This window comes from Callospermophilus lateralis, chromosome 3 (assembly GCF_048772815.1).
Source record: "Callospermophilus lateralis isolate mCalLat2 chromosome 3, mCalLat2.hap1, whole genome shotgun sequence".
In the NCBI taxonomy this organism is placed as follows: domain Eukaryota; kingdom Metazoa; phylum Chordata; class Mammalia; order Rodentia; family Sciuridae; genus Callospermophilus; species Callospermophilus lateralis.
The window spans coordinates 177,293,903-177,566,167 of record NC_135307.1 but is presented as its reverse complement, the minus strand read 5'-3'; the positions used below and the strand labels follow the sequence as shown (position 1 = coordinate 177,566,167).

Sequence of the window (272,265 nt, the reverse complement as noted above, 5' to 3'; positions counted from 1 at the left end):
CATTTTCTCACTGGCAGGATAAGGCCTGGAATTCTCAAGTCTGCGCTCTATGCACTGGAATCGGATCATGAGCTGAAACTTGGCTCAGAGGTTCAACTCTTACAAATATTTATTGAATTTGACAGAACTAGATGAAAGATCTGTGAGGTTCTTTTCAGTTTTGTTTTCAAAGGATTCAGGCTTCCCTGCCTCTCTCCAGCTCAGGGCCTACCCATGGCTTGCCATGGCTGGCAGGAGGTAGCCCTGTTTCCTTGTCTGATGTTCTGGGCTGTCCCTGAATTGGTCCAGCATTGACACAGGCAGAGCACTTCAGAGACTGCCAAACAGGCAGGATCTTCTCTAAGCCTTATGCAGAATGTGGGGCAGGCAGGGTGGGGGCATCAGGCCTATTTTATTGATAAGGACCACCTGGCTCTTCAAGTGGAAATGACTTGCCCAAGGTCACAGAGCTGGTAAGAAGTCAGCACTGAAACCTGATTCCCTTGAGTGTAAAGCCTTCATCTTGTCCAGCTTGTGCTTTTCAGCCTTGCTATGTCTCAGATAGTCTAAGCTCCGGTCACAGGGGACCACAGATTATTCCCCAGAACGCCACCTAACCAACCTATAACATTTAAGAATGTAGGAGCCAGAGTTGGGTCGCATCTGGATGGCTTTAAGTCCTGGTTCTACCACTTGGAGCTGTGTGACCTGGGGCAAGTTACTTTAACTCTCTGGATTCTATTGCTTCATCTGTAAAATGGAGATGATAATAGTATCTGCCTCACAGAACTGCTGAGGGGATTAAATGAGTCAATCACTAGAACATGTAAACAGTGCCAGGTAAATAGTAAAACTTAATAGATTTTAGCGGGTGTTAGTACTGTGATTCTCACAGCTCTGCTACATGACATTCTTTTCTCTGTGGCTGTTAGGAATATGTTTTCATAAACATCACTCCTTGACCCTGCCACCTCAACCTGATTTATCTTCCCTTTCCTGGGTTCCTAAAAAGGTCTATCATTATTTCCATTTTTGCTGAGAGTCACTCCCTACCTCCATGCCTCTGTCCAGGCGGTGCCCTCTGGGTGGAAGGCCCTTCCCATCTTGCCTTCAGGCCAACATTTATATCTTTAAGAAGTGCCATCTGCAGGAGGCCTTCCTGAGAATCACAGATTAGACCAGGAGTCTCCTCTTGGCTTCCACAGTCCTTGGCTAGTCTCTCCAATTTACCAGAATTGTCACTGAACGTTCAGAACACAGATTATTCTAACCCCAACCATTAGCAAATGCATATTCTTTTCAAACATGTATGTAACTTGGCCATGTTTTGAACTACAAAGCAAGTCTCAACAAATATCAAAGAAATAATGCAATAGCCTCAATGCAATAGCATAGTAAAAAATCACTTGTATGTTTGACAATTTAAAAACACATACTTCTAAATAACTCATGGGTTGGAAAGAAACCAAATGGGAAATCAGGAAATATTTAGAACTGTATGATAATGAAAATATATCAAAATTTGTGGGGTGCAGCTAAAGCAGTACCTAGAGAGATATTTATAGCCCTGTTTATTTAGAAAAGAAAAAGGACTGCTATAAGGTCCTTGCTTAGCAATAGGATGGCCATTTTAAGTGACAACTGCCATTTTAAGGAAAAAATTTTGCTTTCCCGCCCAAGGGAGTTTCTGAGAAAGGCTCACCTCACCACTCCCTCATACCAACTCAACCCTTAACCACTGGCATTAGGACCCACCTGGCTCTGATTCCCGAGCCTCCCCCATGAAAGTCCCAGAACTCAAGCCTGTTTTGCCTCTCTGTCCTATAGAGAGATGGCCTCTGTAAACTCAAATAAACTCTCGTGTGTATCTCTGCCTGGTCTCTGTCTTTTATTTCTCGCTTACCCATCTCTCGTTCTTCGCGTTCCTTTCAACTGCAAAGAATATGATAAGCCTGTAACTCAAAGAGTTATAGAAATGGAACACCAGAGTAAATGCAAAGTAGCAGCAGGAAGGAGTCATGCCAGTTCCCACTTGTGTCTCCCTCAATGCCCTGGGGGACGTCTCTGGGTCCCTAGCACAGGTCAGCCCAGGGCTTATAGCTGGAGGGTCTTTAGTAAATGTCAATCGAATTTATGCTGTGGATACAACAGTCTTGGTTCTTCCTATTCCTTTTTTTTTTTTTTTGGTCAATGCTTTTCAAGTTGGGTCCTCAGATACCTGAGTCAGATCACCTGGGCCCACTCACATATAAATGGGGTGAGATCCCAGAACCTGCATTTTCTAACAAGCTCTTGGGTGAGTCTATGCTGACCTTGAACTCATGGAGAGCAGGGTTCAAGGCTACCTCAGGGAAACTTGTGAGGTCAGGTGTGTCTTTCAAGGGAACTCAGACTTTTCCTTGGGGACCTTCCTCCCCACTGATGTTTTGAAAATAAGCTTTAAACCACTTTAGAGAAGTCATGTCCCAGATCCAGGCCTCAATTTACTTTCCTGTAACATGGGAATAAAGATGGTTATTCCTCTGTACCTCCAGCAATGATTCCTGGGGGCACAGGAATAACCTGGTAACTTCCTGTTACCAGGTGGGTTGTCATTCCTTAAGAAGGCACAGTTTGCCGGGTGTGGTGGCACATGCCTGTAATCCCAGGATGTTGAGGCAGGACAATTACGAGTTCAAAGCCAGCCTCAGCAAAAGCGAGGTGCTAAGCAACTCAGTGAGACCCTGTCTCTAAATAAAGGTCAAAATAGGACAGGGGATGTGGCTCAGGGGCTGAGTGCCCCAAGTTCAATCCCCTGTGCCCCCCCACCATAAAAGGCTGAGGTTGTGGCTTAGTGGTAGAGCACTTGACTACCATGTGAGAGGCACTGGGTTCAAGATCCTCGGCACCATATGTAAGTAAACAAATAAAATAAAAGTCCAACAACAAGTAATAAAGATATTTAAAGAAAAAAGAAGGCACAGCTTATGAAAGCCACCCTTTCTCTCAGAACCATCTAAATACAACCGCCTGAGAGAGTAGGCTGGGCTGGTCAGAATTCCTGGTTTACAGATGGAGAAACTGAGGCTGAAGCTGTTTTCAGTGCAAGAAGTCCTCAGTGTGCCCTGGAATCATCCCAGAAGCTCAGAACTCCTCCCTATACTCTCAGGGTCTTGGCGTCTGTGTGTGCAAGTCCTGGGGGTTGGGTGAGGGTGGGGAGCCCTGGGCCTGAACCTTCTGGGCATTCTCTTAGACTCAGGAACACCAAATCTAAAGGATGCCTCGGCTGTTTGAGTGGCCCTACCCACTGCACTTCCAAGATGCTGCTCTGAGGTTACCCTGCAAGGAGGAAGTCAACTTGGGAAGGGACCCTGGGGCCTCAGCCTCTTTTCTGCAGGGAGCTGCCTCCTCCCTCAGGGGGCAGGAGTCCCCACAGGAGGATGCCCTTTAAATAGGGCTTCCTAGATTGCTGCATTTATAGTGGCAACCCCTGAGCTGGCAGCAAGTGCTGGGCTTGGAGGCTTCCACCCTGTGGAGCAAGCCAGCCTCAGGGACCCTGGCACCTCTCTAAGCCTCATGCCCCTCTCCAGAAGATGGGACCGATAATCACTGCACCCATCTCACAGAATTGATGATGAGGGTCACAAGGAATCAAGTGTGTGGAATGGTCCAGCACTGAGCAGATTCATACTCACCAAGTTTCTGCTCTGCACCAAGGTCAAGGACAATGCTGTGACCATGCTGGCTATGTTACCCACCCGAGGGCCGGGCTCTGGGCTCTGTGCTTTAGTCCACTCAGTTGTTCAATGAACAACAATTAACTGGATGGAGTGTCCTCAAAACACTAGGCATGGAACCTGACCCAGCTACAGCACTCCTCGGTGTTTATTCTAAAAAATTAAAGTCATCGTGCTATAGCAATACATGCACACCCGTGTTTATAGCAGCCCAATTTCCAAGAGCTAAACTATGGAGCCAGCCTAAGTGTCCATCAATGGATGAATGGATGGAGAAATGCGGTGTATTTATACAATGGAGTTTTATTCAGCCCTAAAGCAAAATGAAACTATGTCACTTGCAGGAAAATGGATGGAGCTTGAGACCATTATGTTAAGTGAAATAAACCAAACTCAGAAGGTCAAGGGACACAAGTCTTCTCTCATTTGTGGAAGCTGGAGAGAAAAAAGGAAAAAAACAGGAGGTAGAAGGGGTCTCATGAAAATTGAAGGGAGCTGGATAGAATAGAGGAAAGGGACCAGGCGGGAGGGAGGGGAGAGAAAGAGGAAATACGGGGGAAGGAGAGTGGCCAAACTCTGTTGTTATATTGTGTGCGTGTACAAACAGGAAACGACAAATCCCACCATTATGTGCGACTACAATGCACCAATAAAAAATACGGGAAAAAACCCCAAACAGTGATCTGCTGGGCACCTACTATGTGCCAGGCAATCAAAGCTCTGGGGTGCAACAGCAAAGACCAAATTCCCACCTCACACAGCCTGCACTCTAGCTGCAGGAGGGACAGCAAATGAACGCATAACGTGATGTCAGGCAGCAACACCTTCTTGGGAGCAAATCAGAACAGGTGAAGAAAGTCAGGTGTGATGGGGGGTGAGGAAAGGCTTTCTGGAAAAGCAAGACTTGGGCAAAAGTGGAGGGTGGGCCTAGGGAGTACCTGGGGACAGAGTTCTCCAGGTAGAAGTGCGGCAGGCAAAAACTTGCAGCTGGTGTGTGCGCAAGCGCATGGGTGCTAGGTGGGGACCTATGGGGAGGGGCTGGAGTGGTTGGAGCAGAGGCAGTGGGAAGGAGGTAAGGAGTGGGGACTGTCTTGTAAGGGTCTGGGGGCCAAGAGTAAAGCTTTGGATGCCCTAAGTGAAGCACTATTATCCTGAGGCTCACAGCCCAGGGGAGGAGTCAAGTTCCAGCACAGTCACACGCCAGCACCCACTTTCCACATGGCCTTGAGGAGCACTGCTGGAACCTGGAGCTGATCCTGAATGAGAGGTGTGGCTGGGGAGAGCCCCCCAAGTGTTCAGAAGCCAGAGCCTGTGGATGTGGGAGGCAAGGCGGGTCGAATCTGGGTCATGGAGAGCCGGGAGGGGTGGCAGAGGCAGCCACCTGGGTCTGGGGTGGGCGGGGGCGGCCTCTCCATGGCAACACGGTTTGGAAGCACCACTGCAATTACTCACACAGGCCCGTGCGCACACGTGCGTGCACCCCGCACCATGTGCACACGCAACACAGCCCACACACCTTGGAGCAGCTCAGAAGCCACTTAATGGTTGACGTCACACTGGAGGGGATGGGGACACGGTGCCCATCTCAGGAGCAGGTGGGAGCAGGCCTCCAGGAGCACCAGCAGGGCCAGAGCTCCTCTGGATCCCGGAGTAGCCTCGCAACCCCACAAGGCTGAGGCACAGAGCAGCACCCCCATCACCCTTCCAGCATCTCTCCAGACTCTGTGCTGTATTGTGGGGATCATGCGAAATGTCACAATAAACACATAATCACACAGATGGGTGAAAATGGCAGCAGTGATCAGAACCCTGGAGAAGGGCAGGCAGGTCAAGGAGAGCGTTTAATGGGCAAAGTCAGACAAAGCCTCCTGCAGAAAGTGAGGTTGGATCTGAAGTCTGAAGGATGAATCAGAGTTGACAGGATGAGGGGTGCGTGTGTGTATGTGCGTGTGTGTGTGCGTGCGTGTGTGTGTGTGTGTGTGTGTGTGTTTTCCAGGCACAGGGAGAGCATGTGCAAGGGATCTGAAACTGGAAAAAGATTCACACGATCTGAGAAATAGAAAGAAGGCCAGTGTGGCATGGAGGGAGGTGGGGCCCTCCGAGGTCAGCCTTCCCTGTGGGCACAGTAGGGCCCAGGCTAGAGGCTGTGGCTGGAGTGGGGATGAGTACCTGGCTACCATCACCTGTCAGCAGGATCCTGGCAGCCCATCCCTTAGATCTACAGTCTGACCAAGACTCTAGCTGCCTCCAAGGCTGTCTGAGAGACGGGCTGCGGTTGGGATGCCCTTGCTCACTGGGTGGCTTTGGCAGGTCATCTTCCTCTCTAGGCTCATCTGAATAGTGGAGACCCTGCTTTGTGTCTAATTTCAAGACAATGTGCATATGATGCTCCAGAGAGCAGCACGCAGTGGCCGTGAGGTGGGCGGAGCCTCCTGCTTCCCCCTCTCCTGGGACAGCGTCCACCTCAGTTTCTCCCTTTGCTCAGCCAATCTTTCATGGGGTTGTGGCCCCATTTCTGGTCTGGAGCTGGGGAAAGCTCTAGCCTGGGTCAGGCTCCACGGCAGCTGGACCACCCCGGGCTTGTCATGTCTGAGCTGGCCGCCTTCCCAGGGCTCCCCAGGGGCTCTGTTTGGAGACTTCAGGGGAAACAAGGACAGAAAGCCAGGCCAGCCCTGCCCTCCCCAGCTATCCACGAGGATCACCAGAGCACCTCCCAAATGCAGGGCACACGGTATTTCAGCAGCCCCTTTCTCTGCTCCCACTCTGGGGACGGAGACCGCTTCATGATTTAACAGATGGGGAAGGCGAGGCCCAGGGAAGGAGAGACCTGTCCACAGCCACAGAGAGAAGAAGGAGGGGTCAGGTTCTAACCAGGCACCTCCAGCCTCCTTAGGGCCTTGTCCAGGTCTGTGTTTCTCACTCATCCCCCTCCAGATTGTCCTCACTTCTGCCCTGTGACGCCCAGTTCTGCAGTCCTACCCCGACTCCAACCTCCCCTGACCTCTTGATCAGAACCAAACCCTTATGGAGACCACACATTCTGACCCAGCCATCCCCCTACTCACTGCTGTCAGCCCATCTGGCCTCCTCTTCCTTTCTGGGACTCGCTGAGCTCTTCTTTCCTGTCTCAGGGCCTTTGCACTTGCGATGGCCTCTACCAGGAACCCTGTGCTCCACACCTTCCCGTGGCTGCTCCTTTGCTTCCGTCACGGTTCAGCCCAAATGTCCCCTCCTCGCAGAGGCCTCCCTGACCTGCTCCCCAACTAGGCAGACGCCACTCCCCTGCTCCCATGTCCCCCAGCTTTATTTCTTCAGAGCAGTCATTCATTTCTTTTGCTTATTGTCCATCTCCTCCACTAGACTGAGAGCCTCGTGAAAGCTGGGCTGAGTCTGCTGCCATCTCCGGGGTCTGAAGGGCCTGAGCATAGGAGGTGCTTCCTAAGAACCTGCCGAGCGCGCGCTGCAGACGAGTAAGGAATGGCCTGCAATCCCGGATCACGGCCTCCTGGCTGCCTCCCCAGGTCTCCTCAGGCAGACTTGCTCCTCGCGTGTGTCATCGCAGTGGCGGCTCCTGGCACCCAAGCTGGACACCAAGGTGCCCTCCCTCCCCCGCAGCCCACTGGCCAGGCTGGTGGCTCCATCTCTGAGCCCCAATCTGCCCATTTCCTTCTCTCCCTGCTGCCTCTGCCTTCGACCGGCTACCATCACGTGTCAGGAAACACAGACCTGGACAAGGCCCTAGACCTACAGCCTGACCAAGCCCCTCAACCCCCACCCCTCTGGCGACCACGGCTGCAGCCCTATAACAAGGGCTCAGGAGGTTTCTCCAGTGCCACCGCACACCTAGGCTTCTGCCATCACAGGGGCCTGTAGGCATCCAGTCCCCAGACCTCAGTACAGGCCACTCCCACTGCCCGGAGGGCCATCCCCTGGATGGTCAGCCCCAGCTTGTCAGCACCTTCCAGAGGCACAGTCCTGCCTGAGTGTGGGTCACTCCCCACTTCTCTGGACAGATGTCTCTTCCAGCCCAGGCCACGCTACCCTCAGCCTGCACCCTCCAATCCAAACATTTCTCGAGTTCTGATCACACATCAAACCCCTTTCTAAGAGCCCAGTGGCCATTGCCTCACAGCCTCTGCAGGGCAGTCCATTTTACAGACAAGGACACAGAGGTCAAACAACTCGTCCAAGGTCATATGCAAATAATACATGGGAGGGGGTCAGGATTCAACCCAGGTCCACTGGACTAGAACCATGGACCGTGGGCTCCTTGGTAAGGACCAAAAGCAGACATCCCCTCTTGGGTCACCAGGGCCTAACGTTCAGGGCTGAGCTCAACAACCCACGTTGTAAGGGAAAGCATTTTGAGAACAGGGCAGAAATTATAGGCAGAAAGATTGGGCACGATCTAAGACAGACCCCAAGGAACAAGGAGCAGCCAGGGCAGGGTGGGCCTGAATGCAGACAGAAGCAGAGGTGGGCTGGCAGCACGGGTCAGGGGACTGTGCCCCCAGGGAGGGGGACCTGAAGGGACTCTTGAGGTCTCTGACCTACTCATGAAGCAAAGTTGGTACAGAGCACTGTGTAGGGGTGTGACCCCAAGCTACTCCCTGACTGCCACCCATGCCTGAGGCTCAGTGCGTGAGGTCAGGGAGAGTCTTAGGATGTACTCCTAAGAGCTTTTGCCATTGCTCCAAAATGACAGTCTTGAGCGGTCTCCCCTCAGGGAAATGTGTATTTTAGTTGAGATTTCTGGATAAGCCAAATGGTCCATCTTTGGGCACCGTGACAGATGGCGGGAAGTTCTGGCAGCCCAGTCCACTTGCTCAAATGACACTGGCAGCACTGGGGATGTGGTTGGCAGGAAGCAGCTCCCAGCCGGACTTCAGTTGAGCCTTCTACCTCAGCGAAGCCCACTCCCCAGCTCGAGGCACTACAGACTGGTGGTGGGGGGGCGGGGGGGAAGGCTGTTCCATTTGCAAGACAAAGAGACACCAGTGACTCACCCACAGGCACCCAGCCCACCTCCAGCCCAGCCCTTCCACTCAGCTGGGGTTGTGGCTGCAGGGGACAGCTTTCTGAGCCTGATAGGGCACAAAAGAGGGGGCAGTGCTGAAATGCTGTGACTTCAATTGGCGACAGGTGGACTGTGATGAGGGCTCTCTGTAGTGAATATGGTTTGAAGTTCTTGGGGCTTCAGAGGATGAATAGAGCTGCTCTGAACCTCTTCCCCAGAGCTGGCTTTATTATGAAGGACACAGATTTTATAAATATCTCAGCCCTCACCATGGGGCACATGGCACTGGGAATTAGCTAGGAGGCAGATTAGGAGGAGGGGGGTGTTAGCTGTGCTGGCAGTGCCTTTGGAGACACAGAGGAGTTCACGGTCAGGGCAGGTGGGACTGAATGGTTCTGTCTCACACTCATGGCTGGTACTGGTCCCTAGGCCACTGTGACCAAGGCCAGGGTTTGGGGGCAGGTCTTTGGAGTAGAACCTTCAGGGCACAATCTGAGTCCGGAACTGCTGGCTGATATGCTGAGGGTTCATTCAGCTGAGTTTCCAGCAGTTAAGGAGGAAGGGCTGACCCCCACTATTCATATCTCCAACTGCCATCCTTCTGGGTCAAGGTCAGAATTTAGTCTGGGGCCAGGGTCAGAGTTTAGCTTGGAATCAAAGCCAAGGCTTGGTATGGGACCAGGGTTGGGGCTCAGTATGTATCCAGGATTCCTTAAGTGGCTTCTTTTTTCTTTTAAAAATATTTTATTTTTAGTTGTAGTTGGACACAATACTTTTATTTTATTTATTTTTATGTGGTGGTGAGGATCGAACCCAGGGTCTCGCATGTGCTAGGCGAGTGCTCTACCGCTAAGCTACATCCCCAGCCTCCCCTTTTTTCTTTTTAATATATATTTATTTTAGTTGTAAATGGACCTTTTATTTTATTCATATGTGGTGCTGAGACTCAAACCCGGGGCCTCACACATGCTAGGCAAGTGCGTTACCACTGAGCCACAATCCTAGCCCCTTCCTCAGCTCCTATACCTGCCTTCCTTAGGGACAGGCCAGCTCTCCACTTGCCATGACCCAGACATGGCAGACCCAGGACTCTGTTCTCTCTGGGGACAGAACTATGAGCAGGAGTTCGATGAGACTGGAGAAGAGGGCAGTGGAGACATGCCCTACCACCCCCTGGGGGCTGCTATTCTGGGGCTCTGTAAGTCACAGTGTGGGAGTTAAATATAAGGGGACACCAGGTGGCAGGCAGTAGGTGGTTAATGACCCTGCAGGAGGTGAATCAGAACCTGAGCAGGAGCCATGGTGGGGGGCAGGCAGGGGGACAATCAGCTCAGCTCAGGGAGGCAGGAGGCTTGGGCTTGAGGCCTGCTAGGCCCCTGCCCCTCTTTGTGGCTTCAGGCCCATCTCTGCCTTCTCTGGGCCTGTGGCATGCAGCTGAACTCAAACTCTACATTCTCTTTACTTGTAGCAGGTCATGGACAGGTGCTCCTTCCCCGGGCAGGGCTACTGGGGACCTGGGAACACTCTGCTATCGTCTTCTGGGGTCAAAGCCTTTCTTGGTTCTCAAGGGCCAGGGTGAATACAACCTCCTTCATGAAGGCCTCCCCCAAGCAGAAATTCCCCCTGGGCCCCTTGATCCAGTTGGTGCCCTTCTGAGCCCTCATTTCAGCCCAGAGCCCATTGCAATGCAACAGGGCAGGGGTGGACCCAGCTGTTTCCCCACTGGACTGGGAGGCCAAGAGCTCAGGCTCTGTCACTGCCCCTTGGTATTGTGGCCCCCAGGGCTCCACAGTCAAGGTCTCTCTGACCTTAGATCCTTTGGGGTCTTGAGTGGAGCAGACCCACCACTATTATACTACAATATGAGTGGCCCTGAGGACCCCGCCAGCCACACATACCTGAGTGATTAATTGCTTTCAAGGGCAATTGAAATCCTGCTGGAAATCTTGCTACTACTCGTGTTTCCCTTTTTTGTGTACCAGGAAGCTCAGAGAAAAATTTATAGCACACCTTTAGCAAAGTGTTATCTGGAATTATCTCATTTCTGTCTTTGTTTTCTCTTCCCTTGATCTCTTATTTATTTACCCATAGCTTAAACTCATTGCTGAAACTGATAATTCCTAGAGTTCATATAGCGAGTGCTTAACCTGTGACAGGCCTTGGCTGAGTTCATGACCTGGTATTCACTGTCTTCTATAATCCACTACACCCATTGGACAAAGGAGGCAAAGAGAGGTTAACTGACTTTCCCAGAGTCACATAGCAAATAAGTAGGAGAACAGGCATTCTAACCCAGCATGTCTGACCCAAGCTCAAACACGCCATGCTGCCTGCTCCAGAAGCCAAGTCCTTGACGAACATCAGAGGAAACTCAATAACTCAATAACCGAAGGAGGTTAGGAGTCTGAAGAGAAGAGGTGAGACGGAGGAGAAGCAGCTTCTCTTGGAGGCCCATGAATGGTGGGCCAAGGGGGGCCTTACGTTCTGTGGACTCCAGAATCCAGGGAGAAAGTGGGTCACAGGGAGGCCAACCTCAGCTCAGTGCAAGACAGCGCTTTCTAACAACCAGACCCCTTCTCCCCCAAAGAGACGCCTGACAGCACCATGGTAAGGAATTCATTCCTGGCAGAGAGGTGGAGTGGAAGGAGAACAGGAAAAAGAGAACCAGGAAGGGAAGGGGGCTCACCCTACCAGGCATCAAGCCACACTGCAGACATTTGTGGTGACTCTCAACAGCAGAGGGGACTGCCCTCTTCGGGTGCCTTTGGAAAAAATGGGGGCAACATGGGTAGTAACAAGGACTAGGAGCAGTGTTCTGCCGCTATCAAGTGCCAAGGATCACATCAGGGATGTCCAAGAATCTACAATGAGCAGGCCAATCTTGCCCACGGAAGAGCAGTTTTACCCTAAATGCCAATGTGTCCCTGTTGAAAAAACAACGAGATTTAGTAATTAGTGTAGAATTGGAACAGACAAAGAGATCAGTGAGACAGAACAGGATTCCCAGAAATAAATCCATGAACACACAGGCCCTACCACACATCAGAGATGGGAGTTTGCATGAGTGAGAAGAGAACAGAGTATTCAATTAATGCTTCTGGGACAAGAGGCTAGTCCTGTGAGCATCAGATCAGACCATGCTTCACGCCACATGCAAACATAAGAGACATAACCCGGACTAAAGATCTAAATACGAAATACAAAAGGAAAATAAAAGTTATCTGAAGGAAGTGCATCTTCCAGCCCAGGAAGTTGCAGAGAAGTAAAAGCCAATGAAGGGGAAGTGAGGTATTTTACTACACCCCAAATGCAAAGTTCTGACTGAAGGAGACACGAAGTTCAAAGACCTGGGAGAAACTATGTGCAACAAACATAACCAGGATTAACATCACCACATACGTAAACCTATTTTACAAATTAATAAGAAAAACATAAGGGATCCATAAAAATTGGGCAAAGTATATGAACAGGCATTTTGCAGATGAGGAAATTCAGATGATCATTAAACAGTAACAAGGCTCTTGGCTTCTCTAATAGTCAGCAATACTAATGAAAATGAGAGATTTTTCTCCCAGCAGATTGACAAAATTAAAGAGTGGTAAATCAATTGGTGGTGAGGTGCTGAGGATGTGGGAAGTCGGATACGTCACTAACAGGCATGCAAAGTGGTGACAACTGCACTGGAGGGCAATTTGGCAGTGTTCATTAACACAGAAAACCCTGCATCCAGACAAACACTAGCGCACACCCACAAGGATGTTCAAGGCGACACTGGTTATAGTGGAACCAGAAGTACGTGAACTTGCACCAGCAGGAGGACGGGGGTCGGGGGGATGAGGTGTAAACATGCAATGGAGGCCAGGCATAGTGGTGCACACCTGTGATCCCAGTGATGTGGGAGGCTGAGGCAGGAGGATCACAAGCTTGAGGCCAGCCTGGGCAATCTAGAAGAGACTGTGTCTCAAAAAGTGATGTACCTCAGTGGTAGAATGCTTGCCTAGCGTGTGTGAGGCCTTGAGTTCAATACCCAGCACTATGCACGCGCACGCGCGCACGCACACACACGCACATACACACACACACAATATGAAATGGAATGAATGAACTACAACTACACCTGACTTTGGATATATCTCAATAACAAATAATAAAACCACAATGCAAAGATAATTATGACATAATTTATGTAAGAAAACCCCCAGGGCACCCCCCCCGCCCCAGGCTTGGCTTTGTGAGGTTCCCTGTCTATGCACCACCCTCAGCATTTCCTTCCTTCCGTCCATCTGTGCCTCCCTTCTTTCTCCCTCCCTCTCCACCTTCCTTCCTTCCTTCACCAACATGCTTGCTCTGTGTGGATGATGCAGGACGTGAGGTCCATGTCCAAGTTCTCTCCTTGCGGTGGGAAGACCTCCACTATGAGTCCAGCCCCACCCCGGACCCACCCAAGCCCCCACTCAACCCTGTGATGAGGTGCCTGTCTGATAAGTAAGACTGGCTGCAGTTGAGGAGGTTGGCTGGGGGGCTAGGTCCCCTCCTCCCTCACCCTCCTGTTCTTCCTCGTCATTCCTGCCATCTTTTGTCCCTTCCTTCGTCACTTTGTTCTGGTGCCAGGCCTTGCAGCCAGGGTAGTTGTGGGGAGGTGCAGCCAATCTCCGGGTCTAGGAGCCAAGGCCTCCAGGGCTGGCCAGGGAGTCAGATCTCAGGCCATAGATCATAAGAGCAGGTGGCCTTATGATCCTCCCCAAAGCCAAGTGGATGCCAAGGGCAGTGGCCATGCACATTCAGGGCCTCAGATGGCCACAACAGAGCCCTGGAGACAGGAAGGCCAAGGACAGCCTAATTAGGCATGACAGCAGCCCCATGAGGCATATTAAGCTTGGAGCCATTAGGGTGGCTGGTGGAGGAACAGTCAGAGCTGGCCCGGCCACTAACCCCCACAGGGACACTTGGCTCCGAGGCTGAACTTGGCCTGCCTGAAGGTATGTCTGTCAGCTGGGGCTGCCAGGTGCCACTCCAGTCATGGCCACAAGTCCTGCTGGGAAGTGGTAGCAGTGGCTCAAGCTTCTGATACCTGCTGTGCCACCTTGGGTGATGATTTCCTTCCCTTCCTTTGGACTTATTTCCACAGACAAAAACTAACCTGTCAGTCTCGTATCACCCACTGTCCCTTTGGGTCCTTAAAATCACCCACAGGGTGGTGATCATTATGCTTTTCTTCTCTGCTAGAGGTGGGGAAACAGAGGCCCAGAGAGGGTAAGTCTCTTGTCTGAGGGCACGCAGTTCCCAGGTAGCAAATCTAGGACTTGAATCTTGGGTATCTTTGACACCTAGTTCTGTTTGTGACCCAATATTGATTTTTCATCTCTTAGAGCCTGGGCCAGCATGAGGGGAGAGTGGCGGTGCCACAAGCCCTGGGAGAGGAAGTCCAATTAGCCCACCACCTGCCGCCCATTCAGGAGCCCCCGGAGGTCACACCACTCCTCTGGACTGGGTTAGAGGACACCCAAGATCTTCTTTTCCACACAAACCCTGAGCCTGACCCCCTTTTAGATCTGGCCCAAATCTCAGGCCTTCCAGGAAACCCCACGAGATTCCAAGAATACATGTGTTAGCAGCCCCTCCACCCTGTGCGGGCCCCCCCCCCCCCCCCCCCGCCACACAGAAGTTTCCAGAGTCCCGTCCCTTAGTGTGTGTTCTGCTACCAACAACTTTCCCATTAGGACTGAGGAAACTGAGACTAGAGACAGTCCTTGGTCCCTGGAGTTTTCTAATCTTCAGTTTTCATACCTCTAAAATGGGGATTAAATATTAGGGAAAATAGCACATTACATAACAAGTTCTTAAAATAGTGCCTGGATGATCCCAGGGCCCCAGTCCTACCCCACAGTTGCTCAACTACAGGGTCAAAGCTTCTGACTTTGCAGCTGGGTCCTGCTCATTCAGACTGCCGCAGACAGCACCATGGACAGCACCCGGATCGCGGACAGGGCAAACCCCTCCCTTCAGCACCGTAGACAACACCCACCATCACCCCCAAGGGCAGGGCAAAGGGGCACAGCGCACCTCAGACAGCTCAGTGTCAAGGTCAAGGTGTAAAATCACCCCCCCACCCCGTGCTGAGGCAGCGCTGGAAGACTTTTTCTGGCTAGTTACCTGCCCCGATTTGCAGGGCCTCACGGGGCTCTTTTCTGTCTTCCCCACAAGCCCGTAGCTCAGGAAGGCCTCCAGGGGCACGTGACTGGAGCACCCACCTCCCTAGGCCACGAGAGTCCCCAAGCCGTCCTTTTTAACTTTTACCTCCCAGCCTGACCTCAAGGCACTGGATAGAGAGGGGGAGCACCTGACCCTCAGCCTGGGCCACCCCAGCACTCCTTCCTCAGGCTTCCTCCCTTTTACGGGCTTCTTGCCCACCTGCGAAGGTTAGATTTATTCTTGCCCTGACCACCTCCCTGGCAGCACAGGCTGTCCACATCGTCTCAAGCAAACCTCTTGAGCTGCCTCGATCCCGTCAAGGACCCTCAAGACTTCACTTTTGCAGAGACCAGTAAGGCCAGCACTTGGTCCCTGAGGCAGCAGAAGAGGGAGACGGGGCACAGGATCCTCTGACAAGTGTGCAGGAGATGCCTCCTCGGAGCTGTGACCAAAGAGAAGGTATGACCAGCACTGACCCTGGCACATAACAGGGCCTCAGCAAAGGCCATTCCCCTTCCTCACCAATGCTGAGCCCCCAGCGTGCTAGGTCAAGGTCTTGAGGGGTGCGCAAGGACTGGAAGACACATTTTGTTGGTTAGGAAACCAAGGCTTAGATGGGCCAAGAAATTCGCCAAAGGTCCCACAACCAAGGAAGTATCAAATCCCAGGCTGCTTCCCCTCCAGACCATCCCCATAACCACAGCCATCCCTCTTCTCACCTTGGGGGACCAGCTCAACCAAATCACTGTTTGCCTCTAACCAATGCTGCTCGTTCCATGCCCAGATGGCCAGTTTTGACAAGCTGCCAGACTTAGCTACTGGAGTAGGCAAAGATGGAGGTAGAATCCAGATTCTTTGCCCTCCTGGGTCCCCATGAAATTCCAAGGGGGCTCAGAGGCAGCCCCTCCCACCCCTGCAGCAGTTCCCTCCTCTCCCTACACGCACCCCCTTCCTCACCAGCACCCCTGACATCCCCACCAGGCCTCCTCTGCCATACAGGTGAGCAAACTGAGGCCCGGAGTGGGGGAGGGGCTTCCCCAGGACACATTAACAGAGTGACCTCAGGTCTCCAGACCTTCTCTGGTGCCTGTACCCTCCAGAGCACGGGCAGGAACCTCAATGTTCTTATTCACTTCTGGGTCCCCAGCACCCACCTCGGGGCTTGCCCTGTGGCAGATCTGGAACTGGCCTGGGTCTAATGCTAAAGGCTGTCCTCACTCTGTCCCCCGAAGCCATGGATGATGTGTCAATCACCTTCTCTATCCAACCCAAAGAGCCAAAGAGCCTTATGTAAAGTAGGTCCTAATTTTTTTTTTTTTTTTTGGTATTGGGGATTGAACTCAGGGGCACTTGGCCACTGAACCACATCCCCAGCCTTCTTTTGTATTTTATTGAGAGACAGGGTCCCGCTGAGTTGCTTAGTGCCTCGCTCTTACTGAGGCTGACTTTGAATTCGCAATTCTCCCGCCTCAGCCTCCTGAGCCGCTGGGATTACAGGTGTGCGCCACTGCACCTGGCTGGTATTTATTAAATTATTCATTTATCCAGAACCATTTGCTCAGGGTCTAATGTGTGCCAGGCACTACTGTAGGTGGTGAAGCCCGAGCAGTAAGGAAAAAACAAACACCAATAAATGCACATCCCAGTCTCTGCGATGACACTGATTGAAGTAGAGGGATCTGCCTGTTTCCTTGCCCATCTTCTCTTCTCACTGAGAGCGCCAGAAGGGCAGAGGCCATCACTGTCACATCCCTGGCACTGTGTACAGCTCCCAAAGCAGAAGTCATGTCTACTGAATGAATGCAGGAAGGGCCGCAGTAGCGGCAGATGCCACTCACTAGAGGCTGCCCGCCCAGCTCCAGGCTGAGGCTTCCTGCACGTTAATTATCCCATGGACTCTCTCCAGCAGCTCCCGGGGACAGGAGTGCTTTGAAGTGGCTCCTGCAAGTTATCCTTTTGGTGACTCTTCCCTTTAGCCTAACGGAAGTGCCCAGCTGGCAATGCTAACATCATCAGCTTCCCTTGCAGCTAGGGTGGCCATGTGACCACATCTGTCAAAAGACACAGGCAAAAGTCCACTGGGTGGGGTTTCCAGGAACTCTGTGGTTTTCCTGATAAGAAAGGCAAACTCGGGGCTGGGGCTGGGGCTCAGTGGTAGAGCACTTGCCCAGCAGGTGTGAGACACTAGGTCTGATCCTCAGCACCATGTAAAAATACAAAAAAAATAAAGGTATTGGGGGAAAAAAGTCAGATTCAGAAAGCATGTAGCCTTTCCAACCTTTTCCTGCCTAGAATTCAAGTGTAGCCTATGGAGATGGAGCAGCCACTTTGTCATCCTGAGAATGAGACACGTGCTAAGAATGACCAGGGAGAGAACTGCCACGCTGGTCCTGGCCTGCCTGCCTGGATTCTTGCTACACAAGAACAACCTCCTGGGTGTTTATGCAAATATTTGTTTTCTTCTGTGACATGCAGTCAAGTGCAATTCCGACTGATTCAGTATTATTCTAACAGGTGAGACTCAGTGAGGTCGAGTGATTTTCCCAAAGTTACACAGCAAGTAGACGGATTTGGAATTGGCTACCAGGTCTAATGCTGAAACCTGGTCTTACTCTGCTACCTGTGCACTTCGTTGTTGCCTCTGGTCCTGAGTTTTGTGGAAGGCCCTCCCCTGCCTGTCTCTCCTCTGCTCCTTCCTGATCACTCTGGGGTCTCCTCTAAGTTCCGCTGGAGTTTCCTCTCTTACCTGGTCACACCCCTCACTACACACAGGTCCAGGTCCTCCTTTCAAAACTGCCCATCTCAAGTCCCGGGATTCTGCTCAGACCCCAGTAAGGTGCCCTCCCTCCTCTACCTGGCCCTCTGCCTGGCCCTCATCTGGCCCACCACCTGCCTGCCGCGGGGCCCACAGCAGACCCTCAGCTCACCTTGCAGACAGCTGTCCTGGTCCCCTGCACCTACCACCAGAGTGATCCTCCTGGCAGGACCTGGCATTCAAGGCCTCTAGGGTCTGGCTTCTGTCCCCACCCCCTCTGTCCCTTGACCCCAACCAGCACTCACAGGGCCAGTCCCAGCTCATCCTTCAGGCCACAGTGAGGCCATCTCTGACCACCCAGCCTCATGTAGGCACCCGCCATGGCTACCCATGTCACCCTTCCCTCAGCCCCTGGGGCTACTGGGGCACAACCCAGAATCTTGTTAGTTTGCTGTGGTGTGTGTCAAGCACCTTGAGGGCAGGCAGCGTGCCCATCTTTGCTGCCAGTTTCCCCAGTGCCCGGCTTCAAGCTCAGCATCTGGGCTCCCTCGGGAGGTGCTGAATGAAGCTCCGACTTGCTTCCCACGACTTCCCGCTGCCCACTTTCTACTCCAGCCAAACTACTCGCGCTTCCCAAAGCCTCCTACTGTGGCTGGCACCCAGCCCCCACCTCGCCGCTCAGCCTCCATTGGACCCTGCCTGGCCCGCCCCGTCCCTTCCATCCATCGGGATGTGCCAGTGGGCATTCCAGACTCTAAGGGGAAATGAGACCTGGGCCAGAGCGTGTGCGCCGTGTGTGTGTGTGTGTGTGTGTGTGTGTGTGTGTGTGTGGCCATCTACACTCTGCTCTGGATGTGGCCGCCTCCACCTATCCTTGTTCCTGCATTCTACCACTGGTTGACCTTACCTAAGTCTGAAATGCCCCAGGATTCCCTGAGTAGCCACAGCTGTAGGCAAGGAGAAGGAAAACCATCATCTCTACTAGGCCACCATAATGTGCCAGTTTGGGCGACAATGATGATGAGAATAATTATAGCGACTAGTATTTGTGGAGCGCTTAGCGTGTGCCAAGCACCACCCTCAGGTTTTTCATCAGGCAGATCCTATTATTCGCCCCATTTTACAGATGAAGAAAAAGAGGCTCAGAGAGGTGGAGCCACTTAGGGAAGGTCACAGAGTCAGGGAGTGGTCTGGGGCTCCTGTCTCTCTAGTCCCAAACCTGCTGTCTGCCAGGTGGGCTGGCCACACCCAGGTACCTTGGCTGGGGGAGGAGACTCCTCTGGCACCTCCTGAGCTAAAGGCTGGGAGCCGCAGCTTCCTGGCCTGCTGACGGCGGCTCTCCTGGGGGAAGACTGGGCCGGTCAGACTTACCCCCGTCTGCAAGGCTGGGGGACAGCAGCCCCCGGAAGACCAGGCCCGGGAGCCGCAGGGTGGACGGAAGTCGGTGAGCCTGGGCTCTGCTTCCCCTCCGAGGCTGAAGATCTCCCAACAGCCGGGGCCAAATTTATCTGCCAATCCCCCGAAGAGCTGGTCCCAGCGTCTGTCTGGAAATGTCAGCCCGTGTGGTTGGAGGAACCGCGGGGAGAGTTTTCCTCTAAATAGCAGGAAGCATATGGGAGGCGGATGGCGCCCGACGCCCCAACCTGCCAACTCTTGCTCAAGTGGGAGCTAAAAGGGGCCCAGAGGGTCTGGAATTCCTGCCACCTCCCAGGGAGAGGAGAGCTGGAGACAGAGGCTATGGCAACGAGGAGGGCAGAGAGGGGTCCTGAAGGACAGCCAGGCAGGGGCACCCCCACGGGCAGAGGAACCCGAGGCTCTCGGATGGAAGTGACAGGCCCAGGACTTAGCACATCGACCACAGTCACTGAGCACTGGCTCTGTGCCAAGTCCGGCTTAAGTACTGGATTTAGATGATTCCACTCAAACTTTGTGATCAACTCTGAGGTAGGGGCTTCTGTTGTCCCTTTAGAGGGGATGAGGAAACCGAGGTTCAGAGTAGTAAGAACCTGAAATGAGACTTTATGGGCTGGATAGGACCTTCCAGATCCTCAGTTAAGTCACAGATATTCTATAGACTCTCTGCCAAGTTGTGGTGGAGCTGCAGTTGGATACTCCAAGTCATGGGGAGCTCGCCACGCCCTTGTCACCCACCTGCCGGCAGCTCTTGTATCTACCCCAACCTGGAATATACCCCCTCGAGCTTTCCTGGAGCAGACCCTGTCTCCCCAGCAGAGAGACGGGAGCAAGGCCCCTTGCCATCCCAGGACCTTCCCCTGGCCTTCTGGTGGCCGGTCAGCACCCTCCTCCACCTCTGTGCTGACCGTGGTGATCAGAGCAGCCGCAAGTCACCAAGCATTTGCTGAGTGCAACACCGTGCAGAGCCCGACCAAGCCCTGGGAGGGGTGACCTCCTCCACTTCCCAGAGGAGCAAGCTGGGCTGGCAGGGAAGAGGTCCCCTCGTCATTCCACAGACATCCGGTGACCTTAGAGGTCACTCTAAGCGGCTGCTCTAGGTCTTATGAACTGTCCCCCTCGGGACACTGAGCCAGCTTTTGTCAGGTTTCACCTAGCCACAGGTCCACAGGCTCCTAAGGCCACACCACCCTCCTCCCAGGGTAAAATCGGACCCTCTCCCCTCTGGAACACCCAGTCCCCAGGGTCATGGAATCTCCCTGATGAGCATCCCCTGTGCCGTCCCATGGTCCTGCCCTGCCCACTGTCACACCCAACAACGGTGCAAGCCAGGGTCTTTCTGAGGCCCGGACCTGCTCTACCCAGACTCCGTTCTCCCCTAAGGACCAAATTCGAACTTCCCACCCCAAAAGTTGAGGCCTTCAGAACTCCAGCCTCGGGGGACCTCAGCGCTGTCTCCACATCCCTCACACCCTGTAGCCTGGAGAGATGAGGTGGTCGCAGAGCCCAGCTCTACCTGGCCCGACACTCCGGCACCTTCCTCTGAGGACTCCCCACTTGTCCTTCAAGACTGTGCCGAGGGGCAGGGCCGCCTGCTTTGGCTGGGAGGTCCCTGGGCATAAGGCCCCTTCCTCTGAGCTCTTGGGTGTCACCTGTCGTGGCTGACAGACTCCTCCCTCCTTAGTTGGGCTGGGGAGTCCCCGGGACAGGAGCTGTTCTAGTGGATTTTTGCAGGCTGCTGTCTGGCCCAGCGCCCGGCACGTGGCAGGCGCTAATAAACATGGAGTATGAGAATCGATGACTAAATGGGGACCATGGAGCTCTGTCAAGGATTAGACATGACCCACAAAACAAGGCTGGACAAGTCATAGCTGTGCTCAGAGAGGAAAAATACTGCCATTAAAATAGTCGCAAGACATCCGATTAGTGAAGATTTAGAAGGGTATCAGGGATGGGCTGAGTTGACTGGAGTTTCTACAGAAAACACTGTCAGGCCTGATACATGAAGTGACCAGGTCTCACCTGACATGGGGAGGAGTATAGAAGGGCTGCTGAGGGGGCAAGAGTGGGAGACACTGGGCTCCCATCCTAGCCCTGTCTCTAACCTGCTCTGTGTTGTTGTGTAGGTAGCTCGGCCTCTCTGAGCCTCAGTGTCCTTGTTTGTAAAATGCAATAAGACACTGAGGAGTTGGCTGAGGCAGCTGATGTGTGTCCAAAGACCCAAACACTTCCTCCACTGTTAAGCATGACTCCCTGCCCCTCATCTGAACTCCCAGTAGGATTTGCAGACTCCAGGGCTCCCTAGTCTTTGGACCCTTGAGCTGGGAATGTGACCCTGCCCCCTCTCCTGGCTCGTTGTTCATTAGATGCCCTCAGACCTGGACAGCGCCAAGAGCCTGGACTTGATCCTGTGCCTAACCAGCAGGGAGGTTGCTGGGAGTGGGTGCTCGTCCCTAGGTCCATATCTTGGGGCAGGAATTCTGACTCAGGTGGGAGGAATGTAGGCCAAAGGATATTTAAGCCCACTGAGGGGCCACTCAACTCCTTCTCCCACAACACCTCCCAAAGGCTCCCTACTGCCTTCAGGGTCAAGTGCACACTCTGACCCTGGCAACGAAGGCCCTGTGGCCCTGGCCTGCCCCTTATCATCCGACGGTTGTGTCCCCACCTCAGACCTCCAGTCTTTGGAAGGTGGCTTCTCCTGCCCAGGTTTTCTTGGCACTCTGCATGGCTGCTCAGCCAGGTGTCACCTCCTCCAGGAAGCCTCCCCTTCCCCAGGCGGGTCTTTGTGTCCCGCCACCCCTGTATCACCTCCACCTTTGAGCTCCTGCATTCTGATAAGTCACTGTGTGTGCCTCTTTCTCCCTCAAAGCTGCAGACCTCACGGCCAGGCCAGTTCCCTCTGGGGACACAGAAAGGCCAACGTCTCCTGAGCTACCTGGGGCTGCAGAGGTTCTGACGCTCTGGCTCTGGGGCCGAAGGCTGCCTCGGTGAGCCTCTGGCTAGAAGGTCTGGGCTCAGGACTTCCTCTAGCAGTGGCACTGTTTTTTCTGATTATTATAAAAGTTGTGCATCTTGGGAAATTCAGATAATTATGGAGGAAGGATGTGCTGGGTCTGGCCACCATTTGGCCTGCTTTAGTTCCCAGCCTGCATTTACTATGGGGAGGGCACCCTTCCTCACTTTCCTGAGGATCTGGTGGTGCTGACTCTACCTCCAGTGAGGGGACGGTGGTGCCTAGGCCTGGGCCACCAGTCAGAGCACTGAACTCCCTCAAATCACCAATTGGTCGAGGGGCACATCCCTCAGATTTCACCAATTAATGCTAAGACTCACTTCTGGGGCTTGCATCTGAGTTATCTGGGAAGAAGTCTTGCTTGCTTTTCTGGACAGGTGTCTCATCACCTGTGCAAAGCTATCGACTTGAGCCTAAATAGTATTTCCTGTTGAATTTCATACAGGAGAGCTCTACCAGACACAGGCACCACCCTGAGGAAGCAGGGTGAGGGAATGGGAGAGAAATCAGGTCCTGGTGACACTGTCTGAGCCCCTGGATCCAGTTGAGCCTGACACTAGATAAAGCTCTGGACTTTACAGTTATTAGCCAGTAAGTTCCATTTTTGTTTAAGTCAGTTTAGGATGGGTTTCTGTCACTTGCACTTGGAAATATTTTGAATGATATGAGCAAAAATAGAGTTCATCCTTTTCTCCCTTTCCAGAGGAAACCACTATAACAGTTGAATAATGACTGTCCTCGCAGGCATTTCTCTGGGGAGGAACATATATATATATATAAAAATATATATGTTTACATGTATATTTTTTCACTATGATGGAAAAAAAGTAAATATCTACATAGATACCCCGGGCCTCCTCCCAAGTCCTACGACTCAGAAAAGACTCCAAAGCCAGTTATCATATAATACACACCATTTTTCAACCTCCTATTTTGCCCCCTTAGCAATGCACCATGGACCTGTTTCCATGTCAACAATATGGACGCACAGCACCGTCTCCACAGCCGTGGAGAATGCATTGTCTGGTTGGAGGTAATTTATTTCACCGTCTCTCACAGATAGGTAATTGGATAGCTGCTAATTGATCACCATCAAGAGAGGGGCAATGAACTTGTAAAATGCATATGTTTGCATTTGCTGGTTTATTCATGTTAAAGACTCCATGATTCCAAGAGTTTGACATTAGCGTAAGTTTCTCTGCCCAAGATTTAAAACTCTCTGAGTATCTGGAAGGCAGTCTTTCCAGGTAGGTTTAGTGATGGTTAAAAAAAAGAAAAGGCAACTCCAGGGCCAGGGCACCCCCATAAGAGCAGCCCTGGCTGAGGGCCCGCTGGCAGAGCAGGTGAGTGGGCTGGGTGGTCGCCAGGGATTGGGGTGGGGCGGTGGCTGGCCTGGGGTCCAGCTGGCCATGTGTGCAGAGCCACACTGCCCACCTCCCTGGGCCTTGTCTCCCAACCAGATAGGACTCTCAGTGACTGAGGGGAGAGGTGAGTCTTGGGAGCCCTGGTGGGACATCAGGAGCACATAGTAGGTGCTGCCTCTGGCAGCCACTGTGGGAATATCAGCAGCTACCAGCAATGCTACGCTGGCACTGTGCTCACCCTATACATGTCCTGACTCATATAAGCCCCACAACCACCCTCAGATGTTATTTTTATCTTTGTTTTGCATAAGAGAAAATGTAACCTCAGAGAGAGTAAGTTACTTGTCCAAGGTCACACATCGAAAACATGGTGGAAATGAGGTATGACCCAGATTGCCTGATTCCACAACTGCACACCTTATCCTATTTTATTGGGGTCAATCGTAGGAGAGGAGAACTGCCCCAGGTAGAACTGTGGGGACCCTAAATGTTCCTGTCCCTCCCCACAAGTTCTAACACTCAGGAAAGACTCCAAATCCCCCAAAGTATAAAGATGACAACAAAGATCACCCTCGTCTGCACCCCCAGGAGGAACACTGAGAGCGATTTTCAGAAACACACACAGTTCTTACAAAAATGATATCATGCTCCCCATGCTGTTTTATAACCTCTTTTTTTTTTCCTAAACTCCACAACACACTATGAAGTTCTTTCTGCAACAATAAATTTAGATCCACGGCCCCATTTCTAGCAGCTGCAGCAGGCGCCACAGTCTGGCTTCAGTGAAATGGATTTAACTAGTCCCTTGGCGATGAGCAAATGGGTTGTTCCCGATTGTCCTACTACAACGATGCCACAATGAGCGCTCTCTAGCACGCAGATCCGCACCGTCCCGCAGGTCTCCGATGCCACTCCTTGGGGAGGCCTTCTTGGACAGTCCCCTATCATGTAGAGCAGGGCCCCTACCTGCCAATCTTTGGGACTGGACTTGCTAATTTCCTTCCTGAGCGGATGGAGTCTCTTCTCATTCCGTTTATTTATTCAGGTGATTGTATAACACCTGCCCCTCCCGTGCTGTGTCCTCTAAGGGGTTTAGACGAGCAGGGACAGGTCTCAAGAGATGTCCTTGGGATGCACGAATGCCTCTGGCTGGTGCCCCATCAGCAGAGCAGGCCGCCCTCTTCAGGGCTTGCAGAAGCCGTGGGTCATGCCACCCTCCATGCCATGTCCCCAGTGGCAGTTCAGGGACAGGCAGATCTGCCTTAGAACTTGATTGCAGTCACATGCTGCTTGGAGCTTCTGTGCCCAGGAGGCTGCTCTGCCAGGGCCCCCCAGGGAACAATGCTCTCTGCACACACAGGACACCGGGCACAGGGGCCAGCACAGTGCTCCACTACTCACGGGCCGTGTGGCCTGGGGTCAGTCGTTTCTCCTCTGCAGACCTCAGTCCCCTTACTGGCAAAATGGGGCAAATAAGGCTAATCTCATGGTGACGTTCTAGGGTTTAAAGAAGATAAGGGGTGACACAGAGTAGGTGCTCAGGATGTGACAGGCCCACATCCAGTCAGTTAAGAGGTTGGGTCTGCCTCTGCCTCATGGGGGTGACCTCCCTTTCAAACTTCGGTGAGACCTGAGTGTGCCCTGGCCCCTTCCCTGGGCTAGGGGTGTCCCATTCCTATTCTTTAACACTTGTTAGATGGCTGCATGTTCTGCTCTGACCTTGTCAGGTCTCAGACCCCTCAGCTCCTATGACCTTGAACACCTGTCTGGCCTCTCAAGCCTTGAAAATCTAAGAGGCACAGACACTGGAGGAGCAAACGGAGGAACCTCGCCCTTCGGGGGCAAACTCTTGGTCCCCTTCCTGCACAGGGGCTTGTGTCTGCATGTCTGGTTGCCCCTCCTACCTCCCGACTCTGTGACCACATGCCAAGTAGCCTCACCGCTGAAGGCCTTACTGTCCTCCTCTGTAAAATGGGTAGAATGAGAGACTCCACGATGAGTCAATGAGAGAAAAGTAAAATACTTGGTAAGGAGCCTGGCGTTTGATAAGGACTCGACGAATGGTAGCTGTTTTTAGTCGTTCCACTATGACAATAATACAGAGAGGAAAGTGCCCGAAACCAAAATGTTGAGTGCAATGATTTCAAACAAAGCAAAGCCTGTGGGCCCAGTGCCCGGGGCCAGAGCAGCACTGTCGCCCCTCCCAGGGCCCTGGCCCCTCGAGCTCCCCACTCCTCTTTCTCCACAGAGCGGACTGTCATCCAGACTTTGATGAGCTGTTACTATGGTTAATAGTCGATGGGAAAAATAAGCCAATATGTGGCCACCCTGCTCGGATCCAGCCAGCTCCTAGGTCTGGCCACCCTGGGGACCCCATAGCCCTGGCTGCTTCTGCCCTGGGCACAGAGACTCCATCCGATTTCCCGGCTTTGGCTGTTCTTTAAATAACCAGCTTGTTAGCAAAATAGCAGCAGTAACACCTCCCTCGCGCCGCCCCGGCCTCCATCTTTCCATGCGATGCTGACGGCTGCTCCCCGGCTCGTGCCAAGGAATCCCGTTCCCCGTCACTGGGCTACACACGCCAGGGACTGCCAGCTCAGCTGCGTCCCCATGCCTGGCCCAGGGGCGGAGGTAGGCAGAGTGGCAATCCTTTTCAGGAAAGGCTGAGCCTCGCTCCAAGGTCCGAGCCTCAGTCTCCCCCTGCCTCCCTCGGCCCCTGGAGTTTAGCTGAGCGGGTGGTTGAGAAGGACGAGGCCAGGGCTGCTCACCAGGTGCTCACCGGTGGCAGGTAGGCCTGGGGAGCTGGCCCACGCCTTCCTTGGGCACAACCAGGCGTGTCTGCCCTGACTGAACTTCATGGGCACTCACAGCTCTCAGACTGAGATGTCCTTATCACTTGTGTGACAACAGCTCCTCCGCCAAATGCAACAGCTGTCTGTGGCTGCGACGACAGATGGGGGTGGGGTGGGGGTGTGGGGGTGTTGGGGGAGCCGGGCTGGGGGCTGCTAATTAATAGGGCCCTTTTCACAGTTATTAATAATAAGGCTGGCACCACCCGCTCCTTGTTCTCTAAGAAGCACTTCTCCATTATATTATCGGCAGCCAACTTCACAGGTTTTTTTATTATCCTTGACATTTGCATATTATACATATTTACAAGTCTTTCCCCTTCTCCTAACCATCCCATCAGGGAGGCCGGGCAGCTGTTGGCAGATGAGAGGATGGGGACAGAGGGCTGTCTGCCCTGCGGAAGGCCGAGCTCACTGCAGGCCCCTGGGGGCAGCAGGAACCCCAGCTGGCCCGGAGGCCACAGGCCCCTGAGTCCTTCTGGCACGTGGGTGGATGGAGGCGAGGGGCTTCCCTCCTCTCCGCCCTCTTCTTTCCTTCCATAACTTTTACTGTGCACCCCACTGAGTGCCAGGCCGTGCCAGCTGTGGGCTGCCCGCTCCTGTCCCCAGCCCCAGCCTCACTGAGCCTCATGCGGCAGCACCTTGGCAGGGGGCGTGAGGATGTGATGGGATAGAGAAGCGTCAGGTGCTGTGCGTGACACTGAGGGGCCCGAGGAGGTGGCTCCTGTGTGTGGAGCCCTGCAGCCCGTGGGGTGGTAGATATGGGGGTGGCGGCAGAGACAGGCAACCCAGGCCTCATCCTGGGTGGGGCTAGGCAAAGTGGAGCTGAGAAGCAGGAGCTCCCAGCAGGGGGCTGTCATCTCAGGGCCACCAGCACAGTCCCTGCTCCCCTTCCCTTCCTGAAGCTATCTCAGTACCTGCTCCAGTCTTTTGGGTGTGGCAAGAGCTGCCTTTTGAGGTGGTCAGAGTTGGGCTGCTGTGCATTCTGAGGCAAGTGTCTTCTCCTCTCTGAGGCTGTTTCTTGTAAAATGTTGCGATCTCCACGCCTACCTCCTGGGTTGTTGGGAGTGCAGGATACGACAAGCCAGTTAAACTACAAATTGTGCCCAGACGTAGGAAAGCTCTTGTGGAAGTCCCCTTGCCAGCATGTGGGCGCCAGCAGGTGGGAAGGCTGGGCATTTCCCAGCTGTGGCGAGCGGGTGAGTGGGTTAGGCCCAGGCCTGCGGGCACACTTACTTACCAAGCAGGGAGCTGTGAGGGCAAGGAAAGAGGAGACCAGCCGGTACACAGCAGGTGTCACCTCAGGAGCAGGCGCTGGACCAAGGGTTGGCACACACATTCCTCCGGGCACACATCAGAGGTGCTGGTGGGAAGCAGCATGGGACAGGGGCCCCGCTAGGTCCTGGTCACCCCTGGGGCTACCAGGCACCCAGCAGAGGGAGGCACCCGTGCCTGCAGGAATGGGGGAGGAACACTAGTTAGAAGGCGCCCAAGATGAGCCCTCCACTTTGAGACCCTTGGATGGGCTCTGGGGACACCAGGGAGGGGGACAACATGGAGCAGTTGTAATGGAAACCCAAGTGTTTGTACAACACTCCATTTTCCAAGCACCCTGGCATCCCAGCTTCTGTGGCCCCCACGTTGTTTTTTTAGAGGGACATTTGCATGTCATGCATATTTACGACGCCTTTCCCACCACCCACAGAATCCCCACAGCAGCCGGGAAGCTGGGGTTCCAAAGCCCCAGCTCCCTCCCCATTGTGCATCTCCCTCCTGTTCCCTGGGTGAAGGGCATCAAGAAAGGGGCTGGAGTGGCCCTGTTCTGAGTTCAAATCTTATCTCGGCTCCTCACTTGCTGGGTGACATGGGGCAGGCAGCTTCCCATTTCCCAGCCTCAGTTTCCCCACCTATCAAGTGTCCCCCTGGGGGTTACCATGAGGGTTCTGGAGACAGCGCAGGCAGAACGACTGACATGAGGCCCAGGCCCAGCAAAGACCCTTCAAAGAGGCTCCTCCTGCTCCCTGCACCAGGAGCAGGAGGCCCCACCGCACGGCTCCATCACACCTCCCACGTGGCACTTCTCAGAGGGAAGCCAGGTGTCCCTCTCCACCCACCTCTGCTGAGCAGGTGCCACCGTTCTGCCTGGATCTTTAAATCACAGGAACGAGATGCCCTGGGAGGAGAGAAGGGCCCCTCCATCCATAATCCCTCCTAGAAGCCTCTTGGCTGCCTGGGCGGCCTCAGAAGACACCCCTGGCCGCTGCCTCCCACCTGGACCAGCAGATCAGGCAGAAGCCCAGCAGTTAGACTTCCCAACCCGCAGGCCTGCAGGGGAGGTGCAGGCCAGTGTACTGTGGAGCCAGCAGAGAGGAGCAGGAGGGCTGCCTTCCTCACCTGGCCGTGCTGGGGACTGGGGAGCCCTTTGTTCCCTCCCAGGTCTGCCTGGGAACCAGTGCTCCCACACCTCAGCACCGACTCTGGGCCCAGCCTGCACCAGGCACCAGCTCGTTCCCTCCACAGAGACCCTATTTTGCAAAGGAATGAACTGAGGCCCATGGAGCTGGTGTGACCGTACAGCAGGGAGGAGGAGGGCAGGGCCTGGGACTGGGCACCTGACCCATGTCCACATCTGCCTCCCTGTGAGATCGGCCCCGGCCCACAACCAGGCAGAACACCTAAGCCTTCAAGTAACGGGAAAAGAAAATACCAGGTCCCCAAACAGTCTGAATCAGAGGACCTGGATTCTCAAAGATGCATAAAAGATTTCAAGATGCACCAGAGGGCGTGAAAATCGCCAGTGCGTGAGCTCTCAGCGCACTGCCTGCCTCAAGTTGTCATCTTGAGCCAAACTGACCCAGGGCCCCAGCTGGAGGAAGAGATGACGGCAGGGTGGGGAGCCTCCTGGGCGGCACAGGGGGCAGCCTGGGAGTCCCTGTCACAGAGCAAGGCTCCCTGATGTCCCCTTTATGGGCTCAGGTAAGCACACAGGCAGTTGCTGGCTGGATGCCGCGCGGATTCTGCAACGTCCGACAGAGATGACTTCGAGAACATGATGCCGAGTGAAAGCAGCCAGACCCAAGACGACAGGACGAGCGTGATTCCATGCAGATGAGATACGAAGCACAGAGCTCTGCGGGGACAGAGAGTGGGGTGGTGGCTGCCTGGGCTGCCCGGTGGGAAGCCTGGGTGGGAATATCGGCTAAGGGGTGCAGGGGCTTCTTTGTGGGGTAATAAAAATGTCCTAGAATGGGTTGTGGTGACGGACACACAACGCTGCAAATATATTCCAAGAGCCAGTGGGCTGGACACAAATGGTGAGGTGCATGAGATGGGAATTATCTTGGCACAGCTGCTAAAACAGCCCGACACTGGAAATGGAAAAGGCTCTGCAGCTTCCCAGTGGGCAGCCCCCGCCAGGAGCCCGCGCTTCCCTTGGAATCCCGCTGTGGCCCAGGAAACCAGAGGCTCTCCCACCAAGCCCTGCTCCACAGACCCTCTGTCCCAGAGCTCACTGCTCTTCCCACCACCTCCTCCAGAGCCCCCGCGCCTGGCCAGGTCAGGCCCTCCGGCGGGCTCCTAGGGCTCCCTCGTTCCTCCTTCGCACTCCCGCTGCTGCTGGTGAGAGACCTGCACTTCCAGCACCATTAATGGATGCCGCCTCCTCCATCACAGGAGGCGCTGCCCGAGGGCAGGGCCCATCTTCAGCTTGCCCATGGTTGCCAGCACTCAGCACAGTGCCTGGCACACAGCAGGCACTTGGGAAATGATTGTGGGCTGAATGGATGAGTCAGAAATCCAAATCAGAGGGGCTCACTTGGCCTCCAGCGCTGGCTCCACCACCTGCTGGCCATGTGACCCTGGGCAAGTCATGTCACTGCTTCAAGTCTCAGGCCTACCTGAGAGGGAGCCAGCAACAAAAACGAATGAGGAACGTGGAAAGCCCTTGTGAAGAGGCTTCTCCCACTGCTGCCTCAGGCCACGGAAGCCTGCCCTTCTAGCCACTCCTGCTTGAGTCCTGGAGTCATCCTTGATGCCTCTCCTCCCTGCATTCCCCCATCCAGGCCATCAGCAGTTCCACAAGATCCACCTTTATAATATGTCAGGAAGCTGATGCAGCCCCTGCACTGCTGCCACGGCTGTGCACCGAGCAACTAGCATCTCTTCCCGGCGTCTTTGGTGTCTGCTCAGGTCTGCTGCTTCTACCCTTGCTCCCAACACAGAAACCAGAGTTTTCAGGTTAGACTCAACTCTGTCCCTCCTCATCTTTACACCCTCTAGGGTCTCTCTTCAGCTTTAGTAGAAGCTGCCAGTCCACCGGAAGCCACAGGTGAGCCACACCATCTCCATAGCCACCTTTACTCTCTGCTTGCTCCCTTTGCCCCAGCTGCACTGGTCCTCATGCTCTTCATCAAATATCCTAGGCGTTCTCCTGCTCAGGGCCTTTGCACTTGCTCTTCCTCTCCCTGGGCCTGGGCCTGGGCCCAGTTTCCGTGAGCCTCCCCCCTCACTTCCTTCAGGAACTTTGCTGCTGCCGACCTCATCCATGAGAGGAAGCTTAGCACCTTGGTGAGGACTTTCAACTTAAGAGCAGGGACCAGGGGTAAAAATGCGGGCTTTGCCAGTTATGTAGCTGAATAACCCTGGGGGCAAGTGTCTTGACTTTTCTGTGACTCAGTTGCTCACTTCTGAAATGGGGGTGGTCCAGCCCTGTCCTTGATGGTTGTCGTGAGGCTCAGGTGACTCTGGTGAGCGCGGCCCACTTGTCTGCTGCTATTGCTCCCTGGCCACCCCACCGAGCCCTCCAGCCCGGCCCTCCTGCTTTCTCTTCTCGGCTAGTGTCCTCACAGACAGGCCAGGTCATCCAGTAACTCAGCCTGGCTGCGGCTCTCCCACTGCCGTGCTGGCCCCACAGGGCAGGGACTGTCTGTCCAGCTCATCCCCGCACACGGCACCGGAGGTCCTTTGGTAAACATTCCAGTGCTGAGCAGACATTTATTTACCGACTGTCACAAGCCTGCTGGGTTCCCCTCCCTCCTGTCACAGAGCAGACTTTTCTCCCTTGGGCCCAGCTCACCCTCAGAGCTCCACATTCCTCCGGGCAGCTTTCTAGCCACCCAGAAGTGGACAGCTCACACTCTGCAGGTTCAAAGCCTGGGATGGGACCTTCCCCAGAGACCTGACTTCATCCCGTGGCGGGGTGCTGGTCACCCTCCTCAACACCTCAGCAGGCTCCCTCCCACAAACCCCGAGTGTGAAACTCCAGCCCTGTCTGCGGTGAGGACCTCCGCACCTCTCCCATCCCCTTCCCCGCAGAGCCGTGGCCTTCCAGCCACACACCAGCTCCCTCCCTGGGCCCACGGTCTGTGCAGCAGCCAGAGGATGTTTCAAAACACAAGTGGAACCAACCAAAGCTCCACTCGGCAAGCTCGGGAAGTCGGGATCCTGGTTGGCTCAAAACCACCCGACGGGGCCTCTCGGGAGAACCTGACTCAGGGCTCCTGGGATGACGCAGCCCCCCCCCGCCCAGTCCCAGATAAAACAGCACTTGTTGTCCAAAAATCTAATTTACAAAATGGATTGACACAGAACCTTTTAGCTCAATAAATATTTGTGGAGTTGAATTGAAATGGAAAAATCGTTTCTAAAAATAGCACTTACAGTCCCTTCCGCTCCTGCCCCACAAGCTCTGGCCTCCTGGCACTTCCACCTCGGGCACCCGACTCCTCTCCCTCCTCCCAGCCCTCTGGCCCAGTGTCCCCCCAGGCAGCAACCCCCGGGGCGGCCCATGACTCCAGTCACCACCCACGTGACCTCCAAGTCCCTGTGCCGCCTGGCCGTGCCCCACTCAAGGCTGGTCCCCAGCTACCTCCTGGGCCTTTTCTCCGAAGCCTTCAGCCCCACGTCCAACACGGTCCCTGTCACCATCTCCTCTCTGATGACACAGGATCCACCCAAGTCCCCAAGGTAGAAGTGTGGGCATCACCCAGGACCTGCCTTCCCCTCCCCAATCTGCTGGTTCTGCCTTCAAATGTCTCTCAAAGGACCCCCCCCACCGCCGCCCCCAGTCTCCACCCCAGTGTTCAGTCCAGGCCCCTCCCCCTCAGGTCACTGTCCCTATCCATCCTCCACTCCCCCAACTGCCCACTGTCCATCTAGCTGCCCCGGACTCTCCTTCAGCCCTCACCCCCTCGGCCCCTCCAGCCACTCGTCAGCCATACACCAAGCACCGTACACCAGTAACCAAGGACTCCGATGCCTGGAGCCACATGCTGGACACCATGACGTGGAAATGACTTAGCCCTGTCCTTGGCCAGAGCTGAGCTGTGATGGGTGAACAGGAACCAGAGTTGGAGGGGAGTGGGGTGCATCTGAGCAGAGGGACAGATGAGGGCACAGACACGGCCAGGACACTCCTGGGTATCTACGGAGCGGACCAGACAGACGGGAGGGACAGAGGTGGGTGGAAGGGCCACTGGGGCCAGCTCTGCCCAGGCCTGCAGAACCAGGAAAGGAGTGTGGACCGTCCCAGGCGTGGATCCGAAACCAGATCCCAGCTCCACCACTTGGTGGCTGGGTGACCACAGTGTTCCCTTCTGTAAAATGGAGATAAAGGGGCTGAGGTGGTGGCTCAGTGGCAGAGCACTTCCAAGTGTGTGAGGCACCACATAAAAATAAATAAGACAAAGGTAAAAAATGATAAAAATACAATCCCCGAGGCTGCTGTGAGGATTCAGGTGAGTGACTGCAGACTCACACCTCAGCACGGGGCCTGGGACAGCACTCGACACACCCCAGACCCCACCGCAAACCTAAAGCCTTGGGAAGTGAAGAGCCCTGTGTATGCTACGTAATCTACCATGTGTACGTATCTATGATGGAGCTTGATTTCTAAATTAGGCTTAGATTAGTAATAACAGCTACTAATAAAATAGAATCATAACAAATATACTGTAATAAAAGCTACGTAAATGTAGTCGATTTCTCTCTCAAACTCTCTAATCGCGGGCTGGGGATGTGGCTCAAGCAGTAGGGTGCTTGCCTGGCATGCGTGGGGCCCTGGGTTTGATCCTCAGCACCACATAAAAATAAAATAAAGATGTTGTGTCCACTGAAAATTATAAAATAAATCTTTAAAAAAAAAAAAACTCTCTAATCGCGCTGGTGACCTCAGCCGCCTCAGTGTGCAACTTTCTCCTCTCTCCTCATTAAGTGGGGAGCTCCCCCCTTCTCACTTAAGGAAGCACCCTGCAGCTTTCCTTTGCCATATCTCCACTGCCAGCATCACTATTCAGGTGCCTTGGAGCCATGATTAAGTAAAATAAGGACCATGTCAACACCAGCACTGTGACACCTCAACTGTGATCTAACACCTGAGATGGCTATGATGTGACCAGTGGGCAGGTGGCCTATGCAGTATGGACACGGGGACGAAGGGGTGATTCATTCTGCTGGGACACAGCAGGACGGCTCAAGGCCTCATCACGCTATGTGATTTCTAGAATTTTCCATTTAACTTTTTCAGCCTACCGTTCATAGCAGGTAACTTAAACTAGAAAGCCAAATGGGGGCAGGTGCTCCTGTCTATAGAAAACACTCAGTGAATGTGACCGCTCGGCAGCACACATATTATTAATATCCTCCTCAGCTAGCAGACAACTGTTTTTCCCAGAGGAGGCAGGTACTGGCCTCGATTGCAAATCCCCTACCTTGGCATCTGCTGCTCTGAAGGAGCTTTACTACCCCTGCCCAGGATCCAGCCACTGCCAGCCCTCAGGCTCTGGGCAGCCCCAGCCCCAGCCCCAGCCCTGCCCTCACCTACCAACTGCTCGGAGCCCGGCTCTCCCACCACACGTCCCCAGTGCCCCGGGAGCTCCCAGTATGCTGTGCCCTACTTTTGAGAAGCTTCGGTAGTTGCTCTGAGCTTCGCGGCCTGGGAGGCTTCCCCTCTGAGATCTTGGGATACGAATGCTCTAGAACACTGGCCTGTTAATAGTCAGAGAGGCTCTTCCACCCAGCACCAAGTGAGAGGCCCACAGCTTTCTCCTCTAACCCTCCCAGCTCTGCCAGGCCGCCTTGCCACCTGAGCCTTCGGTGGAGAAGGAAGTGACTTTCCTGGGTAGCACAGGAAGACGGCTGAGTAGGAATTTAGGCTCAGGTGGATCAGGCTCCAGAGCCCCGGCATCTCCCCTGGACTTCAGAGGTGGCTGCCCCAGAATGATCTAGTTCTCCTGATGATTCGGTCGTGCGTTGTTTTTTTGTTTTGTTTTTGTTTGTTTTTTTTTTTTTTTTGAGAGAGAGAGAAAGAGAGAATTTTAATATTTACTTTTTTTTCCAGTTTTCGGTGGACACAACATCTTTATTTTTTTATTTTTTAAAATTTTTATTTTATTTTAAATGATGATGATTATTGTCCTTATTATTATTTTTTTTAAAGAGAGTGAGAGAGAGAATTTTTTTAATATTTATTTTTCAGTTTTCGGCGGACACAACATCTTTGTTTGTATGTGGTGCTGAGGATCAAACCTGGGCCGCACGCATGCCAGGCGAGCGCACTACCGCTTGAGCCACATCCCCAGCCCCTCGGTCATGCGTTTTCAGAGCATTGAGGAACTGTCCGGGAGAGCTTTGTGCAGGACAGAAATGCTCTGACCTGTCGCACCCAACGGGGAATGATGAACCACGCGCAGCAGTCACCAAGCACTGGAGATGGGACTGGTGCGACTGAGGAACTGAATCTTAATTTAATGTAAAGTTCAACGGCTGCCTGTGGATGGTGACCACCCTGCTGGATTCCTCAAGCCAGGCAGCCTTTTAGCATTCTCAGCCCAACCCCGTGGGCAGGATGCTTGTAACCCACAGGACATTTTGTCATTTGTGAGAAAGATTTTCACCCGAGCCACCTGTTCCTGCTTTCATAAACTGAGGCTGCGCCCACTTTCTGGTGAACTGCCTCGGGACAGCTCAAGGTCATTCCAGACTTAATTGGCCAGCTCCTGCTCTGAGCCCCATGTTGGGGACAAGAGCCCACACGCCTGTCCCAGCTCCCAGAGCTCAGCACAGGGCAGGAGATGCGCGCTGCTAGACTCTGAAGCAGGGCAGCTGGGCACAGGGACAAGGCATCCGCTCCGGGTGGAGCCAGGCGAGGCCGCGGAGAGGAGGGGCAGTGACTTGGCCGCACTTCACGGTTTGCACTTCACACCTGCCCACTCCTCCTTGCCGCCACCGCCCTGGGCTTGTGTTCCTGGGCATGGGATTTGCAGAGCGCGCCTTTCTTGAGCCAGCGGAGTGGGGCCGTGGCCTGTGACCCCAGAGCCGCGAGGCTGAGCTAGTTTGGCCCCCCCAGTGTTCCTCTGAATCTTCCCTTCCTGGGAAGGGTCACTCAGGAGCCGCCAGCTATGCCCAAATTTCCTTTTAGTAAAAGACCTGGGAATGGATGTTCCTTAAATCCACCAGAGGGCCAGTCCTGTAAGTCCCTAAACATTCCAGCTGTTCTGACAGAATCCGGGGCCCTTCACCGGCCATCAGAACTCTTCTGGGCTTGCTGGCTTCCAGAGGCCATGGAAGGCATCTCCCATAATCCCTTGGTTTCTCTTCCACATGCCCAGGGCAGCCGCAGGGCCCTGTCTCGGTGCCCTACTTTTCCTCCTTCTGAACCGTTTTTAGGGCACACGGTTGGTGCATCTTGTCCATCTTGGAAGACATTTCTCTGTACTTCCTGATGGCACTCTTGCCTGGGGTCTCCAGGCTTCAGGAGCCCAGCGTTTGCAGCCCCTCCAGCCCCCACTGCGAAGGCCCAGCCAGGCCAGCCACAGCCACCTCCTCCCTCATCCAAGCCTCACCCAGTTCCTCATGGTTCTTTGGAACAGAAGCAGGGAACGCTGTGCACCACAACGCTTCTTGAACCCCTCTGTGTGCATGGTCCCCCACTGGGCCAAGCTGAGTGATGAGCAAGTTGGTGTCCCTGGAATACCTGATCTGATGGTGGCAGGTGTGTGAACAGAGCTGGGGGGCTGCCTGGGAAGGTGGCCAGGGCCACGGGAGCCCTGACCAGCCTGGGGGCCTACAGATACACCAAAAGGGAGGGAATTTGGGCTGAGCCTAAGAGGACACCCAGGAGGCCCCCAGCTGGCAAAGCAGGAAGGAGATGGGAGGCAGAGGGCAAAGCCAGGAAGAGGGCAAAGTCCACCATGTTTAGGGAACTCCAAGGATTCAGCAGAAGAAGACAAGGGGTCAGGGCTTGGAGCAAGGTGGAGACTCCACACATCAAAGAAGCCCTGCAGTGCCAGACCAGGGTGTGGCCTTCTCCTTGGAAGCACAGGGGACCACCTCCTCTGACCACCGGGGAGACCAGGACTTGGTCAGTCTTGTGTGGGGAAAGGTTACCCAACAGCTCTGTGGGATGGCCTGCAGGCATAGGGTGATCCAGGGGAGAGCTGGCAGTGCCCACTAGGTGGACCCATTAAGACTCATCAGAATGAACACAGGGAACTTTATAGTATATAAACTACACTTCAGAACCCCCCCCCCCCAGGGAGGGGATGCTGGGCACAGCCCCAGGACATCCGGAGCAGGAGGCACTGCTGGAATGTGGGCTGTGGGCGGGGAGAACCCCACAGGAAGGCCAGGGACACTGAAGCGCTGGAGTAGACCCGAGTTCCCTGGGGGAGTGGCCTGGGGGGAGAGGCTGGGGAGAGGCTGGCCTGGACAGACTCTGTCCTTTCCACCACTCCCATGACTCCTGTGCTGTCCCCCACCACTGTCAAGGGCCGGGGGAAGAAAGCAGGCTCTGGGGGCAGCTGACCTGGAGGCCAGACCTCCTCCTGCCGCTCACTTGCTGGGTGACCTCGGTGAGCTGCTTAGCCTCTCTGAGTTGGCCAGGGGCCTCCCTACTGCCACCCCAGGCAGCCTCTGGGTCAGCAGAGGCCTCAGGAAGGCCCAGGCCGTGAGGGCCTGCACCCCTGGCCACACCTGCCCAGGGGACACTGAGCCACGCGGGCCAGCGCCTCTCCCACCGCCAGCTCCCTGCCACCTCCACAGGAAGCGCCTGGTGACGGCGGACTGGGTGCCGAGGACGCTGCTGAGCAGAGGGAGGGCGTCATCCTGCTCTCTCCGCTAGCCCCCATGCCGAGATCCTCCGCAGGGAAACGGCAGGTGGGCACCGCCAGGCCCTTGTCAGGCGGGACGGGCCCATGTTCTGGAGCCTGGCCCGGCCACGCGCAGGGAGCCAGGCGCTGAAGTCAGGCCGGGCACTGGCTGGTGGGGGCTGCTCCCAGGCCAGAGGATGCGGACGGTCACCGAGGCCCCACGGCCCCCCTCACCAGGGGCTGCTCTCCCCACGGTCCAGCCCCCCAAGCTCATCTGAGACCTCACTTGTGTCCCACCCCACACGGGGACTGTCTCAGGCATGGGGACTGCTGCCCAGAGGGAGGGGCGCGCCAGGCCCGGCCAAGCGGAACCAGGTTCAGACCTCCTGCAGGGTCTTTCCTGAGTTTGACTTCCCGACAGTAGCTGTGACTTATGGACGCGATGACCCCGTGCCTCATCACTCCGAACCAGGGTTCAAGTTTAAGGAAGTCGTCCCCAGTTTGTTGGATCAATTAAAAACCACACCAGAACTGTGCAGGGCAAACCGTGACACTGAACACCTACTGTGCGCCAGGATTAATACTGGGCACTTCACACCCACCACAGTGACCGGGGCACGTACTGCAGCCACCCTGCCTCCTGCCTGCCCCTCTGTCATGTTGGGCACGTTTCTGTCTCACAGCCTCTGCACTTGCTGGCCCCTGGCTTGGCCGTCCCTTCCCACTGGCAGCCTGTGCCCCTCGCTTTATCCAGGCCCCTGCTCAGATATGCCCTCTTCTAAAATAGTGAATCTACCCAGATAAACTATTGCTTACTGTTTCCCATCTTCATACTTCTGACTACTTGACATTCTTTGTTTAGTGTCCTTTCCCCTCTAGAAAGTGAGCTCCATGAGAGCAAAGACTTCACCTGTTTTGCTCACAGTCGGTCCAGCATTCAAAACAGTGATCATAATTCTTATTAAATGCTCAATAAATATCTACTGGGTGAATGAATGAAGAGTAACAATCTCCAGTCAGATGAAGAAACAGAGTACATCAGGCATTGCTAATTATCCCCCAATATCTCTTTTCTCCTTTTTCTTCAGTAACTGAATTCCAGAATTTTAGCTAGACACTTGGTTGTCCAGAACATTCTACTTCCCTGCCTCCTCTGCAGCTAGTTGTGGCCATATGACTATGTTCTTAGTACAAGAACATAAACAGAAATCATATGTGAAATTTCTAGGAAAGTCAACTTCAGAAGTCACATGTACAACTTCTGTTGGCTGGGATGAGGATATGATGGCTGGAGCTGGAGTACTCATCATGAATCATGAGGTCAAGCTCCACTAGATGGAAGACACAGTAACAAGATGGAAGGAGCAGAGTTTCCTGATGATTACAGAGCCACCAATTCAGTCCTGAACTACCTCTTCATACTTTTATGTCGGAGAGAAATGAATTTCCATCCTATTTAAGCCACTGCAAATTTGGCATTTCCTGTCACTCAGAACTCAACTTTCACAGGTTTTCTATGAAAGTGTTAAGATTCAAACCCTGACCATCAACACAAATGGTGTCTATCTCATTCTCCACGGCACCCCACAGCCAGCACAGGGCCTGGCTCACAGTAGGTGCTCAATAAATATCAGCTGAATGAATGACAAACAGGCAACTACGGGTCCTTCTGTCTGGCCTGATGCCTGTGCTCCTTGCTCTGGCCCCATCTGGCCCCTGACTCTTCTCCCATGGCCCCTTCCACACACTCGAGAATTCCTCCCTCCTCCCTCTGACACTAACAGCTTTGCTTCTCTTCTGATGGCACCACCTGAACCTTCCGAGGTCCACTGACACCAGAGACCAGGCCCTGGTAGGAGCTTGGGAAGAGTTGCTGATGGGCCATCCAGTCCTCCCGAGCCTGTGCCGGGGATCTGAGGGTCCCACACACGTGCCTCCCGGCCTGACAGCTTCTGGGGGCACTTGGGCTGCTCTCTCCCACCTCCCGCTGCCTGTGCGAGCTTCTCCCCTGCAGCTGTTCCCACAGCCCTCGCTGGAAGGCGCCCTCTCCCAGGCCCACCAGAGTCCACAGCTCAGCACTGTGAGCTCACATGGATTCACTTCATGGGAAACAGACATCAAGGTCAGAGTATGAATGAGCTTCAGGAACAGAGAGGTGGGTGGAGAGAGCTGAGGCGGGGAGAGCAGGGCTGGGGCCAGGGTCCTAAACCCTGAAGCCACGGAAGGCAAACCAAGAGAGGCAGTAAGGGGCTTGTACAGACGCGGCATGTGACCCTTGAGAGTGCAGAGAAGCCACTTCCTCCCGTGAGCACGTCATCCGCCAGCTCATCCCACTCCACATTCCAGGCACAACCTGTCTTTTCTGTCTGCACCACTTTGTGGGTTCTGCACCCCCATCTGCAATGCCATCTGCCAATCTCGGCTGGGCAACATCCTGCCCATTCTTCAAGGCCTGGTCGAAACCCCGCCGCCTCCAGGAGGCCCTCTCTGATGTCTCTTCTGTGGGCCCCCTGTGCACAGGGTTCCAGCACCTTCCTTGCCCAGTAAGGCTGGAGCTTCTCAGAGGGGCAAGGCTGGCTCACGCAGGGCAGGTCTTCACTAACCCTCAGTATGGGCGGCCAGGCCAGCCTCTGGCCACTGGCAAACACAGGATGCCCACAGCCCTGTGGACTCTGCCCATGGAGGGTGGACCTTGGTGGACTTGGTGGTCAAGACTCTCCAAGGGAGTCCACTGCATGCTGCATTTCAAGGCCCTCCAACAGGGCAAGGGGAGTAAATGTCCACTGAAGTGAAAATTGAAATAGCATCGGAAGAGGCTGCCCTGGTGCCCAGAAGAAGAGCCCCTGTGGCGGGCTGTGGATGGAGTCTGCTTATCCACTCCACCGCCCTGATGGAGCACCCACTAACGAGCACTAGTAGCAAGAACAGTTGACGCCAGTTGTACACATGCCATGGGCAAGGCTCAGGGCTCCAACTGTCCAAGTCAGTCATCAACCCTCGACCTGACAGACATATTGTGTTCTATTCTCCTGCTTCACAGATGAGGAAACTGAGGCTCAGAGAGAAGGGACCTAACAAGGTCTCATAGTTGGAAAGTGATAGAGCTGGGATTTGAACTCAAGCCAGCTAGATCCACGCTCCATCCACGGCAGGATGTTCCAGACCTGTGAACAAACAGACCTGACCCGGTTTGTCCTAATGGGGAAGGAGACCCCAAATACAAAGACAAGACATACTGTCACATTAGGGCACATGCGAGGAAGAAAACGAAGCCACTCCTCCAGAAGTCAGCGTGCAGTGGCTCCTCTGGCAGGTGTCGGAGGTAGGCTCTTTGCCTCAGGGTTCTCATATATACATCGGAGCGTTAGGGCCAACGGACACCTGGGGTCCCTCCAGTTGGGACATCCCAGGAACCGCCTTGCCTTTTCTTAGGCCTGGTTTTCCCTGTTAGCAGCTGGGCTTGGCGGAGGGCAGGGCCTCTAGTGACTCCAGATCCCCCCAAGTTCAACCGCTGGACTTCCAAGGCCAGGGCGTCCTGGGCTTCCAGGAGCTGGGGCTTTGGGAGAGCATCCTCCAGCTGTTTGTATGGCGATTCCAAGGCCTGGGAGGGGAGTGGTGACACTAGGACCTGGAAGTGGCACCTCAGCTCTCCTCTCCCAGGAGGAAGGCCCTCTGTGCCCAGTGGACTACACCAGGGGAAGGTCACCGGTGGCTCTGTGGGCTCAGCCAGAGCCCTGTTGCCTCCACATGGCGGTGAGAATGAGGTGGAGGGTCCCACCCCATGGAAAGGACTTGACATCAGGGCCCCAGGCCCAGCTGAGGTCCAGTGCCCCTCCCCTCAGGCTCCTGAGGTTGGCTGCTGTCCGCGGTGCTGAAACCCCAATCAGGCTCCCAGGATCAGACCCCGCTGGGAAATACTTTGAAGAGCAGCCTCTGAACTTCACCTGGAGGGGGCGTCAGGAGTAAGAAAGGAAAACCAGTACTTAGGGACAGGGAGGGAGCCAGGGCCACAGGCTCCACTCTTCCCAGCAGCGTGGTCTTGAACCAACTCTTCTTTCCAACTCTGTTTCCTCAACATGGGGGTGATAACACAGTGAGGGTGGGTGCCGATGTGGGGTGTGGCAGGGGGAGGGGCCCAGTGGATGTCACCTACTGCTGTGAGATTTCACACTTGTTCTTTGGGAGGCTGCCTTTGGGTGCAGGCTGTGGAGCTTGGCCTTCCAAGACTTTTACCTGCCTCTGCTCCCAGAGTCCCGTAAAGCAAGCACTAAAATCAGCGTAAGAACACGGATGAATGTTCTGAGGTTCAAGGACATTAAGTTAGTTGCCCAAGACCACACGGCTAGTGAAGTGGGGGACAGAAGTTCAAGCCAGCTACACTGAAATCACTAAATCTACCCTCACCCATATCCCACTGTCCAGACAGAGGAACAAGGACCAGACAGGAACTGATGCCATGAGTCACCCAGACAACCTAGAGCTCCACCTCCCAGAATAGGCCTCTGCCTGCTGCTCCAAGCCAGGCTCCCGGGGCAAGGCGACCAGGACCCTCCACCCACGTGCCCAGAACTGCAGTGATCCCTCTGCAGTGATCCTCTGTCTTGCCGGAAGATCTCCTGTCCATGCAGAGACATGAAGTGGCCCAGAGACAATGTTTACCAGCTGTGGCCACAGGCTGGCGGCGACACAGCACCTACCAGTGCCCTTGCCAGCAGGCATCTGTGCACCAGGGACAGGGTGGCACTGGGGCAGCACTGGTGGGGCCCCTCCAGCTCTGGCCTGGTTTCTCAGCAAGGAGAAGGGCCACACACACACCAGGCTGCTCCTGTCCCCAATTCCCTGCGGGGTGGAGTGTGCACTGGCACGCACAACAGATACAGTTCAAATCCACCCATGGGGCAGAGTCCTGGACGCCTTGGAAATCCAAATCCTTCCCTCCAGGAGGTACAGCCTGGAGCTCCAGTGGGAATGAGGCTGGCGAGGCATTAAAAAGTGGTGAAACCAGAAACTACTCTCAGATCTGTTCCTCCCAAGCTGGGTGACCTTGGATAAATCATATCATTTATCTTGTGTGGTGTCACCTATGGGAAACGGGGCTCCTGGTGTGGGGTAAGGAGGAATCATGGTTTTGAGACATTAGAATTGATTACTGTTGGAAGAGAAGCAGCTTAAATGAGAATCCTAAGGATAAATCCCAGCCCCCAGGGTTGGGATCTCCTTGGCCAACCCAGGCCCAAGTCACAGCTGTCAATAGCCACAATGTCTATAGCAGCCATCTTCCCCGGCTCAGTTTCTTCTATCTGGGCTCCGCCCTGCATTGACCCATTTTTTTTTTTTTTTGAGGGCTTCTTAGCTCAGACAGTTGCTCTCTGTGGGGCCCAATCCCATAAATCACAGCTGATTCCACTGAGCGGGCAGCTGCTGCCGCCCATGCATTTTGTGACCATTAATCAACATTGGTGGTACTGGGGAGGATGTCACAGGGCCTTAGAGGGAGCTGGGCCTGGCCTTAAGACTGGAAAGCCTTCTGGGTTGAGGCCTCCAGCCCCCAACAACACCCCTTGTCCACGGTCCCTATTCAGACCACCTCACCTTCTACCCTGTCGACCCAGCTCCCACCCTCGCCAGGCGACACATTTTCCATCACTCACTGTGGAGCTGCTGGTCTTCGTCCCCTCACTGGGGAGACCTGGCCCAAAAAGAGGGCACAGGGTTGAGCCACCACCTCACTCTGTCCCAACCCAGGAAGACCCCTCCTGCCTGCTGGGCCCAGGTTCACAGCCTGCTCTCTGGACCTCGGGGTCCGCTCCAGCTGCCCAGGGCTCCTGGGAAATTAACCCTCTCACCTGATTCCCTGATCCAACAGCCTGCTGCTGTTCCCACTCTTCAGTTTGCTTAAAGAAAGGAGAAAATCGAATGCTATGTCCTCTGGGAGCCGAGCCTGTACTGCTGGCCTGCAGGAAGGCGGGAGGCTTGCGGTGCCCACTGGGTGCCAAAGACCACGCAACTGCAGGGTTGGGCAAACTCTGGAGGGTGGAAGCTGGGAGGACAGGCTTGACTTTTCCTCCCAAGTCTGGACAACACTGGGAGAAGCCTGTCCTCCCACCTGTTCACCATCTGATATTTAGCAAATCTATTGTATGCACTAGGTACAGGGACTGAGGGGTGACAGTGTAGTGGTGACTTAGTGCAGGCTTTGGGGCAGATGGTCCAAGACCAAAGTCCACCTCTTTCCTGGTAGGGAAACTAATGCCCACAGAGGGGAAGTGACACGCCCAGGACCACTTGGCAGAGGGGATCCTCAACATCAGGACACACCCGTCCCATAGCCCTTCATCAAGTAATAGAGCCTCTCTGTACTTGATTTCCTCATCTCTAAAATGGGAATGAAGGAAGCTTGGTGTGGTGGCATATGCCCCAGTGACTTGGGAGACTGAGGCAAGAGGATCACAAGTTCAAGGCCAGCCTGGGCAACTTAGGGAGAGCCTGTCTCAAAATAAAAAATAGAAAGGGCTGGAGACGTGGTAGAGTGGTAGAATGCTTGCCCTGGGTTCAATCCCTAACACCAAGAAGTAAAATATAAAATTAATTAATTATAAAATGGGAATGATGGAAAGCGTGCCTCTCTGCCAGGGCGACAATGGGATCAAAGACCCGTGAAGTGTTGGGTGCAGTGGTGCACACCTGTAATCCCTGCAACTCAGGAGGCTGAGAAGGAAGGATCGAGAGTTCAAAGCCAGCCTCAGCAACTTAGTGAGACTTTAAGCAACTCAGTGAGACCCGGTCTCTAAGTAAAGTACAAAAAAAGGGCTGGGGATGTGGCTCAGTGTTTAAGTGCCGCTGAGCTCAATTCTTGATACCAAAAAAAAAAAAAAAAAAAGGGCCTATGATGGTGTGGCACCTGGCACATATTATATATTACATGTTCAACAAGTGTCAGGTGTCACTGCTGTTATATGCCAGGCTCTTTCTAGGGCCCAGGGTTAGAGTAATCAGCAAAACAGATGTGGACTCTGAGCTCAAAGTTGGCAAAACAATTATGTCATGATAAGTGTCCCAAAGACCTGGGATAGAGAAAACCACAGGCCAAGATAGAAGCCACAGAAGGCCCCTCCGAAAAGGACATTGGCGCTGAGAATTGTAATGACAAGAACTGCCACTTGATCTGGGCAGAGTCAACGCCCAGGCAAAGGCCCTGAGGTATGGAGCAGCATGGTAAGTATTTAAGGTCTGAAAAGAGCCGCGCAGCCAGGGAGGAGTGAGCAGGGAGCATGTTCCCTCTCCGGACCTCAGGTTCCCTTTAAAGCAGCCAGAAATAGCCCGGCCCTCCTCAGAGCTAGCTAGCAGTAGAGTTCGTTCCACTGGGTGGGGGGAGCGCTCTGGGAGACCTGGCCCAAACTGCTGGCATGTGACCTTGGCCACATCCCCTTCCCCTTCATCCCTTGGGGCTGACTCAAAGCTGCTGAGTGGTGCCTGACTCACTACTTAAGTGACAGCTAATTACGCCGCCCCCTCGCCCGCCCCACTGCAGTACCTGCATCAGAGCTCTTTGGATCCTGACCCCCCTCGCCCGCCCCACTGCAGTACCTGCATCAGAGCTCTTTGGATCCTGACCCCCCTCACGACACAAACTTCCCACCAGCTCCCTGAGGGGCCAGGTCTTGCTAGAGGGCCCCCTTGGGGTCCACTGGGAGACTGGAGGGAGGCCCTACTGGGAACCAGCTGCTCCCCTCTTCTCACCACGCCCCCTGACTCACAGCCAGCGCCTCTGATGTTATACACCCATTTCTTTGGCCACAGGGGTCAAGGTGTGACAAGGTCATCAAAGTCCTCTGATCTAGGCCAGGGCATCTGTCCAGGTAAACTGGGCATGGACTGTGGTTGCAGGGGGCCCCTGGTGGCTTCCTTCCTGAGCTTCCCATTCCCCACCACAGCAGGCAACTGGGCGGGTGAGTCACAGCCCTGCACACACAGGCCCAGCGCCTCTGCTCCTCGGAGCAGCCACGCGCAGGTGAATCACAAGATAGGGCCTGAGCCACACCGGACCAGCCCTCAATGTGTGTGCTAATGTGGGTGTACCGGGGACACCCCCCTCTGCCCATCCTCACTTTCAGAATACGGAGAATTTCCAGGGAAAGGGAGTGTGCAGAGACTGAGGGCAGCTGGGAGGGAGAAGCTGAGGCTGGAGACTGGGGGACTCCCCCAACCACACTCCTACTCAGGGCTCTGTTCCCAGGACAGGGTGCTGGGAACTTAGGCCTCTCTCTGGTGGGGGGCAGGAAGGCAAGGCTGATTAGCATAGTCATGAGGAGCTGCCCATATGAATATGCTAATTATACCTCTGGCTGCTCCAGGTTCCTATCCTGCCCAGCTCGGCTGCTGCCTCCAGCTTCCTCTATGGCTCCCTCTGCCTCAATTGCCCAGCCCAGAATTCACTTTTCCTGAGGCCTCAGCTGCTTCAGGCCCTATGGGGCCTTCCCTCATCTGCCATTCCTACCTTGGCACCTTTGACAGAGCTGTGGACCCCAGGCAAAGGCCTGCCTCTTCGCAGGTTCACCGCCCTGCAGTTCATCTTGGACACCACCGTGTGGCTTTGCCCTGGTGCTCAGCATGTCACACTGGTCCTGTCCTGCCTCTCAGTGGGGTCAAAATGCACACCACCTCACATCAGCTCCTGCCTCAACCCCTGGTGGCTCCCCACTACTCTCAAGTTGCAGTGCCTCTGGTGGCTGCTGGGTCCCCCCACTCTAGCGCATTCCCTGGCTCTTGCTCCCTGGCTCCCCCGCAAGCTCTTGCCTTCTCGGCTGACTTGCTCACTCCTGCCTCAGTACCTCTGCCATGCTGTTTCCCTGCCTGCAGTGGCCTTCCCTCCTCTTAGAGTGAATTAGCTGTCACTCATTCTTCAGAGATTAGCTCAAAGACACCTCCCCAGGGATGACTTCCTGCCCCTGACTAGGTTGGGACTCTACTTTATTGCCTGCTTGCATTTAATTATTTCTGTGGCCATCTGATGAACTGGGAGCGCCCTGAGGGCAGAGCCCAGGCTACCCAGGGCCTCACATGGGGATGGTGCCCAATAAATGCTTGCTAAGCGCGACTGGAGGTTTTTACTATAGTTCTAGCAGCCTCCAGATGGGCCTCCCTGCCACCCCTTGGTACTCATGGCAGCTCTCCGGCCAGCACCTGCTTTCAGCAGGCAATGCTCCCGCACACGTCCAGCATGTCACACACAGCTTCGGGGGCTTCCGCTCCATCTGGACCCTCCCAGCTTCCCGGGCAGCAGGGGCCATGAGGCTCAGAGGCCTAAGCTCCTCACCCACCCTGTGGTCAGTAGGTCAAGGTGGAACTCAGCTCTGAAAGACCCCACAGCACCTCCACCTCCTTTCCTAGGGCCTCCGCTTTGCCATCCTTGGGCAGGCCGAGCCCCATTTCCTCTTGGCATAGGGGTGAAGATAAAGAGAGATTGGAGAGGCTTGGGGGTGCCTAAAAGGCTGGAATCTACCAAGTGGGATCTGGCATCTCCTAGCTCAGGTGGCAGCCAACAACCAACCAGGGACTTCTGCCCCTGGAAAGGGTGGAAAGGGTGACGTGGTCCCTGGCAGGGACACGAGGTGGGAGGGGCAAGCCTGGGCTAGCCCTCTTGGGCAGGAAGGGAGGCAGCCATCACAGCTCCTTTCAGTGCTGCAACATTAACCCCTAGCACCCCGGGGTCAGGAAACCCCAGGAGGAGGGGTGAGTGTCTGAACCCCGCCCTCGGGCACCTGCCACACGGTGTTGTCTGCTGCCTTCTCCTCTGCCCTGCTTCTGACCATGACGCCTCTTTCAGCGCCATGTGGTCTTGGCTTCGCTCTTTACCTGGACCTCCTGCCCCGCTTCTTCAGCTGCTTGGAGAAGGCCTGCTCACCCCCAGGCTCGAGCCCACCCCCAGCGCCACCCTCTCCCATCGCTGGCGCAGGGAGCTGCGTGCAGTGACATCATTTGAATGAGCTTTTGGGTGAGTGGGCATCATCCCCAAACACTGTCAGCTCTAGCTCTGCCCTCGGGGCTGGATCCGGCTGACTTCCAGTGGGCATGTGAATCAAGCAGGGTTTCCATTTTGGCTTTGTCCCTTGGGCAAGGAACTTAGACTCTCTGAGCCATAGTTCTAATTTGCAAAAATGGATTTGGTGTCCTTACCCAGCATGGGGGAAAGCTGGGACCCCCATGGGGAAGAACAAGGCCCCTCAGTTCCGTGCCCCTGAGAATGCTGGACCCCATTCTGCCCCTCAGTCCCGCCCACACAATCTGGGCCAGGAGGTGCCTGGCCACACACACCAGTACACCAGCCATCATCCCATCAGAGATGAGACCCGAGCAAGACACACACACACGGTTGCTGGCCTTGAAGGCCATGGGAGAGGTGGAAATTAAACAACCCATTGATGTAGGATGTGATCATCGCCATGAGACAAAATAAAGCCTGATAAAGTGCAAGACAGGGGACTCTGGGAAGGGAACATCTGATCTCAGGCCACAGGGAAGTGAGGGAGTAAGCCTCTGGGGTGGAGTGCCCCAGGCAGAGGAAACTGCAAAGTGGAAATGGGATGTTGATGGAACTGCCAATATTAGTTAAGGAATAGCACAGGATGGGTGTCAACAGTTGTCAACTGGGTGACCTTGGAGACTAGAAACTTCGGCTCTGTAGCCTTTGTCTCTATAAGTCAACTGAGCCTGGGAAGATGGTATAGATAGTTATAAGGATGGAAATGGAGCAGTTGCTGGAGGAAGTGCAGGGTAACACACACTGGGTGTTCTGTTAACACGGACTAGACTGGTAATGTCTTTAAAGGGACTGTCCCCTGTAGGGTGGCCCTGGTCACAAGGTGGGAACAACTCTTTGAAAGAAGAACCTTGCAAAAGGGCTGCTGTCCTGTTAACAACATTTCTTTTTGACTTCATCTATCAGCCCCAAGTTTTTCACCCTGGGAAGTAAACCAGTAAAGGCTGGGGGTTGGGGCCCTGTGAAGGAGAGCTTGGGCAGTTCTGGGAACCCGCACCCCAGGGAGGAGTCAGGAAGTCTTCCCAGAGGAGGCAGCTCTGCACCTGGGTCTGGGAGGATGTCCAGGTGGCCAGGAGGTGAAGGAAGGCTTCAGAGATGGGAATAGCACGTGCCAAATGGTAAAGAGGGGGTCCAGGGTCCTGAGTGTTCCGGGATGAGAGAAGAGGGCAAGGGGAAGGAGAAGCAGTGAGCACAGGAGCGCAGGAGTAGCCACTCGCTGCGTGTGGGGCCCAGGTGCCCAGCCTGGCCTGACCCTCCCACTTTCCACAGTCATAACGATCCAAATCTCCATTCCTCAGGCGATGGCATTGTGAATGCTGGGCTCCCTGTTCCTTGTTACCTACGAGGCGGGGCTCAGTATTCCCATTCTGCAGATGAGCAAACGGCTTGCAGCCATAAAGCCACTTGCCCTGGGTTCTACAGTCAGCAAGGGGCAGCGACAAGACGAACCCTCAACCATCAGACCCACAGCTTCAGAAGAGGGCACCAGGGAGTCACAGAAGGGTTTTGGGCAGGAAACTAATGTCATGCAATCTGTTCTGGAAGAATCTTCTGTGGCACACAGCAGGAGGGCTGAACCGACAGAGGCTACTGTCATTGTCTCTATGGCGGGGCCCCCAGCTCAGAAGCCTCTGTGAGGGGAGAGGAGAACGCTTGGCAAGGCTTCCTGCCACCCACCCCAGGGGCTCGGGCGCCAGCTCCAACCTGCAGCTTTAATTAAAAGGCCTTTTAAAACCATTAGAAGCAATAATAATAAAACCCCAAATAGGAACACCGAAGCAGCGCAACTGGGACTGTCTGCTGAGAATGAAAATGGGCACCTGGCGTTCTGCCACCCCGGGGGCAACGGCTCGGGAGGGAGGGAGGCATGACTTTCCCCTCCAGGGCACCTGTCAGCCCCAACACTGGCCTGGAGAGGCAGGACTGAGGGGAGGAGACCCCCTGTATCTGGAGGCAGCTGCCCCTGGGCCATTTGGGGGATCCTCAGGAGAAGGCTGTGGCTGCAGTGTCTCCCACCCCATCTTAGTGACCAGCCTCCCTGACCTTCAGGGCTCAGATGGCCTCCCCTTCACCTCCACCCAGTCTGGCAAGAAGCCAAATTTGTCCCTGGCCTCCATAGTGCCAGCCCTGGGTCTGGTTCTGGTCACCTTTATCTCCCCTGGAAACAGTACCAGTCTCCTAGTGGGCCTCCATGTCCTCCTGAGCCCCTGAAAACTGCACCCCCATCACACCCACAGGGGTTCTCCCAAACTGCAAACCAACTGGGTCTCCATGCTGCCCCCACAGATCCTGCCAATGGCTCCCCACCTCCTCTGGCATATCCTTCCTCCCCCTGGCACCCCCTCCCATCCCTCTCTCCTCTGTTCCTTGAGTAAGCCCAGCCCTTCCCACTTCAGGGCCTTTGCACAGAAAAATGGAAAAAAAAAAAAAAAAGCCACTCCATATCCTGCACCTCCCTGACTGGCTCCTTCACCCAGTAGAGCTCAGCCTCAGTAACACCCTCCCAAAGCCTCTGATGACCATCTGTCCCCAAAAGCCCCAGTTGTTCTTTCCCACTGTATATATAATTTTTTTAGTTGTTGATGGATCTTTATTTTATTTATTTATATGTGGTGCTGAGGATCGAACCCAGTGCCTCATGCAATCTAGGCAAGAGCTCTACCACTGAGCCACAACCTGAGCCCACACATAATATTTTCATCACTGTCTTGTCTGCATCTCCTGTCCCCTCATAGGACAACCTGGAAGGGCAAGTTTGGGTCTGGCTTGTTCACAGCTGTGCCTTCAGTGCCTGGTACGGTGCCTGGCACACAATAAGTGCTCAATCAATGCTTGCTGAACAATGCAATAAATAGAGCTTCTCTGCTGTATATGAGGCCCTGCCTTACCTTCCTGCAGCCCAAGGAGATACTATTCCCCAAATGTCTGGCCACCCTTGTGAGCAGCAGCTGACCCTGGGGGGAGGTCAGTGGGGACAGTGTCTTCCCAGCTTCCCTGGGTTTCCTGCTGACGCCCCTAAAGACAGGTCCCATGAGTTTCCAAGTATAACTCCATACTGTAGGGACTGGACAAGATGCTCTTCAGTTCTGCTCTACATTTTTGCCATTTGGCAAACACCTGTTAGCACCTTCTTGGTGCCAGCCCTGAGCTAGGTACACAGATCTGCACCCACAGATACGCACAGAGAAAGTCTCTCTTCAGGGAGACCCAGACAGGAAGGGAGTGGGGTATGCAGGACAGAGGTGTGGAGTGGTTGGGGGGCAGAGGATAAAGCCGCGCATGCACCAAAATCCTCCCTCCACCGCTCAAGTGCTGGGTGGCAGCGGGCAAGGGACCCCACCTCTTTGAGCCTCAGTTTCCTCATGAAATGTGGGATGACCCTGTCTCACGCCACAGTGGCTGTCCTCTGTGTGAGAAACAGCACGGTACCTGGTGCACTGTGAGCGCAGCCGCATGGGTTGCTGGGAGGTAGGAAGGACGAGAACAGGTGTGGCTTTCTCAGAGGAGGCAGCCTGGAACCAACCTTGAAGACATGCAAGAGTCCACGGGAAGCAAGGTGTGGCCGGGAACAAGTGGGGCGTGTGGCAGGGGCCGGCACCAGCCTACAGAATGGCTTTTGTTTTTAGGGTTTTTAGAAGTGTCTTCAGCTAGGGTGTAGCTCAGTGGCAGGGCACTTCCCTAGTATGGGTAAGGCCCTGGGTTTTATCTCTAGTCTCACACACACACACACACACACACACACACACACACACACACACACACCTTGATTAACTTCTTGCACTTTAAGCCAGGTGCCTATGGCCTCAGAACCCCACCCTCACCCCGCATGACCCCAAAGTGGGACCAGATGGCCTCAGAATCCACTGCGAGGCCAGACACTCTGAAGCCCCCACACCTTCCCCAACCAGCCAGGCAGGACAAATGTTCAGTTGTTAGAGATGGAAGTAGCATCTCTCTTTTACTAACTAGTGTAAAAAAGAGAGAGAGAGAGAAAGAAAGAAGAAAAAATAAGTCTTTTTCCAGCCAGACTACATTTCCTGCCTCTGAGAGGGTGAGAATTTGCTCTTGGAAGGAAAGAAAGCGTCTCCTGTCTGGAGCTTCCTCTTTGAAGCCCCATGAATATACATGGTGGCAGGCAGGCAGCTCTGAGATGCTAACAAGCTGCCTCACCTTGGGAAATTGGGGTCACCAGCCTTGAGGGGGCCTTTACTGGGAATGGCTGGGGGTGAGGGGGTGCTGGTGAGACTGGAGACCCATGCTGGCCCTGGGCAACTCCTTTCCCTCTGGGCCTCTATTCTCTACCCTGAAAAATGGAGACATTCCCTCCTGCGGCTGCCAGGGACTGAATGTGATGTAAAGTGAAGCACGAAACATAGCACGGGGTATGCAGCAGGCACTCAATACATGCTGCTGTTTATTTTGCAGACCCTCTGGGCTGGGTGTGACCATTGGAACAATTGAAGCAGTGGGGAGAGCTGGGCTTGGCAATCCCTCTGAACCTAGGTTCAAATCCTGCTCTGCCTGTCATTAGCTCATGACAAGAAATAGCACTCTCTTTGCACCTCAGTTTTCTCATCAGCAAAATGGGAAGAACTTTTTCACCTTGGCTGGGAGCTGGGAGGTGAACTGGGCCCTTCCTGTGGCTATGCCCTGGTGCGGGTGAAGGGGGGTGGTGGGGTGGGTACGGGAAAGACTGCAGGCCTTAGAAACATGCTCATTTCCTTTTCTTTTTTCTTTCTTTTCTTTGTACTTGGGAGTCACAACTCTGGACATTTAAATTTTTAAAAACAAATTTTTAAATTTTGAGAAAGGGTCTTGTTAAGTTACTTAGAGCCTTGCTAAGTTGCTGAGGCTGGCTTTGAACTTGCGATCCTCCTGCCTCAGCCCCCGCCCCCGAGCTGCTGGGATTACAGTCGTATGCCATGGCACCTGGTTGACATGCCCATTTCTTGGAGGGAGAGACGAGGCTCAAAGGCTGAGGATTCACTAGAAGGATCTGATTCCATTGCTAGCTGGCCTCAGTCCTCAAACCTCTCTACCCAGTCTCTGTCTTGCACCTGATGATGGGCCGGGCCTCCTCCCCAAGGCCCTTCTCCAGAAGGAAAGTCTCTAGAAACACAATCCGATTGTTTCCCTTCCCGGCTCCAAGCTCACTTTTTTTTTTTTTTTTAATAAATTACATTTTTTTTTAGTTGTAGATGGACACAATACCTTTACTTATTTATTGTTATGTGGTGCTGAGGATCGAAACCAGTGCCTCACAGTACTCCACCACTGCCAAGAGCTCTACCACTGGGCCACACCGCCAGACTGTCTTGACTGCGGGGAAAGCTGTTCTTTCCTCCATCTACACTCCCCTGATTTCCACAACTCCTTCCTGCCCACCCCAACCCGTTCTTTCTTGGCTGTAACTGAACACACCAGGCAACCAGGAGCTGTCCCATCTCAGAGCCTTTGCATTTGCTGGGCTCTCTGCTGGGAACCCTTACGCCACCCCAGATCCTCAAAAGGCTAGCTCCTTTATGAGGCTTCAAGCCTCAGCTCAAATACCACTCCCCCCAAAAGTGGCCCCTGATCTCCCCAGCAGTCCCCTCCCACCTGGTTACTTTCTATCCATTAGAAATTGTTTTACTTTTGCTATTTCCCCACTTACTGCCTTAGAGTTTGTGAGGGTAGGGACCACATCTGTCTCTGTGGCATACAGTGGGTGCTTAATAAATATCCACTTCAGGCCCATGAGTGAATAAGTGAACAGAAGTCGAGACTTCCATTTCTACATTTGTCTATAACGACTGGCAAATTCTGCTGCCAGGGAGACCCCCTTCCCTGGCCCCTCTGCCCAGGGACAGAGCAAGTGCCTGGCTGAGGATGGGCAGGCAGGGGGCCAGCAGCCTGTGTGACCCTGCCTGGCTCCCAGTGCTGCTCAGACTGGAGGTCTAATTGCTACAACTCTGGAGCAAAGTGAGTTAATGAGGCGGATTAATGTTCCACTCTGGTCCCTCTCCCTGCTTGGCCTTCAAGGAGCTGAGGGAAGGCGGGCGGGGAGTGCAGGGGATGGGCTTCTGGGAGGCTGGGGCGCCTGACCCCTAGGAGCCTGCCCACATGGCCTTCCCCACCCTCCTGCTGGTCCCCTGATACCATGTGTCGGCCACAAAGCGCAGGGGACACACACTCATTAGGAGCCTTTGATGTGTGGGCACTGGAAACAGGGACCCACTTGTCCTTTACAAAGTAGAAGCGATCATGCCCTGGAGTGCACGAGGCCCAGGGGGACGCAGTGTCTTGCACACAGGCCCAGCTGGGTTGAGCTGTCTCTCGTGCATGCCTCACCACGTGAGGACCTCTCTTCCTTACCACTGGGATTAGAATCAAGGTAATGATGGGTGATAATGATAGGACAGCAACAGTGACGAGTTGACATTACTGTCCACTGGGCACTACAATAACAATGAAAAAGCCCCTGAAGCCTCAGCGACCCATGAGGTAAGTCCTATTATATGCCCTTTTTACTGATGGGAAAACGAAGGCACAGAGAAGTAAAGGCTCTTGGCTGGGGTCACACAGTGAGTACACAGCTCCGACTCTAGAAGCCACATTCCCCATCACCTATCTCCAGCTTTACTCTCCATTCTAATCTTAAGTCAGGCTCTGGCTGGTCTGAGGCTGGTCGCCTAGCACTTCTCCACTCCTGACATCCCTACCACTATGATTGGAGCGCTTATAAAAACACCTCATCTGATCACAAGTTCGAGGCTAGCCTCAGCAACTTAGGGAGACCCTGTCTCAAAAAATAAAAAGGGCTAGGGATGTAGCTCAGTGGTAAAGCACCCCTGGGTTCAATCCCTAGTAACAAACAAACAAACAAAAAATACCTCCTCCAGCCTGGCCCATCAGTTCCTTCAAAGGTAAGTTCTTGGAAAAATAAGATACACTGCTTAAGTTGTCAGCATTTTTTTCTTATTACAAAAATAATATACATTCATAGTAGAAACCTTGAAAAGGGAGGCATCTGGAAAATAAACATCTTCTTCTTCCCAAGATGACCACTTCTGATATTCCAGTACATGTCATTCCAGCCGTTTTATTTTATATCCATAGTTATCATCAAGACATCCCCCAGGCACAGAAGTTGCTTTTGCACTTTGCTAAGTGTCTGGTCCTGTGCTAAGTATCTTGTACACATCATGTCATTTAATCCTCACTACAACTGATAATGTGTGTGTGTGTGTGTGTGTGTGTGTGTGTGTGTGTGTGTGTTACAGATAGAAAATAGGTTCAGAGAGATAAAGTAACTAGCTCGGGGTCATTTAACTAGTGAGTAGTAAGTTCAAATTCATAACTGTTTGGTTCCAATAATCTTAGTTGTATCCTTCTAACTTCCTGGAGCTGGAATTGCCAGGCCAAATTGTAAGCTTTAGGATGAGACTGAACTAACCAGCTCAAGCGATGTCAATTTACACCTGCAAATGAGATCTAGGAAGGCCTGTTTCCCCCACATTCTTGTCTATGCTGGATTTTTTTTAAAAAAACTTACCAATTTTGTATGCTAATAAGATGGATCATTGCTATTTCCTGAGGCATTTCTTTAATTTGAATTTAATTTCTTTAATTTTTAGCTTCTGTGTGAATCCTTGGCCTGCCTGCAGGGCCTGATGTCTTCCTGCCAGCTGGAGGCCCTGGTGCCCTCCATCTCACCACAGCAAGTACCTAGGAGAAGCTGAGTGATCAAGTTAAGGCACCACCCAGCCACCTTACACGGTGGTCACCTGCCACCTTACACGGTGGTCACCCTGCCACTGTGAAGTTTAATCTTAGAAACAAGTCTTACCTGGACACAGAAGGCCCTGGGATGTAGGTATCTCTTATCCTACCTGAAGGATGAAGAAACTGAATCAAGAGTGGTCTCCATCAAGTTTTTGACCCTGACACTTGCTCTGTCCCTGAGCTGCATTCTGCTATGTGTAAAATTATAAATTATAAACCTTCAAAATTAAAAAACTTCAAATTCATGCCAGAAATATAAAGAAAGTTTCACCAAGGTCAATCATAATCCAATTGTTCAAATCCAGTGGTAAAGGAAAAACATCTTAAAAATAGCCAGTAGAAAGAGAGCAAAAAAGGAAGGAAGGAAGGAGAAGAGAGAGTGAGGGGAGGGAGGGAGGGAGGGAAGGAGGGAGGAAAGAAATGCTACACACTGAGGAATAATAGTAAGAATTACAGTATAGTTCTTGTCAAAAACAACGCAAATGAGAAGACAGTGGAACAATATCTTTAAAGTAATGAAAGAAGAAAAAAAAGTCAATTTAGAATTCTATGATTAGTAAAAAAAAAAAAAAAACTTTAAAAAACAAAGGTAAAATAACAACTTTTCAGGGCTGGGGCTGGGGCTCAGTGGCAGAGCGCTTGCCTCACAAATGTGAGGCCCTGGGTTCGATTCTCAGCACCACATAAAAATAAATAAACAAAATAAAGATATGAAAAAAAAAAAAAAAAAAAAAACCTTTTCAGCCAGGCACTGTGGTGCACGCCTGTAATCCTAGAGGCTTGGGAGGCTGAGACAGGAGGATTGTGAGTTCAAAGCCAGTTCAGCAAGGGCGAGGCGCTAAGCAACTCAGTGAGACCCTGTCTCTAAATAGAATACAAAACAGGGCTGAGGATGTGGCTCAGTGGTCAAGTGCCCCTGAGTTCAATCCCCAGTATCCCCACAAAATGACAACTTTTCAGATATAGAAAAACTGAAAGAATTCATTATCAACAAACCCACACTATAAGAAATGTTAATATCCTTCAGGTTGTAGGAATATGATATCAGAGCGAAATATGGATCAACAAAAAAAAAAAAAAAAAAGAGAGAGAGAGAGAGTAACTACATGAGTAAATACACAGGATTATTTTTCTCATTATTTAAATCTCTTAACTGACCATTTAGATATTAATAATAATAACACTTTATGCTTATTATATAAAATTAAAATCAATAATAAAAATAGCAGAAAATCAGGAGAGAAATGAAAGTATACTATTTTAACAGTCTCATACCATGTATGAAGTGACATAATGTCATTTGAAAGTATACTATGATAAATTAAAGACTGTATACTAAAACTGTAAACAACCACTAAAATAAGAAATAGAATTATAACTAATCATCAACATAAAGATAAAATAGAGTGGTAAAAACCATTTAACTAATTTTAAAGAAGATATAAAAACAGGAAGGGTAGAACAAACAATAATTAGGACAAACAGAAAACAACAGCATGATAGATTTAAACCTACTATATCAACAAAAACACATTTAATGTAAGTAGTCTAAATGTCCCAACTAAAGGGAAGAGGTTTTTAGATTGGGATTTTTAAAAAGACCCAACTAATGCTGTCTATAAGAAGTGCACTTCAGGGGCCGGGTTTGTGGCTCAGTGGTAGAGTGCTTGCCTAACATGAGTGAAGCACTGGGTTTGATCCTCAGCACCACATAAAAATAAACAAATAAAATAAAGGTATTGTTGTGTCCACCTACAACTAAAAAAAATTTTTTTTAAAAAGAAGTGCACTTCAAATATAAAAACACAAACAAGTTAAAAGTAAAAGGATGGAAAAATACAGCACATGTTAACACTAATCCAAAGAAAACTGAAGAGCTATATAAACATCAGAAAAGTATATTTCAGGGTTTAAAATCATTTCATAATGATAAATAGGTCATTTCATCCAGAGGAATAATAATCATAAGTATTTTAATAACAAAGCTTCGAAATATATGAAGCAAAAAAGTGGTAAGAATACACGAAGTAGATCTCCAAATATAGTCATAGATTTCTATACCTCTCTCTCAATAACTGATAGAACTAGTAAATAGAAGTCAAGGATACAGATTTAAACAACAATGTCAACCAACTTGACCTAACTGACACTTATAAAAACACTCCATTCATTAACAACATTTATTCTTTTCATGGAACATTTATAAAAACAGATCGTATTATGGCCATTAAACAAGTCCCAATACATTTTAAAATACTCAACTCATACAAAACCTATGATCACAATGAAATTAAACTTAAAACTATTAACCCTCAAAAATCCTCAAATATTTGGAAACTAAATAACACACTCCTAAAAAAACCTATGAGTCAAATAGGAAACCAAGAAGGAAATTAGAAATTGCTTTGAACTGAATAAAAATGAAAACAAAACATGTCAAAATTTGTAGGATGCTCCTAAGGAATACTTAAGGGAAACTTTGTAGTACTAAATACCTATATTAGTGAAGACAAAAGGTTTCAAATCAGTGACTTCAGCTTTCACCTTAAAAATATTAGAAGAAAGAAGAACAAATTAAATCTCAACTAAGGAAGAGAAAGGAAATAAAAATATCAGAATAGAAACCAACAATAGAGAGAATTGAAAATTAACAGAAAAAAATAGTGATAACAAAATGTGGTTCTTTGAAAAGATCGATAAAATAATAACCATATTTGTAAAATCATAACCATATTAATGAAACAAAATAAAAGTGAAAGAGAGAGAGAGAGAGAGAGAGAGAGAGAGAAATTAGACACAAATTACCAATGGCAGGAATGAAATGGGACATCACTACAGATTCTACAGATATTAAAAGTATAATAAAATTTAAACTTACTGCAAAGCTACAGAAGTCAAATCAGGGTGGAAATGTCATATATGTCTAAGGACAGGGGCTGGGGTTGTGGCTGGGGTTGTGGGGTTGTGGTACAGCACTCGTCTAGCACATGCGAGGCCCTGGGTTTGATCCTCAGTACCACATAAAAATAAATAAAGATATTGTGTCCATCTAAAAAAATAAATATTTAAATAAATAAATAAATAGATGTTGTAAAGACAGATCAATAGAACAAAATTCAGAGTCTAAGACAAAAAACCAACTTTACATTTATGGTCAATTTTCAAAGAAGGTATCAAGGCCATTTGATGTGGGAAAAACAGTCTTTTCAACAAATGGTGTTGACACAACTTAACTATTCACATGCAAAAGAATGAAATCAGACCCCTACTTCACACCAAGTGCAAAAATTAACTCAAAATGGATCAAAGACCTAAACGTAAGTGCTAAAACTATAAAGCTCTTAGAAGAAAATATAGGCATGAATCCTTATGATCCTGAATTCAGCAACTTCTTAAATATGACACCAAAAGAAAATATAACAAAGGAAAAACAGACAAATTGGATTTCATAAAAATTTAAAACTTTTTGGCTAGGGATGTAGCTCAATGGAACAGGGCTTATCTAGCATGCATGAGGCCCTAGGTTTGATCCTCAGTAACACAAACACACACACAATAATTAAAACTTTTGAGCTATAAAAGACATTAACAAGAAGGTAAAGAGACAACAAACAGAATAAATATTAGTGAGTCATATATCTGATAAGAGAGTTGTATCCTAAGTATATAAAGAAATATTACAACTTCGTATGGTTGGGCTGGGGCTCTAGCTCAGTGGTAGAGTGCTTGCCTCGCACATGTGAGGCACAGGGTTCAATCTTCAGCACCACATAAAAATAAATAAATAGAGGGGCTGGAGTCATGGCTCAGTGGCTGAGTGCTTGCCTAGCACGTGTGAGGCACTTTTTTCTGTTAATTTTCAATTTTCTCTATTATTGGTTTCTATTCTGATATTTGTTATTTCCTTTCTCTTCCTCAGCACCACATATAAATAAATAAAAAATAAAGACACATCAACCTCATATGGTTTGGATGTTTGTGTCTTTGCTAAACTCCAGTGTTAAAACCCAACTCTCAGGTGTTAGTATTCAGAGCTGAGGCTTTTGGAAGGTGGTTCCTCCACGAGGGCTAGACGAGGCTTGAGGAAGCCTATTTCTCTGTTCTACCATGTGAAGGCTTAGCAAGAAGGCACCATTTTTGAAGCAGAGACTGACCCTCATCAGATATTGAATCTTCTGGCATCTTTTTTTTTTAATTTTTTTTTTTAGTTGTAGATGGACATGGCATCTTTATTTATTTATTTATTAACAACTTAGATCGAACCCAGAGCCCCTCGCACGCAAGGCAAGCGCTCCACCACTGAGCTACAACCCCAGCCCCATCTTCTGGCATCTTTTTTTTTTTTTTTAGAGAATTTTTTTAATATTTATTTTTTAGTTTTCGGTGGACACAACATCTTTGTTTGTATGTGGTGCTGAGGATCGAACCCGGGCCGCATGCATGCCAGGCAAGTGCGCTACTACTTGAGCCACATCCCCAGCCCCATCTTCCGGCATCTTGATCTTGGATTTCCTGGTCTCCAGAACAATGAGCAATAAATTTCTATTGTTTATAAGTTACATAGTCTAAGGTATTTTATTGTATCAACTCCAATGGACTAACACACAATAATTAAAAACAAACAAACAAACAAGTGGCCCAATTTAAAAATGGGCAAAGTATTCGAATGGACATTTTTTCAAAAGAAGATATACAATCGTCACTAAACACGTGAAATGATGCTCAACATCATTAGCCATCTGGGTAGTGCAGTTTGAAACCAAATGAGTGGTAAGGTACCATGGGGAATGCGTATAATCCCACTGACTCAGGAGTCAGAGGCAGGAGGATCATAAATTCAAGGCCAACCTCAGCAACTCAGCAAGATCCTGTCTCAAAATAAAAAACAAATAAATAAAAAGGGCTGGGGATGTGGCTCAGTTGTAGAGCACCCCTGGGTTCAAAAAACCAACCAAATGAACACTTTATACCTACTAGGATAGCTATTATAAAAGACAGACAATAACTAATGTTGGTGAGAACTGGGAAAATTGGAAACTTCATACACTGTTGTGGAAGTGTAAAATGGTGAGATTTCTTTGGAAACAGCCTGGCAGTCACTCAGAAAGTTACACGTATACCATAGAAGTCCATTCCAAGGTATATACTAAAGTCCACTACTAGATACATACTAAAAACGTAATAATGAAAAATAACATGTCTACATAAAACCTTGTACATGATGTTCACAGCAGCAAATTCATAGAAGCCAAAAAGTGAATAAGATTGAAATATCTATAAAGTGATGGACAGACAGATAAATGTGTTAGAAATATACAATGAGATGTCATCCAGCAATAAAAAGGAATGAAGCTGTTATATGCTTCAGCTTGAATGGACCTTGAAAACACTGTTATGTGAAAAAAGCCAGCCACAAAAGGCCATATATTGTATGATTCCATTTTAATGAAATATCCAGATTAAACAAATTTATAGAGACAGAAAGCAGACAAGTGGTTTCCAGGTGCAGGGAGTGGGAGAGAGGGTAAAGAGCAAAGGGAACTGGCTGCTAATAGAGTTCCTTCTTGGGGTGATGAAAATGTTCTAAAACTGATGTGACAGTTGTACCACTCCGTGTACAATGGCACACTAAAAACCATTGGTCTGTATGCTCTTAATAGGTAGACTGTAAGGAATGTAAATCATCTCTCAATAAAGCATTTTTAAAAGGTGATAACAAAGGAGTATTATGAACAACTTCATACCAATAAATTTAACAGCTTAGAAGAACTGAGTTAATTTTTGGAAAGATAACAAACTACCAAAGTTCTTATAAACAGGTCTCAATAGCCTAAGTAGTCCCATATTCATCAAAGAAATTAAATTTGGAGATAAAAGCCCTTCCCACAGAGCTGTATAGGAAAAATAAGTTCTGAGGTTCCATTGCACAGCAGGGTGACTATAGATAACAATCATGCACTGAATATTTCAAAAGAGCTAGAAGGAAGGATGCTAAATATCTTCATCATAAAAAGTAATAAACATTTGAGGAGACAGACATATTTGCCCTGATTTGCTCATTACACAGTGCATATATGTATTGAAACATCACGCTGTACTCCAATAATATGTATAACTTTGGGTCAATTAAAATTTTAGTTAAAAAAGAGATAATCATTAATACCAAGAAAATTACACGCAAGTGAAAATTTTAAAAAAAGTTTCTACCCACAAAGAAAACTCATAGCTTAGATGGCTTCATTGGTGAGTCCACCAAATGTTGGGGAGAATTAATATTGATTCTACACAAATTCTTGTAAAAGACCGAAGAGAAGAAATATCACCTCATTTTATGGGGCCCTAATACCAAAACCAGACAAAACAATACAATAAATGAAAACCCAAATCAATATCTCTCATGAATGTAGACACAAAAATTTTTAACAAAATTTTAGCAAATCCAATTCAACAGTTTCTTAAAGGAACAGCATGTCATGGTCAAATGGGATTCACCCTAGGAATGCAGGGTTAGTTTCACATTTGAAAATCAATTAATGTAACTTATTATACTATCAGACTAAAAGGGAAAAAAAAAAAACAGCTGACCACCTCAACAGACACAGAACACGCATTTAACAAAATCTAGCAAGATTCATGATTTTAAAAATTCTCAGAAAACTCAGAAGAGAACTTCATCAATCTGATAAAGAGCAGCTACAAAAACCCCACCACTGATGTCACACTCAATGGCGAAAGATCATGCTTCTCCTCAGGATGAGTGACAAGGCTAGGAGGTCCATGATGACCATTCCCATTCAACATTGCTTCAGAGGTTCTAACCAGGGCAATTAGACAAGAAAATGAAACCAAAGACATACAAATTGGAAAGAAGGAAGTAAAACTATCTGTGTTTGCAGATGACATGTTTCTTCTTACGGAAAATCCAGCGGAATTTATACAAACAAAAAGCTACCACAATTAAAACTAAGTTGGGCTCAGGTGGTGGCTCAGTGGTAGAGCGCTTGCCTAGCACATGTGAGGTACTGCGTTCAATCCTCAGCACCATATAAAAGAATAAATAAAAAAAGTTAAAAAAAAAAAACTTCCTTAAAAACGTAGCAGGATATAAGATCAATATACAAAAATCAAATTTATTTCTATTTTACTAGTTATGAATAATCAGAAATTTAAGACTTTCAAATGCCATGCATAATAGCATCAAAATATAAAATACTTAGGAGTAAATACAACAAACGGTATGAAAGACCTAGATATGGAAAACTAAAATATTACTGAGATAGTTTATCTATATATGCAAATCAATCCCAATCAAAATCTCTACAGGCATTTTTTGAAATTGATAATTTTTTTTGGAGTTGTAGATGGACAGAAAGCCTTTATTTTTACTGTTTATTTTTATGTGGTGCTGAGGATCGAACCCAGTGCCTCATGCATGCTAGGCAAGCGCTCTACCACTGAGATACAGCCCCAGCTCTGAAATTGATAAATTAGTTCTCAAATGTATGTGAAAATACAAAAGACCTAAAAGAGTCAAAACAACTTTGAAAACTAAGAACAAAATTTGGAGAGCCAGGAGTGGTGGTACACGCCTGTAAAGGTTGGCTGCTGGGGAGGTTGAGGCAGGAGAATCTCAAGTTCAAAGACAGCCTCAGCAACTTAGCGAGGCCCTAAGCAAGTCAGCAAGAGTCTGTCTCAGACTGGGGATGTGGCTCAAGTGGTAGCGCACTCACCTGGCATGTGTGGGGCCCTGGGTTCCATCCTCAGCACCACATAAAAATAAAATAAAGATGTGTGTCCACCGACATAAAAATAAAATAAAGATGTGTGTCCACCGAAAACTAAAAATTAAATATTAAGAAAAAAAAAGAGCCTATCTCAAAGTAAAAAATAAAAAAGGGCTGGGGATGTGGTTCAGTGGTTAAGCACCCCTGGGTTCAATCCCTGGTACCAAATAAATAAATAAAAGAAGAAAGTTGGAGGGTCCAATTTCAAATAGTTCGTTACTGATGCAAAAACAAATAGATTAATTGAACAAAAGAGAGAGACTAGAAATAGACCCACATATATATGGATAATTGATTTTTTTTTCCCAGTGCTGGGGATGAAACCCTGGGCTTTATGCACACTAGACAGGTGCTCTACCTCGGAGCTCACTATACCATCAGCCCCTGGATAACTGATTTTTGACAAAGGAGCAAAAACAATGCAGTAGAACCAGCAGAGCTTTTTCAACAAAGGTGCTGTGATGAATAGACATTTTTAAGCAGTACTTGAATGTAATCCATACCTCACACTACATACATTGTTAACTTAAAATAGACCACAGATCTAAATATGAAAACGTAAATATGAAACGTAAAAGTATAAAACCTGAAGGAAAAAACCACAGGGGAAACCTTTATAATACTGGGTTAGGCAAAGACTTCTTAGATATGAAAACTCTGCATACAATTCATGAGAGAACAAATTGATAAATTGGCCTTTATCAAAATTAAAAACATCTATCTTTTAAGGTACTTTTAAAGATATGAACATATAGGCCAAAGACTCGCAATCGCAAATATTTTCAATTCATATATCCTTATAGGATATATATACGGACTAGGAAAAGAGCCCTCAAAATGCCCTGAGAAAGCAAGCCACCCAATTTTTAAAAAGGAAAGCTATTCAAACAGCTACATTACTGAGTAAGATATATAGATGGTGAACAGCTCAAGAAAAGACATTCAATATCATTTGTCATTAAGGAACTGAAAGCTAACACCACAATGAGTTATCACCCCTATTAGAATGCCTAATATTAGGAAGGGTGACTATGACAAATGTTGGTGAGGACATGGAGGAACTAGAACTTTCATACACTGATAGCAGGACATTAAAATGGTACAGCTACTCGGAAAAGCTTGGCGGTTTCTTAAATAATTAAAGATGCACCTGCCATATTGTCCAGCCATTCCTCTCCTAGGTGTTTACCCACAAGAAATGAAATATGTTCAAAAACATGTGCATAAATGCTCAGAGAAGATTTATTTGTAATAACCCCAAGTTGGAAACAAACCTAACTGTCCATCAACAAATTCATGAATAACTGTGACACAGCCACACAATGGAATATCACTCTGCTTTAAAAAAGTATGAACTATTGATATGATAGAGCAGGTGGATCTCCAAATAATCATGATGAGTGAAGGAGCCACAAAAAGAACATATTGTGTGATTCCATTTATATAGAATTCTAGGGAATACAAACAAATCCTTGTTAGAGGTGAGGAGGGACAGGGTCAGGTAGGAGGGTAGCCAAGGGTCGGGAGGAGGAAGAAGAGATTACAAAATCCATGAGGAAACTTTTGGGAGTGATGAATCTGTCCATTATCTTGATTAAGGTGATGATTTCATGGGTGTGCACATTTGTCAAAACTTACCAGTTTGAACACTTGAAATGGTGCAATTTATTGTATGCCAATTATATCTCAATAAAAACTGTTTTTAAGAAAGGGAAATAAATCAAAGTTATACTGGGGGAAGAAAGATTAAACTAGTGTACCTCCACTGACTCTTTTAACTTAGAGATTCTAAAATTGTCTTGAAATTTTGAGACTCATCTGTTCAAAGATCCATAATAATTTATTTCCAGAATGTAAACACACCTCATTCTGTCACTTGAAGATAACTATACTGAGATGCTGAGATGCGTTTGTACCAGTAAGATGATGTGATTCTAAATCATTTCTGCTACAATGTCACGCCCATATCTGAGACCCACGGTTCTATTACTTTATCAAAATCCAGTTTTTCCCCAACACAACAGCTCCCATTCCATCATCAAAATTAAATTGCCCCTCCCTTGAGGGAGCCAAAATAAACCCTGTATTTAGGAAGAGGGATGTGTTTCCACCATAAGAAAGAGCAGGGAGGGAACGAACAGGAGGGAGACTCAAAAGTATTCTTGGAGTATCATTTCTATCATGAAAAAGAAAAAAAAGAGAATGACCCACAGGAAATATCCCCTCATACCAGAGCAGACACTACTAATGATTTTTGTTTTTGTCTTTTTCCATTTTAATGGCTTTATACTTTATTTTATTTATTCTTAAATTAATAAATTTTAGAGTAATTTTTATGTTTACAAAAAAACTGAGCAGAGGCTGGGCACGGAGGTGCATGCCTGTAATCCAGGCGGCTCAGGAGGCTGAAGCAGGAGGATCAAAGCCAGCCTCAGCAAAAGTGAAGTGCTAAGCAACTCAGTGAGACCTCGTCTCTAAATAAAATACAAAATAGGGCTGGGGATGTGGCTCGGTGGTCAAGTGCCCCTGAGTTCAGTGCCCAGTACCAAAAAAAAAAAAGCAAAAAACCTGAGCAGAAAGTACAGGGTTCCCACATTACCTCCTCGTCTTCCCCCTACAGTTGCCAGTACTGACAACGTGCATTCGTGTGGTGTCCTCATTAAAACAGATGAATCTGCATCAATGCATTGTTATTAACTGAACTCCATAGTTTATGTTAGCATTTATTCTTTGTGTGTATATTCTGTAGGTTTTGAAATAATTATATGTATAACTATTTGGACATATTTTACAAATGCATAATGTCATAAATGCATAATGTCACATCTGCACTGTTACAATATCACAGAATGGTTTCACTGCCCTACAAATCTTTGATGCTCCACTTACTCATCCTCCTTCCCCTTTCCTTACCCCTGGAAACCACAATCTTTACTGTCTTAACATTTTACCTTTTCCAGGTAGTTAGAATCATAGTCTGTAATTGTTTCAGACTGGCTTCTTTCACTTAGGAATTGTGTTAAAGGCTCCTCCTGTTTTTTTGCAGATTTGATGGCCCATCTTTTTTTTAATCACCCCCAAAAAATCCATTATATGGATACCCCATAATTTGTTTATCCATTTACCCATTAAAGTGTATCTTGGTTATCGCCAATGTTTATTTTTAAGTTATTTTGTTTTACTGATTTATTTATTTTCTATTTTTTTTAGTCATGTAAAAGTTGGGAACAACTTAAATGTCCATCATTCAGGACCTAGTTTGAGGTGGTCTGACTGCATGGTAGTCTCTGCCACAGTCAGAAATGCCCCAGAGTGGGGTTGGGGTTATAGCTCAGTGGCTGAGCGCTCGCCTAGCACATGTGAGACACTGGGTTTGATCCTCAGCACTATATAAAAATAAATAAATAAAATAAAGGTGTTGAATCTATTACAACTAAAAATAAAAATAAATTAAAATAAAGAAATGTCCTGGAGTGTGGTTGTTGGGGAAGATGTGGAGAGACTCCCACACTCTGCTGCTGGGAAAGTAAACTGGAAGAGTTTTGACTGTATCTACTAAAGCTGAAAATGTTCATCCTCTGTGATCCAGAACTCCTGGTTATATACCCACCAGAAATCACTTTGTAAGTTTCCTAAAAGACATGTTAGAAAGTTCAAAGGAACACTAGCCATATAATAATAATAAAAAAACTGGAAAAATCTAAATGCCTATCAATGATAGAATGGATAAAGTATAAAGCAGATATAATATTCCATTCAATGGAATAGTAGGCAGCAATGCAAAGGAGTGAATTACCAATCTACACAACAGTAATGGACCTCACTGACCAAAATGAATAAAAGCAATCAGAAACAAAAAGGAACATTCTGTTTATGTGAAGGTCCAGGACAGATAAAAACTAAGCTATGGCTTTAGAAGTCAAAACCCTATTGTCTATGAGGTTGGGGGTGGGGAGTAACTGAAGGAGGCAAGATGGAGCTTTCTGGGGGAGCTCAAATGTCGTACATCCTCACCTGAGGGGTGGTTATATCAGGCTGGACTCTACGACTTAAAACGAATGCCCTCTGCAATACACATCACAATTCACAAATCTCAGATATAATACTCCAGAGTCACCGACTCAGAAAGATAGTCAGCATCAGAAGCAAAATAGCTGAGACAAACAGGGCTAAAGGACCCTATTTATGCAAAATCATCTACACATCTGTACTCTGTCTGCAGATGACTTCAAAATTACATGAGATACCACCTGTGAGCACTTGTTGTGTGACGGGTGTTGTCCTGACCACTTCATCACATCACTTCATCTTCACTGTTAGAGTCTGTAAACAAGTCAGGATGGCGCCTGGCATATTGCCAGAGAAATATTAGAGTCTGTGAACAAGTCTGGATGGCGCCTGGCAAAATGCCAGAGGGAGTGGTTTGTGAAGTAACGCCAGTGAGCCATTAAGTGTGGAGATTCCTTATTGGTTGACTGCTGTATCTATTTTATGTTAATTAAGATATGCTGTGTGAAATGTATATATACCACTCCTGTCCTACAATAAACGGCTCCCATTCCTGCTGTATCAACGTACACAAGTTGTTCGTCACCCCCCAGTTACTTTGCTGCAGCCAGCCGGCCTGCGGCACTTCACAACTGTCTCAAGAGGTAGAGACCATCACTGACCCTATTTTACAGATGAGACGACTGAGGCACAGAGAGTAACGTGACTAAGGTCAGGCAGCTAATCAATGCAACACTTGGATTTGAACCCAGCCTTTCCGGCACCAGAGCCCACGGCCTTATGTAAATTCTAATGCACTGATAAGTCCATAAGGTCTGGTCCTTGCCACCACCTGATGCTTCGCCTCCTCCTTACCCCAACACCCCAGACTTGCCATCTTCCTTCCTCTTCCCTGAAAACACTGCCTCTCTCAAGGCAGAGTTTGCACACTGAAGTTCCATTTGTCAGGATGCTTCTTCCTACTCCTCTTTGTGGGGTTCCGTCTCATCTCGAAGCATCAGTACTCCAAGTGCCAGATCCTCCCGGGAGCCTTTGTGACCCAAGCCTGGGCCCATGGTTTGCCACCTTCCTCCATAGGCCTTCTCACTGTCTCACTGCTTTTGAGTTCCCTGAGGAGCACCATCTCTTAGAACCATGTCCCTTCTGCCTACTACAGGGCCTGGCACAAGGAGAGGGCACTCAAGACATATTTGTTGAGTGAACGAATGCATCTGCCAGGGCAGGTTGACTTGAAGATACAGCTAGAAGGCTGAATATGCAGTCACAAGAAGAGGTGGATGCCAGAGGATTTTCGTACTTTGCTGGATACTGTCCTGGTGGGCGGGCATCATCTTCCAAACCCCCAGTGGCTCTCTTGTCAAGGGGACCCAGGCCTGCTGCCTTTCTGGCCCTCCCTGCACATCGTCTCCTGGCTTGGCCTAAAGCCCCAGTGGGCAGTGTATTAATAAACGGGAGGGAGAAGGTCACCCAGCTCGCAAGCAGTGAGCCGTCCTTGACTCGGGCAGGCACAGATGAAATGTGCTGAGGAGGGGGAGCTGCTTCACCAAGCACTGAGCACGTGGGAGCTATTTCTGATTCCCACCCAGCCGGGCACAGCGCATCTGCTCTGGGAGCCTGGGCAGCTCGGTGAGCAGCGGGTGGAACCAGTGACTGGCCACCCAAGTCACAAGCGACTCAGCCTCAGCCTTGCTCAAAACTCTTCAGTGCCAGGGATGGGTGGACAAGGACCTCAGCCTGACACGTGAGGCTCTGCAAGACCCAGTCCCTGCCTGCCTTCCTGTTCTCCACCCTCCCATACACAGCCAGGGCCTCCCTTAACTCTGGGCCTTTGCACATGCTGTTCCCCCGTCAGGGATGCCTGCTCTGCCTCCAGGTGTTGGCTCTTCCACTAAACCCACACCTAAGCCTTTCACTCATCCTGCTTGAAGAAACCTTCCCTGCTCATCTCCATGGTCTGGGTGCCCCTGTCCTACAGGTTTCCTGCTATCCCAACTGCTATCTTTTTTTAAAAAAATATTTATTTTTTAGTTGTAGTTGGACACAATATCTTTATTTATTTATTTTTATGTGGTGCTGAGGATTGGACCCATGAGCTAAGCGAGTGCTCTACCACTGAGCCATAACCCTAGCCCCAACAGGTATCTTAATGTCTTAGATCTGTCTATTGTCCCTCTCTTGACTGTGATGTGGCCATGTCCCATGTCCTCAGCATCCAGCAAGAGCCTGGCCCACAGCAGGCACAAATCCTCATTTGCCAACTGACTATACAACTGGGGAGTGAGGAGGGGGTGGGGGTAAGAGGGGAATAAATTATTGAATTTGGCTATAACTTGGTGGTAAAGGGTCAGAGAGATGTGGCCTTAGGGGAGAGGGAGAACAATCCACAGTCAGCAGAGGGTCACTCCCCACCCCTGCCATTGGTGTCCCCTCTAATAGCCAGAAGGTTCTGGAAGTCCCAGGCAGCCTGGCAAAGGGCTCAGGGAGGCTGAGACTCCAGGCTCCAGGTGTAGCTGCTCACCGCCCTGCCTCCCCCAGCCCTGATGAGTACAGTTGACACAGAATCTGTTCAGAACAGAGCATTTCATCTAAATATATCTGCTCCTCAAAGCAGGATGTGCAGGGAGGGGTAGGGGGCACAAAGCAGGCCTGTAGCACTGGGAAACCAGAGCCCCAGCCGATGGCCTCACAGCCACCTTCTCGTGCAGAGGAGTCCACATAGTGCCAAGCGTCAGCAATGGGTCTGGGTCCCTCCAACAGGGTTCCCACTGCTGACCTCCCATCCCAATGCTGCTTCCTGGAATGTGGGCCATGCACAAACCAGGCCAGCAGAGAGGGAGGGGACACAGGAAAGCAGCTCAACAGAGTCCCACAGAGGCTGGGAGCAGCAAAGTCCAAGGTCCCTGGTCCCAGGTCTCCAAAGGACCCTGATAGTAAGAATTCTCTTCAGCTTCTTCAAGTTCTCCCAGTGGTCCAATGCTGCAGGATAGCAGGAAGAACACTGGTTTGGTGGCCACCCAGGAGGCCCAGCCTGTGGCTTTCCGGGGTCTTTGGGGCTGAGGAAGACACCACCTTTTCACTCAGATTTCTCCTTTCAACTAAAGACAAAATCAGGAGAAAAAAATCTTACCCATTAAAATAGCTGACATCAATACTCACTGGTGTGAACACCTTACTTTAAAATAGCCTCAGGATGGGGCTGGGCCCTGAGCACAGGCTGTCTGCACTCAAACCTCTGCTCCCCACCACCACCTCCAGCTGCGACTGGGTGATCTCAGGAGTCACTCTTCCTCTCTCCTCACTCCCCTCCTGATGCCAGTGGTCTCTCCTGCCCAGAGAATGAGCATATTGGAAAGACAGCTGATGTTGCACTCTGACCCTGGCATCACCTGGCATCAGCCTCTGTCACTCTGCCTGATGTGGCCATGAGGGGTCTAAACTGGAGTCCCTTAAAGTCCTCCTGGAGGCACACTGTGTTCAAGAGAGAGAATAAGTGTTCATTACTGCTTTAAGCCACCAACTTTAAGGGTCATTTGTTCCACAGTTATAGGCAGCTAATGGAGAGGGAGCCTGGAGATGGGGCAGAAGAGAACCAGAACCGGCAGTGGCTTCCTGCGGATATGGGCTCTAGGCCAGGCCAGGGTTACCCTCTTCCTCCAGGACCCCTGATTTGTCCAGAGGAGCCCACCTCACCCTCCCTGGAGGCTGCTGCTTATGACTGCAGACAGACACATGGACAGATCTGACCCACAGAGCTCACTATGCACCTGCACCAAGTAGTCTGCCAGTCTTCGGCAAATTCTTCCAGCCGCCCTTTGGGGGTGAAGATTATCTGCTGTGCCTCCAGTCCTCTCTGGCACACAGCAGGGGTCTGCATCAGCTGCAGAAGCAGAGAGACCCCAGTGTTGCTGAGGCTTGAAGAACAAGAAATGTATTCCTCTCCTGGAAACAGATCTTCAAGCTGTTGAGTTTTTTGCCCAGGTTGGAAAGACAGCCCAGGTACCCTATAGTGCCAGGTCCAGGTGAGGAAGTGGCCCCCAGAGTAGGCACCTGCTCCCAGGGCTGGGGAGGAGGGGGGGGGGGCCATGATGGGATGCGGTGGCATGGGCTCCAGGAGGCATGTGCCTTGTGACCCCTCTTGGAGGCTCAAGAGCACACCGAGCAGGCAGCCTCAGCTGGTCAGCTATCCTTCCACCTCAAGCCTTGCTCTATGCCCTCGCTGGACATCCAGACTCAGAAGTGTTTGGGTACCACTCCTGACTATGCACCTACTGTATGCCAAGCCATACTGGGTACTGCTGGCATCAGACTGGCCCTGTGTGGGAGAATCCTCTGCCTCTGGAGAGACCCTCACAGTCCAGTCTGTGGGGTGAGGGGACCCATGTGGAAGGGGAGAGAAGGGTTCCTGGAATGGAGAGGCCTGAACCCAGCCTTAACCGACAAATAGGAGTCAACCAGCAGACTCTGGAGAACAATGAAGGCAGAGACTGGGAGGGCAGGAATCATGGATTATCTCGCAATCCCACGCCACGGGGCTGCAGGTTGGCATGTTGCAGAGCAGCAGAAGGGGCACCGAGGTGCAGGGGCAGGTGATGGAGAACCCCAGCTGCCTCCCAGAGGGCTCTGGGCCAGATAGGTGAAGCAGCCAGTGTGGTTTCTGGATCAATCACTTTGCCTGTGTGTGGAGGACACAGAAGCAGGAGACTGGGTAGGAGGCTGGAAGGCATCTTGGCCAGAGGCCATGATGGCTGGAGCCAAAAGATGCTTGAGAAGGGGATGTGGAGAGGGGGAGGAGCCCAACTCCCACTTTGTTGTAAATCCCCGGACCCACCCCAAGGCTCCAGATAGGAGGCTGCCTCCCTGTTGGCCTTGGGGGAGGGCCTTGTCATTTATCAAACACAACCTTGAAGACGGTTCCTGAAAACCTTGGGAGGGTATCCTGTCTACACTTGCCCCTCCCAGGCTGCCCACTGCCTTAGCCCCTGCCCTGGCCGGCGTCAGCACAGGGAGGCAGCAGACTGGGTTAGCAGGGGTCAGTTAGCTCTGGCCTTGGCAGGTGGGCAGGCAGCCAGTACTCCATGCCAGTGCCGGGAAGGCTGGCCGTGGCAGGCCAGGAGAGCACTGTGGCTGTCTCTGCTCTGGAGCTTTCTGTGGCTCCCTAGTGTATTTCAGCGAGATGTGCCCATGCGGGGGAGGCTGAGAGCTGGGAGGGGAGGTCAACTCCACTGCAATTTATTTCAGGACTTTGGGGAAGTTGCCTAAATGTCCTGCTTGGACTCAGTGATGGTCAAGGACCATCCTGATCATCCTGGAGCCCTTCAGGATCAGCCAAGCTCCAGTCCCACCTGGGTAGGACGCTTCACCTCTCTGAGCCCGATTCCTTACACATCAGCAGCCACCCTTAGCCTAGCAGGCCCGTGTCGCCCAGCCCTGATTCTTCCTCACACTGAGCTCCTCCTTGCCTTCTCCAAGCTTGGGACCCTCAGCTCCCCACGCTGCCCCCACCCAATTAACTCCTTGCCACCCTCAGGTCTTTGTCCCAAGTCACCTCCTGAGAGCAGTCCTCCCTGACCCCCAAAACTAGTTAAAGTCTCCTCTTAGTCTCTGTGGCAGCAGCGCCTGTCACTGCCGTGAGTTCACACTCCTCTGCAGACCTCCCCAGAGGTCGGGTTTCCACAGGGCAGGGACCAGAAGCTCATTCACTGATGTGTGCCCAGTGTCTGGCTCTGGGCTCAAATCAGGCACTTGACATGTGTTTGCTACATGAATTCTTGGAAGAAAGGGAGGTAGGGAAGGTAGGCCCTGAGGGATGAGGCGTCTACACTGTCCATGTCTCAGTGTTGAGAGAATCTGACAACATACCCAAAGCCTGGCCTGAGTGGGAACGATATCCACAGCGCACACACACACACACACACACACACACACACCCCATTCACATACCTGCCACACCCCCCACACTACACACACACACACAAACACACACACACACACACACATACACACCCCATTCACATACCTGCCACAGCCCCCCACACTACACACACACACACACAAACACACACACAAAAAGAAACACACAGGCAGAAAGGAGCCGGGGCAGTCCTACCTCTCCATCCACACCTGCACTCTCCTAGAGCACCTGGTGAATCCCTGTATGAGGGTCAGACCTGGTCACAGGCTGAGGCGGGCCTGGCCTGTGGCTAGCCAAGACCCCAGCTTTCCCAGAGCCACCCTGCCTCTGCCCCGCCCCTCCTGTCCCTGGAAGGTCTCACATGCACCCAATCCTCCAGGAATCCCTCACACCAGAGGTGACAGGTCTCGGGAGGAGGTGTGAGATGCCAACACCTCCCTGCCTGTGGCTACACCTTGGTTGGGTTTCGAGGACAGGTATGGAGGTTGGGCAAGGAGGCTCAAAAATGCCAGCAGTGTCTTTGTGGGGTCCAGAGATGGTGGGGAGCCCACCCCACTGCCCCACTCCCAATACAGATGGGAAACTGAGACCCAGAGAGGATGCAGGGAGACTCAGTTACCCGGCTGGGCTTCTTGCCTGAATGCCCAAGTCGCACACACCTGGGTTCAAGTCCCAGCTCTGCCACCCCGAGGCGAGCAGCCTCCATTTCCTCAGATGTAAAACGGGGATGGCCGTAGCCCAGCTCTCCCTCAACTGTGGGCTGCCCACAGAAAACACAGGAGACAGAGGGACCCGAAGCCCTCCTCCATGCAGTCTTTGGGCCACAGGCCTGTTCCCCTGACAGAAGGCTGAGTTCAGGCAGGTGGCCCTCCAGGGGCAGCACTGTGGAGCTGCCTGGGCAGCCACAGACTCCCGGGCCCAGGCCCCGGTGCACACTGTTCAGCCAAGGCAGGCAGCCATGAGGACCCCGCATGCTGAGCCCCCGGCCCACGCTCCGACCCAGAGTGGATCTGGGAGGGTAGAGGCAGTGCCAGGGCTTGGCGGTAGCCGGGGAAGGAGGCAGGCAGGCAGCTGGGGGTGGTGGGAAGAGCCTTTCCCGTCTTCAGCAAACCCGGATCCCCGTTTCCAAGCTGCGCTCCAGAGTCCTCAGTGGCTGCGTCACCACCACCGCGCCCAGTCAGCCCGCAGTGGGTGGAAGGAAGGGCTCCCTCCCTCTGAGGGGCGGGGGGGCGCAGAGGGCAGTGAGAAGCCAGGCAGCAGCCGGGGTGAGGCCAGGGAGGACTCCCTGACACCTCCCAGAAGGAAGCCCAGAGCAGTTCACACCTAAGTCCCAGAGGACTGAGCTGGGAGAGCCTCAGAGACCACCCCCACTCTACTCCCTCCAAAGAGATGGAGACCACAAGGCCCAGAAAGGTGCAGACACTCAGGAACACATAGCAGCAGGGATAACCACAGCCCGCTATTCTTATTACAATTCCCCAAGTACCCAGTACTGACCTCCTCACAGCTACAAAGAAAAAAACCTCTGAGATTCACCTCTGTCACCATAGGCTCAATTGTCACTGCAGAAACAAAAATACCTGAACCCAGAAGCTGAGTGTTCAACCCCCCAGCCCCAGTACCTGGGGTCCACAGAGTCCCACTGCCTCCCAAACAATCTGGACATGGTTCTGATCTCCTGTCAGTGCAGTGCTAAGGTACATAGCAGGTACTCAATTAGTGCCTTAATAAGCTTTGTGCTCCATGTATACACCAGGATGCCTGCCCCATTTCTACATCATCAAAGGCAAACCCACTCCCATCACGTGCTTCTTCAAAATGACCCCCTTGTGCACCGAATATCCCTCTAACCATCGTGACACCAACTTATGGAGATGTGTCACCAGCAAAGGCCTTCTTATACCAGAGAGGAACGCAAATGCAGCGTTTGCTTGTTTGCTCTGTCACCTTCGCCAGGGCATCAGCACCCCATGACTGCACCTAGAGCCTACTGCGTGAGGGGAGACATATGCCCTTTCACTGGTACCAGGAGCCAAGTAATGTGTTTTCCTTCTTGAACAGGCTGTCAGTGTGGTCACTTCTTATCAGCCATGCCACCTCCCCATGCCCTGAGATGCCTGATAGCTTACTAGAACTGTGTGCTGCTGTGGAGCAGAGAACTAGGGGAGAGGCTGCAGTTCTCCCCTTATTAACACCCAGTTTTCAGTGACCATGAACCTCACAGTTAAAACACAGCTTCTGGCAGGAAAGGGAGGTATGACTGCTAACAGTGGCCACCCAATTCCAGTGGTGCTTTGGAGTTACTTGCTCAGCCCAGGCTGAGTGCCACCTCTGATGTATATGACCAGGTTCTCCAAAGCCGAGAACTGGATCTGCTATATTTATCTCCAAGGGCTTGTTGCTCACCCTGCACCCCGCTCACCTATCATTTGCTGGTAAACAAATGGGAATTTCAAAATCCCCAGAACACACAACTAAGAACAGACTCTAAACTCTCACTGACTTGGACTCTGGTACCACTGCTTCCCCAGCAATGTGGCCTCGGACAACTTACTACAGCTCTCTATGCCCCAGTTTCCTCATCTATAAAATGGGACTAAGAATAACAGGGGATGGATAGAGGGGTTAGATGTAAGACGCTTAGAATTGGAGCTCATTAAATAGCCCAGCACCATCCGTGGGCCTGGGAGATAATCAATGTTTTTGTTGAATGGATGGATTAAAAAGTGTTAACTAATAATAAAATCATCATCACCATCATCATCATCCTCACCAGTGTCAGCAGGGATCCCCAAGCCTGGTTTTGCAACCAGCCCTGGTGAGGGGTGTAGCAAAATTCTCCAAACAAAATGTGCTTCCATTCATTTTGGGTTTTTTGAAAAGGCCACGTCAGACAGCTCTGCGGGGAGGAGGCGGCGTTGCGAAACCCAGCACAGAAGGATCTGGGCCCCACTCCTTGGCTCAGGAAGTGATGTGCCACCAGAAAGACAGAGACCCTGACATGATAGTCACCCCCCATGGTCCACGGATCAGGCCTCCAGATCTGTAGATCCACCCCTCAGTTTCTAAGTGATGTTAGACAGCCATCCATCTCTCTGAGACTCAGTTTCCTGATCTGTCAATGGAGATAATATCCCTTTTCATTTCTACCCCCATAGAATGGCTAGAAAGTACAAGGATTAAATGGGTCATGCAAACTGTAGAGTGCTAAAGGCTTTGGTCTTGGCCTGGGGTAGCTGCCAGGAGTCTGTGGAGGGGCAAGAGATGTAGGAAAGAATAGGCAAACCTCTTCCATAGGTCACAACAAAAGAAAGTTAGTCACACAGTCTCAAAGGCCGCCAAGGGAGTCTGATGAAGTAGAGGTAGGCTTGTCTTTGGCTCCACACCCAGGAGGTCCCTCCTCAGTGATAGCTTTTCACAAAAGATGCCCCGTGAGAGTTTGTATAACAGGCTGCTCCCTACCAACTGAGTCAGTCCTTCATTCCCTTAATGGGCAGGTCATCCATCCGTTAGAATAAAATAAGGAGCCTCATCAGGCCCCTATGAACCCCAGCCCTGGCGACTTGTACATGCTACCCGCCAAAGCTTCTAAAGCAAACCAAGCCCCTTCTCTGATCCATCCCCCAGGTGCACAAAGAAGGCCTCCCTTTCTGGACTGTCAGGGTGACAGACTCCAGACAGTGGTAGGCAGAAGGTCCCTCTGAGATTACCAGGTCCAAGATGGGAGCTGAGAAAGGACACACCTCATCCAAAGATACACAGCAAGTCAGCAACAGGGTCCTGGCACCAAGTGAGAACCCAACCCAAACTGCACACTGCCTACTTTCTTACTAATCCCCGTGGACCCCTCAGGAGGGCCTCCTCCTCTTATTAGGACTCAGACCCCCCACCATCCCCAAGCCTACTCAGCTGTTTTCCTGCCTTTATCCACGTGGTTCTCTCAGCCAGCAGGGGTCTTCTCCAGTCCCCCTCCACTGCCACAACCTGGAGTCCTCCAGCTGACATAGCAGGCTCCTACCAGTTTGATTCTGTGTCCCCAAACCTGGCACAGGGTTGAGCACTGAGTGGGCCAGGAAACACGGTTGGTCCAAAGGAACAGAAGATGAGAAACTGGAGAAGAAAACAAGCACATGGCCTAGTGAATGAAAAGAGGAATGGACAGACAGGTGGTGACATGAGCAAAGGAACCAACAGGAGCTACAGCCTCACCCAAGGGGCACAGGCACACTAGGAAGATGGAGGCTACCCAAGCTGGGCACCTGGCCCTCTTCTACAACTCAAGACACTGGGATTTTATAGGCCACAGGCTGGAACTCCCGCAGGTCCCAGCCTAATGCTTCTGCACGTACAAAGGCTGCTGGAGACAGAAACCCACGGGAGCATCATATGGGCAACTGGGCCTGGTCAAGTCTCCCACCATGTCCACCCAACCCTAACATGGACCCACATCATGCTCATCCATTCATTCAAACAAAAGAAATAGACTAAGTGTCTACAGCAAGCCAAGACTTGTCCTCCACACCAGGGGAATGACATGAAGGTGAAACCCTGCCCCTCCCACATCAACCATACCAAAATTCATCCAAGACAGAACTGCATCTGGGGCAGTGAAGGCAGAGGCTTGGGGCTGTGGAGATGCGATAGGGGCACAATCTGGCATGGGCATCAAGGAAGAATTTCTTCTGGAAGTGATGCTGAAGTTGAGACCCGGTGGATGAGTAGCAGTTACACAGGCAAATGGGAGGGAGTGTTCAGGGAGGCTAACTAGCATAGTTAAAGGCCCTGAGGCTGGAGGGAGCATGGTCTGTTCCAGTTACTGAAAGCAGGCCAGAGAGACCAGAGCCAAAGGTCACCGTGGTGGGGGTCATGAGGTAGCTCAAGAAGCAGCTACTAGGGGGAGGAGGCTGGACTTTATCATGGGAGTTTGGGCACTTATTGTGCTTTCTTTGTTTTTTTTTTTTTCCTCTCTCTCTCTTTTTTTTTTTTTTTTTTTAGTTGTAGTTGGACACAATACCTTTATTTTATTTATTTATTTTTATGTGGTGCTGAGGATCGAACCCAGCAGCTTGCTCGTGGTAGGCGAGCGCTCTACTACTGAGCCACAACCTCAGCCCCTTATTGTGCTTTCTTAAAAAAAGAAAATCTGAATTTGAGATTTTATTAATTCACATTTTAGAATGTTTAAAATGGAAGAATTTAAATATACAGGAGTCAGAGAATGCTAATTTTTAATGTTTTTTTAAAATAAATGAATGAACCCCCATCAATCGCAGATGATGGGAGGGTAAAGACCACCTGCTCTCAAACACATAAAGTGCCCCTGGACACCATGGCTCAGTATGTAGAAACACTGGCATTTATGAAGCTATCAGCCATAAACTGCATAGGAACCTAACGAGATATCAGTGGGTGCCCTGGTACGCTAGATACGTCACTGAGTCCTCTGCTCCAAAGCACACATTCTATCCTCAGTTCCCAAGCACAGCACAGTCTCCCTTCAAAAACACCAACTCAGCTGTCAGACCAGGCAGTCTCAGGCCTGGGACACAACTCTCAAACCTACCTCTCCATCACAAGGCTGGCATCAGCCAGATGCATCTCCAGGTCCCACAAAACTCAGCCATCAGGCCCTGTGTACCCCATACAGTCTGGGCCCTGCCCACCATTCCCAGCACAGAACCCAGCCTCCCCAGGCCTCTGAGGGATGAAGGAGGGAGGGCCCCATGGATGCCACATACCAGACACGTTCACAGAAGTTGAGCTGCAATTTCCTAGCTCCAGGAGGACCCAGGAGTCCTGGTCACCCCTGCCACAGCATAGGCACACGCACATACACCTGCCCCACGTGCACAGCAAACACAGCCAGGAACTGCTGGGAACACACTCGGAATCTGGGGCCTGGAAGTGGCTCCCAACGCTCTAGTCACCCATCAGCCAGGGTACCAGCCCTGTGGCCCCACCCAGTCCTGCTGCCCACTGGAGTCTGGCTCAGGCCCCTCAGGCCACCTGAGACTGGGGAGCCCACAGTTCCCTCTAGCAGAGAAGGGAACGGAGAGGTGGCCATCAGAGGAATAGAATCCTACTGGGCTCCTCCACAGGCATTCGGAGCTGGTTCTGTACAACCTCTTGCCCCACCTCCAACCCCGCACAAAACACAGTCCCTCCTACAAGTGAAGGCACAGAGGCATGAGGTCCAGGACCCTCTCCATGTCCCCAGAGGAAGTACAGTGAAGTAGAGGCAGGGCGGTCCAGTCTCCCTTGAGGCTGGGACTGCAGCCCCCTCTCTCTCTTGTCATTTCTACTTTCAGGCAGGTGGGGGTGCTGGGACCCCCACCAGCACTGCCCTCCAAGCTCGGGGCTCACCATCCTTGGGCAACCCACACACAACTGGCCTTCACCAACCCACAACCCCTCCTCCATTTCATTTTTTCCCACAACATCAACAGTCTGACAGCTCCTCTCTGCAACAGAGGCAGCATGAAGGAGCGGAGACGGAAGAAGGATGGGGGATAGAGGGATGGAGGGATGAAGAGGGATCGGAGGCAGCAGGTTCAACCCAAAGAGGCCAAGGGGCCATCACATGTCCAGGTACCATATATCCCCTCCCAGCAGAGCTGGCACATCTGGACCCAGTTGGCCTCCGCAGCCACCTGGTCCATCCACCGCCACCAGTTCTGAATGCGAACCCCTTTTGCCGCGGGGCGCCGCACGTGGGGGCCTCCTGTAGCCATGTGAGCGCCCCCCCACCAGCCCAGGTGCCCCGGTCAGCCAGGCCCCTCCCGGGCACGCAAGCAGGGAGGGGGCGCTATGCAGCACGGGGAGGGGGTAGCCCCCGCCCCCTCCCCAGATGCCAGGTCCGGGGAAAGCGTTCGGAAGGGGGGCGCCGCGGGGCAGTTACGGGGCGACTGAGGCGGGATCCGCGGCAGCGGGTGGGATGGAGGAAAGCCCCGCGGGCTGGCCGAGCCTCCGCTCTCCCCGGCTCCCAGGTTGGCCGGGCAGGGGAGGGGTCCCCCTGCCCCCAGGCCGCCCTGCGGATGGCGGGGCGGGCCGAGCAGGGGTCTTTTCAGCCCTGACAGCGCTGGACACCCCGGAGTCCGCGGGAAAAGGAGCGGATGGGGGTCCGGCCCTGGACGGGGGGCTCTAGGCCCAGCGCCGCCCCCGGCTGGAGGGTCGGGGGGACCTGAATGGGGCGATCCCACCCAGTGAAGGGGGCTCCCCGGCCGCACGCCGCCCCCCGGACTGGGGCTCCGAGGACGCGCCCGGCAGGGGGAGGGGGCTTCTCTGCGCCAGCACCGCCCCCGGCCCGGGAGGACTCGGGAGGAGACGGGATGGGGGCTCTGCCGAGGGACGGGGCGCGCCGGCTCGAGAAAGGGGGTCGGGGCCACGGCGCGCCACCCCCGCGCCCTCACCTGCGCCGGGCGCCTCGGCCGCCTCCGGCCCGCTCCGCCGCTGCGCTGCGCCGCCGCCGCCGCCGCCCGGTCCGCTCGCAGGTTCGCCCGCCTAGGCCCCGGCCCCGGCCCCGGCCCGCGGGCGCCCCATGCCTCTCCTCCGGCCGGCGCGGCGCCCCAGATGCGGCTGCGGGAGGAGGAGCCCGCGGCCCCGGCTCCCCGAGAGCGGCGGGGAGGGGGCGGGGGGCGGGGAGATGCGCGCGGGGGAGGGGGCCGCGCGGCTGCGCCCAAAACCAGGCGCGGATCCGGCCGCGGGCCCGGGGCTGCTGGGGGAGAGCGGGGGCCGCGCGGTTCCCGGCGCCCCACCCCCACCCACGCCCCCGCAACCCGGGGACAGCGGGAGGGTCTCCGCAGCGGTAGACGCCCTGTCGCTAGTCAGAAGAGTGCTTGGAAATCTGTGGCTGGTGGTCCAGAGAGGGTAGGCTATTGAATCAAAGTCACACAGCGCTGGCCGCGTTGGCGCGGGAACTTGGAACCCCAGGCTATGGGAGAGGGCCGGCAGGAACCTATGTTGACTATCGCTGCATCTTGGAGGAAGGAAACTGAGTCCCACAGAGGACGAGACCATCCTGGGTCACATCGCGGGGAGTCAGAAGACCCCTCCCGCTTTGGGCTCCTGTCTCTGTGAATGGGTGCCCTCTCCTGGTGACCCGTTTCCTGCAGAACCCTCTCCCACGCGCCCTCTTGTCTCAAGCAGTACTAGGGTTAAAAACAGTCTCTGGAGTCAGGTAGCGGGATGGCGGTAGGCTGAGTACCTGTCCTACCTCTCCTGAGGCTCTGTGACCACAGACTGCCTTTCTCTGAGCCCCATTTTCTCCACCTGTAAAATGGGACAACAGGAGTATCTATTGCCAACTTGAGTAAAGAAACCAAAGAGATAAAGATTGTAAGTAAGCTCTTTGATGATGCCAAGCATTCAGTAGATGTCAAATGCATGTGCCTGTCTCCCCTGGCTCCCACACAGAGCCAAGGCTGGAGAACACCAGTTGAAGGCAGAAGAGTCAGGACAATGTTAATGGGTGACATTTAAGGTTCCTCACAGCCCTTTTCCCAGTCTCATCCACCACCTGCCCACCTGTTCACAACCCCATCCAGACAGACTGTTCCAGTGTCCAGCCTCTGCCTTTCCCTGACCTGGTGGCCTTCCATCCTCTATCTAACAAACTCCTACTGGTCCACCCAGACCCTGGGATCAGTTTCTCATACTGTCAACTGGTCCATCCATGTCTGTCTTCTCAGGAACATGTCCCCTCCCCCAGTGTGTGTGCTGTTTTGCTCTGGCAACTGTGAAAAGAGTGTGCTCAGAGGAGATGGCAGGACCTACGCTGCTCAAGAGGACTTCCTGACAGAAGTGTGGCTTCTGCAAAGCCTCCTAGAAGAAGGAAGTTTGAGGCCCTCAGAAGAAAGGAGAGTATGTGACAGGAGAAAAGGTGGCTGTGGGTTGGGCAGGATGCGAGGAATGAGGAGTGTGGGCTACATGGAGCAGTGGGAGAACTTTCTCCGCTGAGCTGGGGGCCATGGAGAGCCAGGACAGCCAAGGGCTGGACAGTGACCTGGAACAGTATGGTCAGGTCGAAGATGAGCAGGCATTGCCCCCCAGATAAAGAGCCCTAGGAGAGTCCGCACAAATATCCATAGCAGCGCCATTTGTAGTAGTGAGAAGCCAGATGCAGCCTGACCGCCCGTCAGCTGCGAATAGTGATGACCAGACACTGGAAAACTTTCCACTCCACTGTCTCCAGAGCAGGTGAGCACAAGCCGCACAAACCCGTGAGGATTAAATCCCAAAACCACACTGTTGATTCAGCTTGTGGAAATTCAGGGTTTACACTTATGTTTTGAGTACCCTTTGTCTCAATTTTAAACTTCAGTTTTTAAAAATAAAAAATAGATATGAAAAAAGTAAGTTGAAGACAGAAAGCACAGTTTGATGCCAGATGTATAAAGTCTGCAAACATGCAACACAATACGATTTCTTATACAGGGACCCATGCATGTGCAATACGGGTGTAAGAGCACTCACAGGCGTGATAAATAGCAAATCCAGGACAGTATGCCCCTGAGGGAAGAAGGGAGGGAGGGAACGTAATAGGGGTTTCAAATGTGCTTGAAATGGCTTATTTCTTAAGCTGGGTGGTGGATACATGGGTGTTTGTTATGCAGTTCTCTCATCTTTTTTGTGAAATATTTATATTGTGATGATACTGTTTTTCTTTAAGTCAGTGCCTGGAAAGGCAATGGGGAGCCATTGCTGGTTCTTGAACAATGGGGCCTCAGGGTCAGTGGATTGGAAGAGGCAGGATTAGAAAAGGATGGTTGTGGGAGGCTGGTGTGACAGTCCAGGGGAGAGGTGCAGAGGACTACGTGGGAGTAAGAACAGGGTCATGGGAGGTGGATAAGGATGGGAGAGATTTAGAGAAATAAGCATTGGTCTTATTTAGGCAAGGGTCACAAACCTAAATGCTCTGGACAGGACAGGAGCATGAAGTAGTGGGGACTGTGACACTCTGCACCAGCCAATTATTGCCATGTAAGAAAGCAGGCCCAGCTGGGCATGGCAATGCATGCCTTTAATCCCAGCAGCTTGGGAGGCTGAGGCAGGAGCAAGGCAAGTTGGAGGCCAGGCTCAGCAACTTAGCGAGACCTTGTTTCAAAAAATAAAAAGAAGCTGGGGGGGCTGGGGATGTGGCTCAAGCGGTAGCGCGCTCGCCTAGCGTGCGTGTGGCCCGGGTTCGATCCTCAGCACCACCTACAAACAAAGATGTTGTGTCCGCCGAAAACTAAAAAATAAATATTAAGATTCTCTCTCTCTCTCTCTCTCCCTCTCTCACTCTCTCTTAAAAAAAAAAAAAAAAAAAAAAGCTGGGGATGTGACTCAGTTGTAAAGTGCCCCTGGGTTCAATACTTAGTACCAAAAAAAGGAAAAAGAAAGAAAGAAAAAAGGCCCAGGGAGGCCACATCTCAATTTTTCAAGAAAAACCAGTAATTTCTACTTTTAAAATGCAAATGGAAAATTATGGCACATAGTTGAAAAACACTTCCTAGGGCCATCCTGAACAGGTTTGCAGTCTCTTCAGTGAGGCTGAGCTTTCCTGCCTGTGAGGCCGGGGAGGCTCACAGCCCGAGCAGCAGTCAGGGAGGGCTTCCTGGAGGAACTGACGTGGGGTGGTGCAGGGGGAAGGTGCTTCAAGCTGAGAGAACAGCACTTGCAGAAAAGCAGGATTGAGCCAAGTAGCCCTAAAGAAAGAAGGAACAGGGAACAGGCAGAGGTGGTTCACAGGGAGGAAACCTGCCAGTCACAGCGTGAGCAGCACCTGACCTCATCAGCCATCAGGGAAATGTCACCCAACGCCACAGTGAGACGCCAGCACCCCAAGCCACGTTGAAAATGACGAAATCCAAGTCAGCGTTTTAGGCAGCTTTTTCATTGCTGTAACCAAAAAACCTAATGGGGACAACACAGAGGAGGGAAGCTTATTTGGGGCTCACGTTTCAGAGGCTCAGTCCATAGATGGCTGCTGTTGCACTGGGCCCGAGCCGAGGCAGCACACGGTGGCAGCGGGCGTGGTGGAGCAAAGCTGCCACAGCGCAGGGCGGGCAGCCAGGAAGCAGAGAGCACAGGACAAAATACAACCCCCAGGGGCACACCTCCAGTGACCGGCTTCTTCCAGCCACACTCTGCCTGCCTACAGTTACTTGATCCCTGTGAGTGGCGCAGTCCACTGATTAGGTCAAGGCCCTCGCAACCTGACCATTTCATCGTTTCACCTTGGAACATTCTTCTTCTTCTTTTACTTTCTTCTGGGTTTTTTTCTTTATTGGCAATGCTGGGACTCAAACCCACGACCTTGTGCATGCTAGGCAAGCACTCTACCACTGAGCTGTGTCCACAGTCCCCTCACCTCCGGACATTCTTACATTGTCTCACACATGAGCTCTTGAGGGACACCTCATACCTAAACCATAACAGTCAGACAGTACCCAAAGCCGGTGAAGTGCAGCCCCATGGCAGCCTTAACATACTGCTGATAGAGGGTGCACTGGCACACCCGCTAGACCCCACAATTCCTGCTTTTCAAACTTTAATATGCAGGTGATCCCACAGGGGCCTTGTGAAGATGCAGATTGCTATTAGATGGGTCCAGAGCAGGACCTGAGATTCTGCATTTCTAACAAGTTCCCAGGGATTGCAGGGCTGATGATCCTTGGACGACATTTTACAAAGCATTAGGAAAAATGCACAGGAATAGCCCTAGCAGCACTATTTGTAATAGCAGAAGACCTGAAAACAACCCCATGATCAACTGACAGGAAAATAAATAAGTAAATAGTGGTATAGTCACACACAGCTTTCAAACGACTAAATCACAACTCTTCACAACATAGACATGCTGATCAACATAGCATTGAGTTTTACAAAAGGACTATATGTGGTAAGCACCTTTTAACATGAAATGAATAAACAAATTAAAACAAACAACATATTATTTAGGTGTTTGTACATGTACTAAAACTAGAAATAAGGAAACCAGAGAAGGATAAACTTAAAATTCAGAATCTTAGTGACCTCTAAGAGAGTGCAAGGGATGGGGACAGCACCGAGGAGATATCAGGTATCAGTTCTGTCCTAGCTTGTGGGGTGGGCAGCACCTCCGGGCGCTTGTATTTTTCACAATCTTGCATCACATACGTTGGGCCATGTGTGGACCAAGGCTGAGAGCATATCGTGAACCAAAGGCTCTGATTAGCTCAATTATGTTTATCTAAGATCTGTACTTAACAGAGAGGCAGGGACTCAAAAAGAGATGGAAAGGGCTGGGGCTGGGGCTCAGTGGCAGAGCACTTGCCTAGTACGTGGGAGGCACTGGGTTCAAACCTCAGCACCACGTTAGAAAAAGAGAAAAGGAGGGAGGGAGGGAGGGAGGAAGGAAGGAAGGAAGGAAGGAAGGAAGGAAGGAAGATATTGTGTCCATCTACAGCTAAAAATATTAAAAGAGGGAGAAAGAGAGAGAGACACAGAGATAGGGAGAGAGTGGACTATGGGCATGGACTGTGTGGGAAAAGGTGGTTAAACACTAGCATGGCCTGGTGATCAGGGGCAATCAGGCCTCTGAGGGAAGTCGGTGTAGAAGTTGTGGCACTAGGGGACATTTGCCAACCCAACCCAGAGGCAGGAAGGGAGCCAGTGTGGTGGGAAGAGTCTGTGGTGCCAGGGGCCTCCAGGGGTCTCCCCCAGTCCTGCCACAACCTGCCAGCTCAGATCATGCTGGTGCCAGAGCTGAAGGTTTCAGGAAAGATCCCAAAAGAGGACAGAATAACTGATCCAAACCAGAAAATTGTCCTAGTGGAGAAAGTCCCCTTGGCAGCAGGTGACATCCTGCCCTTGAAGACGACTAACTCTGGTAATGACCATTCTAGGTAATGATGAGACCTGGTTTGTACCAAAACAGATACACCCAGGTCAGTCAAGACAAATCTAGGGAGTGGCCAGCCCCAGCACTGTCCTCCCGATCAGTCATATATCTGGACAGGCTGTCCTGGGCTCAAGGTCCCTGGTAAGGAGCATCCTGCTTCATTCCATCCATCCTTCACACCAGTCCCAGAGAGAGCTTTCTGGCACAGATTGGACTGTCTTCCCCTGCGTGGAGCCCTGCATTGCCTCCCCAGTACCTGGGGATTTACTCTGAGCTACTTGGTCTGGTATTCAAAGCTCTTCGCCATTTGGCTTTTTCACTCTCTCCTAACCCAGTTCTGGTCTAATCCCCTGATTCAGGTACAGGCTCTATAGTTTCTCCCAAAGACAATGAGCTGTTTCACACTCAGCCTTTACTAGAATGCCTCTTCCTCCATTGCTCAGTTGCCTTTCAAAGTCCAACTCCATGTCATCTACTGTGAGGAAATCTCTGACTTCTGTGTTCCACTCCCATTCCCAAAGTACTTTACCATGACAAAGACTCACCACGTGTCAAGCACCATATAGCACTTGGCTTCTGGTGCCTGCCTTGGATTCCAGCTGCAGCTGGTAGACAGCTTTCCAAACACTGGCCCACTGCAGGTGCCCCCCACATTGTTCTGCTTGTCTGCCTGACAGCGTTTCCTGAGGTTGCTGGAGGTGGCCCAGCCCAAGCTCAAGGCAGCTTGAAAATGCAGGCAAGTGAACACCCCCAGAAGAACCTTCCATCACTTCCTGGGAATGGAAGTCATGGGCAAATGCTCAGCCTCCCAGCCTTCAGGGAGATAGTTTTGGGGGTGTTCACCACTGTTCCTCGGAAGATGCCCAGCTGGATGGTGTCCAGCTGCCCACACTGGTCACCTGCTCACTAGTGAGCACGCACTTCCTGACTTTCTTCCTCCCATCTCATTCTTTGCACCCTTTCTCTGCTGCTTCCTAGGATCACTTCCCAAATAAACTCTCTGTGCATCTCGAAGTTGCTTTGGGGGGACCCAAATTTAGACACACCTGTTTGCTTTCATTGTTCCCACAAGACTGGAAGTAGCTCCTTGAAGTTCAGGGTCACCTCAAGTTCTTCTCCAGTTGTGGTGTTTGACAGTCTGGGTTGCTCCATGACAGTGCCCCTTGTCTCTGTGGCACCTTACACCCACAGGCTCAGCCAAAACCCTCTCAAGTGGTTGTTAGTGAGGCCTGTCCTAGGCCGAGGGCAAGGCAGGGCTTGCCCCTCCCTTCCTTCTTCTTCCCTGTGTTTTTCAAATGTTCCAAGTGTTCATATCTATTCCTCTGCTTTGTTTTGCTTTGTTTTCACAGTGTGGAAGGAGTGTGGGCTCTAGAGTGAACGGGCCTGGAATCAGATTTTGGCTCTGCCACAACTGGCTATGATTGGGTGCACATTACCCAACCTCACTGAGCCTCAGTTTCCACATATGGGAAATGGACATAAACACAAATCCCTGCTTGACAGAGTGGCCATGACTTACAAGATGAAGCACTTTGTAAACCCTGAAGTGCGTTGCAAGGCTGAGTTATCCTTATCCCTGGGGCTGGCACTAGGCCTGGCATGGAGGAGGTGCCTGAAAAATGTTTGGAGAACAAACTGATTGAAGCTAGGAATGGAAATCCCACAGTGTTCCTTATCTCATTCATTCACTCACTCACTCGTTCATTCAGGGCTCACTTGGGGCCAAGCCCGTGCTGAGTACTGGCAAAGCAGAGTTGTGTGAGGAACGTCTCTGGCCTAAGGGAGACTGTGATCTTCAGAGTGGACCCACGAGAACCCAGCTCTCGTGGAGGGGCCCTGGATGAACATCCAGAATAGAAAGAAGTGAAGCCTGGGAGGCGCAAGATGAGCCTGATGAGCAAGGGGAGGCCGGAGAGGATAGCCCATCACAAGGGCGTGAGCAGGGACCCGGAGGCCAGAATGGGGCACACACAGACCACAACTGCAAGCTCGTGGAGGTGAAGGGTAAGTGCAAAGGTGAAGCCAGGAAGGTGAGCAGGGATGCATTATGGTGACCTCAAAGTCCTCACAAGGAGTAGGGACTTCAACTGCAGGTGATGGGCGCTATCGAAAATGAAGATGAGTTTGGAAAACTCTGTCTTTCTTTGTGAACTTGGGAAACTCATTTTGCCTCCCAGAGCCTCATTTTCTTCGTCTGTACCACGAGGTGGGGCGGGGTGGGGGAATCCCACAACAAAGTGGGTGTGTGGCAGAGAAGCAGGGTGCTCACTGGACATGAGTGGGAGTTGGTGAGTGAGTTTCTGCCTGGCTCAGGAGACCCTAGGCCTTTGCTGGAAATGTTCTGCACCTGGACCCCATCAGCCCCCAATCTTGCCTATTCCCTCCCTCACCCCTCTCACCCACAGAACAACAGGCTAGAGGCCTGGGGCTTTCTTGGGGCCACCTGGTGAGACAAACACACACCCAAGGCCAACACTGTGTCTGCTTTGTGATGCCAAAAACGTTTTTTCTCTGCCCCTCAGTATGGATTCGCCTCCAGGGCCTGCCCTCGTATTCTCTGTGACAGGAGGCTCTGGGTCCCCTTTTCTCCTTGAAAGGCCAGAGCAGCCTGCCTCTGCCTCCCAGATGCCCGAACCACCATCTGCTTCCACCGAGCCCTCGGCTCTTTTCTTAAAATAATTCCTCCTGTTTCCTTGGAGACATCTCTCACATGGAAGAAAGGAAAGGAGGGAGGGAGGAAAAGAAGCAGGAGGACAGGTTGGATCCTGTTTCCTGAATACCTACTATGTGTCAGGCCTGACCCCTACCATCCTTCTCAGCTAGGGATTGCTCCCCACTTTTCAGATACAGAGCTGAGATGGGCAGACCTCACCTCCCTTATCCCATTTCACAGCAAATGAGAGAAGACCTAGGATTTGAACCCAGATCTGTTGGATTCAAAAGCCGAAGCTTATGTCACATGGTACTGTGACTGTGAGGGAAAGTGTCTGGGACTGTGAGGGAGAGCCCTGCCCTTATTCTAGGCCCAAATATCCTGACAAGGGCAATGTTTATCCTCCTGGACCTGGCTTCCTTCCTTGGTTGAATTTAGAACACATTTATGGGTATCTGTTAGGCTTTGAACCAGCATGCAGTGAGAGGAGGGCTCTGATTCGAATAAGACAAGGTCTTCTCCCTTGAAATATTCACACTTTGAGGATGGGGAGAATTAAAATGTGACCACTGGCCCATACATTTTCTGTGTACATCAGCAAAGGCTTCAGAGGGACCATTTCAGCTGCTCCTCCTAATACCCCAGCCACTAGGATTTAAGAGCCTCATTTTTCAGAGAAGAAACTGAGTCCCAATAAAATAAATTCATTTCTTGAAGGATTCATAGGGAAGAAGTGGTGCCACCAAGATGAAGTCCCAGGTTTTGCCAGAAAATGATTTTCTGTAATGGCCCCAAGACCCATACAAAGCACTGCTGTGGGGTGCAGGGACTTGTGGTGGGACCTCAAGGACCCCAGGTAAAGAGGAAGAAATGAAAGGACCTGGACACATGGATCTCAGCCCTGTTTTGGCCTCAGTTCTTTCAAGCAGCCCCAAAACTGACATCACCAGGGAATATGACACCACCCACCCAAGCACCTGCTTTTGCTAGTGAATCCCCCTCACAGAATCTTATAGTAGACATCTGGTCAACCCTAACCCCTCGCATCCTCTTTTGACCTCACCCAAGACACCTATCTAGTTGCCCCCACAAGTTCAGATCTTGAGTTTAGAGGCAGCTATCACATCTGATGGCTAAGCCTAGACAGGAGAGGCTTTCTGCAAAGATTTCAGGCAGAAGTGGGAGCACATGAACACGGGTAGGTGCTGGGTGTGCCGAGTTCCACTTGCCTTTTGTGTCCAGTGCTAGAGGGCCATGGCTCACACTCTGTAGTGCAGGTCTTACCACAGGGTCCGTGACAACCCTGCAGCAGGCACAGAACAAAGGAAGGGAATTCTAGGTGAGGGCCTGGCCCAAACAGAAGGAAGAGGCAGCAGGTGTTTAGGGAGAAGCAAACACCCGAGTGTAACCCAGGAGAGTGGCAGAGATGGAACCCGCACAGGGGTTTTCAATAGGAAAGACTCTGCGTGCCCGCTAAGCAGTGCATCCTTCATCTCGGGGAGCAAAGGGGAGACATCCTAGAGTTCAGAGAACATGGTTTCATGCAGATCTCTCTGGTGGCCAGTGTGGAGGAGGACTGTCAAAAGGGGGTGGGAGGGGAGCAGAAGCCCTGGAGGGAAGGGAACAGTGGGAGAGATGCCATGCAGGTAGAATCAGCCCTGGTGCTGATGGATCCCCTTGGGGGGTGAGGGAAGAGGAGACAAAAATGAGGCTCTGGGTTTTGGCAGGGTGACTTTTGTGAGATGACTGAAAGATACAGTACTGCTTTTGTGGGCTCCATGTCTTACAGTTTACAAAGAGCTGCCAGTTCACAATTTCCCTGGAACTTTCTAAAGACCATGTGAAGGTTGAATAAAAGAAGTGTCATTTTTCTCAGAGGGAAAACTTGAAGGTCAGAGAGTGGTGATAACTGACCCACTCGTCCTCCAAGAAGGGGAGGAGCAAGTATTCTGCCCTGAGCCCAAGGTTTTCTCCTGCACCCAAGGAGCCTCCAGCCATGCAGAGGCTTGCAAGATGTCCAGGAAAACTGCCAAGCATGGGGGAGGCTGGGCCTGGAGCAACAGAATGACCAGCGGCATGGAGTGGACACGGTCATTCAATGAGAGGGCCTTGAGAGACATAAGGCCATCACTGGGTGGCACCTCAAGAAACAGTAAGCTTCACGAGTTGAGCCAAAGAGGCTAAAAGTACATGATCTGGGAAGTAGAAGGCAAGCCAGAGAGTGACATGGGACAGAAGCCAGGGAGGACTGAGCTTCCAGAAGGAGAAAGTGGCCAGTGGCATTATGAAATGCAGACTGTTTTTGTTCTGTCAGCATCTGGGCCCTTGGCGGGGGCGGTCCAAGGAAACAATGAATATACTTAATTATTATAAAATTATGGACAGAGGCCAGGGATAATTGTTCTGGTCCTGGCTTTGCCACCTCTCCAGGTGGTCTTGGACAGATCCTTTTCCCTTTCTACACCCACGTTTTTCCCTCAATCCAATAAAAAGTCTCCCATTTTGGAAACATCATTTTATTCATTCAATTAATTTGAGAAATATTCATTGAGAACCTACTATATGCCAGATATTGTTATAAGAATTTCAGAGACTTCACTAAACCATAAAGAACTTACCTGCGTGGAACATGCATCAAGCTGAGGGAACTGATCAGTAAGCAAAAAACATAAGAAGTAAGCGAATGACACAGTTTATTAGATTGTTACAAAGTTCTATTTTTTTTATAGATCAGGGTAAGAGAAATAGGGAGTGCTAGAGACATTGCTGATTATTAATTATAATAGAGTAGTCAGATTGAACTCGAGAAAGTAATATTTGAGGAAAAGAGTAATGGGGATGTCCTTGCTGATGTCTGGGGTAAAAGTGATCCAGATGGAGGAAACAGTCAATGCAAAGCCTGTAAGGTGAGAAATAAATCTCCCTTCCTATAAAATGCTCGATTAAAAAAAAAAAAAACAAAACTATGTGGAAATGGACAAATCTTAAAGAGAGAAGAGATACCTTCTTATGCCAGAAACAAAGCAAGAACACGAGACCAAAGAGATAAGCCTACACTAACGCTGCAGGATATCACTCTTAGGTAACAAGAAGCCCACGACCATGTAGGGCGGAGAGCCAAATGAGCCGGAGATCACCCCACATAAATTATGGACTCAGGAAAGGCTACACCACTGACAAGAGAGTGGATTTTGCTGTTTTTGTTGTTTCCGTTGTTTTTGTACTTCCAACTCTGAAATGAACTCAAGGTTGCTTCACCACTGAGCTACATCCCCAGTTCTTTTTATTTTGAGACAGAGTCACTTAAGAATTTTGTTAAGTTACTGAGGCCGGCCTGAACCTGTGATCCTCAGTCTTCCCATTTGCTAGAATTTCAGGCATGGGCAAAGTGCATGTGCCAGCTAAGGTAGATTTTGTTTGTTTGTTTTAAATCCTGCCCCATGGAGGTAGACATGTCTGTCTCAGCCTTGTTTATGTGGTATTAAAGAAAAACTTTTTCTGAGAAGTTGTAGATCTTGAGTGGCCCTCACATGGATTCAAGGCCTGAATTTTAAGTATTAGTATTACTCAAAAAATTTAAGCTGAGAATTTCAAGTTAAAATAAACCTGAAAATTAAGAAAGCCAAAAGTTTGTTCTGTGGCAGGGTGAGGGGGTGGGAGAAATAGAGACAGAGAGACAGAGGAGAGCGTGGGGACAAAGTCTAAACCTCCATAGGCATGGTGGCACACGCCTATAATCTCAGAAGTTTGGAAGGCTGAGACAGGAGAATCTCGAGTTCAAAACCAGCCTCAGCAAAAGTGAGGTGCTAAGCAACTCAGTGAGACCCTGTCTCTAAATGAAAATACAAAATAGGCTGGAGATATAGCTCAGTGGTTCAGTGTCCCCAGTCTCCCCTCAAAAAAAGTTTAAACCTTAAGAATGAGGAATAATCATCACTACAGGTGCTATGGATATTTAAAAGGTAGTGAGAAAATATTATAAACAGCTTTATTCCAAAAATTGAATAAGTTACTGGAAAAGATTACATTCCTTGAAAAAATTACTTAAAAGAAGAAATGAAAATTCAGAATAGCCTTATAAATCTGTCAAATTTATTTCCTGACTCAGCTTATAAATTCAGCCTAAGCTTGTAATTAAGCTGAGGAAGATATTACAAGGAAGAAAAAGTATAAGCCAACATTTCCATGAATGAAGATGCAAAAATACTAAAGAAAATATTAATTTAACAAATCTAATTATAAATAAAAGTGTGATGTATCATGACAAAATGTAATTTATCCCATGAATGCAAAGCTAATTTGCCATTCAAAAATCGATATAGTGCAACAGAAAGTTTTAAAAATGATAATTTCAGAAGACGTGGAAAATTTTTTGGTAACATTCAACACCCATTCATGAAAACAAATTCTCAGCACACAAGGAATTAAAGGAGACCTCCTTAATCTTATAAAGGGCATCACAAAACCCTTTCACTAACTTACTATCTATCAGTGAAAAATGGAATGCTTTTCCCTTCAAATTGTCCACCATCGCCACCATTATTCAACATGGTATTAGAGCCTCTAGCCAGTGCAATAAGGGAATTAAAAAATGTTCAAATTGGAACAGAAGAAGTATAAACATCTGTATATCATGTAATATACAGATAACATATTGCATATGTGGAAAATCCAAAAGGATCTATACAACATTGGAGATAAAAAGTGAATTTGATAAGTTCTCTGTATTAAAAACCAATATTCAAAACAATGATATTTTTATAGATGAACAACAAAACATTAAAAGTAAAATTTAAATAAATTATACCATTACAATAGCACGAAAACCCATCAAATATCCATGAATATCTCTAATGAAAGATATGTGAGACTTCTACACTAAAAATTATAAAACTTTGCTGAGAGAAATGTATTGAAGAAAAAAATAAGATGCTCATGGATTGAAGCACTAACCATTGAAAAATATCAATCAAAATTGAAATCCTATTGGGATTTTGATAAGCTCATTCTAAAATGTATATGAAAATTCAAAGGACTTTCAACTGGAGAGACTGTATTGAAGAAGAAGAATAAAGCCACACAACTAACATTATTATATTGCAGGATATGTTAAAAAATATGGATGGAAGAAAATATTTGGAACAAAGGGCCAGCATATAGGATACATAAAGAACTCTCAAAACAATTAAAAACAAACAGGGGTGCTGAGGTTGTGGCTCAGTGGTAGAGGGCTCACCTAGCATGGGTTCGATTCTCAGCACTGCATATAAATAAATAAAATAAAGATTTATTAACAAGTAAAAAAAAAAAAAAATATATATATATATATATATATATATATAAAACGAGGGACACACAAGGAAAAGTACAAGTTAAATTGGGAAAATCTAAATAAGATCAGTAGATTGTGTCACTATTCACCTCCTAGATGTGAAACTATAGTTCTGCAAAGTGTTACCATCAGGGGAAACTGACTAAAGGGAACTCTACTATTCTTTTCAACTGCATAAACAGCTACAGTTACCCCAAGATAAAAAATTTAATTAAAAACAAACTATAGTAATCGAGACAGTGTGGCATTAGTGCAAAGAGAGGCAAACAGATCAAGGATATAGAATGAATCCTAAATCAGACCCTCACATTCACCTGGCTAGTGAGCTTTCCTTGCAATTCTGGGGGGGAAGGGATGGTCTTTTCAAAAAGCTAAATATCCATAGAGAAAACAAATCTTGACTTTTACACAAAAATTAATTCAAAGTAGACATAGATCTAGCTACAAAAACTAAAACATTAAGATTTCTAAGAGAAAACATGGATGCTTAAAGATCATTGCTTAAAGATTTCTTCAAAGATAAAAGAAACATCAGTGACAAAAGAAAAGAATGATAAATAGACTTCATTTAAATTGAACTCTTTGTTTAGGAGACATAAAGATAAGCTTCAGACTGGGAAAAAAGTATGTTTTCAATACACACACCCAACTCATGGCTCCTAGCCAGAAAAGAACTCCTAAGATTCTATCCAAAAAAAGACCAATAATCCAATTTGTTTTTTGTTGTTTATTTTGTTTTGTTTTGGTACCAGAGATTAAACACGGGAAGGCTTTGCCATTGAGCTACATCCCCAGCCCTTTTTATTTTTAAGAGATAAGGTCTTGTTAAGGTCCTCGCCAAGTTGCTAAGGCTGGCCTTGAACTTGAAATCCTCCTGCTCAGCCTCCTGAGTTATTGGGATTACAGGCACCATGCCTGACAACCTGATTTTTTAAAATATACATTAGAACAGTTTAATGCTTACATTTTGATGGCTCAGTCACCCCCACCCCACCCTGCCTCAATAGGTGAACTGGACACACAGCACAGGACACAAGCTATAGGTCCATCACACTTCTACCATCCTCAGTGGGAGGAGGTGGGGCCAACTCAGGCCTCTAGATAGGCCCCAGGAGAAAAAGGCCCACAAAACTAGGTCTGAGAGATCTCATGGTGGCAAGTTTCAAATTTATGTCAGGACTGGGTGAGACCTTGACTGAATATTTCTTTAGAACACAGGATTTCCTGAGTGGGGGATCAGCCTTGGACATGAGTGCTACTGACCAAGAAGCTACTCCAAGGCCTAATCAGCCACCATGGGCACAGATGAGCAAGGTGACAAGATGAGGAAAGGCCTGGCACTCAATTGTATGGTGTTAGATCCTCTGGTGGTCACTACAAACCGTCCCCCCACTCTGATCAGTGATGACTAATGAGATTCTCCATGTAATCAGGGACCCAAGTATGAGGAAGCCCTCAGTAGGCAGCTCACAGGTGGGTGCAGAAATAACATTTTGTTGTATGGTTTAGATATGCAGTGTCCCCAAAGCTCATGAGTGAGAAAATACAAGAAGGTTTAGAGGTGAAATGATTGTGTTGTGAGAGTCTTAACCTAATTAGTGCATTAATCCCCTGATAGAAATTAACTGGGTGGTAACTGTAGGCAGGTAGGGTTTGGCTGGAGGAGATGAATTGTTGGGGGCATGCCCTTGGGGTGTATATTTTGTCCCTGATTGGTACTCTCTTTTTCTCACTCTCCCCACCACTCCTTACTGTTGATCATGTCCTGAGCTGCTTTCCTCAATCACACTGTTCTGCCATGATGTTCTGCCTCATCTTGAGTCCAGAGCAATAAAGCCAGTCGTCCGTGGACTGAGACCTCTGAAACCGTGAGCCCCAAATAAACTTTTTCATCTCTAAAATTGTTCTTGTCAGGTCTTTTGGTCACAGCAAAAAAAAAAAAAAAAAAAAAAAAGCTGAATAAAACACATTTTTAAATTCAGTTCTTTAAAAAAAAAATTTAGTTGTCGAAAGACCTTTACTTTATATATTTATATGCAGTGCTGAGAATCAAACCCAGTGCCTCCTACATGCCAGGCAAGTGAGCCCCCAGCCCTAGCTAAACTCAGTTTTCATGATCAGATGAGAAACTTAGGCACAGCAGAATTTGTTGTGACTTTCCCAAATTAAAGAGAACATAAGTGATGATATCAAGATTTGAACTCAGGCAGTCTGACTCTAGAACTGTCAATGGGAGAAACGTGATTTCTGGGTTTACTAGACCCAGAAGCCATGTTTTGAAAGACTCCATCTTGAGCTGGGGATGTGGCTCAAGCGGTAGCGCGCCGGTCTGGCATGCGTGTGGCCCGGGTTCGATCCTCAGCACCACATACAAACAAATACGTTGTGTCCGCCGATAAATAAAAAATAAATAAGTAAATATTAAAAAATTAAAAAAAAGAAAGACTCCATCTTACAACAGTAAAAATATAAATAAATAAACATGTACATCAAGTGAAATATTTCTTGAATATTTAGCTATAGATTTCTAGAACTAGAAGATATCTTGGAGGTCATTTAGCTCAAAATCATTCATCACCACTGTGCACAGAAGTTCAACAGGATTTCCTGAAGTACCCCAAGTCTGCAAACAGTAGAACACAAACAAATACAGATCCACAATCTTTTACATGCAACATGAAAGCCCAAGGAACCTTGCAAACTGAACGTTTTTCTTTTGCAGTTAATTGGTGGTTGACTCATTTGTAGGCAAAAAAAAAATCTGACCTCAATAGATGTGAGGTTGCTTTATACCAATTAGTATAAATATTTACATGTTTTGCTGCACAAATATCAATTAGTTTTATAACAGGTGCTGCCCTAGACTCAGTGGTATCCTGGAGCCAATCTGTTTAGGCTCATGGAAACAGTTTGTTAAATATTTAAGGATTTCATGAGCCATTCAGTTGGTAGCTTGAAGTTGGCCATAGTTAGATTATTCATGAGAAAATACTACAAATCACACCTTATTTATTTATTTTAATTTTTGAGAACCAGTTTACCAGAACACTACTGCCCTAGACTATGCTAGAGGTTATATATTGTAGAAATGAACTACTTTACTTTTCAGGTGAATTAAAATTAATTCTAAACTCAGAAAAAGGAGTAACAGACTTGAATACATATGAAATAGGTCAAATTATCCAAAACATGAGAAGATATTCCATATCATGAATTATCTGGCAAATACTAATTAAAACCATAATGAAGGCTGGGGTTGTGGCTCAGCAGTTGAGTGCTCGCCTCGCACGTGCGAGACCCTGGGTTGATCCTTAGCACCACATACAAAAATAAACAAGTGAAATAAAGGTGTTGTGTCCAACTACAACTAAAAAATAAATATTAAAAAAAATAAAACCACAATGAAATACTTTTACACCTCTGACAAATGGCAAAAATTAAAAACTGACAATGCTGATACTGCGAGAATGTAGAGCCACTGGGACTCTCACACGTGACTGGTAGAGAGGGATTTGACCCAACCACTTGGGAAAACATTAGCAGTGTCCCTGAGCCAAATATCCACACACTCCATCTCCCAAGAATCTCACTCCTGGGTATTTACCCAATAAAAATAAATGCTATGTTCACCCAAAGCATTACATAAGAACGTTCACAGAAGCTTTATTTATAACAGTGCCAAACTGGATATTGCCCAAATGGCCATCAACAGGTGAATGCATAGATGAATTGCGGAATGTTCATGCAATGGAATACTACACAGAAATGAGACTGAGCAAATGACAAACACACATTATAACACAAGTGAATCTCACAGACATACACCAGGATAAACAATATTACATGGCCCCACTTGTAAAACATTTCACAACAAATCAGTAATTTGGTAGAAGTTCAAATAGCAGTTTCCTCTCTGGGTGGAGGTGACTAGAAATGAAGATGCAGAAACTTTCTGGAATTCTGAGAATTTTCTATATCTCAATTCAGATAAGAGTTGTGTGGATGTTTGCCTATTAAAATGTACATTCAAGATTAATGTGTTTTATTGTATGTATGTTTCCCTCAATAACAATTCAATTAAATGTTTTGCAAAAAAGTAATTCATCCAGCTATGCTCTTAAGACTCATGGATTTTACTTTTTGAAAGGTGTAGTTCAATTTTTAAAGGTACAGAAAATAAGAAAATCAAGTCTTCAGTGCTCCCAGGTGCTCAACAGAAGCAAAATAAAATCTCCCTGCAAGAAAACACCCCCAGTCCAATCTTCAGTGAATTCCCACAGATGCAGGTCTAACTGGGAATTAAAATCCAAAGCTTCCAAGAAAAATGCCACCCTGAGCTAGTCAGAAGAATAGCAGACAACAGAGTTGGATTCCTTAAGACTTCAGATGTTGGCACTATAGGACTCAGAATGTAAAATAAATAGATTCAAATGTTCAAAAAAATAAAAAAAGAAAGTTGAAACAATGACAAAGGATCAAGAGACATTACAGAAACAACAGGCAGATTAAAACTGAAGCATGTCAAACTTTCAGAAATAAAGAAAAATCATAATTGAAAATTAAAAACCATTGTCATTGTTGAACGGCAGGTGAACTTCAGCTGAAGAAGGGGGAAAAAAGTGACAAGAAGTCTGAATAAATTGTCCAGAATGTGGGAGAGAGAGTGAGAGGGCCGAGAGAATGTCACCACATAGAGGACAGAAGGAAAAGACCTAATAGTGCCTACTGAGAGTTCCAAGAGTAGACATTAGAGAGAAGCGGGAGAGGGAGTATTCAAAGGACTTTCCATAATGGATGAAAGACATCTGTCCTCAGATTCAGGAGTTGAAATGAACCTCATGGAGGATACATTTTAAAAAGTAAATAACAGGGGCTAGGAATGTGGCTCAAGTGGTAGCACGCTGGTCTGGCATGTGCGAGGCACTGGGTTCGATCCTCAGCACCACATAAAAATAAATAAAGATATTGTGTCCACCTGAAACAAAAAAAATAATATTAAAAAGAAGTAAATAACAAACGCAGCCTAGACATCCCACAGTCAAATCACAGACCACCACTGACAAAGAGAAGGTATTAAAAATTCTATGTCCAATGAGGAGACGCTTCTAGTACCAGGCAGGTTTCATGGATCTGGAACCCAAAGCCCCTAGCTGTCCCTGAGAGATGTCATCTGTCGCCTTGACTCAGAACATCTTTGAGGCAATTAATTGGTGATGTCAAGCTGAAAGTTGGAAATGTGCCCTTGATTGGGCCCTCGGTTCTCCAGGGCTGTTTACTACAAAGCTCTTCTATAGTAGCACCATACATCTAGAACTGACTGGAAGCTGGGTGGGGCCCAGCTTCCCCCATTGGTCTTCCTGCGCCCAGAGTCTTCTCTCCTGTCCATTCTTCTCACAGGAGCAATAGTGAGCTATTGAAAACATCACTTTGGCCAGGCACAGTGGCGCATGCCTGTAATCCCTGTGGCTCAGGAGGCTGAGGCAAGAGGACTATGAGTTCAAAACCAGCCTCAGCAACCTAGTAAGGCCCTAAGAAACTTAGTGAGAACCTGTTTCTAAATAAAAAAAGTCAAAAAAGGGCTGGGGATGTGGCTCAGTGGTTGAGCACCCCTGGGTTCAATCCTTAAGAAAACATTATTCTGACCCTTCCCACTCCTCCGCTAAATCCTTTCCCATGGCCACCAACCACCTGCAGAATAAAGCCCTGGTTCCTTTAGCTGGCAAGCAGGCCTTTCAGAGCCAGCCCTGATCACATCTCCAAACTCCTGCCCCTCCACTCATGCCTACCCACTCCACTCGATGTTTTCTTAACACCTTTTGTCCTTTATTTTCTCTGCTCTTCCCTCTGTCTGGGAAGCCCTCCTCCTCTTAAGTATCTTGAACATTGATGTTCGTCCTTTAAGATTTTGTTTAAATGTCACACACTCGCAAAGGACTGCCCACCACCAGCTGTCATTGCCCCATAATATAACTCCAACTTTATGTAGACCTGTATTCCAACACATTCATGGTGTTTTTTTCTATAACTGCAATGATGTGCTTATAGCTATCCCATTGAAATTGCCATAGACTGAGCATATCGAGGCAGGAACCGAGTCCTCCCTTATCTGTGCTGCCAGGGGTAGGAAGGCAGCATGGACGGTGGAACACAAACAGTTGAAATTACCCTGTGAGATCCAATTACCCCAGAAGTGCAGTACTTGTGGGTTTGCTTTTACCTAGGTAAAGATCAGGGGAGTAGGGCGAGGGCTGTAGCTCAGTGGCAGAGGATGTATGAGGATGTATAAGGCACTGGGTTTGATCCTTAGCACCTCATAAAAATAAGCAAATAAAATAAAGGCACACTATCCATCTACAACCATAAAAAAAAATCTGGGAAGTTTCTCAACTCACCTTATTTGCCCTCCAGGGCACACATCCATTGAATGAAAGAGCAGGTGGAGTCAACTATGCCTTTTAAATTTCTTTTCTCTCTCTCTTTTTTTGCTTAGGCTATGGTTGAACTTATATAAGTTAAATGTACATGTGATTTAACTGAACTGTTGAATAAAAAAAAACAGATGAATGGAAGAGCAGATGGGTAGAAAGATTTATAAGAGCATGCCTGAATAACAATAACAAAAGTACTAATGCCAATACTAATAGGTAACATTCACTGAATACTTAATATGTTCTGGGAATTACTCTAGACACATTATATCTATTAATTCATTGAATCTTCAAACAGTTTCATGAGGTTTACATTATGATCTCTATTTTACAGATGATGAAACTGAGTCATAATAAAAATGAATAAAATATATAGGAGGGCTGGGTAAATGCAAGGAAAAAGAGATGAATGGATAAATGGGAAGATAGCTGGGTGGATGGTAGATGGTGGATGGTGGATGGTGGATAAATGGGAGAGAGAGTGACTGGATGAAGGGGTAGCAGATAAATAAAATAATGACTATTGCTCCATGTGCAGCTCAAGCTCTGCTTTGTTAGCTCCAGTCTGGTCTGGATCTTGGAAGTTGACCCCAACCCAAGGTGCTTGTTCTTATGTGCACTTGGATTACTGCATGTTCAAGTCTAACTGCCCACCCACCATGGTCTTGAGGCAATCACTTACCCAAATATTCTAATTTGGGTGGCCAACCTCCACCTATTGTATTCAGTAGTTAACTGTGATTGTAGCAAATTTTACAGCCAAAGATGTCCACAACAATTTCCTAATTCTACATGCTATCCCAGGGAGATGTGAGGTCTATGTCCCTCTATCTATCTTTCTTTTGTTTTTTAGTTATACATGGACACAATATCTTTAATTTTGTTTATTTTTCTGTGGTGCTGAGGATTGAACTCAGTGCCTCACATATGCAAGGCAAGTGCTCTGCCACTAAGCCACAACCCCAGCCCCCTCCATCTTTCATTTGGGTGAGCTTGTGACTATATATAAGTGATGGAGGGCTTATGTGATTTCCAAGGGTAGGTCATAAAAGAAAATACAAATTCTACTTGGCTTTCTTGGGACACTTGCTCTTGGAAACCAGCTGCCATGCTGTAAGGAAGCCAAACTAGCCCATGGGAAGACAGAACATAAAAGGCCACATGGAACTGTTGTGACTGACAGTCCAGCTGAGGTCCCAGCCAGCATCAGCTGCCAGGTATATGAGTGAATATACTCTAGATAATTGTACCTGTTGAGTCATCCCTGGCTACTGAGACTTCCCCAGCAAGACCCTAGACATTATGGAGCACACATCCCCAAATTCCCTGTCCAAATTCTTGACCCACAGAGTCTGTGAGCATATCAGAATGGTTAGTTTATGCCACTAAGCCTTAGAGTGATTTTTTTTCAGTAATGGTAACAGGAACATCCTCCCACTACCAGTCATGCTCTGCCTTGGTGATCCTCAGGGAGGTGATGGGGAGAATCAGCCAGGGGCTTCAGTGAACCTGGTGTCAGTGCACATCTAAGGCCCAGAGGACACAAGGGGCAGGGCCTCTTCTTGACTGTCTAGGGTGAAATGAGGTCAGCTTCCAGGTGTCCTGGATTCCCTACAGACTGGGTCACAGACTAGGCTGGGCTCCCTGTTGAAGAGGCAGGGCCTCAGAGCAGGAGCTTGACCCCAGCAAAAGCTCATTCTAGCTCCATCTGAGCCTGGCCTGGTTTGCTTCCAGGTTTTGTTCTTTTAAAAACTGGTTCACTCAGTGGGTATTTAAGACAAAAGCCACAGACTCTGGTCTGATTCGAAGGGAAAAAATAGTATTGGGGGTTGGGAATCGACAGATCTAGGTTGAAGCCCAACTCTACCACACCAGCCCTGTGGTCTTATAAGCTCCATAGCCCCTCTTGGCCTCCTCTCTCTAGTGGGGATAAGAATAGCTCCCACTTCATGAGTTTGTCATGAGAAGAACTGAAGTAATCTATGGAGAGTACCCTACTCAGCCTGGCATGCACTTAGAGCTTAATAAATGTTAAATGTCACCTTTTTTCTTTTCTGGTAAGAGTATGATTGTCACCCATCTCTCTTCCATCTACAGAGCTTATCACAGTGCTTTGATTACTATAAATGTTTAATAAATGTGTCTTAAATGAATGGACAAATTTATCTGAGTCCTGTCAATTCTTGACTCATTTCTAATGTCCATCCACTTGTTGACATAACTCTCTTCCCCAACGGGCTCTGACCTTTCCAGAGGCAAACATGCTCACTTTCTCATTTATCCTTTTTTTTATCTTCAGTACACAGTAGGTGCTTAATCAACAACTACATATTGGTTTCTCCCTGGCTCAGCACAGAGTGCTTATCTCAGGGTCTATACTATGTCCGAACAGGGTTGCGAGTGAAGCTGGCCTTAGTGCTGAGCTCTCTGGTATCTGGCTTTCCGTTTTCCATCAGCTTCTGTTTCCCAGAACATCTGGTGCCCAGCTCTTTCCTCATTTACAGCCCAAGCAGGCCCCACATGATAAATGCACTCCCAAGGGAACCACTGACTTTGATACCTCTCAAAAATTAGTGTAGAGCAGTAAAGCACCCACAGTTTTGGAGTGGGTCTTGGGTTGAGTTTCTAAAATGCAGGTTCTGGTGTAGGAATTTGGATTCAAGCAGTTTATTCAGGATGAAAGAAATAAGTCAAAAAAGGGAGAGAAGTAACAAGAGTCACTATCACCACTATGGGTGACCATTCCAATGAGGGGCAAGGAAGATTTTCTTCACCTCATCCCTCCTGTCACTTTGGCTAAGTGTGTCCTCCAGAAGAGCATGGGCAGAGAGTCACAGGAAGCCACCACACCAGCTTCTGCTACTGTAAAGAACTTGTTCTGCATTGTCCACAGGTGAGTGGCAGCTGACGCCATCCATTACACAGTGGATTGGGGCACAGATGAGAGTCCCCAGGTTCTGTGAGCTGCAGGGAACTCTGTACTTTTATCTTCTGCTAAGAAGGCAAGTGAGTGGAAACAACATGTCATGGAGATAACTTTGAATTCATTAAAATGTCTTATATTTAAAACAAATCATTTGGAGAATCTAGGACTTTAACAGTTATTTGTGTAGGAAATTTCTGATCCCAATGGAGAGGTTCAAACCATATTCCCATTGGACAGAGATAATGATGAGCCTCCCAAATGGCTAGACCAAGAAACTCTTCCAGCACCCCCTAGGCTGTGTTCCAATGCGTGGCCCAGCTGTTCCAAGATGTCTCCTCCAGGAGCTGATCTCCTCCTCACCTCTTAGCAACCACTTGTGGAGTGAGGCTCCCTGCTTATTTCTAGACTTTCCCTAAGCCCATTTAAAGAATTCCAACTCTGAATAACAGGTTGACATTAACAGAACAGTGATATCAACAAAGATGGTGGTATAATAAGGCTTGTCTCTTGAATTCTTTTTAGAACAAGGCAGAATATAAAGAAAATAGTATGTAATATTTCAGCACTTTGAAGTTTTATAGATGCTACATCAGCCAGTAATAATTTACCGAACACTACTGTGACAGGTACTGAAGTCACAGTAATAAAAAAGACAGACATTGTCCCTGTCCACAAGGAGCCCACATTCTAGTAAGAAAGGTGGACAAGAACAAAGGGGAATGAAGGGAAGGGAGGGGGAATGGGAACAGGAAAGGCAGTAGAATGAACTGGACAGAGCTTTCCTATGTTCATATATAAAATATGAGCAGTGAAACTCCACATCGTGTACAACCACAGGAATGGGATACTAGGTAGAATAAGTTATACTCCATATGTACACTATGTCAAAATACATTCTACTGTCATGTATACCTAAAAAGAAAAACAAACCAACAAAAAAAGATGGAGAGGAAATAAGCATCACTTGTGAGACGGTAAGCAGCAGCATTTGATGAGCACTTGCTAAGCACCAAGCACTGTGCTCAGCTCTTCATATGGACTGCCTCCATCAATCCTTTCAGCAATACTTTAAAGTCAAGGACTTTGTCCTCCATATACAGATGGAGAAATTGAGGCACAAAGAAGGCAAAAGAAATCTGCCCAAGGCCACATAGCTGGCAAGAGGTTCATCTGGGAAGTTTGTACCAGGATGTTTTTAATTCTAGAACCCATGTACTCAACTAGACCAGCTTGATTCCTTGCTTTCTGCACCTCAGTTTCTCCTCCTGTACAATGGGAGTAAATGATCGTGTCCCCCCCTCATAGCATTGTCATGAGGACTTGCCAAGACAGTGATGTGAACACTGAAGGCAGCCAAGCGTGAGCTGTTGATCCTGGCTGAAGCTCTCTCCTCCTGGGCTTGTTCCTTGCTCCTGAAGGCCGCCTGCACTAGCTGCAAACCTGGTAGGCCTCTAGGTTCACAGACAACTTGCTGTTCGCCCTCACCAGCTCTCTAATGACAACACGGCTCCACACAGTCTATGCTGATTTAATTATAGATTAATCAGGAGACTAGGGCAGGAGCACTCGTCTTTTCTCCAGCAGCCTGTACGTGACCTCTGTGTGCAGAGAAACAGAGATGAGACCCCTCTGGCTCCCTGCCTCATACGGCTGAAGCCAGTTGGGACCCCTCCACCTGGGGCTCATGACCTTTCTACCAGCACCTGGCCAACACCTCCCACACTATGTCCCCAATGCCAGGCCTTTGCCTTTGCTGTCTATTAGGCCCCCAAATGCCCATTTTATCTCATCCTAGATTTTTACAGCCACATTGTCAAGGTTTAGCCTAAACTGCCTCTAGCTGAAACTCCTCCTCCTCCCTGATGCTCCTGGTGGGATCACTCACCCCTTCTGAACTTTCGCAGTAATTGATCTGGCCTCATCTGTAGGCCCTGACCATTCTCTACTTTGGGCTCATCTCCTTCACAGGATGAGATCTTGAGAATATGGCAGTGTGTCCCCAACACCCAGCATGGGGTTGGCATTGGTAAAATGAAAGAATGAGTAAGTGAATGCACTGAATCTACATAGAAATTCTCATGAGCTAGAAGAACCCAAAGCCAAGAGCCCAGTTTTCTTCAGAGCCTCAGTCAATCCGTGTACCTGCTGGCCCACAGTCCAGCTGCACGTGCCCAGATGCTTCTGGTGACCCTTTCTGAGACTGGATGGCCCCCTGGAACTGCTTCTGCCTTCCAGGCCTCCAGATGTTCACACAAGGAGAGTTTGTATCAGTAGGCGGGCACAGGCTGGAGAGAAATAACCCCACATCCTTCCCTATTAGGACCTATGCACCATCCTGGGTTTTTATTTCCCCCAAGGAATTAGGACCACAAGGAATCACTGCTAAGCAGTAACTGTAATGGTGAAAACGAGAGATAATAAGTAGCCAGGCTTGTGGTGCACACCTGTAATCGCAGCAGATTGGGAGGCTGAGGCAGGAGGAACACAAGTTCAAAGCCAGTCTCAGCAACTTAGTGAGGCTCTAAGCAACTCAATGAGACCCTGACTCAAAATTAAAAACAAAAGGGCTGGGGATGTGGCTCAGTTGTTAAGCACCTCTGTGTTCAATCCCTGGTACCAAAAACAGAAAGATAATAAGTAATCATTGTGAACTATTACGTGAATTATTTGATTCTTCAAGTTACCAGGACAATGGGCATGCCTACTCAAGCAACTTCATTAGTAACGGTGAAGAATTAGCAAATCCAGTTTGGCTCTGAGGCTTGGCACAGTGACACTCCCACCTCCACAGAGTATCCCCTATATTGCTCACCTGGCTCCAGCCTGGACCCTTGAACTCTGGCCCCAGGTTGCCCTTGCTGTGAGTGAGATTCATGGACCCAGGCTGCTGCCCACTGCCACCCACCCAGCATTCTCTGGGCGGCATGAATGAACTGGCTCATGAATATGCAGGCAGGCCCAGCGTGCTGCGCGCTCTTGGCTAAATCTGATCACAATGCAGGATAAATTAAGCGGCAGGATAAATGCATTAAAAATAACGGTCGGAGGAACATGCTGTTCAAGGAGGGGTCTGGGAGGAGGGGAGGGGAGCAGTGAGGGAAGCTCCACCAGGCACTGCCTGCCGCTCCCAAACAGCCCCAAATGAAGTTCCCTTCCATGGGGGAGGACCCTCCCCATCCAGCCCCCCCACCCAGCCCCCCTCACCCCTGTTCCTATGGAGATGCAGAGCAAGTTTAGGAGGGAAAATGCTTGGAGATGAACGATATGGGGAGGGACTAAGAATAGCAGCTGGGGCTAGGGACAGTTGTCAACAGGGTCTTTTTCCTGACATGAGCCAAAAGAGACGGGGTCAATACCTGACAGGCTCTTAGCAACATCAGAGAGACAGTGGGAGACAATCATGTTTGACCAGACCCAGGGTCAAATACTGATGGTGGCCTTGGGTGATGACAATGACAGCAGCTAAAGTATCACAGAGCATTTTACTCATCAGTGCCCACAGTGGGAGGAAGGCACCTCCCAGCTCCCTTTTACAGGTGAGGAAGTGAAGCACAGAGTTACACAGTGACTTGTCCAGAGTCACAGGGCTGGGATGAACTAGGCAGGCTGACTCCAGGCTTCTCTCTTCCCTGCACTGCACTACTTACCTGCCCTGTCACCAGCCAGTCACACTTGCTCTGTGTGCACAGGGCACATCCTTCATCTACTGCTACATCACAAGCACTTACTCTAGGCACAAAGGATACAGGCCATGCTGCCTGGGGGAGTGTGTTCTCCCTGAATGGAAACAGCAGCGTACTGGCTTCTCTCAGCCGAGACAGTGGGTGAGTTCCAGAGTATAGGCCAGAGAAGAAAAGGTTTAGGAAAACCAGGTGGTTTGGCAGAGCTTGGGTGATACAAAGCCTGACTGAAGTGTGGCTCTGTGAAAGTCACAGGCTCTAAATCCAGCTCTGCCACCTGCTGGCTATATCTCAGCCAGCTTCTTAACCTCATTGTATCCATCTATAAAATGGGGGTAGTTATTATTCAGGTGGGAACCCTGATCTCTGTATTCCCCCATCCCAAGATGAAGGGGCCACGGGTGTGCTTCTGTCCTTTCTCAAGATCCCTCTGACTTCAGTCTCCCCTGGTGGAAGGGGGAGTGGCTCACAGCTCACTGATGACTTCCCACCCTGCCTCCCTAATCACACTTGGGCTCCGGATTCATTTGTGAGGGAAGCACGCCATCACCCTCCCATCTTTCTCTAACTTCCAGCATCCCCAGAGCATACTGAGGGAAGGAAAGAGGCCATGAGAGGTGAACTCACCTGAATCAAGTGACAAAAGGGACAAAAAGCAGAGTAACTGCTCAAGGAAATGTCTCCCTGGTCATCACCCACAGGATATAGAAGCACATCATGAGCTTCCATTCTTGCTACCCATCCCCGCCTCACACAGAGTGGCTCAGTTGTACTCTAGAGGGGATTAATAAACATGAAATTCAAGGAGGAGTAAGAGTTACAGGAAACAGAAACACCTGAGCCTAATGCAGGTTCCTCATCTACAGCTGCCATCCGGGCCTGCTTGGCCTCCTCGTGGTGGGACACACCAGCACGCTCTGTTCAGAGCTGGGTAGTTGCTGAGCTCTGCCCGCTCAGACTGGGAGTATGAAGCCACTGGGAAACTGCAAGGGCTCTATGGTCCAAAGGAATGGCCTGAGCTGCTCTCCCAGCTGAAGGTCTGTGGCAGACACTTCTGAGTTGACACTGGGAGGGTCTTCGTTTAGACCCTTGTTCTGGTCAACCAAGAGGCCTGGATCATGTGGCCTCTCTTGGGTGGCTCCTGCCCTCCCCTTTCTCCTCTCTTTCATAGTTCTAAGCTTGCTTTTTGGTCTGAATGAAGATCCAGAAAACTGAGCCAAACAGTGAAGGGATGGAGAGGCACTGGTTGGGAGAGACACAGTCCCAGGTCATTTGGCCACCAGTGCTCCAGGAGCTCCAGGGAGGCCCTCCTGTCTCTGGCTTATTCTTCCATCCACTGCTGGCTCTCAGCCTTTCCTGTTGTGGGCACCTAAGTAATAGGCATGGCCTCCTCCTGAGTTGGCCACTCCCACTCTCACCTCCGGGGCTGAGCCTCCTTGGCTCTGGTGCTCAGCTACTCCTCTCTCAGATCAGCTTCCAGTGTTCACTTATGCCTGGCAAGGCCAGAAGCTCATACCCGCTCAACAGTCTTGAAGCCCCAGCTGTCCTGGCACTGTCCTAGCTACATCTTTCCCCTCCTCAGAACAATGAGACTTTGGTTAACATGTCCCATTCAGTCCCAAGATGCCCATGGTCTCAGGCAAGTGGAGATTTGGAGAGAGCACAAGATGCATCAAGGGTATTTGGGATGTGGACTAGGGAGAGCCAGGAGTAACTGGCTTGTGTGGTCACGGTTTTGTGAACCTAGTTTTGAGCCTGGCTCTCTGGGAGAGGCTGGAGGTAAAATCCCTATTCAAAGCCAATCCCTATTCAAGGCCTTGCTCTAAGCAATTACTGGAGAGCCATTGACTTGTCCACTTGCACACACTCAACTCCAAGCTTTACAGACTGCCGGACTTTCCCCATAGGCATCAACAGAGCTCGGTTGACCCTTAGGGCCAGCACTCAGTGTTTAGCCTTGTGGTTGCACATGATGTGACATGATAGCAAAAAACCGCTTGACCTAGGAAGGCCACTACTATCCAGCCTAACAGTGGGAATGGAAAAGAAACAACACTTCTCCAAACACATTCATTACAGAGCTCCTTATAATTGAACAAAATCAGAAATCTATGCCGTGGCACACGCCTGTGATCCCTGTGATTTTTAAGGTTAGGCAGGAGGACTGCAGATTCAAGACTAGCCTGGACAATTTAGTGAGACCCTGTCTCAACATAAAAAATAACAAGGCATGGGGATGGGGCTTGTGGTAGAATGCTCCTGTGTTCAATCCCCAGGACCAAAATAAATAAAATCAGAAATTGAGTTCTCAACAATACCAGAGTGGTTATGCCAAGGATAAGCCTGTAGTAAAAGTGATGTTGTGAGTGGGAATGTTGGGCCTCCGCAATACATTTCCAAGCTTTCCAAAACAGCATGTACAGTGCAGTCCCGTTGTATGTGTACATACACACACATGCACCTGTGAAAAAGGCTCACTGCTTTACAGCAAGTCTCAACCACACCTTGTTAGTTAGATTTGGAGAAACTTTAGTTTTGACTTTCTTTTCGTTTTTTTTTTTTTTTTTTCTTTTTCCTTATCTGTATTTTCTAATTTTTCTTTTTTTTCCTTGATTTATTTATTTTTGAGATGGGGTCTCACAACTCTTGGGCTCAAGCAATTATCCCATCTCAGCCTCCCATGTATCTGGAACTACAGATGAGCATCCCCATGCCCGCCTAATTTTTCATTATTACATGTTCATTATAGAAAGAAAAATAATAGGATTTCACATTTTATACTTTTTTAAAAGGTATAAACCTTCTGACCAACAATTCCAATTCCAGGGAGTTGTCCTAAGGAATTATTTTGGATGATCACAAAGATGTAACTACAAGGAAAAATGGTCTGTTATTACTCATAGAGGGAAAATGGATATGTGCTGAAATTTTCAACAATAAGTATTGGTTGAGTATAGTGTGGCATAGTCATATGCAGGATGTCATGCAGCCACTAAAAATCATGTTGTAGAAGTGCAATTGTTGACTAGGAAAGATGTGTGTGAATATATGATTGGAAGAAAAAAACAGGCTTTAGAACACTGTGTTCTGAATCAGCTTTCCTCTGTCTATAATATGTGCTTGGTCCAAAGTCTGGAAAGATAGATGTTTAGAGGGTTGTTTCACTTAGCAAGGTTGATTACAGGTGATATCAATTTTCTTCTTTATATTTTCCTGATTATTTATGATAAATATGAATTATTACATAATTTTATACTTTTTTAAAAGTGAAAAATAAATAACCTATTCAAAGAGATCAGGTCACTTAAGGTGGGAACCCACGCTTCCCTCCAGAGTGGGGAGAGGCCAGAGCCTTGGGGAGGGGTTTGGGATTGGGGGCAGTCAGCCCCTGCTGATGTGGAGACTCCCTGCGCGCCTGCGCCTGAGCCTGCTAAAGAAGCGCCCCTCCCCGCGGGCGCTCTCTGCCATTCACCCTCTGGAATTAGCTTGCCGAGACCGTTTTAGGAAGCCCGTGGGCGGCTGGAAGCAGCTTGTGAGCAGAGTTGGAGGCCGCTGAGAGCTGCGGAGAGTGAGTGCCCAGAGGAAGACAAGGAGAAAATAAGGGAAGCCAGCACTTTTCCCATTTTTCTTTTTGGTTTGATTTTTTCAAAAACATTTCTCCAAAAATTCTTATTTTGGCCCAAATATTTCCTCTCTACCTCCCGGCATTTCCTCCAATCCTCCACAGAGAGGCAGAGTGGAAGCCTGTGAGGCCAGGACCAGAGGAGTTCTTGTCTCAGTGCTTCCTCTGACCTGTACAATCTTGCACCAGTCACTCACCCTCTCTGAGTCTGTTTCCTCTTCTGTCAAAGGAGACAGGAAAGGACACAAGGTCCTCTTCCCACTCTGAGGCTCCAGACTTCTGGGGTTCCATCTGAGAGGCAAGATTGCTGGACCAGGTGTCACCAAGGCCTCTTCACGTCTCTGAGATTTGTTCTTTGAGGGCTTTGAGAGCCTACAATCCACTGCAAGATCCTCGTGGTTTTTGCAGCCTGTGGTTCTAGAATACAACAGTGTTAAATCGCTGAGATTCTCGGCTGGGTTCTAGCTGAGCAGCTTTGTATTGTTTAATATCAAAGGCTGAGTCCTGCCTTTGCCAGGGAGCTGAGGCTGTCTTCACCAGTGTAGATGCAGAGCCTGCAGTCGTGGGCCCCGAAAGGTGGGCTGCAGACCCCAGGAAACTTGAAGTGGACCTAAAAGTGATCACTCTCAAATATGGTGAGCTTGCCACATGTCAGGCTACAATGAGTGGCCATTTATCACTGAGCCTTTGCCTCAGCCAACAGCAACACTCAATCTTTACTGACTTTTCTTCTTTATACTTATTATTTTATGGTGTGTATTATTACATAATTTTATAACTTATTTTTAAGAAGGAAAAATGAATAACCGATTCGAAGAGATCAGGACTTGAGAGGTGGGAGCTGGACCGCATATTCCCTTACAGGCTAGGGGAAGACAGAGCTCCTACTAAGTGCTTAGGGGTAACAGAGATGATTGGGTGGCTACTAGTGGGTGATGCCTACTTTCCAGATGAGGAAGCTGAGGCTCACTGATCCAAGGTCACACAGTGAGAAGGTGGTAGAGCTGAAACTTGAGCCCAGATTCGCTAACTCCAAAGCTCTGCTAACCTGGCTGCCAGCACCCTGCAAAACTGGCCCCACTGACCCTGATGGACAGAACCAGTCAAGGGGAGAGGCAGGAAATGAACAATCAGGGTTCTAGAACAAAGAGACTGAGCCTGCACACCCACCCAGGGCGGTTGAGCTGAGGAGCGGGGGTTCACAATCAGAGGGGCCATGTCAGTGCCTGCATGTGTGGGGGTGTCTGCGTGGCTGCGGGAGGGTGTGTCTCTGTTTCTGTGTGGGTGTCTCTGCACGTCGTGTGCACATCTGATGTGTGTGAGTGATTTGGATGTGGGTGCTGGTTGTGTCTGTGTGTGTTCTGCTTTGTCTCTCTGGGAGCAGGCGAGTGTGAGCTTGGTGGAGCCGACTGGAGGGAAGCAGGGTGTGGAAAGCTTGCTCCATGCTCCCTCCTGCCCTTCTTGAGGTCAGGTTTATAGGCCTTCAGAGTCCCAGGGCCATGGGCCCCTGAAAATTGCCTGCCTCTGCCCCTGTGGGTGTCCCCATTTGGTCAAGTTGAACCTGTCCCCCAGCTCCCACACCAAACCAGTGGCTGGACCCCATCACCCAGGACCATCGTGGGAACCCTTAGACTGGTTTACTTTAGCCTCATCCCTTTATCCATGGAAGATCAGTTGAGCAATGAGGACAGCTGGGTTCCAGGATCCCTAGTCCTGAGCCAACTGTGTGCTCAAAACAACTGACCTTAAGCTTCTGGACTCCTCTTTCCTTTGCCCTCCTTGCTTGCTAATGCTGGTGTCTGTTTTAGGGGTTATCTTGGGGAGAAAATGTAGAAAGGAGATTTGTGTCTAAGAACTGGATAGGAGCTTCACAGTCACATAATGAGGCTATCTCTTAGAGGCTATCTCTCCAGATTCAAGTAAAATCTGGAGCTATCTCCATTAGGCTCCAGATTTTACTTGCATACCTCTGGGAACAGAGGATTCACTCACTTGCAAAGAGTCTACTCCATTCTAGGCAGTTGGACTGTAAATTTTATCTCACACTAAGGTTTTAGACCTGTTCCCATGGCTTCACCCCACTTATCTCAGCCTTGCCTCTGGGACCCATAAGGCTCAGCCTTGGTCATTCCTACTTAGGTGGGGAGGGTTCAGTACAAAGCCTTGTGGGGACTGTGACCAGACACAGGAAGGCCAAGGTAGACTAATCTGCCCAGAGCTGGGGAATAGAATCCCCAGCACCTGCCAGGTCAAGGATGACAGGGGAGGCAGTTAATGCCTTAGAGTCCCCGGGAAACCTGGCCAGGCCTGGATCAGGGTCTCAGGGGCAACCCTGAGCTCTGGGGAGATTTGGGAACCACAGCCTGAAGAGAAGGGTGTGTCCTGAAGGTGAACAGATGATGGGGAGCGGGTGTGGCTTCCTCCATAGCACAAGACTGCCACCAGGATGAAGGATGACATGTGCTAAGAGCTTGGCACACAAAAGGGCCTGATGGGAATTGCTTTAGGATATTACTCATCCAGCCAACCATTCATTCACTGGTTCTCCTCTGTGACGGGCCCAGGGCCAAAGGCTGATGACCCAGAGCTGAACAAGGACAATCCTCCTACTCCTAGCCTGTACCCCTGCCTGGGCGGGATGGGGCCGATAGGGGAGAGACTTGGATGCCCCAGCACACAGATCTTGCCCCACATGCTTAGAAGATGCTGCAAGGAGCTCAGGCTCCTGCCTGTGGAGGTGGGGAACAGGCAGCCCCCACCACTGAGCCAGTGCTGAGGTTTAACAGGAGCCTGGTGCAGAGCCAATACCCGCTTTGCTGGGGAGAACACTGAGCCCTATTAGAAATGTAGGGATGAGGCCCGGGGCTACAGCAGTCTCAAGGCTCCCAATGTGCTTACGAATGGGAACACATTCAAGGTTTTCAGGCCCTGCATATAACTCTTGAGCTGTTCAGATGAGGAGCAGAGACACCTGCCCACTGCATAGCCTTACCCCCACAGTGCTTACTTCAGGCTAGAGGGAGCCGGCAGCATAGCTCCAGCCTGGACACAGGATAGTGTGGATTCTGGCTCTGGCATAACATGCTGGGTGGCCTTGGGTAAAGCCCATGCACCTTCTCTGGGCCTGTCCCCCCTCTACTCTAAGATGAGGGCACTTGATATGGAAAGACAAACAGGTTGTCTGTTAGGCGAAGCTTTCTGGAATTAGCCATGACTGCCCAGGGAGCTGCAGTGAGATGCAAAGGACGTGTGTGTGTGTGTGTGTGTGTGTGTGTGTGTGTGTGACCCTCTAGGTCACAGAATCACAAGGGCCCTCCTGGCTGCAGTGTCCCGTGAGCTATGGGACTGACAGTTTCCTCAAATGGCTTTTGAGGTCCTGTCTTGCCCTACTGGTCGCAGGAAACAGATCCTCTTTCTAAGCAGTACCCTGAACCATGCACTATGGCCGCATACTGCCCCCACAGGCCACTGAACTGTCACACAGCCCTTGTGCTGGCCAGCTCCCTGGAGGAATGGAGGACTAAGCTCAGAGCCCAGTGCATGGGCGAGGCCTTTCCCTGCCTTCCCAGCTCTGAGCTGTGTCCTGGATATATGGGAAGAAAAGGAAGCAAGCCATTTCACTTTCTGTGAAGGCTCTTTACACTCATCCTGAGAGCTGGCACCAACCCCACTGTGTGGTGGAGGAACTGAACCTTGGAGAGATTCAGTGGCTTCCCCAAAACAACCATTATCAAGGGCAAGACTGGGCTTGGTCATGTCCCAACATGCAGATGTCCCCTTCACTTAACCAAATGGCCATCTGCAGGCTGGTGTGTGGTAAGAGGACTACACCTAAGGCTCAGAAAAGCCCATGTCTAGTCCTGACAGCTCTTTTGGGAGTCTCTGAGGGGTATTAAGCCACCGATACTGCCTCACGGGCCTCAATCTCCTCACCTGTGAAATTGGTATCTCTCTCTGCTCTCTGGCACTGCCCTGAAACCCCTGGTCTGCCCTCTGCTTCTGGTGTCAGAAGGCACAATGGGCCTCTAAGGCACATTCAGGAAGGAATGTGCCAGGGCAGGATGAAGTGGGATCCCATCCACATCCAGGTAGCTCAGTTCTCCTGCCAGGGGATGGACAGGTACCCACAGATTTGAGCATCTTCCTCCAGTCACAGAAAGAGTAGAGTAAAGCCCCAAAGCTCCCATCCACTGGCTTGCAAATGTGGTCTTGGTTGGCTTGTGCAGTGATTTTTTTTTAAATCTGAATTTGTTGCCAACATTTAAAAATAGAGAAGTTTCACATAAAAACCCAGATTTCTGACTTCTTTTGAAAAACTGGGAGCTCTGAGGAGTCTGCCTCGAATGGGCTGCCCTGGGCAGAATGGGGAGCAGAGGCAGGCCGGCTCATCATCCCCACAGGCTCCTCAGTTCATCCACACAGCCGGCCTGACCCCTGTTGGCAGCTGAGTTTGCCTCCCCTGGGGAAGAACCTTGGGTTCCTGAGTCAGGCTGACCTGGGTGAGTCCAAATGCATGCCTCAGTTGCCTCGTGACAACCCGGAGAGTACCATACCTCTCAGGCCTGCCTCCCTGCCTGTGAGGTGGGGCCTGCTTGTACCCACTGCATGTGACGCCGCAACACCCTGAAGAGTGAACACACCTGAAGCTACTGCTGTGGTTAAGTGTGCCTGGCTTGTGGTGTGCACTCAGCAAACGCCACCAGGGTCTGGACTGTTACCAGCCTTCCCCAACAGGGGCTGACAAGTCAGAGGCAGCAGCAGCCGCTCTCAGAGCCCTCCCCACCCTGCTCTGTCCCTGCCCGGAGCTCTCCCTTTGCTGCACACACGCTCATGTGACCGCGGCAATCCTGTCTGGGTAGCACATCCAAAAACAACAGATCAATAGCCACTAAGTGTTCCAGTGCCATGCTAGAGGACCAGACTGCTGGAGGGTGAGCTCAAGCTCTTTTTTCCTCTGGCAGGGAACCATGCACCATGTGACTTTGGATGAATTCTTTTTCCTCCTGAGATCTCAGTTTACTAACTGTAGGATAAGACTGGCTTTTTGTTTAATATTTATTTTTTAGTTATAGGTGGACACAATATCTTTATATTATTTTTATGTGGTGCTGGGGATTAAACCCAGTGCCTCAGGCATCATAGTAGACCAGCGCTCTACCTCTGAGCCATAGCCCAACCAAAACTGATTTCTGAGACCTCTTATATCTTAGGAGTTTTCAGATGGGCAGGCAATGAAGGCTAAAACTGCACAATACAGGAGTAAATCAGAATTCTTTTGTTTGCAGAGGCAAAAACCTGTTACAAAGAGGCACAAATTAAAAGGCACCATATTGGCTCATATAGGAGGAAGCCTAGAGATTGTGGGCTGCAGGGAGGGCTGGATCCAGGCATTCCACTGATATTGTCAGCTCTTTCTTGCTCTCATTTCTCACCTCAACTTCCTTCTGCGTTGGCCTCATCCTCATCTAGATATGGAATTTTTGGTAATGGGGATGATGAGCCCTATTATGTCTGACAGAGATTCTTCTAGTGCCGTAACGCCAAAAGAAAATGATGTCCTTTTGCACTTTCTAAAAGAAGCATCCCAGCAAAGATGTTGATTGAGCTCACTGCAATCATGTGTCTGTCTCTGTGGGTGGAAGAATGGGGTATGGTGCTATGACTGGCACCCCACCAAGGAAAGTCCTTCTCAAAGCAAAGAAACACTGATGTCAGAAGAGAGGTGAACAGAAATGAGCTGTGCAGTGGGAAATAACAGCAACCAGTGGCCACTTCAGAGGCCTTTAGAGCAGGGAGAGAGGAAGGGGGATCTTCCAGGCAATGTGGTATTTATGCACTTAGCTGTGCTTGGAGGTGGGGGTGAGAACCATGAGTGAATGATTCTAGCCCCTGAGGAATGGCAGGACACACACCCAATGCCATAAGACTGTGGTCCCCAGGGGGGCTGTGTGCAGTCCAGCTGTAAGCACCGTGAGGGGATCAGAGAGGCTCCTAAGGGCCCTGGGTGGACAAGGACAGAGGTGTGAAGCAGAACATTAGACTTAAAATGTGGACAGGAAAAATCAAGAACAGATGTGAGGCAGGAGCTATAGCAGTGGGGATGGATTAAGCAAGGATGAAGAAACACGATTTTTACTGTGGCAAAATATAAAATGAAAAAGAATAACACTGGGAAACTAGAACAAAATATAGGTTAATATACATTTCATCTTGAGATGGGAATAGACTTTTAAGCATTAAAGCAATAGGGGAAATCAGATCACAAAGAAAAAGCTTGCCATATGTGACAGAAAAAAGTCAAACATACATTTCAAAATATCATGAAGAAAAAGGCAAATGGCAAACCAGAGGAAATATTTATAATATGAAGCTATTTATGATCGATAACGGCATACTTTCACAAAACACACAAAGACCCCAACAGAAAAAACGTGCAAAGGACATGAACAGACAACTTCCAAAAGGGAACAATGGTATAGCTTCTTCATTCAAAACCCCGGGACCTCCCCTCACTCCCACAGCCTGTCCCCACCCTTGGGCTGCTCCACCTGGAATACAGGTGCTTGGCTTATTAATTCACAAAGGGGACACTGAGGCAAAGGACTACGCAGAGGATGCTGGCATTAGATCAACCCCTCAGAGGCCCCACATCTGGCAGCATCTTCCTCTAAAGCAAATGCCTTTCGTAAAACTCAACCACCGTGGTAGGATGGAGGAGAGGCCTTGTTTAGGTGCATTCCAGCCTGCACAGCCCTTGGCAGCCCCAGTGGTCCATGAGGAGGGAGGGCAGGGGCAGCCTCTGGCTCACATGCTGCCCCTTCCTCCCATCTGGAGGCAACACCATACCCAGGTGCCACTGTGCCCCAAACCAGTTGGTTCAGTGTGCCTCCAGGCCAGATGGACCCAAAGGGTCTGGGCTGAAACATAAGCAAGCTGTCACCACCCAAGAGACTGGGGTTGGGAGCAGGGTGCCCATCACCCTTGCAAATGACTGACACTGGCAGTCTCCAGTTGGTGGCTTTGGTCCCACTGGTAATTATATAACCGTCCTGACTGAGGAGTACCATATGGTGGCAAGGGCAGGGCTAGGTTCACATCTGTCTCTGGGAGAAGTGCTTCCACCTCTCTGAGCCTTGGCTCCCTCAGCTGGATGAGAGGAGAGACTGAGCTTCAAGAGCTGGCACTCCACACTGCACACGGCAAAGAAAGGCGCCCACGTGGTACAGGCGGCGAGGAGGGGCCTGGCACATGCCAGCCCCGACTCACTACCTTTCAGTCCACAAAATCCATGGTAGGAGTGGACCCCTGACAAGAAAACACTGGTACCAGCAGAGGCTTCAGCTGCCTCAACTCCGTTAGTCACACTGACATCTGAACATCAAGTGGACCCTCCTCACTGTCCCTCAACAGCAGGGACATCCATGCAGGTGTCACTGGTATGACCATGGCCTGCTGGAGGTCTCTGACTCACCCATTGCTTCTCAACAGAGCCGTCACCCAGAAGACCTGTGACAGCACTCCTCCAGTGTACTGTGGACATGTGAGAACAGGAAGGGCTGACAGATCCCATAAAAGGACAAGAGAGAAGGGGAGCTTCTGTTGGAGTGGGCAGCCCATGACTTCAGAGAAATAGGGACCCTCAGGCCTTTTAAAGGCTCCCAATCTGTCCTCATCTGTGCAGCATGCAGCCGACTCCACTCTGGTTTGAGTCACCATCACCTCTCACCTGGATTGTGGCACTAGCTCCTTACAGGTCTCCTAGCTCCCACCCTGCACCCTGTGGTCTATGTTCAACATAGCAGCTTGTAATGCTGTCAAAACAGAAAGATCATGTATCTCTCCTGCTGAAAATGGTACCCATCTCACTGAGTTCTTACAATAGTCTAAGCTCTGGAAGGTCTAGTGCCTCTGTAACTTCTGATTTACTCTACTATTCCCAGCTTTGATCACTCTGCTGTTGCCAAACTGACTGCCTGGTGATCCTTCAACATACTAGACACGCTTCTGCCCCAGGACCTTTGCATTTGCTGTCACTTCTGCCTGAATACTTCCTCTAGACACTCGCATGCTCACTTGATCACCTTCTTCAAATCTCTGCTCAAATGTCCTTGTTTAAACTGCATCTTAGCTGGCTGTGGTGGTGTACGCCTGTAATCTGTGTCTTGGGAGGCTGAGGCAGGAGGATCTCAAGTTCAAGGCCAGCCTCAGCAACTTAGTAAGATCCTGTCCCAAAAGAAAATGAGAAGGGCTGGGGATGCAGCTCAGTGGTAGAGAGCCCCTGGGTTCAATCTCCAGTACCGCAAGATGATGAATTGCTGTATCTCCCTTTACCCTGACAAGATTCTCAGTTTCCCTTGTGCCGCTCTACTCTCCCCCGCCCCCAGAACATTTCATGTAGCTAACTCTATACTCTACATTGTGTGCTTATTGGTGGGCTAGAACGTAAGCTCCCAAGGGACAGGGACACGCACGGTCCCTGGTCACGGCAGGCACTAAGTTTGGATGGATAGAAGAGTGGGGCTGACTTCTGCCACTCTGTGACTTCTCCCAAGGTCCCCACTCTGCACTTATATGCAAAGACCTCCTTCCAGACAGTCCTCCCCGGGCCCCACCTCTGTGCTCTTTGGTGCTGCAATTTTTTCCAACTGCTCCTCACCTGCTGCTCACTCTCAAGATGTAACTCCATCTGTTGGCATCCCCTTAGAAAGGATTTCAGACCTGAGCCATGTAAACATTCAGGGAAGTAGACAGGGGAAATGGAGGAATTAGGGGAGGGAAGAAGCCAGAGAAAGATCCAAGGAAAAGGAACCTGTATAGCTTGTCTCATACAGACCACTGGACATTAGACAACTTCACGGAGAAGCCCTGTGACTTCTACCTTTCTCCCACCAAGCAGCTTAACAAGCAGCCTCATCACTCTCTCGGGATATCGGTTTCCCAGAGAAATCTAGAGAATCTACACAGGGACATGACAGTAGGTCTGTCCAGCAGAAGAGGGGGCTGAACATGACAATGAGCATCCCATCACTGCCAGCCTTCAGTGGCTGGTTTTATTTCTGGCTCTTCTCCCACATCTCAGCAGGAAGGTCAGTTCCCAGCAGGAGCCCTGGGTTGGGGGCAGAATGAGCCAGCACCAGAGACCTTGGATACTCCGGAAATAGAAGTGTCTAGGCAGGGTGAACGGAAACCAAGCCTGCCAGGGTGAGACATAGAGAATCTGAGGTGAGGAAGTGCTGTCAGGGTCAGCAGGGAACTGGAGAGAAAAGCAGGTCTGCAGGATCACACAGGCTCCCAGGATTCGTGGGTAGCTCAGGTGAACATCCCATCCTGTTCTGCTTTAAAGCTGACAGATGCAGCTCTGAGTTGGCTTTGAGCAGAGTGTTCATTCTGCATTCCAGCCCCCATTTCAGCAGGGGATGGTATCTCGGTCAAACCAAAGTCTGATTAGCTAGAGACCAGCATGTCACAGAGCCCTGGGAATATTAAATAATATTTACAAGGGATGACATTGGGGGAATAATTACTGATGATAAGAGGCAATCAACGGCAGGGAACTCCTCCACTGCTCAAGTGGTGAGAAATTAGATGAAATGAGGCTCAGAGCAGCGAGGGCTTGTCATGGGGACAGCAGAAGGGGTTGGAAAGTCACTACCTCTGCTGATTTCTGTTAATAGGATAAACCAGCCTTGCAAATAAGAGCCAGACCCCGAGAGGCTGCATTGAGGTGATTTAAAAATCAGGCCAGGTCCTGCCAACAGCTTCATTTTTCAGATGTGTTAGAACTGGAAAGAACTTCGAGATCAGCACACCCATAGTTCTGTTTCGAAGGCTTCTGCCTTCCAAAACTACTGAAACTATTAAGTAATAATTAATTTATTTTCACATTTTTTATTCATCAAAGGCACATAGAGAACTGCCAACTGGAACATGCAAAAGACCTAAAATTGATATCACTCCAGCCCCAAACAAAAGACACATACTGGGTTGTATTTTTGCCATCCCAGCCACATTATTTTGTATAATTTTCCTTTTGAAAAAAATTTAAAATAACACAAGGTCAACTTTTAAGTAGCCAAGGAAGCCTGGAGAACCTATATCATAAACCCCAAATCCAAGCCACCTCTCTTCTACATAAGGGGACTGAGGCCCAGCAAATACAATCAGTTTGCCCAAGATCACACAGCTGGCTGTCAGTAGAGCCAAGGTGAGAGCTGGGGAGCAGGGTAGAGCAGAAAACTGCCCTGGGCACGCAGGAGCAGTGCAGGAGTAAACTGTAGCTATGATGTCACAGAAGCAGAGTGGACTATGGGCACCAGTGAGCATGGCTTGACTCTTGTCCACTATACTTACTAGCTGTGTGACCCTGGCAAAATGACCTAATTTCTCTGAACACATTTTCATATGACGAATGGGGTTAACTATAGTTACCATATGATGTTGCAAGGATTTAATGAAATAACAGAACAGGCCACTTACTGTACGTAGCTAGTCTCATTTAACCTGTTTCAGTGTGTTTGTGTGTCAGGGGTATGTCTAAGTAGACAGAGGAATATTGACGAGCTTGGGGACCGAGGTCACAGGATCCAACTTCCGAGTACCGCCCTGACAGTGCAGTAGGAGGGAAATTCTTCCCAACTGTAGGTACTACGCATAATGCTTGTTACTGCTCAGTAATGTCACTCAAAATGAGCATACTTCAGAACCCAGGCCTCATCCAAACTTACTGCCTCTGAATCCCTGCAGGGTGAGATGGGAATCTGCACTTTTAGGAATTATTTTGGAGGTACAACTTATATACCGTAATAGTCACCATTTTAAGATGTAGACTTTCAGTGGTTCTTAGCATACTGAATTCATAAGATTGTTACCACCATCAGTACCATCTAATTCCAGCATATTTTCATTGCCCCATAAAGAAACCCAAACCTATTAACCGTCATTTTCAATTCCCTATTCAACCAGTGATTGACGATCCATCTCTATGAACTTGCCTACTCTGGACATTTCAATGTGAATGGAATGGTCTTTGGATCTGGCCTCCTTCACTTAGCAGTTTTGAGGGCTCATCTGCATTGAAGCATGCATTAGAACTTTATTCCTTGGAATTTGTACTTTTAACAAACTCCCCAGGTACTTCTGCTGAGTGGGCTTTCAGGAGGAAAATAATAGCAAATTCACATGAGGTGAATCTGCAGGATTTTATAAAGCTAAGGTGTGCCCGTCTCCAATGCTCACTAGGAACAGAGGTCACACTGGATGCCTGCCCCTTCCAGGGGCAGGACAGGGTCTCCTGGGCACTCTGCAGGGAGATGTACATCTACAGACAGCATCTTGGCTGCTCAGAAAGTGGGGAGATTATCTGTAAGAGAGATCACACAAGTGGATTAGTCTCGATTCAGACTTTAATGTACATTATGCTCTTGGAAAATCATCTCCAAGGAAACAAGAAAAACCGAAAGCCTTAACCAGCAGGAATTCTCATTCAGAAACCTGCTGTGAGCCCCAGCATTGGAGAGGATGGCACCCAGACTCAAGAGTACAACAGTGTGAGGTCAGAGTAGAGGGACTGTGTCCATCCAGAGGTAAAACTCTGCCCACATAGCACGATGGGCATGCCCTTGGGACTCCTGGGAAATCAGAAGCATCATTACTCTGATGACAGACTCCATAGCAGGGATGAAAGATTTAGGCCGACTAGATCATCTTCAGAGCTCAGGAAAAAAGCATGAAATGTCAACAGGGCCTAAGAAACCTGCATGGACAAAAACCTTTTTTTTTATGGTAGAATCTCCAGGTCCTCAGAAACAGTCATGGTGGCTCTGGTAAAGAATGGGGACATCTGAGAGGGCTGCCACATCCCACTTTTGGGTCTGAGATCTCAAGAGTAGAATGAATGGGAGGTGATACCAGCTGGGCCCCTGAGATCAGGAACCACATCAATTTCAGATTACCCATCAGACCTCTGGACAGAAGCATGGGATTTAGGGAGAATAGCTAATGCTGATTACCTATCACTCAATCTAATTGTCTTCTGTTACCCCTGCTGATACTGGGGCACTTGAGGGCCCACACTTTCTGTCAGGGACTCCCATTCAACCAGAGGCAGGCAGAAATTCTGGCTCAGCTCATGACCGTACATTTAACTCAAAAAAAAAAAAAAAAAAAAAAAAAAAAATCATAAACTGACATTTTGGAACCCTGGGGCTTCTCGTTTTCTAATCATCCTCTGGAACAAGCAGTCAGTTCTCATGGACCTTCAGTTCAATTTCTTCTCAACAGAAGGAATTAGGCTGCTGTTGAAGCAGGTCTCTCCCAAAAGCTTTTAAAAGAGCCTGTCAGGTTGGAACCAGGGCCAGGCTGACAGGGAACCCACAAATGTGCTTTCAGAATGTATATAGCCTCTTTGGCAATGAAGGAACTTATTTATTGGTGAAGGAGTGAATTCTGGCTCCATCTCTACAAAACCTGGTAGGATCACTGGCCCAGAGGGTTCCAGGATGGGATATGGTGAAGGAGAGACCAGGGCTGCAGCCAAATTGGAAGAGGCCTCTCATGGCTTGAACATTTGCAGAATTAGCCAGTCTCGATGCCCTCGGGGAGCTCCACCACTACTGGGGCACAGTCCTCAGGCTCTGAGGCAAAGTCCCACCGGAACTTCTTGGTCAGGTGGGCTTGGAACTTTTCAGCTTTCTTCCTCAGGGTGGCATCCACAGCAGTGCTGCAAGCGGAGGAAAAGAAAACCTACAGAAAACAGAGGGTAAGTCACTTGTGAGAACAGAGGAGACTAGAAAGCTGTGGAAATTTCCTCCTGGTGTTAAGCTCTCTGGGGCGGTGGATCAGCTGCTGCTGGCACAGGCCCAGGACACCTGCTGTGCACCCCCATCCCACCAAGAAAGAAGGTCCAAACCCAGCTGAGTCGCTGAAACAGGACTGGAATGGAAAATTACTATGCTGGGCAGAGATGACCCACGGAGAGTAAGGCTAGCAAGGCCATCACATGGCTCCACCCCTGTGGAGATCTATAGGCACCTGGGCAGAAAATCAGAAGAGACAGTAGCTTCACTAGCATGTGTTAAGAAAGGCTTGGGGGTCATGTAAGCCCTGGGATCCTATAAAGTCCCAGGCCTTAGCCAAGTGGTTAAACTGCTGCCACAATCTCCTTTGTGGGCCAGAGACTGCCAGTTTGAGGCTTCTAACCCCCTTAAAAGATATCTTTAATGTTCATTTTTAAAAAAACATCATCATTGTTTAAATTGTGGAAAAAATATACATACTTACCATTTAAACCTTTTTTTTTTTTTTTTTTTTTTTGGTACCAGGGATTAAACTCAGGGGCACTCAACCAATGAGCCACATCCCCAGCCCAATTTTTATATTTTATTAGAGACAGGGTCTCACTGAGTTACTTAATGCCTTGCCATTGCTGAGGCTGGCTGTGAACTTGCAATCCTCCTGTCTCAGTTTCCCAAGCCGCTGGGATTACAGGTGTGCACCACCACGCCCGGCCATTTAAACCATTTTTAAATATAGAGTTCAGTGGTACCAAGTGGGGCCACAGTGTTGTACAACCATCACCACCACCCATTGCCAAGCTATTTCATCTTCCCTCAAACTCTGTACCCATTGAATGAGTACCCTGTTCTTTTCTTCCCTCAGTCCCTGGCAACCACTTTTACTCTCTGTCTCTATGAATATGACTATGCATGCCTCACATAAGAGGAATCACAGGCATTTGTCCTTTTTAAAAAAATTTTTTTGTAGTGTAGATGAACAGAATGCCTTTATTTTTTTAATATTTATTTTTTAGCTGTAGTTGGACACAACACCCTTATTTAATTTATTTATTTTTATGTGGTGCTGAGGATAACGCAGGGCCTCCCATGTGCTAGGCGAGCGCTCTGCCACTGAGCCACAACCTCAGCCCAGAATGCATTTGCTTATTTTTATGTGGTGCTGAGGATCAAACCCAGTGCCTCACGCATGCTAGGTAAGCGCTCTGCCACTGAGCTACAGCCCCAGCCCACATTTGTCCTTTTGTGACTAGCTTAGTTCACTTAGCATAATGTCTCTATGGTTCATCCATGTTAACACAATTGTCAAAAATTTTCTTTTCAAAACAACATTCATATCACATTTGTTAGTCCACTTGTCTACTGATGGCTACTTGGGCTATTCCTACCTTCTAGATATTGTGAATAAAATGCCATCAAAATGGCTGTATAAATACACTATTGAGTCCCTACTCTCCCTACTTTCTTCTGAGTGTAGACCCAGAAGTGGAATTGTTGGATCATATGGTAATTCTATGTTTAATTTTTTGAGGAACTGCTACAATGTTTTCTAAGAGCATCCATACCACTTTATATCTCTACTAGCAACACACAAGGGGTTCCAATTTTGCTACATTCTGGTCAACACTACTACTTTGTTTTGTTTTTTATCAATAGCCACTATGAATGTGGGATGGTATCTCACTGTAGTTGTTTTTTTTTTTTGGTGTGTGTGTGAGTTTACTAGGGATTGAAATCAGGGGCAATCCACCACTGAGACACATCCCCAGCCCTATTTTGTATTTCATTTAGAGAAAGGGTCTCACTGAGTTGCTTTGCGCCTCACTGTTGCTGAGGCAGGCTTTGAACTTGCAAACCTCCTGCCTCAGCCTCCCCAGCCACTGGGATTACAGGTGTGTGGCACTGTGCTCAGCTTCACTGTAGTTCTGATTTATATTTCTGTTTAGTGATGTTGGACATATTTTCATGTACTTATTGATCATTTGTATTTTTTTTTTTTTTTTTTGGCAAATACCTACTCAAGTCTTCTGCCCATTTTAAAAATTAGGTTTTTATTTTGTGTGTATGTTGAGTTATAGCAGTTCTTTATATATTCTAGACATTTGTCCCTTATTGCGATGTTCTCATGAACTCATTTTCATCTCATGCAAACATGGGTGGGGTAGCACAGCAATTTTCTCCATATCTGAAAGCCCATTATCCTGGATCTCAATTCCTTTTAAGAATAACAGCAAACTCACTATTCCTTCTAACACTCTTACTACAGTATCCAATTGGCTCCTAACCATCCCTTGGGAATATACACTTGAATGTGTATTTTAAGGACATGGAGATGAAGAAGAGTTAAATGAAGGAGAAGAGTTAAATATCCAGAAAGAAGAAATGGTTTTTCCCAGACCGTTATCTGCTACACTACAGGAGGACCACCCTGAGACCTGGACATGAGGGCAAAAGCAGCTGTTAAATCCACATCATCTTCAGGCCACACAAGGACCCTGAGCTCCAGAGACCAGATTTGACACAGGCCAAAGGCATTCTCTGAAATGGATTCCAGGGACAATACGCTCCCACCAGCTTCTCCACCGTTCTTCCTTCTGTTAGCAGGAGGGTGAGGCTCATTTTCAATGATCATTGTTTAGAGTCATTTTGTTGGAAGAGTAGCAACAGAAGCAGAGGCAGAAGTGATGGACAGGAGGAGGGGGAAGGCACAAGGTACAGAATTTGGCTTCATTAACTCAGGAATTGACTAAACAGAGGAGAAGGAAGTGTGTCCACAACAAAGTACCAGATCAATAACTAATTAGAGGAGCTGTGTGATCTCAGTGGTGAGGGGGCAGTGGAGAAACCAGCAGTTGGCCTGTCTGAAGGCAGCTAATGGAGCCTGCCCTGCAGCATGGCTGAACTCTGGGGGAGAGCCTGGGAGGGACAGCAGAGAAGCCTCCTTTCAAACTGCATTAGCTCTAGAGGCCCTGCACATACATGGATCTGTCTCCAGAGGTCATGGGGGGCCTGCTGGGCTGAATGAACAAAAGCCTCTTCCTGTTCCCCTTCCTTACACAGTAAATTGTATTATTCTCCCTGCAGCCCCTCTTCTCTAGCCATGTTGAGCAGCTGCCCAAACATACTCAATTGCCTCCTCTGTGCACCCATGCTTTTCTTCCCTCTGCTTTTTCACTCTTCCACCTTTTGCTTTCTCTTTCTTCATCTTGGCAATTTCTCCTGACTTAAGCTCAACCAGACACCACCTTCTTGGTCTGTCTTTCCAAGCCAATGGTGGAATTTGGTGCTCCTTGGCTCCCCCATATCAAGGGTATCTCATCATGGCCTCTATCTCAGTAAAATAGGCCATTTACTGTTGATCTTGCCCAAAAAGAGCAACTCAAAGCAGTGACCCTTTCTTTTCTTTTTATTTATTTATTTTTTTAGTTGTCAATGGATCTTTTATTTAATTAATTTATTTATATGCAGCACTGAGGATCGAACCCAGGGTCTCATGCATGTCAGGCAAGCACTATACCACTGAGCCACAACTCCAGCCCAGCAGTGACTCCTTTCATATCTGCATTCCACACACCTGGCAGTGACATATAAAATAAAAGGGACCTATGAGATGTTTAATGAACAAAAGAATGAAGACAACCACAGGTTCAGGGAAAATCCATTTTTTGTTCTTTTGCGTAGTACCTAGCACCAAAATGAATGCTCAATAATTATGTGATGATGCTGGAGAGAAAAGGAGAAGAGGAGGCTTGAGTACCAGGCCCCTGAATGCCACTCGCTCTTAAGCTACCCCCTGTGTCATGCCTTTGTAAAGGCCAGGGTTGAAATGAACTCCTCCAGCCTCTCTTCCTTTAGTATAGAGCCTGAGCCTCCCTTATGGCATTGTGTTTGCATCATCGCAGTGTGTCCTAAACAGTAGGGAATGAATCCTAATTATCAGTGTGTCTCCCATAGCACACCACCCAGGCTTGGCCAGGAGTTAGGGTCCACAGGATGCTCACAGTAAGAATGAAACAAAGAATGCCCCAAATTTGGCAATGGCCGGAAGTGAGAGGCTGGAACAAGCTGGGCTCACAGTCATCATCCACCCTCCCCACCCACCTTTCAAAGATGCTTGAGAGTAAAGTCAGCTAGAAGTGGGTACGACAGAAGGTTTTGGTCTAAAAAATAGGCTTCTAATTTGAAAAGTGCTTTGTCCTTTTTAAAGAACTTGTCACTTCAATCTTTACTACAAACCTAGTAGGTAGGAGGACAGACAATTACTATTCCCATTGTATGGACCAGGACACTAGGTATGCTGCACCATGCAGTGATAAGTGCTGAGCAAGACCCAGTCCACACAGGGATAGCTCAGCTGAGTTCTTTTCTCCCACCAAGACCTTCTTTTATATTGTTAGAGACTAAATGCATCCCTGAAATTAAATTTTCAGCACTGTCCTGTTGGACACCTGTAAGATGATTCTGAAACTGTGTCCTCTGTGGGCCTCTAAGACCCAGAGCACAGTTTAGGTCTACTCTTTTGTTGTTGTTGTTCTGTTTTGTTTTACATCAGCTTTACTGAGGTATAATTTGCATACAATTAAACTCAACCATTGTTTAAGTGTTTAATTCATCTGGACAAATGTACATAACCATATAACCAGATATGATTTATATCTAGTGTTTTCTTTTGAAATCAGTTCTGAGTCTGAAGACCAAAAAGGATGCATGTATCCATCAACACAATCTGAACAGTTCAGTCACTTCAAAAACCACCCTGGTGCTGCCCTCTGGCAGTTAAAACCTCCCCTCACTCCTAGCTCCTGGCATCTGCTTGATATTTTAAAAACATTTCAGAAAAGATGTTTAAGGAGTACTTCTCTTTCAAGCAATCATTTATTCTGATTCTTTTATTTTCAGAATAATTTTATGCTTTCTTTAGAAAATAGTCATGATCTGGCCATTTTATTCACTAAGGTGAAATCAAGTAAACATCACTGAGAAATGAATCACCTTAATTTGGTCAGATTAATCTTAGATATTAAAAAATACCTTTAAATAGGATAATCACATTTTACAAACAAATACATTTATCTAAAATAAAAAGCACAGCCATTGGGTGATTTTCTTCAAATATAAAAAAATGTATAAACACTGCAATCATTAAATCTATTATAAAAATTTAAATTACTCTAGTCATTAATGTGAAAGCTTTTTTTTTTTTAAACTCAGGTTAAATAAATTGAGTTCAGTCAGGTCACAGTGAGAAATTCAAAATATCAAAGTAGCTAACTGAGTTGCTATTTTACCTCAATGGCTAGACCAAAAAAAAAAAAAAAAAAAAAAGAAATTTCCTAGTTTTTTCAGTACCTGAATGATTATTAAATTAGAATGAAACTAGCTAGAAGTATAACATTTTATTACAGGAAGTGGTGTTAAACATAAGACTATCACACTTGTCAGTGATGACCAGAAAGATGAAAAGCAACAGGAATCATGACTTCTGAGGACAGTTTAAAAGAATTTAGGATGTTTCATCTGGGACTCTAAACATATAAGGGAGCACATCATAGGCTTTAGAACCCACAGCTCAGCCTTGTCATACACTAGCTATGAAATAATGGTGGACAAAATTGTATGGCCTCTCTCAGGCTATTTTCTCATTTGTATGATAGGATTATATGGTTAACTTCTAGGATTATTGTGAAGGCTAAATGAGGCAACACTGAGCATCAAAGCAGCATTTGAAGAAAGAAGGTATAAAATCAGTAGGTAAATTCATCATAGCTGGTGTTATGATAAAAATACTACAGACATCACTGTTAGAGTCAATGTTTTCCTTAAGGTTAGAGATGAACTTTAGCATCCAGAGTACTGGCAAGACCTTCAGCTAGAAAGCATTTGTGGTCTACTAAAACTTAAAAAAAAACACGTTTTATGACTATATGCCTAAATGCTATACAACCAGCAATAAGAATCCTTATTTGTACATAACTCTTTCTAACATACTGCTATTAAATTCAGATTATCCCTTCACTGGTTTTAAACAAATTATGGTGATTTAAGTTACTTTATATAAAACTGCATCTATTTTTGTAAAACAAATAATTTTTATTCAAACTAAATCCAAGGGATTTGTAAAAACCAATGGCATCTACTCACATGGGAAAGATGAAAAAAAATTAATGGTTGAGGCCATTATGGGGCTGATTTTATCCATGCTAATGCGGCTGTCTTTAATGTCTTTAAGTGCTTACACATACAAACACCAGTCCCTCTCCATGGGCAATAGCCATTTAAGCTCCTAAGTAAGGAAGCCAACTCCACTTACTTGACTACCTGGGGTGAGAGCAGGCTGCTAGCTGAGGAAGGCTTTTAAGGGCTGATTCATTCAGTCACAAACACCCTGACTGAATGCCTCTGTGTAGAGGACTAGATTCTTACTGCCAAGATGGCATCAATGTGACTCTCCATTAAAAAAAAATAATAATAAAAAGTTTTACAATACCCTTGTTCACACTGTGACTTTTGAAGTATCAATCATCCTTCACGATCATGGTCAAATGTCCCTTTTTACATAAAGCCATTCCCAATCCTCTATCCCTTCAATCTCAATCCCAGTCAGAATTAATCACTTCCTCTTTCGTGATCCTAATGCCCTTTGATCAAACTTCACTGTTTATATTTATGGTATTTATATTGCCACGGGAACTACGCATTTTTTCCATCAACAACAACCAATAACAAAAAGTGAGATAAGTGGTAGGCCTTGACTAGGTGCTAAAAATAACCAGATTAAAAAAAAAAATAGGCTTTTTGTAAAGGGAGTTCATAGCTTGTTGGGGGGTGTCAAGCAGAAAATAATAATTCCAGGAAGAACAAGCCATGCAATATACTAGAGAAAAGTCCAAAGCAGGCTAACAGTATGGAAAGGAGGGAGATGTGGGCTGGCCTCACAGAGAGGGATGCTGCAGGATGAGCAAATATACATCAGATAGAGAGAAGTCCAGGTTCAATCCAGAAGGCAGAAAAAATGAAAGCCAAGTTTCAGTTATGCAATTTGAAAAAGTTCTAGCGATCTTCTGGACAACATTATGCTTATGATTAATAATACCAAACACTTAAAAATCTGTTAAAGAGGGCTGGGGTTGTGGCTCAGTGGCAGAGTACTTCCTAGCATGCTTGGGGCACTGGGTTCGATCGTCAGCACCACAAAAACAAACTAAACTAAAAAAAAAATAAAGGTAATTAGGGGCTGGGGTTATAACTTAGCGGTAGAGCGCTTGCCTCGCACTTGTGAGGTACTGGGTTTGATCCTTAGCACCACATAAAAAATAAAGAAAGAAAGAAAGAAAGAAAAAGGTAATTTAAAAAAATCTGTTAAGAAGGTAAATCTCAGGTGATGTGCTTTTTACAATATATAAAAAAGGCAATACTGGGCCTGGTGGTGCACACCTGTTGTCCTAGCTATTCTGGAGGCTAAGGCAGGAGAACCACAGGAGTTTAAGGCCAGCCTGAGAAACTCAGTGAGACTCCCACCTCTTAAAAAAAAAAAAAAAAAAAAAAAAAAAAAAAAAAAGGCATGAAACATGGTTTGATTGACTGGGAACCTGTAAGGAAACCACCACTAGTACTAGATTCATGGGTAAAACAGGGAGAGAAAGGAGAAACTAGAAAACAGGGTAAGAGCCACATCAGAATGGGCCCTGGGACTATGTTTGGACTTTAATTTTCTATGCAATGAGGAGCCACAGAGAAGTAGGATCAGATCTGTATTTTGGAGCAACTCAGATGGCAGTGACAAATGGGCTAACCAGGGAGACTGAAGACTGATGTAATCTAAGGGAGAACAAAAGGCCTGGGCTAGGGCAATGGTGTTGGGGGCAGGACTGCCTTCTAAAATGCATTTGTATCTGGAGTTATTTGGTTAATTCATCTGTTTTCTTTTCCATCAAAATTAAGTTATACATTAGAAACTCTTGCTTGAGGTTATATTCCCATTTCTAGAACAGAGCCTTGTATAGATCAGGTGCTCAGTCAATGACCACTAAATCCATGAACGAATCCCTTGAAGCCAAGAACCCTGGCTAACTCCAACATATATTCCTCAATACAATCATTTGTATACAAAGAATGATCAAAACCATTTGCTGATGTATTTCTTTAAAGGCACATGTCCTGAATTTTTCCAAATAATGATATCAAATTGTCTTGGTGAAAAGTCCAAACAGAATTTTTCCAACTATCAGCCTTCCCAATTCACCTGGGTATCTAGCAATCCATCTAGGCTCTGTCTGCTTTGTTGATCATTGCTGACAATAAAGCCTCAGCAACGAGAGCTCAGCTGCTGCTTCTGCTGAAAGGGACAGCCATGGCACTGTGGTCCTCCTATGTTTGTGCAACAGCATCCACTCACAATGCAAAGGCAGAAAATTACTCCCTTTGGCTGTAGTCACTGCTGGAGGTCTCCTCACATGCAAGCCAGGACCAGTAACTTTGAGGGTGAGGTGTGGGGTCCCACAGAGGAATAATAAAGAGATTTAATATCTCTTGTTATATCAAGAACCAATAAAAGGGCAATTTTATAATTTTTCTGAAGTGGAATGCACCAGGCTTAAGTCATCAGCCTACTGACTCATCTCCATGGTCCTCCAACTATCAGAGTTTCAAGTCAGGTGCCTACTCACAGGAACTTTTCCAACAGCCTGTTAGTTTTAGAAAAGTGTTTTGTATCTGAGAAACATGCCCCGATGGTATCTCCACCAATGTCAATCAGGAGTCCTTCTAGGAAATCTATACTACTTGCAGTACAATGGGGGCACAAGAATATGCACCAAAGTCACAAGCATGTGTATGAATCCTGACTTCTCCTGGCCAGCCGTGTGACCTTAAGTAAGTGATTTAACCTTTCTGAATCTGTTTTTCACTTGTAAAATGGGAATAATTCCTCTGCCTTACAGGATTCCAAAGAGATTAAATGAAGGAACCCATATAACATGATAAACTTGATGCCTGAGGCCAACAGGCATTTAGTGGATGCTAGTTTCCTCCCTTATCCTGGATGGGAGTGGGAGGTCAATGAGGAGCCACCTTGTATGGAATAGGCCTCAAGGGGGTCTCACTCATGGGAAGAAGAAAGCAGCTCATGGGAGAAAAAGTATGGAAACTGACAGTAAGCTGCTTCTTCCTCTTCTATACTTGAGAAAGTTACAAAATATGAGTGACAGAAGCTGTCCCAAGTACATAAAGGAAACTAATCTGTTTGCAAAGGGAAGAAATAGCACAGGATGAAGATTGTAAGTTGTTTGAAGCTTCTTCCCTAATTACCACTCATAATGAAAATTTAATTGCCAAGTTAAAAGCAAATTTCAAATTTTTCTGTCAGAGAATCTCTGCAGAAACTGGCACATTTTGTTTGAACAGGAAATCAAAGTTACTTTAATGCTTAAATGAGATCTAAGGAGCTGCAGATGTTTCACTGGGAATAACAAGCTTCAAAACTCTGCCCTATTGGATTGTAGCAATTCACAGCTACAGGGAGAAAGAAAAGCTGTTTTGCTCTTGTTTGGATGTGGTTTGTCCAAATCACATGTATTGGAAGTTTGGTCCCAGTGTGGCAATGTTAAAACACAGGGCCTAGCAGAAGGTTCTTAGGTCACTAGGATAGTGCTCTTGATGATTAATGTAATTCTTGTGAGAGGATATAAAAGAATAAGTTCAGCCATGCCCTATACTCTCTGGCTTCCTGTCTGGAGGCGATCTCTTTCTCCTGTATGTGCTCCCACCATGAAGCCTTCTGTTGTTAAGCCCTCACCAGAGGCCAAAACAATAGTGTTGCCCCATCTTGGACTTTCAGCCTCCAATACCTTGCACAAATCTCTCTTTTTCTTCACTTAGTAGTCTTCCTCAGATAAAAAAACTGACTGATGATACAGCTGGGTAACCCAAAGAGGTGAAGAAGATTCAAATTCTAAGTACCCCAATGCTAGGCCCTCTGGGAATGAGGTGGGAGAAGGTGGTATAGGGACAGGGCCTCTAGTATAGAAGAGAGTAGAAGAGAACCAGGAAACACCTCAAGAATGGGAATGCAATTAAGAAACTTTTGGGTCATGGAAGAACAGCAAGGAACAGTAAGGTAATCTTCTTTAGGATGCTTTTATACCCTTGCCTTTATTCTGACCCACGTGGGTATCAGCCAAAAGACTGCTCACCTGTAAAGTACTGGTAAGGAAGTTGTCTTGGGAGACAATGTCCACAAAGAAGTCAGCAGGGATCTCACCAAGCTGGTGGTACAGGATGGAGATGAGGTTGATGTATAGGGTGTGATGCTTTACCATGGCTGCTTCTGATCGGCAAAGGAGATTCAGAAGCCGCTTCCAATGCTCAAATGCTTCATACACGTTGCCCAGCAGGAAGCACACAAAGGCAAACTGGAGTTCACCTGAAAGGTATAGAGAACAGAAATGATCCTGAGGGTGAGGAGCACCAGTTGACTCTACCCTGTATGGTTCACAAGACCATCAATTCCACTGGAACTCAGCAATAAGGAGGTCTTCTATTCTGGCATTCCAGCAGAGGCTAGTATAGGATTTTACACCTAGTAGGTACTCAGTAAATATTTGCTAAACGCTATAAATTCAAGCCATGGGAGACTAAACTGCTTTGGAGTTCTATAAAATCTGACTGCAAGATAAAAGGTTTTCCTAGTACTTTCCTGGCATTATAAAAGTTTACAAAATATGTGGATCTCAAATTTGGCTGCCCACCAGAATAATTAGGGGAGCTCATTAAAAGTGAAGCTGCCCAAGTCTTACCCTCAGAGATTTTGTTTGAGGAGACATGATGGCTGAAGATTTGTAACTCTAATAAGCTCCCTGGGTGATTCCAATGCAGATGACCCTGCTTGAGGTCAGAGAAATGCAGCATTACACCATAAAACCTTCAATCCATCTCCACAAGGTGATCAGGGAAAGTGGTATTTCCCCATTTTATAGATGAGGTCAAAGACTTGCCTAAGATTGCATATACATCCAATGCTCTGCAACATCAATAACAGAAAGATAAAACAGATTCTCTACTGGGTGGGAACACTTTTAGAACAGGAAAATTTGTGAGAACTTATTCCAGGGCTAGCCTGCCAGTCAGCTTATTTTTGTTTATTTAATCACAGGGCTCTGTGATTTTATCTCTAAGAGCAGCTCAGTGGCTAAGAGCATGGGCTCTGGAGCCAAACTGCCTGGATTCATATCTTAGCTCTACCACTTAGCATCTGTGTGACCTTGGGCATAATCTATTTATGCCTCAATTTCCTTATTTGAGAGCTATAGTAAAAATTAAACCAATTAATGTAGTGCTTGTAAAGCATTTAGCATAAAACCTGGCCCAAAGCAGAACTAAAAAAAAAAAATAGTTATTATTCCCAATTTCCAGAAAAGCCTGTCTCAAACATAAGAGATCTGCGGATCTAGAAGCCAGTGTTCATGGGCAAGCAACTGGGTCTCTGGCTGCCACAGATATATCATGGCTGACCAAAGGCATTCTCTTTGGTTTCAAAGGTGGCTGTAAATTTAATGAGGAGTAGATACCTGTGGGCCATAAAAAGAACAGATAAGCACAACACCAAATACCTCCTTAAATGTATGGCATTTGATCTGTCACCTTTAGAAAAACTAGCTAAATGTATGGCATTTGATCTGTCACCTTTAGAAAAACCAGCTCCCAAGCTTGTGTATCCAAGACTGAATTGTGTGAATAGTTTCTTAGTCTAGGTGTTCTGGATGTTTCACCAATTACAGTCAAATTTTCTTTGTGCAAGATTTACTTCTCTAGTTGCCTTTACCTGTTTAATTTGTGAAACTAAATATTGACCTATTCTTTGCATTTAGGATATTTAAATTTGTACATTCCCAACCTTGCCTACAATTAAATTATGATATCAGAAATATTTTTAAGGAGCTGTCATGCAGATTCAAAGCTATCCCTGTTATAATAGATCTTTTCATAGGATGTATTTTGAAAAATTGAAAAGCCTACAAGGTAGATAATAGAACTTCTATTCATTTTAAGCTAGGATTCCAAGTGTTACTTTTTACATGAAAATAGTATGTAATGCATGAAGATATATCCATTAAAAATGTTCTTTTATGGGCTGGGATTGTGGCTCAGCGGTAGAGCACTTGCCCAGCACGTGCAAGGCCCTGGGTTCGATCCTAAGCACCACATAAAAATAAATAAATAAAGGTATTGTGTCCAATTACAATTAAAAAATAGATATAAAAAATGTTCTTTTATGTTATCAGCTGAGTCAATGAGAAAAAAAAAAAAAAAAAAAAAAAGCCCTGTAATCAAATTTCTCACCAACTTTCCAACAGGAAAACATGCACATTACTTGGACAACTGGAAGAAATATAAACAGAAATGAGGTGCCACTTTTCAACCATTTAATTCAAAGAGGAATTTGCTAAAACACCATGTTCAATACTATCCAAAGGTGGTGGGCAATAGCTTTCTACCAGATAATGAGGATGCAAAATCTCCTCTTGGTAATGTGCACATTCTGATCCAACTATTACAATCATAAACATGTGTAAGTACACACAGGATGTTCATAAGTCCATAATAGAAAAACAAAGAAACTTTTTGAAGATCCATCAACAGAGAACTGAACACTAACCAGCCACTAAAAATGGCTGATCCTTTCACTAGCATGAAAAAAGTTTTGTTTTTAACTTCAAAGTAACATACTTTAATACTGTTTTTAAAAAGTCATAATATACCTAAACATGAAATTAAATTTTTAAGAGATTATAATACTCAGAGAAAAGATTAAAATGAAATACAAAGAAATACAGAGAAAGGATCTGGGACTGTGGCTCAGAGGTAGAGTACTCACCTAGCATGCGTGAGGCACTGGGTTCAATCCTCAAGACACCACATAAATATAAAATAAAGACATTGTGCCCACTATAACTAAAAAATAAATATTAAAAAAAAAAAAGAAATACAGAGAAAAAAGAAGGAAAGTAAATGTGAAAATGGTTATTTCTAGGAGGTAGGATGTGAAGTGAATTTTGTTTTTTCTTTTATGACATGTATTTTTTGTAATAAGGGGGGGAAGCAACAATAAAAATGACAAAAATTAAAATAAAAACCACTATCCAATTTTAAGACAGTAGTATACCAGTATCTTAAAAGACTGAGGATCAAACTAAGGTGGCACGGGGGCTATTAGGAGCACAAATCTGGCCTAGGAACCAGGAGCCCTGTGCCCTGGTCTCAGTCTGACCACTCTGTCAACCAAATCCCTTCCCTCTACAGGGCTAGATCATATCAGTAGTTCCCAAATACAGGTTCACATAGGGGGTTTATTAGATAGAAAGATGGCCAGTTAGCCAGAAAGATAAATTGCTAGAGTCCCACTCCTTATCTCTTGACTCAAACTCTCCAAGGATAAGGGTAAACATACATTTATACCTTTAACTAGTAGGGTAAACATATATTTATACCTTTAAAAAATATACTGGGTGAGTCCACCTCCCACCTAGGTTTAAGAACCACTGAACTAGAAAATCCAAGATTCACCCCCTATTCTAAAACACCCATACTAACATCATTCCCTGGGCCCATTCCTAGAGCATTGCTGCTTCTCACCAAGCACATCCTGGGGGCTGCTGGGGAACTGCTTGTTAAGCACAGTCTCCAAGGCATAGCTCAGGTCCATGCTGTGCCTGGTTATCTCTGCTGGTGTGGCACCTGCTGGAAACATCTGTGTGGGTAGCTCCGAGAAGCGGATCTCTGTCCCAGCTCTAGGCTTCATTTCAGGTAGCCGGGCCAGGCCCTCTTGGTAGTTTTTACACTCAGTGCCACAGAGGGGTAGGTTCTGCCCCACTCGATCCTTGGTGTGCTTCATGGAGAGAACCGGCAGCACATCTGAGAAAGCACAGATCTGCCGGCTCTCAGGTTGTAGCTTCTCCATCATGGCCTCACTAACAAAGTTGGTGAGTGAGATCCATTTTTTGAGCGTGGCATATGGGTAAGGCCCCAGAAATTGATCCAGCTCTGGAAGATTGGCCCTCATGGCTTCTACTTCAGCCTCTGGGGCTGGGGACAAGTCTACCTCTTCCCGGATGGTATTCCAGCGCAAAACTGTCAGCCCCCGCTGCTGCAGGCTAAGAAAGAAGCCCATACGAGGGCCAACCTCCCTGGGATTGGCCTTGTCCACAGAGCTGTAGTGGAGGAAGTGGATGCCCGGGGGAATCATCTTCACACCCCGGAACTTAGGCCCCACTTCCCAGGAATTGTAGTCAATGCCAAACTCTGTCCCCTTGGGCATGTTCAGGATGACCACAGTAGCCCCTTCAAAGAAGAGATGCTTGGCCAGCTCAGGATCCATCTGCATGGCAGCCATAGGCCAGTGGTAGGTAACCAAAAGGAGAATCCTTCTTCCCTGTCTTCTAGAATAGCTGAAAATTAAAGAAATAAGAGTTCATTAGAACTTGGGGAAGGTTGTTTCATTTGCTGAGTATTCCCTATGTGCCAGATGTTGAATTATACTCCCTGACATAATTGTCTCCCTTAAACCTCATTGTATCTGTTTTACAGATGAGGAAAATGAGGATGATAGAAGAGGATTTTTGTGTTTTAATTTAAGAAGCAAGAACACTAATTTCACAGGTAGAAAGTCACAAGTTTTAAAAAAGTGATAGGTTACACAAGGCCCAAATTGAAATCTGTGTTCTCAGCCTGGCAGGCCAGGGTAATTTCTACTGCCCACTCTGATGATCTGTTCTCAGATGTCTCTATCCCAACAGAGGTTGAAGGTGGGAAAAGCCTGAATGCTTCATTCTAAACTCTAACCATAGCCAAATCATCTTTTTAAATTTTTTTTAGTTGTTGGACCTTTATTTTATTTATTTTTATGTGGTGCTGAGGATCAAACCCAGTGTCTCACACATGCTAGGCAAGTGCTCTACCACTGTGCCACAACCCCAGCCCCCCAAATCATTTTAAGCTATATTTCTGTCCAAAACATATCCCTGCGAGTCCCAGATTTGGGAAGGATGATTAAATCAAGTACATATCCAATTTCCCATCAGCATCTACAAGGCACAAAAGATTTGAGGAGTGTAGAGCTTTTCAACCACAAATCCCCCTTCTTTTTCTTCTTCTTCTTCCTTTTTTTTTTTTCAACTCATAAAACCCTCTAAACTCCAAGGAGTGAAGCAACTTCCCAAAGAGGCACATTCTGTGGCAGAATGAATACAGGTGGCAGGAGTGGCCTAGGATCAGTATTTAGAGACAAAGGAGGCTAGAAAACTTATTTTGCCTACTTCAACCTCCTGTGAGGACACACTGATTAAACAGAACAAAACAAAACTGGAAAAAAAATCTCTGTAGGCAGATGATGCCTCAATGGTATTTCTAAGAATGGTCCAACCAATTATCTAAACTTCTATTCATGATTCATCTACCTATTCAATTTGACAAATATTCACCAAGTACCCTCACTTTGCTAGGCCCTAAAATCCACAGAATAAGACAGTTACTGCCCTTCAGGTACTTCCAATCTAGCTGGAAGTACAAACAAGACCTCAAATTTTCACAAACAGAAAAACCAACTGTTTGTTTAGTTCTGTTTACTATTTTTTTTTCTCTTGGCGGTACTAGGGATTGAACCCAGGGGCACTCTACTCCTGAGCTATATCCCTAGTCCTTTTTATTTAAAGACAGGGTCTCATTAAGTTACAGAGGCTGACCTCAAACTTGGGACCCTCCTACCCCAGACTACTGAGTCACTAGGATTACAGGCATGCGCCACTGCACCAAGATATCACTTTTTATTTTAAACAAATAAAACAGTGTGGGAAGACCAAAACTTTTCCAAAAATACTGGGAGCCTATTTTATTGCTTTTACTCAAAAATGACAACAAATGACTCTCACTCTAAATTAGCATTTTTTCCAAACTGTAAGTTACAACCCATAAATGAGTTAAGAAGTCTATTTAAAAGGTTTTGATCAGCACTATATTTTTAAATAAAAAGGGCAGAATTCTTGAAGCAGGGTTTGAGGTTCAGTGGTAGAGCACTTGCCAACCATTTGTGAGGCACTGGGTTTGATCCTCAGCACCACATAAAAATAACTAAACAAAATAAAGGTGTCGTGTCTATCTCCATCTAAAAATTTTGTTTTAAAAAAGAGTATAATTTTAAAAATACCTGAATACATTATAAGTAGTAAGGATGAGCATTATTTTCTGAAACTGTGTGTTTGTGTGCATGTCTAGTCATGACATGTATGTATTTGTTACTACAAGTCACAGTCAAAAAAGTTTGGAAACCACTGCTCTAAATATTTGTATATTCATTTTCCTATCCATAACCTGGAATTCAAAAAGTGCTTAATAAATACTTGTGAATGAACAGATATTCCATTTAGAATAACTGCTCACCAATTAGCCACCCTTCCTGTGGCATTTGTGTGCTCCTCCTTGATAATGACTTTTTTCCATTCTAATTCCACCATCCTTCAATCCTCTTCACTATTATCTCCAGCAGCTCGTACATGGCCTGGCACAGAGAGGCTGGGAAAAGGTTTACTGAATACGCACAAAACTCTGCAGTGTACCAATCTGCCTCACTATAGCTCTGAGTTTCTCACAGTCCTGGAATGCAGAAGATCACAACTATCGATCACAACTCTCTCCATTTCCCTAATCCAAACTATTCACCCAGTGCCTTCAAACTAGCATCAGCTTTCACTCAGAGAATGATTTTCCCTCAATCCATCCTCTAGTTAACAGCCAAAGAGACCTTTTCAAAATATCCATCTAATCAGGTCACCACCCACACTTAGTCCCCTGAATGGCTTCCCCTGTAGCTGGAGGAAACCAAAATTCTTACTGTGACCTAAAAAACCTGCACCCCCTTTGGCTTGGCAGCCCCTCCAGCTTGTTTGATACTAGGCTCTCTGTTCCAACCACAATGGCCTTTTTTAGAACCTCAAATTAGAGAAAACTCTCTCCACAAAACGGTCAAAAATTTCTGATCTCAGCTCAATATTCATCTCAATGAAGCTTCCTTGACCCAGGACTAGGTTAGATGCTCTGTGATACAATCAAGGTGCCTTGTACACTTCCATTTCAATTATACGGTTGCAACTTTGCATGTTTGATTCAGGGCTGTCCCCTTTCCCCACGAAACCTGAATCTTTTTGCACCCCTAAAACATATCTGGCGCTTAATAAACACATATTTAACACAAATGTAATATCCGTTTTGTATACTAGAAACAGAGTCAGTTTAGGGAAAGCCCTTACCCTAACTCACGCAGTGTAGGACTGAACCAAGTCAGGTACAGCTAAGGTCTCTAGTTAAGAAGAAAGAGAAGTTAATCCGTGTGCCTCGGGAAGCCCTAGCAACGCTGTCTATAGAGGCGTCTTGTCAGACAGAAAAGCCTTCAAAGACAGTTCCCACCGCCGGTCCCCTCGGTCGCCGCGGCGACACGGACCTAGTTCAGGGCACTCCACATTACAAGCCGAAAAGAGGGTAGCCTGGTCGCACACACAATAAAATCAAAAGACGAAAAAGAGGTCAGAAGGCCTCACTCACCTCACACCGCGCTCCGGGACCGCGGAAACACACCGGAAGTCCCGCCCCTTTGGCGTCGGATGAGAGCGACGGAGAAAGCAGTCCGGTAGAGCCCCTGGTCTCAGAAGGACTGATCCGTGCCTGCAAGTTCCGCCTCATCAAATGTTGCTTTTTTGCTACTCTTGTTTTTTCATTTTACCTCCTGAATTGTGGATAACAACTTTCATTAAACTATGATTTTGACATCGCCTCCCAGAAACATGTCCAGTAAGTCCTTTGGTCTCAAGCAGTCATGGTCACTGAAGGATGGTTTATATTAAGATTACCCAGTAACCAGCCAGACCTCAGTCTTTGACCTCCTCAATGTCTATCCGAGTCACAGTGTCAGAACTGGCTCGTTATCACCCAGTCCCAGATTTCTAGTCACATTCAGCCCCAGGAAAGAGCCTCAGAAACTCAGTCACCAGCCCAGAAAGGACCAGTCGGTCTCAACAGCAGCAGCCATCACCACATTACTCCCTTTGGTAGTAATCACCCAGTGTTCTACAAGCCTAAACTGATATCTTATTTAGGCTATAAATGTACACTGAGGGACAGAAACTGCCTGTCTTGTTCTGCACTGTTTCTCTGGAACTTTGTGTTACTAGGTGGTCTTCTTTCAAAGCTGGCTTTGAATAAAGCCTATTTTCCTACCAAATTAATTCAGAATATTTCTGATTGAGCCATCATAGCCTAGCCTCCCTTCCCCTGTTCCCAGGTACTGGTGCTGCCCAGTTAACACAAAGTCATCTTGGTACATAAAGTATGCATTTAATTAATAATGACAGCAATATGATATTCCTGTGCTAGGTGATTGTATCAATCAGGGTTTAACCACCAAAGAAGCAGAGCCAGTAGAAGGTAGATATTAGGTAATTTATTGCAAGGAATTGACTTATGCAATTGTGAGGACTAGGAAAACAACACTAAAATCTGTATAGCAAGCTACTCAGACATTTTTGATCTTTACACTAAACCTAGCAAATAGGTATTAGTATTCCCAATCTACAAAAGAGAAAACTGAGGTTCAGGGAAGGGTTAGGCAGTCAGAGAGTGGCAGATCTGGGAAGCAAATCAGTATCTACCTGGCTATTCTTGTCCCTGTGCTGCTCCTCCTTAGCTTGTCAATCATGCTTCCTCAGTGCCAGCTCAACACACCAATCTGTCTAAGTCAAAATTCATCTCTTAGGAGGTTGCAGATTGGGCCAGGTCCTGAAAGCATAGTTAATCACAGTGAATTTCTGCAGATTAATCAGAGGTTGCCTTTGCAGTTATGCACATAAATTCTGTCAGTTCCATTTCCTGCACATAGAACCTCAGCTCTCTCCCTCTTTCCCCACTCCAACTTAGGTGCTGAACTCTGTGGTCTGGTCTTAGAGCCTCCTAATCCAGGTGGGTTCACCATCTTCTCAGCAACTCCAAGGCATTGAACAGATGATGACCCAGGGATCCCACCTTGTGGGGTTGCATGTCCATACAAATCAAGGTTTCCCAACCTTGGCATTGTTGACGTTTGGGGTCAGATAATTCTTTGAGGTACACAGCTGTCCTGCATATTGTAGGATTTTAGCAACATCCTGAGCTCTAACTTTTAGATACCAGTAGCACACCCCTTGGATCTGAAAACCAAAAATGTCTTCAGACATAGCCAGATGTTCCTTGGGGAAGGAATCATTCCCCTTACTCAGTTGAGAAATGTTGTTCTAGTTGAAGCACTCTAGATTATTCCCAAGAAGCAGAGAGGATAGCCCTGCATCCATGGGAGACAAAAGTACTGATCCAGAAGGTGTGGGGTCCTTAGGAGTTATGTAGGGACTCAATGCTTGCAAACCAAGTTCTGTTCCAGAACCCTAGAGGTGACAAATTATTAGAGGGAACCTATAAAAACTCAGGAAAGGGTTCACAAAGTTTCTTGCAACAATTGCCTTTGACAAGGGACAGGAATTCCGAGAATGTTGAAGAATTATTTGTTACTGCATTGCCTTTTGTGTCATTTAATGAATTACCTTTACAAAGAAAAAATCGTATTTAGTATTTGAAATTATAGGGAAATAACTTAGGATATAAGTTTTAAAAAATATTTAGAATGGTATACACAAAATGACTTCAACTCTGAAAAAGAGTATATACATGGAAAAAAGACTTGCCTGTAAGATTTTGGACAATACAAAAAGGTGGAGTAGAGAGTCACTTGATAGAGTAAAATGGAAAGTGTGCTATATGTACCTCAGATGGCACAAGGAATGAGTTTAAGTTTTACCCAGATATGGTTTTTGACTTTTATATTTTTTGCATTTATTTTTATGGAAACCTCCTTTATTTGCAAATGACACTAATTTTTTAATGGAAGTAATAGTTTCCTTTTAAAATAAGTTTAGTTTGTTTCCCCAAAGTGTGTCATTTTAAGGAAAGAGTAGTCAACAATGGGCAGTTGGTGTGAGGGTATGGAGTATATATGAAGGTAGTAAGCAAAGCTGAAGTTGGGGGTTGCTGAACATACTCTTCCTTAGGCTCCCAGTGAGTTGGGTGTTGCAGGAAAAGAACTGAGCAGAGGTGCTTTCTTTCAGGAAGAGGAGGGACCCCATGCTGTTCTTCCATATAACACACCCTCCAGGTCTTGGGGCATGTATACTTACAGTTTCCTCTGCCTAAAACATTCTCACCCACATTCTTCATTTTACTTGATCTTTCTCTTCATTCAGCTCAAAAATCACCACCTCAGGGAGGCCCCAGCTGGCTGCCTTGCCCCGACCCTGAGGTGTTTGGGATCAAACCAAGGACTTCACACCTGCTAAACATGTACTCTACCACTCAGCCCTGGCCACCTAGTTTAAAGTGACCTCTTTCAGTGACCCTCCATCCTCTCCCTCTTGTGTATTTCCTTGCTGGTGCTAACCATCTGCAGTTGTCTTGGTCTGGTTACCTGTTTTGTTGTCTGTTTCTTCCACTAGCCTCTGAGTTCCTGGATGGCAAGGAGGTTGCCTCGTTTGTTGTACCTACAGAACCGAAGCCCAGTCCTGGGGCACACTGGGAGCTCCAAACATTTGTAGAATACAAGTATTCTAAGTTGAGGTATCTCCACTCCAGTTTTAGTCCTTCCCATAATACCTACTCATACCAGTGGCCAAGGTCAAAGAGAGGGAGAGAGAGGGAGACCAAGGAAGTCTGTGATTCAGCATCAAACACATTTATTTCACTTTTATTGAGTATACAAGAACAGAGAGCACACGCATACAGCACGGAGCACTGAGGTGGGGGAGCGTGGGGACGAGAGAGGAGAAGGGGTGTGAGTAAAAAGGAACAGGACAGCATCGCAGTTGGTTGGTAAGGTGCTTTGGAAAAAAAAATTATTTAGAGTGATGTTGCTCATGCAATTTCAGGCCAGTCTTGGAATGTACTTGCAGGATTCAAAAACTGAAACAGGTCCTGGCACTTTCTGTACCCTCAGATGGAAAAGATCCAGAGAAAGCAAAATAAGAGAAAATAAAGATTGGTAGGATGGCAGAGTGGAATAAACCCTGGAGAGCATCTAGTTCACCCTGCTCATTTCACAAGTGGGGCTCAGTGGCCAAAGGAGGAATGCGACTAACCCAAGGTCAGATGGTGAGTCAGGGGCTGAGTCAGAATGGTCACCTAGAACCTTGACTGCCCTCCAGGACTTTTCCCGCTATGCTACCCAGCCTCCCAGATGGAGAGGCAGCACAGAAAGGATGAGAAGTATAAAAAAGGAAAAATGGGTTGAAGACAGACAAGACAAACATCTCTATTCTCTATGGAGAGGAGGAGGAAATAGTGCCCTAGATTTCAGCTTTGTAGGTTCCCTTTTCCCTGGTGTCCCTGCTTGCTACTCCATAGAAGGAAGGTCACAGCATCCATGGGATGGGGATCTCCCCAAACCCTGATGGCCCACAAGCTAAGCCCAGTCACTTCATCCCCACCCTGAAGCCCAGTGTCTGTAGGCAGGTGCAAAACCCAGAACAAATATCCTCCCTTTGAGGTGTATCCAGTGTGCTCATGATGCCTGGTTCTTGCAGACGGTGGGGCCTGAGCCAAAATCCTAGTGGCTCTGAGAGGATGGAGCCATTCCAGCTCTTGGCCCAGGAAGAGTGGGAATTCTCAGGTTGAGAAGGACAGGAAGAAAGTTCTGTGACTTCTCTACAAATCCTGGTAGATAGAGTGTGCTGCTGCACTTAGAGGGAGTTCAGTGGATCCACTGGCCTGCACCAGGCAGCAGTGGGGGACATGGTCAACGCTGCAATCTGAGAGATTTGCTCTACTTCCCATTTGCCCACAGAGACAAAAGATATTCTAGTTTCTTGTTCTACTTCAGTCAGCACCAGTTAAATTGCTAAGGTATACATTATAGGGTTAACTGAGAAGCCAAGTGGGGTACTTCTATGCTGGGCCCTCTGGAGGACATCCCTGGGTATGTCAAATGAGTTGGGAAAAGGCTCTCAGATGGGCCAGTCACAGCAGCGGACATAAGCCTGGTCAAGGAGATTTTCCAGATCTCTCCTCTCCTTCACACTTTCTCCTTCCTCCTGAGAACAATGCCTGGCACAAATGGGTACTCAATAAATATTTGTTGTATGAATTTATTGACCACTTTAGAAGCAAGGCTGAGAAATTAAAGTGCTATGAGACATTTTCTCTCAGAAGGAGATTCTCCCTGAGCAGGCAAGCCTGAGGGAGCTCATGTGTGCCAGGGGGCAATGCCAAGCTTGTAACAGGGCTTATCCAAGGGCTTCTGTGGTCTCAAGACAATTGCTGGGACTTCCAGGGCAAAGGCTCAGAGCTCAGATGCAGACTGAGCAGGAGGTCTCCTGGGTCAGGATCTCACACAGAGATGGAGCCTTTGGACAACACTGCCCTTTGCTCTCCATTGTTAGGGGTAGGGGAGGCCTTTGGAAATGCAGTTTTGACCTACTGGGGTCTGTCCTGTGTTCATGGCCTTTTCATCATGGCTACTTTGGCCCAGGAAAAAGAGAATGACTCAGAATATGAAAGGAGAAGAGGAGAAGACTGAGCTGGGCATTTCACGGAGCCAGGTTAGAGCCACCATCTTCTACCTTGGCCAGGGGCACCACCTCCCTTCCGGTGTGGAGCTAGTCATCAGGGAAGGGCAAGACATGGCAAAAAAAAAATCATAATAACAAAACAAAGAGAGGACTGAAAATCAAGGCAAGCCCCCTAGGGAGGTAGGAGGACTGAGCTAGGGGACCTCTACTGTGGGGACCTCAGCAGCAGAGTCCCAATTCTGGACACTGGATCTGAGCACAGAGCAGGTCCTGGCTGCTACTGCTGGGGGGAGAAGGCATCTTGGACCGACATATTCAGGCCTCTGTTATTTCCTTCTTGGTGAGCCCCCATGTCTCCACTGGGGGCCCCACTCTCCCCACCAATCACCCAATTACAAACACCACACACAGTATACTACACTGAACCCATCAGCCCCAGCTGGGAGCCGCTGCACCCAAAGTCCAGGTCTCCTCAGCTGGGCTAGTTCAGCAAGATCTAGGGACCTTGGGATACATCAATCACAGTCAGATAATTATAATTTTAAAATGTCAGCTTCATACTTACCATCACTGTTTATTTTAATATTTGTTTCCTGTTATATGTAATATACATAACTTAAAAGCACATCCATACAAATCTCCTACGAGCTGCACCTTCATCAAGAGAAACCAGAAACATACAATGTCTACTTCCCTTCCCGCGGCTTCATTTTCTGTTCTTGCTTTCTCTTCTTTTCTTTTTCTTATTTCAAATGAGAGTCATCTGCAGTGGCCCTCAGCAGGACCAGGACACAGAAGGGGAGATGGGGCAGGATAGGGGCAGGAGGGAGCCAAGACAAAAAAATGACGACAAGACGTGTGAGAGTTGAGGATGAGGGGAGGCGGAAGAAAAGAAGGTGGATTTTGCAGCCCAGTGTCAAGACCCAGAAAACAATAATCCAGTGTTCCTGCTCCTCTTTTCCACGTGGGAGATTTTCTTTCTTTCCTTCTTGGAGAATGGTTGCCTGTGTGTGACTTGCTGCTGCGATTTCTCTTGCTTGGCTGCATGATTGTTTTCCTTTGCATTTGAGGGGGCAACAGAAGATGGAGAAGAACAAATGGAACGCTCGTCCACGAACTGGACTGTGCACAACCAGGGTTGAATGGAACTTCTACAATCATCGTGGTCTGGCTTGCTTTTTCGGTTTGCAGAAGAACATGGAGAGGAAGGGTTTATGGTTGTTGTCATTTTTTTTTCCTGAAAAATCTCACCAATTATTCAATTTGTCTGCAAAGGAAATGTAGGTTGTGGCAGATGTTGGTTGTTGCTGTCGGCCGACTGCTCCGCCAGCCCCAGCAGCAGTGCAAGGACGCGGTGTTTCCTGTATATATATCTATATCTATATATATCTATATATATATGCTTTCCCTTCCCAGTCTCTCATCAGTGACAGTACGTTGCAGCTGGGACATGAGTGTTGGTGTCGGAGAATCCAGATTGAAGGCCCCTTCTTAATGGTTTTCTGGCGTGGGTTGGACCAGACATGCCAGCACCCCTTCACGGAGGTCAGGATTCCTGGCAGCCAGAGGCAGGGGGGCACAAAAGAAAAAGAGGAGGACAAGGAAATTTAGTAACTTTTGTCACTCACCTATAAATACAAAGCAAGAAGTTACTTTAGCTACCCTTTACCGCCTGCCCTTTGCTTTGATTCAGAAAGGTAGAGTGGCTTGTGCAAGGCCACACAGCTTGTGTGTGGCCACTGGGAACTGACCCACATTCGCTTGACTCCAGAGTCCATGTGTGTTCACCAACTTGCTTCCCGGGAGACACATTTTTTACTTTGGCCTGAAAATTTGTTAAGATGTCCTTTAATAATGGGGAGCTAAGATAACAGTCATTTCACTTTTTCTTCCTATCTTGACTCAGTTCTATGAAATATCTAGTTATGATTACAGATATTCTGTCTTTTTTTGTTTTTCTCTTTTGTTCTCCATGAGTCTGTTGTGCCCTGGAGATTAAACCCTAGACTACAGTGTTTACTTTTTATTTGTCTTTTTTTGTGGTACTGGGGATTGATCCTGTGGGTACTCTACCACTGAGCTATATCCCCAGCCCTTTTATTTATTTATTTTTGAGACAGGTTTCACTAAGTTACTGAGGCTGGCCTTGAACTTGTGATCCTCCTGCCTCAACCTCTCAAGTCGGTGGGATCACAGGCATGCATCACCATGCCCTGTGAGACCTCAGTGTTTAAATAAAGAAACCAAAGCCTGGATTCCAGCTCAGGCTTGAGTCTACAACTCAGAGTTTAAGGAACTGGACTCTGAAATCAGACTCTATGAGTTCAAATCCCACCCCCTGGCCTGATAGCTCTGAAATCATGGGTGCATTTCTTAACTTCTTTAAGCCTTAGTTGCTTCTATACAATGGGTCCCACCCCACACAGTTATAAAGAGGAGTCTCATCAAGGACCTAGCACATGGTCAGTACTGAATATACAGCAGCTGTTCTTGTTATTACTATTGCCCTGATCTCCTGAAGAGCAAGGGCACCAGTGCCCAACACTGTACCTGCCATGTGGCAATGACTCAAAACCATTTAGCACATGGAATATCATCCCTGCCTTTGCCACTTACAGATGGTCAAGTGCTAAAGAAGTTGCCAAAAAGGGATCCTTCTTGTTCATCCAAGATCTTGCTTGGATCCTTCTTGACAGATGGGAAAACTGAGGCCCAGAGGAAGTCAATGTTTCAGCAAGTTGGTTCCTGTTTTAGAACAGGTCAGTTTTCCCCCATGTAGTTAAATTTTTGAAGGCATGGCAGCTTTAGGAGCTGGGTGAGTGCCACCCCCTTGCTGGCAGAGTTTGGAAGACAGGTGCTCTCTGAAGGAAGTGGGCCAGAGGGAGAAAATGGAGCAGAAACCACACATCTGGTCTGTGAGGTTGCAGGAGAGAAGGTGAGGACTCCATGTGACATGGATGTGTTTTTCACACTCACAGCAAGATCTTCAAGGAGGAAGTTTAAGATGAAAGACCAAGATCCAACTGGAGCAGAGACAGATGTTTTTGGAAGAATCAGGAAAGAGAAGAGGAAGACCAGCAAGATAAACGCCCTTGTGGGAACAGGGTCTCAGGCTGGTGGTGAAAGTCTATGGTCTGACTTATTAGGGCTCTCCTGGTCCCCTAAACACAGCAAGATCTCAGAGGGACAAGAAAGCAGGTTTTCCCTACTGAGCACATTCTTCCTGCAAGATGCCATCCCTATATGTCACAGATGCTGTTGAATTATTTCAGCAGCTCCTATTTATAAATGAATACCATTGGACCCGTGAGGAAACTGAGGCCCAGAGAGGTTCCAGTGGGCACACAGCTCTCAAGGTATTTTTGGCTCCAAAACCTGAGCATATTCTTTCTATTCGATTCCTAACTAGGTTTTTGTTTATTTGTTTGTTTGTTGTTTCTTAGATCAGCAGGCTACACTTTAAGCTTGCTCATTGATTAATGATTGCTCTATAAGTCAGTGTAATCAAGCTAATGGATATGTGAGATGTCCTCAAAAGACCACAGGCAATTCAGAAGCACCAGGGTATCTAAACACTACTATATTACAATTTATTCTTCTAGGTGTATTACAGCAGAGTGCCTATGTGCAACATTTGTTAGCCTACTTTCAGTTAATAGTAATGATGATCATAATGAACTTCTATTGGGCACTATGTATGATCTCTGTAACCCTGTGAGAAAGAGACTACAGAAAGTCAGTGTGATGAGGAGGCTAAGACCATAGGGTAGATACGGAGTCTAATAGATTAGGCTTAGCCTAATCAATCCATCATGTTCCCTGCTCCATGATTGTGAACAACCCACCTAATGTCTCTGAGCCTCAGTTTCCTCATCTGTAAAATGAATTAGCAGACAATAGTACTTATATCAGCAAAGAGCTTGGTGCCTGGGTCAGTATAAGCACTCCATAAATGATAGCAATTTTTAATTATTACTATGATTGTCATTGCTGTTTGGCTGATGAGGAAATACAGTCTGAGAAGAAAAAATTACTTGTTCAAAGTTATATAGACAATAAAGAGCAGGGCTTGTGATTAGAATCGGGCCTGTAGGACTGCAGGGCTTTTCTTTGGGGTAACAAGATATATCTATCCACTACAACAATGATTTTGAAGCACCTTCAGGAAGAGTTTCTAATTCAGGAAAGACCACCCCCTAGAACTAGTGGGCGTTACTCTCCTAAGAATCAGGGGTGGCTCCTTGACAATAAGTCGTGGTAAAGCATGGGGTGGAAAAGGCAAGGGGACAACTGGCTCTCCAGGGCAACATAAACAAGGTGACCTTTACAGAATGATCCCCAGGAAGGATGGAGGGAGGGAGGGGGAGAGAGAGCATGAATATGAATGGTGGTATGTGGGGGCAGAAACATCAAGAAAGAACAGAAGAGGAGGGAATGAGACAGCTTAGGAGCAGTGAGGGGGCAGATGTAAGAGACTCCAAGGTGGTGGAATAGGCCAGATGTGGAGGCTGGGACAAGAATCCTGAAAGGCCAGAGAAAGGGGAAGGCCGGAGCCTGGGGCCAGGGGCTGGCTGGGAATCCCCAGGGAAAGATGAGGAATGAAAGAGAATGGAGAAGAGAAGAGCAACACACAAGGGACCCCCAGGATCACACAAAAGCCAGAAGAACACAACCAGAAGGGGGCTTGCTCTACCTCTTCACTCTGAAAATGAGGACCCTGAGTCCCCCACAAGGAACCCACGGTCACACACTGGTCAGGAGAATGGCTAGAGATGGTCCCTGGATTCCCAGTACAGAGCTCTTAGCATTAGTGGCTCCTACACCTGACCGCACAGGGCCTCCCTAGGATTCCCAGGCACTCCAGTACCCAGGTCCCCTCCAGCCTCTCCAACTCAGAGGGTTCTCCAGTACTTGTATACTAAACGAGGTTCCCAGGTGAGGCAGCCAGTTCTGCACCAGCTTGGGAAGTGACCTTCCCTCTGCCACTCTGAGATTTGAGGAGAGAAAGTAAGAATTACTAGACAACAGAGAGGGCAAGAGTGACAATGACTTGTATAAAAGTTTTTCTACACAGGAGCTTTTCTAGATGATATTTATTAATTTTTCTAAACTTTTCTAGGTAAATAGAACACTTTAATTCCAAAATAAAAATTTTAATTTTAACTTACATTAAACAATGATAGAAAGAAACAGGTGAAATTCATTTTAATAATATATTTTGGGGGCTGGAGGTGTAGCTCAGTGGTAGAGTACTGATCTAGCATGTGCAAGGCTCTGGGTTTGATCCCCAGCACCACCAAAACATAGAAAAACAAAATAAAAGATCTCTCTCCCCCTCAGTGTGTGTGTGTGTGTGTGTGTGTGTCTGTATGTCTGTGTGTCTGTGTGTGTGTGAGAGAGATACATAAAACTTAACCCAATATATCCATTACAATTTCTGTAAAAATTATTGAGATAATTTACATTTTTTCATATTAAATATTCAAACTCCTACATTTATTCACACTTAAAGAAGATCACTTTTGCGGGACTGGGGTTGTTGCTCAGTGGTAGAGCACTTGCCTAGCATGTGTGAGGCACTGCGTTCAATCCTCAGCACCACATTAAAGTAAATAAATAAATAAATAAATAAATAAATACAGTTATTGTGTTCATTTACAACTTAAAAAAAAGAACAACATATTTTGGATTAGCCAATTTCAAGTGCTCAACATCCATATTTGGCTAGTGGCTACCCTATTAAATAGCACAGAAAGAACATAGCAATTATTGTAGAAAGAGTTCTATTGACAAGTCTGCTCTAGACCAAAGGTTAACAGCCTTTCAATGTAGCAGAAAAATGTTAAAGTACTTTTTCTTCTGACATTAAGGAGATGGTAATCAAAGGAAGAGAAAGATTCTTATATCTTTCTAGAAAATGCTAGTTTCAGTTATTTAGGGAAAAGGGCAAAAAAGGAGACCACCTGTTATTTATGGGATCTTTGACATAGATTTTTTTTCATTGTGTAAAAATGTATAAAGTGCATAAACCAAGTGTCAATAAGATTGTGACAAATTTTTATGTGTATGCTCCCATGTAACCAGTAGGAGATATGTTCCTAGCACCCTGAAGGTTCCCCTGCACCTCTTTACTGTAACTGCTGCATCCTAGAAGTAATACCATTCTGAATTTTACCATCATTGGCTGTTTTTGAACTTCCAATAAATAGAATCATGACATGTACTTGCTGTGCCTGCCTTATTTCATGCAACTCAATATTTGTGAGATTTTGTTTTATAGGTCTGATAAAATGTGATAAGCTTCAAGAGGTACCAGAAAAACATCACTCCCAGTTAGGCTGCTGCAGGCCTTATGTTCCCTAATACCATCTCATTTCTCTTATTCCAAGGCATTGAGGGCCCACAAAGAAACAGGAAGACATTGGGGGGCTGTAAGATTATGATCTCAGGAAGTTTGTGAAGTCAAGACTTTGCAGTCCCGAAAGACAGATGGGATCAAGGGCTTTGGGTATCATGTCCCCTTAGCAACATCCAGTGACCTGTGATGGAGACAGAGACTCGAGGACAGGAATGTGACACTGGGCCTGGTAGGACTTTTTCTGATTCCAGCTTATAGGTAGTGTCCAGTGAGGTCATGTGAACCTCCCTCTGTTCCCCACAATCCCAAGTGTCACTCCTCTGTCCCCTTTTCTTACCACTTCTGGATTTACTGTTCTGGGTTTGAGGCCTGGAACCCCAAAAGAAGGAATTGAGAATACTCCATCCCCTCCTTCCTCTGACTCCCATATGGGGGAGCTGCCCTCTCTTTGACCTGCAAATCAGGCAGGTGAGGGGTCAAAACTGCACTAGGGATCAAGCCACTTGGGCTGGCAGGTTGAAATGACCACCCGAGGATCTTGCTACTGCTACCTCCTCCTCTGGTAGCCACTGTACTTTGGAGCCTTACCTGTGGCTTCTTGTCTCTCTCCTCGGGGGATGGGTCTGTCTCTCTGTATACGACAGCTTTGGTTACCAGCATGTCAGGATGCTGTAGCTTGGCTTCCTTGATGGCCAAAGCCAGGGCCTGGTGGGTAGAATAACACAGTGAGGCGCCATGGACTAGTGAGAGGAGGGAAGCTGGAGAACACAAGCTCCTTAGTGCACAGCTGGGGAGGTGGGGGCAGAGTGAAATGCTTAGATAGAGTACAGCTCCGATCTTCTGGCCCCTTCTGTCTCCTATTCAATGACTCTTCCTTGTGGGCTCCTTCTCTGAAAGGGTCAGCAAGAAGTAGACACTTTCCCTGCCCAAAACAGTGGCCGTCCATGGGTCACCCACTATAGGAGAGACTGGGCAGTGCTGTCCCCATACCTGGTCTTGGTCCACATCTTCATCCCCAGTAATGATGATTCGCTTCTCAATCCTTGTCTCAGAAAATCCTCCCTTCACAGTCTACAAGGGAAATGAAGAAGGAAAGGAAAAGCGAGGTGAGGTCTCTTTTGAGTCTGCTGGGGCAGCGGGCCACAACTGGAAACCTACCCAAAGCATCTCTTAAGGGCAAGACACCAGCAGTGTGCCCTTCTCTCTTGGCTTCCTCGGCATTTTCCTTTTCTAGTTCTGGGAATTCAGACAGCAGATCTCGCCTGGTTGCCACCACTCCCCAACTACCACACTGTTCCAAGCCTAGCTCAGAAGCTGCCTCCCTCATCCTGGTTGGCAGTGCCTCAAGATTGTCCTGTCACACTACTCCTGGGGGGACTAAGTCTGTATCTCTCTGGCTCTGGGCCTCTCTGCCTGTGCTGGTTTTATGGGCTTGCTCCTCACCAGGCTGCAGGCTTTTGCGGGCAGGGCCTGTAGTTTGTTTATATCTGTACCCCCTCCTCCCCAACTCCCTTGCCCAATCTGACCAGGGCGGTGCCGAATGTAGGTTTGTTGAATGAACACATGAATGAAATGTGAATGGTGACAAGGTTCTACCTTAAATGACTTTGAACAATACTATGAGAGAAGATTGTACTATGATACTTATTACCGCCACTGTTTGCTGGGGTCTGGAAGCAAGTTTAGAAGAAGGGCAGGACCTAACTGTTTGGCATATTTAAGGAGGGTGTGGCTGGGGGAAATCCCAGCTGGAGTTAGGGGGGGTGGGACAGAAAGAGGGGGCTCCCAAATGGCATGGCCAAGAGGGACTGTATGCTGTGGGGTGTGTGATATAAGCCCTTCCCATAAGGCTTGCAGAGCCATTGATGCTGCTCACTAAAGCTTTTGGTGCAACGATTCTTTCTGGGAAACATGACAAAGTACTAAGTCCTGCATGGGAGCAGGCAGGGACAGAGTCTGTGTGCACAAAGGGCCAGTGCTACTCATCAGACTTACTGGATGGCTCTGCAGGACCTCAGTCACAACCCCCAGGGCTCAGCCTGGCACCTCCAGGCTTGAAGCCCTGAATGGGCCCTCTCCTGTCTCCCTCCTGACAACTCAGATGTGGTTGTGTGGCCACCTGCTCCACTCCCTCGATCTGTTGTCCTCATTGGCTGCTTCATGACTGCTACCTCCAGGAATGCTTCTCTCCTCTGGCCTTTCCTCCTCCCAGCTCCAACTTCCACCTGGCCCAGGCCCTAGCCCCCAAGCCTTTGGTTTTATTGTTGTTGTTGTTTTGTTTTTTCAAGCTGTCTTCATAACTCTCCTTCTTTTTTCCATCTATCTGCACCTCCTGGCGGACCTAAGGTCCTCTCTGAAGCTTGTTTTCACTCCGCCACTGCTCAGTTTGAAAACTTCCATGGTTTTCTAATTTCCCTTAGACTCAGACCTCCCATAGTTAGATGCTTCCTGGTACCTGTCTTATTTGCTCTGTTCTATGTTCCCCTGCCCCCAGCCAGCCTAATTTTCCTGTTCCATCCTCTACATGCTGCTCCCCATTTCCCACAGACACGCCCCACTTATGCCACCTCCGGCAGCCCCAGGCACAGAGGCCAGCGTGAGGTCGATGCTCAGTAGCACTTGCTCAATGAACAAGGAAGCAAACGCGCAGTTTCGGCTTCATCTTCTACTTTGCTTAGAGCACCTGCCACTGTCTTCTCCTCCTTCAGGGGTCCTGTCTGGAACCCCAGGTCCTGCTCAAAACATTTTTCCCAGGAAATGCTTTCTGACTCTTGGGGAGCCACCCTCATGTACCTCCTCTAAATTCTTCCAGCACTTAAGGCAAATGCCATAGTTCGCAGTTACTTTGAAGGAGAGGGTCTCATCCCCTAGACTGGCTGTCAAGGTTGTGAGTGCAGGGCCCGGGCCTAGGACAACAGTAGCTCAGGGCAATGCGCACAGACTCTAGAAAATGGCAGCGCCACAGGTCTCCTTTGTCCACCTTACAGACTGAGAAGCCAAAGCTGAGCCACGGTAGTGACCTTCCCGCCTGCAGCCTCTGGGGCCCGGGCACCTGCTGCTACTCACTTTGGTAACATGGGTGGTGGTGGAGGTTGAGAGGGTTTCCGCGGTGGCGCCGTAGGTGCTGGTGAGGACATCTTTCCCGATGATCTGCAGAATATAACCACCCCCACCCCGGGCAGCAGGTCAGGACACTGGGCTCTGCAGGGGCGGGTGGGATGGGGGAATCCAAGTACAAGCAGGGGCCCTGTGAAGGTGAAGGCTGGAAGCCAAGATACTTTGAACCATTAAGAATCCAAGAATCCCGAAATCATCAGAATCCTAGACCCATAAAACTCTCAAACCTGGGAATCTGAGATTCCTAGAGCCTGAGATTCCTGAGGCCCAGAATCCTAACAACACCCTGGAATCTGAGATTCCTGGCATCTTAGAAGGATGAACACAGGGATCCGAGGTGGAGATGGAGCCCTCCTGATCCCCCTTCCTGTTGCAACCAGGGGCTAGAGGATGGAAACAGACTCAGAGAAGCAAAGAGCTGGAAAAGACCTCAGAGTGACAGACTCAGGGTCACAGGTGGGACAGCCACAGCAGAGCCAGGCCCAGAATCCAAACTCTGGACTCCTAGTTCATTGCTCTTCCTAGTGGGCAAGGAGGGCAGGCACAACAGGTGAGGGCTGCACCCCACACAGCTGGTGCCCTGTGTGAGCGCAACAGGGATGGGAGGGAAACTGCAGAGACTCTAGTGGGCACCATGGAGCCTACGGGCATTTGAAAGTGATCTAGTTTCCTGGCTCTGCACTTAAAAGGGCACCTTTTGGGCCCAACCTGCACTTTCTGCAGGCCACAAGGAGGCCATGCCCATGTCTTCAGCTTGGAGTCCCCTAGCCTGAGCTGGCACTGCCCACTTACCGGAGAAAGAGAACGGATTTCCGTGGCCACCGTCTGTGGGCCTGGAATCATGGCAGCTGCCCCCTTCCCGGACTTGAGACTGTTCTCCTGGGGAAACAATGGTGCTCAGATGGCTAGGTCTCAGGTATGTAGGCCCCAGGATGGCCGGGGCACATGACCACATGGCTCTCATGGCCACAAGGCTGAGTAGTAACTTAGAAGCAGAGAACTGAAGGCATCATTCAGAGCTCACTCCCTCATTCACACACACGTGCACACCCACACACTCACTCATTCAACGAACATTTACTGAGTGCCTGGTGTGAGGGACACTGTGGTGAACAAGACACAGTACTGCTCTCTGGAAGTACTAACAGAGAAATTGGGACACTCGGGTTCTTGTCCTGTCCTTGCCACATTCTAGCTATGTGACTTGGGGCAGAGCCACTTCCTCCCTCTGGGTCTCATGGATTCATCGGTAAAAAGGGACCCATGCTCATTCCCATGGAGACCTCATGAAGCTAACAGAGGGGAAAGGATTTCACAAACTAAAATCTGTAGGAGAAATATAGACATATAGGTTGGTGATTAATATCATATCTACTGCTTTCTGGGTACTTGCTATGTGCTAGGCATCAGAGGCTAGTACATGCATGACCTCATTTAATCCTCACAACTGTAGGAAATAATTTTTAATATTCCTGATTTGCAGATGAGAAACAGGAGGGCAAAAGCATGTTAAGTGGCTTGTTCAAGTCCCCCAGCAAGTTAGTGGTACAGCCAGAAGCTCACCCCACGTGAGGAAGACCCCAAGTCTGACAGGGGCTTATGTTCTATGCCACCACTCTGCCCTTGGGACTTTCATTCTCAGGCCCATTCTCCTGGTTCTACCTTGAGATCTAACCACGAGGTCCTCCTGGAATCATTCCTGGACTTAGTGCTCCATATCTGACCAGAGGCCCAGCTCTTTGCTACCTCCCACTTCTGTACCATCCCAAGGCTCAGCCTGGTCTATCCAGGAGCCCAGAACCACCAACTCTGCAGTTTCTCAGCTGACTGTCCCCTGGTCCTGCTCTGTGCATGGCACTGGCCTGGACCTCTGCCTGCCTGCCTGCCTGCCTGCCTGCCAAGGGACAGGAGAGAACAGAAACCCTCTGCCTTTTCCTTGCCTCCCCTCTACCTGCCTCGAGCAGAGGCTGTCGGTGACCTGGTCACTTGGCACACCATCACAAGGCACTTTCTCAGAAGCACCTGGGATCCCGAGTGTGAGGGTAGCTTCTGGACTCAGAGCCTTCCTCTGGCTTAGAGAACAGCCACCAGCCCTTTTAATCAGGGCCATGCTGTGAAGGAGCTGCTTAGTCTCTCGTGGCACCCTCTTTCCCTTTCCTGGGGTCAAGCCACTCCTCTGTCTTCACACCGAAAACACTAAATGGGACCAAGTTGTTCAAAACAAAGGCAGCCTCCCTCCTCCCTGCACCTCCTGTATCCTCAAGGAGGAGTGGTCCTCTCCCTGGCCAAGGCAGTCCCGCCTTCACACTCAGGGCTCTCCTCACAGGCCACCCTCAACCTTAGGGACTTCTGCTGCCTCATCAAGGCCCAAATCCCGGGCTGGGGTTGTAGCTCAGTGGTAGAGCACTTGCCTAGCATGTGTGAGGCTCTGGGTTTGATCCCCACCACCACATAAAACTAAATAAACAAAATAAAGCATTGTGTCCATCTGCAACTAAAAATATTAAAAAACAAAAACAAAAACAAAAAAATCCCCATTTTAACCTGTAGACTGGATCTTTCCCTAGCACTAGGCCTTCAAGGCCAATCGTCTCCTGGACTCTCCCCTGGAAATGTCCCATAGGCACCTCAGACTCATAGGATCCCAAATGGAACTGGCTGCCTCCTCACCCCAACACACAGAGAGCACCCTCCTCTCATGCTGCTTAGATCAGTGGTTCTCAAACTTGATGGGCATCACCTGGCGAGCTTATGAAAACACAGATTGCTGCCCCTGCCCCAGAGTTTCTGAGTCAAGAGGTCTAGAGCAGGCCTGAGAATCTGCCTTTCTTGTAGGTGCCTGGGACCACACTGTGAGAACCACTGGCCAGTGAACAAGATCCCCACTCCTTCCTTCCTCCTGTCACCGGAATCTTCTACCAATGACTGAATCCTGTATTTGCCTCCCTCCAGACCTCCCTAACCCAGGGACCTTCTCTACATCCACCTCCTCAAGCTCCAGCCAGGCCCCTCTGGATATGGGCTCCTATGCCCATCCCCTGACTTGTCTTTCTGTCTCTCCCAGTGTAGGGCTGGATTCAGTGCTTGGCATAGTATTTTACCTGTCCTGGGTGTTCAATAAATATTTATTGAAGGAAGGAAAGAAGCAGGAAGGAGGGAGGAAGGAAGGGGAGGGAGGAATTTTTGCAGTCCACACTCCACACAGTGGCTAATTTCCTAACAAAACACATAACTGATGATATCATGCTCCTACTTTAAAAATTTAAGTGATTCCCTATTGTCTCTGGGATGAAGTTTGGACTTCATACATGATGTTGGAGGCCCTGAAGGTTCTGGACCAGCCCTCTTTCCAGCCGCTCCTCCCCCAGCTCCTCATACACTTGACAGATATCTGACTTCACTGACCACTGCCTTCTCCTTCAGATGTCCACCATTACCCCTACTCTGTCTGCTGCCTAGAATGGCTTCTGCTGTGACTATACCTTAATCTATCCTTCATGCACAGCTCAGCTGTCCCTGACCAGATAATGCCTTCCCCAGCTCCTGCTGCCAGAGGTGTCACCCAGAGTTATCCTCCCAGTGGTCCCCAGGCTAGCTGTTCCATGAGGGAAGGAAAGAAATAGCAGCAGCTCACATCTACAGACCACTTACTGTGTGCAGAGCATTGTTCTCAGGGCTTCACACAGATTACTTTCATCTTCACATGAGCCCTTTGAGATATGTGCTGTTATTGCCCCTACTCCATTTTATAGATGGGGAAAACTGAGGTTTAGAGAGGTTCAGGTGACTTGCCCAAGGTCACCCAGCCAGGAAATGGGAGAGTTGGACCTTGTTCACCACTGTGTGCCCAGGACCTACATACAGGGGCACAGTACATTACAGATGCTCATGATGATGACTGAACAAATGAATCCTAGCAGGCAGTGTATTTTCTTTGATTCTGTATTCCCCTCAGGCAGACCATAGAGACCTATTGATGCTTTTGGAACAAATGGATGGATAGATGGATGGATGAGTAAATGAATGCTGTAACTGTCCACTCACCTAAGGTCAAATTTAAATTTAGCCCTACAAGTATCCTAATGCTGCATGGTGAAGGGTTGGGAGGAGTGGAGGAACCGAGTGACCAGGGAAAAGTAGGCAGGTAACTGGTTTGGGTTTATTGATCCTAAATTTTTATTTATTCAAAACCTACCTTTGGAACAGTCTAAATCAATAGAATTCTCATTTGATGTGTGTATCGGGGTTTGGCAAGAGAAAGTATCTGAATACAACTCTTAGTAGCTCATGACATACCTGGATCAGGCACTTGTTACCTCGTCTACCCACAGCCTCAGCCCCAGCCCCAGCCCCATGCAGCCGATGTGCCCAAAAGCAGGATAAGGGAGCAGAGCAGAGTGGTTGATGTTGAAAGGGGGGCTTCTGGTGTCAGGATGCCTGGGCTTAACCTGGCACTGTTACTTATTGTGTGTGACCTTGGGTAAGTCACTTTACCTCTCTGAACTTCAGTTTCCTCATCTGTAAAGGATGTAAAAGAGAACATCCGCTTTGGTTTCATAATCTATTCAAAGTTCTCAGCTTATTGCCTGACACCATAATCGGTGTGCTGAATGCTATTTATTCTATTTCATTATTAAAGGCTCTGAAGTCTCTTAAGAACCTATGAACCAGGGGCTGGGATTGTGGCTCAGTGGTGGAGTACTTGCCTAGCACATGTGAGGCACTGGGTTCTATCCTCAGAACCACATTAAAAAAATAAACAAATAAGCAAATAAAATAAAGGTATTGTGTCCATCTTACAACTGAAAGTTATATATTAAAGAAAGTTTGGGGCTGGGGATGTGGCTCAAGCGGTAGCGCGCTCGCCTGGCACGCGTGCGGCCCGGGTTCGATCCTCAGCGCCACATACAAACAAGGATGTTGTGCCTGCCGAAAAACTAAAAAATAAATATTAAAAAAAAAAAGAAAGAAAGTTTTTAAAAGAACCTATGAGGGGCTGCGGTTGTGGCTCAGTGGTAGAGCACTTGCCTCACATGTATGAGGCATTGGGTCCTATTCTCAGCACCACATATAAATAAATGAATAAAATAAAGGTCCATCAACAACTAAAAAAATACTTTAAAAAAGAACCTATGAATGAGGCAGAATGGGGAGTATTCCCATTTTATAGATGAGGACACCTGTGGCCAAGGACCTTCCTTCATGAATCAGACAGTAAATAGGTAGCAGAACCCTAAGGTTTCCTGGAAGGTGTCCAAAATCTTGAGTTTACAAACTAAGGTTCATTGCTGCCATCTACTGACCATGGTGAGGAAGTGGCCTGAGACAAGAGTAGCCTCCAATGTGGGCCCTGGTGAAGGGCTCTCAGCCTGGAGGCGAGACTCACCAGCAGAATCTGGAGATAAGATTCTTGCATGCTAAGAATCAAAAAGTACCATCCTCCCTCTTCCCCTGCACAGCTGAGATGGCCCGGAAAACAGACTCAGGGATTCCACCTCCCACATCATTCGGTTTGGAAAACTGAGGTCTGATAGTATGTCCTGGGGCAACCTAGGTTCCAGACAGTAAATGATTGTATGTCTCACTCCAATGGGGACAGGGCAGCTTCGAGCTTCCTGAAGCAGCCTGGACATCATTCACTTATCTGGCTGTTTTGTGGGGTGAGGGGGCTGGTCATAAGGATGCCTCCTGGGTTCCACTTACCATAGTGGTGGATATGGTCTCCGTAGTGATGGAGGGGGTGGTTGTCATGAACTCCTTCCCCATTGGGGCACTCCCATCAACCTGCTGGCCAGAATAGGGGTTGTTAGAGATGGAGAGAGCCCTCAGCTGTCACCTGGGCTCATATCATTCCAGTTACAGAGTGACAGGCTGTGGAATGAGCATGCATTGGGGAGCAGTTCACACCCATTTCAACATTTTTCTTTGACAAATGAAATATAATCCAAGACAATCTGACACATTCTATCTGAATTTCAGTGCATGTAACTTTTGACTTAGTAATCCATAGAAATTTATCCTGTGGATATAATTTTTCAAAAGTTCACACAGAAATATGAACAAGGAAGTTCACCACAGCACTGAATATTAACTGCAGAAGACAATAACCATGATAGGATACATCAGTGGGAGAAAACAAATCAAATTAGGTCCCAATTCCAGAGTAAGTTGGGGACCCATATGTTAATGTATGCTGATGTTCAAAATATATATTTTAAAAAGTAAGGTAAAAAAAGAAAATAATCACTTTTTGTAATAATTTTAAGTATATAGAGATGAAAGTATCTACATTGGGATATGCATACTTTTTTTTCCCCTGGGAGGCAACATAAGAAAATTTTCATTTGGTTCTGTTTAAATTTTATAACTGAAAATTTTTTTTGTTTTGTTTTAATGTCAATAAGAATTATCAGGCTATGAGAGTTAGAGTCAATTTTAGTTTCTTTTTACTTTTCTGTATGAAAACAAAATGCGAGTTATTAAAAACAAAGTAGGTCAGAGAGAAAAAGCAATTTTCCCAAGGTCACACAGCTCATCAGAACTCTGATCATACCTGGATCAGGCACTTGTTACCTCATCTACCCACAGCCTCAGCCCCAGCCCCAGCCCCATGCAGCTGATGTGCCCAAAAGCAGGATAAGGGAGCAGAGCAGAGTGGTTGATGTTGAAAGGGAGGTTTAAGAGTCTTAACGGGCACTAGAGTCTTGATTGATGCTAGGCAGCCTCATAACTCATAGCATTTTTACACAAGTGGGAGAGAAAATTCTGGAAATAACACCGTTGCCTATGTTTCTGGTTTATGTCTCATCTCAGATTTTTTTGGTTTTGTTTTTGCTTTTTTGGCAATATTGGGAAGCAAATCCAGTGCCTTGTGCACCCTAGGCAAGCACTTTACCACTGAGCTACATCCCCAGTCCTTATTTCAGTTCTTGAAACAAAGATTGGTCTCTAGGACAGGAAAGCTGCAAGAACTGCAGCTTGTCCAGCCAGAAAGAATCATGAGGGCATCTCTTAGGCCCATAACCTCAATTTTCAAAGTTTAAAACCCACAGAAGGAACGTGGTAAACACACCCTAAGCAGTGTGCCTGGCTTTCGCCAGGGTGCTAGGATGCTAAGAAAAAGGCTCTGGTGCTTTTTTCCCCACCTAGTTTGCTCATTTTGCCAAACTAACCTGGGCACTCCATACATTAAAAAAAAAAAAAAAATTACCCACGATGAGCTGTTGTGACCAAATTGAGATTGGTCTCCCCAAGCCATCCCGGGAAAAATCCCTCCAATTCCATCAAGTAGTCAAAAAAACAGAGGTCTTAACCCACTAGCCACTAGACCTTGCAACACTCCTACAGAAGGGGAAATCAAGACTTTAAAAAGTCTGATCTTCCCTATTACTCCCACCCCCCGAGTTTGGGGAGGACCCTGAGGCTCAAAAGAGCATCAGGCTTAAAATGGTGGTTCCAAGGAAGCTGAGGTGGGAAGGTTAGCCAAGGAGCTTGACCATGGCAGTGGGAACCCACACCCAATGCCCAATACCCATGCTTAGGCTCCAGTGGGAAGTGTAGACTACCTGGGTGTGGTCCACAGTGGAGATCCTGCTCTGCAGCATGGCCTCTGGCTCAATCTTCTTTCTGATGGCCAGGCTGCTGACAGTCATGGTTTCTGTTTTCACAGGCTATAAGGAAACAAAGAAGGACACTTTGACTCAAGACCCATAAGATGTCTGCTTACAGGCAACTGTGGAATAGGTTAAGAGCTGTGTCCTACCCCACAGCTGGCCGGGTCTCTGGGAGGGTGTGAGGTCAGGGCAGAAGAGGCATGGTGTGAAGTCACAGACAAACAGCCCAAAGGGAGAGCCAGAGCTGCTGGCAGCTCCAGGCAGGCCTGCTTTGTGTCCCTGCTCCATGTCCCTGCAAGGGGGCTGTATGCCTTTTTAGGCTACCATTAAGAGGACGTTCATAATTCTATTACTAATACGCCCTGTGCTGGTCCCCATGCTAAATGTCTCCCTTGTGCACATAATATTGCTGAATCCTGAAGGCCTTCCACAGTTAAGCCTGCACCTTCCAACTGCTTCATTCGAACTAGAGCAGGAGCCACACACATGGAGGCCTGCAAGGGGTGAGGCAGAAGGTGTAAATAAGTGAAGGGACTGGTTGAGGGTTGAGGGCAGAGGTGGTGGAGAGCAGGTGGACTCCACTCAGGCTTGGCCAACTGTTATCACAGCCTCTAGAGATAGGACCATCTGATTTTTAAAAAAATGATATAATAAATCCCTGGATTTTATATTTAATGCCATGATTTTTAAATCAGAGTTAAAGAAAACACATCTGCTGGCTAGATCTGGCCTGAAGGCCACCTGTCTCCAAACTTTCTCTAGAAGTCTTAAGCTAAATGATCCAAGTCCTCCACCAGGCTGTGCTATTCCCACTGCAGGTTTTCCCACACAACTTGAATGGATGAATGGACACTAGCTTGTCATCTAGCTGTTGGGGGGAAAGGGATTCTTACAGATGGTTGTAACCCTGCCATCTAGCCATTCATTCAATGAATCATCTCTTGGTGCTGAGAAGGTGCCAGGCTTAGAGGAGCTGCCACCTGGCGGTAGAGCAGGCCTGTCAGTCATTGACTGTTGGAGCAGAGGCGTTACAGAGTGTGGGGGGAGTACACAACAAGAGTGACACTTCTGCACAGGGTAGTCAGGAAAGCATATGCTAGGAAACTGACATCTGAGCTCTATCTCAGAGCAAGGCACAGAAAGGGAGGACAACCTTCAACCCAAAGGGTACAGTATGGAGTGAGAATCCAGAATGGATGAGCTGGCATTTTACTGGGAACATGGGAGGGAGGCTAGGCTGGAAGAGGTGAGGAAGCAAAGGAGCAACATGGACAGAGATGAGTTTCAGAAAGATCTCTCTGTAGCTCTACTGAGGAGGGCCACAAAACAGAGAAGCTCAGGCACAGTTAGTCCCTGTGTCCTTCTCAATGACTATGTATCCTCTTCTCCAGGTGTTTCCCACTACCATCCTGAGACCCCAGGGCTGGATGAACTTAAACTATTGCTCCTTCCCCAGGAAGCCCAGGGAGATGAGCCTGAGCCTGAATGAAGAAAAACCATTCAAGTTTCAGACCAGGCTCCACAGCCTGAGAGTCTACAGACACATGCTCTCTGCAGGTGCCATGCAACACAGGCAGGAGATGAGGAGTTGAGTGAGAACAGACCACCTATCATCGCTTGACCTCAGCAAGCAATGGGGTCACAGGGTTAAAACACCAAGGAGCGCGTGTTAGGGGTAAACCGATATGGCAACATGCGAGCACAGAGCCATGCTGTTCTGTGGAGGGACAGTCATGCAACATGAGACAGCTTCAGGCTGCAGCTGGCTGCTCAGTCTTCTCCCGCATGGCCCAGGGCCCTCTGAGCATGCAGTGCCTGGTTGGGCCCAGGTTTCGATGAAGCTCCACTGTACCTCAAACTGGGGCATATCCGGGGTAGAGCAAGCCCCTCGATCCGGGCTGTCCTCGATGCCCCCAGACTCATCATCCTGCCCCTTGAGATCCCGGGAGAACACCAGGCCCTCAGTTTCAGAGTCGCTTTTGTCTCTGTCGAGTTCAGGCAGGCTGCGAGAGAAGTCTTCGAAGGCGCTGCCATGATAGTCACCAATAACCGTGAAGTCCACCTCAGCCTCCAGGCTGGATGTGGAGCTGACCGTGATGCTGGAGCATTTGCGCTCTATGGCCAGGTGGTTGTCTTTCAGGAACACTGCGTCCCTCTCCTGGTCCTGGTCCTCATCTCCTGTGTCACTCTCTGGGGCCCGGGGACGTGGTGGTTTGACTTTCTCCTCCGATCCCTCCCTCAGCCCTGCTCTCTATGGCCAGATAAAACCAGAGGAATGGGATGCAGGGTAGGGAGGGGGAGAGAAAAAAGGAGAGAGAGAGAGAGAGAGAGAGAGAGAGAGAGAGAGAGAGAGAGAGAGAGAGAGAGAACATCAAGATGGTGCATGTCAGAAGAAATCTTGAGGCTGTGTTGAGGTCCTGAATGGAGCAGGTCAGGAAATGAAAAATCAAAAAATAAAACAAAACAAACCCAGGAAAGGTTCCTTGAAATCATAACAAGCTTAAAAAATGAAAAAAATTTCTCAAGAGGAGGGATGCTCCTTCCCAAGGATCTCACACTGATGGCAAAAGCGAGTTCAAAGCAAATATCCTGCCAGTGAGTCCTGGACAGGAGGCCCCATCCAAGGCTTGGATTGAGGAGCCTATCAGAAGCGGCACTGTGCAAAAGGCAGGGATGGAATCCCGGACCCCAGGCCCATCCGTGCAGGCGGCGTCGAGAAACAAACTTAGGAGGGAGGTTAGGTACTCAGGAAACCCAGGGGAGGAGGCAGAGAGGCTGGAGCCAAGAGCTTGAGGAACACAGAGGAAGCCAGCAAGGCTTGTCAATTCCACTGAATCTCCGTGGACAGGGTCAGCATCAAACAGTGGGAAGAACAATTCAGGGCCGGCCCTCTGGGGACGAGCTTCCAGGGAGCCGGGTGCTACCCCAGATCCACCCTTAGCTCCGTGAGTGGGCCGTGGGCAGGCCATGGACAGGAGGTTCTGGTCCCATCAGTGTAATTGACAACAGCAGGCCAAGGAGATGCTAGCAACTCTTGTCCACTATACATACCTCTCAACTGGCCTGTCAGGGATTAAACACCACACACACATTTTTGGCTGGTCCATGACATTGTTTTCTTTTAAAAAAACCAATCTAACACCCACAAAATATTTTTTTAAGGAACTTGACTTCAGCTTCTGGAGATTCAGTGTGCTTAGAAATTCACTTGCTAAACGGGCCTCCATTTAGCCAGTTTCTGGAAGGTCGAGAGGTGTGAGGAATATATTCCCGACAAGCCAGAGTGGAGCAGCCACAGGGGGTCGCTGCTACAGCAGGTGGGAATCTAAGAAGCGAAGCATCCTGGCCAGGTGAAGGTAACTAGGTCATCAGGACATAGAGGGACTGTAGAGACCTGAGGGCCCGAGGGGCTGGTGAATCTCAGGTGCCCCCCCTTCCCAGGGGCATTCGCGGCTAAGCTGGTGAAGCGCTTCTCTTCCCTGACCGCATCTCCGGATTTGTTCTGGATTAGAGAAGACAGTTAGTCTTAAGGAGGCAGAAAGAAACTTGAAAGGGAACCAGAGCGGAGGATGGCAACCTCTGGACTGTCAGCTTCCACAAGGCAGGAGACCAGGGACAGGATGAAGAAAGATCACTGGATAAGCCAAGCAAGACAGGTAGGAATCGAGAGGGGAGGGGCAGCAAGGCAAGCATGTAATCTGCTGGTAGTGGTGGCACCTTCTCCACGGGAGTGTGTGTGACCCTCTGGGCACCAGGTCATACCAAAAGCTGAGGGTCTTTGTGGCCAAGCTAACGTGGGCCAAGCAGATGACCCCATCCTTCAGCCTGGGCTACTCATAGGTGCATTTGGGGAAAAGACCTCATAGGGATGGACAAGCAGCCTTGGGTTGCAGTAATGATGAGCGGCCACTGAATCATGCTTCTAAAAGGCTACCAGGCATGCGGTCGGTGGGGGGCACGATGGGGGCGGGGGCTCACAAAGCCAGTTACCCCAGGCGCTTCCTCCAGCGTGGTTTCGCAGCCTGAATGGGGGGACACGAGCTCTAGTTCTGTGCGTCTTTCCTGGTGGAGTGTGGTAGAAATGCCCTCCCTGAAGTGTCTGGTAGCCAGAGGCATCATTGAGGAATGTGCGGTTTGGGGACTGGCAAAGTCCCCTGGGGGCTGGAGTTGGACGAAGCCCAGGTCTAAAAACTTATTCCGCTGTTGCTCTAACTGACCCATGCAGGCCTCTGAAGTCAACTCATTTGGAAGGGCCTTTGTTTCACTCTGACTAGCTCGACGAGTCTCAGCTCCATGGGTCTCAAATATCCGAATTTTGTTGGCCACTGAGGTCTTGCTTATGTCTTCCAGGGAGCCCTCTTGTCCCCTATCCTGGAAAGAGGTCGTCTCTTTTTGCTTTCCCGAAGGGAACACCAACCCCGGAGTTACGACCCCTTCAGCTTCTTCAGGAACAACTTTGGGCTTTCTGCTGGCCACTGGAGGTGCCCTGCGTTCGCCTCCTGTGTCAGGGGGCACAATTAACCCAACTTGGTCTTTGGGCTCTGGGCTGTCTTTAGGAAGCTGGACATGTTTGAGAAATACAGGGAATTGATCTCCAAAGAGATCCCTGAGCTCTGAAGGCTCCCCTGATCCATGAGAAGCTGGGCTTGGAGAAGCTTCCTCCAGAGCTTCCAGAGCCTCAAAGTGACCAGGGGAGGCTGGCAGGGAGGTGACCACCTCCATATGAGGAAACGCTGAGGCTTCCTGGTCCCCCATCTTAGGTTGTCCAGTTTGGGTATGAATGGCTCCCCTCTCTTTGGGGAGGAAGTTGCCTCTGTCTGGTTTGACTGGCTTCCTGACATGAGGAGGGATGGTCCACAGAAGGGCATGGGCCTGGGGGTCCAGGCACACCCTGCCTCCTCCATTAGTGGAGTGGTCCTTCCATCCTGCTGAGGGACTTGTTCTAGCCTTTTCCCTCAAGTTCCCACGGGCAGGGGGCTCTTCCTTTTCAGCTGCCCTGGTTGTCGGGTGAAACTCTCCCTCCACCTCCTGCTGTGCTTCTTCCCAGTCCTCAGCAAATGTGTGTCCTGGAGAAGGTCCCTGCTGGTCATCCTGTCTTCCGTGGTTCCTGGGAGACCTGGTTCCTTCCTCGGAGGAGGCAATATGGGCTTCATCCTTGTTCCTGCCAGCAGCTGTGGCGGGGCCCCTCGGGTCTGCGGCATTCAGCTCTGAGCTCTCTGGGAGGTCCCCTGGCAGTTCCAGCTTGATGTGTCCCCCAGGAGGGGCATCCAGGTGGTCTTCTCTCTCTTCCAAAGGCAGAGGGAGAACTTGATCTTCAGAATCTTTTTCTCCGTAGTTTAGATAGAAGCTCCTCTCTGCAAAGGAGGTATCAGTCTCATCGCTAGAGTCAGCTCTGGCTTCAGCATGAACAGGATCCAACAGAAATGACTGGAGGCCTCCCTTGTCAGAGGCTGGAGAGGGGATGTCCACCTCTGCTGGCCTGGTTCCTGGAGTTGTGGATCTTCCACACATCTGGAGCTCTTCCAGCCTCTTCCTTAGCTCTGCACGATCCTCCAACTGACCATCTGAGACCGGGAAGTTCCTGATGGGTGCCTCGCTGGTGCCAACCCTGAACTCAGAGACCTCAAGGAGCTTGTCTGACAATGTGCATCCTGTAGCCTGGGCAACCCCTCCAGGACCTGCCCTGACCCAGGGGCCTTCCTCCCACACCGACTCAAAGTCTTCTGGACTTGCAATCATCCTCCCTTGCTGCTGAGTGTTGGCATTTTTGGTTCCCACCATTTCTTCTGTGGCCATTTCGACTTTGAACTTGTCCACCAGAATGTCTACCTTGGAGAGTCTGCCATCGGCAAGGATGTCAGCGAGGCCTGCCTCACTTTCTTCCTGCTGTGTGTTGGCCACTTTTAGGAGACTGAGACCGAGTTCTTCTGGCCTAGTGTACTGTCTTTCTATAAATACCCAATGCTCCGAACCCTGTGTTACAATTGGAGCAAGAAGAGTTAAAATGAAATAACAGGCACCTGAAGGGCGGGTCACCCTTCTCTCTGTAAAAAGGGACCAATCTACCACCAAAAGGTAGTCCAGTGTGGACTGGGACGGCATGTCCCCAGAACCAGTGGGGGAGAGAAAGGCATGATTATGCCAGTCCTTCTCACAGGTTATTCTTCCCATTAAGGCACCCCAAAATAACTGACTGACCTTCCTCAACCCCATCCCCCACTTGATAAGACAGGATGGGTTCTCATGCTCTCCCCATGCTAACGATGGAGAAAGTGAGATCCATGGATGGGCCAGGACTCTTCCTCTTCCTCTTTTACTAAAACAATTACCACTTTCAGAGGGGAAAGTGCCTAGATCACTGGGAATTTCTGGATGTTAGAGCTGAAAGAGTTCAAAACATTATTCGGTCTAATCTCCTCAGTGTGTAAGGGGGGAAACCAAGGCCTAGAGAAGGTCAGTGACTTGGTCATGGCTACCACTTTTGATGACGTAGTCAGGATAAGAATGCCTTTCAGTGCCTGGATCTCTGCTGACTTATCTCACAACCTTGGAAGATGGGTGTCACCCGTGATCCACTGCCAAGGTAAGGGAAGCACTGAGTTCCACAGGGCCTAGTCTAAAATCTGACCTTTTTATAAGAGCTTCTGGGAAGGAAACAGATTTGATTATTAGCAAAAATGCCAAATGGCCAGGTTAGTGACAGTCAACACAATGGCTTAAAAAGTTTGAATACTATGGATTTCCATCCCAAAGAAATAAATACCAGGGTCCATCCTTGGAGAATTCTAACAAAACTCATAGGGTAATAAAGGGCTGACCAGAATACAACACAGAAGGAAAAGACTTATAGACCCAGGCATCATCATGGGGCAGAGGGACCAGCAAACCCAACTGTCTACTGAATGGTCAGTAGACAAGTACTGTTTGAAGACCCCTGCCACAAGGGGTCTTCAAACAGTACTTGGGGGCAACGATGGATTTCTGAATCATTAAGGTGGCAGGAAGGCCATTGGGTTTCTAATATTCTTGGAGCCACAGAAGACTTGTTTCCCACAAAATCTTAATGGAAGTTCATCTAGTATGTAACACAAACATCAGGCAGCCCAGTACTCTGATGTATCACTCTCCTTTGAAATCACTGCTCTGACTAAAGCCCCTCAGAACAGATATGGAAACCCTACCTAGGACTAGTGAAGAAAGGCATCTTGTCCAAGGTCACAGAGTGAGCCAGGGACAAAGGCTAACTCCAAGTTCTGTGATGTATGTCCTTTCCACCCCACCATGACCACCTCTGCAGTATTTGTCAAAAACTGTTTCTAGCAATAGGAGGGGGAAGGTTTATATGGCCTTAGGCTCTTTTTTAGTTTATGACTGGGCAAAAAGTCTATGAATCCATAAGATCTGAGGGAGTTTGAAGGATCAAAAGAGCATTGTAACTCTCCACCTCAATACTCCATTTTATCAAATCATGACTCCATGATAGAGAACAAGACCTTATTAGAAGAATTCTGCCAACAGGAAAGAGAGAGTAGAAAGTGGGGAGGCCTAGACAAAATCTAGCGAGGTTTCTGAGATTTTATTTCAGGTCGTTAGGGCCTTCAGGACCCCAGCACTTGAACTATCAGAGGACTGGCTTCCAAAGTTTATGGAAGTCAGGGCTCCTCATCTCTTTGGGGAATTTGTTCCTTTTGATGCTTCCATTTCAGCTTTACCAACATTGTGAGCCTGGCAATGAAAGCCAAAGTTGGTCAGTGAGGCCCCTTCTGGAACTTTCCTGCTCCATTTCTAATAAGAACTGGGCTAGATAAGCAACAATGTGGAGGGCGAGAGCTGGCACAGAATGGAAGAAAGATTCTTCAGACAGAAAAGAGAAGCACATAGTGATATTTGGTTATTATGTGCCAGGCAATGCTGCCCTTTGTCCAAGTAGGTTTTTTTTGGGGGGGGGGGGGAGGGGTACTTGGGAGATTGAACCCAGGCCCCTGCACATTCAGCAAGTACTTTGCCTTTGACCTATGTCCCCAGTCCTCCAAGTTATGAAATTTAATCCAGTTGGCAACTGTGATGCCTGCAATGGTACCCTTATTTCAGAAGGGGAAACTGAGGGTCTCAGAGGGAAGGGCCTTGCATAAGATCAGTGTGAACAGTAGGGGAAGAAGGAGGAATTCTACTTCTAATAAGCAAATAGATAGGATCCTGAAGAGGAAAAAGAGAGAAATAAAGAGAGAGAGAACTTTGCTAGCACCAATGCACTGGTAAAGGCACATCTGGCCCAGATCACAAGATGGAACAATGTTAGGGCGGCCCCAGATTGCCACCGCCCTGCAGCTATTCTTTTTCCCAACTGGGAACCTTCAGTGCCTTGTTCAGAGCACCACTCCCCACTTGCGAGGGGCTCTGCATCTGCTCCAGTCTTGGAAATGGGAGCAGAGGAGCCAGTTTGGTTCCCACATGAGCTACACACAAGAAGAAACTCTCCCCAAAGGACAGCTCTGCCGACTCCAGGCTTCTCAGGTTCCCCCTGGAACTCTGCGAAACATCTGGGCCTTGACCTTCATAGGAGGATGGGATGCTGGATGGGGGACCCTCTAGAAACCATGTCCTGGGAGAAACTGCTGAGGGGCACAGGAGCATTCAGGAAAGGAAAGGTGTGCAGCCCTGTCGGGGGTGGCCTGGGGAGGGCTGCAGAGCAGATCCAAGGTACCAGAGGGCAGGAGGAGGCCACAGGCCATGGATGCAGAAGTGCAGATTTTAAATCAGTACAAAGAAACTTCCTAACTGAAGACAGAAGACAAAATGGGCTGTGGTCAGGGACAGTGAGAGTCCCTCTGTGGAGGAGGCTGATGGCTACTGGCCGGAGGTGGATGAAGGGTGTATGCTGGGTTCTGCTTCCACTATAGGCACATGCCTTTGGTTCTAGGAGCTTCCGTGGTCATGGGCATCACTATGTCCCTGGTCTTGGGGGGATGCTATTGACTCCTGTCCAACTTTCCTCAACTGACAGTGAGAATAGTTTAGTTTTTATTGTTATATAGAAGAAAAATTCATGGAGAATTAGGATTTATGTTTTACCATATTCGTGGCTCACATAATGTCTTTATTTGCAGTAGCCCCAGAAATTCCTCTGATTAAAGAGAAAGATATATGCCCCTCCCCACCCTGACACCATGCCAACAGAGGAGGTGCAGAAACCAGCTGATCAGTACCTCCCAGCCCCAACAGCCTACGAAATCCCAGTAGACAAGAAGAATGTGACCCTTGCTGCTAGGCCCTAGATTTTATCCTCAGTACCCATGCAGGGCCACAGAAAATTCCAAGAACCCTCAACTCATTGCTATCCCAGGCCCAGAAGCAGTGCCCTCCTCATTTAGAATGTTTGCCTGACCCAGGATGCTCTTGGAAAAAAGATGTCTACTTTTGCCTGCCTAGAAACCCAGACAGATCCAAACCCCAGAGGAGTTTAGAGAGCTGGAGCCAGGAGAGATGAAATGCTATGCCCTAACTGCCACAGCTAGACCTTATTCAGGCTCCTAAACAGAGATAAGATGAACGTATTTAGGGGCCATGACCCCTAGTCCCCCATGCTCAGTGGTCAGAGCCTGCCTCCAGGTTCCTCAGCCTCACAAGTGCCTGAGAAAAAGAGACCATGTCTCCTTTAAGGCAGGGGCAGTTTGGCTGTTCTGCCCTCCTAAGATGACTGCACTCCTGTCCTTCCTGAGAAACACGGATGAGGGAAGGGCTGGCCCTTTATGGATCTCTGGGATGGGATGCTTGTGTTGGTCATAGCATGGGGACAGCATGGGCCACCCACAGCTCCCTTCTGCATGGCAGAGTCTGGTTCCCCTCACCCCAGAGAAAGGGTTTTCTAAAACCCCTAGCAGGTGATCAGGTTGGGCTGGAGGCCCCAGGAGGAAGGGGTACGGGAGGTGAAAACAGTAACCTCAGGTGATGCTGCGAGGCTTTTCTGAGTGAACACTTCCAAGCCTGCGGCTGTTCCGGGTACCAAGTCCTGCTGAGAGATGTCCTGGGTCCTCTGGGACTGCAGGGGAGGCCCAGGGCCAAAGGAAAGAGAGAGGGGGAGGAAGGAAAGGAGGGACAGAGACAGAAAGAGAAAGCAGGAGAGAGAGACATACAAAGTCCATCAATAGCCCAGTTTTGTAAGTCCCACCTCCTTAGGACTTGTGCATTCGGTCAGGAAGGAGCCACTCTGTGGGTGAGACAGAGAGGGACAGCCCTTCTAAGCCACTTAAGGGAGGAAGTCCCACAGTCAGCTACAAGGCAGTACTGAGGTCCCAGATGGTCCCTGTGGCCTGCCCACTAACATTCTGGGATTTATGGAACCACACGATTTGGACCCTGATTCTGAGTCCCCCCGCTGGGTGTTATTGGCTTAGACTAATGGTTCAATCCTGCAATTGGGGCACAGCCCCATTTAAAGAATTATCTTTAAAACTTGGATCTATTGCTCTCCTCATGGCCTGAATGGGACCCAAAAAGCTCTGAGGAAATTACTAGAAATTCTGGGTGATAGCTCTCTGCAGGGTCACCCACATAGCACATATTTGGGTCAGGGATTCTAGTCACCATCAGTAATGGCTCCATAATTGTCTAGCACTTCCCAGTTGATAAAGTGCTTTAATCTTCATTATTTCCTTCAATCTTGCCTACAACCTTCCTATGGAGTGGCAATTCCAGTCCTCTTTAGACAGACTAGGCAATGAAGTTCAGAAATCACTCACCCAAAGACCCAGTCAAATCCTTTCTACAGTTCCTCCCCATCTCCCAAATCTTTGCTCTTAAAAGCAAGCTGTCCTATAAGCCATTTCTAAATGCCCACAGTTCCAAGGTGACCTCTTAGGCTGTAACTGTTTAAAGCAGTGGAGACCCCACAGCTTGGGATAAGGAGGCAGCAGAACAGACTTTACCTTGTTATTGACTCATCTTCTAGCAGTTCCAGACATCACCAGCAGGTGGGGCACATCCCCAAGCCAGGCTGCTCTGAGACCCAGAGGTTCAGACCCCAGGTCACCAGTAATCATTCTTCCCTTCCCTGTTGGAGTCTGACCCTTTTAGTAGCCTCTGCATCCCACTTCACCTCCAGCCAGGCCAAGGATTGGCCTACCTCAGGAACAATTAAAAGCCACTTTGGCCAAGTCTCTCTTTAGAGAGTCAGGGGATGGGGGAGGTAAGCGCCAGATCACTAAACCAGACACCAATTTCCCCAATTTCCAGTCAGAGTGTTGGTTGTGCCAGGGACCACAGAAGCCCTTAGTAGATGCAGGCAGAGGTTTGCCCTCCTTCAAGAGCAGCAGTCGTGAAAGCCCCCAAAGCATCCCTAACTTTGTGAATCAGCAATCAGGGAATCCCAGTAGCTCTGCTACAACATGCTAGGCAAAGCCCTGATATCTGGCAGGCTCAGACCATGGCTAGTACTGATTCAATCAAGTGCTCTACAAATTAGATCATGGCTGCAAAACCCATTTTCAAATCATTAGAGGGAAGCACATGCACAATGCACTCCATACTTGGTCTTCATGATTTGGTCTTGCTCCAAGGCAGATATGATTTGGTAGTAAATACAATGACCTGCCACACTATAAAAGTGGCTTATGGCCCCTCTTCTTTCAACTACAATGCTGAACAGTTCTTCTTTCTGAGTCTCAGTACCCCTATCTGTAAAAGGACCTTGAACTAAGTGTTTCAAGATCCTTCAAACTTTAATTTAAATAAAATAAAACAGTAAGTAATTTGTACTGGGCATTGAGGTGCCATGCTGGTCCCTCTCCAGGAATTACCTCATTTGATTCTCACAATATCCCTATGAACATTTCTGCCTAATGGAGCCTCAGACAGATTAGGCATAACAAACTCAGAGTCCTCCAGCTACCAGGCAGTGGAGTCAGAATTCAACCCAGGCAGCACAAGTCTAGACCACAGTTGGTTTGAGACCAATCAGCAGCCTCTCTAGGGAGAAATACCTATGTATAAACTGGGGTAAAAATTGCCAAGATTTTGCAAGTGCTTGGGATTATAATATAGAAATTTCCCAAATCCTATCTTTATCTCTTTTACAATAGAGAAAACACTGTCCACACTTTCCACTGTAAAAGGCAGAGTGTGTGGGGTCCTTTTTGGAAGCCCGAGAAGCAGGTGTGCTTTGTGTGGTGAACCCAATCCCCTTTAGTGGATTCCGGGGCTCCTTCTAGGAGGGACCACCCCCCCCACACACACACATTGCAGTTTTACAACATGTGCAAAAGGGTCTGGTTACTGGATAGGGCTACCAAGATTCTCAAAGTTTATTGTGCAAGAGAATCACCTAGAACTCTTGATTAGAATGCTGGTTCCAGAGCTCTACCACCAAATATCTGATTCAGCAGAACCAAGAAGGGGCCCTGGAACCCACATTTCTAACAAGGAACCCTTCCCCATCATACTCTGGCTGATGGAAGAAGAGTACACCAAGCTACCACGAGTCTTTGGAGCTTCCATGTTTCAGGGTGGTCTCTGGGACTCAGGATTCCAAGATTTAGTGAATGTGTCCCCCTGAGCCTAACCTGCCATTCCATCCCCATCAGCCCAGGCCACACTGGGGGAAGCATATTGGTGTTAGGATGAGTGTAAGTCATTACATTGCAACCTCCCACTGCCTCTTTACCCAGGGTCCCTGTTGAGGACTTCAGGGTGACACCTACCTCGTTGGCTTTCTCAGGAGTGCCCTTGGGGGAGGGGGAGGCAGGTGAGGATGGCAGCCTGCGCTCCCGCTCCCAGTCTCGATCCCTGTGGATCAGTTTGCTGTTGGGCTCCTTCAGGGTCCGCTTGAGTTCATTGATACTGGCCTGGTGCTTCAGCAGGACATCCTCTGGTTTGTCCAAGAACTAGAGACGGACAGACAGGACAGCAGTGTTAGGCGAACAACTCCAAGTGGGGGATGCAGGGTTTGGGGATGGTGGCAGCAATCACCATCACCACCCCAAAACCAGCAATGTGATCAACACTGCCTCTCTCTCACAGCAGCCCCAGGAGCCAAGTGAGCCAAGAAGCATCAGCCCCAATAGATACACTGACTGAGGCACAGGGCACTTGTGCTGACAAAGAGGAGACTCCAGATCAAGCCATCTTCTCTTCTCTCCTGCCTGGCTCCCTGACCTCTGAACACTCAACTTAACCAAAGCCCCTCAGGTCTGTGAGCCCAGTGGTAGTAAGGCACACAGAAGGCTTTCCTCTGGCATAGCACACAGCATGCACCAGAGCAAGAACTCAGAACTCCCTTGTCATGTGTCCTGGACTGTTCTAGCTTGCAGGCTAGCCTTCCAGGTCCCTCTGGGACCTTAGTTCCTACCTTTTGGTGGAGACTTAAACCACCATACCTAGCAGGATGTTCAGTCTAGGTCCCTCTAAGGTCCAACCTGTGCAACTGCTCATACCCTAAGGAGGTCCAAAGTGCAGAATGCCTAAAGCTAGTGCTATCCATAGAAACGGGGCCTGCTCCCTCACTGGGACCAGGGGCCAAGAAAAGACTGTGAATCCTCTCTGCTGTGAGCCACTACCTTCCCAACCACCTGGATCCTCCAGATGCCTTTTGTGTACAGACACCAATAACAGATGAGCTGAGACATGGCCAGTTACAGATTAGGATGCTGCGGGATGTTCAAAAAGAATGGAGACCAGGAAGAAGAGGGGTAAGTCCCAAAGCTGAGCACAAGAACTGAGCCAGGTATATCTGGAGTCATGGGTGTGTCCTCAATTAATCCACCAAGTCTGAGCTTCTGTCAGTGCAGCATGATGGAGTACTCTGCCTAGGTCCAGCGAGGACAAGCCACTGGTGGCCTGTCAAAGCTGTTTAACTGCCTGCCTCTAGGCACAGCAGTGGGCCAGGAGCCCATGCATGAGGCTGTTTGAAGGCTCATGATAGCTCTGTTAAGGGCAAGAAATGGACAATCTCAGCTTATTAAAGTCAGATCAGATGGGTTTAGGAGAACAACCTGAGAGTTAAGCACACCTTGGACAAATCTGGATTTTTTCCTCTGGGCTTATCCATGGCATCCAGGGAGCCACTGTGGTTGACTCCTAAGCTCCCTCAAGAAGGAGACTGATCCCACTGGGGCTTCTACATCCCTCCAGACACCTGCCTTTACCTCTGGCCTCTCTCCCTAGACTGAACTTCCCACAGGAAAACATCTGCCTAAGAAGTCAAATCTGATGGAATCTGCACAAGGGGTGGGTTTGGGCTATAATACTTCATGGGTCCCAATCCAGGAGGACCCCAAATAGGCCTGCTGGCTCTGTGGGCATGTCATGCTCCCAAAGGGAACATGGTACAGTGGGAATCTGGGAACCTGGGAGACTTGACGGTCAGGGCATTGAAGAAACCTAGTCCATGGGCCTGCTGTGGCTCAGTAGAGCACTGGCCTAGCATGTATGAGGCACTGGGTTTGATCCTTAGCACCACATAAAAATAAATAAAATAATTATTTTAAAATACCATAACCATTATAAAAGGAAAAAAAATGAAAGAAAGAAACCTATTCCAAATTCCTCACTGTGCAGATGGGGGCTAGGGCTTGAGGAGACTTTCCTAAGACCTTTGAAGAGTCAGTGCAGAATTGGGTTGGAACCCAGATCTCAGGGCTCCCAGGTCAGGCCCTTGGTATGGCCCAGCATCTGACCCTTTCCCTTGGTAGCCCAAGGATAAACCTCCTCCTCTTGGAAATTGTAAAAGGGAAACAGTAGTGAACACAGGAAGAATAAATTGAGGGTGGGAACAAACAGGAAGAGGAAGAGAAAAGGAGAAGAGGCTTTTGGTGGAGCTGCAACAGCAGCTGCCCTGGAGGGAAGTGAACTGGAGTCTGAGCAGAGGCAGATGTGCTCAAATGCTCCCCCCTCCCACCCACCCCCGCCCCCACACACATCTGGTTGCCAAGAGAAACCAAAAGAAACTTCAGGTGAGGACACAGATGAGATGGAGGAGTGACCAAACAGTGCTGTGGGGGAAATGAATCTAAGGAAGGGTCGGAGTGGGGGATGCAGGGAGATGAGCTAAATGGAAGCACAGAGTGGCCTGGAAGAGCTGGTGGACACAGGTGGGGTGGTCAGGTAAGAAGCAAGCATGGAGCATCAGGTGGGCTAGAGAGGTAGAGGGTGAAGCTAGGTGGAGGGTGGCAGGGGTGAGGAGGGAGGGACAGATGGCTTGTTGGGGGCAGAGTCCAAGAAGGGAGTTGGAGAGATGAGCTTCCATAAGGGCAGAAGCAAGGGTGACTAGAGAGGGGGGATCACAGGAAGGAGGAGGGCAGGACCAGTGGAGATGAAGCTGAGGTGGTGTCGGGGGAATGAGCCGGGGAAGGACTGTGAAATGGTTACACATGAGCTGGAGATCTGAATGGCTGGGTAGGGAGGGACAGGTCCCATGCAGTACCTCCTGCTTGTGTCTCGGCGTGGTTTCCTGCTCCGGCTAGTGGGACATGGCAGGAGGGAAAGGAACCATCAGGGTCAGTAGAGCAAACAGATTAGAGATACCGCGACTGGCCTGGTCCAGCAAGGTGGCCCAGCACACTCACACTCCACCAAGCAGCACCGGCGCAGGAAGCTGCTGGGCCACCCATAGGGCAGTGAGGTAGCCAGAGTAGGTGCAGGATGGGAAGTAGGGTACTGCCTCAGAAAGGCAAAGAAGGGTACAGGGTTCTGGAGGAAAGCAGGCAGAGCCACGCTTGGTTTGTGGGGCTTGAGGTGTCTGGGGCCTCATGCTTCTTGCTGCAGTAGGTGTGTCCAGGGGCCTATGCTCACACGGCAAAACTAAACGATGGGAAAAAAACCTGTTTAACAACTCCTAGAGGAAGCCATGCCTGGTCTATGTGTGCCCATGCCTGTGTGTGAAGCCGTGTGTGTCAGTCTAGGGGTGCGGGGGTGTCTGAGAGTGAGTGCATGTAAGGCTGAGATTGTGCATTACTGCAGGAGCACTGAGGGTGGGGTGCTAAGGCATCAGGAAGGGGACACACCTGTACCTCACACTGTGAGGCCCATGGTGACATCTGATCATGCTCTGGGGAGGAAGCAGGTAATGCAGAGCCAGATTATAAAGGAGCAGACAAGGAGTGAGCCAGAGGAGGCCCAAGTCCTCCAGGGCACGAGGCCCCCCAGGGAGGCTGGGCAAGAAGAGGGAAGAGTATAAGTCAGACAGCATGCCCACCACTGCTCCCAACCCAGGAAGGCCCAAGGGCAAGGCCTTGAGCACCCCACAGCAAGGGTGACTGGCCATAACTAGAGGTAAATCTAAACCATGGGTTGGCTTCTTGATCCCCAGTGCACAGGATAAAGGAAAGCCAGGCTCGTACCTTTAGCTCCTTGATCTTGGTGGGGGTCCTGACCTCTCCTTCCTCAGCCTCTGACCGCCGTCCCCCGGACTCTGCATCCTCCTCTCGCTTGTCACCATCAGGTCCTACATCATGGTTTTCACTGACTGAGGCTGGGCGGGAGAACTCCGCTAAAGTGGGCAGAGGTGACAAGATGAGTATGTGAGAGGTCTGTGCGTGGACAGGAGGTCAGCCCAGCTGCTGCTTAATCATGCTTTCATGGAGCCAACTTCCAAACCTCCAACCTATTGCCCACTCCTAGTCACACGGCTGGTGAGTAGCAGAACTGTCTCCCAGCCAGGCCCCTTCCTACTTTCTGCAATGCTAGATTTCAAATCTCAAATCCACTGTGCTCTGTGACTTTGGGTAAATTACACAATCTCTCCGGGTCTTGGTTTTCTCATCCATACATAGTACCTGCTATAGACACTTGGGGTGAGGAACAAATAGCTAATGTGTGTAAGCATTTAAGAGAGTATTCAGGAAGGAGTGAGCCTTCCACTGATGCTGGCCCATAAATGTTGCTGTTTGGGCTGTGGTCACTTGTGACAGAATACTCCCTTGATCATTATTTAGCAATATACAAATATCGTAAGATTAGCTTTACTGGTGAAAACTAAAGTCCTAAAGATTGCAAATTACTTATCTTCTTTATAAATTAGTGAGAATTCAAGGGGATCCCTAGAGTAAACATCTTTCTCACTAACTGGTATTTCAAAATACTTTTCTGAAATAGAAAATTGGGATAGGATTATAGACCTCACACTAGGCACTGGGCATAAGCCAATCACACTTATGGATTGAGTGTTGGTGAAAAATAGGCTGGAAAACACTGAATTAAAATAGCTAGATCATAGATATTTATCCTTGGGGTTGGCCTCCTCTAAAAGAAGAAAATAGAGAGAGTAATTATCCTTTTTTGTTATTATTGTTCTAGGGATTGAACCCAGTGGCACTTTACCACTGAGTCACATCCCCAGCCCTTTTATTTTTTTATTTTGAGACAAGATCTTTGTAAGTTACTCATGGCCTTGCTAAGTTGCTGAGGCTGGCCTTTAGCTTGTGATCCTTTTGCCTCAGCCTCCCAAGTCACTGGGATTACCGGCATGCATCACTGCACCTTGCTAATCATCCTTTCTCTTCATGCATACTCACTTTGCAAAGTACCCATTTTTGCACACTATTTCATTTGATTTGCGCAATACTCTGTGTTGATGGCTACCATGGGGATTACTATCCCTATTTTTACAGAGAATAAATTGAGACCCTCAAGACTGGAAAGGTCCCACTGGTGATCTTCCAGTGAGTCTAGATGAGAGCCTAGACTTTGGGCTTAGAGTCCAGACTTCTGCTTCTCCTCTGACGAGCTCTGCCAGCTCTGAGATAACCTCTGCTGCTTTCTGCTCTCCAAAAAGTAGGCTTCATTTAGCCCCTGGAATAGGAATGGTAACTGCAGAAGGGAAGCAGAGATCATCGTTTCCTTTGCATGAACCACACATGCATTCTCCTTGTAGGATGTCAATCTGTGCATTGCTGAGCTTCTTAGGCAAGAGGCCCAGAAAACCATCTGGCTGAACCTAGGAGCCCACAAGGTCATGACTCAGGGAAGCTGTGGGAAGTCCCAAGAGCAGCAGTGGCACATCCCAAGTGGTAGTGGGAAAGTTGGCACTGAATTACCAAGAGCTGCCTAGGTACAGTGGTACTTCAGGGCTACCATGATCGGTATGAACGAACTTGCAATGTGTTCCTGCTCACTCTGCTCACTAAGAATCACTACTCATTCTGCGAAACCTGGCATATCCACTCCCTTACTTGCCTCTAAAAAACACTCTTCTCCCACTTCCAATTTAGGACATACCTCCATCAAGGCTGCGGGACATGGTGTACCGTTTGCTGGAAGAACGCTCAAAGAAAGGTGCAGGCCTGTCAATGAGGGCACTGGCCTGGCGGGTCTGTGCCTGGGTCCTCCCACTATACCGGAACTTGGAGCCCATCACCAGGAAGCCCTTTGGTGGAGGCTCAGGGGACACCAACCTGCAGTGGAAGGATGGAGGTGAGGAGGGAGGATCAGACCTGCATTGCCAGGCCCAAGGTTAGACCACAGCAGGCCTTCTGTCCCACTGCCCCATCAACTACAACACCATGAAGTGGTCCAGGAAGAGGGAGACTTGGCGGAAGGGGGTGCTTCCCTGCCATCTCCACTAACTTCTCCTCCTGCTCCCCTCTACCCGTATGGCCTCTGCTTCATCCCTGCTTACCCCAGCCCAGGGTCAGCTCACCGGAAGAATGTGTGATGCTCAATGCAGACCTTCCACAGTCTCTTGGCTGACCGGTGATTTGGGAGCTTAAAGCCAATCGTGCTCTCAAACTGCTCGTACTAAAAACCAAGATAGGTGGGTGAGAAGCAGGCTTGGGCCACTCCCACCACCAGCCCATTTGTCTGAACCTCTTCTGGGGCATGTGAAACTTTGGCTGGTTCATTCATGTAATCAACAAGGCAGATCAAGCCCTTCTTCTAGGATAGACCTGGTGCTAAATACACAGCCACCGTGGAGAACAAGACAGAAGATTCCAGGGAGTGTGGGACTCAGATAATAAATGAGTAAACAAGGTAACTGCAGATATGAACAAGGGCTATGAGGAGAATAAAGGGAGATGTGCAAGAGGAGGGGACAACTGAGCAGCCTGGGGCTGGGGTGACTTAGAAAAGGTGACCAGGGCTGCCCTCTAGCCAGATGTGCTTTGAGCTGAGATCTGAAGGATGGGGACATGCTAGAATTTGGATCTTTTTTTAATATTTATGTTTTAGGTGTAGATGGACACAACACCATGCTTTTATTTTTATGTGATGCTGAGGATAGAACCCGGGTCCCGCACGTGCTAGGCGAGCGCTCTACCGCTGAGCCACAATCCCAGCCCCCAGAATTTGGATCTTAATGTGCCCCAAAGGGCCGTGTGTTAAAGGCTTAGTTCCCAGCATGGTGCTAGGTGGTGGGGCCTAGCAGAGGTTTTAGGTCATTAGGGGCATACCGTCAAAAGCATTTCTTCCTTTTTTTTTTTTTTTGGAATGCTGGCCCTAAAATTAAGTTTGGTCCTGCCATGTTGGGGCTCTCACCACAGGCCCAAAGCAATGGAGCCAATCAGGCACAGACTAAAATCTCCAAAACCATAAACCAGAATAAACCTTTCCTCTTTATAGTTCTATTATCTCAGAAATTTTGTTACAGTAACAGAAAGCTAACACAGGGAGGAACCAACCATGTGAGAAGAGGGGGAAGAGACTTTCAGGCAGAGGGAACATCACATGCAAAGGATACAGGGGAGGAAGGAACTTGATTTATTCAAGGATTGCAGGAAAGGCTGGAGGGGCTAGGGCATCGTGGGTATGGGGAGGAGTGGCAAGAGAGAGGTGGGAAAGGCAGGTTGCCATGAGAATTCAACTTCAACCCTAGAGCTAAAGAGCACTCCTGAAAGTTCAGGCAACGAAGGTGAGGAAGTTGAGGCTGGGGGTTGGAAGAATTCAATTTAAAGGATTTTAAAGATCTTCTTAGCAGCAGAGGAAAATGGCCTGGAGCACAAGAGGAGGAAGGGAGGCCAGCAAAAAGGTTAAGTGAAGATGTCGGTGAGAAATGGCAGCTGTCGCAGCCTTCGTGCAGCAGGGAGAAGAGTAGCAGGTGGGTCACAGTTACTCTAATGGTAGAACCAAATGGCTTTGGATGGGAGAGATATGAAGTTGAAGGGAAAGAGGTGTAGACACATATCTGTATGTGTGTGGTCTCACACCTGTGCATTCGCATACATGCTGGAGGACCACATGCAGGCCAACATGTGTGCACACACATGTACTCATTTATCTGTGTAAAGTGAACTGTAGTTACCTTATTTATGCTCGTGTGTGTGTATGTGTGTGTGCACGCGTGCATGTGTGCACATATATCCAAAGTGTGATGTCTGTGGGGAGCCAAGGAGGGGATCTCTCTGTCTCCCATGATCCTCGGCACCCAGTCTATGTATCCTGGGTAAGAAAAACTCAGGCCAAGCTGCACTTGGTCAGTCCCAGGAGGAGCAAGGGGTCCCAGGGCAGGCTTACCTCCCCAGGCCGGATCTTAATATAGAAGTTACTCCTCTTGTAAGAGATCTTAAGAATCTTGGGCCAGGCAAATCGGTTGATTCTCAGCCGGTCCCGATAAATGAGCAGACCATTGGCACAGACGCCTAACATGATGTCAATGCCCTCAGAGTCCTGCATTATAAAGATCAGGGGAAATAAAAGTCATGAACTTTGAGGAGCAAGAAATGAAAATGTTCCAAATTGCAGGTAACACAGGGTCTGGCACACCAAGTCCTCTGGAGGGGCCTGAGGTTTCCTCAGGGGGAATGCAGTACCTTGGCATGGTGCAGATCAACTCCATACATGGAAAGCTTCTTGGCATTCTCCAGGAAGTGGATCTCTGCTTCTCCCGGGGTCATGCCCCTGAGGGAAAGAAAGTGATCACCCAGATCATCCTACACAATGAATTCTCCAGGCCAAATCCTGCTGGCTGAAGGTGGCCACCATCAGAACCCATGCTTCTAGGACACTGGGTAGCTGAGTCTCATTTGAGTCCTTCCCCTGTATCCTCAGGGCAGGAAGGTGAGCCCATCATCCCCACTTCTGTCCAGCCATCCCCATCTCCCACAAAGCTCTGGTCCAGTCTCATTTCCTCCAAAAAAGCAGACAAGGGCTGGTCAGAGTCATATTTTTATCTCATTTGTTACTGAATTAAGCAAGAGCTATAAATCTTCTTCCTCTATGACTGTGACACTATTGCTGAAGACATTGCTCATTATAATCACCCAAGGCTCCTAAATTATTACCCACATAAGATAGGTCTCTCAGAGTTTTGTATGAGACGCTACTTTATCTCTCCTGGAGAACAAGTACACATTCTCCTTTCTGAAAATAAAAGTTATGTAATTAATCAAGGTTCTTTCTTTGCTTTGGCTGTCGGGAAACTCAGGCTACATTTTATACTTAGTCACAGCAACTGTTTTTTGAGTACCATGTGCCAGTTACTGTTCTAGGTACTTTATATATATATTAATTCACAGAATCCTTATCACAACCTATAAGGTAGGTATCATGGTCATTCCCATATTACAGATGAGGAAGCAGGGAACTAGCTCAAGGGCCCACTGCTATTAAGTCACAGAGTCAGTATTTAACCTCAGACAAGGTGGCTCCAGAATTCATACTACTAACCACTTCATCACATTTTTCTCTTCTGTCCTCCAAGCCTGTTTAATTTGCCCTGTCTACCTCTGGGCCACTATGTGCTTGGGACACCTGGATGCTAGATGTCCATGTGCTTTAAGTCCAAAGAGATATAGAGACAATCATTAGCATATTTCCAGCCCACATTGATCTGAATATCCTTCTCTGAATTATTATGGCTCTTGCAAATCTCCAAGGCACCTTGCTATCTCAGACAGGGATGACAGATGGTAGGCAGCCCCTCATTCTTGTGCCCAGATGACCATGGCTCACCAGTCAGATCCTACTCAACACAACACCAAGCAGTCAGTACTAACCAAGCATGGCGGGTTTGCGAGTCTCTGAGAGATGCACTTGCTGCTGCCCTTGACCCAGCATTCATCACACCCCAGCAGGCTCTTCTATGCATCTTCCACCCCTCCTCTCCAGATGCAGCCCACAGATGCAACCCTCGTCATTCTCTCCATCCTCCATAGTAACAAGATAACATCACCATGGCCCTTCCCACAGGCAAAGCACTTCACTGTTCATAAATGCACTTTCAAATAATTTATCACATTGGGTTCCCTTAACAACCTTAAGCTTGGAGCCTGAAGTACTTTTAGCTTAAAAGGACCCTAGATCCATTTTGATCCAGGGGTTACCCCCAGGGGTTAGGATGCCCTATAGAACAAGCACTTGGAAATGGTGGTGGGGAGCATTTTGGTTGTTACAATAACTAAGTGGTGTTGTGAGCACTTAAAGCCTAGGAACCAGGGAGGCTAAACATCCTACACAATGAATTCTCCTGCCCCAAACAGCAATAGTTGAGAAACAGTGATTGGCTAATTCTGTGCATTTATAGGTGGAAAATAGGGTTTTCAGAGATTAAATAATCAGCCACAAACACATATCTGGTTAATTATCTTCTAACTCCTAGAACAAGGTGCTTTCCACAGCACAATCAACTACTCAACCCCTCAACTCAGATAGCAACCCTAAGAGCCAACATTCAATGTGTCTTTAATATGTGCCATGTGGCCCTCCTGACAACCCTACAGGGTGGGTTTACTAGCACCACATTGAACAGATGAGCATGCCAAAGCACAAGAAGTAGAATGGTGTGCCAAGATCCCTTGGTTAGAAAGCAGCAGAGCCAGATGGCGAACCTAAGCAGGCTGGTTTTCGAGTCCAAACTTTTGAACTTTATGCCAAGATCCAGACATCAGGATACTTATTTGGAGGCACACAGCAGTTATTATTATGTCCACAATAACTCTACATAGTTATTATTATCTCTAAGTGGCGGATAAACTGGTTTTCAGAGACCCTGGCAGGGAATTATCACACCCATATAGGAACTTAAGAAACTGAGGCCCCAAGAGACCACTTAAAGTCACATAGCTAGTCACTGTCATTCCTGTCAGATGGAGATGATCTGCTCCCAGACACACCTCAGGTTAGGAGCAGAGGCAGCTGGGGTCAAGAGAGCACAGCACCAGGAGTCTAGGACTTTCAGGTCTGCAAAGAGTCCTCTGGTCAAAGGCCAACAGGCCCTCTTACCTGTATGTCTTGTGCAGCTCCATGATCCTCTCCTCCAGCTCCCGGGTCTGGTTAGGAGCAAAGCGGAGCTCACTGACATAGTTGCCCACATGTTCCTCGGCATCATAGTCGCCCAGCTCTGCCTGCACAGCATAGGAGCCCAGAAGGGCATGCGTGACAAAGGAGCAGGGCAGCCGGCCTGTGATGATGTCTGCCCTCAGCTGGAGGCACAGGTAGTACCTGGAGACAGGAGAGAGGATGTGGGCTTGGGCCTGTGCCTTCAGACCCCCCAGCCCGGCTGGGTCCCTGGAACCAAGCGGCTCAACACATGGATCTGTGGAAAAGGACACCCCTAGACACTGGAACTTCATGGGCTGATCATTTGGCTGTATCCTGTGAGATGATTCTGTGACATTTCACACCACTTTCAGCATTTTGGCGCACTTCTAAATTTGAAGGGTCTTTTTTCTACCAAAAGAGCGTTTGTAATGTCTAATTCATTTTCAAGCTCAATAGGACTACTTTGCTGGTTTTATCCTTTTAAAAATGTCCTGTAATTTTAATTATATAATTAATATAGTCTTATAAGAAAAAAATACAACTTATGAGGTGATTCTAAATTTCCTGTTAGTGCCCTTTTTCATTCCTAATCTCCTCCCCAAGGTCAACACGGTTATCCATGTTGTATTCTAGACATTTATCCACCATAGACACCCAAAAATGTATGTGGTTTTGATGGATAGGTGTTTTTAACTTGTAAATGGTACTGAATGGTATATCTGATTCTGTAGCTCACTTTGTCTCACCAAAGACATGCCGTATGTAAGCGCAGTGATTTTAACCTCTGCACTGTACTCCACAGCCCAGATGGACCTGCATGCCAATGCTTTCCCAAAACTTTTTATTTTGCCTCCAGCTCTAAGTGAATTATCTAAAAAATAAATTGGTTTAAAGAAACATTTTCCGACCACCAAGCCATGATTTTTTTTATGACTTGTAGGCACACTTGGATGATTTTACAATTTTTAGTACCATTTAAAACCATTTTGTTATTGCTTTTTTGGTTATTGTGCATTCAAAAAAAATTTTTTTAGTATATTTTTAGCCAGCAATGCCTTCCTGCCCATTTTTGCCGTTTCACCATTTTTTTCAACTGCCTGTTTCTCTTTCAAGTGGCTTTTACTTAGTCCAGTTTTTAGTACTCTGTGACATTTCAGAGTCAAACTGAAGCCTTGTCATAAAAGTACATGTAGCCTCAGTGTGTGTTCTGGGCCAAGATGTAGACACAGGATCAGTAACTCAAACGTCATAAGCATCAAGTATGGGCCTATGACATTTTGTTCAAAAGTCTAAAAATTCAGAAATCACTGCCAAACTCTCTGACCAATCTTTCATTTCAATCAATTTGTCATTTTGACCAGTTTATTTTGGGCCCAACTATTTTTGACTAGATCAGCTGCTCCTACCACCCCACCTCCAGGGGCCATCTGTGCTGGGCAGGGCTAACTTCCCTCTTGGTGTTCCTGGAAGCCCAATGCCCAGAGTCTGGCACAAAGAAGAGAGGTACCAGGGGACAAGACTAGAGGGGATGGGGGCTGTGCTGGCCTAAAGCTCTGGAGTTCAGATCCAACTGCTGTCACCTTGGCACTGAGCTAACCTAAGGGCCCAGAGTGGGGCTAATGAGGCCAAGGCCTGGGGCCCGATCTACTCCAGGAATATCTGTCTTCTCTCCCAAGGCCAGAGTCAGCATCTTGACCTTGGTCTGTTGCTTGACAAATAGGCAGCAGGCATTAAAAAGGGACCTGAGGGCACAGGAGATGGCTTAGCAGCCTCTCCCACTTCAGAAGAACTTCAAACCCATTCTTATTTTGGGGGTGTAGGGCCTATGACATGAATGACACAGTCCCAGGATAGCCTGACATGAGGGCATCTCTTTGGCTGGGGCTTAGATAAAGACGGGGAATCTTCTTGCTCTGGTTCCTGGAGACAAGATAAGCCCATGGAAGCTCCCACTCAGAAGGATGCTGGGCTCTTCCTTTGGATATACCCTCAGGTCACCTTATCTACTGGCCCGAGGCAGCAGACTGGGTATGCAACCATGGTCATCCCGGCACCCAGACTGCCCTCCCCTCCACGGTGGTCACCGGCCTCGTCTGATCTCCACATGCCTGACATGTACACAGAATGACACACAGGACCAAGCCCCCACGTGGCACAGGCACTCTACTCTCTCCTTATCTCCAACACTGCAAACTGGTGTCCACCAGCACATCAGCCTTCACTTGTGTGGGGTTTGTCCCACCACTTTTTAAAAGTTTGCATCTGTTGCCAACATTTCAAGCTTGCAGTTTTCACTTTCCGATCTCTAGATTCACTACAAAATTAGGCCCAATTCCCAGGAGACAACAGTGGCTAAATAGCAACTGTTTTAAATGGAGTCAGTTCTCTAAGTTCACAATGCGACATAAAGACCAATGTGAGACCGCCTTCTTTGAGGTCAAGGGTCAGCCGCCACTGGCCACTGCCTTTGCCTCCCTGTTTCTCTCACATAGCCTGCTACCTTTGCCAACGGTCTGGCCCCGGCAGATAGCCACATTTGAATCTGCTGTTGTTTACAGTTCCATGTCTCCCAGGCCAAGTGCCCTCATCCATAATCCCACAGGGCCAGTTCTCCTGGCCCACCCCTCACCTCGTGATGTCTTCCGTCAGCTGAGCTGGGTCAGGGGGGTAGAACTTGACTGTGAAAGCAAAATTCCAGGGGCTGCCTGAGAGGAGAAGATGGGGAGAGATCAGAGAGACCACATCCAAAGAGTGGCCCAGATGCACCAGCCTACCAGCAAGTCTTCAAAGCCTTCTCCTATCTCTAAATCTCAAGATAATCTAATCATGGAGCCTAGAAAATTGTTCCCACTTGACAGATGAGGAAACTGAGGCCCAGGTTGAGCCTTATGAGCTATCAATGGGAAGATAGAAAGAGAACTACTGCTGTATATCAGGCACACTGTGAATTACTTCACAAATATCACTTCACTTAACCTCAAAACAACCCTGGAAGTCCTGTGATTAGCCCCACTTCTCAGGTGAGCACATGGAGGCCCAGGCGATAATAGGCTCAATTTCATGTGCATTTGTAGTTTTTAATCTTCATAACCACCCTGAGGTCAAGTTTCCTTTATATAGTTGAAGATTCTGAGAGGTTAAGTCACTCTCCTGGTTGGTAGAAGAGAACAGGTATCCAAATTCTGGTCATCTGATCCCAGAACCCAGGGTCCTGACCACAAGGACTCCTGGGAAAAAGCAGCCCCAAGGGATATCACTGTCTCAGGGATAACAGTAATAATAAATAATAACAATAGCTAGTACATGCTGGATGTACTGTGTACAGGCACCTTGGTGGGTGCTGTACCTATGATAACATCACTACTTCTTGTGCTGCTGAACTGTTCTCTGCCTCAGTTGCCTTACCTGGAGCCAGGATTCAAATCCAAGCCTTCTGGCCCCAGTGTCTGCCCCAACTGCCCCAGGGAAGCCAGAAGAAAAAAGAGAGCGACGAACCTGTGCTGGGCACTACGCATGCATTTGTCATTTAACTGTCACTCCCCACCACCATATGAGACAGGAATTATTAGTCCACATGCCAAGGAGAAGCAAGGGCCCAGAGGACTTGCTGCAGGCATCCTAGGTGACGGTACTGAGGCTCGGGAGGAGATACACCTGATGCTGAAGCTCAGGACACAAGGGCTCATGAAGCCACCTTCAGAAAACTGAGTGGCTGTTACAAACAACAGAAAGGAGGCAAAAGGGCAGGTGTAGGATGAACGGCTGGGAGGTAGAGGAGGAGGGACAGAGACTGGGGATCCACTGGAGGAGGCACTTTCTAAGGACCAAGCGTACTCCTCAATGGTTTAAGGTGCCACAAGGAACAATTGCTACATGCCTGGGCAGCACTGGAAGGCTATGGGCAAGCTCTGGAGGGTGGAGGGGGAGGCCAAGGACTGAAGTTAGCTGACTGCCTCTTCCCCAAGCCCTTGGTCTTCACTAAACACTGTACTCTACACTTGGCTGCCTGTACTTGTTTCAATTCCTTCAAGCATGAGAGGTAGGCCTCTGAGCAGGGCTGGGGCTGCTAAAGGACAATCTAGATCCCAGGCCTAGGACCCTGTCAGCCCCAGAGAAGCCTGTGTGCCTGCCTCTTTGTCTTCAACTGACAGGAACCTACAGGAAGAATTCCTCAAGCCCCCTCCCTCGGAGTCAGCTGGCATCCCTGGGCCCAGCTGCCTGCTGTCATGGCAACAGGCTCTGCTACAGCTTTCCAGCCAGGGGACCAGGGAGTCCAGGAGAGAGCACCACAGCCAGGGGGAGGGGCCCTTAATGGAGGCATCTCTGCCTCCAGGCTCTGTATCCATTTAAAGACTGAAGCCCCTTGTGGAGGCAGCCAAACTCCCCCTTCTTCCATTTGAAAGCTGCCATAGCCCTCCTAACATGCCTTTCTCTCTAGGCCAGGAAGGACAAGTTAAAGGCCTGCTGTCTGCCCTCACAGGGCCTTGAACAGAGTGAAGGATGGGGTTGGGAGGCCAGGGCCCAACTGGCTCAGCCAACACCTGGCTCTGAGACTTTATGTAAGTAACCACCTCTCTGAGCCTCTAAGGAAAGGGGCATTGGTTACTGAAGTCTGCACTAGCTCTGGGCAGGAGGGTGACTGTTTCCAGGCCACCTATTTGTCCCCTGTCCTGAATAACTTTCAAGGTACCTTTTAGGACTAATGTCCTAAATGCTTTATGATTTCTCTGCTAACCTGCCTGACTCATTCTCTTCTCTGGACCTCAGTCTCATCATCTGTGAAACAATGTCAATATCATTCCTGCCCTGTCTTCCCCAAGACCTGCCATGCAGAGCAAAGTCGGAGGGAGCAGTTCACCCAGCCCCCCCTTCTACCGCATCTCCAGCCACAGCAAGCCACTCACTCCGGATCTGCTTCTTGATTTCCTTGGAGGGATCCAGCCAGTTCTGAAAGAGAAAACAGGGTTCCTTGGAGGGAAGATGGAGGAGAGGGCCAGACAGGGTTAAGGGAGAAATGTCCTGAAACTGCCAGTTGGGAAAACTTGCTAGTGGGGAACACCCTTCCCTGGCAAAAGAAGCTTTTTCTTTGGGACAGAAAGGTGAGGGGACTGAGGTCTGGATTCCATGGCAGAGTTAGAACCTAGCACCCCGGGGCAGCCACAGCGACCAGGTATTGCAACTCCACCAAGGAAAGGAAGAAACACTGGCCGGGCTCCTCAGTTCATCTAAGCAACTCACATGGCCATGCTGTGGCTCTCCAGATACCCATGTTGGGTGACTACAAGTCATCAAGAAAGGACTGGGGGTGGGGTGGAGACAGAACAGAGGGTGGAGAGGGCTGGCTGATCCTTGGGGACATGCAAGTGGAAGGTGCCTAATGAAGGTCTGAGGGAAGTCATGGGATATGGCCAGGACTACAGAGACCCTTGGGGAGAGGCCTACCCTCGCGGCCGGCCCCCAGCCAGGTACCTTCTGGCTGTCAGCATCGCAGAAGGTCAGGCCAAAGTAGTCCTTCTCCAGGAGGTTGAGGTGCTCGCAGACCAGGTCAAACAGCACCTGGCCCCGGCCATGCTTCTAAAGGATAAAACAGAGAGGCAGTGAGGTTAGAAAACACCTTATGGTGGGACTGGGAGCTGCTCTTGGCTCCACCTAGACACCCAGAAAGTTCTCAAGAGGCTTCCAGTGTCTGGACAGGACCTCAACACTCCTGCCACATGGTTCTGCTGAGTGTACAGGGCACAGTGCTCAGCCCAGCCAAGCCTTCTTCCAAGTCCTGCTGGGGTTTCTCCAGATCGTGGACTTGCTTGGGGCAAGTAGAAGTGGAAGTGTGGGGAGTGACTGATTTCTCTTTCCTTACATCAATCAAGAGAAGGAGTGGAACACCAAAGTCCTAAGCTTCGGGTGGGAAAGGAAAAGAAGAATCCCCTAAAAAGTGAGACCCATGGGCAGGGGAAGAAGGGGAAGGCCTAGACTTAGAGTCATAGTGTGACTTTCACTAAATCTAAGTGAGATCAAGAGAGACCAGTCTGGAGGGCCACTGCCTCCCCAGGTGGCAAGTAAGGTGGAAGAGAGGCTCAGGGGACCTAAACCAGCCTCCGCATGAAGCAGCACAGTTGGACTCACCTCTCCCACTCCAAAGCAAGGAGGCCTGGGACTACTCTGAACCACAGTCGCAGCATGAGGATTTAGCACAACAAAGCCCAGAGCCAGCTTGGTAAGCCAAACCCACCAGGTGTGAAGACAAGCACCCGTCAAGGGATCCAGGTCAGGAGGAACACGAGGCAGTTGCCACCCAGTTAGGGAACTCCAGAGAAAGAATGAGGTCTCTTCAGGGACCAGGCCTGGACAGGAGAATTCCTGAGCCTACAGGAGCCCATCTGAGAGAGTGAGCTGGTTGAGCCAAACACTCCAAGCACTTCTGGGGCAAGCTGAAGCAGTCCCTGGGAACCATGGGCCAGAAAAGAAAGGGAAAGAGAGAGCCCTTTATTTTGCCCAGGAGCAGGGAAGGTATTTCACCTTGAAACCCTCCTACCAAAGAAACACACATAAAAACAAACAGAACCAAAGCTTGTGGAGAAGAGGGGCCCAGGCCTACCAGAGTTCAGAAGTAAGTCAGAGGCTGGTGCTGTAGCTAAATGACAGAGCACTTGCCTAGCACTTGTGGGGCACTGAGTTCAATCCTCAGCACCACATAAAAATAAATTTTAAAAATGAAGATATTGTAAAGAAAAAGAAGAAGAAGTCACATCCCTTAAAACCAGGGCATGGGGGAGAAGGGCTCCTATAGATCTCAGGGTTGGGGCCACCATCTGAACTCTTCCACACAATGTAGAGAAGGGCTGGGTGCAGGGCCTAGGCAGAAGCAAACTTCTAAGGAAGGAGGGGCTCAGAGTGAGGCAAGTCTGAGCCCTTACTGGACGGGAGACACTAAATGTAGGGCCAGAGGGTTGGAGAGGAGGCATCTGTTATGCTGCTGCTGTGAGGCAGGGACCTGTCACAGGGCCTTCCACATGGATGAGAGCATCCTTCCAAGGGACTGATTCCCTGTGCTTGGGTGACACATTTACCACGGATAACTAGTTTGTCCTGGAGACTAGAGATGATGCCCTGGAAAGGAGTATTCACAAAGAAAGGAAGATCCCTCCTTAGCACGCCCCCGCCAAAAAAAATAAAGGGGATTCTAGTTTAAATGTAGGTATCCGCTAAGGTGAGATAGAACAGCCCAGTTTCTAAGCCCCTGTGATGCGGATCAGCCCTTAGATGGTAACATTCTTGCTAGGGTATAGCCACCTTTTCCTCATGCCAGCCCTGTGACATGTCTAATTCTGTTTGCAATCATAATGGTCTTTCTGGGCCTTGTCACCATCTGTACAAAGAAGGGCCAGGCCAGGTCATCTCCCTGGACACTGCAGTTGGCTCAGGACTCCTCTGGTTTGGCCAGGCTAAGGACACATAGGAGCCTGCCCTGGCTCTGAAGCCAGCCAGCCAGGGACAGGACATATGGCGCTGGGTGCTCCCCTACCTCCACCTCACACTCGTACTCAGAGGCATCGAGCAGAGTGACTCGGCAGATGGCACTCTTGTACTTCTTGGCAATCTTTTGGGGTGATTTCTGGGCCTTGCTGGGCGTGGTCCTCTCTGATAGGCCATCGGCCTCGCTGTAGTCCTTCTCCTCCATGTCTAGACTCTGTAGGTCCAAGCAAGAAAGAGTCTGGTCATTAAACTTGAAGCCATAGCCTTTCACACAAACAAAAAGCCATCAGGGATAGCTGGGGCTGGACAGACTCCACCATGAGAGTCACTGCCCTCTGTGATCCACAGGGTAACCAGGGGCCATGGCTTGGTGTGTATAGGAGAACTCAAGTTTCCATGGGCAATGAGGGCTCTTCATCTGAGTCTTCCCTGGAGGCTGCTGCTAACAGGGCAGCATCTTCAGGCAGAAGTCTCCCACAAAACCAAGCCCACGACTAGAGCTCTCCTGCCTCCCTGGAATAGTGTGCCAGTTATGGGGCAACCATCTGGCTCCTCCTTCTCGACTGTCACAGGGTTAGCATGAGGCTGGCAGCTGTTGACGGATCACCTGGAGGCAAGGGCCAGAGCCCAACCCTGATTCCCTCAATGGCCTTGGTTCAGTCCCTGACCTCCTTGGGCCTGTTGTGAAGTAAGGAGGTATGAATTTGGGGGCTAGATGATCCTTCAAATCACCCCAAAACTTTAAGGTGCTCCAGGGTCACATTGGGCTTGCTAAGCTAGAATGAAAAGGCTCAAAGGTGGGAAAATAAAGTTGAAAGAACAGTTTTTGGAGGTCAGGCCTAGGTTTGACTTCCGCCTCTATCACTTCATGGCAAGGTAACTTTGGGTAACTCACTTTATTCTACTCCGCCCATTTCTCCAAGTGTAAAATGGAGAAATGAGCAGAGAATTAAATATAAATGGGATCGCGATGCTCCCAGCATAGTGCTCAGCACATAATGGGTCACAAATAAATCTTAGTTTCCTCCTTCCTTCCTGATGAGGAAACACTGGGTCCCTAAGAACTGGAACCCCCAGGACTGGCTGGGCAGGAGGAAGGCCCTCAGGCCCTCAGGTGCATACCTGTTCAGCAGGCCGAGCGTCCTGCTGGGGCGGATGCTTCTCATTGGAGTTGGCCTCTGGGTGGCCGTGGCCTGCGGGGGTCACAGGGGTGGTCACAGCAGCAGCTGCCTCAGGCTGTTGTGGGGCCTCCTCCTGAGCCTTCTTCACCTCAGAATCGGGGCCTGTCTCTGTTGTCATGGTGACCAGCACGCCTGCATTGGCATGAAGGAAAGCATGTGACAGGGGAAAGGGACGGTGATAGTGTAACAGAGGGGGCAGGAACCACATGCAGAGAGAGACAGATGGAGGCAAATGGACAGAGAAGGAGGGAGGGAGGGATGGGGGAAAGGGAAGATGGAGTCATGAGAAGTGAGGAGTTAGTGGCAGCAGCTGAGGTCATAGGTCCCCCTCCCACCCTGTGCCCATAGATCCTCAAGGACTCTGATCTCTCAGCCCAGATCTAGAATCTGAGCCCTTTCTAGGGATAATGAGGGTCTCTTCAGAGAGCCCCCACTCTACCAAGGAGGCACAGGGTAACTAGCCTCAGGCAGGACCCTGGCCAGGCTGTCTCCAACCACAGTACCTGGCACATGCTATTCCCTCAAAAACACTGAATGCACTGAACTCAATCAAGAGAACCCTGAGTTTCGGGCCCTTTGGGCACTGAGTCTGGACAAGCCTCTTCATGCCCCAAGCTACAATAATTCTTGCACATACATCTCAGTCCCACCCCCAGGGATTCTGTCAGGATGGGCCCACAGGGATAACAGCAGGTAAGCACCTGTTAAAAATACACCACCCTACCCATGTCAAAGTCAGGGGAATGCGCTCTGGCCCAAGTCTGCCACAAATGTGGCAATCACTTTACCTCTCTACAAAGTGAGGGACTTAAGGTATTATTTCTGGGACAAACTATTAGTATTTCCCCCTCAAAGCATTAAATGAAATTCTAGAGAGAATCAAGAACCTAGTGTTCAACTATTTTGTTGAAATTAGTCAACTGGAGAGACAGAGAGAGAGAACAGCATAGTCATATTTACATATTTAAAAAACAATAAATAATAACCTCAGCACCATATGTTTGTGTTTTACACAGTTAGGAAAAGATCTGAAAGGACACTCACCAGAGGTTAAAGGAAAAGTGAAAGAGATCTTAGGAATGGGGTGAGATAAGCGAGGAAGTTTGATTTTTCACTTTATATCATTTGGAATTAACTTGTATCTTTTTAAATGGGAGGATGGATGGATAGACAGATATTAACCTACAAGTGTTATTTTAAGGGCAAAAGCACCCACACCTGATCCCAATTAGTGGATCCTCAAAAGGGTGGGGGTGGCTTGTAGCTAAAACCAGGGGAACAGAGAAATGAGCAGGAACCCTCACCACTAAATGCAGGCCTTTCCTCTAAATCCATCAGACTACTGTGTATGAGAAAGATACAGACTAGACCCATCAGGCCCCTCTCTCCACCCCATCCACCAGGGTAGGCCTCTGATGGCCAAGTAGACACTGAATCCACTCTAGGCAATGCAGAGTCCTTGCCCCAACTTCCTTTATTTTTCTTGCAGTGCTGGGATTGAACCTAGGGCCTCATGCGTACTAGGCAAGGGCTCTCCTACCCCAGTCCGTTATTTTTATTCTTTGGTTTCTCTCTCTGCATTCCTGTGGGTACTTGTGTGGCCCAAAGTAAAAGTGCTGGACAGAAAGTCGGGAACCCTAAGAGCCCCACTCAGCCACAGGGGCACCCCAGGGCTCTGGAGGGGTCATGGCATCCTCAGTCCACACAGAGCTGGTCACAAGTGGAAAGCTTTGTGAGCTGGAGCTTCTAGCACAAATAAGACGGTGTGTTGTTATGGGTGTTACTGTTAAGAAGAAAGATTAGGAGGGCTGGGGGTGGTGGTGCACACTTGTCAACTCAGGAGGCTGAAACAGGAGGATCACAAGTTTGAGGCCAGCCTGGGCAATTTAGTGAGGCCCTAAACAACTTTGTAAGACCCTGTCTCAAAATGAAAAATATAAATAAGGACTGGGGTTGTAATTCAGTGGTACATTGCTTGCCTAGCACGTGTGAGGCACTGGGTTTGATCCTCAGCACCACATAAAAAATAATAAAAGTATTGTGTCCATCTACAATTTTAAAAAATTAAATACACACACACACACACACACACACACACACACAAAGAAAGAAAGGGTTTGGGATGTAGACACCGCGGGTTCAATTCCCAGTACCAGAAGAAGAACAAGGGGAAGAAGAAAGAGGTGGAGTAAGGGAGGGCCTTGGCCACATTGCCCTGCTCCCACTCACAAAGGCTTTCCCTCCAGCCATTATACTGGGCCCTAGGGGTACATCTTCAAGCCATAGTTACATAAAAGCTCTCCATCACTCACATGACATTAAGTGCTGACTCTGGGCCAGGACACAAAGTGACAAAAACTGCTCTAGGGGAGCTCGCAGCCTAGGAAAGGTCAACCTGAGACCTGTCTGCCAGGCTCAGGATCTTTCCTAGACCTGCCCTTGATACGAGTTATCATGTTAGGTAAGACCGATAGGCAAGAACCCTTGAAATAAATGCTTACTTAATTTCACTTAAAAAAAAATCCACAGATTAATGTGCCTGTTTTATGCGGTGAGAAGCAGAATCTGTGTGACTCTCATGCCAGGCAGTGCAGGGGTGCATCCACTCCCCCACTCCTGGTGGTCTCCGCCTGGAGGCCCTCAGACCCTCAGAACTTTCTCCCAGGTCTGGGTGTCCTTGGAAATAACCCAGGAAAGCAATGTTAAAAAAATAACCCCGTCTTCCCTGTGTGTCTCCAGCAGAGCCTGCTGCAGACAGTGCCACCGATAAGAGGAGCTGGATGTCTTTTGAGATAATTAAATTTATTCCTCTTCATTTACAGGTGAGACTCAGAGATCGAGAAACTTGAATGACAGTCACCTCCTCAGACAGGGCTCCTCTTCTTCCTCCATCCACCCTCCTCCCCACCCAGCTGCCTGACTTCCCAGATCCTAACTCCAGGTCCATTTTCTCTCCTCTGCACCTGGCTGCCTCAAGCAAACCCCATCAGACACACCTAGAAGGAAAAAGCACTCAGGCCCAATTGAACACCAAGATGCCCCACGGCCAGGGGCAGGGGATAGATGATCCCTCATCCTCTCAGCAAGTGGAAGAAAAAAGGATACAAAAATCCTGGACAACGTTTGAATGACGAAGCACAGGACATGACAGTTTATACAGATGAGTCCTATTTTAATTAAAATACACACACAGATCCAGATGGCCCCCAATTTACGGTGGTTCGACTTACATGTTTTTTTTTAAAGATTTATCTATTTTTAAGTTTTTTAGGTGGACACAATATCTTTATTTTACATTTATGTGGTGCTAAGAATCGAACCCAGTGCCTCGTGCATGCTAGGCGAGCACTCTACCACTGAGACACAACCCCAGCCCCAACTTACATGTTTTTGAAGTTATGACAATGTGAAAACATACCCAGACAACCATTTTGCTTCTTACTTTCAGTATAGTATACAATAAATGACAGGAGATTTGGGGCTAGGGATGTGGCTCAAGCGGTAACATGTTCGCCTGGCATGCGCGGGGTTCGATCCTCAGCACCACATAAAAAGTAAAATAAAGATGTTGTGTCCACCGAAAACTGAAAAATAAATATTAAAAAATTCTCTCTCTCTCTCTCCTCTCTCTCTCTCTCTCTCTCTCTCTCTAAAAAAAAATGACAGGAGATTTGTAACACTTTATTACATAATAGGCTTTGTGTTGGAAGACCGTGCCCAACTATAGGTTAGTTAATGTAAGTGTTCTGAGTACATTGAAGTTTGGTTCAGCTAAGCTATTCAGTAGGTGAAAAAATTTTTTTAGTTGTTGATGGACCTTTATTTTATTTATTCATATGTGGTGCTGAGAGTTGAACCCAGTGCCTCACACATGCTAGGCAAGTGCTCTACCATTGAGCTATATCCCCAGGCCTTGAATGCATTTTTTATTTATGATATTTTCAACTTACACTGGGTTTTTCAGGCAACAACACTGTGCTATGTCAAGAAACATCTACATAGAAAATGTAAAAACGTATTACCCATAGTTATTTCTGGATACAGATTGCTATTTTTTGCTTCTTTCAATTTAAATGTAGCTCTTGATTTTTCTACTATAGTTGGAGATTCCTTGAATTATTTGTTGATTAATTTATTTTTTCAGATGGGGTTCTCACTATGTTGGCCAAGCTAGCTTTGATCTCCTAGGCTTAAATGATCCTCCTGCCTCAGCCTTCTGAGTAGCTGGAACCACAGGCGGGCATCACCATGCCTGCAGGGCTCCTTAAATAATTGTTTAAAAAATTAAAGGTTAAAAATTTTTTTTTTCTAATGTACACCCACGGCTTGATATCACAGGATTAGAAGGAGATAAAGAAAGTCCATTAAAATTTGGTTTTAATTTAGGAATTAAAAAAGAAAAATGCAGTATCTTATCTAAAACCTATGATGAAATCTCTATTTGACTAATCCAAGGATAACAACATGGTTCTCTCACTAGGCCACAAAGAAGGGGCCAAGGACCTGGCCTTGGCTTCTGACACAGCTGGCCACATGAGCACAGATCTGCCCAGGCCCAGGTCAGCACAGACTGATGGAAACTGCTAGGTGGCAGGCCAGGTCAGGACCCAGAGGGGATCCTTGGGGAAAGCACGTGCTGGTTCCCATGGAGCTTGCTGCAACAAGAGGATGACACTGTCCCAGGAGATGGCATGTTGTGACTTAGATTTGCTAGTGTATGTATCAGCCTCTCAGAAGAGTCTGGACCTGATGATTAATAATGTGGCCTGTAGTTTCCAAAGATGACATCTAGGATAAGGGCTAGAGGTGGAGTTAGGAGTGTTTAGATAGAAGATGGCACAGAGGGCTTTTGAGCTGCGTCACCATTTGGGCAAAGGCCTAGAGGGATGGGCCAAGGGGGCTGTGCAAGAAACAGAAGAGACCTTGGCATTCTGATACTTTGAGAACCTTGTAAAGGGGAGCACCAGACGTCCTGGCAGAAGGGACAGGTTGGACTTTGGGAGAAGTGAAAGAGCTGGGGTGGTGAGAGCAAGCTTAGAAGAGTCAAGAATGTCACTCTGACTGCTGGAGGAAGATGGAACTCCCATCACTGAGCACCTCTGTGGGCCAGAGCCAGGCCAGAGACTTCACAGACATTCACAGATCCCACACAGCACAGCAGGGCAGGGGGCTCTACTGCTCAGTGGTTAAAAGCACAGACTTTGGAGTCAGGCACAGGGAGACCCCAAAGCCAAGTTCCAATACTCACTCACTCCGTGAACTTGGGCAAGTGACTTCATTTCTCTAAGCCACAGTTGTGTTGTCTATAAAATAGAGATCCTCCTTCCCCCTTCTTAGGATAGGGATAGAGATTCAGGAAAATAACACAGAGAGCACTTAGCATAGTGTGCACCCAGTAAAACATAGGAAAACAGAATTAAACGAGTAATGGAAGCCTCAGTGAGCACTGGCCTGCAAACTGATGGCAGAAATGGATGCAGCAAGAGATATACTCGGACACAGAGGCCAGCAGGGCCAGACTGATGACACCAATGTATGAAAGGCTGAATGCATGGGATTAGAAAAAAGGAAAGGTCAGCCAGAAAAGTGAATGCTGACAGCGCCCGCGCCAGTCCTGTCTGGGGAGAGAGGCCCAGCATTGTCAGGGGTGCTGGCCTGGCCTGGGCTGGGGCTGGCCCAGCAGACTGCCAGCAGCTGAGACTCTGCAACATTACAGCCACCATCTGGCTCCTCTGGTTCACCTTCCAGGGCACTAAGAAGCCTTATCACACTATGGATCTCCATCTGAGTGGCCTGCAGGGAGAGGGTGTCCCAGCCCCGCTGAGGCAATACCCACTTGGCCCAGCAGTTGTACCTCTTCTTAAAAATGAATCGACAGGGGCTGGGGCTGGGGCTCAGTGGTAGAGCACTTGACTAGCATGTGTGAGGCACTGGGTTTGATCCTCGGCACCACATTAAAATGAAATAAAGATATTGTGCCCACCTACAACTAAAAAATAAATATTTTAAAAAATGAATCAAGGGCATCTGGTTAGCCTTCTGATCAGGGTTAACATGAGTCAGCATCTCTGAGCCCAGTAATTCAGATGTGGTCTTTTTCTCTATCGCCCACCCTCATTCCTAGCAACTGCTCAGGTCCAAACCACTACTGGCTCACACCAGGATGGCTGTCCCAGCCTGCTCCTGTGGCCACATCAAGGGTTTACTCTTCAGAGAGCATCCACAAGGATTTCTTTCAAAACTCCAGGTGGACGTCCTCCTTAAAACCTCCAATTGCCGGCCAGGTGTACACCTGTAATCCCAGCTACTTTGGAGGCTGAGGCAGAAGGATCACAAGTTTGAGGTTAACCTCAGCAACACAGGGAGAACTTGTCTCAAAATAAAAAATCAAAAGGGCTGAGGATGTGGTACAGCACCCTGAGTTCAATCCCCAGTACCACAAAACAACAACAATGACCAACAAACCCTCTGATGGCTTTGCATCAAAATAAAACACAATAGCAAGCCGTAGGACTCTGCATATGGCCCTGTCTCTCTTTCCAGCACCAGGTCCAATTTGCCAGTCCCCTACGGCCTCCCAACCCCGCCACCACCACTGGGAGCTTGCCATACTGGCGTTCTGTTTGTTCTTCAACTGTGCCAGGCTTGCCTCTGCATTGAGGCTTTGTCCTTAATGATCCCTCTGGATGGATAGTAAGCTCATCTGCACTCTTAGTGTGACAGTTCTCACCTTCAAGTTGCAAATCTATGTGTGTCCCTTGACCATCCTGTCTCAAATGGATCCCTCTCCCTATCTTTTAGGTTATATCATGCTAAATTGTTTATTTGGTTTTGCCTTTTTTTCATTTTTAATCATTTTAAAGTACAACAATTTTCAGGGGCATTAATTATATTCACAATGTTGTACAACAATCACCACCATCTATTTCCAAAAAAATTAAATACCTCAGACAGAAACTCTGTATCCATTATAAGTAAGCATGTTGGGTTTGCTTGTCTGTTTTCATAGGAATCACCATAAACTGAACTTATACGTATTGACAAATTTACTTACTCATTTCTATTCTTCCTTTAGAATATAAGCTCCAGAAAGATCTCTGTCTCATTTGCCATTCTCTCCAGGGCTTAACGCAGTTCTTCACAAATAACAACAAGAAAGTCAACATTTAGCTGGGCCTGGCATTGTGCACCTCTAGTCCCAGCTACTCCGGAGGCCGAGGCAAAAGGGCCATTTGAGCCAGGAGTTCAAGGCTAGCCTGCACAACATAGTGACACCTTGTCTTAAAACAAAACACAACAACTAAATTAATAGTCTACAGAGTTAACATTTATACAGTTTGCTATTTGCCAGGCATTGATCTAAGTACATTAACTAACTTATTTAATCTTCACAAAAACCTATAATAGGTACTCTTATTATCTCCAATTTACAAAAGGAGGAGCTGAAGTTAAGCAAGCTGCCCAAGATCACATGGCTAATAAATGACAGTGCCAGAATTCTGGGATGCATTCACCAGGACTGCATTCACCTTGGGAAAACTTCATGGCTCCCAGCCAGCCAGCCTCTCCCGAAGATTTCTCAGACCTTTAAGCACCCAATTTTTCAATCCAAATCCCTAACATTTTCCTCTTTATTTTACTGATGAGAACACACAGGCTCAAAGAGACAAAATGATTTACCCAAGGTCATAGGGCCATGCCAGGTCTCTCTGACTCCCAAGTCCTTCCCACTAGATGGCATTTCAGCAGTTTCAGTGGCTCAACTCATACTAATTTCTCCCAGGGGAGAAGCTAGCTAAGGATTGAAAAGCAAACACATTGGGAAGAGCTGCATTGGGAATCTGTATTACTGCTTCCTGTTTCCATGCTGCCACTTCCTACTTGATCACCTCTTTCTCACTATCAGTTTAGTTTCCTCATCTGTCAAACAGAAATAAGAACTCCGGTCCTCCACAGAGTAATGCCATGGTGCTAAAGGTATTACAGAGAATGGAAGGATTGAGAGCTGTGGTTAAAGTCCCACCAAATACAGAGGAGAGAATGATACAGATGCTTATGACGGGTATCTGAGAAGCATGAGAAGCACACACACGTAGAGCAGAACAACATGAGGTCACACAGCCGCGTGGGTCCACGGCCATGAGAAGTCACTCCCTATACAGAAAGGCTGTCTCTTCTAAATCTTTGACATGGAAGACTCCAAAGACTTCTGCCCAGATGTTATTGGGAATTCTGAACCAGATGAGAATAGAGGTAGTGACAGGAAGAAGGGGAGAGAGAACAGAAAGAAGGAAGTAGGGAGAAACAGGAGTCGGGGGAGTGGGCAGAGAGCAGGAGGCACCAAGAACCAAGAGAATGCCAGGCAGAAAAAACTCTTTTGTTTTGATGTTTTCAGTAAGTACAGTTACCAAGACAACTCTGATTTCTTTTTTGGGAGGCCAGGGGGCACATCTCTTCCATCTCCCTGCAACAACGCGTCCTAGGCTGGTACCTCCGTTTGTACCCCCAGATCCATGTCCTGCTTAAAGAAGTGGAGGCTGACCCATTGAACTGTCCCTTGAGACTCTTTCCTGCTGCTTCTGTTTGAGTTTGACCAACAGAAGGTGCTGGCAGGAGGGCAGAGTGCAGAAGAAGAAATGTGTTGAGTATACCTTCCCCAATTTCCCCTCCCCCCCCCCAAGCCCCACTGTGACAGCTCCTTGCCCTGCTCTGGCCATCATGGAGTACAGGTAACATTGTTCCCTCTCTCGACTCATTCAGGCTGGGAGTGGAAGACGGACTCTGTCATTGCTAGTTTGTGGGTGCCTCAATACCCCCGAGGGTTCGCTCAACCCTGATCACACCTGCATTAACATCTCCTCAGCTGAAGCATCTGAGGAGAATTCTGTTCCCTGCCAGAGGCTGCTGATACACCACCTGGCACGAAGTGTGTATGAATCGGGGAGGGGAGCCTGGGAAGAGGCTGCACAGTCTAAAGACTTAGGATGACAAAGGGAAGATAAAGATGATGAAGGAAGACCTTTGGCAGGTCCCTGAATCTCCCTGTGCCTCAGTTTCTTCATCTGTAAAATCATGAGGATAACTTTGCATACCTGACAATTTCACTGTGAAAACGGAGTTGGATCATGTCACCAAACCCTCTAGTTGGTGCTACAGAGACATTAGATCCTCTCATCTTTATTTTTAAGTCCAGAGACTAACATTAACTATTGCATTCCCTGGGAGGAGGAAATGCAGGATTGTTTTTCTTCTTCTCTGTATTTTCCAGTTTTCTACTATTATGTATTACTTTAGAAGCCAGAGAAGAAAAAGAAGAATGAAAAGAAAAAACAGAGAGTGCACTATGGGGCTTATTCTCCTCTCCCAAACGCTAATGATGATCCCTTCCCACAGGGGCTCCCCCTGTATGGAACATGCGCTTCCTCAAGTCACCCTCTCTGGATGAATGTGAATGAAATGACTGGAGGGTGCTGGCTGTGCCCCTCCCAGCCAGGCCCCAAGGATCTAAAAGGGAGCTGAACCACAGTCCGCTTACAGTGGGTGCTCAGGTCTAGCTGGACATGGCACTAGAGAGGTGACAATTTCTCAAGGCCTGCAGTACCCATGGGCACTGCATTAAATAAAACCAAGTGATATGAAGAGGCTGCTACCGTCAGCACTGGCTTCTTGCCCAAAAGTTTCACATGCTCGGCACAGCCACAGACTGAGGTGCAGTTGTGGGTCGGGGACCACGTGACAGCCCAGATCTGCAGAGTAACGACATCAGAAAGAAGAAGTGCCTCCTGCTTGGACCATGCTGATGACGCACAGGAGGCAGCCCAGACCTCCCTCTGGCAAGGCATCCCCAGAGAGCCAGGCGAAGCTAAGAGGCTACGTGAATACTCCCTTCCGGGCTTTAACTCATCCTGCTGTTCTTGGGCCACTCAGGGCAGAGGGGCTTATTCCCCAGGTCAACTCAGCTGGTCAAGGTCACAAAGCCACTCAGTTTGAATACAGCAGAACTAGGATCCAGGTCTACTGGCCCAGAGCCCAGCACTCTTCCCTCCCAGTCCTGCTACATCCCACGACCTCCAATTTGCTATAAACCATGTAACCAAAGCTACCGTTGCTCTGGATGTAGAAATCCTAACAGCAGTATCAATCCCTCCCACATGCAGGGTGCTTTACAATTTAAAGGATCTTTTATAATCCCCATTTTGCTTAGACCTCACCAATCAACTGCTTTGGAGGCAGAGCTGGAATCTTGACTCCATAGGCTTGGTGACATTGGACAGGTACATAACCTCTCTGAGAGCCAGTGTGATCAGGGAAAATGAGAATAATAACCCCTGCATCTCAAAGGCATTTAGTGAGAATGAAACAAGATAGTGCACATGAAGTTCTCTTGGCACAGTATTTGACGTACAGCAGATACTCAGCAGGTGGTAGCAATGGTTCTGATCAGTAAGGCATCACTACCATACAGATGGACAAACTGGGGTCCAGGGAACACAAATAATCTTCCAAGGACACTTGGAGATTGAGCAGCAGCAAGACCCCAGCAGCTTACAGTATCCTAAGAGAATTTGAAATTTTCACCGGTGAGCTCTATACTGGGTAAGGGAAAGAAGGGGTCCGAAAGATGGAATATCCACACCCTTTGAGGGTAACAGAGACACACAGTCTCTTCCAAGCAGGCCATCTTCCACTGGGAAGAGAGAAGAGGAGGGAAAAGAAGGGAGGAGAAGCAGCAACCCTTCAAGGGCAACTCTCATAGTCTCATGGTTTCAAACTTCTTCTCTCACTTGATTTTCATTAATTGTTTAAACACTATGAGAGTTCATTGTCAGTGTTAGTTAGAACAGAATAAAATTGGAAGCAAGTTTAAATTTCTATCAACAGAAGGTTGGCCCAATTATCTAGGATTTATCCATTAAAAATTAATTACAACCAGTGCAGTGGTGCATGCCTGTAATCTCAGCGACTCAGGAGGCTGAGGCAGAAGGATCACAAATTTGAGGCCAGCCTCAGCAACTTAGCAAGACCTAAGCAACTTAGTGAGCTCCTGTCTCAAAATAAAAAGGGCTATGGATGTGACTCATTGATAAAGCACCCCTATATTAAATCCCCAGTACAAAAAATAATAATGATTACACCTGGGCTTGGTGGTGCATGCCTATAAGATGTATCATGTAGGATAAGGCAGGAGGATCACAAGTTCAAGGCCAGCCTAGGCAACTTAACAAGAACCTATAAAATAAATTTTAAAAGGCTAGGGATGTAGTTCAGTGGTACAACACTTGCCTTAGCAGGCATCAGGGTTCAATTCCTAATACCACACACATACACACACACACACACACACACAGAACATTACACAACTATTGTTGGGTTTTGGCGGGGGGGGGGGGGGAGTACTATGACTGTAACCCAGGTACCTGCACATGCTAGAAAAGCAGTCTACCACTGAGTCACACCCCCAGCCATGAGAATTTTTGAGATAGACTTTCATGACATGAAAATACAAATTTATTGACATGAAAGGTTATCAATACATGGATTAAACATTCAAGTTATAAAAAGTAATGCAATTCATAATCCCATTCTTGTTTCCATGTTTATGTAAGTATAGACACTATCTTGGAAAGATGCATACTATCACTGCTACTTCTGGAGAGCAGGATTTTGGTGTAGCTCAGGGGAGAATACATTTCCAAATTATTAGGATTTTTCATGAATTTATTTTGAAATTAAAACTAAAGAAAAAATAATATAACATTAAAGAAAGATTTGTTTGGATCAGTCTTATTTATTCCATGATACTTGCCATAACTCAACTTCTTCCAGTCTGCATCTATGGTCAGACCTAATTTTATACCACTGTAATCTGAATGCTCACAATTTTTTTTAATAATTTTTTAGTTGTAGTTGGACACAATACCTTTATTTTATTTACTTATTTTTATGTGGTGCTGAAGATCAAACCCAGGGCCTTGCACGTGCTAGGTGAGCGCTCTATTCCTGAGCCACAACCCCAGCCCTGAATGCTCACAATTTTATGGGTTTTTCCCACTTAACATTAATTGTACCAGAAATATTTTAACATTATGACATCATTTCCATGACAGCTAAGGTTCGTGGTGCTTTGTACCATATACCATGTACCATGTACCCTGGTGCTACGTACCATGTCAAGAGTTTTACGTGTGTAATGCATGAAGTCTTCACGACAATTCCAAAAGCAGTACATGGACTATCAACATCACAGAAGGAGAGACTGAGGCATGGAGAACTGTTTTGCCAAGGGCTCACAACTGGTATGGACAGAAATAAGACTTAAGTGCTGATCTGTGCGAATCCCAAGTCCTCACTGGGACCTCTGCATCCTACTCCCCTCACTCATACAAATGGTCCCTAACTGATGACATTCAATTTGTGATTTTCTTTTTTTGCTTTATAATGATGCAAAAGCAAGATGCCTTCTGTAGAAACCACACTTAGAATTTTGAACTTTGATATTTTCCTGGGCTAGCAATACGCCATAGGATACTCTCTTGGGATGCTGGGCAGCAGCAGCGAGCTGTAGCTCCGAGTCAGCCACTTGATCATGAGGATGGATAGCCCATACTCAACAGTCCACTGTGTTGCCCAGTAGGCTAGGTATATTCAATGCATTTTCAATTTAGGATGTGTCCAAGTTAGGATAGGTTTATTGGAATGCAACTCCACTGTAAATGGAGAAACATCTGTACCAAGTAGTAAGAAGAATGTAGCAGGTACTGGGTCTTATATAACTCGTATGATCTTGAACAAGTCACTTCCCCTCTTCTTGGTTCACTCATTCACTGGACAAGAATCTGCTGATCATCAAGTGTGAGGACCATGAATAAAACAGGAACCCTGACCTGGAGATTAGAGGTTAGCCTCAACTCTTCATGCACAGTAAGCATCTAACCCCCCACCCCTGCCTCTGTCACCAGGCAGTCATAAAAGCATGAAATGAACAAAGGATGCAGAAGAGCTCTGCCAGGATACGGCTGCATATTCTGCAAGAAGGATTTCTGCGGCTGTTCGCCACTGCATATTATTTTATCCAGTGAATGTTCCAAAACGTTCTCAATCATCTTCCTATTGTTGGACATTTAGTCCCAATTTGCTGCTATTATGGAGAAGCTCTGATGGGGATTTATCCAAAGGAAATAATTCAAAAGAAAAAAAAAAAACCCAGATGCTCAAAGAAGGAGCCGCCTGATCTTCCCAAAGACTGAAGGGAGACCAGACCGTCTTCTCACACCCTGCAAGCTTCAAACTGAATTCCTGACCCGGGGTCTTCCCCACTCCAACCTGCTCCTCCCACATCCTGGCAAGCTATCCAAGGAACATCTTGTGCAAGTTTTAACCTTCCTCCCTCCTGAGCCTTCCATGTCCCTAAGATGAGGCTTCTCTGCAAGGTCACAATTCACCCCCTCATTATAGGTCATACAACTGCCTAAAGGTCCTTCCCAAACCACAGTTCTGTCATGCTCCTCTGAAGACCAAACCCCTACAAAGGTCCCCAGAGCCTCCAGGCTCACATCAAGCCAAAACACCTCAGCCTGACATTTAAGAGAGACGGCAGGGGAGAGGAGTAATGCTTATTGAGTTCCTGCGATGTGACAGCACTGTACGAGGGGCTTTATGTAACAGCCACAACACAGTCCCTATGGGATAGGTGTGTTCATCCATATTTCACAGATGAGGAAACTGAGGCCCAAGGCCACAATGCTAGTACACAGAGGGCTGTGACCAGAACCTCATTGAAGACCCAAACACAAGCTGACCTTCTGAGTCACCTCCCTGCTTTCCCTGCCTCTCCCCTAAACTACCTGTCCCCCCAACACACACACACCACCCACTCTTCTTCAAAGGCATCCTGATTCTTTTCCCCTCTGACCTGGGTCAGTGGGCATCCTTTCCCTACAGTTACCAAATCCTACTAAGCCTTCAGTACACAGCTCCACGGCCCCCATTTTCCTGAAGGCTTTCCTGAGCACAAAACAGGAATCCATGTTGAGCAGGTACAATAGTTTGTTCTTTATCTTTGCCCTGTCATGTCCAGGTCTCCCAGCTAGGCCTCGGAGGAATGGAATGCATTTAAATGGGTGATTGTTTCAAATTGAACACAACCAAGTATGACCTCTGAGAAGGTGCAGGTCATCAGGAACATGGCTCTGACCCATGCTACCTCCCCCACCACCTAGCTGTGCAACCTTGAGCTTGTCTTTCCCTCCGTAAGCCTCAATTCTTCAATCCATAAAATGAGAAGAATAGCTGCCTCACAGGTTTTGTGAAGACTGTATGACTTGTAGGTGTAAGCCCAGCACTTACACATAGTAAGTGCTCAATAAACTCCAGCAGTCACTATTCTATCTACAGCCTCCTGCCCACAAAGGAAGCAGTGCCAGTCTGCTCCCACCTCCACCCATCCACCCAGGAGGTCCCTGACAACAGGACCTCCTCTTCACAGTTCTGGCTGGTGCCCCCAAATTCCTACCCAGGTTATTTCTGCTGGTTGAAACCCTACTAAATGTGGTAGGGGGCAAGTAGCCAATCTATCTACCCTGAGAGGCAATGGAAGCAGACAGTCTGAAGTACCCCCACTCGAAGGGGATTCTGGCCACAACACAGGCCAATGCCGGCTCCTCTCTGAGGGTTCCCAGCCAGTATCTCTCTCTCTATCCCCCAGGACTTCAGTAGTATTCAGGCCATAGAACCACCCTTACTTCACCAGACCCAGCACACAGACCTCTCCACCTAGACCTTCCCTGAGCCACCAGTCAATGATCCAGCCCTGATGGACACCAAGCTGGTACTTCCAGACCACTGCCCCGGGGTATACTGTCATAATAGAGAAGCTCTGGACTCAGACAGCCGCACTTTCCAGCTGTGAAACCTCAGGCAGGTAACATAACCTCTCTGAGCCTCAGTTTCTCATCTGTAAAAAGTTGACAAAAATAGCAGCAATCTGATGGGGTTGCTGTGAGAGGATGCAAAGCATGTATTGCAGCGCATGACATACAGTAAACGTCCAATGTATGCCATCGCTCTGATTGCATAATCACTGATATCACTCCAGGTAAAGATTATCATCCCCTTTGAACAACTGGGGCAAAGAAACCCAGAAAGGGGCCCACAGAGATGGAGCCTATTAGAGGTACTTCCTGTCTCAGCCTATCTAGTCAATGTATCCTCTCCACTGCCCTCTGGAGACTCAGGTCTAGAACATCTCCCTGGGCACAGGGCATCCTCTAGGTTCTGTGTAGTCCAAGAGGGTCCAGGGCCACTGGCTGCCCTTTCTCTCAGCCCTGGCCAATTATCTAGGAGGCAGATCTGTCCTCTCTTGCTCACCTTGTGAGGGGATGGCTGGTAGGGCAGAATAAAGCCACTCCTAAGAGGCAGCCTCAGGCTCTAGGCTATAATGTCCAGTCCCTGGCAGAGTCTATGTGGGGGACAGCCACAGCAGCAGGGAAGCAGGCTGTCAGAACCCCAAACCAGAGGCAGAAGTCCTGGATACATTAGTGCTGGCTCTCCCACTCAGCTGCTATGTGACCTTGGACAAGTCAATCTTCCTCCTTAGGCCTCCACCCACCTTTCAATATTTACGAAGTGAGGATTTTAGGACCCAGCCTTATTCTCATTGGAGTTCTATGGAAGGAACACTTCAAGAAGCTCACAGATTTGAGCCCAGGGAACTGCCATAAAATTTTAACAGGAACAATGCCCCCAACACTGATACCCTCCAGGACTGCCTTGAGGTGCCCCTGAGATCCCAGTGATCATGCACCAGACCCCACAAATATCGTATACAGGTTTCTGGACCAGCACAGTCAGCAGAAGCCAGCTCTATCCCTGCTTGGGGCTGGCAGAGCCTGGTTGGGCCACAAAGGCTCAGAAAGGAGACTGGCACAGGCTGCCTCTGCCGCAGGCTCCATCTGGAGGCACCGGTGGGCCGCAGGCACACAGCGCCTCCATGCTCCACACCCTTGCCTGGGACAGGAGCTTCTAAGGGCACCTTCTTGGTCCTCGGTTCTCTACCTGGCCCAACTGCTGCTGATTCTGGAAGACTCCTAAATGCTGAGGGGGAAGAGGAGATATGGCGCAGTTGGACCCCACACAGTCCTGGAGAAATCCTAATTCTAGCCCTCTTACCCACCCACCTTGGGGTGCAGAGGAGGTGACATGTGGATCCAGGAGTGACGGTGGGAACACGTGGTGGTGCTTTCTCCCCCACCAATGCTTTTCAGAGCTCTGGACTAAAGCAAAAATCATGGCTGGGAGTGGAGAGAGGCCAGCATCCCAGAACTCCTTCCTAGTCCTTGTCCGGTCCTTCGAAGTCCCCATGGACCACTTTGGCCCATATAGCTGTGCCAGTTCATGGCCACAGCATCCAATAAATACTCTGGTGGCTATAGTCACCCCCCCACCTTCCAGTCCCCAAGACCCCAGCCTCTTGGGGATCCCAGACCTCCCCAAGTGTGAAGGTAGATGCCAGGCACAACTGGCACCAGACACAAGTCCTCTCCCTGTAATCAGTGGGGACAGATGCTGACCAGGGCAGAGCCAAGCCAGAGTCATAAAAGTCCTAGGGCAAAGGTTCATGCCCCCTGCTCTGGGGGACTTGGAGAGGAGGTGAGATGGGAAGCGAGTGCAGAGTGTGGAAGGTTCTATAACCAAAGGCTGAGGGTGAGGATGAGGGTGAGAGCTCCCAGCATCCAACCTCCAGCCAAGATAGCAGAATTGCAGCATCCAAGCCTGGAGGAGAAATCCAGAGAACCCTGGGCCTCCAGAGGAGGCAGCAAGAGTGGCCTTCCAGAAGAGAGTGGGCCCACCGCCGGAGCCCAGCACCCAGCAACCGCTGGTCCTCCAGTCAGTCCACCTCCTCAGGGGTCTTGGGACAAGTGCAGGACTGGAGAAACAACAAGGACCACCCCCACACCGGCCAGGGGACCAACAGCCAGCAAACTCAGTTCTGGGGCGCACCCGGATTCCCGGGACTGGAGGCTGGGCCTAGATGGAGCGCGCCCCGACCTCAATGCCACCTGAGCCCCCCGCCCCCACGTGCCTACCTGGGCCTGGGGGTCCCCATCTCGGGCGGCTGGGCGAGGGGCGGCCCCTCGGCTCCTCGGGCCCGGCAGGCCGCGGGGCGGGGCGGCGCGCGGGCCGCGGCGGGCTCTGCGGAGCAGCCTGTTCGCGACACCCCCGCCCGCTGATGGATGCCGACTGCAGCAGCAGCGGCGGCGGCGGCGGCGGTCGGCGTGCGCCGGGGGCTGGGCACAGTGCCCACAGCCCCGGGCCCGGCGCCCGACGCGCGGCCCGCCCCCGCCCGGCCTCCGCGCCCAGCCCAGGGGCGGCGGTGCGCCTGCCTCCACACTCGCGCAGCCCGGCCCCTGCCTCCGCCTCCTCTCCGCCGCCTCTCCGACTGTCCCCCGCCCTCCCTGGCACCCAGGCCACCCCCTCCTGGTGCCTGCCGCCACTGCGGGGCTGTCTCGGTCCCCCCACCCGGGCCCTGGCCAGCCGGCCTCCTCGCCAGGCCAAGCTCCGGTGGGGGCTCCTTGGAGAGAGTGAGGGGGAAGAGAGAGGAAGGGGGGAGGATCCCTGACTCAGAAGGGGTGACTCAGCCTCAGTGGGCCTCCCATCCCACCCGAGTCAGATCCCCTCACCTCCCCTACAAGCACATCCCAGGGCAGAACCTGCCCGGGACTCACTTGGGCTCCTCCCCTATCAGGGAGGAGACAGGCAATTGCCTCCAGGGGAATCCTCTGGGCCTTTAAGGCTGGTGACAATGACCCTAAACGTTAGGGAACTAGTAGGGGCAGGGCCTGTGTAAAGGTGTGTTTGCCGTGGAGGAGGGAGGCACCTTGGGTATGCGCCCAGGTTCCAGGAAGGAGTAAGTGAAGGCCAAAGGGCCTGTGCCACAGGTCATGGCTCAAAACCAAGCTAAGCCCTGCTCCTCCCCTCTACCAGCACTGTTAAAACTCAAAAAGCCAGCTGGACCAGGGCATCCCCCCTTACTCAATCCACAGGCAGGGGCCTCTAAGTAGAGAACCCTGGAGGGCAGAGGCCCTGGGTCGCAGTCCAGCTCTGCCCCTGGTTGAGTGAGTACCCTTAGCAAGTTGCTTCCATGCTTTCAGCTTCAGTTTGCAAAAATGAAGGAGTGGGATGTGCCTGTCCCTAGGGCCCCAGTTTATGGGGAAGGCATGGAGAAGATGGGGTCAACCCACAACATCCTCAAAGATTTCTGCCCACACTGGCAGCCCATAGACCCCTACCCCCTAACCATCACACCAGCCCCACGCATACACATATCTTCTTTCATTCTTCCAATCATTCTTGCATACCTACAGTGTGCTGGCCACTGTTATGCAACATAGCACTGAGAGCCCCAGAGGTTCAAAGCCATCCATCTGTCCCCCCATGCTGCAGTTGGCTCAGTTTCAACCTCACCAGGGGGTTATCCATTTCTGCTCTGCTCATCCCATACTCCAGGAACAGGCCTCTCCCTCCTTCCTCACTTCCTCTCAAAGTGGCTGCTCCATTATGGTGCCCTTCCCTAGGTGCTGGTCCCAACCCCAGGGCCTCCACAGATGAGGCTATGCCTTCTTCCCAGAAGCCCTCAGAGAACTCAACATAGCCATTGTATCCTTTTGCCCCAACCCCAAGGTAGGCCTTCTCCCCTCCAAGATAAACATGAAAAACTCCTTCATCAGGTATCCCAAGCATGGCTTCTCCCTGCTGCCCACTAGGCTCAGGCGTGGGCAAGAGTGGAAAGAAGCCAGCTGCTCCTATCACTGGAGGACTCACCCTCCTTCCAGACAGGAGGATGGTCCAGTCGGCCCAGGCCAACTCTCAAAGAACCAGGCATCCTTAAAAGATCTCCCTTTTATCTCCTGGCCTCTAAATTCAGCACCTCAGGAGGCCCCACACAGGCCCTCAGAAGTATGGCCTTGGGCAAGTCACTGTCACTTGGGTGCCTGCTGAGTGAGTTCAGTTCACATGCCTTTATTCAAACAAATGAATGAAAGAATCCATCAAATTCAGGAATTACACCAGGTGAACTTACTGTTCCATATGCACATCTGCTGAAAGCTTCCCGACTGCCTGCCTGCTGGTATTTTGTTTCCAGGTTCACTCTCCTCTCCTCTGCTGGCTGGCCTTGCCAGCCACGGGCTCCCAAGTTCCTGTGGGCAGGAGGCTCTGGGCCACACAGCCAAGGCCCTCCCCATTCCTCCTACTCAATTCCTCCTGGTTCCCCTCCCCTCTCCCTTCCCCAGACAGGATCACGCCCCTCATCCCCTGGGGCAGGGCTGCATTCCCATCCTTCTCAGCCACAAGGAGCCTCTCACTTTCCCAGGATAACTCCAGGACCAAGGCAGGATGTTCTCAGACTTCATTCTGAATTTATACCCAAAGGACTCAATTCACTTCCGGTCAATGGGACCACACCAAAAATTGAGCTTCTTCTGTGATTATTATTAGTTCTATTTCTGTTATTTTCTATGATTATTTTTCTATTTCTATTATCCAGTTTTCCTATGCAGGGAAAATAAGGCACAGGAATAAGATTCAACCCAAGACCATATCTCTTGAAAGCCTCAATTCCCCATGGAGAAATGCCAGGGGCCCACATAAGGGAAGAGGAGTCCACCCCACAAAGAAGGGATTTTCCATTCCTTAGATGTGAATTCTGCTTCTAACCCTGCTGTACCAGTTCTTTTTTTTTTTTTTTTTCCCAGTACCAGGGATTGAACTCAGGGATACTTAACCACTGAGTCACATCCCCAGCCCTATCTTTTTTTTATTTAGAGATGGGTCTCACTAGGTTGCTTTACAGCCTCGCTAAATTGCTGAGGCTGGCTTCAAACCTTCGATCCTCCTACCTTAGCCTCCTGAGTTGCTGGGATTACAGACATTCACCACAGTACCCATCTATACCAGTTCTTTCTATGTTACTTGGGCAGGTTATTTGACCTCTCTGAGCCCATTTTATCACTTATAAATTGGGAGGAAACTCTCCCTATCCCACTTCTGTCACTGGGCTACTGTGACAGGAGGAGTAAATGCTGGCAGATGAGAAAGGACAGGACCCCTTGTCCCCTCTCTGCTCTTGCCTATGAGGTAGGAGAAATTCTTTCCTCTTAAATTTTAACCTACATGATGGAACTTGAAGGTGCAAAAGTCCAGAATATAGGAAGAGATGAATGGAAGTGATTCTCTCCACTGGGAAAGTGAAACACATAATTGTCAGCCACAGGGCCCCAAGGTCGCTGGTGGGGTCAAGACTCAACCGAATACTTCAGGAAGGGCCCCCCTTTGACCTTTCAAAGGAGGAAATCAAGGCCCTGAGAAAAGCAGCAACTTGCAAAGAGGTAGTCGGTGGCTTCAGAACTCCCAGCCACTCTATTCTGGGTGGGCAGGTGGGGTGAGGGGCAGTCCTAGTTAAAGGACTCAATCTGTCATTCAGGAAGTGGTAACGGTCACACAGAGCCAAGCCCTGGACACTAGGGAAAGAGGAACTGGAGCGTCTCTGCCCTTGAATTCACAATCAACCCAGCAGGGAGAAAGGCAAATAACCCATCACATCAAAGAGTACTGTAAAATTCATCTTACTGCCGTTTTCTGAGCACTTCCTCTGTGCCTGGCACTAGGCATACGTTCATTTGTTTAATCACCCAAACAATTCTCTGGCACTGAATTTGCTAATCCCTTTTACAGCTAAAGTAACTGAGGCTCAGTTGGGTTAATGACTTGTCAAAGTTCACCTTGCTGGTAAATGGCAGGACCAGCATGTAACTGCCAGATCCACCTGATGCCATTCTCTGAGCTCCAACCCTTACAAACTTCTCCCTGCCTCTAGAGCTATGCTAACCAATATGGTAGTCACCAGCCACAGGTGGCTGTCGAGCACCTACCTGTAAAGTGGCATGCAGACTAAAACATGCTTAAATGTAAAATATACACTGGATCTTGAAGATTTCGTGGCAAAATAAAAAAGAACATATCTCAATAATTTTTCTATTCATCATTGGAATAATTTTATCTGTTCCATTTTAGTCGTGTGTATGTTTTATTGTTTTTGTTTTGTTTGAGATGGGGGTCTCACCACATAGCCCAGGTTGTTATCTCAAATTCCTGGCTCCTCCCACCTCAGCTTCCCAAGCTTTGTGACTACAGGGCTATAGGCACCGGCCACCATGCCTAGCTGCTAGAAAAATGTGGCTACTAGAAATTTTAAATTGCATGTGAGGTTACATTATAGTTCTTTGGGTGGGTACTAACCCAGCCCATGGGGATCAGGAAAGACTTCCTGGAGGAGGGGATAGCTAAGCCCAGCTGAGTTAAAGGAGAGGTCATGGGGCAGAGGGTATTCTAGGGCAAGAGAGCTGCAGGGCATCTGGCCCCCTTCCCAGAGGGCATCAGGGCCTGGGTGGGCTGAGCTGCAGCCCCAGGCAGCTAAGAGCTGGGCCAGAGGGAGGAAGCTATCAGAGCCAAACTTTTCAGAGCAGCATGACCCACAGGCCTAGCAAGTTCCGCCTGGGCAAGGCTGTTCTCGCTGACTGTTGGCACTCTCTGGAAGGACTGCAGGGCAGCTGTGTCCAGGTGGGGAAACAAGCAGGGTGGACAAGCAGCAGCACCCACTTGGCAGGGACCTTCCCCATCTAGCTCCTCTTTTTTGTTAAGATTTTTTAAAATATGGACACAATATCTTTATTTATTTTATTTATTTTTATGTGGTGCTGAGGATCGAACCCAGTGCCTCACAGGTGTAAGGCAAGCGCTCTGCTCCTGAGCTATAACCCCAGCCCCCATCTAGCTCCTCTTGATGCCTCTAAGAAACCTTCCCAAAACGCTGCAGCCAGCAAGGACTTCACATTTCCCAGGAATCTTCCAGGCTACACTGTGAGAACCACATGCTCTTGCATGAGATCCTATTCTAGTGTGGGATGCTGATGATGCCTCCAAACTGCGCCAAGGGCCACACAAAGCACTATCCATACCTAGTGCAGTGTGGTAGGAGAGCTTTGAGGGCAGTGATTTCCCTAGGAAGAGGGCTGGGCTAGAGATGGGGACACTCTTTAATACGGGAGCTACAAGTGTGACCTTGAGCAAGGCCTTACCCTGTCTGAGCCTCAGTTTCCCTCTGTACAGTGGGAATAATAGCAGCACCCCCTCTTAACCCTGCTATAGGATGACACGAAAGAGTACTCACAAAGAGTGACTGACAATGCTCAGTGCTTCCTTCTCCACCACAGGTAGCTCCCCTAGGATCCCCTGAAGTACCTTTAGTTTCTCCAAGCTCACATCCTCACGGTTGTCTTCCCCCAGGAGGACCGCACCCCTCTCCACCTCTTCCACCCATATTCCCCCAACCCATCTCTGCCTCTTGGCCTGCGACACCCTCCTCTCATCCTTGTTTCCTTTTCTATATTTTGGGCTCAGTTGTCTGACTTCCACAAGACTGTCATTTCTCAAAGGTGGGACGCTTACCGCCGCCCATACATCACGCTCCTCAGTACGCACAGCCAGGACTGGCACTGGACTGGGCATCCCAAAGGCTCCCACCACCTGCTCTGGTGGCTTGGACAATCGACTACATACAGTGCTGCCTAAATATAATGCAGTCTCCACAGGGCACATCAAGGAGCTGCTCCACTCTGCTTCCCGATGGAAGAGACTCAGTGGCTGGCCACTCAGATGAGCCAACTCCAGCACTTCAGCCTGACTCTCAAGACCTTTCCCAGCCTGGTCTCTACAGGCTCTTCAGCCTTATCCTCAGACCCCATGTGATGTTCTCTGTCAAATGAGGCCCTGCCCAGCCGCTCGCTTTCACACATGCTCTTCCCTCCGCTTGGGAGACTTTCCCACAGCCATTCTTCCAGGCATCCTCCAGGAAGCCTATTTTCCTCCCCTCCTCTCTACAGCAACCCCTCTAGTTAGAAATAACCTCTTGGCCTCTCCCTCTGCCCCCCGCACCCTGCCCGCCAGCGCTGATTGTGTGGTGTACTGAAGGGTCTCAATCTTCCATTGCACTATGAGCCTTAAAGGCCACTCTGCACCCTTCATCCCATGAAGGCCCAGCTCAGTTTCCAGCTCATAATATGTGCACAATAAGTGTCCCTTGGGTCACCTTCACTCTTAGAGCCAGAGGCCAGGGAGAAAGTGGGAGTCAGGAGTTCACCAGGATGCCGGGACACCTCTGAGGCTGAGTTCTGCCAACCAGACTCTTCCTTGCTACATTTCCTAATGGATCCTGTACTTCCAGCACCCCATGGGAAATCAGCCCTCTTCTAAGAGGTCTGGGAACCACATTCCCAGGGCCTGAACATGAAAGATCTAGTCGTGTTCCCATAGATATAGATGTCCACCCCGCCTGCCATCGAGAGCCTGAGGTGTCAGTCAAGGTTTCGTGGTCACAGCATCACAGACTCCTTGCAGTCAGAAGAGATCTTGCAGAGCTTCACGCACAGGCTGGAAGCAAGGAGAGGCAACAGTAGAAAAGCAGTGTGTGTGTGTGTCTGTGGTCCCAGGAGTCAGAAGAGGCTGCCGCGTCACCATTAATCAGCATCAGCATTACAGACAGCATTAGAGTCCCCACTGACTGCTACTGTGCCTTGCAATTTGCCTAGATTTTCCATTTTAAATCTCTTACTTCCCTGTTGATGGAAATTATATACCCACTAGTCCAAGGTCACTCTGCTAGTGGGCTGTGGACCCGGGTTTCAACCAGAGGCATACCTGACTACAGAGCTTGTGTTTGACCCTCATTAACCCTGCATAAAAGTTGGCTTTACAAAAATTTACTGTGGAGACACTGGCATGTTTTAGTTCTTGTCAGGGGACAGTTACACAAATAGGTTTTTTTGTTTTTGTTTTTGTTTTTGTTTTGGTACTAGGGATTGAACCCAGGGGCACTTTACCACTGAACCACATCCCCAGTCCTTTTCATTTTTTATTTTAAGACGGGGGTCTCACTAAGTTGCTTAGGGCCTCACTAAGTTGCTGAGATTGGTCTTAAACTTGTAATCCTCCTGCTTTAGCCTCCCGATTTGCTGATGTTGCAGGCATGTGCCATTGCACCTGGTGTAGTATGTATTAATTTATGATCTGTGCATTTTTCTGCATTTATGTTATAAGTTCGATAAAGAAGTATATTTTAGATGGACTTGGTGGCACTTGCACTCCCAGCAACTTGGAAGGTTGAGGCAGGAGAATCTCAACTTCAAGACTGGCCCTGACAACTTAGCTAGACCTTGTTTCAAAATAAAAAAAGAAAGAAAGAAAGTTTCAATTCCCAGACACACACACACACACACACACACACACACGTTTATTTTTAAAATATGTTTTTGTCCAGGGATGAATATATGCTGGGGATTTTCAGTATGTAAAATACTCTTAGCATTAGAGTCTGAAGTTAGCAAGGTGCTTTTTGTTTGTTTTTTGCTTTTCAACCATCTTTTCATTTCAAACAGGGACTGGTCTGAAGACCTATTAAACCCCCAAGCCAGGCCCCATCGAATTTCACCTGCTGTCAGTAGCTGAGATCATAAATGCACTTGCACTGACACTCCTGGGCCAGGTGCCACCCAGGCAACACTCTGCTTCCAGAACCTGGCGCTGCTCTGCAGTCTTTGCAACCTTCTCCTCATCCATCCATCTGCAGGGACCAGACGGCCAGATCAGCCTCTGCAACACCAGTTAATCCCCAACTTCACAAGGAAGCCAGGCAGCAATGTCTGAATGTTCTCCTCTCCTCTCACCAGGCCAGACTGGGCAGAGAAGCCGTCTGTGTGTGTAAACACAGCCTTCTGCTTAGGCAGCTCCTGCTGGACTCCCCTTGCCAATGGGGCCCTCTGTGGCTTTTATCTCCCTGCCCAAAATAACCATTGGCTTCAGTGTTTCTCTGGGCATGGATCAGACTTTTGTGGGAGGCTGTGAGCAGCTTGAGGACAGGATATTCAAATTATCCTCTCTGTATCCCCAATGCCCCAGTGCAAAGGTTCGTGACATGTATCAGGCTCCTCTGTAACCATGGGGACCTGAGGTAGGAAGTGAGGACTCGCTATAGGAAACACATCTACACCCTCCAAAAGCTCATAGTTCAATAAAAGAAATAGAATTCTGATACGCCAACTACAATATAAGACAGAAAGCACTAACAGTTACTAGAAAAGAATAGAATGTTAAAGAAGATTTCAAGAAAGAGGCAGCATTTGGATTAAACATTAAAAGCAGGACAGAAGAACAAGTCAGACTGAAGAGAAAGCATAAAACAAGATGCAGTGGTAGGGAAAGACAGGGTAGGATCCGGAAACTGGCTGCCAATGGCCTGGTGCTAGGATGATGGAGGTTGAAGCTGGGGATGGAAAGGCAGATGGTTCCAAAGAGAGCCTTGAATGACATACCAAGTGGTTCCCTGCACTGTTTAGCAATTAGCCACATGTGACTTTTTAAATTTAAATTAAAGGAAATGGAATAAAATGTAAAATTCATAGCCACATGTAGTTAGTGATCACCATATGGGACCCTGCAGATTTAGAAGATTTTTATCATAACAGATGGTTCTACTGGACAGCAATGGGAGACAGTGGCAGAGAAACCAGAGACCTTGGGGGCAGAGGCATGACATGATTAGAGCTGGCCTTGAGGAAGACTAATTTGTCCCTGATTAACAGTAATTGGCTAGAAGGTAGGAAAATTTAGGAATCAGAGTGGGACATTACAATAATCCAAATAAGAGAAACACTTCTCTTCCTTCCATTCTTATTTTCCTATCAGTAAGCAGAGGGATGGTTCTCAAAATGTGGTCCCTGGCCCAGAAGCATCACCTGGGAGCTCTTTTAGTGTGCAAATTCTCAGGCCCCAGCCAGACCTACTGAACCAGAAACTAGGGGATTTGGAGCAGCAACATGAGCTTTGATCAGCACCTCCTATGATTCTGACGCATGTTCAAGTTTGAGATCTGTCACACAGGGTCTCAGAGCCCACACTTTGGCTCCAGAGTGACTTTATCTTCTGGAGTCAAAGGACCTGGCTTCACATTCTAGCTCAGCTGTTTACTAGATTGCTTAATCTCTTTGTGTCTCAGTTTCCTTAAAATAACCCTATGTGGTTATTATAAAGAGAGTCTCTGACTTAGAGTAAGTTCATTGAATGTTACTTATCATTTTTAATCCTCATAGGCCACTTCATCTAACTCCCTTAATTCCTCCCATGTATAATGGACCAGCATCTGTCTCTCACTATTGGCCATGACTTCCTTCCTGTTCATCTTATGATATTCCCAAGCCCACTTTCCCTCAGCACCCATTTCATTTACTTTTCTCAAGCCCATAAGGTTGGTTTCTCTCCCAGAACAAAGAGGCACTTTCTGTGTCAAGGGGACATCTCATCAGAGGAACAGAGTCAAAGCAGAAGAGGTGGATTTAATTTGAACTGAGCTGCCCCACGAGTCTCCCTCTGCAAGACCACCTGGAAATGGGAAGGTCTGGAGGTGGATGCTCAACTGCCCACTGCTATTGAAATCCTCAAGCCTGTTCCATCTAATCTGAATCAGCCAAGAGGGCATGAAAAATGGTATTGTGGTTCTATTGTAGCTGGATCTTGACTCAGGAAATCAGCTAGAGAGGATGCTATTCTGAAAGCCAGAGAGTGCTGGGCTGGGCATCAAGAAACCTGGATTCTGACCTTGGCTCTGAGATCTTGGGCAGTCATTTCCCTCTATGCATTTGATTTCCTCACCGACAATATGAGTAGTTTGGACTAAAGCAGTTCTTAGCCATTTATGGATCATGATTTCTTCTGAAAATTCAATGAAAACCTCAGAGCTTCTCCCAGAAACAAATGCATATGGGCATTTGTGCAGATACACACACATAATGCTCGTGCACAAGCACACACCTACATTATAACATCAGACATCAAGAGACCTCATGAAGCCCATGTAGAGATCACCTCTGGGTCCCTGGACACTTGGTTAAGAAACCTTGGACTAGATGGTCTCTAATCACCCATGATAAGAAAACAGCTGTAGGGGCTGGGGCTGGGGCTTGGTGGTAGAGTACTCTCCTAGCACATGCAAGGCTCTGGGTTCCATCCTCAGCACCACATAAAAAATAAATGAATAAATAAAATAAAGATATCTTGTCCAACTACAACTAAAAAAGTATTTAATAACTGTATTTGTGTCTGCTTTGTATTTTGTATCTAATTTAAAATAACCCCACATTAAAGACTATACCCTCCCCCCAAAAAAAGTAGATTTGAAATGGGCTTTGTTGGGACATAGGAGTTGAATGACTAATTGTGATGCTTCCTCCCAGCGCCTGCCCCCCACCCTTGTCATATTCCCTGAATCTCCCTCCTGCTCTCCTTCCCCATCCTGTCCACCAATGAGTGAGCACATGGTCTTGATAGACACCCCTGCCCCCACTGGCTGTCTCTGCTCCTTCCCAAAGAGTAGAGAGATTGTCCCCAGCTGAGAGCAAGCAAGAGGGGAGGAGCCTGGTCTGCCTCTCATTTCCCAACTAGAATCCCTGACTCAGGGCCAACCAATAAAGAGGCTCCCTGATGCCACCCCATCTCTCTCTCTCTCTCTCTCTCTCTCTCTCTCTCTCTCTCTCACACACACACACACACACACACACACTTGCCCACGCACGTGTCCTCTCTCCAATAAGACCTCTGGACACCTGGCAGTGTGGTCACTCAGAACAGACAAGGGTTATTTTTAGAGGGTAAGTGACAGGACCTGGGTGAGACAGTGCCGTCAGAGCTACTGCTGCCCCACCAGCTCTGATGAATCACTCTCCACTACGTGAATGGTCCAGTCTGTCAGCCTGGCTAGGAAGGCCGTACCAGCTCAGATGCATGTCTTGGATTGGTGACCACACTGATCACACCAGACTGAGCACAGGATCACACCAGGGACAAGACTGCCAGGCTGAGGCAGCGCAGCCAGCCCAGACCAACAGCTCAGCACCCCTGCCCTGACCAGCAGTCAGGCCAACAGGGTCCAAGCACATGGCCTACCAGGTAAGCTCCTTTAACACAGTCCAGCCCAGCACAGCCCACCAGGCTACCCAGAGGTCCCTTTAGAGTACCTACTGATGCTTCACCCTCTTCTGTGCCCCCTGCTGCCTCTGCTATCTGGTTATTGAGGAATGAGCACCCAGGAAACTGAGCAGACTCGGACACTATTAACATAGCTATCAACTGGTTTCATCTTTCTGGAGGGCACTTTGGAAAAGGACATTCCAAGCCTTAAAACCGTACATATTTTAACCCAGAAACTCCTCTTCCAGGAATTTATTCTCAGGAAACAATGGCTAACAATGACTGAGGCTGGGGTGTAGCTCATTGATAGAGCACCTAGAAAGCATGCTTGAGGCCGAGTTCCATCCCTACCACAAAAACACAGAAAAAGATGGGGTTATAAAAACATTTGTCTGGCTAGGCATGGTGGCATACACCTGTAATCTCAGCTATACCAGAAGCTAAGGCAGCAGAATTGCAAGTTTGAGGTCAGCCCAGGCAATTTAGCAAAACCCTATCTCAAAATAAAAAAGTAGGGGCTGGGGATGTGGCTCAAGTGGTAGCGCGCTCGCCTGGCATGCGTGCAGCCCGGGTTCGATTCTCAGCACCACATACAAACAAAGATGTTGTGTCCGCCAAAAACTAAAAAATAAATATTAAAAATTCAAAAAAAAAAAAGTATAGCTCAGAGGTAGAGCACTTGCCTAGCATGTAGGAGGCCCTGGGTTCAATCTCTAGTACTGCAAAAAAGATGAAAAAGAAAGAAAATTTTGTCTGAGCATTGTATATAAAAGGGAAGTAGAAAATTGTAATTTCTGTATATGTTCAATAATAGTAGCTAAATTTTACAAACAGTGTTCTCTATATATGCTGAAATACTATGCAGCTATTAAAAAATAATGATATGGGATGGGGTGGTGGCTCAGTGGTAAAGCGCTTACCTAGCATGTGTGAGGCACTGGGTTTGATTCTCAGCACCACATATAAATAAATAAATATAAAGTTCTATCAAAAACTAAAAAAACAATCTTAAAAAATGATGTCAATCTATATGTTATCATATGGTCATGTTCATAACATAATTCAGAGTAAAAAAAGAAAGGAGAAACAAAATATTATAAAATATACAATCCAATTTCTAAAAAATATGCGTGTTTGTGCATACATAGGAAAAATAAACCTGGAATGGAATATTTTTTAAATGTTACCAGAGGTTAGAATAGTGGAATCATTTTTTTGTGTGCTTGTTTGGATTTTATTTTGTTTTGTCATCTATTTTCTGGTGTATGTATGTGAGCAGACATTATTTATATAAAGAATGACAACAAGAAAGTCCCTTTACTCTGATCTCACTCCCAGTTTTTGTCCTGAACCAATCAAAATCCTTCCTGGAATCTCATTGGCTGCACCCTCCTTTCAGCCGCCCTGGTCCCCTCTGGGCTTCCTCTATGGCTTTGAACTTTGCTGCCCTTCTCAGTTGCCCACTGGAGTTTCACTAATTAGAGACCCATCCAGCCAATTCCCATAGTCCTCTGACACAAGCCCCACAGTGGAAGCCCTCTCCAGGACTACCTGTCCATGAATCTACTCCAGACAGAATCCAAGTCCCTCATTTTACAGTAGGGAAAAGATATTTATTGTAATAAAGATCAGAGTGGTAGTGATCTCTCACGTTTAGACCCTTTCTTTTTATACAGCACTTTCTTACATGTGTCACTTAGCCCTTACAATGGCTTGTGCCCATTCTACAGATGAGGAAACTGAAGCCCAGCAAGTATAGCAGCACAACACTTGCTAAAGGTCACAGCCAGAATTCAAATGCAGGTCTGATTTTGACATAAAAGGAGTTATATGGAAGAAATGATCGGGGTTAGCCTGAGCTCACAGTCTGTGGAAGTAACCAGAACCCTTCCTCCTGCCCCTTCCCAGCTGAGCTCCCAGTTGCTGCACCACCATCCCGTGGCCAGAATCCCACAAAGCCCATCTGGGGCCCTGTGCCCTGCTTCTCCACACCAACTCATCATTCCTCCCAGCTCTGGCAATGGGACCATTCCTTCCTGCCTCGTCAGGTCTCCTAGCAACGAGCCACCCTTCAGCGCCACTCTTTCCACCTCTGGGCTCTTCCAGCTCAGGCCTGTCTCTCCAAGGGAGAGGACAGCTGGCTGACTCCTGTCGTGGGGGTTATGGTACCCACACATGGCAGGGGGATGGGAGGCAAGAAATGGAACCAACCTGCGCAGCCCCCACTCTGGGCCTGCTCCCAGCTCCACTTGTGGGGCACTGGCTTCAGCCACAATGACCTTTTCTTGAGTTTCTGACAATCTACCTGCTGATTGAGACAAAAAAATGAGCCAAATCCTAGGGAGTGAATTCTAATCAATTGCAATTTATTTTTCTACTCTTTAAATACGTGGATTTTCCTCATCACAATACTTGATATTCAAAATAATAATAATAAAACTGTTAGCAACAATAAAATTTCCATTATTTTTATTCAGTGCTCACAACCATGCCTGTGAAGCAGACACTAGTTTTCCCATTTTATAGATAATCAAACTGAGACCTAACTTGCCTAAAGACACCTGGGTAATAAAAGATTTGAACCAGTGTGTCTGACACAAACGTGTAGGTCCTGACAATTGTGTTTCTTAGAAATGATCTGGTCCTACTCCCTTACTATACAGATGGAGAAACTGAGACCCACAGAGGAAAGGGATATGTAATCAGCCAACATGTATTCATTTACTGAGCAACTACTAGGTAAGATGCATTGAGATAGGGCTGTGAGTGAGGGGAAGTTTAATCTCCCCTTTTTGGATACATGGACTATTTCTATAATTTAATAATTGTTAAAACTAATCAATGATCTCATGGAATTCATTATGTTATTCTCTCAATTTTTCTATATATTTGAAATTTTCCATAATAAAAAAGTTAAAGAAAAAAAAAAGATGTCAGAAAGGTGGCTGGTGAGCATGCAAATTTTAAGTCTGTCTTGAACTAATAAAATCACCCAGACCTAGGGATATTTTGCAGACAGGGTTTCGTTTTTTATTTTTGTTTTGTGGATCCAAATCAGAGCCTCACACATGCTAGGCCAGTGCTCTACTACTGAACAATATCCCCGCCATTTTTATTTTTTACTTTAAGTCAGAGTCTCACTAAGTTGCCTAGGCTGGCCTTGAACTTATTATCCTTCTGCCTCAGCCTCTTCATATGAGGCTTTCTCCAACAGTTTTGAAGGTCAGGAAAAGGCAAGCATCTTGGAATTCACTTAGTAGCCTCTTTGCCCATTTTTCTATAACATTTTCTAGAGAAACTACTCTGTGTTGTGGCTAGAAAACAAATGAACCAGAAGAACCTCCTGGCTGGCTGGACCCTCTCCCTTCCCTCACTGTCTCTCTAGAGAACAGCATCTCTGGCTCTCTGAGAATCCACAGGCCAGTCACCACACAAGGTGGAATGAGATCCCATCAGCCTCTGGGACAGAGGCAGCTCTAAATCCAGAGGACCATGATTAGAGGGTAAATCACAATAAACCTTGCTTCTGTAGGTTTCCAGCTCACAGAAACTCAATGGCAGTTAAAGCGCCTTTACGTAAGTTGCTTAAAGTTACCAGAACACACACAAGTTCAGAGAGACAGTGGAAATGTGAGCGTGAGTGAGAAACAACACAACAGAGACAGAAGAGTGTAGGGACAGGTGGGTGCAGAGGCCACTAGGAGGCAGCACAGCACGATGGTTACAAGTAGGGCTCTGGCAGCAGGTCGGAACTCCGGTCTGTTCCCAGGCTTCCGAGCTGTGAGGCTAAGCAAGTAACCAGACCTCTCTGAATTTTTATTTTCTCAGCTGCAACTTGGGGCTAGTTCTACCCACATGCACAAGGGATATAGGGATATAGGGAGAGAATGAGACCAAGAATGAGACCAATTGCTAAACCTAGTTCCTGGCACACAATAAGCATACAATAAATAGTGGCTTTCAAAAAAAGTGCTAACCATAAAATCCAGCAATTTCACTTCTGGATATTTAGCCAAAAGAATTGAAAGCAGAGTGCCAAAGAGATATTATATATCCAATGCCATTTTCCATAATAGTCAAGAGGTGGAAGCAATAAAACAAGTGTTTGTTGATAACAAAATGTGGTGCAATGGATTATTATTCAGCCTTAGAAAGGAATGAAATTCTGGTACATGTGACAACATGGATGGACCTTGAGAACATTACACTAAGTAAAATAAGCTGTTCCCCAAAAAGACAAATACTGTACAATTCCACTTGCATGAAATATCTAGCCAAATTCATAGAGGCAGAAAGTAGAATGGTGGTTGCCACAGGCCGTGGCAAGGAAAAATGGGAATTTTATTGTTTAATGAACATAGAGTTGCAGTTTTTTTGAGGTAAAAACATTCTGGAGCCGGGTGCGGTGGCACATACCTGTAATCCCAGAGGCTCAGGAGGCTGAGGCAGGAGGATCACAAGTTTAAAGCCAGCCTCAGCAAAAGCAAGGCGCTAGGCAACTCAGTGAGACCCTGTCTCTAAACAAAATACAAAATAGGGCTGGGGATGTGGCTCAGAGGTTGACTGCCCCTGAGTTCAATCCCCAATATCCCACCTCCCAAAAAAAAAAAAAAAAACATTCTGGAGATGTGTGCTGGTAATGGTTGCACAAGGAAAACATACTTAATCCTATTGAACTGTTCACTTAAAAATTGTTAAAATTGTATTTTTTAGGTTATATGTATTTTATCAAATTTTTTTAAAAGTTAAAAATGCTAGCCAGAGGACTGGGGATGTGGCTCAAGCGGTAGCGCGCTCGCCTGGCATGCGTGCGGCCCGGATTCGATCCTCAACACCACATACAAACAAAGATGTTGTGTCCGCCGAAAACTAAAAAATAAATATTAAAAAAAATTCTCTCTCTCTCTCTCTCTCTCTCACTCTCTCTTTAAAAAAAAATGCTAGCCAGAAAAATGAAAAAGAGACTAAAAGACTAATAGGAGGATCCAGAGATATATGGAGAACTAAAAGAGTGAGACCTCAGTTACACAGAGATGGAACAATCCCAAGGGGGGGGTGGACACACAGCACACACCTTGGGCACTCAGTCTCTTGGTCTACTTGAGTCTCCAATTTATTTTGCCATCCTTATTTTTTGTGGTGCCAAGTTTAAGTTTCTATATTCAAATTTGAAGAGTTTACTCACCCTGTAAGCCTCATACTGGAAAGTTGCAAGAACTTTGGGGACAGATAGACCTGGGTTCAAATACCAGCCCCACCACTTCCTTCACTTATTGATATATTAGAAGACAATATGGACAGAGGCTAGCACTTAGGTTACCATCCTAGCTCTGCCACTTCAGGCAAGCAAGTCACTCTTTCAATTGTTGCTTCAAGCCTGTCTTGACTAGTCAATGGGTATAGAATGAGAAAAATATAAAGACAGGAGGTTGCTATGAAGTAAGCACAAATAAGTGATGACTATTATTTTTACTGTTATCTTTAATGCTATGTACTATGTTGGGGTATCTTTGGAGATAGGTGTGTGTGTGTGTGAGTGTGTGTGTGTGTACACACACACCAGGGATTGAACCCAGGGGTGTTTAACCACTGAGCCACATCCCCAGCCCTTTTTTGTATTTTATTTAGAGACAGGGTCTCAGTTGCTTAGAGCCTCACTAAGTTGCTGAGGCTGCCTTTGAACTCATGATTCTCCTGCCTCAGCCTCCTGAGCCACTGGGATTACACCTAGCATGTATATTTTTATTTATTTATTTGGTGCTGGAGATTGAACCCAGGGCCTCACTCATGCTAAGCACATGCTCTATCACCTAACTAAAGGGGGCATGTTTTTGGCAGGTACCAAGAAGGAACCTTGGTCTCAGCTCCAGCGCTCTCAGTTCCCCTCATGGATCATGGGGTGTTAAAGCTGTCAAGGGTCCTGTTTTATAGATAACAGAGTTGACCCTTGACACCTTACAGACAACAGTCATTGAAAGGACTTGTTCAAGGTCACGGAACAAGTTGATGGGGATTGAGTAGAACCCAGATCTCAACTCTTACTGACTTAATCTTGTGGTACAGGCTCTTTCTCTCCAGGCAGCTGTGTTTGCACACAGATCTGAGGGAAAGGGAAGGTGGTCTTCCAGGCCCCAGAGATCAAAATGTAGCTGGCCTCAGCCAGAATGGAAGTGGAGCAATCTGGCCCTGACGGCAGGTGGGGCCCCATGCTGTTGGACCAGGCCAACTGGGCTAGTAGCCAGAGAAGCGCCGTGGGCACAGCTCAGGGACCTCTCACCAGCTATATAATAAACTAATTATGGGATTAGGGATAAAATTAGTCACTTGTGTAATTATTTTCCTTAGAACAAGAGCAGAAAGGACCTTTTTAAGAGTGGCTCCTTGGCCCTCCCAAGAGTATTCATGCAGAGTCACAGATGAGTGTGCACGTGCGCGTACACACACACACACACACACACACACACACACACACACTAGTGATGGTGCTGGAGGGAGGGCAGGGCCTTCCTGCTGCCATTCCTCATACATGTCCCACATCTGCCAGTCCTAACCTGAAGGCCTGGTGTTACACTCCCCAATGTTTGCCCCATGGACACCTGTGCCACACTATCACAGGTGCATGGCCTCTCTCAGGGACCTTTATCATGTAGAATCTGTAGAACAAACCTTTACGCCTCTCCCCAACCACAGCACATTAGACCTGGGTTCCCAAGCCCTCCCTCCACCCTAAAGGTTGGTGGTACAATTCTAGCAGGACCTGGAGTCCACTGATCCAGAGAGAGCCCTGGAATTGGCTGCTATGGTAGGCAGAATAATGCTCCCCCACCCAGATGTACATGTGATCTTCCCAGAATTTGAGTATGTTACCTCACATGACAGGGATTTTGAGATGGAAAGCTCATCCTAGGTCATCCAGCGGGCCCAGGGTAATCACAAGGGTCCTTCTCTGGAAGGGAGGGAAGCAGAGGGTGAGAGAGAAGGAGACAGGATAACTGGAGCAGACGCTGGAGGGAGACCATTGCTAGAGGAGGGCACGAGCCAGGGAATGGGGACAGCTATGGACACTGGAGAAGGCAGCCCCGCCAACACCTTGATGTTTGCCCCATAAAATAAAAATTGTCAGATTTCAGACCTATAAGATAATAAACCTGTGTTGTTTTCAGCCACACAAGGTGGTTAAGACAGGCCTGCCTTGAACTTTGGCAGCCTGGCTCCACAGCCCTCTCCTGTCTCTCCTTAAAAGTAAATAAGGGGCTGGCAGAGGATGGTGAGGAGAAGGGAACAGGCTCTCCAGACCTGAGAGAAGGAGAACCAGTTCCTGCCCATTCCCCTGGATGCCGGAGGTTTGAAGTACCTCGGTGGTTTGGCAAGTTAACCAGCGCCCATACAGTGTCCACAGCCTTTGACCCAGAATTCCCCTCTTGGGGCACCGCCCTAAGAGACCTCAGGAGCACACAGAAAGCCATTTATGCAGTGCTCATTTCAGTGCTATTCGTGAGTGCAAAGCTGAAAACAACCCGAAAGCCCATCAACAGAAAGAGGTATGAGTGGAACAAATATTTAATGGAACGCTTTGTGAGGACACATGGCAGTTTCCCGTTCATGGGGAATGAAAAACGCAGGATGCAGAGGACACACTAGGCAGGATTATGCCTATGCAAGGAAAAAGCAAAGGGAAAAAGTTGGAAGGAAATGCACCGAATTCCCAACAGTACTCAAGAGTGATTTTTTTTTGTTGTTCCTCCTCCTGTTCTCTGAAATCTGGGTCCTGTTATTAGTTTCATAATTTAAAAAATAGTATTAAAAAACAACAATATCTGCAGTGGATCCCTGAGGGACCCATACGCTGAGAGGTCAAGGAGAGAGGAGGAACAGGCAAGGGACAGCGGGCCAGAGAGACACAGGAGACACAGAAAAAGCTAGAAAGAAGGGTGTGGCATTGTGGAGACCAAGCAAAAAGAGGAGTTCAGGAGGAGCATGGGGGTGGGGGCTGGTGTCAATGTGACCCAAGAGCCACTAGTGGTGAGTCATGTGCCTCTTTGCCCCCAACTACTCCTCATTCCCCTCTGAGAAGTCTGACAGAGCACCCTCACCATGACCAGTGTCCCCAGGAGTGGCATATACAATATAAACCAAGCACTCAAAAGAAGCAAGAGCTGCCACACCCAGCCATCCTCACCAAGACCAGGCAAATAGAGAGGGACTTGTTGAAGGGCCTGGATGGGACTTGCACACATCTTAAGGATTGGACTCTGCACGTCATAGTGCTTATGTTTTCACTAGAACCCACATAAACACTCCACACTCACACACACACACACACACACACACACACAAATGCTCTCTTCTTGGCCCATCCTTCAGCCTTGTTGAGACATGTCCCTTAAATTCTGGGCCTCTTTGAAATAAGCTACACAAGCTTGCCCCAAGAACCATATCCCCGTTGACACATATTCACCCCAACCCACTCCACACACCAGCCTTCTTTCTTCTGAGAATTCTTTCCTCCATCTCTGCCTACCTCTTCCCAGAACCCAGGCAAACGTGAATATAGGAGGCAAGGACCCCAGCAAGTCCTTTCCAAATTCAATGTCCAAACCCTGCCTCCTGCTACACTCGCGATGGACAGCGGCCAGGCTGGACTGCTGCAAAACCCAGAGGTCAGGGGAGCCACAGAGCTCAAGGCTACACCAGGCACCAAAGACCAAGCACCTAAGAAACCACCTCTGACCCTCAATCTGGTGAGTCAAGAAGGAAGGCTGAGTCACTCCCAGATGTCCCCGATTACAGCCCATTTTCAGAAAACTGACATTGCATACTGCAGCCCACAGCCTAAATGTACGGGTCATTCTCCAGGTCAGCCTGTGGTAATGAGCTTGGCTGGGCCAAATCAAGGCCAGCACCAATTAGGCTGTCCCCTTTCCTGGCAGTGAGCTCAGTGTCATTACTTTGTTCCATTTTCATCGCATCTGAAAAATCCTCATCAGAAGTCCCTGGAGAATCTTAAAAGTGTTATTCAAACATTAGCTCTGACACAGGCCTCCCCCACTCAGACAGCATCTGCCCAAGGCAATACTTTTTCCTTCCTGCTTCTTAGCACTGCCGAGAAGGAACAGTATCTGAGGCCAGGCATGTAGCACCACAGGTCCTGCTGCCCAGGACCCCTCCTCAGCATTGGTTTTCCCCATCTCTTTGCCTGTGTGTGTGTGTGTGTGTGTGTGTACACATGTGCACGTGTGTGTGTACCAGGGATCGAACCACATCCCCAGCCCTTTTTATTTTTTATTTTGAGACAGGGTCTCCTTTAGTTGCTTAAGGCCTTATTAAATTGCTGAGGCTGGCCTCACCTCAAACTTGCAATCCTCCCTAACTTAGACTCCTGAGTTGCTGGGATTTCAGGTATGTCCCACCACATGCAGCTTCTCTTTGCCTTTTATAAGAGAGACACCAGGGAAGGAGACTGGGGGCTTCCTATATGGCAGGCATGTCATCTTGTCGACCTTAGTGACAAACCCACCAGGTGGCATTATTATTCCTGTATTATTGAAGTGTGAACTGCAGCTGAACTATCCTCATATGGTCACCCAGCCATCAGGGGGCCAAGTTAGGCCTGGACTGCTGACTCCAGAACTCTCCTCCAACATGCTCTGCTCTGCATGTTGCCCAGCCTCCTTCCCTTGAGTGGAAACAGAGCGCCCATCACTCATTACTCCTTGGCTTATGACCCTGAGCCTGGGTCCAGGTGGAAGAAATAAGGAGAAGAGGGACTTCAGGATTTAGGGCTTCTAGGAGAGACTTCGGAGAATACAACTTGCCTGGGAGAAAAGAAAAGAACAAAGCTGAAAGCTGACTGCAGCCCCCTGTGAACCTGTAAGGTTCAACTTACAGGGAACCTCCAAGAAAGAATGTGGCCAGAGCCTTTCGAGAGGCCAGATGAGGGCTGTGGAAGACTGGCTTGTGTGGTCAGGGAAGTCAGAGCAGGAAGGACCAATGACTTCATTTTTACAGAAAAGAAACAAGCCCAGGGAGGAGAAGGGACGTGGTTAGAGCCAAAAATGAGTCTATGGTTGTGTCAGGATTAGGATGCAGTTCTCCCAGTTCTTAGGTTAGCTTTCCGGGATCTAGGAAAGAAAAGGCCTGGAGAGATGCTACCTGTGATAAATGAATGACTAAATAAACCAGAGGAGCCATCACCTCTGGAGCATAGACCCTACACGGTGCTTTTATGGGGACCCCAGCTTCAATCTGATCTCTCACCCCATGGAAGGTGTGGGCAGAAGGGAGGCCCCTCCATTCGCCAAAGCTCAAGCTCCACCAGGAACCAATCAGAGCCTCAGAAGGAGGCAGAAACTTTGGTTCCCTTGGCAACTCAGACAAAGGCATCCCTTCTGCACTGCCAGCAGCTGGATAAGGATGTAGACTGGATTCCACCTACCAGACAGAGTTGGTTTCTCTTTCCTCGGGAGGAGGGGAAACCACCCAGTCCTTTTGGTTTTAGTTTGCAACCTCCAGTCAGGCCTCTGGGCCCATCTCAGATAGGGAGGGAAGGTGTGGATGGAGCTTGAAGTTGGAGGCTCAGGACAATGGTTGAGCCTTCTCCAGCTTGCCAGGGTCCCCTGCCACCAGGTTGTGCCTCAGGATGGACAGGGGCAGGGCAGATATTCATCAGTTCATCACCCACAGACTCCTCCACCAAGGCAGTACCAGCTGCAGAGCCACAGGAGAGCCTGTGGGGTAGAAGTGAGATGGCTGGGCCCAGCCCACCTCTGGCATCCATTCATAATTGGATCTGAGCATTCTATCAATGTTCTCTTGGGGCCTCATTTTCCCCATCAGTAAGGAGAAACCACTGGGACCTCAATGACCTACGGTTCCTAGTGCACACCCATCAAAAAGATAATGGGGAGAAGTGGGAGGGCAGGAGTTTGCTTTATACTACTTCTGAAAAGTTGCCTAGCCCCATCCAGAACATTCCACTAAAGAGAAGTGCCTCTTTGTATATACTTTGAAGAAAATCACAAGAAAATTAATGGACTCCAAAACCAGCTTCCAGATAGAATCCTCAGCCTTGCCACCTACAAACCAAATTGCCACTGCCCACGCCCCCTTGTGGCCCTAGGAGGTGTACTGCATCCCCAAAGAGGGCCCCCCTAGCCCAGGAGAGGAGTCAATCACTTAGATTTTGGAAGGATTTTCTACACCAAGAGTCAGAAGAAAAGGAGAGGTTTCTCAGGAAGCTTCATGTTTCCCAGAAAGTCCTACTCTTGACATCAAAATGGACAAACTTCATCCATGTTTTCAGCTCTAAATCCCTCCACCAGCCCAGAGCCCTGCAGCCCCCAGGCAGAGGCCTCTTTCCTTCCCTCCCTTCCCCCACACCCACCAGGCCCCACGGTCTGTCCTCTCTCTTCACTCCCTCAGATCTGTCCCCTGGTCTCCACTTTCCTGTTCCTGAAGTAAGCTCATCAGTTCTCACTGGGCCACACCAACAGCCTGCCTGCTGGCTCACTGGGCAGCGATCTCCAGCCTTGCCCCTCCAATCCATCCTGCCACGGTCAGAAATCTGGTCACATCCTTCCCAATCTAAGGCCCTGCAGGGCCCTCATCATGCTCTTGATAAAGTCTCAGCTCCTGGCTCAATATACACATACTGCAGGACCCAGGCCTGCCCGCCACTTCACTTTCCCTCTGCCATTCCCCCATGCCCAGTAACCGGGGCAAATCCAAAGTACCCTCAGCCCATTTGAGGCCTCTGCATTTTTTTCTTTGAACTTGTGGCTCCCATTTGTGTGTGTGTGTGTGTGTGTGTGTGTGTGTGTGTGTTACTAGGGATTGAACCCAGGGGTGCTTAACTACTGAGACTTGTGGTTCCCTTTGCCTGCAATGTCCTCCCTGAATCCACTATTGTTTAATGAACAATCACAGCTCGCCTTTACTAAGTAAGCGCTTAGCAGGTGCCAGGCTTTCTGCTAAGCTCCTGTCTGCACTACTTTACTAAGCCTCATCAAGACCCCGTGAGAAGGCACAGATAGCAGCCTGTCTACAGACACGAAAACAGGATCAGAAATGGGAATGAGCCTGGAGACGTCACATGGTTGATAAGGGGGAAGCAAATAAATTCAAGCATCAAGCATTTTGAGGTCAGGGGCTGGGGCTGGGGCTCAGTGATAGAGCGCTCACCTGGCATGTGTGAGGGACTGGATTCAATCCTCAGCACCCCACATAAAAATAAAGGTATTGTGTCCACCTACAACTAAAATATATATATATATATATATATATATATATATATATATATATATTTTTTTTTTTAATTCAGAGGTCACCTCTAACCTCTGGAATCAGAAAACAGCATACTCCAACTCCCAACTGAGGCCTCCCTTGGCATCGTGGGACTAGCCTGCCCCAGAGAATATCACAGAGGGCCCAGCCTGTTCCTCTCTGGGTTTGTCTCCAACCCTGTCACCCACCAGAGTAGAGCAGGGTTCCTGCATGTACACAAACTGGCTGAATGCACAGCTTGGAAGTAGAGCTTTGCTGTTACCTTAATGGCCGAGCGATGATTTCTAGGCACTGTCTTTCAGAAAGTCTAAATTTTTTGACTGAGCACCAGGGAAGAGCAGGATCAGGCACCAGTTCATCATTTCAACCTCAATTTGCCCACTTCAGTCCCCCATACCCCATGCATAAGTGCTCTAGCCACAATGAATAAGTGCGTATTTACTCACCACTGCCATGTTCATTCTCCCTAAAAGGTGTCATTTACTGAGCACCTACTAAGTGCCAAGTCCCAAAAGAGGCACTCAGCCAGAACTCTCATTTCCTCACACACAGGTTAGTAGTTCAACTAATACCTATTGAATACCTGTCATGTGACCTGAAATGTGAAATCAAAAATGAACATCACTATTTTTTTTTTTGCAATGCTGGGAATCGAACCCAGGACCTTGCATAAATGATAGGCAAGTGTTCTACCACTGAGCTACATTCCCAGTCCAACATGACAGTTTTTACAAAAGAGCTACAAATTGTTATAAGCATGAGGAAGGAATTCAGAGGCATAGGAAGAGAATGGTGTGGGGTGGGGTGGGGGAATCTAATGAAGCTGAGATATAGAAGAAAGAACCAACACTGCAAAGAGCCAGATAAAAAATGCACAGCAGAGGGAACCACATATGTAAAAGTCAAGAGGAGGGAAAGAACTTGTTAAATGAAGCAAATACTCCAGTGTCTGAATTAAGTGACCAGTGAGGAGATTCATGGCTGGAGGAGGGGAGGTAGGGACCCATTTATTCATGGCCCTGCAGGCCATGGTTTAGATTTTATTCTCTGACTGCCACCTGGAAAGAGAGAATATAGATCATGTATGCAATGTATGCAAAGTAATTGGCTTAGTGCTGGCATGTAGTAGATGCTCAATAAACATTAATTTCCATTTCCTCATCTCTCTATCCACTCTCCACCCCAGATTGGGAATATCCTCTTTGATTTCTGTTCCTTCTTCCAAATTATACATTGTCAGGACCTTTACATTTTCCAAGGACATGTGACCAGTATACCCCTCCTTGTTATGCAGGGCAACTGGTCCAGCAAGAGGTTGCAACTTTCCTGTTGTCACATAGTGGGGACTCTGGATTGGTCTGAAGGTCATGAGGAAGAGGAGACGGCAACCCCTGGGACCTTTCCCCTGTGTTCTCATTTCTACTCCCCATCCCCCATCATGAAGAGGCTCAGCAAGCCTGATTATCAGCAAACAGTGCGCTCAGGGCAAGCGGGCAGGGCAGGGGCCTAGAGCAAGCCCCTCTCTAGGCAGACTCTCTCCTGCCTGAAGCAGATAAGGGCAGGCCACACTCTAGGAAGAAGACATGTCCCAAGGAGACTAAAACTCGTGAGGATGTTATCTGATCCTATCAATGTCCCCCGGAAACAAGCGAGGGTTGCAGCCTCATCTTCCCCACCCGGAATCGGAGGCCATCAGTGTTCCATGACTCGTCCAGGGATAGAGAGAAAATGGCAGAGCTCTAACTAGAATAATAGAATGTGTCTGTCTGAGGATCGCTGAGCCCAAAGCCCCATTGTGGAGAGGAAAAAGCTGAGGTCCAGGAAGGGCATGAGACCTGCCTGTAGCCACATGCTGAGGAGGCCCTGGAGCAGGACCGGCAGCCTGCGGACTTCTGCTTTCCAGCTCTCGGGCAGCCTCCCTGGAGAAAGGGGGAAAAGGAGGCTGAGGTGAGGCTGGGATGGGGGCGGGGGTCAAGGCGAGGCTGCCTGCCTCCTGGGCCAGCCCCACCCCAGCTCCCAACCCTTGCATTGCTCACAAGGGTAGTAAAACCTGCCAAACCAGTCCCTGGGCCAGGACCAAGTGGCAGAGCCCAGAGCAGCCAGGGCATGGGTAAGGCAGCAGACACCAAGTGCCAGGGTCGAGGAGGACACAGAGAGGCACCTACTTGGCTGCCAGCACAGGTCAGCGGGCACTGCCTGGGGACAGGATAGGTGCACATAGCTAAGCCACTCTATCACTGGGACTTGGGCACAGCAAGACTCACAAGCCTCTGTCCCCATTGGTCCCAAGGACAGGTCGTCTGCTTTTTCTCGGGCTCTGGACCCTCAACCTATCAGCAGCCTATGTCACATGATCAAGAGACCCAGGAACTTATCTGGGAAGTGAGAGAGGAGGCAGGAGTAGGTGGCAACATGACCTAGAGACGTTCTCCCCTCCCAACCTCAGCAGCAGAATGAAGTCCCACCACCCTCCACCTAGGCAGGTGAACTGTACTACCTTGGCCCTCTCCCACCTGGTGAGCCGGGCCAGGAAACAGCTGCATGTGTGGGGGAGGGACTGGAGATCTGGGTCCCAGGAGCAGCGCAGGGGCCTTAGGAAGTCTCCCCTTCTTGGGCTTCAGTCTCCCCACCCTTCCTATGATAGGGCCTTGAAGGTCTCTCATACCACCCACTCCCCACCCTTCCCCACCTCTTGCCCAAAGAAAAGCTCTGGAGGTCACACCCATCAGTGTGCAGGGCCCCTGCTGGACAGGCCTGGCTTCTGGAACCTGTTCCCCAGCTCTAGTGCTAGCTGAAGAAGTCAGATTATGGGGGAGTTAATAAGCCCATCCAACTTTTTCCCCAGTGCTGGCGTTTCAGCGCAGAAATCACCTCCTGTCAGACCCAGGGGCCAACTGTTGGGCAGGAAGGACCCTTGATGTCAGCCTTGATTCCTCTTACCATCTGATACATGGGTCAGACAAGCACCCACAACTGTCAACCAATCCCCTCCTTCAATAGATGGGGAGGAGGAGGACCAGAGAGGGGTGGGGCCAGCCTGAGATCACACAGCAAAGCCAAGGTAGAGGTGGCATCCCAGGCCAAGGCTGACCCCCAACTCAGGGCTCCCAGTGCATGCTGCCTCCCACAGCAGAGGCTTTTTCCCAAATTCAAAATCATGAATCTTACCAAGGAGCTAAGAAACACCTTTCTCACTAATTCTTAGAAACTGCCAGAGAATACTGCAAACTTCTACTCCAAATACTGATCAGGTATTCACTTAGCTAGTTAGGGTAGCTATAATAAAAATGCCATAAATTGGTGGCATATTAAGCAACAGAAATTTGTTTCTCACACTTTTTTTGTGGAGGAGTGGTACCAGGGATTGAAGTCAGGGGCACTTGACCACTGAGCCACATCCCCAGCCCTCTTTTGTATTTTATTTAGAGACAGGGTCTCACTGAATTGCTTAGGGCCTCTCTAAGTTTCTGAAGCTAGCTTTGAACTTTCAATCCTCATGCCTCAGCCTCCTGAGCCGCTGAGGGTATAGGCGTGCGCCACCATGCCCAGCTGGCTACTTCTCACACTTCTGGAGACTGGAAAGACCAAGATCAAGGTGCCAGCAGATTCGGTGTCTGGTGAAGACCTGCTTTCTGTTAGCCTCGACTCCTCTGACCACGAGACACAAGCACCCACAAATGTTAGGAACTGTCCCATATCTCAACCAATCCCCTCCTTCAGCAGATGGGGAAAAAGAGGCACACAGCATATTCTCACAATGACAAACTGGCTTCCTGGGTCCTCAGAGCATGCATGAGGGAGGAGGCTCATGACCTCATCACCTCCCAAAGGCCCTACCCCCAAAGCCATTACCTGGGGGCTGGGATCTCAACACCTAAGTTTTGTGGGTGACATAAGCATTCATAGTATATGTTTCCCTGCAGCTTTTCCCTCTGATCCCAGCATGTGGGACAGTACCTAATATGAAAAGAAAACAAGAAAATTTGTTGACTAAATCAATGCCTAATGGAAGAGCAACTGGAAACAGACTCCTTTACTAGGCCCAAGCACTGGGTAAGGGGTGAGAGAGTGGGAAACAGATGAGAGAGAGGAAATCTAAATCTGGCTGTCTGGGTACTGAACAAGCAAGGACACTGTTGGCCAAGAGCTTCAGAAATCCTGAATCCAAGGTGAGAGAGAGGTTGCCCCAACCACATTGAAAGCAGCGCCTCAAGGCCTGTGTGTATTTCCGTGACTTGGCAAGGCCATGGGACCTCCAAAATTCAGAGTGAAAACCAGAATAACAATCATCCTCTACTTTTGGGTCCGTGCTGCCAGACCCAGAGGTGGATCCCCACAGCACCTTGGACCTGAAGTTGAGCTCCCCAAACAGGAATACCTGAGCTGAAATTGTAGATGAGCCACTTGGCTTCTCTTAAGAGCCAGGACAACATTTGTAAAATGGAGATGGTGCCCACGCCACTCCTGCCTCCCTGAAGGAACACTCTGAATGCATATACAAGGATGGAAGGAAGCATGCTTTGTAAACTGTAAAGTGTCAGGTAAAAGATGCTGTCAATAACAATAATATTGTCATCACTGCCTAGTGGACCCCCATTGCATCCTGACATCTAAATGTCAATCCTCACTGGGCATGGTGGTGCATGCCTGTAATCCCAGCAGCTCGGGAGGCTAAGGCAGGAGGATCACAAGTTCAAAGCCAGCCTCAGAAACTTAGAAAGACCCCAAGCAACTCAGTGAGACCTGGTCTCTAAATAAAATACAAAAAAGGGAAAAGGGATGGGGATGTGGTTCAGCGGTCAAATGCCCAATTAAAATCCCCGATTAAAAAAAAAAAAAAAAGTCAATCATCATGATCATGATCGTGATCTTGATCGTGATCAATATTATCATCATCATCATCACCATGTTCCCAACCACGCAGCATTATTATGCACTGACTGTGTGCCAGGCACAGTGCTAAGCTTGTCGTCTGCCTCCCTCATCTGGGCGTCACAATCTCTGAAGTAAGGATCATGACGTCGCAATTTACAGAAGATAGAACCAAGGCACAGAGAAACAGCTCATTCAAATCCACACTGCAGGGTGCAGAGGGGCCACATGCAGGCCCACCTGAGTCTGAATGGAGCTGGAACTCTTCTCAACTGTACCCCACTGCCAAGGGAGGAGCAGGTCACCTTGTTGAAGTGACTCCTGGTTCTCCAAAGCCTGACATGAGCCTGAGGTGATGTGGCACCTCACTGACCCTTGCAGTAGTCACCTTTGAGTGGGGTAGAACTGGCTGGTTTTGTTATTCCTACTCAAAGAATAAGAAAACTGAGCCCCCAGGAAATTTGACAAGCCTGTGTCTTAATTCATTGATCAAAGAAAAACAGGAATATAAAGAATGGCATAGAGCGGATCCAGAAGGGGAAACGAGGAAGGAGAAGGTCCACTTAGGTCTCAATGCAGACCTTTCCTGAGACCTTCTCCATCCTGATTCTCAGAACACGCCATGAAGAAGCCTGTGTTGGCAATTCTAGCTTTACAGTGCTGACCCTCCTCCATGGCTAGCTCCCCCTGTGCATCCAGGCCTGGCTTCAGTGAATTACTTTTCTAGTCTGGGTCTTAATCTCCCCAGGTACCAAATGAGATAACAGCAAGTTCTAGAGGTCAACACCACTTCCAATAGAGTCTAAGAGGCCAGTCTTGATGCCTCCGCTTCTGTCATCCCCCACCCCAAGGAGACCTCAGGGTACAGTTGTCAACCCTTTGACTTCCTTGGCAACACTGTGATCTGGGGCAAGCTCCTGAGCGTCCTTCTCAAGCCCTCTATTCTGAAGTATGTTCCATGTTCCAGTCCCAAGGCACCCTGGTCTAAGCCTGGAAACAGAGGAGAGCTTTCAGGATAGGGACCATCATTGTGCCTGATACCAAATGACAGCCTGAGGCCAAGAGAGGAAAGGGTTTGACTCCAGATTGTGCACAAGCTGGGGAGAGAGAGCTGGGACCTGAACCAACACTCTGCGTCCACAGCATCCCCCTTGTGCCTGCAGAACCACACTGTGCACGACTTCAGGGTCCATCTTCAATCTGCCTCCTTGAAGAAGCTTTCTGTGACCCCCCCGCCCTCCCCCCCACACACACTGGTTGGTTCCTTTCTTCTCTAATCTGAGGCAGTTTAGAGATTTTGGTAATACTTAGTCTATTTCACTCGATCAGCTGGTTAGGGAAATCTCTGTGGCCCAACTAGTGTGTGTGTGTGTGTGTGTGTGTTTTCTTCCTCTTTGGTTACAGGCTCAACACAGCCTCCGGCTTTGAATCCAGCTCCACCAATGCTTAGGCAAATTATTTCTGTGTCCCAGTTTCCTTATCTGACAACTAGGGATAATACTATTACCTAGCTCTCAGGGTGAGGATTAAATGAAATGAGACAGACATACTCACTTACATCCATGCCTGGCATAGAGTAGTGACTTAATAAATAGTCATCAGCTTTAATGATTATTAGCTCTTAATAATGTTACTGGCAGCTTTTACCCTGTGATCAGTCGAAGACCAGGACAGCAATGTCAGGGGCTGACTCAGACCAAGGAGGCCGCTTGGGGCAATGAAGCAATAACAAGCTGAGTCTAAGAGGCAGGACACCTGGGCTTGAGTTTAGCTCTACCATGTGCCCCCACCCCTCCGTGGCCAGTGGCTAGGGTACTGAGTGGGAGGGCAGTACTGAAGAATGCTGGGATGGGATTGCCCTAGATCACAGGCCATGGGTAATCTCTTGTTGTTCCTCCCTTGCTTAAAATTTATCAGCCACTTCCCAGGCTCTTCCTTTTATTTTGTTTTATTTTTTTAATTTGCCCAGGCTGGGCTCGAGTTATCCTCCCACCCAGGCAAGCTGGGCTTCCAATCCCTTCTGAATCAAAGCCAGCCCGCTGACACCCTCTTCCACTTTGCCCATTTTTGAGACCCTGTTTGCTAGACTTCCAAGCCCAGTTAGCTGTGATGCTCCTGGGCAATTGCCCTATTCTCCCCAGGCCTGGTCAGGGCCCCTCTGGGCACCTGCAGCCCTTACATGCATCTTCCTGGAACCATTCCATTTCATCAGTGCTTAGTTCTTTAAGTATCTAGATTACTAGATGTCAGAGAAAGGGCTGGTCACATTGCTAATCCACCCCTCAGCAACCCCAGGGGTGGCACAAATGTGGAAGAGGTACTCAGTCAAGGGCAGTTGGATGACATGGCATAAAAACCTATCCCAACTCTATAAAACTCTAATTCAACTGCCCAGATGAGTCATTCAGGCTTTCCAGACCTCTATTTCTCTATCTGTTAAATGGGGGCCATTATTCTTGCCTTGTCCCCTCCTTAAGGCTGCTTAAGAGTCAAAGAGATGTGCTTTATAAGATGCTTTGCTTATTCAACAAATATCTATTAAGCATCTACCAGATGCAAGGCATGCTCTAATATGATTCCTGTTATTTATTTTCTTAAATTTGAAATATCATTCACATACCATAAAATTTACCACCTTAAAGTATACAATTCAATGCCTTTTAGTATATTTACAGAGTTGTGCAACCATCACCACTAATCCCAGGATCCCAGTCATTCTTAGCAAGAACCAACAATGCTCTTAGAATCCCAGGTCTCTAGTTCTGGTTTGATCCAGGTGCAACTTTTCTGGGAAAGCCCAGGGTGCACCTTAGAAGAATTTATCTGGAACAAAAGTAGAATATAATATAAACGCTCAGGACACACTCTGACCCACATTGTGAACCCAAAGTTGTAGGTTTTCTCATCAGCCCAGCCCAAGCCTTTCCTAGCCTGGCTTCTCCCGCTGCCCAGAACGTATTGATTGTGCTGGGCCTGGCCTCAGTTTCCCCACCCACTCCCTGGGCAACATGCTAAAAATTACACCTCCCACAGAGAATCTCCCCTCCCTCCAAAACATGGCTAATCCTCCCCACCTTGTGGGCAGAAGCGGAGCCTGTGAAACTCAGCCAGGACTGGCAAGAGCAGTGGGTTGGGGCTAGATCTGGGGAACCTTTGAATACAGAAGTGTTGAGTGACGCTTTAGTCTATAGACCTTAGGAAGCCTGAGAAGCTCTGAAATGGTGATACCACCTCCACACACGAGGCTGAACCAAAGAGGGAAGGGAGTCCTTGAAGTGGGGAGGCACTGAGAGGCCAGTTCAGAGGCTGTCCTGATAGATGTCAGCATTGGTGATGGAAAGAAAGATCAGGATTCCTGGACACTCCTGGCTTCTGTCTTGTAGCTCTGCTCTGCCACTGTGTGATCTTGGAGAAGTCCCTTACTTTCTCTGAACCTCAGTTAATCTACCCACAAAATAGAATAATTATTCTCAACCCCTCCTTGCCTCTCTTCTCAGAATTTTGGGGAAAATCAGAGAAAAGTGATGAACTGAAAAGCCCTTCAGCACCAGGCAAGCTGGTGCATACCTGGAATCCCAGCTGGCACACACCTGTATCCATCTACTTGGGAGGCTAAAGAAGGAAGATTGCAAGTTTGAGGCCAGCCTGGGGAACTTAGTGAGATCCTGTCTCAAAATGAAAAAAAGAAGGAAAAAGAGAGACAAAGAAAAAAGAAAAGAAAAAAAAGGCTAGGGATATAGCTCAGTGGTAGAGTGCTTGCCTAGCATGTGCCAGGCCCTGCGTCCAATCCCCACTCAAAAAAAAAAAAAAAGAGTTGGGGGCGGGTGGGAAGAAGGAAGGAAAGGAAAGCTCCTCACAGGAAAAATATAAGGGTCTTTGATCTAGTCGTGTGTGAGCCAGGTGATGAGAGTCATGAGATTAAGGAATCCCCAATAGAGTTTCCCTGCCTTTCTCTGTCTCCTTTTCCTGAATGGAAATGCAGAAATCCCTCCAAGAAGAATCAGAGAAATGCAAGAATCCCAGAAATAAGGAGACACAAAAGAAATGCTGGATATCTGGGCCTTATCTGGGTAACATTCCTGAGGCCCAGGCCCCCCAGAAATAGCTCTTCTTGCCCCAGGGGGATGATCTGTTCCTGCTGGGGCAGAGGCTGGAGGGCAGTCTGAGTCAGGAGGAGGGATGGGTGGGCGAGGGAAGGGGAGGGAAAGGAAGCTTTCCCTCAGGAGAAAATGACACATCCACCTTCCCTGTGACAACCACGCTTGTGTCATTTTCCTCCTCTGAACCTCAGCACTCTTTAACTGTAAAATGGGGTGGAAAAGCCCCTGACATCCTCTGAGTCCAGTTTGGTAAATATGACTGCCTTCCCACATCCTTTGAAACCCAGCAGGATCCCAGGCCTAACAGCATACTCTCCCCCCAACTTTCCTCTTAAGTTGTTTGAAGAAAAGTCCAAAGTCACATTAGGGACAGAGTCCAGGCCTCTAGGGGTATTAGCTACTTTTTGACAAAGGATGAGAGGAGCTGGGGAAGGGTCCCCTCTGTGGATCAGCAGAAGGGCTGATAGAAATCCTGGCTCCCAGAATTCCACATTGTCTGGAGAAAGGTTGGCCCCTGGGCAATGGACCAAAGGGGAGCACTTTTTCCTCCACTCACCACCAGCAGGACGGGGAAGAAGCATTCACATCTGCTGGTGCCCTCCTCATCCACCATCCAGATGGGCCCTGCCCTCCTCACATTGGGGGAGGAAGGGAAGCAACTGGGCATCTGTACTCAGCAAGAGACATCAAACCTCCACACACTTTTGTGAGGCCTAGAAGCACAGCTGCCTGTGACCCCTGCACCCCAGCAGCTCTCTGGTTCTTGCCAAACTTCCAAACTTCCCTGCCTTTTCTCAGGTAGCTCCCTCCTCCTGGAGTCATGGGAGGAAGGTATGGGCACAGCATCAAAAGCCCCTCCTCCACTCTTCCCAGTTCTCTCTCCTCTGAGCTCTGGTTGCACATGGCCAGTCCCTCTCAATGGCAATTTGCATGCTGACTGTGTCACAGTCACACCTGCTCACACTGACACCCCTAGAGGGAACACAGGTGATGACTAGTTTCTAGCATGGCCTCTGGAGCCAGTCTGTCCTGAACTGAAACACCCGCTGTGGTTTCTTAGCCACATGACCCTGGGGCAGTCACTTATCCCAAGCATCGGTTTTCTCTGGAAAATTCAGGCAATAACAGTACCTCCTGTGTTGCAATTAAAAGAGGTAATGCGGGCTGAGGTTGTGGGCCAGAGGTAGAGCACTTGTCTACCACGTGTGAGGCCCTGGGTTCAATCCTCAGCACCACATTAAACAAACAAACAAACAAATAAATAAATAAATAAAAGTTGGGAGGAGAGGTAATGTTCTAAGAGGCTCAGCAGCGAGCCTTAACAAAACGAGAGCTTAGCAATGTGAAATTGGTTATGGTGACCTTTAGGGCAGTTTTATGAGATCTTCTTGACATCTCCTGAAATACCTAGCACAGAGCCACACACTGGATATATGACTACATGGAAGCAGATCTGTGAGCAGCATCAGGAAGCCCTTTCCAACAGGTAGAGCAGTGAAACCTGGGTCTGGGCTGCCTCTGTGGGTCAGGAGCTCTGTATCACAGAGCAACATGCAAGCAGACGCAGGACAGCCATTTGACCTAGGGAGCACAGGCAGGAGACGTAGCGGTCAGAGTATGGGCTCTGAAGCCAGACTCCATGGGCATGAATCTCCCAGCTCCTTCTCTTACTCAATGTGAGGACCTAGCTGTGTCTCAGTATAAAACAGGGGTAATACAGTAATAATACTACCTACCCAAAGGACTGTCATGAGGATTAAATGAGATAATACGTGGCAATGCAAGAGAACATGCCCAGCTATTGTGATCATTGTTGATATTTGTATTTCTGTCACTAAAGAGAGGAGTTACAGGACTGAGGCTGTAGTTCAGTGGCAGGGTGCTTGCCTAGCATGTGTGAGGCACTGGGATTGAGTCTCAGCACCACATAAAATAAATAAATAAAGGTATTGTATCCATCTATAACTAAAAAATATATTTTTTTAAAAAAAAGAGAGAGAGAGAGGAGTCACAGCCCCTTATAGGCCTTTGAGCTGTTCATTTTCCCATAACCAATACTCCAGTAACATTTTAGCATGCTTTGGAGGTCTGTCTGCCTAGCAGCCTCCACCCGACTGGTCAGGTTCTCAAGAAGCATCCTGACCTAGCACTCTATAGACACTCTTCCCTACAGCCCTGGAAATTTGCAGAAGAACCTTCAAAATCACCCAATGAACAAAGGGTGATGAGGAAGGCAAGAGTCTGGGTAAACTAACCCCCAGTTCAATGAGACAAACTGGTACAAATGCTTACGTGTTGGGATTGTAGTGCCCAAAAGGATTTGAAAAACATTGTTCTAACTGACACTCAGAAGAGCCAATGTATTCATCTACGTTCTGCAGAAGGGGAGACTGAGGCCCAGAAAGGGGGAAAATATGAGACCAAGGCCACAGAGCAAGTACTTGAATGTGGGATTTGGACTTGCAGGCGGATGGCCTCCACTGCACCAGGCTGCCAGGGAAAATCTATTCCTTCAGCAAACTGATAATGGTTAATGCTTAGACTCTCATCTTTCTCTGCTCTGAGCTTGCTTCCTTGAAGGGCTTCAGGAAGCTTGAGGAGAGACTGTTCAAACCAACCTCTACCTCCCCTTACCGAACCCCTACCTCCCCTATGCACACACATCCCGAGTTTCCCTTCTCCCCGCACATTGGCCCAAATGTCAGGGAACAGTTGGGCAGACCTCCTCCTGGGAACTCCTAATCCACCTCCTCTGTCCTGGCTGCACTGTGGCTGTGGACAGAGGATGCCTTGTTCCCAGTACTTCCTGCCCAGAGATCTCTGTGGGGCCCATGTTCTGGCAGGAAGGAGCCAAATCATTCCTTTTAACTGGAGCTAAAGCCATCCCTGTCCCCACTGCCCAGTAATCACATGTTTCCAGCTCCCTTCTCCATTCATTCTACCTGCCTCAGCTTGGCTCAGCCCCATCCCATCCCCCATGGTCCCTGCCCCCTATACCCACAGACAGACAGACAGACAGACACACACACACACACACACACACACACACTGGAATAATCCCTTACAAAGCCAGAGGTCCTTCATATTTATCCCAAACTAAAAAACAGGATTCTGAAATGATAACACCATTTGTTGTAGCTCAGTGGCAGAGGGGACAATTTTTTAGGGTCTTTCTACCAGTCCAAGGTAAGCCCTGTAGTCATGTCTCCTAATAACCCCACAATGGCATTTATAATTTCTTAATCAATACAACTTTATTGGCCTTGCCCTGCCAGAGTCACACCTCCTAACATGCCCCAAGTCAGTGAGTTTCCAAATCTCTTACTCAAAGCCAAGGTCTGTGGCAGCCAAGGTCTAGGGGCAACTGGGGCCTGAGGAATTAGCCAATTAGAACCACCAATCCTACCCCTACTTCAATGGAGGCTACAATCCCTTTAGCTATTTTGTGCACTGAGATTCTTTGGGATTCACTTGAAAAAGGATTTCCCTACTGTAAAGTTAAAAAAGAAAAAAAAAAAAAAAAAAGAAAGCTTGTTTAGTCTGACCCTACCTTTTCCCAGCCCCTGCCCAAGGAATGTATATATGACACTGAGGCCATCAGAAAGGAATATCATACAGTATCAGTTGGCGACAGAACCAGAATGAAAACGCCCTCTCCCGAATCCAGTCTACACCTTGGAATGATAAGCACAAGAAAGCAAGGGCCGCAGGGCCTGCGGATCCAGCTTCCCAGCCCAACACCATCTGACGCCAAGTTGGCGTGAATAAGCAAGGTAGGCAAAGAATGTCGTTTGTCAACACAGAATACTTAATGAATGTGCATTTCAGGTCTTACTTCAGACAATCCTAAACCGGGCAGAGCCCTCGGTACTGCCCCCTTTTTCAACCCCCCAGGAACCTTGATCTAATAAACTCTCACACCACCCCAGCATTAAAATAGATCAAAACCAAGCGCCTGGAAGACCCCTCTGCCCAACCTCAGCAGAAGCAGGAGACCAGGCAGTGCCTCTGGGACACTCACCCCTCTGTGCACGCAGGCTCCCTGGTGAAGACGTCTGCAGCCAGGCACCTAAAAGGAGGAGACAGCATTAGCTCCTCAGAACAGCTCCCGGCCCAGCGCATGCTGGCAGCTGGGAGGCTGGCTCTGGACTTTGGAGGAACGTCAGGGAAGTTGCTGAACCTGTTAAGCAGAACAGCTGTGGGACTGAATGCAGAGGGCAAACGGGAAGGTGAGGAATCTAGGGCTGCCGTGGCTCGCAGGGGCCAGACTGGGAAGGGACTGAGAAGAAGACTGAGAAGGCCAAGATGAAGGTGAATCTTTTTTTGTTTGTTTGTTTTTAATTTTTATTGTTGGTTGTTCAAAACATTACATAGTTCTTGATATATCATATTTCACACTTTGATTCAAGTGGGTTGGGGGGGAAGGTGAATCTTAAAGCAATGGGAAGCCACTTGGAAAGGGACAAGAATGGCTGCGTGGTGAAGTGATTGCAGAAGACAGACTCAAGAGACATTTACTTTTAATTGTATAGGTAGGTGAGAGAGAGTAGGGGCCCCAACACTCAGGGGCCTTCCATGTCAGTCCAGCCCCCAGAAAAAACATTCCCACTGCCCTCTCAACCTGCCTCAGTCTCCCCATGTGGGGAAAAATAATATGGTCAGCCTCAGTGACCCCGAGCTGGTAGAATTCACTCACAGGGTACTAAAGCCCTTTGCCCTCTTCTTGGAGCCCCAACTACAGACCCAGCCTGGTATTCCACGGGTCGGGTAGCTGGAGGTCCTCTGCACTCAGATGCTCCATAAAGTCAATCTCCAGGCGGGACAAAGTGTTTCCACATCCCTAGGAACATGAGGATCAATCAGGCAAACAGGAAGAACACCCAGTGGTTAATGAGCTTGGGCTCTGGAGTGACACAGACCTGTGGAGAATTTTGGCTCCCCACTTTTTAACTATGTGGCCTGGCCAAGTCACTTCCTTTCCTCACCTGGAAATTAGGAGTAATAGTGTCAACTTCTGGGGCAAAGGAAGGACTAGATGAGATGATGCACTTGGAGAGTTTGTATGATGTCTCATCACAACCTCCACTTACAGATGAGGAACCTGAGACCCAGAAAGTGAAATGACTCATTGAACACCACGCGGTAAGTGAGTGGCAGAGCCAAGACCCCCACACTGGCTGCTGGGCTGTGGGGCAGTGGTTCTCAACACTAGACCAGGCATAAGCTATTTTGGTCCCTGCTTTTTGGATGAGAAAGTTAAAGCTAAAAAAAATCACATGTGACTTGCCCAAAGTCACAGAAAATTAACAGTAGGCAAGGGACTTGAACCCAAGCCTCCTTGGTGAAAAAATCCTAGGGTCTCTGTGGATATCCAGAGTGCAGAGAAGCTTCAGATCTCAGGGCCCTCTAAACCTGGAACAGGGACAAATGCAAATCAGGGTGGTGTGTGTGTGTGTGTGTGTGTGTGTGTGTGTGTATGTCTGCACATGTGCAGCTACCTTGAGAGGAAACCAGAAGGAGCTGGTGAAACAAAAGCTTCTTTTTCAGAAGCCTTCTCTAGGGACTGGACAGAAAAGGAGGGGGCTGACAAGCAGGGCCACCATCCTGCCTGCTAGGGCTGAGCCAGCAGCTGGATCTAAACAAACAGAAGCAGCTCTGCCTTGCCCACCATCTTGCTATGTGATCCTAGGCCTCTCTCCGTCTCTGTCTTATTCTTGTCTCTTGTCTGTCTGCCCCCAGCGCCCTGTCTTCCTTCCTCCCTCTCATATTTTTCTCTTCAACTCCAGAATGAGATGGCTGTAGTAACTAATGTCCAGTTACAGGAGACTGCTACAGCCTCAAGTGGTGGCCTCCCAGCCCTGGCTCCATGTTACCACAACAGGATTGGGGAATCCTGCATTCTCCATCTGGCTGTATAACCAAGCACCTTCTTTCTGACAGGTCTCTGCTTTCTCATCTGAAAAATGGGGACTTTTTCCTGATCACCAGCAGAAGGGAAGATCCAAGGAGCTACCCCCAAACAATCTCCTAATGCATCATAAAGAACATCCCCCATGTCCCCATCTGACTCTCATGTTTAAACTTCTAACTTCTCCTCCATTCCTTCTGGTCCATGTTCCATCCAGACAAGTGGCAGAATCAAAACCACCCCAATGGATTCAACAGTTATAACAACAGCCCCATAATCAATCACAGTGGCAATCACCACCACAGTTAATATGGGGCTGCTCAGAAGTGCCAGACACTGAACTAAATGCTTCCTTACATCATTTCTCAGGTTAGTCCCTTCATTACCATTAGGACCAATTTATAGATGACAGACTGAGGTTTGGCAAAGGGAAATGCCCAAAGTCACACTCAGAGCAGGTGAGAAGCTATCTTAACCTGGATGCTATGGGATTGCCCATGACAACACTTCACCAAGAAGAATGGCCCAATGCCAGAGGTGAGTGGGGAATAGATGGCCTGCTCTGTCCTTAAATTCATCTTTTTATAGTCTTGGATGATTATTCAAATGTGTCCAACTCAACTCTCTGGCTACAACAGTGTTGTCCAAAGAAAATATCATGTGAGGCCTGGCACAATGATACGTGCCTGTAGTCCCAGCTACTTGGAAACTGAGGTGGGATCACTTAAGCCCAGGAGTTCAATAGCAGCTGGGCAACATAGCAAGACCATGTCACATACACAAAAAGAAATATAATGCAAGCCACATATTTAACTTTAAAATTCCCAGTAGCCACATCTTATAAAGAATAAAGGAATGGGTGAAAAAAAAATTTTGTGTGAGGTATTGGTGATTGGACCCAAAGCCTTGAAGATGCTAAGCAAACATTCTACCACTGAGCTACATCCCCAGCTCTGAAATTAATTCTAATATTTAACCAATATATCAATTTAAACATGTAATATATATATATATATATATATATATATATATATATATACACACACACACACACACAAATATATACTATTTAAATATCTTATATTCTTTTTTCATACTAAATCAGATCTAGTATATACTTTATACTTACAGCACTTCTTGATACAGATGTTAAATTTTTAATAGATATTTAGATTATCTTAGCCTTTACAAATGAAAAAGTATATTCACAAATCCAAGTTCCCAAACAATTGTAGAAGTTTGTCCACAATGGAGTGTCATTTTTTAATTTTCAGTTAATTAAATTAAATATTAAGTTTTTAAAAAATTTTGGAACTGGGGATTGAACCCAGGGATACTTTACCACTGAGCTACATTCCCACCCCCTTTTTAAAAAATATTTACTTTTTAGGTGTAGATGAACACAACACAATACCTTTATTTTTATGTGGTGCTGAGGATCAAACCTGGGCCCCGCCTGTGCTAGGCTCTACCGCTGAGCCACAATCCCAGCACCCCCTTTTTAATTTTTATTTTGAAACAAGGTCTCACTAAGTTGTTTAGGGCCTTGCTAAGTGATATATGCTGACCTCAAATTTGTGATCCTCCTGCCTCAGCCTCCCAAGTTGCTAGGACTGCAGGTGTGCACCACCTCACCTGGCTAAATATTAAATAAAATTTAAAATTCAGTTCCCCAGTCACAGTAGCCACATTTCAAGTGTTCAACAACCACATGACTAGTGGCTACTGTATAAAGCAGCTGCAGCTCTGAAGTCAAGTCCTTGGGGGTGTGAACTGATGGTCTCATTCACTCAAACCCAGAGCTAAGCCTCAGAGGTAAACTGGCATCTGAATAGAATGGCTTCTATTCATTTAATATAATAGAATTAGGCTGAGCCAAATATTAATGCCTACATATGGTGCCTATAATATTCACAATGATGGTAAGGAAGGAATCATAGTACGGCTAGTTTAGAGGATGACTCTGTGGCTCAGAGAGGTGGGCCACCTGCCCAAGTTTTGACAGGCCAGGTGACATGGGCTCTGTCCCTAAAGTGTGACAGGGGCCCATTCTAGTCCGAGAATCAGTTTCTGGAGAAAGAAACAATCCTTTGCCCTCTTCTCAGGAATCCTTCTCCCACAATTTAGTGGCAGAGAATGGCCCAGAACAGGAAATCTAGTGAAGAGGCTAAAGGGGAAGGAAAGCAAAAGAAAGATGCTCGGGCTGTGCTGGGCAGAGGTCCTGTGTGGAGGGCTTGGGACACCATGACACCTTCCCTACCTCCCCCTCGCCCCTGCCCAGCAGGGGCAAAGTCAGGACTTCCGCTGGCTGCCTGTTCTTTGGGTCACTAGGTGCTCTTTCCCACCTGCCCTGCAAGAGCACTCACACAGAGGCCCTTGGACTGGAGCCAGGACTAACCTCCCAGGGCGGCCTCAGCTGGAGGACAGGGAAAGGATCCAAGTGGCCTCCTGTCCCTGGACAGGAGAGAGCCCTAGCGTCAGAGCCTATAGTAGGGAAAAGGTGGCAGGTTCAGGCCAGAAAAACCCGGGTGGCTCCGCCCTCTCAGCTCCTGCCTACCAGTCCAGCAGGGTGAAATTTTCACTAGCTATTAGGTTTAACAATTAACTGTGATTGGTTTCCACTTTAGCAGGAGCTAATTCCAGCAAGAGGTCCCATCTGAAAATAGGGGGACTTGGAAGAAGGCAAGGCTGAAGGCAGAAGGGCGTCTAGTGACCTCCCCAACTGCTCCTCCCAGCCCCTCCCTGCAAAAGTGGAACAGTTGTCTGTGCTAAGAGGTGGCGGCTTAAGTTCCATGAGGTCAGGGTAGTGCCTGGCACATAGCAGGAGCTCAATAAATATTTTTAACCAATAAGGGGTGAGGGGAAACTAGAATAAAACAGGCCAGCTAGGTAAGCAGCCTGATGGAGGAGCAAGGAAGGGAGGTGAAAGATGGCTTGCCCTGAGCTGGGAACTCCTAACCTCTTAGACCCCAAGATCTCCCAAAATTGGAACAGTGGCCATCCAGAGCTTGCCAAGGACATGGTTTTGAAGCACCCCAGCACTGGACGCTGCTCCTTGCTCCATTCTTTCTAACTGTGACCTCGGGAGCCCTGGTTTCTTCCAGTCATGAAGGTGATCCTGCCCCAGCTTAGGGCTGGTGAACGGTGCCAGGCCCACAGTGCTCGGAGGCCTGTGCTGTTCTAATGAAGTCGTGTCTTTTGCTGCTTGGCAACAGCCGCCTTCTCTCAGGCCACCCCCTGATCTCCCCCACATCCCAATATTCCCCTGGATCCCACCTATATGGCCCTATATTTCTTCTTCTCCGGAAGGAAAACCTGGAATGATGATGCCAGCTGCAGCCCACTCCCTTCCCACTCACCTGGGATCACACACACACCCTGGCAACAGATTGCTCCCAAACTGACGTGAGCTTGTCATTTACATCCTCCTTGGGTTCCCTCCTTGGGTTCTCTTCCCCCAACCCCTAACACAGGCCTAGGTCTACAGCCTACCACGGGGCGGGTCCCTCCGTATTCTTGGGTGGTGTTTCCCGGTCCTGGGCCTCTGCCTCCCGTCTGTGTAAGGTTAAGAGATCATTTCTTCTGCTAGTTGACTCTGATCTTTAGAAATTCTGATATTTCTGGGATCAGTTTGTACTTTAACTACAAGCAAATGAGGGTTCAAATCCTAACCTTGGCCAGGTAAACAGGCAGCCCTGAAGAAGCCCAGAACTGAAGCCACTCTCGGCTCCTGACTGGGCAGAAAGGGACCAAGGCCCCCCGCTTGCCCACCCCTGCCTGCAGCCTTCACTGGTTCCCACTGCCTCCAACAGAAAGCTCTCATTTTCCTGCCCCTACATCCCAGGCTTCTCTCTCTTGCTCTCAAGGGTGCCCTTGTGAGCCATCAGTCCCCCAAAATCTTCTTGGCAAAACAAAGCTTGATGCTCCCCCTCCACCTGAGATGCAGACCCCAAGTCCCTTCTGTGTGCAGATCCGTCCACCCTGCACTTTCTTCCATCCTGTAACCTCTATATACATGCCTCCCATTGTCCCCTCCCAGCCTCTTGTTGCCCCTCCTACTTCATGTCCTTTAGCTCAATGTCACCTCTGGCATGGGATCGACAAAATCGTTCATTTCTCAACTCATTCAGCCATGTATTTGCCAGACCCTGATTCCTGAGCTAGGGTCTTGATGCCCACACTTGAACTTAAGACCTCAGAACTCCTATTATGATTTTTCTTCTCTCTCACCCTAGCCCCCCAGTGCAATGCTCAGAACACAGTAGGTAGTACCCCTTGTTAGAGGATGACTCTGAACAAGGGTATTTGCTAAAACAACAGGTAGCCATTAACTAAAAAATCGTGAGTTATAATTTATTGTCCAGTTATTCTTTACAATGCTATATCAACATTTTACACATAGCATTTAAGTTAATTTTTATAGCCACCCCACCCTCCCCCAAAAAAAACTTGCCATCCCTAGCCCTTTGTTTTAAAGTTGAGAAAATTGAGACTAAGAAAGAGAAAGTGACTTGTCCAAGGTCACACAGTCAGGAAACAGCTGCATCAAGACTGGAATTTAAGTTCTTCGCTTTTACTCTCCTTGGCCTTTCTCCAACCCACAAATGAAGGAGGGGATATGTGAGAAATTGCAGCCTGTTAGTGACATGGGCCACAGGGGCTACAAAGAAATCAGCCCAGCCCAAGGCTGGAGGCAGATTCTGCTAATAAAACTTCATAAGCCTGGATTAAGCATCTGCTCTGTGCACAGCCCTGAGCTAGGGGCTGGGGAGAAAGAATGAGACATGAGACATTCCAGTGCTTCGAAGGGATCATGGCCTAGTAAGAGACCAGCCCTCTCCCCAGACAAAGCCAAAATAAGCAGAGCTTGTCCCCAGAGGGGAGCAGATAAGGTGCGAAGGGAATGCAGAGGAGGTAAAGTGAACCTCATTGTGCAGGTTGGGGGAGGGCTCACCAGGCTGGCATCTGAGTTCAGCCTTAAAAAGGCAGACAGGCTTTTGACAGGGATTGGGGAAGGGTGGGGGTGGCATTCCTGGCAGGGAGGAACAGAGGGAGCAAGGGCAAAGACACAGGTGAGCGATGGGCGTGTCCCAGGAGCCTCTGGCAGGGCGTTGTCCTAGCCCCTCCCTTCGCATCAGTCTGAGCATCCAGCCTTGCAGAAAGGCCACCTTGAGCTTCCCCAGACTCACAGGCATCTGGTGCACATTTGGTGAGTGGTCAGGGAAAGGGTGAGAAGGCCTGAGCATCTGGACATATGGTTTAACAAGAGGAAAGAGACAAAGAAGAACCAAAATCCAGGCTCTGCCCAGAAATTCAGAGAATAAAGATGCTAAAGAGGGTGGCCCCACCAGAGGTGGGTGATTGTGGGGAGATAGCCAGGAGAAGAGCAAAGAACATGACTGGGCAATCAAAGACCAGTTTCCAGAACCCAAGATCAAAGCTATGCAAGATCTTAATATTAGCCCGCTCAACTCCCATTTTACAGGTGGAAAAACTAGGCCCTCAGCACTTCACAGCAGAGCCAGCAATGAACACCTGGCTCTGTCATTAGCTCCCTCATGACCCTTTTCTAGACCTTACCTTCAACTCCATAAAACAACCCTGCAGACAGTGGTTTTAAACTTTTATGGGTCATGATTCAAAAACTTGGATGAAGTCAAAGGATCCTCTCCTGGGGACAATGGACACTCTCAAAATTGTGCATGCCAATTCAGAAGTTCACACATATCTGAGACCAGTGGTACTTCAAGGGCAATGTGAGAATCATCTGCATCCCAATCACTGTGAGAGGGAATCTGTAGGCTAATAACCAGCCCCATGAAACAGCTGAGTCTGAATCTCTGTGGTGGGTTCTGAAACAGAGTGTTTTAGCCGGGTCCCCTTTGCTGCTCTTAGCAGGAACAAAGTTCCACAAACTTGACCTCAGGAACCCTAGGAGTTAGGGGAATGGGATGGGATGCCCGGCTGTTTCCCCTTGAGCCATTTCACATATTGATTTTCTGCTCTCTTGCCTATGAAGAGTCGGTTCTGTGGCTAAGAGTTTTAAAGCCACTGCTCCTTCATCAAGGTCCCTTCTACTCAGGTGAGTAGCTGTCTAGGCTGGTGGGGTAGGTGGGGGCTCAGCACATGACTGCTGCTGCCCCAACTCTGGAGTGACACTCCTGAGTTTAGAGGCCCTGAATGGGAGGAAGTCTGGACTCCTTGGCTGAAGTTGGGGTGTGAGGAGGCCCAGGCTGCCTCACTGGACCTTGGGCCATTCCTATTTCCTATTTTTTCCCTTTCTAACAGAAGCTGTCTCTCCAGGCTCCAGCCTTTGCCTCCCTGCCCATTTCCTCCAGAGTTCCAGCCATCACTAACCCTGAGGGAGGATTCCCAAGCTCCCAAGCACCTTCTAAGCAGGCAAAACTGATACTTTCTGCATTGTTAAAGCCAGACTCAGAAAGATAAGTATCACATGTTTCCTCTCATGTGAAAGCTAGAGAAAGAAAAAAAAGTGGAGGACATCATGAATGTAAAAGGGGACTATCAATGTAAAAGAAGAGGAGTGGGAGTCAAGGGGAGGTAATAAGGAATGAATTTGATCAAACTATGTTATATGTATGTATGAATATGCCACAATAAAGCCCAATATTCTGTATGGTTTATATAAGCAAATAAAACAAAACAGAACACTAGTGCTCTTTGCAAATCATAAGCTTCCTTAACTGAAAGACTCAAAATCATCCATGAAAAACTAAGATGGTCAACAGGAAAACAGGAAAGGACCTTCAAACCTAACCTGTCAACTCTTCCTGATGCCAGGTGTCTCCCAAAGGTGGACAGCTAGCTGCCTAGTACCAATGAAGCTAGAGCCCTGGCCAGCTCCAGGGCTGGTGCCATGAGAAGGCCAGTCCCTGAAGTGGTGGCAGAGTTCTGGATCCCTGGATTGGAGACCCTGCTCTCAGAGGTAAGCATTTGTTCTCAGAACCTGAGCAAATGCACATCCCTTTGTTCTTAAAAGCTCCATCTTTGGGCTTTGGGCAAAGAGAGGTTTAGATTCCAGCTGTGCCTCCCAAGGGCTGAGGATTGGATAGGCCTTGAGGAACTCATTTTACTTACTTTGATGAACTGTGCACCATAACCGCTGCCTTGCTAGGCAGTTGCAGGAATTAAATAACATAAGATACGTGCACTTAGCATAGGTCCTGGTTAGAGGAAGTCAGTAAGTGCAAGCAGTGGTTTCTCAGTCACTAGAGTGGCCTCTTGTGAGGATCTAATTCTTTAGAGGCCTCAAAACCAGCCACCTGAAGTAGGTCTGGAAATTTTAGCTGTAGACCTCTAATCTGGAGAGAAAGTAGAGGAGGGGAAGGGGTCAGCAGAGAGAAGGGGGAGAGAAAACCAAGAGGAAGAGAGAGAAAAGGAAAGTGTAAGAATTCGGGGCCCAGAAAGGGTCTGACTCCCCAACTTGAGGGAAAGGAAGAGGATTTGATGGAAACTGCCAGAACAGGATAAGCCCTCTCTCCTTTCCAGATCCTTTGCAGCACAAAGCCTAGGAATAGCCTGCTGAGAAGCACTGCCCTGGCTGTCAATAGGGTATTGAAGCTTTGGGTTACCTCCAGGCTCTGGCTCTGCAAGCTGCTGCCCGTACATAGTGGCCTCCTGCCCTCCCGCTGAAACTGACAGAGATGGCCACGGTCAGGCTGACAACAAAACAACCTACCGTTCATCCCACAAAGGCACTGCCTATTTTGCAATTCTGATCCAGACTCAGCAGAACTCTTCTCTGCTGGATCCTCACCTTTGGGACCTATACAGAGCCTTCTAGGCTTCTATGAGCCCCAAGCTCCTGCTTCAGAGACTAAATCTGCAACTAAGTAAAGCATTACTGGGAGAATACACTGGAGCTATGAACAAGGTATTCCAAAGCCCCCTAACCTTTGGTGTCACTTCTTTCCAGGTATCACTGTCCCTCCCCAGGCTAATGAAGGCAATGACAATGACCATCTCTAAGATCCTCCCAGCTCTAACAGCAGCTACACCTCACGTGATGCCTCCAGTCCCAAAGTGGAAAAAGGATCTGCCTTGGAGAGGAGTGGGCTGTGCTGGGCTCTGCTGAGTGCAGAGGATGGATGTAGCAAAGGCCAAGGGTTATTATGATGATGGCGATTATAATTAAAAATCAAAGCAACAAATCTTTAAGCAATTTACAAAGAGCTTTCTCATTATCTCCTGAGATTTGCAATCTGGGCAGGTAGGTAGGGCTGGATGATGTTTATGCACATTTGGCAGATAAGGAAAGTGAAGCCCGATGATTAAGTAACTTGTCAAACTGCTAAGGACAGAGAAGGAGGAGCTGAAGAGAAAGTAATAAGTATTGAGTGCTTACTGTGTACCACCTCACTAAGATTGTTCACAACTTATCTTGATCAGATCTTACCACTATTACACTAGTTATAGTGTAGGTACTACTGTCCCTGTTTCATTGAAGAGAGAATAGAGCCTGAGAAAAAGTAACTGATCTACCCTAAAGCTCATGATTGTTCAGTTCGAAGCCTGAATTTGGGCCAGGGTTTGTGAGACTCCAAGGCCTATGCTCTTTTTCTTCCTGACTATATTGGGTTGAATAGTGACCCCACCCCCACCAATCATGTCTATATAGAAGCTCAAAATATGAACTTATTTGGAAATAGGGTCTTTGCCAGTGTGATTAGTTAAATTAAAATGAGGTCATACTGGATTAGGATTAGGGTAAGGGTAGGTCCTGAACTTAACATGAGTGCTGTCCTTATCATATGACACAGAGTCACAGGGAGAAAGCCATGTGACAAGAGATGCAGTTTTTGCAAGTGAAGGATCACTATTGCAGGCAACCAGCAGGAGCTAGGTAAGAGGCCATGGAAAAGACTTGCCCACTGGGAGCCTCCAGAAAGAACCAACCTTGCTGACACTTGATTTCAGACTTCCAGCTTCCAGAACTGTGAGAATAAATTTCCGTGGCTCCAAATTCCCCGGTTTGTGATACTCCCATATAGCAGCCCTAGGAAATTAACACACCATGTGTCCTTTGAATAGTAGACCCAGGGCTCTCAAACTCTGGTTTTCAGATTTCCATTTATTAGGCAGCTGTGGAGGTATAAGGGGGACTCGTGAAAAGTCCCTCATCCAGGCTTCTTGATGTTCTAGGCCCCTATCCACCCTGCTGGGGCCTCCCTTTGAATTTGTTTAGCAGCCTCTGTCCCAGTCAACAATCCTCCCCTTCTATCCTAAATCATTCTCCACCACCACCTGGAGAGATGTTTTTGAAATGCAAATCTGATCCTTCCGGGTTGGCTTAATTCTCTTCCTAGTTCCCCACCACCTGCTGAACTTGGTCAAGCTCTTCAGCCTCTGACAAATCTGTCCCCAACCTTCCTCTCAGCCTTATCTCCAGCCACTCACCCCACCTGTCCCCACCTCCAGCCACCTTCCACTCCAAAGACATGGAACTGTTGCCTTAGCATATGCTGTTGCAACTACCTTGAAACCAAATTAAACTCAAACACCATCTCTCTTTCTCTTCCATAAAGAATTTTCCTCATAAGAAGCCACACCCTGGCACCTTGTACATTGTCCTTGTGGTACTGCATCTTTGCATGTCTGTCCCCACCCTCAGTCTGTGAACACTGTTATGATCATATCTCTTTCTATAGGTCTAAGGCCCGGTACAAAGGCATTCAAGAATGTTGAACTAGATTGTGGAGCAACCATAATAGTAATAACAGCTAACATTTACCAAATGTTTACTATGTGCCCACACTGTGCTAAGCATTCCATATGTGTTGTCTCATTTAATTCTCAGAACAGTGCTCTGAAACAGAGACTATTATTGGTTCTGCTTTACAGGTGGGAAAATGAAGAGATGCAATCACTTGCTAAAGTCCACCCAACTAGTACATGGCAAAGACTAAATGAATTCAGAGCCAATGCTGGTAATCAAGGTAGTATCCCTTCCTTATCTGAGGCTTCACTTTCCACAGTTTCAGTTACCTTTATCAACCATGGTCTGAAAATACTAAATTAAAAAGTCCAAGAAATAAACAATTCATAAATTTTAAGTTGGAGGCCATTCTGAGTAGTATAATGAAATCTCATACCATCCTGGCTCTGTCCTGACTGGGATGTGAATCATCTCTTTGTCCCATGTATCCACTCTATATATGCTACCTGTCCTTTAGTCACTTAGCAGCCATCTAATATCAGAGCAACTGTTGTATTGGTATCCCAATAATTGTATTCAATCCTTATTTTACATAATAATGGCCCAAAGCATAATAGTGATGTTGGCAATTTTTATATGCCAAAGAAAAACCAGGAAGTGCTGGTGAAAGCCCTAGACTTAATAGGAAAAAAACCCATAGTGTTTTATACATATACACACATATATATCTGTGTATATATATACATACATATATGTGTGTATATATACACACACACACACACACACACAGAGTTTGGTACTATCCCTGCTTTCAGAAACCCATTGAGGATCTTGGTATATAACTCTGGTAGATAAGAGGCAATTCCTGAGCTGGACATAGTGGTACACGCCTGTAATCCCAGATGCTTGGGAGGCTGAGGTAGGAGGATCATGAGTTCAAAGCCAACCTCAGCAACTTACTGAGGTCCTAAGCAACTCAGTGAGACCCTGTCTCTAAGTAGACTATTTAAAAGGGCTGGAGGACTAGGGCTGGGGCTCAGTAGTAGAGCAGTTGCTTAGCACCTATGAAGCATTGGGTTCAATCCTCAGCATCACATAAAAATAAATACATAAAATAAAGGTATTATGTTCATCTACAATTAAAAAATATTTAAAAAAAATTTTTGTAGTTGTAGATGGTCAGATTGCTTTATTTTATTTATTTTCTTTTATGTGGTGCTGAGGATCGAACCCAGTGCCTCACACATGCTAGGCAAGTGCTCCACCACTGAGCTACAACTCTAGACCCTAAAAAAATATCATTTAAAAAATAAAATAAGGGCTGGGATTATGGCTCAGTGGTAGAGCGCTCGCCTAGCACGGGAGGGACCCAGGTTCAGTCCTCAGGACCACATAAAAATAAAGGCATTGTGCTGTGTCCATCTACACCAAAAAAAAAAAAATATTAAAAATTCTCTCTCTCTTTCTTAAAAACAAACAAACAAAAAAAAAAACAAGGCATGGACTCAGATCTTTAGATTCCTCATTCAATGCTCTTCCTCTTCTCATTCCTGCAGAATCCTAATCCAGGAAGATATAGAACACAAGCTAGGCTGTGTCTCCCAAGGAGCTTTCTACTGCTTTCACTACAGCCTGGAGAACACTGGTCAGGGTAGGAGGCTCAGATCTATAGCCAGGATATAGAGCAGTTAAAAAAAAAAAAAAGGATAAATGTGGTTAAGAAAAGTCTGCACCCATGGGGCTGGGATTGTGGCTCAGCAGTAGAACACTTGCCTAGCATGTGCGAGGCCCTGGGTTCAATCCTCAGCACCACATAAAATAAATAAAATAGAGGTATTGCATCCAACTACAACTAAAAAAATAAATATTAAAATAAAATACAGAACGTGAGTGTTTAAAAAAGAGAAGTCTGCACCCTGCTTAGATAGTATATTGTCAAGGATTGAGGGGAAACGTTGGGTGTCATTTTATACATTTCCCATTTTATGAATCAATTCACTGGACAAACTTATTGAACAGAAATCATAAGCTATCACTGTGGGGGACACTAGGAAGATTAATAAGCAAGTTCCTATCCAGATGGCATTTTTCGTCTACTTAGGAAAGACAAACAACTAACAAGTTCCTGTATAACAAACTGTCATATGCCCCATAAGACAGAAAGCTCAAAGACTATGTAACAGAAGAAACTGAAAGCCTAGGGAGCTGGCAAACACCACCCACTCCAGAGAATGACCAGAGGGCTGAAATCTGAGCAGGGGAGTCTGCCAAGATAAGCAGCAAAGGAAGAGTGTGCTAGGTAGAAAGAACCGTGTGCAAAAATCCCGAAGGCAAAAGTTCTTGGTGCCTGGGTGAACTAAAAGGCCAGAGTGTCTGATTTCAGGGAGGTGGGCAGGGACTGGATCTTACAAGGCTTTGTAGGTCAAGGTAAGGGTTGGAGACACTGAGCAGAGCAGGAAATCCCATGCTGAGAAACCTGGCCAAGAGCAGACACTGTCGAGTCACTGCATTAGTTAGTAAAGTAGTGACTTGTTCAAGATCAAAAGGAAGATGTGGGACTTGAAACCACAACCCCTACCTACCATTCAGGACTTTGACTCTACTTCAGAGGTACCTGTGGCAGAGGACAGGTGGGGGTGGAGCTTTCCAGGTGTTTCAGCCTAGAGAAGGGTCCTGGCTCCCTACCTGCACTGCTCTAGAGTTATGTTAGAACCATCTACTTTTGTCAAAACGCAGATTGCTGGGCTCCGCCCACAGAATTTTTTATTCTGTAGGTCTGGCACAGGTCCTTAAAATTTGCATTTCTAATAAACTCCTGGGTGACTTTGCGGACCACACTTTGAGAACCATTGCTCTAGGCTAGAGTAAAAGGAATTGCAGAAGATAAGTGGGGACCTTGGAGACTAAAAGGGTGAATTCCTAGATCTGGATGACAACCAGACAAACTAACAGTCCAAGTAAGGGAAGGGGCCTCAAAGATCCTAAATCCAGCCCCCTAGCTGCCCAGCCAGAGAAACTAAGGATTGGGGAGTTTAGAATCTTTAACATAAGAGATGCTTAATAAAATGTACTGGTTGAGCAGATAAACCCATAAAGGGTTGAATCAAAGTCAAAAGGAGATCCCTAGACCAGAATATAGGGTTCCTGAGCTGCAGGACAGAGCCTTTCCCATGTCCTAGAATTCAGGGAAGGAAACAGAAGCTCAGCTTTCCACAGCCTCTGCTGTCTTTGGCAGGGATACATTTTAAGAATTGCAGAAATCTGCTGTTGGCCCCCAAATCTATCACCCATCCACCTTCTTTCCTTTTACACTAGCAGCTCCTTCCCTTTACATTTCAAATCTTGTGCACTTATCCTGGCAAACCAAGCAGGAAAGGGGGAGGTGAAGTTATGAGGAAGAAGTGGAAGTAAAGGAAGAATTCTTGCACTTGTACAGCCTTCTCCCAGAACAATTCCTTCTATAAGACTCTCTGTTTCTCTCCATCCTTGTATCCTTGTCAAACCCCAATCTATCTACATTTCAGCACCAGTATCTAAAACCCACAAAGCCAGGGACTAAATTCCCAAACTTCCTTTTCACCCAGTTTTTCTAAAATAGAGTGGCCTTGGGCAGAATTTTTCTGTTCTATTCCAGTTGGCAGTAAAATGGCACTTTACTTGCAAACCCCCACACACAGACTCACTCACTAATATACAAACAGCTATACATACATAAAAACAAATATAAAAACAGATAAATATACATCAAAGATGTCTTATTCACTGTTCATTGATAAAAGATACATATGCACTCAAAATGCACAACAAACACACAGGGGGAACACAACATGCACACAGAATACAGATCTTGAAATGCATGCATGCCCCAATACATAGGGAAAGGTGTAGACACACCCAGAGACATGTCTCTTAAATTATAGAAGTCTCCGGAGATGGGATTCCTTGGAGTCGAGGAGCGGGCCCTTTAAGAGAGTGGTTCTCCTCTTAGTCCTTTTAGGGCACCTGAGCTGCTGCTCTGCCCAACGGTGGCATGGGTGAGGGTGGAAGAGCTGCTGACCTGGCCAGACTGGGTTTGGCCCTGGGTGACAGTCTTTTTGCCACGACAAGGAAATTGATCTCTGAACTGACTGGGTTACCAGCCTGAAGACCGCTGTCGCTACTACCACCACCCAACACCCACGCCTCCACACACCCACCCTTCCACACCTATCCACCCACCCTCTCGGCACACACACACCCATGATTCAAGCAGGACACGCCCTCCGCTCCAGCTCAGCACAGAACGCGGGCTCCACCGTCAGCCAGCCCAGCTTCCTCGGGCCCCTAGGGTGTGGCTGCCCACCTGCCAGCAGGGAGTCTCCGCCCGGCTGGGACGCCCCTGCCACCGCAGCCACCCACAGCCCGGGCCAGGTGTCCAGCTCTGGGCCACGACAGAGCCTCGGCCGCCGCTCCCACCCCTTCCTCCCGGCAGTGCGGAGACAAAGCCGCGCACACGCACACGGGGGCTACGCGGGTACACACCCGCCCTCACACGCTCACACACGGGAAGTCACACTGGCGTGCACACAGCGACACGCGCGCACACACACACACACACACACACACACACACCGCCACAGGCTCCAGCCCTAAGTGAAGCCACTGGCACACACCCTCATCCAGATGTACACACACTGCTACACATTCGGACACACCCTCTCGCAGGCACATTCACAGATAGGCACGCGCAAACACACAGACCCTCACCTAGATATGCACACACCACCCAGCCCCAACGCGCGGAGACATGCTGGGCACACACCCTCACTGATGCACACACAGCGCACATACGCACGCGCGCACACCAATATCCACTTGCACAGATCCTCGTGCTCACGCGCGCTCACACCCTACACACACCCGGAGACATGGACTCCGACACGCGTACACGCGCCAGTATCGAAAGGCAGAAATCGAAGCCCCGAGCTCCCAGCACCGGCGCTCGGCCCCGAGCCCGTCGCCTGCCTGTCAGCGCTCTAGGGTCCGGGCCAGAGCCCGCAGCCCTCGGCCATCGCCCTGCCCGCGCTCTAGAGCTCGGACGCAGTGGGCTCCCCGGGGCCGGCAGGAGGGAGGCTAACCTGGCAGCTGCAGCGGCAGCGGCGCTGCTTCCGGGCGCTGTGTGTCCCTCGGTTCTTGCGTCCGGCGGCCGCCCAGGCGGGCTCCAAGGCGCACTCGAGCTGCGCAGAAATGCCCCGCTCGCTCTCTCGCTCCTTCGCTCCCTCCCACGGCGCTCAGCCCCCTCCCCGCCACCCCCCACACCCCTCTTCCCCCCCCGCCCCGCCCCGGCCCGCTCCCCCAGAGGAGGCGGCCGCGATCCCGGTCGCCCAGGCAGCGGCGGGCAGACGAGCGGGCCAGCAGCAACGGTGACCGCCACAAGCCCGGGAAGCTCGCAGCCGCCGGAGTCGCTGGAGCCGCCAGATCGCGGGAGCTGGGGCTGGAGCCGCGCGTCGGGGGGAGTAGCGCCGGCCCCCGGGGAGGGGAGCAGAGGAGGGGGCTGAGCCCCTAGAGCCGGCCTGGAGCAGAGGTTCGCCGCCTGCTTCCCCACGTGGGCCAGGCTCTTACCTGAGCCGCCACGGACCTCAGAGGCTGGGGACTGGCAGCCAGGAGAAGAACAGAACAAGACCCCACCCGGGGCCTCCTAGCCCTCGCAGTCCCAGCCCCCACCTCCTCTCAGGTCCACTGCCAGCGCGGACCTCGGTTTTCCCTGGCTTAGACCACTAGAGCTAGGCGCGGTGCCCCGGGCTAACCCCGCGGCTTGGCGCCCAGCTCGCGGGCCTTGTGTACCTCCAGCGGGGACCTGGCCGACGCCCACCCGCCTCCACGCCGCCCACCTATTGTTCCCGCGGCCAGAGCTTGCGAAGGAACTCACCGCGCACTTCAGCCCGCCTCAGGTGGCAGCACCTCTGGACTCTGGGGTCTTGCCACAGGCTGTGCCTTTGGCCCTCCTACCCTGATGCCCACCCTCCACAGGCCAAGGTACGCCCAAAGTAAAGGGCTTTTCTAAACTAGGGTATTAACTACCATAGGCCGGTACAGGGCCGTTCAGGTCCTGCTCTGAACATAGACTGAGGCTACCGCAAGGGAGGAACTAACCCAAGTACAGCAAGCCCAAGATAGCATCTGAAGAAGGTAGGGCACGGATTAGTGTCCCGATCCCATAGATGAAGAAACCATGGGAATTCCTGACCTAGGGCTCCAGGGCCAGGGCCAGGCCCTGCAGAAGTGCAGAAAAAAATAAGCCTCCTTTGTCAGATTCTAAAGCAAAGAAACATGAGTAAGAAGAAAATTTCACTTTCTTGCAGAGTTTTTACTGGAAGTCCAGACATATGCAAAGGCCTCCTAAATACAGGCTCCTTTTCCACTTAGCCCTGAACATGTCTAAGGTGGCAGCCATGATTCTTCCCATTTTGCAGGTGGGAAGCCTATCCTAGGTCTCTTCTCCAGGCAGCACAAAGCCAATGTGAAGCCCAATTATTCTGATTCTTAACTATGGTCCTGGCCTCCAGTATAAGATATTAAGGGCAGATTCAAAGTTGGCAGCTGAGAACATAAGTCAGAGAAGGGATGCCTACCAAAGACTTCCATATACTAAGAGGGCAAAATTAAAGGAGCTAAGACCCTAATGCAGGACCTAGCATGCCTTGTCCAGGTTTGTTCTGTAGCATGCCTTGGAAAGTCCGGGGGTGGGGGTGGGGATGTAATTAATTATAAGAATAAATAAATAACACTTGTTTGGAACATTTTTTTATGTTCCAGGCACTGTTTTAAGAGCTTTACTTGCATTAAGTCATTTAATCTACACAGTAACACCATGGGATAGAAGTTATTCTTATCCTGACTTTACACATATTTAAAGGAAAACACAAAGTCATTACATAGCTTGTAAAGCTGAAAAGCCAAGGGCTCAGCAGTAGAGCACTCACCTAGCACATTCGAGGCCTTGGGTTCAATCCTCAGTACTACACAAAAATAAATAAATAAAATAAAGGTATTTATTTAAAAAAAAAAAAAAAGTGGAAGAGCCAAAATCCAAACCTGGGAAGCCGATTCCCAAGCTTATATTCTGTGTGTGTGTGTGTGTGTGTGTGTGTGTGTATTGCTGGGAATAAAACCCAGGTTCCTGATCATGCTAGGCAAGCACTCAAGTACTGAGCCATATACCCAGCCATTTTCCTATTGAGACAGGGTCTCATTAAATTGATCAGGCAGGCCTTGAATTCATGATCCTTCTGCCTCAGACTGCGGGGCAGCTAGAACTACAGGTTAGCATCATTGTACATGGTCACACTTGCAAGGAAAAGAGTATTTGAACTACTAGAGCAACCATCATATTAGGAATGAATTTATTAGTGTTTTCTGTCTCCCTGTAGGTTCCTGGTATCCAGGACAGCCCATTATATAGGCCTAATTTGCTTAACTACTTGATTTACGAGGCTAGAGTGCAGGATGCATGTGAAGGACTTGGTTGCAATACCCTGGCCTCTGCTGGGATTTTTTTATCAGTTGTTTTAGATGAAGCAGAGAAGATATATAACACTAGTCAAATCATGAAGTTGAAAGGACTAGACACTCTGGAAATCAGCATAAGTTTCCAAAAGATCTCAGCAATCTTGGAAACTGAATCAGAACTAACAAGACGAGGTGCCACACAGAAAACGTGTGAACTTTTAGGTTCTTAGGTCCAAACCAGAGAAGTTTCATACAACTTTCTAAGATGATGAAAATGTTCTGATTATACTGACTGTTATGGTGGTCACTAGCCATCTATGCCTACGGAGCACTTGAAATGTGGTTAGTACAACTGAGGAACTGCATATTTAATTTTATTTAATTTAAAGTACTTTAAATTTAAATAACCAGGGGCTGGGGATGTGGCTCAAGCGGTAGCGCGCTCGCCTGGCATGCGTGCGGCCTGGGTTCAATCCTCAGTACCACGTACAAATAAAGATGTTGTGTCCGCCGAAAACTAAAAAAAATAAATAAATATTAAATTCTCTCTCTCTCTCTCTCTCTCTCTCTCCCTCTCTCTCTCTTTAAAAAAAATTTAAAAAACCATATTATTTAGCCACATAATAGCCACAATATAGCAGCTAGTGACTGCTATATTAGACAGTGCAGTTCCAAATGATAGAAGAATCTAGATTAGGAGCAGTTTCAGTGAAAATGATTAAAAGATTTTAGTAATAAAATAAAGGTATTATGAATATCTGCAACTAAAAGCTAAAAAAAAAAGAGATTTTAGTTGATCTTGAACTCAATAATGCAAAGTGGCTGGAAAGAGAGAGAGAGGAGGAGGGAAGAAGGAAAAGAGAAAGGGAGAGAAGAAAGAAAGTGATCCGTGGCATCCACAGAAAATAGAGGTAAGACCAACTCTGTGTTGTCCTGGATAGATCACAGCTGGACCAGAGGGTTCATTTCTGGGCCCCACATTCCGTCACCCTGAAGCATGTTTAAAGGAAAAGGCCAGAATGTTGGGGACATGGATATCACATGATGTGATGAATAAATAAGTAGCCTAGGGCTATGGTTGTGACTCAGTGGCAGATCACTTGCCTGGCATGTTGTGAGGCACTGAGTTCGATCCTCAGCACCACATAAGAATTAATAAATAAATAAAGGCATTGAGTCCATCTATAACTAAAAAAATATTTAAAAAAATAAGTAGCCAAGAGAAGGCAAAGTATAAGGAAAATGTGGTGGCTACCCTTATAAAGGACCACCATATAGAAAGGAGATGTGATGTGTTTTCTATTATTTAGGACTAATAAACAAAACAAAAATTATATGTAAGTGAACCTCTAGGGATCTTCTAAGGGAAGAATTCATATCAAATTTAACTTTCTGGGGGCTATGGATGTGGCTCAAGTGGTAGCGCGCTCGCCTGGCGTGCGTTCGGCCTGGGTTCGATCCTCAGCACCAAATACAAACAAAGATGTTATGTCCGCCGAAAACTAAAAAATAAATATTAAAAAAATTCTCTCTCTCTCTCTCTCTCTCTCTCTCTCTCTCTAAAAAAAAATTATCTTTCTGTTCCCCTCAGCATCTGTTCTATCAAAGACCTGGCTCATATGAACAGTGACTATAAATTTGCTAACTGAATGAATATGAAGGAATTCCACTTTAGCTCCAGTGGGTGGACAACCAGAGGACAATTTTAACTCTCTATAAAGAACTCTCTAATAGTCAGCACTCCCCAAGAACGGAATGAACCACCTTGGGGGTTAATATTGTTAATAAACACATTCAAAAAAAGACCCTCCACTGGAAGGCTGAACCAGGAACCAGGTGATCCCTCAAGTTGAAAAACTGGGCCAGTTCTATTAGGAGGGGAAAGACAAGATCAAGGGTGTGTTTCCAGACCAAGTGGCTGGATATACAAAACAAACTGGTGAGGAGGAGCCAGAGGCAGGAAGGACCAATTAGGAAGCACTGCAGTAGTCTAGGAGAGAAGAAAACAAACTGGGTGGGTATCAGAGGGAATGGAAAACCAAGGACAGGCATGGCTCGAAAGGGTCACTGGCACCAGGCTAGGAGTTAGGAGCTGCAGGTCCTAGTCCTGCTTTTGCCATTAGTTTATTGTGTGATCTCAGATAAATCCCCTCCCTTCTCCAGATTTCAGTGTCCCTATCTGTGAAATACAGAATAATCTCCAAAGTCTCTCCTAACTCTGGATTGTGTAAATGGCAGAGATAATGAAGAATAACCAGAATAATGTTATTAGAAAGCCTTATAAGCTTCAAAGTAATAGTATCATTAGTCTTATGACTATTATTATTATTCCAAAGGCAGCCTGATAGGACTTAGTAACTGGACTTGGGGAGGGGACAGGAAGAGTCAAGTGAGCTGCAAACATAGGGGAGATGAGAGATAAGGACCTCTGAGCTTTTGGGAGGGTCAGCTAATATTATCCCTTCCCCAAGATCTTTGAAGACAAACAGTGTTCTGTGCCCTGTCACCTCGTGAACAGCTTCCTCATTCCTTTGAGCCACACCCCATACTTGGCTAAAAGAAATAACCAGTCCTAAGAAAAGTTAGACTAGACTCTGTCGCCCCTCCTGTGTGTGTGTGTGTGTGTGTGTGTGTGTGTGCGCGCGCGCGCGCATGTTCCCTTACTGAGGATTGAATCCAGGGTTTTGTACATGCAAAGCTCACTATTTACCACTGAGTTTCACCCCCAGCCCTCTTTTTAATGTTCACAAATGAGCCCTGGACTGGACCTGTCCTTAAATAAGTCATCATCTTATATAGAAATAGCCAACATTACTGAGCACTTAGTATATAGTAAGCACTTTACTTACATCATTTTCTCACCCTGGGAGGTAGTTCTACTTATTATTTTCATCTTATAAATGAGGATACCACGGCTCATGGAAATCTCTAATTTTCTGGGAGCCACAAAACTTCAAAGGGAGATTCCAATACAAGCCTGTATGATTTCAAGACTGCATTCTTGAAGACTTCCAGCACTTTACTATGTATTTTTGCAACAACTTAGGGAAGAATTCAAGATCAGTGTCATCTCCAATTTCCCGCTGGAGGAAGTGACACTGGGAGAGGTTAAATTCAATCACTTAGATGAATTAGTAAGGCCTCCCATAGTGCAGGTTGGTGCTTGTTCCATTATCCACAGCTTTTCCCCTTTGCACCTTCCAGGGCCTCTCTGATCCTTCTAGGCCTGATGGATAGAGACTTGCCCAGCCTATTTAAGAGAAGGATTTTTACTTGTCCTTTTCCTGGTCGGGGGAGGGAAGCAAAAGATTTCTGAAAGGTGAAAAGTGAATTTCCACCTCTCCACCACCAGCACCAACACACACACCCAGCCCAGGGCTTTGTGGTGACAGTACTGAAGGCTCACACAGTGAGTCATGCAGGGCACCCAAGCACAAGGTGCTAAGCTTAGTTTAGAGAGGTGAAAAAGTATGCTGTGCATTTTCATTCCCAGAGCATGAGCCATTTGCATCTTTTGTCACCTACTTGTCTTATCCCCAAATATAATAAATGTTCGGAGGATGTTGTACAAGGCCTTGGAGGCAGAGGGGCCATATGACAAAAAGTGCATCCCATCCTTTAGAAAGTTAAGACAAAGCAGAACAAAGTAATACTATTGTTCCTTAGGATCTGTGGGAAATAATAGTTCCAGGAACCCCCATTGGGGGATACCAAAATCTGTGGATACTTAAATTCTTTATACAAAATGATGTAGTATTTGCATGTAGCATGTGAACATCTTCCCATATACCTTAAGCTACCTCTAGATTACTTATAATACATAATACAATGTAAATTCTACATAAAAATTACTATATTGTTTAGAGAATAACGACAACAAAATCTGTACATTTTCAGTACAGATACAACTTTCTTTTTTAAATATTTTCAGTCTTTAGTTGGTTAAATCTGCAGAGTTTACCAATATGAAGGACTGACTGTATATATTTATAAAGAGTGATGGGGCACATGGTGATTAATTTCAAGGAGAGAAAGAGTTGAGAGCTCCCAAAAGAGTTGAGATTAAAGAGTGAGTTCAGATCACAAAAATGACAGTGCTCTCAGGTAGCATGAATTTACATCCCTCCAGTTTGAATAGATTTGGACTTCATGTAGCAGGCAACAGGAAGCCATGGAACACACTATGGGGTGGAGAAAAACTGAGTTTGAATCCAGGCTCCACCCTTTCCCATCTGTGGTCCAGGTATTATTTATTATTCTCTACTCTTTGCTCTTGCTTTTAGTATAATCCAGTAAGTAGATTATATCGCCTAAGGCTGGGGATGTGGCTCAAGCCGTAGCGCGCTCGCCTGGCATGCCTGCGGCCAGGGTTCGATCCTCAGCACTACATACAAACAAAGATGTTGTGTCCACCGAAAACTACAAAATAAATAAATATTAAAAAAATAGATTATATCTCCTAGCAGTTGCCATGAGACTTGAGTGCCCTCCAGAAGGAGAGTACTTCCTTGCCCATCAGCAAGTTTGACCACGTGACATAGTCTGGCCAATGAAATAGGAGCTGGAAGAGCCCTGTGTCAGTTCTAAGCAGAAACTAGAAGAGTCATTCCATGTTTTAATCTAAAACCTTACTCTTTCATTTCTCCCATTGAAATGCTGTGTCCTGGATAGGAACTATGCCTTCAGCCTTGATCCAGGAATGAAAAGACACATAGTGGAGAGCTGCAGCCACTGATTTGCAATGTGAAGAGGGAAACAGTGTTGTAAGCCACTGAGGGTCTGGGGTCATTCACATCATAACTTACTAAATGCTGATGGGTTCACCCCTCTAGAGTGTGATTTCAATATCACCTACTACATAGTACTGTTGTGAGGATCTAATAAAATTACCCTATAATCCCAGAGACTCCAGAGACTGAGGCAGGAGGATCGAAAGTTCAAGGCCAGTTTCACCAATTTAGTAAAACCCTGTCTCAGCATAAAAATAAACAAGGAACCAGGGATGTAGCTCAGTGGTACAGTGCCCCTGGGTTCAATCCCCAGTGCCAAATAACTAATAAGAATACTTCATTGGGCTGGGGATGTGGCTCAAGCGGTAGCGCACTCGCCTGGCATGCGTGCAGCCTGCGTTCGAT

The 272,265-nt window shown here is 48.3% G+C and overlaps 2 protein-coding genes and 1 long non-coding RNA gene across 18 annotated transcripts; 1 reads left to right on the top strand and 2 right to left on the bottom strand.

Annotated features, from left to right (window-relative positions):
- Positions 1-122,796: 122,796 nt before the first annotated feature.
- On the bottom strand, positions 122,797-140,849 carry Aar2 (AAR2 splicing factor). Its single transcript, XM_076849072.1, has 4 exons — positions 140,772-140,849; positions 136,815-137,626; positions 133,376-133,605; positions 122,797-123,135 (listed from the first exon to the last, which is right to left on the bottom strand). The coding sequence occupies exons 2-4, from the start codon at positions 137,569-137,571 to the stop codon at positions 122,968-122,970; spliced, it is 1,155 nt and encodes a 384-aa protein (XP_076705187.1). The 5' UTR covers positions 137,572-137,626; positions 140,772-140,849; the 3' UTR covers positions 122,797-122,967.
- Positions 140,850-143,960: 3,111 nt separating this feature from the next.
- Epb41l1 (erythrocyte membrane protein band 4.1 like 1) lies at positions 143,961-265,571 on the bottom strand. Of its 15 annotated transcripts, XM_076851799.1 has the most exons (25): positions 248,080-248,228; positions 236,926-237,005; positions 194,675-194,865; positions 193,602-193,766; positions 191,549-191,653; positions 190,984-191,026; positions 188,709-188,784; positions 186,041-186,259; positions 183,631-183,718; positions 183,335-183,487; positions 181,524-181,621; positions 181,103-181,278; positions 179,227-179,375; positions 175,591-175,773; positions 172,836-172,934; positions 166,886-168,868; positions 166,290-166,397; positions 164,748-165,146; positions 162,848-162,952; positions 160,986-161,066; positions 156,075-156,161; positions 155,232-155,315; positions 153,156-153,236; positions 152,754-152,870; positions 143,961-147,362 (listed from the first exon to the last, which is right to left on the bottom strand). In XM_076851799.1, the coding sequence occupies exons 1-25, from the start codon at positions 248,178-248,180 to the stop codon at positions 147,354-147,356; spliced, it is 4,980 nt and encodes a 1,659-aa protein (XP_076707914.1). In that variant the 5' UTR covers positions 248,181-248,228; the 3' UTR covers positions 143,961-147,353. The 15 variants fall into 15 exon arrangements, with proteins under 15 accessions (XP_076707914.1, XP_076707904.1, XP_076707905.1 ...); XM_076851789.1 differs by lacking the exons at positions 166,290-166,397; positions 166,886-168,868; positions 172,836-172,934; positions 236,926-237,005 and adding an exon at positions 264,760-264,899 and having other exon boundaries at positions 160,986-161,069; positions 191,522-191,653; positions 248,080-248,127; XM_076851790.1 differs by lacking the exons at positions 166,290-166,397; positions 166,886-168,868; positions 172,836-172,934; positions 236,926-237,005 and adding an exon at positions 248,755-248,835 and having other exon boundaries at positions 160,986-161,069; positions 191,522-191,653; positions 248,080-248,127.
- On the top strand, positions 248,024-256,761 carry LOC143395802 (uncharacterized). Of its 2 annotated transcripts, XR_013090812.1 has the most exons (4): positions 248,024-248,369; positions 249,151-249,200; positions 249,999-250,335; positions 256,255-256,761. It is a non-coding gene; the product is annotated as an uncharacterized LOC143395802 (long non-coding RNA). The 2 variants fall into 2 exon arrangements; XR_013090811.1 differs by lacking the exon at positions 256,255-256,761 and having other exon boundaries at positions 249,999-250,863.
- Positions 265,572-272,265: the final 6,694 nt, after the last annotated feature.

Coding starts and splice junctions, on each gene's coding strand:
- Aar2 (XM_076849072.1), bottom strand. CDS start 137,571: ATGGCTGCCATGCAGATGGATCCTGAGCTGGCCAAGCATCTCTTCTTT. Junction 133,606..136,814: donor CAGCCCCCAGGATGTGCTTG/GTGAGAAGCAGC, acceptor TATACCTTTCAG/GTGAACTCCAGTTTGCCTTT. Junction 123,136..133,375: donor TCCTTACCAGTACTTTACAG/GTGAGCAGTCTT, acceptor TGTTTTCTGTAG/GTTTTCTTTTCCTCCGCTTG.
- Epb41l1 (XM_076851799.1), bottom strand. CDS start 248,180: ATGCGCTGGGCCGGGAGCTGTTCTGAGGAGCTAATGCTGTCTCCTCCT. Junction 181,622..183,334: donor TTAAGATCCGGCCTGGGGAG/GTAAGCCTGCCC, acceptor CTTGGTTTTTAG/TACGAGCAGTTTGAGAGCAC. Junction 181,279..181,523: donor GAGCATCACACATTCTTCCG/GTGAGCTGACCC, acceptor CTTCCACTGCAG/GTTGGTGTCCCCTGAGCCTC.